A 257,544-nucleotide genomic window follows, 5' to 3' on the forward strand; every position below is an offset into this window, starting at 1 on the left:
TGACAACCTGGATGATCCTTTTGTCTAAGCAGGATCTCATTATATTTAGTATTCGTCCAGTTATATCGTACGATTTAATTTTCATTGGTGGCCCTTCCTGCCAGACTTTATCAAAGGCCTTGCATATATCAAAGGCTATAGCCCTCGTTTCGCCCGACTTATTCAATGCATGGTATATGCGTTCAGAGATAAGCGTTAAAATATCTACAGTAGAACGACATTGCCTAAATCCATACTGTCTGTTAGAGATTAGCTTTTGTAAGGTGGTGGGCAAGTGCTTGGGTGCTTGTGTTTGGAAAGTATCGGGTTGGTTGGTTGGTTGTTTTACGGCATATTAATCCTTTTCGGGTTATTTAATGCCGAATCCAAAGATTTTGAAGAAAAGTTTTTTTAATAGAATATATTTGTTGTTTTCACGTCAGTTTCTATTTAACCCATAGTTGGGACCCTAACAGGTACTACCACTCCGGGTCAGAGTGGACCTGGGAGCAATGGTAATTAAAGGGTGGCTCCACACTCCCCAAAGCCCACAAGCTGGGGCCTCACCACTGGATATAGTTTAAGGTCATATCCAGGACCCCCATTGAGGGACTTTTACCCTCTGCAGGGGGGCAGTCGGCGTATTCTAATGCCCCACCGACAGGGCCGGAAAGTATCGGGACTAGCTCAGCTGAGCATTTCTTAATTAGTATAGAAAGAACGAGATCAGGCCCACACATCTTGGGGATATCTAAGTTTTTTATAATATCGCGTCAAGTATCATGCGAAGAAGTGATTTTCATATCATCAAGTGTGGCTTCAGTTTGCATATGGACATTTTGGAGGGAGTTGCTCGTTGGCCTTAAAGTGGAATTGAAGGTGAATCGCAAGACAAACAATTCCGTCTTCTGGGTTGCCGTGCATGCGACCTTCTGGTTGTGCGATAGTGGAGGAATTAATGATTGTCCTTTATTCACTACACTATTATAAATTTTCCAGTTCTTTTCTTCTGAGATTCTATGCGTTTCCTGATTATTTCAGTATGCCTTCTTTTGGCTATGGCTATTTAAATTTTAAATAAAATTTGCCTTGATTTTTCTACTAAAGTTAGAAATAAAAAATTTCGTTAGCCTGTCACGCGTAATTTGAAATTGAATATTAGTTAGTCTGTTTCGTTTCAGCTTCTAGTAGAATTTTCCTTGGTTTGTTATTCGTAAGTTTGAAATATCATTTTCGTTGTTCCGTGACAGGTAAGCTGGAAATTGAAATTTTCGTTTATTTGTTTGTTTGAAATAGCATTTTCCTTGGTTTGTCATGCTTTAGTTAAAAATATTTTTAATGGTTTGTCACGCTTCGGCTTGAAATAGAATTTTCTATTAATTTGTCACACTTAAGTTTAAAATAGCATTTTCATTGGTCTGTTAAGCTACAGTTAGAAATGTATTGTCGTTGGTCTATCATGCATCAGTTTGCAATAGAATTTCAGTTCGTTTGTTACGCTTAAGTTTGAAATAGCATTTTCGTTAGTCCGTCACAGTTAAGCTGAAAATGCATTTTTCACTTGTCTGTTACATTTAAATTTGAGATAGCATCTTTGTTGGTCTGTCACGCTTATGTATGAGATAGCATTTTCATTCGTTTGTCATCGAATAGAATTTTCCACTGGTCTGTCGTTCTTAATTTTTAATATCATTTTCATTAAATTTTGAAATAGCATTTTCGTTTGTTTTTATGTTTGTTTAAAAATTTATTTTCATTACTAAGCGCGCATTTCGAGTGGATGCATTTGTAGAAATGGATGCATGTTTGCTTGTAGTTTGTTATTTATTTTTATCAATTTTTTATTCAATTCTTTATTTATTCATTTTGTTTAAACGTTCATCTGGATTCTCTTTAACTGGATCTTTCTCAGCTTTGCGTTCTAAATATGTTTTTCGTTTCAGTTTTCTGATTTCTATTCCTAGGGGGGGCTGCCTTCCCATGAACTAGGAATCCTTTCAAAACCATCTGTCATCTTCATTCTAGAGCCTGATAATAAGGTTTTCTGCTAATCACAAGCAATTACATAATACCAATCTGCTGCTAATGATGGCACCCCATTGCGTAAACGAAATGTGGACCTTAATAATAATAATCTAAGACGGCAGTAAAAAGGAAGAGTGAGAAAAAAGAACACACGAATAGTTATGTGTTCGCTTAGATTATCTTCTGTTTTTACTCTTCCCAGTCCAAACCTTTAAAACAGTGCACAGACATTTACATCACCAATAATATATATATATATATATATATATATATATATATATATATATATATATATATATATATATATATATAAATTCCGTTAAGTATTTCATCCGATAGTTTCCCAAAATTCCCCATTAATTCCTTTTTAACATTATTTCTAATTTCATCTAATTCCATTTTAAAATATTCTACGCTTTTATTGAGTGCATCTAATATATTCTCAAAATGTTTTCAGTTTTTACTGAGTTAGTCATAATTCTATCTTAAAATATTCTGCTTTATCACTAAATTCAACGAGTTTCATCTTAAAATATTTAAAATCTTTACTGTGTTCATATAACTACATCTATTCTATGCTTTTATGTGTTTCATCTAATGCAAACTCAAAGTGTTTAACATTTTACTGAATTCTTCTAATCCTATCTTAAAATATTTCACACTGCTACTGTGTTTATCTAATTCATTTTGAAAATATTCTGGACTTTTACTAAGTTCATAAAATTTTATTTAAAAAATTTCTACTTTTTATTAAATTCATCTGATTTAATCTTAAAATATTCTAGGCTCTTACTAATACCATTTTAAAATGTTCTACATAAAATTCTTCGTTTAGCTTTTTATCTACTCGTCACTTTGATGTCATCTCTCTCATCAATTATCTATTATTGCTTCACCTGAATCTTTCCGCGCCTGTTTTCGCAGCTTCTTGATAAGTTTCGTTGTGGGGATAGTCAGGTTGCCCCCGATGATCTTTCCTGCTTGTCACTGTTTCCACAAATTCTCCAAATTCTCCAAATTGTCACTGTTTCCACAAATTCTCCAACTCAAATCACACGAACTTCAAGGTATTCAATCGACACTGAGATGGGATAAGATTTTCAAATTTTATAATCCGGTGCCAATAATCGTCATGCAGGTCTATCTCTTCCAATATTTTTACGTTTTCCAGTCGTCGGTAGTATCCAACTAGCTAATCCGCCAATAGTCCGTTTCACTTTATTTCCATGAAATATTTTCATATTCTTTTATTATATATACATCTTATATAAAGTCCTTTGAGTATACACAAATGTTTATATAGTAGCTAAATAGGGTAGATTTTAACTAGAGCTCAAAAGTGTTATGTGGACTTATCCATTCACTCATAATGAACTCTTCCAATCATTTTAAGAAACCTGAGAGTCAATACTCTCGTGGGGGAATATCGCAACCTAATGCGAGACTACAGACTGCCTAGCTTAACAATCGGAAATACCGAAAAAATTCTTTATCTACTTTCTTGTATAATATATTCTTTCTACTTAAACCTGTTATTCACATCTTTCTTTATGACTCTTTCCTATGGCCACAATAATTGGCGACGAGGTTTCGATAACTCATCAGTAAAATCCGAATTTTAAATACCCCAGTGTCCCCACAATAATTGACGATAAGGATTCGAGAACGCACGTTGAAAAGTCGAATTTAAAATACCTCAGTGTTCTACAACAACTGGCGATAAGTTATTTGAACAAATAACGTAATCTTCAAAAAACATCGACCTCGTGACGAAGTATTCAAACGATCAGTTAGCGTTGCAAAAATACTAGCAACAAATCATTCAGAGAATCGGTACCGTAGAACCGGAGGATTAAAGGTTTGAAGGACAGGAAAATAACTCTGAAAGTTGCGTTGAACTTTACAAAATTCTAAGTTATTATTTTCTAAGAACCAGCAACTTTAAATTGGACGCAGCAACTTTTATTCCGCCGCACCAACTAAAAAATGATAATAAAATTCTTTAACGGGTAAAAAGTTAATGAAAAATCCGTAAGTTGCTTTTTTTTATTAAACTAAAAAGTGATTTCTCCATTTTCGTTTTTTTCCTTTGGTTTTCTCTTAAAGAGAAAGCTAAATTTTGGTAATATTTTTCTTCAAGGAAAAAAGTGAACTTTAATTAAGGGAGGGGGAGAGAGAGAAAGAAGGGTACGTAATTATTTTCTTTACCTCAAGCTCTACATTGTGTTGATTCTTAAGAAATAACAAAACGAGCGACGTGGAAAATCGTACATTATTTTTTTCACATGTCCAATGCCATATTCATTTTTCCTCTATCTTCTTAAAACAGAAAAATAAGAAACAATGAATGACTTAAAATCAACTTAGGCACAAATGAAGAAATATCAAATTCATTTGCAGCAAAAATAACGAAGAAAGACTAATGCAACAATAGCAAAAAACGAAGAAAGTCAGCTGAATTAATCAAATATCTGAACAACAGCAGAAGCACAAAAAAATGAAGATTTCGGAAGCAATAACAGAAAATGAAAGAAAGATTTCAAAAACTCTTACTGAAACAACAACAAAAAGTAGATACTATTTTAACAAAAATATATGCTATTGGAACAAGAGAAAACAGCCTTATTACCAGAAACTTTACCATTTCACGGAAAGTAACATTGCATTTTCACAAAACGCAGTCTGGAACGCTACTGACAATTTGATTTACGGCCTGGATGAAGACAAGTCTTTTGCTTGGTATTTTAGAAGGTATGAGGACCAGTATAACATTGATTATACTTATTGTGTGGACTCTGAAAAGGTCCGTTTATTGCTTCGGAAACTGGGATTCACAGAACACAACAAATTATATATTACGGCAAAAAACGTATGCATTAAATTTTCTGAAATTGTAAAACTCTTAACCGAACTGTTCAGCCCGAAAACGTCGTTATTTCATAAAACGTTGAGATGCTTTAACTTAACAAAGATGACGAGGACTATTTAACATTTACATTTATAGTCAATAAACATTTTGGCGATTTTAAACTAGCTGAACTGACTGATGAAGATTTCACATACCTGATGTGTGTGCCATGATTTGTATCGCCAAAGACTCTGAAATTCGACACAGAAATTTAAATAAATTCAAAAAGGACCAAACTGGATGCTACAAAAATTGGCGGAAGACTGCCAACTCGTGATTACCGTTAAAAATAATTGAAAATACATTGAAGAATCCGGTGTCACATATGTCAAAAATATACATAAAAAGTCAAAACCCTATTCTTCAGAGAAAATAGAAAGGACATTATTCCCCTTGCACACAGAAAATAATGATTTCAAACTTGGATATTGTTGTGGCCTTGGAAGGGTCACTAAGGAAAACACGGACACGGAGATAAGTTAGAAAAGGTAAAATATATTAAAACAAAGAAAACAGCATATACAAAGAGCAACCGTCGTAGTAAGTACCGCCAAGATGTCGGACTACGAAAGTACACACCGAGAGTCATAATTCTCAGTTAATTTATATAGTTTAGAAGAGTTCATCTGTAGTGCATGGGTGAGTCTCCACAACACTCCCTTGCAATCCTTTTTGCTCCGCAAAAATCCTTGTTAAATTAGTACGCTTCGGATCGATAGTCTGTCAGTCGGTAAGTTTCCTCTTGGTCGTCGATATTCAGGTTGAGGTTTGTTGGGATCGAACCTTTGGAACTTGTTGTCGATCAGTTTTCTCTCTGAACAATGTGTATTAAGTATAATCTGAGAACGGATATTTTTTCTTGTTTAAGTGGCGTTTTTTGAGCGTCTTGTAACTTGAATAGTATAGTCGATATCGCTAATTCATAACATCCCAATTCCCTTTCGGCAATTCAATTAATTTGCTATTTCTGTGTTTATGCACAGAAACTGGCCTGTTAGAAGTGATAAAGTCTTTATCATCATCTTTATTTCTGTTAATCTTTGTTGTATGAGTAGAAATTGCTTTTGCTTATCCTGAAACGTTTCAACCGATATTCGCTTGCGTTTCAAAACTCTGTTATTTAAGTCTTTTTGTGACGCTTTCATTTTCTGCTTACTTTTATTTTAGCATTTTCTTTGATTTGTTGTATGCAATTCATTTTGAAAGTCTTTGGCTGTTTTTTTATAAATAGCCTGATTTTGAAGTAATATGGAACGGTTCGTTTTCGTTTCTTTAACATTCTTCAGCTTACATATTTTCTGATTAAAACTGTTTGCTCATAAATTCCAGAGTTTTAAACTATTTATCCAATTCAACCCAAATTGCGGCGTTCACTGTAGGAATATTAAATTCACAAGCGGTTCATAGTCGCACGTATATCTTGGTTGGAGAAACGACATCGTCGGTTTCTGTAGTTTTATTTCCGGACGGTGTCGACGTCTTTCCACGTGTATATTTATTTGTATATTTAAATATTATCTACGCACCTTCCAGCATTGCTCTATTGATTTGGGAAACCGCAATGTCCATAGTTTGTTTATACAGCGTGCAGTTTACGGATTTATACTCGTCCACATGTGAAAATGAGCTTTATTAGACAAAATGTGTTTGTAAAATGCTATAAAAAAAACGAAGTCTCGTTGTTGTGCATAGCTCCTTGGTATCAATCGTTCTCCAAAACTATTTCAAAGAGTTGAAATGCAAACGATTGTCAATGCTCGGTTAATAGTATGTCACAGAGTAAGTAAGGTGTCTAATACGTTCAACATTTTCTGGGATACATAACATTTTGATGGTTCCTAATTCCCTGTTATACATTATTGTACCTCGTGTGGCAAGTAAGTGGAGACTAAAACTGAATGGTAACGTTCAATGCCGCTAAAGCTTGGCTTATTTCCTTTAATAATTACAAGAAACATTTCAACCACTGATTGTCATGGCTAATAATACACTACCTGAAAATCTTCCCAAGTTCCTAGGTTTAACATTCACAGAAAAAACATGAATTGAAACAAATACATTGTTAATTGCCAAGATTGCTGCGAGGGCCGTATTAGGTTACTCATACCTAAGAGTATCTTGTATCTATACAAAGCTACTATTCGCCCATGTATGGAATATTGCTGTCACATCTAGGCTGGTGTATCTGCCAATAGTCTCTCGTTCCTAGATAGTGTTAAAAAAGTCGCCAACCTAATAGGTTCCGCACTGTCAGCCAAACTCCAACCTCTGTTTCATTGACAAAATGTGGCATCACTGTGCCTGTTTTACAAGTACTTTAATGGTAACTGCTTGGACGAATTAAAAGCAGTAGATGTAAATACGACCGACAAACCAAACAAGCAGCAAAAATCCATCACTAGAATGCAGAGATCCATAGATGTAAACTCAATTAGTTTCTTCTCTCGAACTGCTAGACTTTGGAATTCTCTCCCAAACCCCTGATTCCTTGACTGTACGGACATTCAGAATTTCTTGTGTAATGTGAACAGACATCTCGCAGTCGAACACCCTACATAGTATCCCTGCAAATCTGGTTCCAAATAGTAGCCATTTACAACTTAGTTGAATTGTGCATTGTTTGAAATGGGGGAAAAATTTTAAATGTGCATGAACCAAAAGTAAGATTGTGTTAACGCTGAATTGGCAACGAAATATTTGTAAGCTATCACAGCCTCATTACTTTTCGCGCAATTATTTCGATGGACATAAAAAATAGTAAGTGTTAGAGACCAAAAATCAACTGGTACTTGTTTGGATATGCATTCGTCCGCCTAAAACTAAAAATAAACATTTTATAAACGTTGGTCCTCTTTATTCCACTTCCGTATATATATATATATATATATATATATATTAGCAAAAGTACCCGTCGTTGACGAGGTTCAAAAACAGCCTACAGAAAATGGACTGATTTATGAAAGTATGACAGGTTATGAAAAGAAAGGGTTGTAAAGAGATAGCTTCGAATTTGGGGGAATCAAAACCAAAGCAAAATATGATGAAAGTAAAAATAAAATAGATAACCCCCATAATTTATTATACCATACCTGTTCACACTAAGACACTTATCACAATATTCTGTGGATCTATATTAAAAAACCTTGTTAAACTTTGTGGCATATTTCCATTCTATGGAGGTCAGGTGCGAACGAACACCCCATAATTTTATTATACCATATTTCTTCAAACTGAAACATAATTATCAAAGTATACTTACGCAGATAGTTACGAAAAGTCTTTATTAAAGTTTGTCCCTATTTCCATGCTATGGGGGCCAGGCGCGAACGCAGACCCCACAATTTTATTATACTATCGCTATTTTAGTTAAAACATACTCACCAAAGTATTATTATGTATATCTATATCAAAAACACTTGTAAACGTTTTTTTTTTTAATTTTTTATTTCCATACTTTGTGGAGGGGCGCGTACGCAGACCCCACAATTTTAATGAATCATCATTATGCCAGATCAAACATATCCATTTCTGTGTCTCGATACATCCTCTATCATTATATGTGATCAGTTTTCTATAATAGTCAACCATATAGGAGCCTATTCGTGACCAGACACACACACACACAGACGTTCAGCTTTATATATATATATATATATATATATATATATATATATATGTATGTATATATATATATATATATATATAGCTTATCCTAAAATGATATTTTTCTTGGTATTTTTCCTGTTTATTAAGGTGCTAAAGCTCTATCTGAAAAGATATTGATGCCTTTATACATAAAATGATAATTAGCTATGTTGATTAAGTTTCAGAATTCATATCTTAACGATTGATTTAATCTTCGCGTAAACGATATTGGAGTTACTCTTTATAATCAAGCAATTTAATATACCTGAATATAGCATACGACCTAGATCATACAGCAAACTGGAGTAAATTACACCGTTACCATCATACTAACGGCAGAACATTAATGGACAGATCATCTTTCGATATATATAGACAACAGGTAAACACATGGAGTGATAGAATGGAGTCCGTAAGAATGGAAAAGACCTGGAGGAAGGCCAAGAACTCGGTGTAGAGTAACTTTGACAGCCAGCTAGGTTCTAATTGGCCACGCCTAGGCAGATATGAAACAAGGTGGAAAGAAAACAGGAAAGTTTTTCCTCTAGGAGGGGAAAAACAAGATAATCATCATCAGCATCATCATCATCATCATCATCATGGTGATGATCATGATTATAATCATGATCATGATCATGGCATGGACAACATAAAACGCATCTTATTAGACACTGACCAATTTTTTTTTTAAATAGCCATGGATAACAAGAAGTTAAATGGATCTGCAGACTCTACACAATGCTGAATTAAATTAATCGTTGTTCTGTATTAATTGCGTGTATCATGAACTTTAACACAGGAATAGAAGCTTTGACGTGTAGCGATAGACCGTGCCACTTTACGCAAACAGTCGTAACTTTTTTACTGCATAGCCTAGATGTGCTTTACAATATTTTAAATTCAAAGCATTTTTCCTGACATTCTATTTTCGAGTTGATAAAATGTTTGCTTTTTATGTCACGCATCCTGGAATATCAACTTTTATATATTTGCAAGTACATTTGAGAATTTTTAAAATCTTTTCTCATTATTCGTGCATATTTACGAAGGTACAATGGTACAAAACACGATATGAGGCGATTCAGATGTGAACAATATGGTAGTCATGTATTTTTATTATTAATATGATAGTTTAAAAAGTAAAACTACCAGATCTAATGATTTCAGTTGAGGATACGACAGTGATCTTGTTCCTATGGAGCTTAAGTATGTGTAGTTCTAGGAAGTCCATCTTCCTAGATATTAGGCTTCACTGTCTGTCTGTCTGTCTGTCTGTCTGTCTGTCTGTCTGTCTCTCTCTCTCTCTCTCTCTCTCTCTGAGAAAAAGTTAGTTTATTGGTAACAACCTGAAGCGCTCCTACCAGGAAATGCCAACGAAGCTGTCCAGGTATTTATTTAGATCAGAATGCACTTCTCCTAGTGCGCTGTTTTTATTTATCTTATTTCTTTTCAAATCCTCACCTGATCTCTTGCATAGGAGATAAAAATATTCGACGACTTCTGGAAAATGTATTTTGAAGATAGTATTGTAGATTCAAACAACAGTTCTGTGAATAAAGAAAATCCACAAAACACAAGAACACGAAAAAACATATACAAAAATTGCAGACGAGAATATAGAGTTACAGGAGAATTGCGTAGCATCTGTCTCCAATTCTATTGCAAACTTATACAATTGAATACATCCGGGCACTCATGGACACTTGAATCTGTCATTCAAAAACATTTGCTCAATAGAAAACTCGTGCTGATTATTACACGGATGGGTAGTTTTCTGACTTATAAAGGACGCAGTCTGTATTGGATCTTAATATCTTTGAAGCTGTTGCATACATCAAAGAGACACCGACTTTATGTAGAGAGGAAGAACTTTTTCAAAAACTTGAATCATTTAAGGAATTATAAGTAGTAATTCCTTTAACTGCGTATTCTCGTCTACAAGTCCCTTCGGTTATTTTATTTCTCTCAATATATATATATATATATATATATATATATATATATATATATATATATATATATATATTGAGAGTAATAAAATAACCGAAGGGACTTGTAGACGAGAATACGCAGTTAAAGGAATTACTACATATATATATACATATATATATATATATATATATATATATATATATACATATATATATATATATATAACATTTATTTTTAATAAGTAAATAAGAATGTAAGTATATAAATAAAAGACTAATAATAGTAGGAGGTGATAAGTTGTATAATGTATAAATCCGAGTGGTATAAATACGCCACTGGTAAATTAAAAAAGAAATATATATATATATATATATATATATATATATATATATATATATATATATATCCATTTTGAATTTAGAGAAGAGAATTTAGCCAAATTGATTTTGAGCAGGAAACTAGATCCAATATCTGGAACATTTTTTGTTGTTATGATTAAAAAAGGTAGTGCTTGATCAACACTGCTGGAGAGCCATAACATAATATACTGTTTTCTTTTTAAATCCCCGAAACAGTGTTTCATGGTAGACAACTGATGATCACTTAAATAACATTAGAACTATTGTGAATTCGAGAAAGCAAGTTGATGCAGCGAATGGAGGTGATTAAATGAGTTAATGACTAAATATTTTTCAAACGAATGATAAAAAATATAGAAATAAGTTTTAAAGGTTAAAAACCTTCCATAACTATATATGTGTGTGTGTGTGTGTGTGTGTGTGTGTGTGTGTGTGTGTGTGTGTGTGTGTGTTATGGAGCTTAAATTTATTTATACAAGCATTATATGCTAAATATGTGTATACTAATTTCAATTGCGATTTCTTTCAAAATCCAACATCTTTAGACGACAATCTCGATAAAAACCAAAAGACTATTTTCGCCTTCGGTTTAGTCGAAATTGTGGTGGGGGATGTTGCATTTAGAAAGGAATCGCAAGTGAAATGTGCTGACACAGATGTAGCCAATAATTCTGATTTATATATATATATATACACTTGTGCCCGATATTATTCATACCCCTCGGATCTTTGAGATTTCTATAAGAATATTGCTCAAACCAGAAGGTAGACAATATTAAAGGGATTTCAAACAATAAATCAAGCATAAGCATTTAATTTAAACTCAACAAATAAATAAATTATGCAAGTTTGAAACATTATACAAAGAAAAACAATAATGGCACTAGTTCAAAATTATTCATACCTCTCTTACTAATAGTCAATAGCATGCCCTTTATTCTTAATAACTGCCTGTAACCGTTTGGGATATTTATCAACAAGGTTTTTACAAGTATCAACACTGATTTTTGACCATTCTTCAATGCAGTAGTTCTCCAAATCCCTCAAATTTCTAGGTTTCCGCTTTTTAACCTCAGTTTTCAATATGTGCCAGAGGTTTTCGATAGGGTTCAGGTCGGGACTCTGGCTAGGCCATTCCAAAACATTAATTTGATTATCCTCAAACCATTTCTTGACTATTTTGGCAGTATGTTTTGGATCATTATCCTGTTGAAGGACCCAGTTTGGTCCTAAATGGAGCTTCTCCGCATCCTGTCTAATGTTTTTCTGGAGTATCTCCAAATATTGCTCCTTCTTCATGGTTCCATCTATCTTGACCAAACTACCTAGACCACTAGCCGAAAAGGAGCCCCAAAACATTAGGCTACCACCACCATGTTTCACCGTGGGTATGGTGTTCTTTGGGTTGTAAGCTTCTCCTTTCTTCCTTCAAACGTAAGAAGCATTCATATGGCCAAACAATTCAATTTTTGTTTCGTCAGTCCACAAAATACTTGAGAAAACGGACTCTGGAGAATTCACATGGGTCCTAGCAAACTTTAGACGTGCTGCAAGGTGTTTTCCGGTGTGCAATGGAGTCCTTCTTGGTCTTCTTCCTTTCAGACCATTTTCATGCAGAGTCCTTTGCAATGTTTGCCTTGATATTTTTATGCCAGAAGACTCCAGATTTTCTAAAATGTCCTTATTAGTGGTGGTTGGATTTGCATTAACACTTCTTACAATATTCCTGGTGGCTCTAGCAGACAGTTTCCTTTTCCTTCCTCTACCAATCAAGTTGTTTGTTGTGTGGTGGCTCTGGAATTTTTTGATGATGCTCTGTACTGTTGCTGTAGGGACCTCAAATTTCTTGGAAATTGACTTGTAACCTAAACCATCCTTATGTGAATTCACAATTTTAGTCCTAAGATCATTACTAAGCTCTTTTTTCTTCCTCATTCTAATAATTTTTATTCTTTTATTGGTTTTCAGTTGATATCATTTTAATTTCTGAAAAATGCAAAAAACGAAATGAAATTAATCAAAGGTTGTATAAAAGCATTCAAAATAAGAATCAAACAGAAAACAAACAGTCAGAAACTCGATTGATACTGAAAAAATAAGGGGGTATGATTATTTTTGAACATTGCAGATTTTATAAATAGCTGTATATTTCTTTTATTACAAGTATCCCGAGATTTTAAAATGACGAAAATGATCAGAAGAGGTTTATTAAGAATATGTATCAATATGGACGTAAACAATAAATTCTTACAAAAGTTACACCTAATAAACTCAATTTTCAAGGGGGTATGAATAATATCGGGCACAAGTGTATATATATATATATATATATATATATAACTTTTATTTATTTTAATAAATAGATAAGAATATATATATATAACTTTTATTTATTTTAATAAATAGATAAGAATATATATATATATATATATATATATATATATATATATATATATATATATATATATATATATATATATATATATATAAGAGAAAAGAAATTAAAAATGTAAATTGAACTTTACAATCAAATTTATTGTTCGACCGAATACTCCCAAAAACAATTTACAACGTCCTTATTCCGCGGAGTTTCAAATAATGCTATTTTTGCTATTCTTCTCATCAGAAAGAACATGTACATCTTTGCATTTGTTTATTGGAGTATTAGATCGAACAATAAATTTGATTGTAAAATTCAACTTACTGTTTTAATTTATTTTCTCTTATAATAAGCTCTACTCTCTATTGTGTGTGTATTGAGCTTTTTTATTTGGTTGGAATTAAAATATCTATATATAAATACTGGTATGTACATTGGATTGAACTTTACCATTGCTTATACAAGGTAAACACTGCATCTCCTTTGATTTCATTATCATATATATATATATAGGGAGAAAGAGAGGGAGACAGACAGACAGACAGAAAGAGACGAATGTTGGCTAAAGAGAGCTTGATAAGGATATCTTACAGGGTCCTTATTATTTGGCTTGAAACCGACGGTACCAATGACTTATCTCATCTAACAACTTTCTGTACACCATATATATATATATATATATATATATATATATATATATATATATATATATTGAGAAAAATAGAAAAACCGAATGAAATTATTAAAATAATCAACGTTTCGTCCTTATTTCAGAGGACATCTTCAGGATAATTGAAGTAAAAATGCAAGAAAAGAAAAAGTCATAGATCGTACGAAAAAGAGGACAGTTTTTGAATCCTACCCATGTCGGGAAGGACAAACATATGTGTGCGTATGGGAAGGTTGGGTTGTTCGATGTCTATATATACACTTTTAAAACATAAATATATATATAGACATCGAACAACCCAACCTTCCCATACGCACACATATGTTTGTCCTTGTCCATGGGTAGGATTCAAAAACTGTCCTCTTTTTCGTACGATCTATGACTTTTTCTTTTCTTGCATTTTTACTTCAATTATCCTGAAGATGTCCTCTGAAATAAGGACGAAACGTTGATTATTTTAATAATTTCATTCGGTTCTTCTATTTTTCTCAAAACATAACGTCAACCACCGCTGGTATTTTTTACATTCCTTATATATATATATATATATATATATATATATATATATATATATATATATATAAGACAGAGAGAGAGAGAGTAAGAAATCCAATATGAAGACCTAATACAGTATGACGACGTAAGATGTGTTAAAGCGTGTGTTTGAATTTAATTATATTTAATTATATTTAATTATAATTGTGAGGGTTCCTATAAACATTACAATAAGTAAGCGTTATGTTTAATGTATGTTTATGCAAACTTTACATGATTTCATTTCTTTTCATATTTTTCTTTCTTTAAATCCTTTCTTATTCGTTATAAAAAAAAACTTTCCAAAAGATTTATGAACGTACATTTGTCTCGAAGTAATTGTTTAGTGGTCGTCTGCTATTCAACAAAACACATGTAAGACATGCTTCATAAAAATGAATAAAAAAAACTTATGAGTCTGAATTTTATACATATTTTTGTTTTGAAATGATAACTAATTATATATATATATATATATATATATATATATATATATATATACATATCTTCCGAATATATTTATTTCCACAGTCAGACAACGTCACAGCTCACAAAAGCCATGACAGCCAACAAACAGAAAGTCTGAGACTCGAGTTTCGCCCTTATTTTGGGCTCATCAGTTAGACATCCGAACTCAGGACTTGAAACACGAGCCTCTTACATGCGAGGCGAGCACTCTTCCAGCACTCTATCGGATGTGTCTGACTGATGAGCCCAAAATCAGGGCGGAACTCTTTTGAACTGCGACGTTGTCTGGCTGTAGAAATAATTACATTCTATTGCGGATTTCTTGCTAGATTAGCGTGTCATGGTGGCATCATCCTTACGAGTATAAAAGTACTACTTGTGAAACTTCGGCTTGCGTTATAGCTGGTTGTGATGACCACGTCCCTTGTTCGGTACGAGGTAAGTTCAATCCACTGTCGAGTTTCGCCGCGGTCTGCTTGATTTGTGTGGTGTGTTTGTTCAGTTAATAAAGTGCTCGCCTCGCATGTTTCAAATCCCGAGTTCTGATGTGTATAAATGCATTATACAGGGCCAACCTAGTTTGTGTGTGTGTGTGTGTGTGTTTTACAGCCTGAAAATATCGAGAAATAATAATTAATTAATATTTTACGGTGAGACCTTTTTCAAAGCAAATCTTTTTTTTTTAAATTTACCCTACACACGTTTTTAAATGCTTCTACGTATTTTAAAAATGTTTGGAACTCATGACATTACCACCCGTTCCATATTTTTGCCCCTCTTCCTTTGCTATCAACACTAAAAAATGCTAACGATTACATATCTCATTTACCGCTACTTGGCCAAGAGCTGAGTGCTCTATTATTTTAAATTTATATAGGAAAGTAATCTCCCACTCTAAAATGTATTTTTTTTTATTTTATTGAAAAGTCCATCTTTTATACTATCTTTGAAGGCCATTGAAACTTATTAGCCAAAAAAGTAGATTTTGATTTCTTTTTAAGAGGTTAGATATGTTTGTTTGGATCGTAAAAAATACTAAATATTTTTAAATATGTGTAAATTGATCAAGTAGTTTATTGTTTTATTTTATTTTGTTTTTTACATTGGAAAAATATTTGTTTTGTTTTTTGTTTTAAAACGATTCCAACCTGCAATAAAAATACAATCGAATTAATTTTTTAAAATCTGGGATGCTAAAACCATACATGCTACAGTCAAAAGCATTCGATATTTGTTAAAAGATTGTTTATATTGTTTAAAATTAAAAATAAAAACGTTTATATTGTTTAAAATTATAAAAAGTTTTATTGATATTGTTTAAAAAAATTTTTAAGTCCTGTATATATTGTTTAAAATAAATAAAAAGTGTTTACTATTTTTTTTAAATTGTTTACATTGTTTGTTTGTTTTTTTTAATAATCTCTGCTTATTTTAAACCGTTAACTTCTGAAATATCGATATTATTTTTTCGTTTGCATTTGGTTCCTTTTATGTAATATAGGGATCGAGAGTATTTTGCCACTCAATTCCTGATCTTGCCCGATTTTTTTATTCGTAATGCATACCAATTATTTAAAAAGTATTTATAATGTTACATGTTATTATATGTTGACAGTTAAATTATGTTCTTTATATCTATACGGTTTCAAAGACTTTGAGTAATGTTGTCACCTTTAAACTCTCAATTACAGAATATATAAAAGACATTAAATCGTAAACATGTGTTTTGTTTTTGTTTCAAAACGATTCCAAATTGCAATCAAAAATATAAATTAAATTCGGAAAAAGCCGATATGAAAAAAAGCAAAAGCAATTTGCAGATTTCTTTTTATTTGCACTTATTTTATTTAAACGCGCAAAATTGTCGATTAAAAAAACTTTCATTGCTTTGTTTTTTTTTATTACCTTGTGCATACGCATGGTAAGCCGGAACCGAAACACACATTGTAAATAACACCGTAAGGCGGGGCACATCGTAAAATGAAAAAAAAAAACGTATCCTAGTACCAGATAGGTGACCATTTGGGAAGGCTATGCGCTGTATGTATCGCGCTATGTCGTAGAAATTTCCAGGTTGGTATCTGGAAGAGCATTAATTCACAGGGAGAGATGCACCACCAATCTTCGTTAAGACATGCATCTAGGAGAATGGAACTCTGATGTAAAAACTTGCAGTCTATTGTATACTCTGCCGTGTGGAAGTCAGTGCAGCTGACAAAGGTTAGCAGTAATATCAAAAAGTGCGGTTGATTCTACACAAAGCCTTCACCACAAATCATGTGTGGATTTCCGAGCAATTTAGTTGTTGTGACGGAAGCTCATACGTCAGAATCAACGGAAGACTCCATCATATACATACTGATAGTATCATTGATTTCCTAGATGTAGATCGTATGAAACCCGTGTGTTTATTAAAGAGTGCTCAATAAAAGACAGAACAGGAGTATAGCATGTTTATCATACAAACATTATTGGTTACATATGTGTATACATGGTTCCGTGGAATTTCAATTTAGAGAGACCCATCTCATCAGACCGAAAAAAAATGTCGCATCTTTTTAATGAGGTGGATCTCTCTAAATTGAGATTCCGCTGAAACATGTATGCAGTATGCACATATGTAACCAATGTTTTATAATAAACATACTATCTATCTCTATCTATATCTATATCTATCTATCTATCTATCTACATATATATATATATATATATATAACTACTTCATTTACTCACATAAACCTAATATACGAAAGTATAGATTTATGCGTAAACTTTAAGTATTTAATTCAAAAGTGCTCAATACGTAGGTAGAGCTAGATTTCAAAACCCGATACTATGACCACAAAAGTACATTCAAAAATAAAAAACACCGTATAAAAACAACACTAGCGAATAAATACTGGGAACTCAAAGAAAGCGGACATTCGCCGGTAGTCGAATGGAAAATAATGAGACAAGCTACCACGTGCAGACATTTAGACGACCCATATAAATTATGCCTCCATGAAAAATTTGCTATCCTGTACTTTAAAGAACCTCAAAATCTATTAAACTGTAGACGAGAAATAGCAAAAAACTGTGTTCACAAAATAAAACTTACTCTAGGATAGCGATACAAAATAGCTTTACAATAACAATAGAAAACAAACAAATAAATAAATTAAATAAACATGAATATACATAAACGATCACACACATATATATATATATATATATATATATATATATATATATATGCATATATATGTGCATGTGTGTGTACACATAGGTATATTTATATATATATATAAAAGAAAAGGAAGGAAAACGTCTACCTTAAACCACTAACCTAGTTCTAAAACAGATCCTTTGTTCGATAAAATGCATGCCCATTGGCTGATAGGAAGGAGCGCGGTGGATACTAGAAAGCTGATTGGCTAACTAGAAATCCTCAACATATATAAAAACAAGAAGCAACCACAGAATTCGCGCATAAGCCTGACGAATCATATAGTGGATGAAACGCAGAATATTCAGTGTAGCTTAATCGCCATTTATATTTTATAAATTACTATATATATATATATATATATATATATATAGAGAGAGAGAGAGAGAGAGAGAGAGAGAGAGAGAGAGAGAAGGGGGAGAGGGAGAGTGTGTATGTATGTGCGTGTGTAGTCTTCGGCAAAAATTCGTGAACGTTATTGTTCTTCTGCGATTTACCCCTCTAAGCCACTAATGGCCTTAGTGTTTAATTGGGCTTGCACAACACCATACAGATGTTTTCGAAAGATGAAAAACAAAAGAATGGTTCAAAATGCTTGCCATGATACCAATGAATACATGCCTCTTTTTTGTGTAGAAGTTTCATTCTCCTAAGTTGATTTCTCTTGAAGCTCTAGAGTCTTTTCACTGTACTATTTTAACATTACCTAGAAAAGAAAGAATTAAGGTGTATTGAAAAAGGTATTAATAAATTGAGATTATACCTCAGTTGGGATTTAAATAGCGATTTTGGCCCATCGTGGATGAATTTTACATTCGATCAACAAATATAAATCATTTATATGTTTTGAGTTCCTGTTATCATCTTGTTAGTCGTCATATCCACTCTCCTAACCCTTATCTCTCTTTAATACTCTCTTCTTTGTCTTTCCTTTCTCTCGTTCTACCATCCCGCTCTCGTGTTGTAAATAGCAAAATATACACTTTGAAAAAGGATCATTGTTATCTGTGACGAGACAATTTTAATACTTAGATATGTGTCTATATTGTGATACAGAAATATCTGCTCTTTAATCATGCTAAGAAATGAAAGCCGTGTTTAAAACTAATCACAGCCGCGGCAAAAAGCTTATAGTAAAACACAGAATTAAAGTTTTATGGTATGTTTTTTTTATTCAATTGTAAGGTTAAAGTACAAAATAGGTACAAAACACCCTCCCCTCCCGTGTTAAAAATGGCTTTTTAAATAATGTTATTATTTCAGCACGGATCACTCTCTACATGAGTACCTAATATTTTTTCAGCCATTCTTACCATAGAGAGGGGATGGTGTTTTGTAACTATTCTGTGCTTTTAACTAACAATTTATTATTAAAAAAGGATATTGTGAAATTATAAAAATATAAAAAGATATTGTGAAAGTTGAATTTAACTTGAAAAAAAAAAAACAATGTGAACGGCGCGTTCAACATTGTAGCCGGAGCTTATTTGGCAATAAGGTCACGTTAGTCGATTAATGGGTGCTAATGCACTTACTGATCCGCGCTATTTTTTTAAAATCGTATTTCTAAGTTTAATTAAAGTTTTATTATTATTATTATTATTTTTTTTAGATTAGGTCCACCTCCACAATTTTCTTTTAAATGACGTCTTTTAAAGGTTTCCGACTATGCTGAATAAGGAAATCGCATTGAAATTTTGCAGAAATTAGTAGTTATCGAGATATAAATAGTTGTTTTATGCGTTGTATTCTTTGGCAGCCATCTTTGTTATGCGCGTAGATTTGTTTATGACGCGCGCAAGCGTGTAAAAAAGATGGTCGCCAGAGATTACAATGCATTATACAACTTTTTATATCTCGATAACTACTAATTTCTGCAAAATTTCAATGCGATTTCCGTATTCAGCATAGTCGAAAACATACAAAAGTCGTCATTAAAAAGAAAATTGTGGAGGTGGACCTAATCTAAAAATTTACCGTTTTTTTATTCAATTGTAAGGTTAAAGTACAGAATAGGTACAAAACACCCTCTTCTCCCCATGTTAAGAATGGCTTTTTAAATAAAAAAAATTTCAGCACGGATCAAATAAGTGTACGAGTACCCAATTTCTTTAATAAAGAAAACGCATTCATATTTTCTTATATAAAAACAACTTCTGTAAAAAAAAAAAAATGTGTACTTTCAATATTTGTTAAAAAAGGTTTTCTTAAAAAAACAAAAAATACGGTAAAAAAAAAGGCAAACAACAAAACATTAATCGGTATTCATGCAGAGAGTGATCCGTGCTGAAATAATAACGTTATTATTTAAAAAGCCATTCTTAACATGGGGAGGGAGGGGGTTTTGTACCTATTCTGAACTTTAATCTTACAATTGAATAAAAAACATATAATAAAACTTTAATTAAACGTGGAAATACGATTTAAAAAATAGCGCTGATCACTCTCTGCATTAGCACCGAAAGTACAGAATAGTTAGAAAACATCCTCCCTCGCAATGTTAAGAATGGCTTTCCAAATAATATTAATGATTCAGTACTGTTCCTTGTCTGCTTAAGTTTAACTTTTGTTTATTAAATTGTTAGGTGAAAGTCCAGAATAGTTACAAAACACCCCTATTCCCATGTTAAGAATGACTTTCTAAATAATAAAGTCATTATTTCAGCAGGGTAGCTTCTCTGCATAAGTACCATGTTTTGTTTTTAAATTGTTAGGTGAAAGAACAGAATAGTTACAAAATACCGTCTCCATGTTAAGAATGTCTTTCTAAATAACATTATTTCAGCAGGTATTTTCTATGCATACGTACTATCTATTTTTGTTTATTAAATTTTTAGGTGAAAGTATAGAATAGATGCAAAACTCCCCCATGTTAAGAATAGCTTTTTAAATAACGGTATTATTTCAGCACGGTACCTTCTCTGCCTAAGTACTATCTTTTGTTTATTAAATTGTTAGGTGAAAGTATAAAATAGTTACAGAACACCCTCCCTTTCCCATGTTAAGAATGGCTTTCTTAATGGCATTATTTCAGTACGGTACCTTCTCTGCATAAGTACCATCTTTTGTTTATTAAATTGTTAGGTGAAAGTATAGAATAGTTACAAAACGTCCTCCCCATGTTAAGAATGGCTTTCTAAATAACGTTATTATTTTAGCATGGTACTTTCTCTGCATAAGTACCATCTTTTGTTTATTAAATTGTTATATGAAAGTACGGTACTCATGCAGAGAGTGATCCGTGCTGAAATAATAACGTTATTATTTAAAAAGCCATTCTTAACATGGGGAGGGGGAGGGTGTTTTGTACCTAATCTGTATTTTAACCTTACAATTGAATAAAAAACATATAATAAAACTTTAATTAAACATGGAAATACGATTTTAAAAAATAGCGCGGACCGCTCTCTGCATTAGCACAAAATATTATTTAAGCACGTTACCAATCCGTAAAATTTCTTCGATAAAAACCTGTACTTTTACCAAACAATTTATAGTGTTAATAATAAAAAAGTATAAAAAAAGTCCATATTTTCTTATATCGAAAAATAAAAAAAACAAAAACAAAAAACAAAAAAAGCGACTTCGACTCAAAAAGCAAGTGACAAACTTTTTTTTTCCTTATATAATGAAGAAAAAAATTTTAAATTAAAAAATTTGGAAGATAAACAAATGAATTATGTTTTTTTTGTTTTTTTTTTACTTATCGAGTAAACAGAAAATGAAATCTTTTAATTCGTTTCCTCAAATCGTGGTGTGTGATCGAACCGGAAGTTCAGTTCTATCAACAAAACAAGTTCGCATTAACGGCTTACGAAAAATATATTTATTTTATTTGATATTTTAATAATTGGCGATGTAACTTTATTTTAATAACATAGAAACATCCCTCGACTCTAAAGATGGGTTGTCTGAAAATTTCAAATAAATTGGTAATGTAGAAATATGGTTGTATAAACTTTGAACGAACCAAGAATAACATTTATATATATACATATATATTGAATAAAACGATTCATAATTGTGCATTAAAAATTAGTTTCAAAAGGAAAAAAAAATCAACTTGATTGTACGATCGTTTCGGAAACGATATATATATATATATATATATATATATATATATATATATATATATGTGTGTGTGTGTGTGTGTGTGTGTGTGTGTGTGTGTGTGTGTGTGTGTGTGTGTGTATTGATCGCTCATTTTATAAAACTGTTCAATGATCCATGATTCCAGTGCAGTGGATCTGCTTTTAAAAAGTTTTGAAAAATTTAAACATATCATAAACAAAAAACAAATCAAAGAATATTTTTTTATTTCGTCGCTGATGATTTATTTAGATTTTTAAAAGACGGATACACTGCAATGAAACTATGGTATTCCTCTGATATATGTAACATATTGTTTTTGTATAACTAAATTGTATATCGTGTAGTTTATTAATTACTTTTACACACATTCAGACGCCTTATATATATATATATATATATATATATATATATATATATATATATATATATATATATATATATATATATATATATATATATATAAGAGACAGCTGAAGAGAAAAGGAGAAGGAGTATCGAGCTTTATTCTTTGGGGTCTTTGTACCGAATCCTTCAAGGTTTAGTCACGCTTATGAGTCATAATATAATGTAATATATGTCCGTAGATAATTATGTTTAAAAATATATGCCACTTCCACATATGGCGGCATGACATTGGTAAAGGGAAACTTATTTCCACCTGGCGTGTAGGTAAAATGCTTTTTCGTATAAATAATTTAATTTGTTCAAGATATCGCAAATAAAATAAACAAATAAATATGCATTTAAAGCATTTTATAATCTGTGTTTTCTTTTTTTATTTTAAGGGCAATGTATATATAATTATTGTTTATATTGAATTTTGATTCAGGAAACTCTTAATTCTTTTATTTTCATTTAATTTACAAGAAATGGCAGCGTGGAAGACGATTTTCAATAAATCAATAAGCATGCGGAAATGTACTTAGTGAACTATGCACGCATTCACCCTCTCCTTCCGTTTCTTCTTGTTGTAGATGGATGTGAACATGCACGGATTCACGTAAGAGACATAGATAAGCACACATATATACTTTTATCACACATATCCCCAAATAAGCATGCAAAGCAAGCACACACACACACACACACACACACAAACACAAACACACACACACACACACACACACACACACACACATATATATATATATATATATATATATATATATATATATATATATATATATATATATATGTTGACCTGAACAGGAGTTTTGTGCGACTTAAGGTGGTTGACGTAGCCAGCTTTTGACAAAAGCACTCGTTCACAAGTGTCGCATTTCCAGTTCTGTGTGACATGGTTATGACCGGCAATTAAACCTTTGCGAAGCTCCTGCTTCAAATTGCTGTGGGCCTGCTTTCTTTTTTCTAGAGCATCACAACTTCCACGTACAAGCTTTCGCCACTTCGGCTTTTGCAGAGTAAGTTCTTCCCATGTATCGATGTCGATTTGTAAGACTTTCAAATTATTCTTTGTAGAGTCCCTGAACCTCTTCCCAGGTTCGTGTTGAGGGCGCTTGCCATTTTCCAGCTTCCCGTAAAAAATTGGTTTTGGCAGCCTACATTCTTTCATTCGAACCAAGTGGTCCACCCAACGCATGTGACATCTGATTACAAGGGTCTGAACACTAGAGCAACATGCTCTCACAAGGACTTCAGTATCGGGTACTTGTGCTTGCCACTTGATGTTTAAGATACGTCTCAAGCATTTTTGGTGAAATCGTTCAGGCGATTTAATGTGCCTTTGATGCAATGTCCATGCCTCCGATGAATACAACAGCGTGATTAGCACACAGGTCTTGTAAACGCAGATCCTGTCTGTGATACCACGATCAGACCACACTCTCTTCTCCAACCTTCCAAAAGTACAGATGCCCTCTGAATCTGTCTATGGATTTCAGTGTCAAGACAGCCATCCCTCGACAGAGAACTACCAAGGTACACAAATGAATCAACTACCCCCAGTCTAGCACCACATTATGTTCGGCTCCACGTATGACTGGCCCAGTGCAGGAGTGAAACTCACCTTTGTTTTAGACAGCCTTATCCTCAGACCAAAGGCAGTGCAGGAGTCAGCAAAGCTATCCATTATATGCTGCATATCAGTCTCAGTGTGCAACACAAAAAAAAAAAACAGCATCGTCTGCATACAGTAACTCCTTGACCAAGACATGATGCAGCTTGGTTCTGGCATTAAATCTTCTAAGATTAAAAATGTGACCTGTGGTTCGAAACTTGAACATGACACTTCTATCGCAATCTCAAAACGCATAAGCAAGTAGAGCAGCAAAATATATAGAGAAAAGAGTAGGGGCAGGAATATCACCTTTGTCAACTAGGATTTCATCAGACAATTTTCCGTTAAACGAGACTCGAGCTTTCATGTCCCTGTACAGTTCCTTATATATATGTACATATTTATTTTTCTTTGTTTATTTTCCTTCTCCAAATTATTTTTTCATTCTATATATTAAGCTTTAACGCAGATTTTAGGAATAACCATTCTCTGATTATCTGATAGGCTGTTTAGTCTACTTTCGTTATCCAATGAAACACGTGTAAGACGTAATACAATAAAAAAAAATAGGCATCAGCCTCGGAAAAAATTTTAAATTCATGAGAGTGAATTGATTCCATCTTTTGACATTTATAATAATAAATAATGATACATATATAGAAAACTTCCAGAGCCGGAATCTCACCAGTAGCAAAATACTGCCAACTAGTGTGATAACACTGGAACTATATATATATATATATATATATATATATATATATATATATATATATATATATATATATATATATATATATATTCGGAATGTGAGAGATTGTATTATTATTATACAGTCAAACAATGTTGCAGCTCACAAGGGCCATGACAGCCAATAAATCGGAAAACCAAGACTCAAGCTTCGCTCTCATTTGAGCTAATCACTTAGACAGATCCGAATTCGGAATTCAAACCCCGAGCTTCTTGCATGCGAGGCGAATATTCTGCCACCTGAGCAACCGCAGCACATATGAGAAAGTCTATGAATTAATCAAGAAAACCGCGACGAAATCGACTATGGATGAACCTGCTTTGTCTCAAACAAGGGGTGTGGTCATCCAATCGACAATAACCCAAGCCGATGTCTCACAAGTGTGGAAATAATTATATAATTTCTCACATTCTAAAAATTCTATTACTAATTGCTCGCCAGGTTAGCATGTTAGATGACATCACCCTAGCGAGTATAAAATTGCTACTTGTGAGACGTCGCCTTGGGTTATTATTGGTTGGATGACCACATCCTTTGTTCGAAACGAAGCAGGTTCATCTCATAGTCGGATTTCGCCACGATTTGCTTGATCTGTGTTAGTTGATAGACTTTCTTGTGTGCGGCATGGTTGTTCATGTGGCAGAGTACTTGCCTCGTATGCAAGGGGCTCAAGTTTCGAATCCAGAGTTCGGATATGTTTAACTAACGAGCCCAAATGATGGTTTAGTTTATTTTGGGGGTGGGTGCCTGTAGTTTGTCTCATTCCCCATCATTATTTAAAATACACACACACACACACACACACACACACATATATATATATATATATATATATATATATATATATATATATATATATATATATATATGAATGGAAGAGTATAAGAAGGCTATACCAATGCAGAGAACCGGCTGTTGTTGTTGTTGTTGCTGTTGTTGTTGAAGTTAAAAATAATAATAAAACAAATAAGACCTTTCGTTTGTGAATTTTTATTCATACGACACATCAGTACAACAGCCGGTTCCCTGCATTGCTCCATATCTATTTCCAAAAATGCTTCAAGCAAACTACCTTTCTCTATTATATATATATATATATATATATATATATATATATATAGAGAGAGAGAGAGAGAGAGAGAAAGAGATAAATAGATAGATAGATAGATAGATAGATAGAGAATGAGAGAGAGAGAGAAAGAGATAAATAGATAGATAGATAGATAGATAGAGAATGAGAGAGAGAGAGAGATAAGAGGGAATTAAAAGAAAAAGAAAAAGGTCGTTTCGTGAAGAGGAGATTTATCGGGACAATGCAAAATTCAACAAATTGTTTTGGAACTTATGTAGAAATCAATAAAGTAAATGAATGACAATATAAAAATATATATTAATATATATATAGATTTATTCATTTATGCAATAAGGCTGATACAACAATAAGGGGTGTACGATAAGTAAAAACTCTTTATACCATAGTATTTCGAAGCCTAATGCTTCTCATCAGATAAGGAGAGAAGATGCTAAGTAACATAATAGGGATGCAACATATTGCAAAATAATTGTGCAGTGAGAGATAGAAAATTAAGGCTGTTTGGGGGTGGGAGAACTAAATTGGTCTCTGTGATATGGGAGGAGTATAGCTTTCATTATATTATGAAAGTAGGTGTATAGCATATCTGTCATAGTGGGTTTAATATATGTGTACAGTATGCAGAATTAAACTCTCGGGCTGAATATAGGGAAAGTGAATTGAAAGAAGATACTTATTTATTCATATCTATTAATGGGTTATAGATATAGAAAGGGTTTATTTGAACTAGAGGAGTTATGCTATGTCGATATATTTTAGAAGGGCTAACTGAAATTATAACAGTACTTAAATGAAATATAAATTATTAGGAAGAATACTATAATTTCTATTCTGTCATGAAAATAAATGTCGTTGTCGGCATGTATTCATGTCACAATATCCTAGTTCCCAAGTCTAATATAAAAAAGAAGCAGAAGAGAAAGCTTTATGAGTTTCGTAAGAATTTTAGTCATTATCAGAATGGTGAGTCCTTTTATGACTGGAAAAACCAATTTGAGCCCTGAATAGTCACGGGCATAGGTCACATTGAATTGTGGGAGGGTGCGGTTGGTTGGCTCTTAGCGCCCTTTATTGCCATTTGGTTATTAGATTGGCTCTTCTATTTTTTTTGAATTAGCTTGTACCCACTTTAACTCTGTTCCTCCATTCATGTATGTTGTTCGATAAGGCTTCAGTCGGTGTTTCATGATCAAGGTCTCGATACTGGTGACGTTAGCTCTCTTGAGGACAGTTATGTTGGACATAATCGTCCCACTTAATCCACATGTTGGCCCACAGTTTTTTTTTCTGGTGGAATTGTTCAAGATTTTTAAGGTCTGTACTTTAGAATGTCCAGGTCTCGCACGTTTGTTTAGATGGTTAGATCCTTGTTCTTGAAGACTCTGGTGGACAGTCTTCCAAAAGTGGTGTGGCCTGCCTGTAGTCGGTTTTTGATTTCTTTTGATTAGTTAGCTTGACTGGAAAGAATGCTGCCCAGATATGAGAAGTGCTCGACGCATTCTATGGTGGTACCATCCATGGTGATATTGAAGTCTGGCACAACTTCCCCTGGTGGTGGTTGGACCAGTATTTTTTTCTTGGTTTTGTTAACTGTTAGGCCAAAGCACAAGTACGTGGTATGAAAATTGTCTACAGATTGCTGGAGTTCATCTGGGGATTGGGCCACGGCGGCGTTGTAATCTGCATATGGCAGTTCTGTTACTTTAATGGTGTTGTTCATTTGTCTTGATTTTAATCTGGCCAGTTTGAAAATTTCTCTATCAAACCTGAACTTAATATCTATCCCAGGGTTGTTTAGGGGACTTCGAATATCATGGCTGCCAGATAGAGGGAGAACAGTGTTAATGCCAGCACACAGCTCTATTTAAACCCACAAGTGATCGAGACCTTTTCTGACAGGTTTCTTTGGTGGATCACTTTAACTGATATACCATCTTCCAGGGCTTTGATCATGTCCACAAATGATTCAGGAACTCCAAATCAATCTAGGACTGACCATATTACTGTTCTTATTCTGCTGTTATATGCTTTCTCAAGGTCGTAGAATATTAAGAATGTGGGTTTGTATTGTTCTTTTGATTTTTCCTGTATTTTGGCGGGCACAGAAAATCATGTCAATGGTTCATCTGGATGGGTGAAAACCACATTGAGATTCAGGCAGGATATCTTCGGCTATGTCCTGTAGTCGGTTTAAAAGTTTACAGGCCAGAATATTTCCTGCTGTTGATAATAGGGAAATCCCTCTATAATTCCCTCATTGTCTTTTATCTCCTTTTTTGAAGATGGTAACAAGGAGAGCATCTTTCCAGTCACTGAGGAACCGTTTTTCCTCCTATGCTTTTAATACGAGAGAGTGGAGGCATGTCTTCACAGGGCGACCCCCTTGTGTATGAAGCTCTGTAGGGATGTTGTTGGGTCCAGCAGCTTTCTCTCAGCGCATTTGTTTGAGTGCTGCACTAAACTCTTCGAAGGTTGGTGGAAGAGACATCTATAGGTGGGGTGGATTCTGTGGCACGTTTCTGAAGAAGTCTCTATTGAGTTGGGTGTTGAAGTGTTCAACCCACCTGTTCTGTATTTCGGTTTCTTCTGCCAGCTGACATAAGAGTCTTTGCAACAGAGCGTTTTAGTTCAAAGAGACTACCAGAAAAAAGTTTCTAATGTCACTTCTGTCTGCAAAGCTTTGCAGGTCTTTAGCAGTTTGTTACCACCACTGGTTTTGTATTTCCTGAAACCTGGATTAGCACAGACTCTTTGTCTGAGAATACTTAGCTCTCTTTGTGAGGTTATTTGATTCTTGTTCATAGGCTATTCGAGTTTTCCTTTTTTCATCGATGAGAAACTTTATTATATCATCGTTTTTGTCGAACCAATCTTGGTGTTATCTGCTTTGGTAGCCAAGTATTGTCCTTGCAGCCTCCTTAATGGCATTTTGAATGTTGGTCCATTCCACGTCGAGTTATGGGCTTGAGGCTGGCAGGTTCTGTCCAGAAAGCATAAAATGTTTCTTGATCTTTAATTGTCATATTTCTGTTGAGTTTCATTTTGCATGTTGTTATATGGCTTCTTTTTTATTGCTAATTTAAGCTTTGTTATTAAGAGCCGGTTATCTGTCCAACAATCGTCAACTCCCGGCATGCTCCTTATGATCAAAAGTTAATTTTTATGTTGTTGTTTTACTATGGCATCATCCAAGATATGCCAGTGTTTTGATCTCGGGTGTTTCCAGGTGGTTTTCTTGCGGATTAATAGTCTAAATTGGGTGTTCGTGATGAACAGCTCCTGTTCAGCACAGAGGTTTAGGAGGAGGCCATTGCCATTACAGTTTCCCACTCCTTGTCTGCCTGTGATGTTACATCATAGCTCATGGTCTCTCCCCACTTTGGCGTTGAAACCTCCCAGGAGGAGGAGTCTGGTATCTGGGTGATGGTAGTGTCGAGTTGTTGATAGAAGGCTCCTTTGATGTGGTCTTCTGCGTCCAGAATTGGAGCATATACTGACACTAGCGTGATGAACTGATTCCTTGGGAGTATTAGTCCTAGTGTCATTATCCTTTCATTTATAGCATTTGTTGTCAGGTTGTGGTCTTTTACTAGTATGGTCTTGATAGCAAAGCCAACGCCTTGAGAGCGACGTTCTTCTGATGTTTTACCCTTCCAGAAGAAAATGTATCCTGACCCAATTTCAGATATCTGACATTCATCAGGTAATCTTGTCTCACTGAGAGCTGCCACGTCGATGTTGAGACTAGAGCTGTTCTTCTCTCTGGGCGCTCAGTGACTCTTGCATCCATGAGGGTGTGCACATTCCAAGTGCTTACTTTGAAGTGCGATTTATATACATTATTATTTGTTTTACGACTGAACTTACAGTGCATCGCTGGGTGCAGCAACCCAATGACTGACAGGTGTGACCACCGATTTTTAGCCCACGTTTTATAGGGCTCTTCCCAGTTGGGGTGAGCAGCGAAGCTCCTGAAAAGGCTTGCTCAGTCGCAGGTGCAGGACTGAGTTCCTGTGTGGTCACAGGTCACAGGAGAAGCAGCCATCACACACTTGCCGCCAGTGTGCAGTTCCAAGCTAAGAGCTCCCAGCTACACCAAGCCTACTCTTACCACCCTTATTCCATCACCACTAGTCTTTTGTATAAGGAAGGAGAAAAGGAAAGGAAAGGAAAAGATGGTAAAAGTAACAGTATTTGGACTGAAAAAGCCGTTGGAGTGACTTTGTTTATAGTGGACAACACTTTGCCAGAGTGAAGCCCACACACTATTGCCTACACTTTTTTCCCGCAGCACTTATGTGTGACATGCTATAGTGCGGGGTTGCATCGGTTTGCCTATGACCTTGAAACAAGTCTCACCTTACACCTAGACCGACTGGCATCATTTTGTATCAAAGTGTCCTTCTAGACTTTGCCTAGAGAGGTAAACTCTACAAGGCAGAAAGGAAATGGGGTCTGATTATACCGTCAGCCTCTCAGTCACTTGCATCAATTCTGTAAAGCAACGGTGGGGACCACAAGAAGATATAGCATGCATGATAGATAGTTAGGGGGCAGAGGGTGTAGATTATATAGGCCTAATACTAGCTTAACCACCTATTACACATGTACTGCAATCACCCCTCCAATGTAGTGATACAGAAATATTACCAAAACACTCTAAGCACCCCTGAATACACCCTCCCTTCTTGTCCTATTGAACCTATCAAGCAACCAACATCCATACCAATGCTCTTTACATATTCATCATCACTTATCAAATTTTCCCCAATACACCTCCCACACAGCTTTTACTTATAACCCCTTTATTTTCTTCCCTTAAAGCATAAATTTAAATTTATCTGTAACCGCCGTCCCATCCCCCCACAATTAACTCCTAATATCTGAAAACACCTTGGTATCCCCCTCCTTTCTAGGATTTAACTTTCCCTTACAAATAGACCCCTATAATTGCCATTTCTATATACAAATTCAACATTAAATCTTAATAAATTTAACCCATCCTAACCTGATATATTTTTAATTACAGCAGTTAGTACCCATGACATATAACCCTAAGATAAGCGGCCACACCGAAAAAGATTCTCCATAACTAACCCCTTCCTACTAACTAAACCGACCAAAACTTTAAAACCAATCGTCTCCCCTTATCTAATGCATTCATTTCCCCCTTACTCTTCCTTCATTTCTTTGTTCCTCATCCTCACTTAGCTACTGATATTTTATAGTTCTGTGTCTTTTAACACTAATCTCCAACTACCTAACTCTCTTTTATATCAGTTCCAAATTGTGTTACATTTTATTCCCAACATTTTGGTTTCTGCTTATCTATAACCAAGAATTACTCCTAGAGGTAAGTATAGCATTACTTGGATCTTTTTGAGATACGCAAATTGAAATCAGGAATGCCAGCATCATAAAACAAGAGCCAATGTATTTTCACTCTGGCCATGAGAAACTTGGAATTAAGAAATACATCCTAAAATTAATTGTCGTTTCAAACTATTTTCTCCCGAAAAAGTCAGGTATGTCCATTCGTTATATTCTCGTCCCAGCCTTAATATCCTAAAAGAATCACCATTTAAACTAGATGGAGATTGCATTTCTCACAGAGGAACTTCTATTTATTTATTAATATGTTTTAAAAAATATTTCGATACTGCTTTGCTCTGAACGAGGTCCTAAAACCTTTGCATAACATCTCTACTCCTCTGCCTTTAAGAACTTTCTTCTACTGTAAATTTTCCTTATTGTCGTATTTTCATTTTACTTCATTTCTTTTTTTCACTTGATTCTTTATATTATATATTTGTATACTTTTTTGTATCTATTCTTATCCTCCTATATTTAATAACTTTGTATTTCATATACCTTTATAATTTATTCATTATTACTCTATAAGTGTTATATCTTTTATATTTATTTATGCCGTACTCCTTTGTATTTTTATTCCCTCTATTCTACCATCTATTTATCTTCTATCTTATTCACTTAAAAATCTTTCTTTATTGTATCGTTTATAATTTATCCCCTCTCATTTATTATCTTACTAGGTATACGCGGCCACCCGTTGCTGTAGCTCAGTGTGTTTAAATAGAAATACAAAAAAAATAAAAATAAAAATGTACTTTAAATTTACGGAGTATATATATATATATAGTTATTTAGTTATCCTGACGCTCCGCACTCCTTTGTTTACCTCGGAAGTGACGTCACACAAATCTTATCATACGGATGGCTACAATTGTAAAAATAATTTGTTTTATTTTTCTTTCATTTTGAGCTCCTTTGAGCGGAGAATCTAACATTTCTTTTCATTTTGAGAATTTGTTTTAGTTTTTAATTACTAACACAGCGGAGAATTTAACTTTTTTTCTCTCCCATTTCTTATTTTGAGCGGAGAATTTATTTTATTTTCATTTTGAGCTCTTTTTTTGATCCGGCGTTACCTTTTATAGGTACTCCTGCAGTCCTGCACCTGCACTTTACGACCCGAGCTATTTTTTAACACTATTATTTAGAAACCTATTATTTAACATGGGGAAGGGAGGGTGTATTGTAACTATTCTGTACTTTAAAATTACGGCAAACGAGTAGTTTCCAAGATATGAAGAAATGTTAGTTTTAAAAAGTGGGGGAATCACTTTTCTATAATAATTTAACGTAAAATGATCACCCACTTTGTGGCCACAATTTTTTTTTGGGGGGGGGGCTTCCTTTCTACCATCGGAAAATTCTTTAAAATTACCTGTTTACATTTGGTGGGAAGCGGTGTAAAATGATAAACAGTTATGCTTGGTTAATGTCGGCACGTTACTTATGTTAAAACGGTTAATTAAACTGCATAAGCACCTGTTAAAAAACTATACAAGTTCTATAATTGAACGAAAAACAAACCTGCAGTTAGTCCTCCCCCCCCCCTCCAAAAAAAAAAAAATCTGCATCCTCCCTTCCCCATGTTAAATAATAGGTTTCTAAATAATAGCGTTAAAAAATAGCTTGGGTCGTAAAGTGCAGGTGAAGGACTGCAGGACTGCAGGAGTACCTATAAAAAGTATCGCCGGATCGGAAAAAGAGCTCAAAATGAAAATAAAATAAATTCTCCGCTCAAAATAAGAAATGGGAGAAAAAAAAAAGTTAAACTCTCCGCTAGTAATTAAAAACTAAAATAAATTCTCCACTCAAAGGAGCTCAAAATGAAAGAAAAATAAAACAAATTATTTGTTTGACGTCACTTCCGAGGTAAACAAAGGAGTGCGGAGCGTCACGATAACCAGTTATTTATTTCACCAAAAGTTGCATTCTGTAATGTTTATATATACTTATTATTTATTTTTTTTTTTTTGTAATTGTTTTTACAAGAAAAGCTTTTTTTTAAAAAAAACACGCACACAAACACACGCACACAAAAAAACGCACGCACGTAAAACCAGTTGCGATATATGATTATTGTTTGTGTGTTTGTTTATTTCAGAAATAGTTTAATTCTATAATGTTTATATACACTAATTATTATTATACTATGAAGATTTTTTTTTTTTTTTTTTTTTATTATTATTATTATTATTATTATTATTATTATTATTATGATGATGATGATGATGATGATGATGATGATGATGCAATTGTTTTAACAACAAAACTTCTTTTTTTTTTTTTTTTGTAAACACGAAACAAACGCATGCACGGACTATAATAAGAACCAAATGCAACATATGTTTGTTTTTTTGTTTTTTTTTATTTTAGGAAAAGTTGCATTCTGTAACGTTTATATACACTTCTTCTTCTTCTTCTTCTTCTTCTTCTTATTATTATTATTATTATTATTATTATTATTATTATTATTATTATTATTATTATTATTATTATTATTATTTATTTATTTATTTATTTATTTTTATTTTATTTTTTTTTTTTTTTTGCAATGAAAGTTTACGTCCTTTAATGTTTATATACAGTTATTATTTTTTACAATTGTTTTAACAACAAAAGTTATTTTTTTAAAACATACACACAAACACACGTACACAAACAAACGCATGCACGGACTATACTAAAAACCAGTAGCCACGCATGTTTTTGCTGTTTGTTTCAAAAAACGTTCCAGTCTGCAATGTTTATATGCAATTTGTTTTTTTGTAACGAAAAGTTGCATTCTGTAATGTTTATATACAATTTGTTTTTTGTAACGAAAAGTTGCATTCTGTAATGTTTATATACACTTATTTTTATTATTATTATTATTATTATTATTATTACTTTTTTTGCAATTGTTTTTACAACAAAGTTTGTTGTTTTTTAACACACACACACAAACAACACACATACACAAACGTCTTCCTCCGGCCATCCAGTGCGTCCCCCGGGTTGCGGATGGGGGCACCCCCTCTACTTATGTAAAGTAGGTAGAGGGAAGCTTCGAATAACCAATAAGAAGCCGTGGACAATGAGGAACAACCATGAAAAATGCCAAACAAAAGGAATTCAAAATGGACGGCCGTCGCCCAGGATAAAAAGGGCCCCTCAACCTGTTTACACACCAGGCAGGAAGAGGAAAGAAATGGTGTGAACCTTCTTTCCTCAAAAAGTGGTACCCCAATCACCTCAGAGGTCACACAAGGACAGCAACCAGTCCATGACCAAGATGGACCAAGCGTCCTTCCTCCAGGCCGCTTGACAGATCCCAAAAGAAACAGAAGGGGGATTAAAACCCAGTCATGGTCTGTCGAGCAAAAGAAGATCCTTCTGCATTGCTACCACTACTCAAGGTTTAAGAAATGGGGACGCAGCTCAGGAAAGATACTAATCGAGGCTATAAAAGCATCAAACCTCCCAGCAGAGAAAAAGCACACACCTTTACAACCTGCGATCCCTCATCTCACAGATGGGAAGATATATCCCACAAGAGGACGTAGATACCATTAGATGTGAGGCTCTGAAGACTGCAGAAAAAGACTACCAGAAGGTAGAGGATGAGGAAACAAAATTTAGACAGGAGGTGGTATGGGAAAGGGAAGAGAGGTGGACACTTATATGGGCAACGGATTATGCTAAACAAAAGCATAAAAGACAAAAAGAAAGAACAGCAACCTGGAGGGGGATCTTTTTTCATTTTTATCCTGAAAAAGCAAGCATCTCTCCAGGGAAAATTACATCACAACGATATAACAGCCTGAAATTGTTCACCACAAGAGAACTAGACTACATGTCTTTAAAAATAACAGCTCTTTTGGTGAACAACAGATGTCTCCTGGAAAACCCAATAAAAATTCCCACAATAGACTTACTCCAACAACAACCACCAACTTTACCATCAGAACCCATCCAAATGTCCCAGCACATGCCCAGCTCTCCTGGAACTTCTGCGCCACTGGAGTCTCTGGCTGACATGACACCTGCCTTCACAAACTCTCTGCTGGAAACCCCACAAACACCAACACAGGAATCTACATCACCTACCAGGATACCATCACCTGCATCACCGCCACAATCACATAGACAGCCACCACCATCATTTGTACTCACAGAAGCAGATGATGAACAGTTAGCTTTGGAGGAGGAGCTCAGCAACACAATTGAGGAGGTGAGGTTTATGAGAATGAAGGACAGACCACGTTTGTCCAAGATCCAAGCAGCTGGAAGAGCAAAGACTGTTATAGCCAAAGTTAACATCGCTCTCAAGAGGCTAATTCCAACAACAGTAATGCTCACAGAACTCAACCATATCATATATGCAGCTGGCCTCTATATTGACAGAAAAATTAACCTTCGCACATTCAATCACAATCATCGAATAGGGCCCAGAGTCTCTAGACAAACACCTCACTGGAAGACCAAGCTGCAAAAACAACTGAACCTCTGCAGGAAAGAACTAAGCCAAATAAAACATTTCCTTGCAAATCCCTCGGTACAGGGTCGACTTAAGACCACCATCAAAAAACTCTGTACCAAATACCACCATGAGAAAATTGAGGGATTACATAATACAGCTAGGGAGTTGGAAGGAAAAATACCAGCACTTTCCCAGAGAATTAAAAACCAGGAGAACAAGATCAACTCCCAGATTCAAAATAGGCAGTTTAAAACAAACGAAAGGACTTTTTACAGGCAGCTGATAAGGGACACTATTACTGTAGATAGTCCATCTGCAGAGGAAGCCCTGGAAAACTACTGGAGGCCTCTATTTGAAACAGAAGGCAAATATAATCAAGAGGCCCAGTGGATTGAAGATATTATTAGGCTCAATGAAACCAAGCCTCAGATGCCAGAACCAGTCATAACTCCTGGTATGATAACAAGAAAACTGGCACAATTATCCAACCACAAAGCACCTGGCATCGACAATGTCCAAAACTTTTGGCTGAAGCAATTGACTGCACTCCACCACCACTAAAGTGATTGCTTCAGCAGGATGCTAAGAGATGAAGAAGCAGCACCACCCTGGCTGACAGAGGGGGACACCAGCCTCATACCCAAGACCAAGGAGACACAACGGCCAAATAAATACAGGCCAATATGCTGCCTTACAACTACCTACAAGCTTTTCACTGGTCTGATAGCCGATGGTATATATGACCATCTATCTTCTGGGACCTACCTTGAAAAAGAGCAGACAGGGTGCAGAAGAAAATGCCTCGGTACCAAAGACCAGCTATTAATCAACAAGACCGTCCTAGAAGACTGTAGGAAGAGACACAAAAACCTGAGCATGGCATGGATTGATTACCAGAAGGCATTTGACAGCGTGCCACACTCATGGCTACTTCAGTGCCTTGAGTTATACAAAGTCCACCCGGTAATTAGACAAACACTGGCTGCTCACCTTCAGATGTGGAAAACTAGAATATCATTAAATCACAATGGAGGAAAAACCATCATTCCTGAAGTAAAAATCAAGAGGGGAATATTCCAAGGTGACAGCTTATCTCCCTTACTCTTCTGTATGGCAATAGACCCACTAAGCAAGCTCCTGAATAAAAATCCGAGCGCCTACAATTTGAGTCAGGGACGCCATCGAGATACAAGCAAGAGAATAAACCATCTGCTCTTCATGGATGATCTTAAGCTGTATGCTAGCTCTGACACCGATCTGCACCACCTTCTGCAGGTAGTACACACATTCTCCAGTGACATCAGAATGAAGTTTGGCCTGGATAAATGTGCCAAATGTACACTCAGAGCTGGGAAGAAGACCCACACAGAAAATATGCAGCTTAATGAAAACATCGACATCAGGGATCTAGAAGAGCATGAGCCTTATAAGTACCTTGGCATTGAGGAAAACGAGAACATACAACATGCCAAGATGAGGGAGAAGATTAGTAAAGAATATGTACACCGGGTGAGGAAAATATGCAAAACCCAGTAATACGTCTGGTAGGGACGACATATTGTACTTTTAGTAACTGTTCATTTATGAAGCATAGAATTGGATTCCAGACTGTGAGAATTATCAGAGCGCATCCAATCAGAATGGTTGGAATTTGGCGAGGGAGCCGTTATTATTTATGAATCGGAAATTGGAAAGATTGTGTTATGTCTATGCATCTCTGGGCCAGTTACGATCGGTGCAATCACACTGTCTGTGGAAAATGTAGAATTGGTTCCAGTGACAAGTAGTAAAAGTGTTAGGACTAAATATTTAGAGAGAAAAATAGGAATAGGAAAAAATGTTGCGATTGTGATGCGTTTGCTCGTCGAATGCAATGTAGCATTTTATTATAACGACTGAATGTGTCAATAATAGTGGATGAAAGCTACATAACATAGTGGCTATTAGGCAAGATGTATTGATTTTATATGTGGAATCTGTTCTTGCAACCCTACAATATTTTGGTCAGAGGGTAATTTCTGCATTATATAGATTATAATATTATTCCTCATAATTTATATTTCATTTAAGTACTGTAATAATTTCAGATAGCTCTTCTAAAATATATAAACATTGCATAATTTCACTAGTTCAAGTAAACCCCTTGCATAGCTATAACCCATTAATGCATATGAATAAATAAGCATCTTCGTTCAATTCACTTACCCTATATTCTCCCCAAGAGTTTAATCACACATATTGTACCCATATATTAAACTCACTATTGCAGATATACTATACACCCACTTTCATTACATAATAAAACTATATACCTCCTATATCATGGAGATCAATTTAGTCCCCCCCCCCAAACAGTCTCAATATTTTATTTCTCACTGCACAATTATTTCGCTCCTAATGGTACTATGGATAGACGTTGCATCCCTTTTATTTTACCTGGCATCTTCTCTCCTCTTCTAATGAGAAGCATTAGGCTTCAAAATACCATGATTTAAAGAGTTCTGACTTACCGTACACCCCTAAATGTTGTATCCGCCTTAATGAATAAATGAATACAACTATATATATATTAATATATATTTTTATATTGTCATTCTCTTACTTTACTGATATCCTATGGATGTCTTCAAGTCCAATGTTAACAAATTCCTAATGAAACGCCCCCTTAAGTAAACACTTCATCAAATCTCCACACTAACGTAATGTACTTGCAATAACCCTTATCCCTGAGTGGCTTCCGGGCCTTGATAAGTGGTGATCACTGTGTAAAAAAAAAAAAAAAATATATATATATATATCGTTAAAACAAACAAGAAAAATTTCTTAACTTCATCAAATTACATTTTCCATAGGTAACATCCTCCGTAAAAATTTTAACAAAAACACTTTCAAACTAAGTTATAGTTGAAGTGATAACCTTGAAAAAATGATCAAAAAACATAATAGTAAACTATTAAATAGCAACAAAGAACCAAATATATCTGAAGTCAAACACACTATATTTTGTAATTGTTTAAACAAGCCTGAATGCCCATTTAAACACAACTGTTTGGTTAAATCTGTAGTATACAAAGCAACTATTACTACTGAGGAAAACCCTAATGTTAGTAAATATTATATTGGCATGGCTGGTAACACCTTCAAAAAGAGATTTTCCAGTCATAAATGTTCTTTTAATAACCTCAGATATAAAAACAAAACATCACTCACCACATACTATGAAGATTTACACTATAAAAATTTAAAAGAGCAAAACCAGACACCAGTTTTGAAATGGGACATTTTAAGGAAAACTAGCACATGCAAATCTCTCAACCCAACTTGCTATCTGTGCTTAAGCGAAAAACTCTTTATGTCCAGGTTTAAGGATAAGGATAAGCTCCTAAATAAAAAAATGAGACCTCTATTAACTGTGGACACTATAAATCCCACTTCCTTAGCCATTTTGATACCCTTTCATAAAATTTGAACTATTTTTATCTTTATCTTACATTACTATTAGAGGGCCTAATTGTGTTTTTTACAGGCATTAAGCAAGGGTAACTTTGTTGCCTGTCCTTTTATAATCTTCTATTATAATTGGCTGCATTTTAACCCTTCAAACACACATCTCTAGTTCATTTAGAACTCTAGCTACCCTATATACTTTTTTCTATCTTGTATTCTTTTATTTTTTATTATTTTTCCTGTGGTTTTTAACTCTCTGTAACTCTTGTAGCTTGCCTCTTAGCTTTATTATCCTTAACATTCAATGAATTCCCAACCATCAATCTCTACTATAGATTTTTATCTGTTTATTATTACCACCACAAATAATTTTTTAGCTATCATTTCAACTTACTAGCATTTTTATAAACTAAAATATTATAATTTATAATTCTACCCTTATTGAAATACAATTGCATCTTTTATTTTTTATTATTTTTTAATATTTTAAGAAAAAAAATTTAATATTTTTTATTTTTATATATTTTTAAATTTTTTGTTATTATTTTTTATTATTTTAAATCTATATTTTATTTTATATTTAAATCCTATGTCCACAGTTTTTACTCTTGCTTATTTGATCTTTTAATGTTTGTTTTGCTTCAATATTTATCACTGTATATTTTATCTTTTATTTTGTTATTCTAATTATTATTAAGTATTTTTATATTCTAGTGGATTTTCTACTTTGTATTTGACATACTCATCACTTTCCAAATATTCTTCATTTTTATAAACTTTCACTATGACTCTACTATTTAATTATTCTATTTTTTAATTTTATAATTATTATAATTTTAATTTTTTTAATTTCTTAAATTTTTTAAGTTCATCATATCAGTTATTTTTTTTCTTTTTTCTTTTTATCTTCTATCTTTATTTACTAATATATATGTCTCATTATATTTTTCGGAATAATTAAGGTTACTTTCTTAATTTTGTTGTAATTATTACTACTGTTATTATCATTATTATTTTCTATAGTTTTATTATTATAATCATTTATCATTACTGTTATTTTTTATTCTTTAATTTTAATTCTAAAATTTATCGTTGTAAAAATTATTTATTAATAGTACAACTAAATAAAATTAGCAAACATATACATACTGATTTTTCATGTCTTGTAAAATGGGAAAAGATATGCATGCATATATGTATGCATATGTATGTGTGTATATGTGTGAGTATATGCCTGTGTGTATATATGTTTGGGTGTCTGTTATATATATATATATATATATATATATATATATATATATATATATATATATGTATGTATGTATGTATGTGTGTGTGTGTGTACAGCACTAGACTTCGTCTTTTAAAATATATTTATTGAGTATACTTCCCTATATCCCCCTCTCTTATTAACAAGTCTTTTCTGTTTAATATTATTTAGAACAAATTTCCTGTTTTGACGCCTCCCCTTCGCCTTTTTTATAGATAACTCATTTGCGTTCATATTCCCTCTCTGTTTGTGATGCTGTAACAAACCCTCCCGCTATCCACTCACATTGACCCCCTTTTTTGCTTCTTTTTGTTCATCTCGCCTTCTTCTTCTCTCTTCACTTTCAATGTCTGGAGTTGTGAATGTCACTTAACCCTCCTCCTAAATATTAACGTTTTGTTTTTTAAACAAAATATTTCTTTAATATTTCATTGAAGAATCGGACTCCTTCAGTGGAATACGAACTCTATTAAGTCGCCTGACGAGGACTTGTGATCTTGACCGATCACTTGTCTGAAACATTAGCATATCCACTGTAACGACTGTAATATTTGTCTATATAAATAATATATATATATATATATATATATATATATATTATTTATATAGTGTGTGTGTGTGTGTGTGTCTAAATAATGTGTAAGTAATATATGTACGTGAGTATTTGACGGCGTAGCACTATGTATGTGTGTTGGTTTACTTTGTTCTTGTTGATGTGTGTATAATGTTAGAAATTAATTCCAACTCATATATTTACAATAGCAATTAACTTAGCATATACTTTTTGAATAATCTTTGTAAGAAAAAGAACTACCAAACAAAGCCAAATTATTGCACCTCAATTTCAGTAATTATATATACATATATATATATATAATATATATATATATATATATATATATATATATATATATAGAGAGAGAGAGAGAGAGAGAGAGAGAGAGAGATATCAAAATAAAAGTATGAAAAAAAGATTGTGCTCTTCTGTTCTTTTGAAGAATAGTTGACTTCGAATATAATTTTCTTCTATTTCGAAACATTGATAAAAGTGACATCTTTTAAGTGCTACCTTTCTTGTTGAAAAAGTTTTCTTAACTAATAAAAAACGTCTACTTAATTATTTATAAAAATAATACATGCGTGAAGATACTTTTTATTCTTAACCAATGAAAAACATCTTTTCCTAATTATTCATAAAATTAAGACTTGCAAGAAGTTATTGTTCATTTTTATTTAGTTATTTATTTTTTATTTAAATTTTATTTTACTTTGCAATATTATATCAAAGAAATATACCTATTTCTAAGAATAGATGTGGGTGAGCTGATGTAGGCTTGTATGTGAGTCATTACAGATTCTTTTATCCCTTGCCAAAACAAAAAAAAAATAAATGAAGGGGGAAAGCAAATCCAAAAGAAAGAAAGAAAGAGGGTAGCAATTCACACAATTTGTTTTTTAGTGTTCATTCAAATCGCATTTCGATTCCGCCATTACTATATTTCATAGACGATTTCTCATTGAGAATTTTAAATGTAAAACGAGTTTTATTGATTTCATGTAAAATATCTATTCTGTTTCCGTTATTTGTGTCGATCGTTTTGTATTCCATAAGTTTTGGTTGAATGAGTTCATTTATGAATTCTTTTTTCATTATTCAGATGAATATCATATATTCAAAAATTCTTATAAACTAATAAAATATAAAATGATAAAAACAGATTTTTTTCTAAGATTTTTATTCAAATTTTCAAAACTTAGTTTGCCATGATAACATTTTATTGTTGGTAAAGCTTCACGCTTTGATATGATCACTTCTTTGCACCGGAAATTCCCTCCAGCTGCGTCTGCAACAAGAAGAAAATTCAAATTAATTATCGTGCAAAATAAAGAATTTTAACTTCAGGAAAATGGATGTTTTCTAATGAAATTGCAACTATAAATAATTACCTCATTTATTGTATCAAAAGAAAAAGGCAAAATGAAATTAACAGTCGATTACAAAAATATATTCAATGCTATTTTATTTAATCAAAAGTTTCATCAGAAATAAACGAGAATATAAATGAGTATAAAGTATGGAGATGAGTATAAAGTATTTGAGATGCATTTTATATTTAGTTATTTACATTCATTCTCTTCGTGTTGTGGGTTAAATTAATATACCCAATTACAGTAATAATGGACAATATAGTCACAGTTAACATTTTTTTAAATTGCATTTTTACCTAAAACAAGCTACATTGCCACTGTGATGTAAGGAGCTACTATCTGGGACATAATTTTCAGGGGTACTATGTAGGGAGTTGACCAGCAACATGTCTGTCTGCATTACACTTGAACTTCTGCATGTCAGTACAGTCAGAGAAGCAGGGACCCGGAAAGGCATTCCAACATCTGGCAGTCCAAGGGAAGAAACTATTAGAGTAAAAAGCTTTCTAACATCTAGGGGTTTCTACTGTGTAGGGGTGTGTTTTTGCTGCTTGTCGGGTTTGTCAGGGGTATTTATGTCGAAGGAGTACAAAGGTTTGTAGTTGAACAAAGCACCTACCATAAAAGTACTTGTAAAACAGGCAGAGGGATGCAAAATTTCATTGATGGGACAGCAGTTGAAGCTTAGCTGATAGTGCGGGGCCTATTAGGTAAGCAACTATCTTTTGAACCCTGTCTAAGAGGGAGAGGCTAATAGCAAATGCAATAGCCGAAATGTGGCAACAATACTGCATACATGGGCGAATAGTGGCTTTGTAGAGATACAGGATACTCTCAGGCATAAGTGACTTTCTTGCAGCAGTCTTGACAATACCCTTAATGTATCTATTCCAACTCGTCCCTGTGAACATGAAGCCGGGGAGTTTGAATAATGTACTTTCAGATAATGTATCATTAACCATGACTATTAATGGTTGAGAAGGTTTTTTGTAGTCTTGGCAGTATTGCAGTATTAAATGTGACCATCCATTTTTGTCCCCATTCCACTACAAACTGGATGACTTCCTCTAGGATTTCTGCCATTGCCTTGGATATGTGTTCATTCATTTTCCCCACATCTGTTATAGAGCGTGGTATCATAAACAAATATATCCATCTCAGAGTTGAGTAACAATTCATGGCATTTGTTTAGCCATTTATTCTGATCGTTAATACATGCCAATCAAAATTCCAATCCCAACAACAGTCGAGCAGAACCTGGATCATTTTGTTTGTTATTTATCTGTCAGGCCGAATTATTTGTTTTGGCTAGTCTTAGGAGGTCCACCCTCCCAGGCCTTACTTCCTATCTTTCAGGTGGAGTAAGTTTATTGCTTACTTCCTGAGGCAATCAGACTGTGAACTGCAAACGGTGCTGCCTAGGCAATTTTTAAAAAGTCAGAGTGCACCTTCTTTAGGGTCGCTGGGCGAGTCACTCCACCTTTCGGCTTTATGTCACATTTTCCTGTGGTGGGAAGGAAGTAAATAACGGCAATTTATGGCATTTATGGTCCCAGAACATGATGTGAACTTCCGTAATATACTTTTGCTATTAATAACATATTTTTGTTAATTATACTTATTATTATTATTATTATAATTATACTTATAATTGTGTTTAGCTTGATTATCACTCGCTTGCAAGTCTACATATATACCAATTGTTGTTCATTTGTGTTTGTTGTATTACTTATAAAACCACAAGTGTCAAAAGAAATTAAAACACACACAACATTTAAAGTTTATTTAGAGTTTGTATGTAATATATTAGTAACCTTAGCTAAGCATTAAAAGTCAATGTGAATGTACATGAAAATATACACAAAACATGAAATTCAATGAAATTTCATTTAATAAACACAAAACATTTAAGTTCTAGAGAACCTAAAAAAGAAAGTACAATGTTTCAAGAGAATATGACAAATGTACACGTTATCATCAAGACAAATAAAAGTGCTTGAATAAACGAAAATGGTGATGAAACGCTACTAGGATAAAAATGTGAAGAAAGATATTTTTCCAAAGTACTGATTCATAGGAGCCAAGTAACCTACCATCAAAGCAGTCCAGTCATGCTCATATCTAAGCTACGAAAGTAGGTAATAAGCAGGAATTAGTTGTCAGTGGCCGACGGATATGCATGCTTCAAGTGACATTTTATAGGCAATTGGATGTTGCCTCCATTGCCATTCATCAGCTATGACAACCTTGGTACCAAAGAAATCTAGTGAATATAATTTTGTGATAATAGTTGTAATCTATTACCTAGCATATATGGTTGGATTTACTTGATTCTTACAGAAGCAAGGCATTACACAAGGTGAAAAAGTAATGAAAATCAGCTCCTAAGAGGAGGACATTCTGATTTGGTACAAAAATGGACATATCGGCATTCCTTCCACAAATGAGCAGCAATAAACCAAATAATGAGATAATGCCTGGGAAAGTGCACCTTCAAAAACCAAGCTAAATCACAATTAATTCTGACAAAAAAAATCTGCTCATTGGCAAAGCAGTCCCTATTTGTGAAAATGATAAGAATGCCATATCTTCAACTCATATAAACATAGTTGACGAACCAGACATTCTGGATAAACCTAACATAATATAATCATATTATTTGGATTCTTTAGACTACTGTTCTCATCTTGAATGTGATTTTCACAACGTTTCAGTCCATGTAACTTCTGACCTACTTCAGGTGTATCTTGTAAAACTTGGGAATTTGATGGAATTTCAAACAGAACCCGTTATTTACTTCAAAGGGTTGCTCTTATTCCATCAGCCATGACTGGATAGAGTTCGTAAGTAATTCGCAATTGTATTTTTCAGTTGCCCACACTAAGAATTGAACCTTCAACTTTCAGGAGAATATCACTTTTACAATTGATTTTTCCAAGTTCTCTAACCACTGTGCCATGGTTCCTTACACTCAAGATGAAAACAGTAGTCCAATGAATCCAAATAATATGAATAAGCAATCTTCATTTCAAAAATTCAGAAATGTCAAACCTGACAGAGATAGTTATTTAAGTTAATACCTATGAGAACTAATGTTGTTTTCGTCAGCAGGGAACAACTGTACTCTTCGTCCTTGCTTCCTTTGGCCTTCCATGCTGACTCAAGTAAATAATCCATCACCATTCAACACATTACCTATGCATGGCCTGCCTTCTTCAAACAAATTCTGCCGTTCTTCAAGCAGCTTGCTTTTATGCAGCCCAGGATCATTTAATTTACATATAGATGGTAAGAATTCATGTCACTTTCACATAACCACTAAGCATAAAATTAGCTGTGAGCTGCGATTTTGTTTTTTCTATTTTTAAGTAACTGGACTTTACAAAACACACAGACACGTGACCATTTCTGAGGTAAGTTATTTTTGCACTGACTACAATTTTCCGTGCACCCCACACATGATTACTTGATCAATTTTACCTTAAGTTGAGTATTAGTTTTCTTGAGAAAAGTGATCTCGTCTGAGTGTTTCTTTTCCTCCAACTTGTACTGTTCGGCTGCACGTTTCTCAGTTTGGTCACATTTGGCTTTCAACTCATTCACTTGACGTTCCAACTCTTTCTTCTCTTGCTCCAAGTCACAAATCTATAAAACACAAACAGACTCATTTTAAAACGGTTTCAAAAGAAATTAAATTCTTTAAAAACATAATCGATTAAATTCTTTAAAAACATAAATTATTTTCACAAAACAAGCACAAAAAGTAATTTGAGTAGTCACCCGCTGACTACAAAAATAGATAAATGGACTGAAAACTGGAAGTGTAGATTTGGAAAACATTTTGCTGTTCCCATTGATATCATCTGGACGATGATGAAATAGTTTCATGTAGTGTGAAAAAAAGAAGAAATTATACTGAAGTTAATGGAAAAAGCAAACATTGCTGCTGCAGAAAATGATTTTTGATCTTCACGAGACAGCAGAGTACGAATCTTGTGGCTAAAGAGAGATGATACGAACTGAAAGGAGGAATGAATTTTGGATGAAAGAACGAAAATGAAGAAGATAGTGCTGACATCATATGCAAGGTAGTGTTATGATGCCAGTTTGTATGACATCACAATTCAATCCAAATAAGTTGTTAATGGTGTGTGTAAGGTGTGTGGCTTGATAGCATTTATGGGCAGATGACACCAGTCCTATACAACATTCTGACTGAATGGCCTCACTACTTTAGAAAAAATCAAAGAGTAGAGACCCAAACTTTGAAGTGGTTCCTCCTAATGATAGTGTTGTGCTGGATTTGGTAGTGGAGCTGTCAGCTGCAAATTAAAAAAAGATTGTGTCATCCAAATTATTCTTCGCTTCTATAAATATGTAATATCATAGAAATCATTCTTGATTTTTATATTCCTTATCATGTATATTCTTTTGAGTTAGTTTTTTTTTTATCATAAAAGAGAATCCCAACATAACTAACATTGTAGAATAGAACAACAAAGTTTCATACTAACATTTAAAACAACTTTATTGAATAATCTTTGTTAACATGTTAATAAAAGACGAATAGAAACGAGAAGAATGTTAGTAATGTCCATCTATATATATAAAAGGCAAATTGTGTATAAGTGTGTGTGTGTGTGTGTGTGTGTGTGTGTGTGTGTGTGTGTGTGTGTGCGTGTGTGTGTGCATTTTTTGTGTATGTCTGGCAAAGGCTTTTTTTCTGGGGGGCGCTCGGGGTGGTCACTCATTCTTAAAACTTTTTATATACTAAATTATAATATCTACAAGTTACAAGGGGAGGTTGCGTCTGTCTTTTATTTGAATGACTTTTATACACTATTTTCGCAATATTTCTTGGTCTATGCATGTTTCTTTGGCTTTTCAGTGTAAAAGCGAAACTAAATTTATAACTTAAACAAAAGCAATGAGGTTTGATAAATGCAGGGGGAACCCCCTTATATAAGACAATTGCTAACTCCCCTTTTTATGGGAAGTTGGTTTTTCTCCCCAACCACAAAAACCACCACGCAGCCAAAGTTGGTGAAACAAAACCAAAAAAACTGCCTCGCAGCAAAAGTTAAGTGTGTGATTTCATTCCCTTTATGGCATGATGTTTAACCTCGTTAAATTAAAACAGTTTTCATTCCTCTCCAATCGTAGTCCAGTGGGTAAGATGCCAGTTTTTTTCCCTTTCTTTTCCACCTTCGTGTCAAGACTTCAAGCCTACCTTCCTACCCAAACTTTTTTTTCCCCTTCTTTTACACCTCCAAACACACGGGAACGCTGGACACCCCTACTAGTCTATAATATAAAAGCAAAAATTGTGTTAGTGCGTGCGCTTTTTATGTATGTCTGGCAAAGGCTTTTTTCATGGGGGATGCTCAAGGGGGTTACTGTTTCTTAGAACTTTTTATATATTCCCTAGATTATAATATCTCTGGTTTACAAAAGACGGTCGTCTCTATCTTTTATTTGAGCGACTTTTATTTTATAAAATTCCCGCTATTCTGTCTTCTCACATGTTTGTTCATGTTTTTCGTATAAATAAAGCGAAAGTATTTGAAGAAATTGCGTTTCCCTGGCACTCTTGCCACGGACGTCCAGAAAGCAATAAGCTTTGATCAATGTGGGGAAAACTCATCATACCAGACAATTGTTATTTATTTGGACACTCCCCATTTTTATGGGGATCTGGTTTTCCCAAACATCTTCGGGAAACAAATAAATACACAGAAATTGGCTCGCAGCCAAAGTTAAATATGTGATTTCATTTCCCTATGGCATGATGTTTGACCTCATTAAATTTATGCACCTGTGTGAACTCATTCACTTAACTTTTTAATCATTTAATTTCAACCATTCTCAATTCCTCTGCCCTTTTAGCGTCCTGGTGAGATGTCACATTTTCTTTTACTTTCTTTTCCACTTTTGCCTCAAGGCTTTGTGTTCGACCCTACCTGCCTAAACACTTTTTTTCTTTTACACCACCAAACACCCGGGCGACGCCAGGTACCTCCGCTACACAAAGATGATATATAAGTTATAAAGATGACGAATTTCCTGTTTGTAAGAAAAGGAAAATATAATATTAGCCGCACACCAGTAAGGAGGTCAAGAGGTTAGCCCTGGAACAGTGCATATTCTCTCCTGCTGAACTAACATTATCTGGAAACTGAATTATAATACCCAACAATCAAAACCAGCCAACTACTAATTTACGAATTGAATAACTACAATAAGAAGGTGACAAAACAATTCATATTTCTGTCCTGAATATCTGACATTAACTGGAATCTGAAAACAGTTGTTTGAATAAAACCCACTTAACAGATAAAATCATCGAGAATTTTGTTTCTTCCTTTCTATTTTAAATTCATATATATATATATATATATATATATATATATATAGCAGAATTAGCAGTAACCAAAATGAGAAATAGAGAGCTTACCTCGGATACGTCTGTTTTGGGCTGAGCAAAAGAGAGAGTTCCAAGATGGCATCCATGGGATTTTATTAGCGTTTACCCAATGTAATTATCGTTGAATCACTTCTGCTCTCACGCGATTATGCAAATATGTTGTTCCCAGCCGCTTTAAAGGCAGGACACTGGAAAGGAGAGGGAGCGTTCTGCAGATTGTGTGTAGTTGATTCTGGCGAGTAGATTGTGCTTTTTACGACCCACGTGTCTGCGAGAAGCGAGTTTTGTTCCGTCTGTTTTTAGTTGTATTTTTTTTTTTGTTTTGCCTACTACATTTTTGTTTCAAGCTATTTCGGCCCGACTATGGCGAAGGTGCGGATAAGCAGCGATATTATCAAGCCGTTTTCTGACGAGGGAGACATTGTAGCGTGGCTGAAAAAAGTGAGACTTCTCACACAACTTCAGCAGGTGGATGATGTAGCAAGTCTGCTACCTTTATATCTGGAAGGTGATGCACTGGCCCTCTACATGGAAATGGAGGAGGACGATCAAAGAGAAATAGACCAGATTGAGGCCCGATTAAAGGAGGCATTTACCGACGATGCGTTTGCAGCATACAGAAAAATAACTATGGTTAGATGGGCTGGCGAACGTGTGGATGTTTACGCCAACAAAATCTGGCAGTTGGTTGGATTGGCCGGATTCACAGGAGATGGCTTAGAGAGACTCACAAAAGTGACTTTCGTCACTGGGTTCCCTGACGCTATCTCAATTGCTCTTCAACAGGTGCCGAACATCAAAGTCCTGACCAGGGGGAACTAATGTCGAGAGCAAGAATTTTGACGACGACTGGGGAACACAATCAGGACGTGGTTGCGGCCACATGCTCACCCAACAACCACAGGGCCCAGAATATTCCTGTTAGTGTGACCTGTTTCAAGTGCAATACGAAAGGCCACTTTGCAAAGGACTGTCGAAAATGTGGAACACGGTGTTACCGTTGCGGTGAGAGTGGACACAGGGCTCAGAATTGCTCGGGAAATGAGCACGGGGAGGACGCATAAGCGTCAGTCTCCTTCCCCACCAAGATGCGAGCACGACGCTCCCGGTGATAAGCATCCACGTTGACGGGACGCAATGTTTGGCGCTTATTGATACAGGATGCTCTAGGACTATTTTACATGCAGACCGGTGTCGGTCTTGGAGAAAAACGAACGTAGATGTCAAAACGATTGGTGGAATGTCCCATGCGTGCTGCGGTGTTGGAGCGGTCTCTGTGTCCACTGACGAAGGTGTGTCTGCCAGAATCAATGTGTTGGTGGTGCGTAGCAAACCACTGGGGTTTGACTTACTTCTAGGGATCGACGCCATAAAAGCTCTGGGCGGTGTTGTTGTCAACCCTACAGGATCAGTGGCGACAGGAAAAATATTAAATGCGCAGCCATTTCTATTAATGAACCAGATTTCACCGCCACCTTTGATCATCAAAACCGAACGTGGACCGCATCGTGGAAGTGGTCTGAGGACCACCCCCCTGAAAGACTACACAATCGAGTGTCAGAATACCCAGTGCCGGCAGAAATCCGTGAAGAATACACGCAGGAGCTCCGCACCTGGATAGATAATGGTTGGCTCGTGCCGTATCCAGAGGATAAATTGGGACCTCCCAAAGGCCTAATTCCCCTGATGGCTGTGATGCAGCGGAACAAAGTCAAAGTGCGCCCGGTAATGGACTACCGGGAGCTAAATCATTACATAGACACATTTACGGCCAACGCAGTTGTTTGTGCGGCTAAGCTGCGCGAATGGAGACAAAAAGGTGCTAACGTGTCTCTACTGGACCTCAGGAGAGCATACCTACAAGTCCGGGTCCATGAGACACTGTGGCCATACCAGACTGTGGAAATCAATGGGAAAAAATATTGCCTGACCCGTCTGGGGTTTGGTTTGAATGTGGCTCCCCTGATCATGAGAGCAATTGTCAGCGAAGTATTGTCTCAGGAAGAAATTGTAAGCCGCACAGCATCTGCTTACATCGATGACATTTTTGTCAATGAGGACGTGGTGCCTGCGACCCATGTAAGAGAACACCTAGTGCAGTTCGGGTTGGAGTGCAAGAACCCGGAGCGGTTGAAGGACGGTGCACGGGTGCTGGGATTGGCGGTCTGGATGGAACACAGTGAACTACAGTGGAAGCGAGGAAATGCAATTCCAGAGGCTCCCAGCATTGTTACGCAACGAACAATGTTTTTCCTGTGTGGTCGACTTGTCAGGCACTTGCCGGTGTGTGGTTGGCTTCGTGTGGCTTGTGGAATACTTAGAAGGAGAGTAAGTTCGGTAACGAAGGGCTGGGATGATGAAGCAAGGGATGCCGTACTGCATTGTATGATGTTGGAAACCTTGGAATCTGTGCAGCTGAACGATCCGGTCTGGGGAAATTGGTATGTGGATGGCAAAGAGCTGAATGTATGGGTTGATGCTAGCTCCCTAGCAATTGGTGCAGCCTTGGAGATGCGCGAAACTGTGTTGGAGGATGCATGTTGGCTGCGACCTGAAGGTGACTCTCAACATATCAACTTAGCTGAGCTGGATGCCGTATTGAAAGGTATCAATTTGGCTCTACAGTGGCAGAGCAAAGTGCTACACATAAAGACAGATTCTGTCTGCGTATACCATTGGGTCTCGGACACGCTAACTGGAAAGGCGCGAGATGCTTATTAGGAGGCGACTAAGTACTCTAAAGGAGCTCGCGAAAGAGTACGGGCTGACAGTGGACGTGACGCTGGTTCCATCAGCACGAAACATTGCTGACCGATTGACACGAGTACCACAGACATGGTTTCAGGCAATGAAAAAGAAAAACGGGCTTGACCCGGTGATAGGCACGGTTCACACAGACGAGCTGGATGAGAGTCAAATCATGGCTATTCACAAAGGTAGTGGACATCCAGGGGTGCGACACACTATCTACTTTGTCAGAAGAAGTTGCCCAACCACGACAAAAGCAACCGTTAAAACGATCATACGGAAATGAGAGGAATGTCAGTCCATTGACCCAGCGCCAGTCAGGTGGGAAAAGGGAAAGCTGGAAGTTAACGAGATTTGGCAAAGAATTGGAATGGATATCACGCATTATGGCACCTTCTATTTTTTAACTCTAACAGACTGTGGTCCATCGCGTTTCTCCATTTGGAGGAAATTGGCAAGGCAGGACTCGGTAAGCATGATCCATCAGTTGGAAACAGTGTTCCTCGAGCGTGGCTCACCGCAGGAAATCCTTTTAGACAATGACACGGCTTTCTGCAGCAACGCATTCCAAGCATTTGCACATAAATGGGGAGTTCACTTGCGATTCCGTTGTGTGTACGCTTCAGCCGGGAATGGCATAGCAGAGCGATGTCACTGTATAGTGAAACAAATAGCAACTAGAATGCGCTGTCCCATACAGGAAGCTGTCTACTGGTATAACATCACACCAAGAGACGACACATCTCCCTTCACTGCGCCTGCCAACAGGATTTATCGATATGAAGTTCGAGTAAAGGAGACCAATCTTGCAACTGCGTCCGCAGATCCCAAGGACAGCTCTTACCAGGTTGTAGATCACGTGTGGGTCAAAAGACCGCAAAATCGATGTACCACGAGGTTCGGCAAGGGTGAGGTGACCAAGGTAATCAGCCCTCAATCGATTTTGGTGGACGGTGTGCCTCGCCACGTGAAAGATCTGCGCCCTCGCCATTATGTTGTTACATCGGAGGAAGAGGAAGACGGTACAATGTCTTCTGAACGAGCAGAGAGTATAATGCAGGACGATGGAGAGCCATATAATGCACATACTGAAGAAGCGGAAGAGGGACCACCCGTCTTGCCTTTACGAAGGAGTACCCGACAAAGACGGATACTTCCCCCCTGTCCCTGCCCTGATTGTGAAACACCGCCTATGAACAGGCTGGCGGCAATAACGGTGGTAATGAGGAAGATGACAAGGAGGAAGTGCTGCCTCTGGTTCTTTGAAGAAGCACCCGACAAAGACGACTGCCCCCATGCCCCGTTTGTGATCATGAGATGAGGGGGGACTGTAGCAAAATTAGCAGTAACCAAAATGAGAAATAGAGAGCTTACCTCAGATACGTCTGTTTTGAAAATTTTTTTTCTTCCTTTCTATTTTAAATTCATATATATATATATATATATATATATATATATATATATATATATATTGAAAATAATAAGCGGAAGTTTCTCAAGAGCTCTTTCAGCTATCATCACATCAGGAGAAAATCGATAGCGTACAAAATAATATTATGTCGAAAATAAAGAGTTCTAATGGGGAACTTATTGAATGTGCCAAAAGTATGGGGACACTAAAATAAATCTATTAACGTTTAAAAAACGATTAAAATATTGGCACAACGAGGGGGAAAAAAAAAAAAACGGGAGAAAAGATTCAAAGTTTCCCAAAGAGAAACAATGCGTTGGATGTTTCCTTCTGCCGGCACAAAGAAAGTTGATGCACCGCAATAGAGACAGACTCCAAAATCTTTAAATGGTTTCTAGAGTCCACTCTATGTAGCACCTCGAACCATTCTATTTTATATCTATCAGCACAGCATGGGTTGCCAACCAAATGCTGGCCAATAGCAGAGTCCAAGGCTGCAGAAGGAGGGAGACCATTGTCTGATCTTCGATGGAACATGCTGATTTATACGAGTCAAAATGTGCAAGGATGTTCGTTCAACATAACCAGCATCGTACTGGCATTTAAATTGATATACAATATTGCTATTTTGGATGTAAGGCAAACTATCCTTGTGAAAAGACAGAAAAGCAGGTCTCGTAGTATATACCAAACGCGAGGACACAGAATAAAAGCAGTCGTAAATACTTCTGCGAATCTGTTTAGAAAGTCTATTACTTTTTTCCCCAATCCACGGTAATTTTAAATAAACCGGGCATTTCAAGGGTCCAAACTTTTTAGGGGATTTAAAGTCCGCAACCTTTTTGAAAATACAGTCATCAATAAGGTCAACAGGATTGTTGCAATATTTTGGACCTATTAATGGGGTATGATCCCACACAGTCGGACGATTCTATTTATAAACGATGCTGCTAAGAACTGACGAATCAAATTAATTCACGTTCTGCTACCAACCAATCAGAAACCAGAATTGCTTCATAAATATTAAACCTTTTCTGGAGCAATTTCACATGTTCTTTCCCAGGTTTCGACACGGTAAGAATATTTTGTTTTGTGGAACTGTCTACTACAAACAAGTCACCTCCCAGGACTTGTGTGTAACTCAAAATGGCTTACACTTGTGTGAAACTCAAAATGTCTTACACTTCTAGAGGTTATGGGCCTAGCGTGCGTCTTTATTTCGATGGATCCGAATCAAAATTCGAATTGTGGCAAGTTAAATTTCTGGGATATCTACGAATCCAAAAGCTACACAAAGTACTACAAACACAACCTGAAAATAGAAACGACCCCGACTTCATTGAAAAGAACGCAACTGTCTTTGTGGAATTAATACAGTGTTTAGATGACCGAAGTCTATCACTGGTAATGAGAGAAGCCCTGGACGACGGCTGCAAAGCATTAAACATATTGAGAGAGCATTATTTATCGAAAGGAAAACCCAAAATTATTTCGTTATACACTGAACTGACCTCTCTAAAACGAATGGAAGCCGAAACTATAACTGATTATAAGAGCCGAGACAACTGCAAATTCTTTAAAAATGTCTGGTGAAGTTATAAGTGACAGTCTGTTAATTTCCATGGTCCTTAAGGGATTACCGAGTGATTTCAAGCCATTTACCACCGTGATAACCCAGAAAGAAAAACCCATGACTTTTAGCCAATTCAAGGCAGCACTCAGAAGTTACGAAGAAACTGAAAAAATGATCACAGAAAAAAACGAATCCACAAATATCATGAAATTTAAAAATACACACGTAAAAACGAATTATACCCATGCCAGGAATAAAAAACCCAACTTTGGCAAAAGCAGGTTTTTTCCTAAGAAAAGTACAAAAATTATTTGCTATAATTGTGGACGACCTAATCACAAGAGTTTCCAATGTAGATACAGGACTCAAAATGGCGACTACATTAAAAATGTAGAGAGCTCTGTTAGCGAACATACATTTTTATTAGAGAAACCTGTAGAGGGAATAGAATATGCGGAAAATGCAATCATACAGAGGACAAATGCCCAACTTATTCCAAAACATGCAAGATTTTTAAAAAAGAAGTGTGGAGATAAAGTAAACAAAAAAACAAACCAAAACATTTCCTTCCCAGAGGCATGGAAAATTGTAAATTCCCTCCAAAAAGCAGACACCTATGTAGAAATCGCTCAAAAAACAAATACCTATGCAGAAACTGCCCCAAAACTTAGCCAAACAAACTACCAAGTTTCCCTCAACAAATTAATATTGGAGCTCAAAGATCTAATTGAAATCTTGAAAAAAAAATCCCAAAAGAATTCAACATAAATCAAATAATGCCTACTACAAAACTTAAAAATGATTCAAACCAAAAGCAAACCCTAAAAAGCAAATCAGAGCTGGACCTAACTAAACAAATAAATCCACAAATTCCCCTCTTCAATAGCTTTAAAACACTGGAGATGGAGAACTCTGAGGAGCATAATACCAACAATAAGGAGATTCCTTCAATCCCCCCATAAGAATTCTAATATAAAAACAGATAACAACAAACCAAAAAACAAAGACTCTACAAAACCATCCGAAGAGACAAGAGCAATAAATGGGAAAAATTCCTCAAAGAAAACTAACACCACAAAAAAACAACCACAATCTCGCTCAACCTCTAAAAACAGAGATAAATCAAGCATAAAAATTAACAAATTAATTGAACACAAAGAACCAGAAGACATGGAAACAGGAACCAAATCCACCAATGAATGACCCTAACTTCATCATAAAAAGCTCATAAATAATAAAGAGCAAACATAAATAAATAACACACATGAAACGGTCCAATGACTTAAATACAACAAAACCTCACAAAACACAGCTATACAACATTCATACAATGGAACTGTAGAGGACTAAGACCTAATCATGAAGAAATATCAGAAATCATTAACAACAAAAGCCCTCAGCAATTTGTCTACAAGAAACACTATTAAAAGAAAATCACAAATATAAATTCAAAGGATACAACATGTAGGACAAAACCCACACATTTACAGCAAATAGACCAACTGGAGGAGTATTCATACTAATTAAAAAAAACTATACCCCACACAATCCTCCAGTTAAATACCCAACTCCAAGCAATAGCAGTAACAGCTAACGTACACCGTAAAATAACAATATGCTCGATATATATTCCACCAAAGCAACAAATAAACAAAAAAGAAATAGATATATTAATCAACCAACTCCCACCTCCTTTCATAATAATGGGAGATTTCAATGCACACAGCAACCGTTGGGGAAACAATCGAAACAATAACAAGAGTAACATAATAAATGAAATACTATCAACAACAAACTTATGCATATTAAATAATGGCAAAAATACCTACATGCACCCAGCCAATGGGTCCATGTCTGCAATAGACTACCAATATGTACTCCATCAATCTATATGGACTTCCACTGGGGATGTATTAGATGACCAACATGGAAGTGATCACTACCCTATCATACTGGAAAGTAATTAAAAAAATACCAGAAGAAAAAGAAATAACTAATCTAATCGCTGAAGAATTCTACAAAAATTCATCAAACAAACAGTATTCAACATCATTTCAAAATCACAAAGAAACAACAGAAAAAGAAAAACTTAATTTTATAACTAGTAACAAAGAAACATAACGTACAATTCAGCATAAAAGAATTGAAAAGGGCAATAAACAAAAGTAGAAATACTACTCCAGGCCCAGATGATATACATTACCAATTCCTAAAGCAATTACCAGAATCCTCTTTAAAAGTACTACTTGACATATACAACAAAATATGGAATATAGGAGAAATACAAGAATCCTGGTTTGAATCAACTATTATACCAATTGTTAAACGAAATAAAGATCCAACTAACCCATCTAGTTACATGTCTATAGCCCTAACCAGCCGCCTTTCCAAAGCTATGGAAAGAATGATAAACAACCGGTTAATGTGGTATCGAGAAAAAACAACCTTCTAACAAAATACCAGAGTGGATACAGACAGAAACAAAGTACAAATGATCAGATAGTACGACTTGAATCATTCATTTGAGACGGTTGTGTATCTATATTTTTTTTACATCCAAAGGGCGTACGATACAGCATGGAGATATGAGATTTGAAAAGATATTCATAATATGGGAATAAGAGGAAATATGGCAATGTTCATACATAACTTCTTATCTCACAGATTTTACAAAGTGCGACAAGAAAATACACTCTCAGACCAATATGGACAAGAAGCAGAAGTACCACAAGGAAGTGTACTATCAATTCCCTTATTTCTAATAAAAAATAAATGAAATAATAAAAATAGTCGACACAGGATTTGAAAAATCACTATTTGTAGATGACTTTTCAATTGCCTATTCTGTTACGTTGTGGCTTTAAAAAGGGGTCTGTTGTGTAATGTGTATGTGAATATATTTCATAACGATGTACATGTTGAATAGTGGGGTTTATCTTTTTCTGTATATTCGTGTACGTGTAAATGCATTTATGTATATACGTTGTATCCTTTAGTTGATCTTCTAGTGTGTATATTTTAACATTTATGTAACAGTTCTAACAGGAAACGATTGACGTGGATGTATTGAAACAATTGTAGACAGACAGTTCTTTTTAACAGATGTAAATAACACAACACTTACCTGAATTATTTACAAACATTTATTTTCATGTTCCGGTCGGCATCTTCAGAGATTATATGTTTTTACATCTTGGCTGCCTGAAACGATGCCGCTCCCTGCGTCGTGGAGACCAACTCCCCTCTTGAGTCGTCCATTCCCTCTGATGTCCAGTTAACGACTGTCTAAAATCTCCCTAAATCTACATTTCATCATGTGTCTCATTACTTCTAATTACATATTTCAGACAAACAGCTGATGTAATCGCAATCTAGTTATTTGTTTATGTGAACCAAAAATCATGTTTACATCTATTTTCTATTTTCACATTCCTTTTTCGATATTATTATATGTTAATCATATTTTTTCAATTTAATTGTTTATTTTTCTAATCATAATAATTGATCCAGCGACCTGCCGTTACTCGAATCAATTAATAATAATAATAATAATAATAATAATAATAATAATAATAATAATAATAATAATGTTTTGATCCTTGGCCCTGCTTGCCACAGTTAACACAGATACTATGCTATAATCACATCCCAAAGGGTCACAACATTACATGTGATACAGTCCAGTTTTGTGTAAAATGGTAGGGTAACGGGGAAAGTGAAGAAGTAGATTTTTTTGTCAGCTTCTATTTCGAAGAAGTCAACTAGTGTCTTGGAGGCTAAACAAGAAAGAGGGGAAAAGAAACCGGAATTCAGAGTTAGGGTTGGTATAAAGTCTGTAATGTGTCCCCTAAAGAAGTTGTTACATATATGACTCGGCTGTGATCATCAAGTTCTCTTGGTTGTATAAACGAAAAGTTATTTCGTTTTAAAATGAATACGAGACACTTTTATGTTTTTAATACAGATTTGTTTATTTACATCTTACACTTCAAAAATAGCAGTGATAAGTATTATCATAACACGGTGGAGGTTAGTGGAAGAAGGTGGGTCGCAGAACTCTGTGTCAACCTATATTTTCGCTTTGTGTTCCCCCCCCCCCGCTGTTTTCTCTCTGCTCTTTTATTTCAATCACTTTGACCTGTTGACCTTTTTCTCACCAGCTTGTTTATTGTTTTGCAACTCTCTGGGTCAGAGTTCCTGTTGATTGACCTGTTTAACTTATTTTTGACAGCTATTGTTTATTGTACTTTTTGCTGGTTTTGGTCTAACCCCTTTAATATTGGTTAGCTTTCCATTGACACATTCTCATGCATCATGGATATAGGTCGTTTTATATCCGGAGATTTCTCATTGTGTTCTTTTGATTTCCCGAAAACACCTCCATAACACTATTACAGGTCACCTGGGATTGACTTATTGTGTTCTTGAATTGCTCGGACACCTCTCCGTAACACTATTACAGGTCACCTTTCCTGGGATTGACTTATTGTGTTCTCTGATTGCTCGGATACCTCTCTCTAACATTCTGCACCAAACATGCCAACAATAGAAAGAAAGATATAACATTGTCTAAACAAAATAGAGAACTGGACAGATAAAAATGGATTCAAGCTAGCCAAAAACAAAACTGTTTGTATCCATTTCAGTAGAAAACAAAAATATTCGCTAGATAGACAACTCCAAATACAAGGAGAACCGATCTCAATAGAAGAACATACAAAATTTTTAGGTGTCACACTCTACAACAAACTCAACTTTAACACACATATCAATAACTTAAAGCAAAAATGCCAAAAAAGCAATAAAAATTTTAAAAGTAATATCAAAAACAGACTGGGGGGAAGACCAGGACACAATGTTAAAAATATATCATGCACATATTATATCAAAATTAGTCTGTGGGTGCATTGCATACAGCTCTACCTGTAAATCCTACCTTAAAAAATTAACAACTATACAAAACCAAGGATTTAGACTTAGTCTGGGAGCCTATTGAACATCACCCATGGAAAACCTATACATAGAAGCCAATGAACCTCCTCTACATTTAAGATGGCAGAACTAAGCAATACAATACACAATAAAAATACAAAGTAACCCAAACAATCCAACATACGAGAAAACCTTTAACTTGCAATACACAAACTTTTACACCAGTAAACCAAAAGACATACCCCCTTTTGGGCATAGTATCAAAGAAATAATAACTCAAATTAATGAAAACCTTAATAACATAGTCACACATACAGTGAGTAACAGACCACCATGTATATTAAAATACCCAAGCACACAGACACAACAACAGGAACAGGTGTGGCATGTACAATTGGACAAAACAATCTCCAAATAAAACTCCCCATCAATGCATCAATATACACAGCAGAATTACAGGCCATCAAAATGGCAATTGAACTAATAAAAAATAACAAAGGAGAAAAGTTTATGATATACACTGATTCTCTATCAAGCATCTTAGCTCTAAAAGGAGAAGAACTCGAACACCCTTACATAACAGACATGAAAAACGAATACAATAAAATGAATGAAAATGGAAAAGAGATTGTCTTAGCCTGGATACTAAGTCATGTTGGTATAATAGGCAACGAAAAAGTTGACAAACTAGCCAAAGAAGCTATAAATAGAAACATTACAAACATCAAAATTCCATACACAGATTTCAATAAAAAAATAAAAGAATACAAGAAAAGTGGAGAGTAGATAATACACAATGGTTGTGTTATTTGTAGCTCCAGTAACTCTCGATTCTCCTTTTTTGTCCCTCAGTCCTCATTTCCAATGAGTGATTTTTCTGACAAAAGGTGAAGAAACAGCTGCTTTCCAGGTCGGTAGTACTTCGTGAACAGTAGCCTGAGATGTCGGAAATTTTTCTGTTTCCATGTCTATCCTTGTGGCCACATCACTAGTAAGGGTCCTGGAGGTAAACGTTTCATCTGGGTTGACCTGATAGTCAGGGACCCGGACCTTGGATTAACCACTAAGGAGGCTGTCCTATCATCAGGTGTAAAGTACTGGGGCTGCTGTATTGCCATTTGGTGAATGGATTCTGGACCATGCAGTAGTTTCTGGTGGGGCCTCTCGATGCCATACTAGTGGGTAATTGTTACAGCTTTACCTTATCATGTGCTGCAAAAAAAAAAGAAAATTTCCTGCCTTTCTCTCTCTTACTTTCCCTCTCTGTCCTACTCTAACCAAGTCTGTCGACCTGTTTCACAAACCCCAAAAACTCAACATGAAATATCTCAAAAAAAAACAAAAACACGAATAAACCTAGAACCCCATCTTCCAACGTACACCCCTACTACCATGTCTCCTTCTCCAACATCAGGGGTCTACGTTCCAACCTTCCAGAGGTTGAAACCCAATTACAGGAGACGAAACTGGACTTACTCTTTCTAAGCGAAACTGGCACAGGGCCGACCACTTCCCTAGATGAGTTCATAATAAAAGGATACTCTAACTTAAAATCTTAATCTGACCCCCAAGATCGCTATGGACATGGAATGTCTTTACATTAAAGATGGCTTTCTGTGTGTTAAAGATATCTCCAGAGAAGACCCTAATTTACCTTATATGTGCTTCCGGGTTGCACTTGCTTACACCACTACATTTATATTTGCTCTCTATCGTCCCCACAGCAGCGGGGTTACTGTCTTTAAGAGTATATCTGAGAAAATTGACCTCATCCTGTCTGTTCATCCTTCGGCTAACATTCACATTTGCGGTGACTTCAATGTCCATAATGTTGAATGGCTGACCCACTCAAATAAGACAGATGATGAGGGGAGGTTCTGTCATGATTTTGCCATTGCCTATGACCTCACTCAGATTGGTCACAAACCCACCCATGTGCCCGATACTACTGGTTAGTATGCAAGCCTTCTAGACCTTTTTCTCACAACTTTCCTTGAACTATGTTCATGTTCCGTTCTATCTCCCCTGGGATCCTCTGACCACTCTGTCGGATCAGTTAAGATAAAAATGAAATACAATAAGTCTTCAGATGTACCTCTCCACTGTACTGTATATCGATACTCTATAGCAGACTGGGATAGCTTCCGTACATTCATATCTGATCTACCTCTGCATTCCATGTTTAAAAAGGATGTGTCCTCTATAGTATCAGACATCACCGAATGGTTAATTGTAGGCATAGACCGATTCATACCATCCAAAAAATTCCAACAAAAACCTAACAGCCAGCCATGGTTCTCCCCAGAATGTGCTGCTGCCATTGCGCACAGAAATCACTTTTTCCATAGCTACCAACGTAATAGATGTACTTCAGGACTGCCAGCAACCACTGTAAAAGAGTGATAAAAAATGCAAGAGAGCTATATGCTCAGTCCGTTACCAAAGCCTCCGATAAGGTATGGCATAAGGGCCTACTTCACAAGATTTCCAGCTACGGTATAACTGGAAATGTTTTCTCAATTATTAAATCATTTCTCTCTGATAGACTCATAAGAGTAGTGGTTGATGGGTAGCAATCAAAGGCCCATAGTATTAATGCTGGAGTCCCCCAGGGGTCAATCCTGGGCCAAACTCTCTTCCTGATCTACATCAATGATCTCCCAAGACACATACTTAAATCATTCATTGACATCTATGCTGATGACACGACCATCTATGGCAACACATCAAAGGCTGTAAATGACAAAGCTCTCTCTAATACTCTCTCCTCTGATCTTGAGTGCGTGGTACAATGAGGGAAGAGATGGCTGGTCACTTTTAATGCATCCAAAACCAAGCTCCTATCTTTACATTATCAACGCTCTGATCCCAATCTAGCATCAATTGAAATGGATGGCTCTCGTCTTGAGGAGGCTTCATGTTTTGACAAGTTCCTGGGTTTGACCTTTACTCCTGATCTGAAATGAAACACGTATATCAAGTCTGTTGCTCGGGCCACTGGGAAAATGGTAGGATTCTTCTACCGCTCCAGAAGATATCTAACTACTGATGCAATTCTCTATCTGTATAAAAGCCAAGTACATCCAAAGATGGAGTACTGCTGCCACATTTGGGCTGGAGCTTCTAAAAACAGCCTATCCTGTCTTGACAAAGTACAAAATAGACTTTGTGGCTTAGTGGGGGATGCCCTTTTCTCTTCCCTGCAACCTCTCTCCCACAGAAGAGACGTTGTGAGCTTGTCTTTGTTTTATCGTTACTTCCATGGCAAGTGCTCATCCGAGCTCCAATCTCTGGTCCCTCCTCGTCAATCTTTCACGATAAACACTCATCGAGCTAAACCACTGTCTGTAATTTCCTTCACTCTTTATCTGTGTCTAAATCAAAACGTAGATTCCATGAACAAAGCTTCTTTGTGAGAAGTGCACGCCTGTGGAACTCTCTTCCATTTGCCTGTTTCCCACCAGTCTACAAATTGGATATCTTCAAGTCCAACATAAACAAATTCCTGATTAATCGTCCCCTTAAGTAAGACACTTTATCAAATCTCCAATACCAACTATTACTACGATATTATCCCATTAATTACTGTACACACAATAACTCTTATCCTCGAGTGGCTTCCGGGCCTTGGTAAGTGGTGATCCTCATGTAAAAAAAAAGGTGGCAAGCAGAATGGGATACATGCCCCAAAAATAAAATACCCGAACACCAACCAACAATTAAAAACGAAAACAAAACGGTAATAAAAGGACGAAAAGAAAACATTGTTCTGAACAGAATTAGAATTGGACACACTAAATTAACACACTTGTACTTAATTGAAAATATAGAAAAACTTAAGTGCACTTTCTGTAATCAGCAATTAACAATAAAACACATACTAACGGAATGCCGGAAATACAAAAATTTGAGAGATAAATATTACACAGCAAAAGAAGTCAAAGAACTATTTAATAAGGTAGCAGATCATCGAATACTTTTAAAAAATACAACTATTCAAACTATTTTAAACAACACCAATAAAACCTTAAAAACAACTAAAGTTTAAAAAATAATAATCAAAGATTTACGCTGCCAAAAAGAAAAAGTACAAACTACCCCAATTCAACAAATGATTTGGCATTAAATGACCCACAGTGGCTGATACGCCATAAAACAACAACAAATAAACAAACAAAGAAACAAAGAAACAACAAACGACACTTCCAAATCTCCGCTAAGTAATCCTGACCACAAGAGGGACAATCTTTCTGATCCCGTCAGTGAGGAAAGGCAATATAAAGTTCTCTGCGACAAATTCTGTGTTTTCCTTTTTTTATCTTTAGAAAATTAATGTCTTCTTATTCGCCACATATTCAAACTGGTTTAATGCCTAGATTCTCCCATAAATTTTGTTCTCAAATTTGCTAAAACTCGTTCCAACATGTCAGTAACTTAACTTAGAGGTCCTTTTATCTTCTGGGGGAAATCAGCAATTCCTTTGCTTTCAACTATTTTAATGTTTAGTTAAGACAGAGAAACTGTTTTAGTTTCTTTTCTTTGCCCAAGACCTCCAAAAAATATGTCAGGTAACTTAGACATATTTAACCTTTCTTGTTGGTAAGACTCCCTAAACCTACTTCCTTTCTTCACGGAGTCTGAACAGCTACTGAGATTTTTCTTTTCAAAAATGCCGCACAAGGAGATTTAGGCATGCAAAGAAAGGCTCGCCCAATCAGCAAGCAGAACAGAATCGCATGACGTACAAGAGGCGGAAGAAAAACGAAACATAGAAAGCAGGTAGGAGGAAGAAAAGAGAGAAAGAAAGGGACAAAATGAAATAATAGAAATAATTTTCCACACATCTCCTTCTTCTATTAATGTCTCAGCCACTGGAAATGGAAAGATCCAGATAACAGAATCAGTGCAAGGGAGATAAACAACGGAAATGTACCCCTCCTTCAATTCTAACAGTAATGTATTCGCCTTTCTTCTACCGGAACAGTTTTCTAACAACCAAAATCTTTTTTTAATTTTTTTATTATTCGTTTATTTTTTATGAGTCCGACCACATTTTGCCTCACGCTTTATACACTCCATAAACGTCAAGTATTTCTACTTTAGTGCCTTTTTTTCACAACTTTTAAACATCACAAAAAAGTTCCAGGTGCAATTTCGATTACATATTCACCTTCTCCTTCCCCTTCGCCTTAGTCATCTCCACCTCACTTCTACTGTCTCTTTTAAATTCTTCCTTTTCCTCTTCTTCCCCATAGGAAATAAAAACTTTATCATGAGCTTTAAATACATTAAATAAAAGAAAATAATTAATAAAGTCTGTAGCCAAGCTTTGACTAATTATGTCAAAGTTTTTTAATTGCTTACGAAAGATTTCATTAGTAACGCCAAAAAGAAAAAAAAGAAGTAACGTGACCAATTGACGACTAAAACTCATTTTGTGTAATTAATTGGTTAAGTAGTTATTTGTTAAAATCTGGCAAAGATATTTATTTCTGCTTGCCAATAAATAAAACAAAAAGTGTGAGCTTTGAAAAAGAATGGATCTCTACTTGGAATATGAAAGCATTAAGGGTACCAATCGCGTTTATGGCCATAAAAACGTCATTATTTTATAAACAAACAATACAAATTTCCCATTGATAAAAGAGTGGCTAATGTATAAATGCTGCAGAAGAGAAAAATCTGTCTAGACATTAAAAATTGTTTTATATTGTTTTTGTTATATGGTACTAAATGGGGAATCATTTCCATTAAAATCCAGTTAGTATTATGCATCTAAAATTGAGCAAAGCATGCTTGAAAAGTGTCAATATTATGTAAATAAGCCGAAAAAAAAACAATATGGCTTCTGAATTTTTCCTGGTGTCATGTTTATCTAAAAACGAAACAGTGAAACATACTTTTCTCAAAGAAGATTGAAAGACTGGAGAGAGAGAGAGAGAGAGAGAGAGAGAGAGAGAGAGAGAGAGAGAGAGAGAGAGAGGGGCACTAACTAGCCCTCCACTGGAAGAGTACAGTGGGAACCTTATTGCCACCCAAATCACAGACAACCAATAGTCATTGCCATTGAGAAATCAATGAAAAGCGGTTGTTGCAATAATGCAAATCATTTGTAATAAATATTGAAAGAGGTGAAAAGTACTGTAAATTTTGGGAGACTTTAGAAAACATCACCGGTTATTGTCAGTCAGCAATCATTGATGATAAGCTGTGTGAGTAAATAATAATAATAATCTTCAGGTCCCTCTTTAAAAATATAATACAAAAGTGGATGAGGAGAATACATTGAATATGAAAAGCGCTGGACTTTTCAAAAAAATCTCTCAGATTCATGGAAAAAGCAATCAGCAAATATTGCCAAAAAAATCACTGAAAACGGTTTGTGGGAGAGCTTCAAGTGAGTTACAATAATAATATAATGGAACAGAGTACTGGGAATCTGGCAGACTTGTAAAAAAAAAAAAAAAAAAAAAAAATACCCAGCAACTACAAGCCTATAATATGCTTACCTACAATGTGAAAAATGCTAACAGAACAACTGAGGGAACAAATTTACCACTCCCTTCATAATCGCACATTACTCCCCGAGGAACAGAAAAGCTGCCAAAGGGAAAAAGAGGAACACATGACCTACTATACATAGACCAAAAGATCCTAAAAGACGTAAAAATGTATAAAAAATGAACATAGCCATGGCATGGTTTGACAACAAGAAAGCATATGCAGGATCTCTCAAGCATGAATAATAGAATGTCTGAGAATGTACAAAATACTAGAAAAGATTATCAATCTTATCGATTTGATTGAAAATCCAATGCAAACATGGAGATTTGAACTGACAGCTGATGGACAATACATAACAGAAAACTCCTTAAAACTAAACTATATTGTAGCAACCTAATAAAAGGGACAAACACACGGACAGCGTCACTAGTAAGATACTCTAGACCGTTTATAGGTTGGACCAAAGAAGAATTGAGGCATTTCGAACAATAAGAGCAGGAAACTCATGACTATGCACAATGTACTACACCATTTTCTATGTGAAAAGGAAAGACGGAGGAAAGAACTTGTTTCCATAGAAGACTGTGTAAATGATATGAAAAAGAATTAGAAAAATACATAATGCATAACATCGAAAGAATAATTACTGCAGCAAGAGATATTGAAAAAAACAAACAAGACAGAAAAAAGAAAGACAAGAGATAAGGCGAGAAAAGAAAGATGGGAAGACAAACAGCTACACAAGCAATTCCTAAGGCTGACACTTGGATATAGCTACAAAATGTAACCTAAACAGAGAAACTGAATCCCTAATAACAGCAGGATGAGATAATGTAATTACAACCTACCACATTAAAGCAAGGATCGACAGGACACAAGAAAACAGTAAATGCAAATTCTGTGCACAAAGAAATGAAACAATAAACCACACGATCAAGTGGAGAAAGCAATACACTGGGAAAAAACGCATCGAAGCACAAAAACTAGGAACTCCTGACTTCTGGAAAATCTACAACAGTGTAGTAAATAATGGGCAATCAACAATTCCCCCACTTACCAAAAATCACGAGGTTGTTAGCTCAGCAACCGAGAAGGCTAACATGCTTTCCAGTCGGTTTGCCTCAAACTCCACACTGGACCCTTCCAACCACCCCCTACCTGAATTTCCTATGCGGGCAGATGCCACGCTAGACGATCTGAAAATCACCCCTGCTCAGGTGCATGCTATCATAAAAAACCTTGACACTTCAAAAGCATGTGGACCCGATCTCATCTCAGATGTGCTATTAAGAAAGTGCTCAGCCGAAGTAGCTCCAGTTCTCTCCAAACTCTACAACAAATGCCTTAATGAATCTTGCTTTCCGGGCTGTTGGAAAACTGCTTCTGTGGTACCAGTATTCAAGAATTCTGGCGAAAGAACTGACCCAGTAAATTATCGCCCCATTAGCCTCCTCTCACTTTTTGCCAAAATATTTGAGACCTTAATTAACCATGCTCTAGTCCATCACCTTACAGATGCTAAGCTTCTGACTGACCAACAATATGGATTTAGACAAGCCCGTTCCACAGCAGACATCCTCACTGTAATCTCTGAACGTATATACCATTCACCGGACAAAGCGGGGGAGGGCAGAGCGGTAGCTCTAGATATATCTAAGGCTTTTGACAGGGTATGGCATGAGGGTCTCCTCAGGAAAATTAGATCATACGGTATCACTGGTAGAATACTTAACATAATTAAATAGATAATTAAGTAATTAGTTAATTAGATAAGAGAAAAATCCAGGTTGTCCTCGACAGTCGAACATCTAAGCAATATGATATAAATGCGGGAGTGCCTTAGGGGTCTATCCTTGGACCTCTACTGTTCCTGATATTCATAAATGACCTCCCTGACAAAATTGCCTCTGAGATGGGTATATATGCTGATGACATCACACTCTATAACAGGCATGAGAGGAAAACAAATGAACACATATTTAAAGAAATGGCAGAAACACTAGAGGATGACCTCCAATCTGTAGTGGAATGGGGAAAAAAATGGATGGTCACGTTCAATGCCGCTAAGACTAAACTAGTTTCATTCAATAATTACAAGAAACCTTCTCTACCTATAGCAATGGCCAACGACTCTTTATCTGAGAGTACATTTTTCAAACTCCTTGGCCTAACGTTCACAGGAAACATGAGTTGGAACAATTGCATTGAAGGCATTGCCAGGGCCGCTGCAAGAAAGGTGGGCTCTCTCTACCATGCTAGAAAATTACTAACACCCGAAAGTATCCTGTACCTCTATAAGGCCATCATTTGCCCATATATGGAGTATTGCTGTCATATTTGGGCTGGTGCATCTGCTACTAGTCTCTCGCTCCTTGACAAGGTTCAAAAGAGAGTCGCAAATCTGATAGGCCCTGAACTGGCATCTAAGCTTCAGCCTCTGTCCCACTGACGAAACGTTGCATCCCTCTGCCTGTTCTACAAGTATTTTAATGGTGAATGCTCTGGCGAACTGCAAGCACTTGTGCCCCCACGACGTATTCACCCTTGACAAACCCGAAAGGCTGCTAAATTCCACCCCCACACTGTAGAGATCCCTAGATGTAAAAGTTCTTTCTACTCCAGTAATTTCTTCCTCAGAACCGCTAGACTTTGGAATTCCATTCTAGGTCCCTGCTTCCCTAATTGTACTGACATGCAGAAGTTCAAGTGCAACGTGACCCGACATCTTGCTGCCCAAATCCCTACATAGTACCCCAGTAGTTGTTTCCCCTGATAGTAGCCCCCTACACTACACCAAAGTGGCAATGTGCCTTGTTTGGGGTGAAAATGTAAAAAAAAAAAATAAATAAATATGCAAACAGCATCTTGAACACACTGACAAATGGTACAAGCACAAACCGGCAGCAGTACTTGAAAATGGAAATCACAGAATCCTATGGGACAGAGACATAAAAACAGATAAACCTATCCAAGCAAGAAGACCGAATGTGATAATAGTCAACAAGAAATCCTGCCAGATCGTACATTCCACTGTTTCAATAGACCGAAAGGTAAATATCAAGGAGACAGAGAAGCAGAGCAAATACATAGAAGTGGCCAGAGCTCAAAGAGATATAGAGGATGAAGAAAGTCGAGATAACACCAATAATAGTAGGAGCCCTAGAAAGAATCTTGAAAAACTTTGAAAAAAGAGTTTGGAGAGATTGGAATCAGAGGAATGATTGAGAAGATACAATTGATAACAATAATGAAAATGCTGAAATATTAGGGAAAACCCTTGAATGCGGAAATTAATTCATATGAACTACAGGTGCAAGCTGGATATATAGAAACTGTTACAGATGTAAAACACAAAAAATGGAATCATGAAAACTGAAATTATATAATTGTAAATTAATCCCCACATCCCCCTCCCCTAAAATGAATTTTTTTAAATAAAAACTACACCAAATAATCGAAAAGGGCTAAGGAGGATAGAAAGAAAGAGAAGAGAAAACACTTACCAAACCTCCACTGGATGAACGCGGGAACTGGGACCCTGGGGAGGCTCATAGGCACTCAAATTTCAGTGAAGTTCAATGGTTACTACCAACGAAAAATAAATGGTAAACGGCTGTTTTGATAACACAAACTAATTTGCAAAGGTTGTCGAAAGAGGTCGTGAGTACTGGAAATCTGGAGAGATTTTTTGTCACTCAGACTCCAGAATCACCACAGATTGTTCCCAAAGAGAATTCGTTGATGATGGTTTGCATGGAAATTTTAGTGAGTAACAATACTAATAAGAGTGCGAACTAGTAAGAAGCAAGGAATTTAATGCAATAAATGAATAAAAAGTGAAAGACGTGGATTATGAAGAAAATGCATGGTTAATTCAGTAGAGAGCTGTCAGAGGCAGTGGACAAGGAAAAACTTGACGATATTTGTCAAAATGTGACTTGAAGGTTGAGACAGAAGCCCTAATATGTGCCACACAGGAGCAATTGCTCAGGAATTATGTGAATTATGACATTGATAAAACGGCTGAAAGTCCCCTGACTGTGAAGGCAGAAAAGTGAGAATGTAAACACCTCATCAGTAGTTGCGATGAGTTAGCTTAAAAGGAATATAAGAGGTGTCATGACAATATTGCAAGAAAAGTCCATTGGGATATATGTAAGAAAAAGATTTGGAATGAAGTGAAAAATGGAATGAGTATGTTCCAAAAGGGGTGGTGAAGAGTGATAATTTGAAATTATTGTCATTTGTCAAATATGGTCATTTGTTATGATCCGCCTATCAGCATAAAATCAGCAATAACAACAGCCAGATACAAAATGTGACAGCAGTCATAAAAAGAAGAAAAAAAGATGAAAAAAGCCATATATATTAAAGGAACATACACAATATGCCATGCATAGATAATTGAATGCTTAAAGATGTAAAAATATCTGACAAAATTACCGACTTCATGAAAGGAGTCAAGTAAACATGGAGATTAGCATGACAGATATAAGAACACAAAGATGCATTTTTCAGAAAGACTATCCCCATTACTTTTTACCAACAATACCATTCTGCAACGTAATAAAGAAGTGCAATGTCGGATATAAATTTACAAACACAAACGAAAAATGTATAGGCAATCTTATGTATATGGATTTTAAACTATAGGAAAAAAGGAGTTAGAAGCATTAATAAACATGACTATTATTTTTAGAAAGGGGGGAGTATTGAACACTGCATTACGAATGTAATAGACAAGAGGATAGAAATATGTAGCCTAAAATACAGAAAGGCTGATTACTGCTACCAAAAACAGCACCAAAAATAAAGAAAAGAAAAAGCAGTTAAAATGGAAATAAAAGGTGGGGAAACCAAGAGCCCACAGAAGTAATGGGTTGAAACCAAAGGAGACAGAAACACTAAGCAAATATATGGCGTTTGCCAAAGAGCAGAAAAGAATATGGAGCATAATTAAAACCACTGCTGGATCTGATCTAAAGTGGCACTAACCCTATGCAGATTAAACCAGCTTCCTTCAAAGAAGGAAGTTTCATGGGAGTATGAAATTCACAAATGACTCCCAGTCGCATACTCAGAATAATTGCAAAGAAAAAAATGTAAGAATCTAAGATAAATTAGAATTAAAGGGAAGATCAGCACAGGTGATAAAAAAGACTGAAAAATTAAGAGAAATCCTCAAACGCAGAAAACAACCCACATATATAGATGACATTGAATAAGCACACATAAACTGAAATCAAAGTAGAATTATGGAAAGAACATTACACAAATCCAATAGAACTGAAAATGCCAGAAAAAAATGAGAAAAATCATAGAACTTGGCATCTCTGCTGCTGCATCATCATCATCATCGTTGAAGTAATAGTGATTAAGTGGTTAAAGGCATGGATTGACAACCTGGGTGTGTCAAGTTCGAATCCAGTTTGTTCCGCAGAAACACTTTCACTTAGGAATGTTGGCAATCTTTCTGTTGTCCCTCCTATAAGTATCTGATGCCTTTCTAGAAATAGTTATAACTAGCAGGGATCCACGGCGTTGCCTGGGTGTGCAGAGGTGTAGTAAGGAACCCTGGGGGGGGGGAGATAAAAAAGTGGTAGTAGCGAGAGGAGAATCAAAACAACAGTAGGCAGTTTAGGTGAAGAGAAGTATTAAAAAAGTGATAGTAGGCAGGTAGGCTTGAAGGCGTAATGCAAAGGAGCAAAACAAAAAAATGTAACATCTTAGCCAATGTCTCCATCGCGCAACCGGAAGTCAAGAACATTGAAATAAGAATAGTCAATCCAACGGTGACAATGAATTGCTAAAATGTCGGTGAAAAAAGCGACTTCTTCTTGTACAAAACTGCCCAATTGAAGGTGAAGGAATGAATGATTTGGGCCAATTTTCGATATTTGTCATGCAAAGGATTGAGTTTGAAAGCGATACCAATCTTGTGAGGATCCGTTGTGTGTGTCGAAAGTTTTAGCAAGACATACAAACAAACACACATGCACATTTTGCCTTTTATATATTGGATTAGCAGGGGTACCCAGCATTGCCTGGATGTGGAGAAGTGGTGTAGTAAGTATATTGAGCAAGGCGTAAAAAAAAAAGAGCATAGAAAAATAAAAGAAGAGATAAAAACAGAAAAATAAAGAAGAAGCGAACGAAATAAATGGCATAAATAATCCTGTTTATATTTTAAAACTTTCAACAACAAAAAACAATCTGTTACCTGGGCCCAAACGTGAAACCCGGAGCTTACAAAGTAGCCCCAATATCCACTGCTCCACGACGACGTCATCGAAATAATAGTGAGTTTTTGTTGTATTTAAACCAATTCAAGAAAGAACGCTAGATGCGCATGTGTGTTTGCCAAAGTCAATTAAAAAAGAACGATTTTTTGTGACTCTCCCTTCTTTTAAACGATCATATCTATATGAAATAATTATTTTTTCTGATTTTCATATATTATTCAACCGAGATATGGCTCTTTCAAATTGTACAAGTTTCAATCCGATCTGATGCCACTGAGAAAAGGTTTTGGAAGACATACAAACACACACACATTTTGCCTTTTATATAATAGACTAGCGAGGGTACCCGGCATTGCCTGGGTGTGTAGAGGTTAGTAAGAACCCCTGGATGAGGGGGGGGGGGTAAAAGAAAAAGTGGAAGTAGCTAGAGAGGGGGATTAAAAAAACAGTAGTCAGCTCGAATGGAAAGAAGTTTAGAAAAAAGTGGTAGTAGGCAGGCAGGCTCGAACCTGTCACGCAAATGAGAAAAAAGGTTAAAAAAAGTGACATTTTAGCTGATGTCTCCATGGCATGACCGGAAGTCTCAAATGTCGAAATTAAGCGTAGTCAATCCAACCAAAATGATGACTTAGCAAATATGTTGATGCAAAAACCGACCCCTCCTTGTAAAAAACTGCCAGTTAAAGGTGAAGGAATTAATGTTTTTGGCCAATTTTTTTATATTTGTCGTCCAAAGCATCGAACTTCAAAACTATACTGATCTCATGAGGATCCATCGTGTGTGTCGAAAGTTTTAGCGAGATATACAAACACACACACATTTTGCCTTTTATATATTAGACTAGCATGGGTGCCTGGCGTTGCCCAGGTGTTTGTCGGTGTAAAAGAAAAAATCATTTTTGGAGGCAGGTAGGCACAAACCCAAAGCTTTGAGGTGAAGGTGGAAAAGAAAGTATGAAAAAACCTGACATATTACCACTCGGCCACGACGGGACAGGAACTGAAAAGCGTTCTAATTTAATGATTAAAAAGTTAAGTGACATGTGCGTAACTTTAATGAGGTCAAGTATCACGCCATAGGGGAACTTAACTTTGGCTGCAAGCCAGTTTTGTTTGTTTCCCCACAATATGTTAGGGAAAACCAGCTCCCCATGAAAAGGGGAGTGTCCAAATGAATAGCAATTGTCTGATATAAAGGGTTTTCCCCCGCATTGATCAAAGACCGGATGTCCTGGGCACGAGTGCCTGGGAGCTTAGTTTTGCTACAGGTTCAGTTTCGCTTTTTTATATGGAAAAATTAAAGAAACATGCGGAGACCAAGAAATATTGCAAAAACAGCATGTAAAATTCGCACAAATAATAGATACACATGATCTCGTTTAGTGAATTGTAGATATTATAATCTAGGTAGTATATAAAAAGTTCTAAGAAATAGTGACCCCACCCCCCAAGCCTTTGCCGGACATACACAAAATGTGCACACACTAACAAATATTTTGACTTTCATATATATAGATTAGAAAGATATCGGGGAAATGAATGATAACAATAAATCATCATCATCATTATTATCATTTTAACGTTCATTTACACGCTAACATGTGTTACTTCCTAACCAACGTACCTCTAGTCAGGTCTTTATCTCTCTCTGCGTTGGGTGCATTTTAACTGAATCTGCTATATTAAGTATTAGTGATTCAAGAATTCTCATCCATTCTTTCAAAGTGGTGATACCATTGAAGGCTACTTTTCTACACACATCTCTCTATTCTGCACAAATGTAATCTTCCCATAAGATCATCAAAACTAAGCCTGACTTTAAAACTTACATTACCCATATCTCATATCACTTCTCTCCATGCAGCACTTATCCTCAACCATATTTCACTTCCATACATCATTGCACTGTATACACATGCCTGATCGATTCCTCTATTAGTCAACAGAGATAACACTCGACAAGTTAGTAATGGCAGAAGTTCCTTGAACTTACTGCATCCGCTCCTAATTCTTACAATTACACTAGCTACTGCTTCATTCTGTGCTCCAATTGCATCATCAAGATAACAAAACTTCTCAATAATCTCAATAGCTTAGCTATTCAAATATACTTTCTCCTCATATGAGTTATTATCTCCACTTTTTTAAACGTCTAGCACACAAATTGGTTATCCTCTCTCAACCTAATAGAAATTCCCCTGCACTTTTTTGTGTACCCAATGCTTATAGGTACCACAAAAAATTGCATCTGATTCTGTTTATATTAATAGAGCAGGATTAACTACAACCACTGATCATTATTTTGATCTTGATAACATTTACTCCCAGATCTTTACTTTCTATAGCATTCATCAAAGTCTATAATTTAACAAGTAGATGTTGCATTGTTTCACAGATAAATACTAAATCATTAGCACATAACACCTCTTGTGTTCGTTACAACTCTACTTTCAACCGAGTCGTTGTTTGTTTCGTTCACCACACTCTTTTCTTCTACCTCTTCTTTTACACACGTCCATTCGCTTTAGTGACTAAAAATCGTCTGTCCTCCCGCTTTCCTTTCCTCGTTATTTATGGAATCAGGGTACGAGATTCTCCGAGATTCCACGAGATTCCACGAGACTTTTTTCCACATAAAAGCCTGCGGGCACCATCTTGATTCTCAATTTGTGCTCTGCAGGCACAAATGCGCAGCCGCTTTAATGGTAAGCCACTTCTTTCTCCACACCTCTTTTGTAAAACTCACACAGAACTCTCCAGACAATGCTTCTAAGATACAAATGAAAAGCAACTAAATCAGTATGTACTCTTACTTTAACATAAAATCTGTCACTAAAGTTACTGCTAATTTTTACACTTCTCTGCATGTATCTGTACATTGTTTAAACAACCTTCACCAACCGGTCTTGTCATTTTGTCAAAAGCTTTCTGCAGATCCACAAACACCAGATAAAGATTTTTCTTCTTACCAATGTGCTTCTCTTGTATTCTTTAGGATTAATATAGCACCAGTGATATTTTACCTTTATAACAATTCACAATATACGGCATAATCATGTTGACACACCGATTCCCGGTAGATTACCAAAGTTAAGCAATGTTGAGCCTGGTCAGTACTAAAATGGGTGACCATTGGGGAATTCCAGGTGCTGTATGTGCCCTTCGCTTATCTTGGCATTGTTTCCAGTCACCCTGGATTTCTCCTTACCACTGGACTCAAGCAGTTCCAATTCAGGGGAGGTGTAGTGAAGATTGCACAACTCTTGCCTCACAATTACTCATGCAGCTACTCTTACAGGGGGTATTCATTGTCTCTTGAGACTGAACAGAGGCATCATTGAATTCACAATTGCAGCAAGTTCCAAATCTAAAATCAGTTGTATCAGCATTGGTTGATATCACAGAAAATGGTTATGAAAAATAGGAGGATAAATAGAAAGAAGATGAAGAACACAATCCAGACGTACACTAGAATTACAAAGACAGTACTAGAATCATGAAGAGGCTTATTCTTACTGACATTCAAAATAAAGTCGATGACCATAATCAGTGAGAACTCAATGGTAAACAGCAGTCTTCAAGCGATCAACCATCACAATGTTAGTGAAGCACAGATATTTGAACCTGTGAATGTTAATCTTTATGACCGTCCTGTCCCAGTTTGCATAAATCGCTTTTCTTTTATCATTTTATTTGTTTGTGATTTGGTCAATTTTCACTAACTCTAATTCTTATAACAATGAATTTTCTCTGTGACCCTGACTCGATGGCTCTGGTAGTAGTATTAATAGTATTATAACTTTTACCTCTCTCTAACACAAAAGTTCTTTATGCTAAATTTGATTCAATGTTGTCGAGCAGTTATGGAACCTATAAGTGACCAAAACACACATGAACACAGACAGTAAAAACTCCATAATAATATAGATAAAATTTAATTAATTCAGTTGAGAAGAACTATGGGGAATTCAGTCATTGTCAGCAGATTCGTGTCAAATATACTCACTGTTATTTTCTGTCATGCCAAACAATAATTATGTGTCTGGCGGCGGTCCAAACTGCAATCTTTAATAATATAACAGAAGTCTGTATGTGTGTGTGTGTGTGCGTGTATTATAGTATACACAATGGCACCCACATCAAAGACACAGTGACGTGCATTCAGTATCTCACAACAGTAACAAAATCAACTTGAAGACAAGGGAGAAAAGGTTGCAGACCGTGATATAGATATGTTAAGTAAGCACTATACAGGGTGTCTCAAAATTAACCATCTATTTTAAAATATAAATTAGCATCAAAATAGATATTTAATTTTGGGAAATCCTGTATTATACTACATAAGAAACATTCTCAACGAACAGGAAAAAAATGTAGTTAACTCGTAGTCACATTTTTTAGTAATTTGCAGTTCAATATTCAATAGAAAGATTACATGCAGAGATTTGTCTTGGATTATTCAATTCGAAGGAGTAGAAGTGTCTATCTGCTTATATTTCTGATCACTGCTTTCAGATTATTAAATCTAGCAACATGAAATGTGATACTCATGTAATTTTAGCCTAAAGTAATACATATTACTAGTGAGATCCCATAGAAATTCCACAGGGATTTCTACATCAATCTGTACAATATTTTTTTATGGAAATTTCTCCAGACAAAGCATGAAGCTACTTCATGTAAGGATCTAAAAATAAATTAATATTTAATCGTCAAAAACTAATCAATGATAAATGTTATGAATAGATTTCAACCCAGAAAACAGCAATTCTTCCCATTTATCAAAAACATCGTTCATGGAATATGACTAAAGAACAAAGGTAGATACGAGCAAAAATGGCGAAATAAAAATGGGGATATCGTTTTGAACGTCGATTTACCATAATTTTTTTGTAGGTTTCTACTACTTTTTGATTGTATTTGAAATATTAAAGACTAAAATTAATTTCCAAAATGAAAAAAAATATTTGTACACGTGAAAAAAAAAGCTAATAAAAAATATTTTCATGGTGAGCTTACTAATTCAGCTAAATTTTGAAGTTAAATATTAGTTTTACTGGGTCTATTTCAAATATAATTAGTAAAGTCCTAAGATATTGAATTAAATTTTAAAAAAACAAAAAACACCTTGTTTGTACAAAAAATAGCTTAATTAGCTCCCAAAAAATGAGAGATTCTTGCTTCATTTAACCGAAAGAAAACAAAGTCCTCATTACATGGATTATATGGAAGCCCAAAATTCCATACAGCCGAAAGGTTGTCTGAAAATAACATCAGGTAGTTAAAGGGAGGTAGAGGGTGCTGTTTTTCTTTTTTTTCTCTCCCAGATATGTATCCATACATTTCCTATTGTGAATGTTTGTCTAATTTTTATTATTTTTTAATTTAATTATTTTTCTATGTCCCTGCTTTTAAATTTAAAAAAAAAGTTTTATTTTTTAAGATTATATAAAAATTATATTACACCGAAAGTTTCACATTTATGCAAGCAAGGAAAATATTAGAATCATATATATATAAAAATTATGCAAAACCTTAAACCTGTACTTAAAAAAAAAAAGTACAAATATTTTTTGCAATTATAATTTTTTGTGTAAAAAAATTAAATAAACAGGGTCACCCATACTAGATTTATATTAAGAACAATGGGCTCCACATTTTGGTAAAGTTTCAGAAAAATCTAATGGATGGATCAAAAGGTATGGGGCAAAACGTGTCATTTTTTGCCATTTTGGGTCATTTTTGACCTCTTTTGAGCCCCTGGGAACGCAACAAGAACTTTTGTAAAAAAATATTTTTACTGTGCACATCTATTTAATGGAATACAATTTGTGGCAAAATTTCAGGAAAAACTAATGGACGTTTATCTGGCAATCGTCTGGACTAATGGACACACGGACGCTGCTGAAAACATAGGTCTCCCTCCAATAAATCGGGGGACCAACAATGCTTAATTCAATGATAATATCGATAGTTCAAGAAATTAATTTTTCTTCAGGTTATATAGAATTCATTAATATGGACTTTAGAGGTTATTTTCGTAATGTTCCTGTAAAAATTAATTTTTTTTTTTGATTGTTACAATTTATGATGCTTTATTTTAATAAAAAAAAAGCAAAAATAAATTCATGCATTTTTTTTTCTACTGAAAATCATAACTTTAGTAAAGGCATTTTCTGTTTGAACAAAATAATAAATTTCCACTAAGATTTAAGTAAAAATAATGCATTCATTATATTCTGTGATCATTATTTGATAAATATTGAAAATTTCATAAAAATTGGTTCATTTCTAGATTTTTGGTGAATTTTTAACCAAAGGGAGGTGTCAAAATGCTTATACATTTTGAGCATCAGCATTTATTTTGCATGTACCCAAAGTAGAGAAAACTAGTTACAAGGCTGGCAAAAGTAAATCCAATGTCTATTTTCTACTGGGCATAGTTTACTGTTAAAATAATATTCCTTTTGAAATAATAAATGTCTGTTAGAGTCAATGTTATTATTAAAGATTATATTGTTGTTAAATGACTCTTTTTTTTCTTCTGTAAAATTAATTGTTATTGTCAGTGCTGTTAAACAATGTTAAATTCAACGCACTGCTGCCAAAAACTTGCTACTCTAAATCTTGACGCTTTGCTGTCAAAACTCAACTCCAAATCTCGATGCTCTACTGCGAAAACTCGGCTCTAGAACACGACAAATCGCTGAAAACAATTGCTACTCTGACATCCAAATCCAAAAACAACCCTGTCCCTGAAAAATCATGCTTTTTATATCCAACCAGAAGCATCTCATTTGCAAGTTACATTATCGCAAGTATATAAAGAGAAAAGGTGGACAATTTTTTTCTTTTTCCTTCATTCTTTTTGTCTACACAAAACTATAGACTACACACAAACTGGTTTGTACTAATTTTTAAAGTTCTTAATTACAAAAGAACAATTTATTTTGCCTTTGATTACATTTTAGACCACAGTCAGCTAAATATTCTTTGAATAAATAAAATAAATCTCCTTTATTTAAAATTGTAGAATTTAATTCTTTTTAAAACAATAAATATTTTGTTTTCTAACCACAAAAATAATTATCACCAAAGTATTCTTCAAAAATGAATGTCATTATCTAAATGCATTTATTCAAAATTGTACTGTTAGTAGATGTGACTGCATAATTTAATTTTGGAACAATTCATTTTAAAATGTGTAAAGTCAGGATTTTTTTTACCTTATCAACCTGAGATTAATCACCAAACACAATCTTTGTTGATTGGATGAGCTTATTTTTTAAATGTGTGAAATGTGATAACATACGCATGAACATAAAATGCCTTAGCATTTTATTCTATAGACTATCGTTTTCTTATTAAGACAACATGAACTCACTCTTGAAAATCACTCCTGTTGCTCAGACTTACCCATAAAACTTCTCTCTTGACCTGCACATCTCTCACTAAACCCACAGGCTCTGATGTTGACAACACTTAAGGATCCAACATAAGTATAACGGCACATACATAAGCATAATGTTACACACAAATACACACTTACCTACAAATACACATGAACACGGCCTGACTCCATCACCTGTATGCATACAACTCATTTTCTTTCCTTACAAACAGGACATTCAAACTTTTTAATTATATGACTTTCTCCAAACCGGATATTTAATCCTATTGATGCACTCTTTAATCTTTTGTCTCTCTCCATACACATGAACTCATTCAAATATGAACACCTTCTCTGTTATTCTCTTCTTTTTACAATGAAGATGACTCAAAGTTGTTTAGAATATTAGAAATTAATTTCATCTCCATTTCTATAAATCCAGAGTGTCTATTATTTTTCTGGGCTGTAGATGTTAGTATGATCCATTAGTCAAAGTAGGATAACATTAAGCATCCTTGTCTCACTGAAATCCACACTGGAAAGGTATCATTGATGAGTTTCTTCCAAGATTACCCATAGTATTTTGAGATCGTCAGTACAGGATCTATTTTTAAAAAATTGTTGTTCTCAAAATTTTGGATCAACAGCATCCCACCATATTCTTTAGAAAATCTTACCTTGCATTTTAGCAGTATTATTCTTCTGGAGTTCAAGCAGAAACTAAGGTCACTATTTTTGGTACCTTAATTAGGTAACCCTCCTTCCATATTTATACTTTCTCTTCATTCCAAATGTGATGAAAGAGCAAATGGGGCATATCTTTTTTGTTTTTATTCAAATTAAAATGCACAGCGCCACTTTGATGTAGGTGGATACTATTTGGGACATAATTTGAAGAGATACTATACAGGGAGTTTAGCGGGAACGCTTTTTTTTTTTCCCCCCAAGATGTTGGGGATGGGGGAACCAACTCCCCATAACAAGGGGATTGTCCAAATTGAATAGCAATTGTCTGATATGAGGAAAATTTCCACATTAATCAAATTTATATAATTTATTTTGGGAAAATGAAAGTTACAATCAAAATAATTTAATGTAAAATCAAAATACATCAAAAGTAAAATTCCAATTTACAAAACAAATTTATAAGAACTGGGAGGGGGAGTGTTGCAGGATCTTTGTTACTAAAGTAAAAATGGAGTCTTTGACGACTTTACTCTTGACTGGCAACATTTACCACAATACCTCATTCACTCTGTGGACACTAAACTGACTAATGAAAAACCCCAGCGTTTTTGCAAGAAAGAATATATTTACAATTTCTGTGTGTGTGTGTATGTGCAATTTTTTTTTTCTTTTAAGTGTGTGTGTGTGTATGTATGTGCAATTTTTTTTTCTTTTAAGTGTGTGTGTGTGTGTGTGTGTGTGTGTGTGTGTGTGTGTGTGTGTGTGAAAAAGTTCAATTCATTAGGGAAAATAAAAAGTTCCCCATTGATCAAAGCTGATTGCTTTCGGACATTTCCGGCAATCGCCACCGGAAAAGTACCGCCAGAATAAATGTCGCTTTTATTATAGGAAAAAGACTAATCCACATGTGGTGAGCGACAAATGTTGAATATTTATCTTTTCGAAGTCGAGCAAATTAAATAGACAGGCGACCTCCATTGTTAACTCATAGATATTATGATTTATATATGATATAAAAAGTTTTAAGAAGTTGTGAGCCGACCGACTGCTTCTCAGAAAAAAGCCTTTCTTGGACATACACAAAAAGCGAACATACATACACACATTTTCGCTTTTATATATACATAAGGCTTTAATTATGTTAAGTATTCATCCAGAAATACCATAGGATCTTATTTTGATACATATCTATATCTATCAGTACTTTTGTCTCCAAGAACTCAACCAGAATATCGCCTGACCCTGCAGCCTTCCGATTTACTTGTTTATTTTTTTATGAAAATCGCTCTAAACAAGACACAAAACCACCTGATATAAAGAGCTAAAAAGAAAAATACCACTTCAAAGTCAAAAACAAGTCTATGATAAGCTTGAAATCGATAGATTTCTTCTGACCCAGAAAACAACAATTTTTTTCCGCTTTTTCAGAAACATCGCTCATAGAATGTGAAAATTAAAACACAAATAAAAGAAGTAAGAATTATGTGGCTGCCGAAAGTAAACCCACGATTCACTATCACAATCAATTAGCAGTTTGTTTTAAGCTAGCTGGCTATTCACTGGATTCAGTGGAGTCACTCTATTTAGAAGCTTCTGAAAGTGATCCATTCACATGTATTTATCCTCCTCCATATCTCAAATTTGACTTTTATACTTATCCCTCATGGACATCACTGGTGGACTTTGCTTTCCTTAGTGCTTTTTGGTGGATTCTCATGCTGTTGTAGTGTATTGTCTTGTCTATATCTATTCTCAATGACATCATGCAGTCTTCCTTGTCTGCCTTTCATACTTTCTTTTACAACCCTGCTTACTTCTGAGTCTTCTTTTGAGTTTGGGATTTCTGTGTCAGCTTGGTATTTGCAGCCATTTTCTTCCTATTGCTCATCTTTATCTTTTTATAAATGCGCCCTGATATCCACTTTTTTTTCATGTTTTCTAGCACCTGGAATTTCTTCCTTTTTTATTCATGCTTTATTTATCCAGCAAATCTTGAAGACTCTCAAATTTATGCTGAGTGCAATTATATACTAACTTGCCTAGTCCCATTTAGAGATTAGATGTGGCTTGGTTTAAGTTCATTTCTTCCTCAGTTTTGACTTGATACCAGCAATCAGGTGATGATTGTCTGAAGAAATATTTGTCCCTTGTTTCATTCATACATTTTCAACATGTCTTCTTAATTATTTGCTGATGCACATGTGATGAATTCTGTTCTCTATTATTAACTTTCATAATACCCAAGTTGCTTTGTGTGACCTTCTATGATGGAAGAAACTCCTGCCAATGAATAAGTTGCTTGACAAATTGATTGGTTCATTGGCCATGTCATCAAGAATTGGTTGCCCTAGAGAGGTTGTCTATGGAGATTAGAAATAATAGCGGTTCAAGAATTTACCCCTGCGGCACTTCTGCATTAATATTATGCTGTTTGTACATCTATCAAGGAGAATTTGGATTGTCCTCTTATCTAAGAAGGATCTAATTATACTCAATATTCGTCTAGTAATACCATATGATTTTTCATTAAAAGCCCTTCATTCCAGACTTTGTTAAAAGCTTTGGATATATCAAAAACTACAGCCCCTCCCCCTTATTTTCATTCCATTTTTGCAGAAGAATTTTTGTGATTAATCATAAGAATAGAAAGGAAATAATATGAACTTACTTTTTTCTCCATATCAGTTTTCCCTTGTTCAGCAGCTAAGGCCCTCCTCATGCCAAATGCCACACTACTTTCATAAAGGCTTTGATAAGCAGCAATTGTCATTCGGATTTCATCTCTCACTCGTAGCAGCAGCAAACCTCGTTCAGAACAATTGATTGTCACCTGCCGAATTAGCTCATCTGGAAATGAGAAAAGAAAAACGATAAATATAAACAAATCAACATTTAGCAATTTGATTCAGTCATTAAAAGTGCTTTGTCTTAATAAATGTTTGGCATAAAAATGTACATATGGAGGACTACATGAAGGCTATAGCAATGCAGGAAACCAGCTGCATTCCCTGCATTGCTATAGCTTTCTTATACCCCTCTATATCTATTTACCAACAATGCTTCAAGCAAACTACCTTTCTCTATTATAAAAAAATGTAATTTTTTATACAGCAAAACTGTGAATGTATGAAGAGTGTTCCAAACACAATGGCTTCTGTTTTTTATTCTACCCAAATGGATCTGAGGTGATTGCAAATTGCATTATTATGATGACTGAACTTATGTATTCATTATCTGAAAGTTTCACTTCTCTGTTGTAGAGATTGACAGTGTAAGACTCTAAGAAAACAACCCCTGTCATAGACATGCATAATTGAATTTCTTACAAAAGTGCATTGAGAATGGTGGTGACTATGTAGACAAATCAATTTTGAAGCACAAAGGGTGCTATTCCCATCTTTGTAGTTCTTCAACTTTGTGAGTAAAAAAGTGAGGGGCCTTACTTTTGGAATGACTATCGTATTATTATTTTTGACAAGAATTAAAATGTGACCAGTTAGAAAGTTAAATGAAAAAATCTGTTTGCCACATATCATATTTGAATTTTATTTTTAAAGCATTTTTTCATTTCATACTGACTCTAACTACCAGGTTGTAAATCGCAAATGGCTGAGCAAAGCACACACATACATAGGAAAACATGAGATGTGTTGGGTTAATTAATAAGCTTTGTTAACTTAATTTTGAAGTAAATAAAGAAAACATACCTTTCTTCCTTAAATGATTTGATAGTGGAAGATATATTGACGATGACAAAGCAAACAAATTAATTAACACTGTAACATCTTTTAGCCTTTTACACACACACACACACACACACACACACAGATGCAGAAAGACAAGTCTGTTTATTTAAAGGACACGTTGCATACGCGCTTTTATAAGTACACAGTCAAAGAGGAGATAACTTTGAGTCACACAATCCTAAAAACACACGTCATCCGTTAACAGATAAAGGGAGACAACTCCAGTTTACCTAAACCCTTACATCACATAAGTGTCAAAGGTAGACAACTCTACAAGCATTAAGAACCCAGATTTAAGTCAGGACTTTGCGGTGGCCAATCCATAATTTCAAAATCTTGCTTGCTAAGGTAACTCATTACCACCTTTGCCTTGTGACATGGGGCATTATCTTGCATAAAAGTAGCCCTATCAAAACCTGAATTTTGTATGATTGGCACAACATTATCTTGAACAATGTTTTTATAGATCCGTGCATTTACATGAGTTTGTAACCGGACAAAAGGTGTTGTACCTTGGCTAGAAAACATTCCAAATATCATGACGCTTCCGCCCCCAAACTTGACAATTTTCTTAGTACACTTTGCACTTAATCTTTCATCAATACGTCTCTTTACATTGTTTTTCCATCATTTCCAAGTAAATTAAACTTGCTCTTATCACTGAAAAATACTTTTACCCAATTTTTATATTTCCAAATTACATACCGATTTGCAAACTCTTCTTCTTATTCTCTGAACCAACAAGTGGTTTCTTCCCTGGGATTCGATTAAACAGCCCTATTTCTTGCAGTCGTCTAGTAAAAGTCTGTCTTGACACATTAACACATGAGGTACTATTCATAACTCTTTTAATTTCTGTGCAAGACTTAAAACAGTCTTTTACTGACATACGCTGCATTATTCGATCTTCTCTTGCTGAAGTTTTGTGGGGTCTACCGGTTTTAAAAGCGCTATTTTGCCAGTATCATTGTAGGATTTAACAACCCTGTCTACAACACCCTTGGAACATTTCACTTTCTCTGAAATCTCTCTAATGGTGTGCTTTTCCTTGTGTAGCTTCATAATAGCTTGTTTCACAGAGTAATCAAGTTTTTGACATTTCGCCATGATGCCGGCTGATGTAACCTTTACAAATGACTAAGTAAGACTTATTCTTTAGAGGAAATCCAAAAATTTGAATATAGCCTAATGTTTACATTGTTTTTCTCAATTTTGTCCCTTACTTTTGGACGTTCCTATTTTGAAAATAAATAAATAATTATTATAATTCTTTTTCTATCCTTTGCAAATGAGTCAAATTTTAGTATGTTATTATGGATGATAACACCTACCAGTTGTCAAAATTTCAGCTTTTCACAGTTGTTATTTCTAACAAATATTAGGTTTTAAAATTTTGTCCCTTAGTTTTGGACGCTACTGTATCTCAACCATCATTTTGATGTGCTCATTAAAAAAGTCACCTTCTTTTAATTCAAGGGAATATAATTTTATCCTTAATGCTAATTTGTTAGCCCATGTTTTCTTTTGAAATTGATCAGCCAATTTTTTCCACGCGATCATGGGATCAGTGAAATCTCCAATTAGATATAACAGTGACAATTCTGGCACGGTCTTTCCTTAACATATACGTTCTGTGTGCTTGAATATCAAGGCCCTTCTGGGGAGCAGATTCCATTCCAGCAATAATTCCCCAAACACCATCCCTAATTAAAGCCATCTTACATTGAACTTTCCATGTGATGTAGTTGACTCGATCAAGTGGTGACATGAGAATGCTATGATTCGCTTCCATAATTATTATTTTTATAAACAACAAAAATACTTTTTTATCACAACCGAAAATTCCAGATGGTCAAAAACAATGTTCAAACCTATTTAAATTATTGTTTTTTTTTGTTTGTTTGTTTTCCTTTTTTGTTATCGTCAATATGTTGTTTCTGGGTGCATGACCTTTGTTGGGTTAATTAATAACCCTAGTTAAGTTAATTTTGAAGTGAATAAAGAAAGTCTACCTTTCTTCCTTAAATGACTTCATAGTGAAAGATATATCGATAATGACAAAGCAAACAAATTAATTAATAACATAACATCTTTTAGAGTTTTACACACACTCACAGATGCAGAAAGACATGTCTGTTTATTTTACATGTTTACAACACAAAGAGAGAAAGGACACATTGCATATGTGCCTTTATAAGTACATAGTCAAAGAAGGGATAACTTTGAGTCACCCAATCCTAAAAACACTAGTAATCTTTTTTTTCTTTTTCTTTTTTTTAAATTTTCACCCCAAACAAGGCACATTGCAACTTTATTGTAAGGGGCTACTATTAGGGATATAAGCTACAGGGATACTATGTGGGGAGTTGAGCAGCAATATGTCTGTTCACATTACATTTGAACTTCTGCATGTCAGTACAGTTGGGGAAGCATGAACTCGGAAAGGAATTCCAAAGTCCAGCGGTTCTGGGGAAGAAACTACTGGAGTAGAAGGCTCTCTTACATCTAGGGATCTCAACTGTGAAGAGGTGGGATTTTGCTGTTTGTCGGGTTTGTCGGGGGTATTTACGTTGAGGGAGTACAAGTGCTTGCAGTTCGTTGGAGGATTCACCATTAAAATACTTGTAGAACAGGCAGAGGGATGCTATATTTCGTTGATGGGACAGAGGCCGAAGCTTAGATGACAGTTCAGGACCTATTAGGTTGGCAACTCTCCTTTGAACCTTGTCTAGGAGTGAGAAACCAGTAGCAGATGCACCAGCCCAAATATGACAACAATACTCCATACATGGGCGAATGGTGGCCTTATAGAGGTACAGGATACTTTCGGGCGTTAGTAGCTTTCTAGCACGGTAGAGACAACCTACCTTCCTCGCAGTGGTCCTGGCAATGCTCTCAATGTAATTTTTCCAACTCATGTTTCCTGTGAATGTTAGGCCGAGGAGTTAAAAAGATGTACTTTCAGATAAGGAGTCTTTGGCCATTGGTGGTAAAAAAGATTTCTTGTAGGTATTGAAGGAAACAAGTTTAGTCTTGGCAGCATTGAGTGTGACCATCCATTTTTGTCCCTGTCGTGTCAGTTATAGAGCTTGGTGTCATCAGTATATATACCCATCTCACAGACAATTTTGTCAGGGAGGTCATTTATGAATATCAGGAATAATAAAGGTCCAAGGATAGACCCCTGGGGCACTCCCGCATTTATATCATATTGTTTAGATGTACGACCATCTATGACAACCTGGATTTTTCTCTTATCTAAGAAGGATTTAATTATGTTAAGTATTCTTCCAGTAATACCGTATGATCTGATTTTCCTGAGAAGACTTTCATGCCATACCTTGTCAATAGCCTTAGATATATCTAGAGCTACTGCTCTACTTTCCCCTGCTTTGTCAAGTGAATGGTATATACGCTCAGAGATTACAGTTAGGATGTCTGCCATGGAACGGGCTTGCCTAAATCCATATTGTTGGTTGGTCAGAAGTTTAGCATCTGTAAGGTGATGGACTAGAGATGGGTTAATTATGGACTCAAATATTTTGGCGAAAAGTGGGAGGAGGCTAATGGGCCGATAATTTGATGGGTCAGTTCTTTCGTTAGAATTCTTGAAAACTGGTACCACAGAAGCAGTTTTCTAGCAGGCAGGAAAGCAAGATTCATTAAGGTATTTGTTGTAAAGTTTGGAGAGAACAGGAGCTACTTCGGCTGAGCACTTTTTTAATAGCACAGCCGGGATAAGATCAGGTCCACATGCTTTTGAAGTATCAAAACTTTTTATGATGCCATGCACCTGAGAAGGGGTAATTTCCAGCTTGTCTAGTGTGGTGTCTGTCCACAAAGGAAAGTCAGGAGGGGGTGGTTAGCAGAGTCCAGTGTGGAGTTGGAGGCAAACCGACTGGCAAGCATGTTAGCCTTCTCAGTTTCTGAGCAAACAACCTCATGATTGTTGGATAGTGGGGCAATTGTTGATTCCCCATTATTTGCTACACTGTTGTACATTTTCCAGAAGTCATGGGTTCCTAATTTCTGTGCTTCGATGCGTTTTTTGGTGGTTTCAGTAAATTCTCTCTTAGCTGTCGCTATTTCTTTCTTACAGTTATTTCTGGCCTCTATATACTTCTGTCTGTTTGAACTGGACTTATGTCAGTTAAATCTGTGTTATGCAGGCTGCCTTTGTACGATGGCAGCAGCACAAGTAGAAGTAAACCATTGGGGAGAGTGGGGCTTGCTATAAAACTTCCGCGTGGGAACATGTGCTTCAATTGCTGGTTTGAAACACTCAGTGTTAACAGATAAATGGAGACAACTCCAGTTTACCTAAGTCCTTATATCACACAAGTGTCAAAGCAAGACAACTCTTCAAGCATTAATAACCCAGCAACATTGATAAATTTCCAATACACGCGCACACACATACATCTAGTTTTATTTATTTATTTTTTTTTTACAAAGGAATTATCACTTATCAGGGCCCAGAAGCCACTTGAGGATAAGGGTTAAAGAGCGTACTGGGGTCAAAAGGATATCATAGTAATCGTTAGAAGTGTAAATTTGATAAATTCTAATAAGGGGAACGGCTGATCAAGAACTTGTTTATATTGGACTTGAAGACAATATAGATTATGTGTTTACTTCTATGTGTGCAGCTGCTATTGCACAAAGGCAGCATGCATACCACAGATTTAAGTTACATACGTCCAGTACAAACAGACAAAAGTATATAGAAGCTAGAAGTAATTGTAAAAAAAAAAGTGACAGTTAAGAGAGAATATACTGAAACCACCAGAAAATGCATCAAAACACAGAAATTAGGAACCTGTGATTTCTGGAAAATCTACAACAGTGTAGAAAATAATGAACAATCAACAATCATGAGGTTGTTTACATGGCAACTGAGAAGGCTAACATGCTTGCCAGTCAGTTTGCCTCAAACTTCACATTGGACCCAGCAAGCCACTCCTTCCCTGACTTTCCTTTGTGGACTAACACCACACTTGATGATTTGAAAATTACCTCTTCTCAGGTGCACGATATCATAAAAGCTTAGACACCTTAAAAGCATGTGAATCTGATCTCATCCTGGCTGTACTATTTAAAAAATGCATCACTGAGGTTGCTCCAGTCCTCTCCAAACTTTACAACAAATGCCTTAATGAATCTTGCTTTCCAGACTGCTGGAAACCTACTTCTGTGATACCAGTTTTCAAGAATTCTGGCGAAAGAACTGACCCATTAAATTATCACTCCCTTAGCTGCCTCCCTTTTTTTGCCAAAATATTTGAGTCCATAATTAATCAAGCTTTAGTCCATCACCTTACAGCAGCTAAACTTCTGACTGACAAACAATATGAATTTAGGCAAGCCCTTTCTCCAGCAGATATCCCAACTATAATCTCTGAACGTATATACCATACACTGGACAAAGCAGGAGATGGTACAGCGGTAGCCCTAGATATATCTAAGGCTTTTGACAGGGTATGGCACGATGGTCTTCTCAGGAAAATCAGATCATACGGTATCACTGGAAAAATACATAATGTAATTAAATCCTTCTTAAGTAGGAGAAACATCCAGGTTGTCCTCAACGGTCGTACATCTAAGCAATATTATACAAATGTGTGTATTCCTTAGAAGTCTATCCTTTGACCTTTATTATTCCTGATATTCATAAATGACCTCCTTGATAAAATTGCTCTGAGATGGGTATATTTGCTGATGACACCATGCTCTATAACAGGCATGAGGGGAAAACAAATGAACACATATCTAAGGAAATGGCAGAAACACTAGAGGAAGACCTGAATGTTGAATAGGGTCAAAAATGGATGGTCACATGCAATGCTGCCAAGACCAAGCTTGTTTCCTTCAATAATTACAAGAAACCTTCTCAACCACCAATTGCTATTTCTGATGATACATTACCTGAAATTACTTTGTTCAAACTCATCAGCTTAATGTTCACAGGGAACATGAACTATATTGAGGGCATTGTTGCAGCTGCTGCAAGGAAGGTGGGCTCTCTCTACTGTGCTAGAAAGTTACTTATGCATGAAATTATCCTGTACATCTACAAGGCCACCATTCACCAGATTGCTAGATTTTGTAATTCCCTTGTGGATTCCTGCTTCCCTGACTGTACTGACATGCAAAAGTTTAAGTGTAAGGTAAACTGACACGTTGCTGCTCAATTCCCTACATAGTATCCCTGCAATTATGTCCCAAATAGTAGCCCCCTACATTATAGTGGCACTGTTTGGGGTTAAAATGGAATAAAATTTAAAAAAAAATATACATGTTATATATTAGATATCATATATTAGATAGTATATAAAATATTAGTTGTGCTGTATGTTAGATATTACACATTTATGTGTTTCCATTATGTTGTTCAACTCCTGTAGTTCTTTGTAGAGATGCATGTTTGCATCTGTAAAAGGAAATGAATCATGCAAACTCTTACTTATATTCATAAGAATAATACAAAATTTAATCATTAAAAAGAAAAACAAGTCAGCCCCATGTGCATCATGCACTTACCGAAAGATTGAGAATAAAGTTCACGTCGGACTGGACAAATGCCCGTTTCTCTTGCCTGGCGTTGTTGTAATCGACGGTCAAGCTCTTCCTGAAGTTTGACCACATCTAAACGGGTGGCTGGAGTGCTAGAAACTTGTTGCACCCACAACTGACCATTGTCTGTCCACTCCCTGCAAAAAACAGACAAAAATAATAAATGTCTGTCAATGCATTTGTTTATTTTGAAAATATTTGATATAGCAGTATTGACTGAAAAAAAATGATTTCTTTATTATGAAAATAATTTTTGTTTAACATAAACATACAAATAGAAATATGAAACTGAAGGTTTAGAGCAAAAGTGCCTGAGAAGGGGAGGGGGGTCTTCATTCTTTCACAGAAAACACCGGGAGTGTCTGCTCACAATTGCTGAACATATAAATAACTATTCATAGCTAACTAAAAATTGGACAGTTCAAAAAATGAAGATACTTTTACACAAGAGAGGTAACTCTGGATTACTTATTGCACAATGTTAACTTATTTTCATACCTTGGTGGCAGGATTGAATTTAAAACCTCATCAGTTTGTTGAGCTGTCTTTGCGTCAGTCGGAGGCAACTTTTGTTTTGGAGGTGGACTTGGCACTGGGCTACTTCCCACAGGGGTCGTCGTACTCATCTTTAGAGAACGAGCCTGAAAACAAAAATAAATCACTTCATTAAGGCAGGATTTATTTTTTGGTCTTACAAAATTAGAATATTTGATATTTTATTTTATTGTTTATTGTGGATATTTTAGTCAATTCTTCACCTAACATGGCATTTGATTTCGAACCTAATCAATTGATTTTGGATCAGCACGCAGTCCTCAGACTGGTTATTATCAATTACTTCTTTACTCTCACTGCCCAATGAATTCTGGCAGAAAATAAAGACCGCAGTGTGCTCTTTCTCATCTACTTTTTTTCACAATTAAAAATACCTATAAATACAGAAATAACAGAAAAAACTGATTCATACTCAAAAAATGAGTACTTATATCCAGGAGTCATTGCTATAAGGTCATTGTAAAAACGTTGCCCCAATTAATTCACTAAAAAGAGATCTTAGAAATCAGAGAGATTTCACAGTCAAGGGGAAGTAACTCTGTCTATCTGTTCTGATACTACACTCCACTTTTTCTGACCTCGATCAGTGGAGGAGAAATCCTTCTAGATTTATTTTTGTTCCTATCCAGAATGCCTCTTTTTGGTAGCTGAATTTTCCCCACATTAAAAACTAACTCTGCTCTCATGGGGAGGTAAGTAAATAGAAACTCTGTCTATTTCATATTTTTTATGCAAAGAAAATTACTCAATCATACCCAAAATTTGATTGAATGTATATATTAGCACATACCATGTTTAGCATGTAATTTCTTAACAAGTGAGAAGAGATATATTAATTTTATAAAATACTAGGTCCATAGCGTGACATAATTCTATTATTAATCTAGATATGTATTTTTTAAAAGAAAATTTTACTTTGAGTCAACTTATTCTATAATAAATATTAAAAGAAGTAATACAGGGGTTATGTTAACTTGAGTAAGATAGTGTGTTGCCTTGGACAAACATTCAGAAGGTATATAGACATACACCTCTTCTAACTGTCCACTATTGCACTTTGCTATTTTGTTTATGTTTCTCAATTTTTTAGATAATGATTGATAATTTGTATTATTTGTATTATTTGAACTACTATTCTCATCTTGAGTTTTATTTTCACAACGTTTCAATCAATATAACCTTTTGACTTTCTTCAGGTGTATCTTATCAAACATGGGAATCTTTCTACGGAACTCAGGAATCTGCATAGAATTTCTAACTTTTACTCAGTCATGGCTGATGGAACGAGAGCATACTACCCTCATGGATTAAATAATGGGTTCCAATTTGAAATTTCATGCAAATCTCTGAGGATGTATTGAGTAAGTCTATCATTGTTAGTATTTTTTATTATATTGGAGTCAATACTTATCAAGGCCCAAAAGCCACTCAAGAATAAGGACTAATAAGTGTATGGCAACAGCGTATATTAATAGTCAGTGGTGGAAATGAGGAAGAAGTATATAGAAGCTAGAAGTAATGTTAAGAAAGAAATAGCGACAGCTAAGAGAGAATTTACTGAAACCACTAAAAAACGCATCGAAGCACAAAAATTAGGAAATCGTGACTTCTGGAAAATCTACAACAGTGTAGTAAATAATGGGCAATCAACAATTCCTCCGCTAACCAACAATCACGAGGTTGTTTGCTCAGCAACCGACAAGGATAATATGCTTGCCAGCCGGTTTGCCTCCAACTCCACACTGGACCCTACCAACCACCCCCTGCCTGACTTTCCTTTGCGGACAGACGCCACGCTAGACGATCTAAAAATCACCCCTGCTCAGGTACATGCTATCATAAAAAACCTTGACACTTCAAAAGCATGTGGACCTGATCTCATCCCAGCTGTGCTATTAAAAAAGTGCTCAGCCGAAGTAGCCCCAGTTCTCTCCAAACTCTACAACAAATGGCTTAATGAATCATGCTTTCCGGGCTGTTGGAAAACTGCTTCTGTGGTACCAATATTCAAGAATTTTGGCGAAAGAACTGACCCATCAAATTATCGCCCCATTAGCCTCCTCCCACTTTTCGCAAAAATATTTGAGACCATAATTAACCATGCTCTAGTCCGGCACCTTACAGATGCTAAACTTCTGACTGACAAACAATATGGATTTAGACATGCCCGTTCCACAGCTGACATCCTCACTGTAATCTCTGAACGTATATACCATTCACTGGACAAAGCGGGGGAGGGCAGAGCGGTAGCTCTAGATATATCTAAGGCTTTTGACAGGGTATGGCACAAGGGTCTCCTCAGAAAATTAAATAATACGGTATCACTGGTAGGATACCTAACATTATTAAATCCTTCTTAGATAAAAGAAAAATCCAGATTGTCCTCGACGGTCTTACGTCTAAACAGTGTGATATAAATGAGGGAGTGCCTCAGGGATCTATCCTTGGACCTCTATTGTTCCTAATATTTATTAATGACCTCCCCGATAAAACTGCCTCTGAGATGGGTATATATGCTGATGACACTACACTCTATAATAGGCATGACAGGAAAACAAACGAACACATATCTAAAGAAATGGCAAAAACACTAGAGGATGACCTCCAATCTGTAGTGGAATGGGGACATAAATGGATGGTCACATTCAATGCTGCCAAGACTAAACTGGTTTCCTTCAATAATTACAAGAAACCTTCTCTGCCACCAATAGCAATGGCCAGTGACTCCCTGTCTGAGAGTACATCTTTCAAACTGCTTGGCCTAACGTTCACAGGAAACATGAGTTGGAACAATTATATTAAAAACATTGCCAGGGCTGCTGCGAAAAAGGTAGGCTGTCTCTACCGTGCTAGAAAACTACTGACACCTGAAAGTATCCTGTACCTCTATAAGGCCACCATTTGCCCATGTATGGAGTATTGTTGTCACATTTGGGCCGGTGCATCTGCTACTAGTCTCTCGCTCCTAGACAAGGTCCAAAAAAGAGTCGCCAATCTGATAGGCCCTGAACTGGCATCTAAGCTTCAGCCTCTGTCCCATTGACGAAACGTTGCATCCCTCTGCCTGTTCTACAAGTATTTTAATGGTGAATGCTCTGACAAACTGCAGACACTTGTGCCCCCATGATGTAGACACCCTCGACAAACCCGACAGGCAGCTAAATCCCACCCCCACACAGTAGAGATCCCTAGATGTAAAAGATCTTTCTACTCTAGTAGTTTCTTCCCCAGAACCGCTAGACTCTGGAATTCCCTTCCAAGTTACTGCTTCCCCAACTGTACTGACATGCAGAAGTTCAAGTGCAACGTGAACCGACATCTTGCTGCCCAAATCCCAACATAGTGCCCCAGTACTTGCTGCCCCTGATAGTAGCCCCCTACACCAAAGTGGCAATGTGCCTTGTTTGGGGTGAAAATTTAATTAAAAAAATTTTTTTTTAAAATTGATTATTTGGGAGAGGGGAGCTCAATAAGAACTTGTTTATATTGGACTTAAGGATGACCAGATTATAGTCAGTTGGAAAGCAGAACAAAGTTCCACAAGCGGGCAGTTCTATGAAAGAAGCTGTATTCATGAAATTTGCATTTAGATTTAGGCATTTAAACGATAAAGCAGAGATATTCATATTATTTAGATTCATCAGACTACTGCCCTCATCTTGAGTGTGATTTTCACAATGTTTTGGTTGATGTTATCTTCAACCATATTCAGGTATATCTTGTCAAACTCGAGAATGTTTCTGTCAAACTCGGGAATTTTAGAAGAACATCAAAAAGTTGTAGTACATGAAGAGATTGAAAAATCAGGTATAGCTGACCATATCTAGAAAGAAAAGGGAAACCAACTATCATTAAGGTTTGAAGTAAAAATTATAGAGAGAGAAGAATGGTGCACAGTAAAACGACTCAAAGAAGCATCACATATGCTGGGGAATAACCAATTACTGAGTAGACCTAGTATAAAATTTAATATGATATGGGAACCATTAATTATAAACAATAGATAATATATACAAGTAATAAGTAAAAACATTAATATATATATATATATATATATATATATATATATATATTAATCAATACATAGTAATAATTAATAATAAATAGTGATATTTACAACTAGAAATAAAATAGATTTAAGGCTCCTAAAATTTGCACTAGAATTGTCCACAAGGACTCGTGGTGCAGTGGTTAGAGTACTTGGAAAAATCAATTGCAAAAATGATATTCTTCCTGAAGGTTAAAGGTTCAATCCTCAGTGTAGGCGACCAGAAAATACAATTGGGAATTACTAAGGACATCTATCCAGTCATGGCCATGAAGTAAATAAAGGGTTCCATTCAAAATTCCATGCAAATTCCCAAGTTCGACAAGATACACCTGAAGAAGGTCGGACGTTACATCAACCAAAACGTTGTGAAACTCACACTCAAGATGAGAACAAATAATATGAATAATCAATCTTCATCTCAAAAATTCAGAAACATCCAAAGCAGAGATAGACTCACAACGTCTCTTCTGGGAAAGGCTGCAGGCAAGAAAGGGCATTGTCAAAGCTCCCATCCAGATATGGCAACAGTACTCAATTTTAGGACATACCTTCACAACAGATTTTATGTAAAGATGAGGCCAAGTGGGGATCAGAGCGTTTATGGTGAAAAGATAAAAGCTTTGTTTTGGCTGCGTTAAATTACCGAGCTACTTTTTACCCATTCCACCTCAAAGCTTGATGAAAGATACTCAGATAGAGCTTGGTCATTGTTGGCCTTTGAAGTTTTACCATAGATCGTTGTGTTATCTGTATATTTGTCAATGAATAAATACATGTCAATGAATGAACTTAGAATGTGATTTGGGTGATTTGATGAAAATAAGGAAGAGAGTTGGACCCAGGATGGATTTCTGAGGCAGACTAGTATTGATAGTAATTGTCTGTATTTTTGAGATGAGGTGTTTTCATTGATTGAGATTGTTGGACTGACTTCCTAATCTTGGTTGTTATAGTCACAACGTTTTGGCCGTACTTCGTGAACAGTAGTCTGAGATGTCGGACATTTTCTGTTTCTATGTCTATCCTTGTGGCCATGTAAGTAAGGGTGCTGGAGGTAAACATTTCATCTGGGTTGATTTTACCCGCCTGATAGTCAAGGACCGGAACTTTGGATTAACCACTAAGGAGGCTGTCCTATCAGCAGGTGCAAAGTACTGGGGCTGCTGTATTGCCATTTGGTGAATGGATTCTGGACCATGCAGTAGTTTATGGTGGGGCCTCTCAAGGTCATACAAGTGGGTAATTATTACAGCTTTACCTTATCATGTGCTACAAAAAAAATTTTTAAATTTAAAACAAAAGAAGAAATTTTCCTGGCTTTTTCTCTCCTACTTTCTCTCTCTGTCCTGATCTAAACAAGTCTGTCGACCTGTTCCACAAATTCCCAAACCTCAACATGAAATATCTCTAGAAAAAAAAAACACGAATAAACCTAGAACCCCATCCTCCAATGTAGACCCCTACTACCATGTCCCCTTCTCCAATATCAGGGGACTACGTTCCAACCTTCCAAAGGTTGGAACCCAATTACAGGAGATGAAACCGGACATATTCTTCCTAAGCGAACCTGGCATAGGGCTGACCACTTCCCTAGATAAGTTCATAATTAAAGGATACTCTAACTTAACATCTAAATCTGACCCCTAAGATCGCCATGGGCATGGAATATGTACCTACATTAAAGATGGCTTTCCATGTGGTAGGGATATCTCCAGTGAAGACCCTAATTTACCTTACATGTGCTTCCAGGTTACACTTGCTTACACCACCACATTTATATTTGCCCTCTATCGCCCTCACAACAGTGGAGTTACTATCTTTAAGAGTATATCCAAGAAAATTGACCACATCCTGTCTGCTCATCCCTCAGCTAACATTCACATTTGTGGTGACTTCAATGTCCACAATGAGACCCACTCGAACAAGACAGATGATGAGGGAAGGTTCTGTCATAATTTCGCCATTGCCTATGACCTCACTAAGATTGTTCACAAACCCACCCATGTGCCTGATACTACCGGTCATTATGCAAGCCTTCTAGACCTTTTTCTCACAACTTCCCCTGAGCTATGTTCATGTTCCGTTCTATCTCCTTTGAGACTTTTCAACCATTCGGTTGTATCAGTTAAGATAAAAATGAAATGTAATAAGTCCTCAGACATACATCTCCACCGTACTGTATATCGATACTCTGTGGCTGACTGGGATAGCTTCTGCACATTTATATCTGATCTACATCTACATTTCATGTTTAAAAAGGATGTGTCCTCTATAGTATCAGACCTGACCGAATGGTTAATTGTTGGCATAGACCGATTCATACCATCTAAAAAATTCCAACAAAAACCTAACAGCCAGCCATGGTTCTCTCCAGAATGTGCTGCTGCCATGGCGCACAGAAATCACTTTTTCCATAGCTACCAATGTAATAGATGTACTGAGACTAAAGCTGCTTTCAGGACTGCCAGCAACCACTGTAAAAGAGTAATAAAAAATGCAAGAGAGCTATATGCTCAGTTCGTTAAATCCAAAGTAGCTGAGCAGCGACTTGGTTCCCACCAGTTTTGGCAAATAGCAAACAGGATCCTGAACAGAAGCGTGCATTCTATCCCAACCATCATCAATGGACCTGCGGTCATCTCATCAGCATCAAACAAGGCCAAACTATTTGCAAAGAACTTTGTAGCTAATTCTACCCATGCGACGAAGGCCATCAACTCCCCGAATTTCTTCCTATAATAGACAACACGCTATGCAACATACAAATATCTGTGCGTGAGGTTGCCAAGCTGATCAAGAACCTTGATTCCAGTAAAGCAACTGGCCCTGACAGCATTTCAATTATATTGTTGAAAAAGCTTTAACCCAGAACTAGCCCCCAGACTTACAAAACGGTTTAAGCATTGCCTTAAGGAGAAGTGCTCCCCAACACCCTGGAAAACCACATCAGTATGACCTGTATTTAAGAATCTCCCTCTCAGTACAGACCAATAAGTCTCCTGTGTGTCATGAGTAAGTTGCTGGAATCCATATTAAATAAAGAAGTAGTCAACCACCTCAGCAGAAATAACGTTCTTAGTGACATGCAATATGGTTTCCGTTCTGCTAGATCTATAGCAGATGTTCTAACGGTTATATCTCATAGGATTAGTGAATCTCTCGACAAAGGCTTCCTTTCTAGGGCAATTGCTCTTGACATATCAAAGGCCTTTGATAAGGTATGGCATAAGGGCCTACTTCACAAGATTTCCAGCTACGGTATAAATGGAAATGTTTTCTCAATTATTAAATCATTTCTCTCTGATAGGCTCATAAGAGTAGTGGTTGATGGCCAAATATTAGAGGCCAACAGTATTAATGCTGGATTCCTTCAGGGGTCCATCCTGGGCCCAACTCTTTTCCTGATCTACATCAATGATCTCCCAAAGCACATACTTAAATCATTTTTTGACATCTATGCTGATGACACGACCATCTATGGCAACACATCAAAGGACGTAAATGACAAAGCTCTCTCTGATTCTCTCTCCTCTGATCTTGAGTGTGTGATACAGTGGGGGAAGAGGTGGCTGGTTACTTTTAATGCATCTAAACTTCTATCTTTACATCATCAACGCTCTGATCCCCATCTGGCATCAATTGAAATGGATGGCTCTCATCTAGGGGAGGCTCTATGTTTTGATAAGCTTCTGGGCTTGAACTTTACTCCTGACCTGAAATAAAACACATACATCAAGTCTGTTGCCAAAGTCGCTGGAAAAATGTTAGGATCCTTCTACCGCTCCAGAAGATATCTCACTGTTGATGCATTTCTCTATCTATATAAAAGCCAAGTACATCCAAGGATGGAGTACTGCTGCCACATCTAGGCAGGAGCTGCTTAAAACAGCCTATTCTGCTTTGACAGAGTACAAAATAGACTTCGTGGTTTAGTAGGGGATGTTAAGGAATAGAGAGAGGGAGAGAGAGAGAGAGAGAGAGAGAGGCAAGAGGTGAGTTATAGTGTAATTTATATTTTCATGCGATTGATGTTTTCTCACAGCATAATTGTGCAGGTTTTTTCTTGTTCTTGGACATGTATTTTTTTTTTCGCAGAAGGAGGAGGAGTGAATTTTGCCTTGTGGGATTTATTGAGATAATAATTAATTTATAAGTAAGAACATGTTAATTAATTAATAATGATAGTAATAATAATGATAAAATGTTAAAAAAGAGAAAGAAATAAGATTAAGCAGTGTACGAAAAAAAAGACACACTACTGGGTTGAATAAGGGGTCAACTAGTTCTTAAGTTTGGAAGAGTCAAAGGTTCAGTCGATATTTATTCTAATTTTCGAAATGGTTGTGGAATTATTTTTTTTTGTCGTTTTTTCGTGGGATTTTTCTCCGGATGCGTAATTCGGCGGGAGACATAGGAAAATTCTCTCATAATCTTATAAGAAAAATCTTTTATCTCGTATGAGTCATGTGCTTATGGAAACGCGTTATAGTGTGATGAGAGATATCGTGATCTCTGCATGATCCAAAGATGCGAGATGGAGGCCATGGGGTCACAGAGAGTTGTTGACCTTCTAGGGCGCAAGGATTCGCGCCACATTGTATTAATTGTAGATGTAATTTTATTTATGATTTATTGAATAATGGTATGACAGTTCCTTTGCCAGTGGGGTGAGCTTAGGATGCCCTTAGTAAAAGTGGGTAGTAAAAAAATGTATGTCTTCGTCATACATTTTTATAAATAAGGGGGAAAGGAATGTTAAGGAATAGAGAGAGGGAGAGAGAGAGAGAGAGAGAGGGGAAGAGGTGAGTTATAGTGTAGACACGTTGGCCAGAAGTAAAAGATCAGCTGATTTGATTGCGTGTGAGTCATGTGATCAGGTTAGCTGAATCGTGGAGATTTGATTTGGACACAGAAGACAATGGACGGCTTCCCGTTGTCTCCTCCTCTTCACGGGGGGGGGGGGGGGCGAACGCTGACGTGTGTAGAAGAAGAACCCACACAGGCCGATTTCACTTCCACCTTCTGCAGGACATCTGGGAAAAGTGAAATAAATGATAGAACCAATTCCTTGTCTTGGAGTGATTGAATCCTCATCCAAAAACAGGTATCAAGTCTTCCTCCAGGACGAGAAATTTCCAGATGGTCCAACATCGAAGAAGCAGAGGTAGGTTCTGAAAATACATGTCACTCACACACGATTCCCTTTATGATACAACATAAATATATAAGATAATCAAACACTCAACCCTTTATTATAGAGCAACGACGTAACAGGGGATACTTTTTTCTCTTCCCTGCAACCTCTCTTCCACAGAAGAGACGTTGTGAGCCTGTCTTTGTTTTATCGTTATTTCTATGGCAAGTACTCGTCTGAGCTCCAACCTCTGGTCCCCCCTCGCCAATCTTCCACGTAAACAACCGTCTAGCTGAAACCACTGTCAATAATTTTCCCCATTCTTTATCTGTGCCTAAATCAAAAAGTAGATTCCATGAACAAAGCTTCTTTCTGAGAAGTGCATGCCTATGGAACTCTCTTTCGTTTACCTGTTTCCCACCTGACTACAACTTGGATGTGTTCAAGTCCAACATAAATAAATTCCTGATAAACCACCCCCTTATGTAAGACTCTTTATCAAATCTCCATTACTAATGATTACGACGATATTATCCCATTGATTACTGTACACGGAATAACCCTTATCCCCGAATGGCTTCCGGGCCTTGATAAGTGGTGACTACCATGTAAAAAAAAAAAGGATATACCATGGAATTGGCTATATTGAGTTCAAATACTATTAGATAAATTATGATAACTGACATTGTCATACTGTATTATCTACTTTCGGTTATCTATTTTCTGTTTTTTACAGGATGAAAACCTATATCAGGATGAAAACCTATATCAGGATGAAAACCTATATCAGGATCAAACAAGAGATTTTATTCTGTACATAATCATCATTATTCAAGTTTTCTTTCTGCTCTGGGAGAGTTTAAAAAACAATCTGAACACAGATACTACATTCTGATCTGAATAGATTACTGGTAGGAAAGGTATGAACCCACAATTTCCTGCCACCCAATTACATGTTGAATAACACTTTATATTTGATAAATCGTTTTTATCATTTCACCATAAAATCATTTAAATCATTTGCAACAAGTATATTGTGCTTCTTGGCATAATTATGTAATATTGAAACACATTGTTTTTTTGCTCTTTTTCAACCCAAACAAGACTTATTGCCACTTGGAACGTAAGGAGCTACTATTTGAGATTGTGTCTAACAGGCGACTGTGTGGTGTAGAGCTGCGAGGTGCTCACATTACATTTAGACTTCTGCAGGTTAGTACAGCCAGGGAAGCAGGGAGGGAATTCCAAAGTCTAGCAGTTTGAGGGGGGGGGAACTAATAAAGTAGAAGGTTTTTCAGCATCTAGGAACCTCAACAGTACAAAGGTGGGATTTATTTTGCTTGATGGCTTAATCGGGGTATATATGTTGAGTGGGCACAAGTGGTATGAGATCATCAGAGCACTCTCCATTAAAGTACTTGTAAAACAAACACAGGAATGCAACATTAAAGTAATGGGGCAACTGGGTTATCATTTAGGAATACCAAGTGCTGTATGTGGGAGGATTACCTGGCAAATATACCCGGTGAACCAAGTGCAAGAGAGATTCAAATAATTGCACTTAAAGAGGCGGTTAGATTCTTAAAAAGATCTTTTGGTCGAAATGTATGAAATAGCAGATGAATGTCTGTCATCTGGGAGAATGCCCCATTCCTAGATAGAAAAAAAATGATAAAATTGAAAAAATATGAGAAATATACACATACACCTACCTAGATAATTACTTATACACGGTCTTACTTGTATGTTATAAACATTCTCATATATGAACTTCATTCCTTTCCTTACAAACTGGACATTCACCCTACTCTTCATATATGAAGTTTTCTCTCTTCTTTGTAAACAGGATATTTATTTAACAATGCATAGACTCTCTAATGTTTTGTTTTCGTCTATTACTCATGAGCATATTCCTTCACTAACATGCTTTTTTGTTTATTTACCCTTTATTTATATGTCAACAACGAAGACACAATGCAGTTGTTTTAATATAAGAGATGAAGGTTTGTCTTATTTTTCTATAAACGAATAGCTGTGTCTAATGAACATTACATCATGCAGATCAGAGGAAAGATCTTCATGAGCAGAAGTATAACTTGCTTAAAACAAACAAACAATGATCCTCTGATGAGGCATACGACTACAATTTGCTCACAATCATCATCCTCATCATCATCTACAGCAGTGAATAACCTTTGCTAAATATAAAACAATGCTGCACAAATCATCATCAACATGCAATGTGAAGAACTGTCTCTTTATCCAATACAAGATGGCTGGTGTCCTCTCCAATACTGCCATTATCAAATGTACGTGGCATTTATTGCCAGTATTTATTTAAACCTCCATTTAAAAGGAAAAAGTCTATTATTTTATTTTGTTGCACAAAATTGAATTTTGTATTGGTAATTGTGCATAAAGGGAGACCCCAAATTTCAAACACGCTAGCAGGTGGCGCTTGCATCTGTCAACTAAGGTATGGAAGCACAAAATTGGTACAATTTTCAAATATATTTTATGTTTATTCCCCCCCCCCCCTTATAAGGAAAATGTTTATTTTTTTCCCCCCTTATAAAAAAAAATGGTTATTTTTTCACCTCTTATAAAAAAATGTTTAACAGTTGTTTTGCATGCTGGCATATGTTGGACTGCTTTACAAAATTTATTTGCAAACTAATCTATCGCTTTACAGGTGTTTATTTGTCCCTCTTTCTCATGTTACCGCTCCTTTGTTTACAATTAGAACAAAGCAAACGTAAACACGTATTTACTTATATATTTTTTTTATTGCATTTTCACTCCAAATAAGGCACATTGCCACTTTGATGTAGGAGGCTAGTATCAGGGATCTAAGTTGCAGGGGTACTATGTAGGAAGTTTAGCAGTAAGATGCCTGTTTACATTACACTTGAACTTCTGCATGTCAGTACAGTTGGGGAAGCAGGAAACCGGGAGAGAATTCCAAAATCCAACAGTTCTGGGGAAGAAGTTATTGGAGTAGAAGGTTTTCTTACATCTAGGGATCTCGACTGTGTAGAGGTGGAACTTTGCTGCTTGTCGGGTTTTTGTCAGAGGTATTTTCATCGAGGGGGTACAAGGGCTTGTAGTTTGTCAGAACATCCACTATTAAAATACCTGTAAAACAGGCAGAGAGATGCAACATTTCGTTGATGGGACAGGGGCTGAAGCTTAGATGACAGTTCAGGATCTATTAGATTGGTGACTCTCTTTTGGATCCTGTCTAAGAGCAAGAGACTAGTAGTAGATGCACTAGCCCAAATGTGACAGCAGTACTCCATACATGGGTGAATGATGGTACAGGATACTTTCAGGCATAAGTAACTTTCTAGCATGGTAGAGAGAGCCCACCTTCTTTGCAGCAGCCTTGGCAATGATCTTGATGTATCTATTCCAACTCATGTTTCCTGTGAACATTAAGCCAAGGAGTTTGAACAAAGTACTTTCAGGTAAAGTATCTTTAGCCATGGCAATCGGTGGTTGGTAAGGTTTTATGTAATCATTAAAGGAAACGAGCTTTGTCTTGGCAGCATTGAACATTACCATCCATTTTTTATCCCATTCCACTACAGACTAAAGGTCTTCCTCTAGGGTTTCTGCCATTATCTTAGATATGTGCTCATTAGCTTTTCCCACATGCCTGCTATACAGCATGGTGTCATTGGAAAATATACCCATCTCAGAGACAATTTTATCAGGTAAGTCATTTATGAATATCAAAAATAATAAAGGTTGAAGGATCGATCCCGCATTTATATCAAATTTTTTGAACATACGCCCATCGAGGACAACATGGATTCTCTCATTTAAGAAGGATCTAATTATGCTAAGCATTCGTTCAGTTATACCATAGGATTTTATTTTCATGAGAAGACCATCATGCCATATCCTGTCAAAAGCCTTAGATCTATCTAGGGCTACTGTCCTCCCCTCCATTGCTTTATCCAGTGCTTGGTATAAACATTCAGAGATTACAGTTAGAATATCTGCAGTAATACAGACTTACCTAAATCCCTATTGGTGGTCAGACAGAAGTTTAGCAGCTGTAAGGTGGTGGACTAGAACTTGATTAATAAAGGACTCAAATATTTTGACGAAAAGAGGGAGGAGGCTAATTGAGTGATAATTTAATGGGTCAGTTCTTTTGCCAGAGTTTTTGTAAACTGGGACCACAGAAACAGTTTTCCCGCAGCCAGAAAAGCAAGATTCGTTAAGGCATTTGTTAAAGAGTTTAGAGAAAACTGGAGCAACCTCAGCGGAGCATTTTTTTAATAGCCCAGCCGGGATAAGATCAGGTCCACTTGCTTTTGAAGTGTCTAGGCATTTTATAAAATCATGTGCTTGAGAACGGGTGATTTTCAGATCATCTAGTGTGGTTTCTGTCTGCAAAGGAAAATCAGGGAGGGAATGACTTGCTGGGTCAAAATAGAGTTTGAGGCAAACTGACAGGCAAGCATGTTAGCTTTCTCAGTTGCCGTGCAAACAACCTCGTGATTGTTGGATAGTGGGGGTATTGTTGATTGCTTATTATTTACTACACTATTGTAGATTTTCCAGAAATCACGAATTCCTAATTTCTGTGCTTCATGCATTTCCTGATGATTTCAGTATATTCATGTTTAGCTGTTGCTATTTCTTTCTTAACATTACTTCTAGCTTCTATATACTTTTGTCTGTTTGTACAGGACTTATGCCGGATAAATCTACAGTATGTATGTTGCCTCCGAACAATGGAAACTGCGCATGTAGAAGTAAACTATTGGGGAAAGTGGCGTTTGCTACAGAACTTCCATGTAGAAACATGTGCTTCAATTGCTACTTTGAACCATTCAGTAGTTTCATTTGTGCACTATTCTACTGGAAGAGAAAAGATATTTCCCCATGGGGCATCTCTGATGTGATCTCTAATGGCATCCCAGTCAGCCTTATTGTAGTACCTTGTCGTTTTGAGCAATGGCTCTTCAACTTGGGGTCGAGAATTCAGAGTAATGCCTATGATTATCACAGCATGATCAGCATTCCCAAGTGGGCAATGAACATTTGTTACACAATCCTCAGGAACTGTTGTAAGAAATAGATCCCAGAGTGAGGCTTGCTGGTCCTGGCGATCTGGGAGACGGGTCGGGAATCTTAGTCTGTGCCAAGGAATGGGATATAGCAAAGTTATGGATGATGCTACCAGCTGTGTCAGTGCAGTTAGAGAAGCCAAGCCAATTTCTGTGGTGAGCATTAAAGTCACCAAATACATGTATTTGGGTGCTAGTGTCAAGGGAGAGTGCTACATTTATTCTGTGGTCAGAATTTGTACTGTTATTTCTTTGTCTTTTCAGCCATAGTAGACGTGTGTGAATGTCTGCATCTTCTGGAGATTGTAACCCTGCAATGAAAATGAGGCATTTAAATTGATCCTCTGCTAACAATTTCAGCCATAAAGTTTTGCATTTTAGATTAACAATTCCAGCATATTTGACAAAATCGTCTGTAGCCTTTTTCTTTAATTTCAAACAATTGTAACGGATAATTAATAAAGATGCTGACTCACCAAAAATGTCCAATAACTGTGCTATCATTTCATCAAATGTGAAATCTGTTTTCTTTTTTTTTCAGAAGGATGAAATTTGATTATCTTTCATATTTTGCTATGCCCAACTTACAAAGTAGTAAATGTATTTTCCATGCTTAGTTCATGAATACAAACTCATGTTGAAATGTATCCTTCCATTGCTCATACCAAGCAGTAAAGATCTGCTTTAAATTTGGATTGAATGAAAAATCCATTATTGTGCTTGCTAGGGTGTCCAGAGAAATTGATTTCGGTTCATCAATTATTTGTTAAACTGAGCCATCAAATATTCAATTAAATTATTTTGAGCTTTTAAAAATTCTTCTTGCTGGTTTCGCAATATTTTTTCCAATAATTTTGGATCCATGATGCAAATAATTCAGATTTTTTTCTTTTTGTTTCTGCACAATTTTTTTTTTTCGTTTATTTGCAAAAAATATGTTTTTTGTGTTCACAAAAAAATTAATGTTCACAAAAAATAATTATTGAGCAAAAGATTTTTTTTTCCCATTTGTGCAGAAAAAAAATTCTCTGATGCAGTTTTTTTTCTTAAATTATCACCATGTGAGTTTTTGAGGTTTAGTATTTAATCCAATCTCATCCATCTCACCAATTTTTGTTGTGTCTGGAGAATTTGTGATGTCAGAATTATGGAATTACAAATAATAAATAGATAAGCTCATTTTAAGTTAAATACACTTTATTTGTGGCAGATATTGAATGTTCAAGCGATGTCCGCCATGCTGCTTTTTCTCCTGCTCCAGAACTCTCCAGTCTTTTCCTAAGATCTATAAAGAGCGATAACTCTTACTTTTATGGATATTTATCCTTAATTCCTAATATCACTTTGAATTATACTTTAACATTTTATCCTATTCTTAAAAGAATATATGAACAATACTTTAACCATGTATTAAATCAACTAGTTGCAAATCTAGATGCTTCCACCGCATGCTTTTTTATTTACCCCCTCCTTTCCATTAACAATGAAAGGGAAAGCATAGTAAAATCCTTTTCAATCATTTTAAGGAATGTAGCATTTCAGTAGATACATAACCTATAGTATTAACTCAACTAATCATAAGTACCCAAGCAGGGTCACAGAAATACATGGTGTTTAGAACTCAGGCATGGGGATAACTCTCTTGGTGCTGATGGACATGTAGATCTTCTCAGTTCATCTGTCTAGGAGACGGAAAACTCTGAAGCTAAACCTGTGCTACTGGCCTCATACGTCTTGGCACTAAATAAAGGGGAGGGAGGACTCTCCAGTCCTGGTCGACGAGCTTCCTAGAGCTGGTAACTTAAACAAATTACTGGTTGGCAAACCTAAACTGCTTAAGGAGTCGATAGTCTCTGCCTATCACCCGGCTTTCATACTCCTTCTTTGCCTATTAGCCAGGTGCAGAGTTGTGATCACAGGGACTTGAGAGAAACTCCCAATATTTGACCTTGTTTCCTGACTAGGGCAATAAATGCTATTCTCCACTCCCACCACATTCCCATCCCCTAAAACTGGGCATCTTCGAGGTTCTTGAGTGCCATATGTCCATGCAATGGGTTGATTTTTGTCTGACAGGTTGAGGGTATTGGTTTGACAGTTTGTCTGGCTGCTGTATTCTGACTGACAGTACAGGAGCCCTAACTCTTTGGTAGCATTTAGAATGGCTGTTGTATAAAATGAAACCCTTCAAGGTCATGAAGGGGTTGCGGTTCTGTGAAATGTGAGCATGTCTGACCTTGCTTACAAAAATTATATCATTCTGCTTAGATCGACTGGCAAGGAGATGCAAGCTCTGCTCTCACGACTGCAGGTTAAGGATGTGCATTGATGCTTCCAAAACAAAGGTCATGTCCTCACTGATTGAGCAGGCTACCTGGCAGCTGCTCATGCTAGATAGATAATATGGATGAGTCTCTCTTGACTCACGCTGACTGGGTAAGCAGTATCTGAGATTATATGGCAAATAGGAGCAGCACGATACGCCTTCTTCCATCTGAACTAATCTCTGTAGTTCCAATGGGAAATAAATGTAGACATTAAGAGATGCATCTATCAGGCGATGGTGAGGACAATCCTTCTCTATGGCTGTGAAATGCTGCCTATGACAGCAGTGGATTTGTGGAAACTGGAAATCTTCGACAATGATCATCTTTGCAGCATTCTGTGTTGGCCTGACAGAGATCGTTTTCCGGTTTCTACTGTTTGCCAAAGACTAAACCTATGCCCTCTTGCTATCCATCCTTCTTCAATGACGTCTCTGGTGGTTTGGATATACAGCTCGTCGACCAGAGAGCTCATTTGTGAGGTCCTCTTTCTCTCCTCTTTGTCTGGCTTGCACAAACATGTCAGTGAGCAGTTGAAGATGTGGGTGACAACAATTAAGGGAGATCTGGCTGGACTATCAGGCCCACAAGTAGTTGGTCCCAGGCAAAGGAATTGGGAGTGGTTAACCATATCCTATGACCTGGCCAAAGATTGATGAAATTGGACTGCCATAGTTCAAGACAAAGGTCGTGCTCAGGAAGAAGCTGGCTCAATCTAACCAGGGATAGCCACTACAAGTACAAGTAAGTTCAGATTAGAGGTTTCGCTTGACAGTTTGTCAAAGCTCGTCTGAGGTAGAATCTTCAGATTAGTATACTTCAAAACTGTTAAACTGATTTGATAGTCCTATATGAACTGCATTATAAGTTTATTTACTTTTCAGTTTTGAAATGTGGTACTAAGCATGGAAATTGAGGGCATTGATGTAAAGATATAGTTTTGCTTATCTCAATACATGAACAGAACTAAATTTGATACCGATTGCAGCATCCGAGGTGGCAGAAAACAGTTGTATACTTTCTCTGCACTACATAATTTTGTTCATACTTTATGCCCATGCAGAAGTATCTATGCAAATCAGAGATCATCAAAGAACATCAGCAGCAGCTGATCCAGCAGTATATAAAGGCTGAATTAAAAAAAAATCAGAATGGTACTTATTGCTATCAACCATGTTTGTATTTCAATACCTGCTGGTAAAAACAACAATTTCACCATGACTACAATAGTCATCAACAGCAGTGGCAGCTCCAACCCTTCCTTCTTCAGCTCTCTCTAATCATGACCGCCATCATCATTATCATCAGAGCAACTCTGTTAGTAGCAATAATTGTGATCGCTAATTAATTTTTCATTTTATTCTTTAGTGTATTTTTTCGTAAAATGCTTCAGCAATTTCTGTGAGTCATTTTGGTTTTAGTTTGTTAATTAAATTGTTTCGTTTTTCTGTAAACTGTTTTGGCAATTTCTGGGAGTAACTTCATTCGGGGATGGTAGAATTGATTATGTACTGCTTCGGAAATTTCTAGGACTACCTTCATCCAGCACTTGTGAAGAGAAACAACGGTTTCATTGGTCGATTAATTATTTTAATGTTTAAAACTGTCTCTTGAAAAATATGATTATTTATTTAATGCTGGCTATCCCCCCCCCCCTAAGAGGTGGCTATACAAGCCAATCACTTTTTAGCGTTCATTCGAGTCACATCTCTCTTCACTAAAAAAAAAAAAAAAAATGCAAATTGTTTTTAGTGGTTGTAGCTAAACGAGTGCTTGGGGAATACATGGACGAGCTCTTTCGAGTCCCTCAAAGCATAAACAACTTTGCTATTGCTATTATCTAGTAATTAAAAAAATTAGAAACAAAAAGTAAAACTGAAAAGAACTTATTTCGAACTTAGGTGCAAGGTGCATTTACGGAATTTGAATCGAACTAAACATAAATTTGCCCAATTAAAACCTAGAACTTGGATTAGGGTTAATTTAGGGGAAGAGAGAGAGAGAGAGAGAGAGATAGAGAGAGAGAGAGAGAGAAAACAGTTAGGTTCAAATGCTGTAGAAGCACCAAACTTTAACTAGTCAAAAGTAAATGTACAAATTCAAGGAAGTTTAGTACACTCTCTAAAAAAAAGGGGGGGGTGGGAGAAATTTAAATAAAAATAGAAAATTTTAAAAGTTTCAAACTCACACGTGGAGTTTTTTTCTCTGTATTGCGACTGACCAAAACAGCGCAGTCATATTTAACCAGAGAAGAATTTGGAGGAATCATTGTCCAGAGAAATAAGTTTTTTAAGATAGCATGAACACCGATTATAGAGTTACGGCGTAACCATAACAACGCACTAACTTTTCAGCATCAAAAATATACTTCCGACTAAACAAAAAATCTATTTATTCAAGTAAAATAGAAAAATAATGACTTTTATACGTATTAAAAATTAAAAGATCATTATGTAGTTATTATGCGAATAAAAACTATGTCTAAAAATATATTTATTAAAAAGTATTTTTATATCAATTATATTTAGTGCGGAGTAAACAAGATGGCGTCTATTTTGACCACATGTTTCGTATTTTGATGAAACTTGTCAAGATTTTAAAAGTAAGTCGAGTCGTTTGCTTTTCAGTAATTTTTATTTTCTCCACATTTTATGATATAGGTCTGATAAATTCAGTAGACTTGAGTTTTACTTCTGGAATTGATTTTCTTTTATAATAATTGTTGCGTTCCAATTTATTTTATTCCAGTTGGGGTTTTCTTCGGCAATCAATATTATTTCATATTCGTTACTTAACTTAAAAATAAAATGTTGCTTGTTAAGATAGATCGATTAAAAAAATATGTTTTAAGCAAAAACAATATTACGCACTTAATTGTCATCTCGAAAATAGTAATATATAGGCCTATATAAAAAAATTACGAAAATTCATTGAGTAATTATAGTTAAAAAAATATTTTTTACGGAAAATTGGGTAAAATTGCATCTTTTTAGATGTTATAAAGCAGACGATGAAGATTTTATACACAAAGGACATAACTCGGAACTCCAAATTTAGATTACAACGTAATGGCTTTTGATATTTGGGTACTCATGCAGAGAGTGATCCGTGCTGAAATAATCATGTTATTATTTAAAAAGCCATTCTTAACATGGGGAGGGGAGGGTGCTTTGTACCTATTTTGTACTTTAACCTTACAATTGAATAAAAAAAACATAAAACTTTAATTAAACGTGGAAATACGATTTAAAAAAAATAGCGATAAACTTTCGTATTTTTTAAAAAATATATTATTTTCGACATGACAATTAAGTAGATAACATTGTTTTTGCTTAAAACGGCATTTAAAAAATCGCTCTGTCGACTCTATTTTAAGAAGCACCAATAAAACATACACGAATTTGAACTCTTTTGTAGAATAGAAGCAAAGCACTTTTAAAAATACTTGGATAAAATTGGATTTTAACGGTTGCGAACAATCTAATATTCTTGATCAAACTAAAAAGCAGATGCCCTATCATTAACCCTCAGTTAGAGTGGTAATACAAGAAAATGCCTGCTTCTACAATATAATAACGAAAAGAAAAAATGAATTTCAAGTAAAACAAGTAGTACCTACTTGATTTTTATGTCGAAAATAGTAACATATTTAAAAATTACAAAAAACGATAAGGTAGAAAAATTAATGAAAAAAACAGTTTTCGATAAAGTTTACATGTGGAATAAAATTTGTCCGACATTTTGAAGTATGCCAATTACGTGATGTAAGCAACAGAATTTAATTATCTCCCCTGTCAACTTTTTTCTTTTTTTTTTTTAGTAAGCGATTTCACAGTGATTTTACAAATTTAATTTTTCGTTAATAATTATTTTTCTACCTCATCGTTTTCCGTAATTTTTAGATATATTACTATTTGCGATATGACAATTATGTAGGTACAATTTGTTTTACTTGAAATTCAATATTTTTTTCGTTCTTATAATATAGAAGCGCCCAAAATTGGCTTATTAGTTCTTAATTAAATTCAATCATAGAAACCTGAAATGACTTCCCATTTAAAAAAAAAAAAAATTTTATTACATTTTCACCCCAAACAATGCACATTGCCACTTTGGTGTAAGGGGCTACTATAAGGGACATAAGCTACTGGGATACTATGTAGGAGAAGCAAGATGTCGGTTCACGTTACACTTGGACTTTTGCATGTCAGTACAGTTGGGGAAGCAGGGACCCGGAATGGAATTCCAAAGTCTAGCGGGTCTGGGGAAGAAACTAGAGTAGAAAGCTCTCTTACATCTAGTGATCTCTACTGTGTAGGGTGTGGGATTTAGCTGCTTGTCAGGTTTGTCGAGGGTATTTACGTCGTGGGGGCACAAGTGCTTGCAGTTCGTCAGAGCATTCACCATTAAAATACTTGTAGAACAACCAGAGGGATGCAACATTTCGTCGGTGGGACAGAGGCTGAAGCTTAGATGACAGTTCAGGATCTATCAAGTTGGAGACTCTCTTTTGGACCTTGTCTAGGAGCGAGAGACTAGTAGCAGATGCACCAGCCCAAATATGGAAACAGTACTCTATACATGGGCGAATGGTGGCCTTATAGAAATACAGGATACTTTTGGGCGTTAGTAGCTTTCTAGCATGGTAGAGAGAGCCTACCTTCCTCGCAGCGGTCCTGGCAATATTCTCAATGTAATTGTTCCAACTCGTATTTCCTGTGAACGTTAGGCCGAGGAGTTTAAAAGGAGTACTTTCAGTTAATAGATCTTTAACCATTGCTATTGGTGGTAGAGAAGGTTTCTTGTCATTATTGAAGGAAACAAGTTTATGTTGGCAGCATTGAATGTGACCATCCATTTTTGTCCCCATTCCACTACAGATCGGAGGTCATCCTCTAGTGTTTCTGCCATTGCCTTAGATATGTATTCATTTGTTTTCTTGTCATGCCTGTTATAGAGTGTGGTGTCATCAGCATATATACCCATCTCGGAGACAATTTTGTCGGGGAGGTCATTTATGAATATTAGGAATAATAATGGTCCAAGAATAGACCCCTGAGGCACTCCCACATTTATATCATATTATTTAGATGTACAACCGTCAGGGACAACCTGAATTTTTCTCTTATCTAAGAAGGATTTAACTATGTTAAGTATTCTACCAGTGATATCGTATGATCTAATTTTCCTGAGAAGACCTTGAATCTATACCCTGTCAAAAGCCTTAGATATATCCAGAGCTACCACTCTATCCTCCCCTGCTTTGTCTAGTGAATGGTATATATGTTCAGAGATGTTAGGATATCTACTGTGGAACGGGCTTGCCTAAATCCATATTGTTGGTCGGTCAGAAGTTTTGCATCTGTAAGGTGATGGACTAGAGCTTGATTAATTATGGACTCAAATATTTTTGCGAAAAGTGGGAGGAGGCTAATGGGGCGATAATTTACTTTCGCCAAAATTCTTGAAGACTGGTACTACAGAAGCAGTTTTTCAGCAGTCCAGAAAGCAAGATTCATTAAGGAATTTGCTGTAAAGTTTGGAGAGAACTGGAACTACTTCAGCGGAGCATTTTTTTAATAGCAAAGCCAGGATGAAATCAGGTCCATATGCTTTTGAAGTGTCAAGGTGTTTTATGATAGCATGCACCTGAGAAGAGGTGATTTTCAGGTCGTCTGTCCGCAAAAGGAAAGCCAGGGAGGGGGTGGTTAGCAGGTGTCAGTGTGGAGTTTGAGGCAAACCGACTGCCGGGCATGTTAGCCTTCTCGGTTGCTGAGCAAACAACCTCATGATTGTTGTTTAGTGATTGCCCATTATTTACTACACTGTTGTAGATTTTCCAGAAATCATGGGATCCTAATTTTTGTGCTTCGATGCGTTTTTTGGTTGTTTCAGTAAATTCTGTCTTAGCTATGTTTCAAATAATATAATTCCAGCTAAATAAGGTATCTCAAATTGATTGACTAATTATGCCTATGAGAATTTAAACGCTAATTTATTTAAAAAAAAAAGTTATATGTATGACTTTAAACTGCTAAAATCGAAAAATATCATTTCAAAACATATAATTTTAAATTATTTACAATGTTCAGACTATCACAAATGAAAATTCCTTATTATTATTACTGTTTAAGCCTAATATAAATTTTAGGTTTACTTTGGTAAAAAGTCAGTTAAAAATGCTCTGGTAATCCTCAAGTTCCACTGTCTTTTTTACTTTCATTTTCAGCTGACTGTTCTGCTTCAGGATGAATGCCCTGGAAAAAAATCCCTTTTGATTAATGTTTACCAGTTTTAAAATAAGCAAATGAACTTGCTTGTTTTTCAGAGTAACCAAATATTTTTAAACTGGTAAACATTAATCAGAAGGGATATTTCCAAAGCATTCATCGCAAAGGTGAACGGTCATCAGAAAACGGAAGTATACAAAGACATGTGGAATTTGAGGATAACCAATGCCCTTTATTAACTCAAACACTAACCGTAAATTCAGGTTAGCAAAAAAATTTTAAAAAATTAGAATAGTTGTGTGCACTCTTAGTTTTTCAATCTTCATCATTTATATGTTCTTGTAGACAAAATTGCTTTATCGTCATGAGAATCACACGTAAAGACTGACAGAAAATGAAGGGTATTGTTTTTATTTTCGGAAATGAGTTCATAAGGTGCGCATTTTGACTGCCATACGATCTATAGTTGCAGTGCAACTGAATATAGCTTTTCCAATTCAATACTTGCATTCTCAAAAAAGACACTAGTGTAGTATAGCATTCCAAAGAAAATTGTTTTCATTTTAGGAGAGTTAATAAAATCCTCCTCCCTATGTTATGAATAGCTTTCTAAATTTGCTTGAGGTGTTAAATTGCACGAGTGCCACCCCCCCCCCCCCATACTATACCAGACTTAAAATTAGGGTTATTTTATTAATATCATGTTTTCACCTTTTATAAAGTGAATAAAAAAAAAACTACCTGTAAAATCCCTGTACAAAAATCTTACATTAAAAACATAAAAAAATTATTTTCATTTAAAATTGGATACTTTTACAGAATTTAAATTATTTTTTTAACTCAACTAAACCTAACCCAAGTTTTATTTTTAGTTTGATAAAAGTCGGTTTGCTTTGGTTCTGATTCTGTAGAACCATCCAAAATTGAAATAATTATTGTTAGCACAACTGTGTTAATGTTTTGTTTTAAATTCATGTTTGATAAAATAAGTTAGAGTTGAACAAGGCATGCATTTATCATTTCATAAATTAATAAGCTCACTTTATTTGTTAAAAAAAATTATTTCCATGCGCCCCACCTCTCGTAGTTTATTATTATTATTGAGTTTTTACTGATAAATAAATATTGATGTAATTCATATGTTTACTATTTGATCTTTGTGTTACTTTTACTCTGTTTCTTGCATGCAAGAAAGAAATAAATAAAATAGATGGCAACTTACAGAAAATATCTCCCTTGTCTGCACTTAAACTGTATTTTTCTTGTTTCAAAACTTTGGAGATGAGGATTGGTAAATTTGTACTATTCTCATTTTGGTTAATTTTTCATGTTTAAGCTGATGTAACCACCAAAAGTTTTCAGGTTTATCTTTTCAAACTTGGAAATCTTTTTGTTGAATTCTAAGAGAGAACTCAGTCATGCTGTGGATTTAATTAAATAAAGGATCCAGTTCAAAATTCTGTGTAGTTTCCCTGGGTTTAGGAGACAGATTCTCATGTTTGATAATATGAAGCTGAAGAAGGTTTTAGGTTACATCAGCCAAAACATTTTGAAAATAATGTCCAAAATGAGAATAGTAGTTGGAATAATTTAAATAATAGTGATGATTCCAAATTTTTGAGATGAGGAGTGATAATTTGTATTATTTGAATTATTCCAATTACTATTCTCATCTTGAGTGTTATTTTCACAATGCTTCTAACAGTGTAACCTCCAACCTTCTTCAGGTGAATCTTATCAAACTCTGGAATCTGCACAGAATTTCAAATAGAACATTTTATTTAATTGATAGGAGTAGAATACACTCATTCTGTCAACCATGACTCGGTAGAAATTTTAAGTAATTCACAGTTGTATTTCGACTATCACTTGCGCTGAGGATTGAACCTTTAACCTGCAGAAGAGTTTCACTTAAAACTATTTTATCTAGTACTTTATCTGTTATGCGACAAATCCTTGATTTGTGAGTTCAATAAGAAGGCCAGATGTTCTCTCTGGTTGGACTCCTTGCCCCGACCAATGTGACTCTCTCCCTCCAGATTTCCTTGTTTTCCATCAACTGCCTTAGATCTTCATGATCACAGTTGGTTTCAGGTGCAATTTGCTCAATGTACGTGGATCTAGGTTGTCTTATACTTGTGTGCTTGTGCCATGGAGTCCACAGCAATACATTTCTCACCAGTTCTTGCTTGCTCCTCTGGCAGTGACTGGCAAATCATAGATATGGTAGGTAGGTTGCTGTTACTGCTTCGTTGGATGATCTTGCCAAGATATTTTTTAACACTGTTTGTAGCATATCGGTATACATGCTGTATGGCTTTCTTTCCAATCTTTTGGTGAGTGTCCAGGTTGTAAACAAGGACAAACTCCACCAGTGCTCTGAAAAACTGCCTTTTCAATTTGTCAGTTAGCCTTGAAGTTCATACTCACCACAGCTTATCCAATGCAAACCCATGCTTTTGAAATGTGAACTTTGATATCTCTTTCCATGGAACCTATGTTGCTGCCCAGGAGCATAAACTCAGTGATTTCTTTCAGTGTTATTCCATCTAGAGCTTCGATCTCCCCCTTTGCATTGAAAGTCAAAACTTTGTCTTATTTACATTAACGTAAAGACCAACTTTTCTTTTTTTTTTTGCCAAAGGTTACATTGCCCAAAATGTAAAAATAATACTCAAGATGAGAATAGCAATCAAAATATTCTGAATAATATAAATACATGTATTGTTTTTATTTTTCTACTTTAAAAATATCAGCGTTTTTTTTTTTAATTTTTTATTTAAGTTGAAATTAAAAATATGGTCCTGAAGAAGGGCATAAATAATAAATAATTTCTATAATCAATAATTCTTTTTGCAGATGTGAAACATCTTACCGAACAAATGAAACAAAATTGTCGTGGACTTCCATTCCGATTTAAAATGTAGACAATTTTAGATCTGACAAATGTATTAATTATCTTATTTTTATTTTCAGGTGTTGATTTGATGATTGAAAAGTTCCCACGATGAGAAATTTGAAACTGCTGTCCAAAAAGCATCTTGAGAATTTGAGTTCTCTCTTAGAAGATTGTGTTTGTTCTGCTGTTGACTGTGATACAGGTCATGTGTTCTTTGCTGTACAGAAGGGAGAGATCATACACGTAGATCCTTCAAGTAAAACAGTAAATTGAACTGAATTCTAATATTTTTTTCAAAATATAAGGTGTTTTTGTATTTTCTTTAATTGCAGATTTGGCAACTATCAGTTATTTTAAGTTCAGAATAGTTTGATAATTGATCATGAAGAGATTGATACCCAAGCAGTGTTTACAAATAGAAAATGATACAATCAGTTTACCGAGAGAAACATTTGATTAATGAATAATTTCTGAAAATTGACCTCTCTACTATCTCATTCATGTAATTTAACCCCATTAGATAATTTCTTTCGGGATATGTAAAGTCCAATATCTACGCTGATAAACCAGATACAATTGACCACTTGGAAGACAGAATTCAACGCGTTATTGCTGAAATACAGCCTAATTTAATGCATAGAGTTTGTGAAAATTGGATCCTAAGATCATGACAACACTACTATCTATGGCAACACTTCAAAGGCCGTAAACGACCAAGTTCTTTCTGATTCTCACTTCTCTGATCTTGATCATGTGGCACAATGGGGAAAGAAGTGGCTGGTTAATTTTAATGCATCGAAAATCAAACTTCTATGTTTACATCATCAATGCTCTGATCCCCGTCTGGCATCAATCGAAATGAATGGCTCCCGTCTTAGGGAGGCTCCATGTTTTGATAAACTTCTAGGTCTGACCTTTATATCTGACCTGAGATTGAGCACGTACATCAAATCTGTTGCCAAGGTTGCTAGAAAAATTGTGGGATTGTTCTCCTGCTCCAGTAGATATCTCACTGCTGATGCAATTCTCTACCTGTATAAGAGCCAAGTATGTCCAAAAATGAAATACTGTTGCCACATCTGGGCAGGAGCTGCTAGAAACAACTTATCCTGCGTTGACAGCGTTCAAAATAGACTTTGTAACTTAGTGGGGGATACCCTTTTCTCTTACCTGCAACTTCTTTTCCACAGAGGAGACATTGTGAGCTTGTCTCTGGCTTATTGTTATTTTCATGGCAAAGAAAAGTCTGTTTGTAAAGAGCTACGCGTTGTATCTCAGTGGTTGTTTTTGAAGTGTGTGAACTGTGCGTAGGCAACGCGAGAATAACGTCAAGGGTGTGAGTTCCATATAGAAACATTGATTTAATTTTAATGAAATAAAATATGCATCAAGTGCGCTTGAAAGCCAAATCACAACGTAATATTAGGAAAATAAACAAGTTCTCTTTCTCCAACTTTACAACATAGCAAGTAGAAGAAAAAAAAAAAGAAAGACAGCAACATACTGAGGATGGAGTATAGCTCTGAAATATTATATTATAAATTTCAAACAAGTAAAATATTTGTTTATTTTACTAAATATCACGTTGCAATTTGGCTTTCAAGCACACTTGATGCATATTTTATTTTATTACATCTATTAATTGTTTATAAACTGAACTTGTGATTTTGCATGGGTTGAGAATTAGCACTGAATTGAGCAACAACCGGGAACTGGCATAACAAGTGTGATGATGATGGTCTGTGCAGTACTAACAAAGTTTGAAGTGATTATGCAAGGGAGATAACTAGCATTAACTAAGAAAAAAATGAGCATTTTTTTGCAAAAGATAATTTGGGACACTAAAATGATCGATCGAAAAATGAAACAATTTCAAGTAAAAAAATTAGTTTCCACAAAAGCATAGTCCTGGAACTTGCTGAGACAGTTTATGAAAAAGAAATATACGAAGTAAAAAATTATATCCTTTCGAAACTAAAAAATAAATTAGCAATTATAAATATAAATATCATTAATAACAAAATGTACATGAATACTATACCTGAACCATGACCTCCACAAGAACCATTAGTCCCAGAAATGTTTGAAACAGTTTATGGAAATGAAACAAATTAATTAAAAAAACTAACACATAAGTTCTTGTTCATAAATGATGGCTTTTCAAAACATGCAAAGTCGGCAAGAACTTTTGAATGTTTGGATGTAAACAAATGGTCATGTTAATTGAGTCTTTTGTTGATATTATGCAGATGAATGATTTTGGCCGTTTATCCCAAGCAAAATTATCATAATATAAACAGGCAAAATTTTGTTTCTTTTCCATGGTTGTCTCTTGCGTATATTCGTGTTGATGTGCTCACTCGTAAGCTTCTGTTCACGATTTCCGCAATCCTGTTATTTTCCACCTACTTGTTACTAAATGATCTCAAAGTCCCTTAGTAATTTAGAAAGATTGCAACTATTGAAGAATTAGAGAAAAAAAAATCTATTTAAGCATTAAAAATAGTTTTGTGTTGTTGCATTAAATATTAATTTATATTATATCATTAAATATTAATTTATATTATATTATTAAATATTCATTTATATTATATTATTATTAATAATACATATCATTAAATGAGGACTCATGTTGAGTTAAAATTCAACTTGTGTTTTTATATAATCGCATCAGTCCAAATTCAGTTGCTATTTTGTTTTGCTTTGGCTTCTGTCACATAACATTGACACTTTTCAAGCGTGCTTTTCTCAATGTTAGATGCATAATATTAATTGGATTTTTAATGGAAATGATTCCTCATTTAGTAATATATAACAAAAACAACATAAAACTACTTTTAATGACCAAATTTATTTTTCACATTTGTTCCATAGCCTCAAGCTTTATAAATAAATTACCAGTCCATTATTTCTTCTTGTTCTTTGTGTGACCCAACCTTTGAAATGACTTCACCGGAAAGCAATACAACAGTAGCACCAGCAAGAATACAATTTAAAGTAAAGCAATTAAAAAAAAAAAAAAATGCAATGTATAAAAAAAAGTGTTGCATGATTTCTATGTCTACAAGGAATGTTTTCAAATATGCTGAAATAATTAACTGATTTTTTGGATAAAAATTTAGTGACTTTTTAAAGACAAAACTTTTTCTACAGAAAAAGTGCTTAGTTATAAACATTTTACTTCAGCATGAAACAAGATAAAAATAAATAAAAAATAAAATTAAAGTAAAAATAACATAGCACATGAATATAATACCAAAATTTAATGCATGTCTATACCCCCACTTCCCCATGAAAAAACAAAAGTACCAAAAGTAAAAAAATCTTTATGGTGTACTTGCCTATGACAGAAAGAAAATATTGTACACCAAAAATCACATAAATTAACGCAGTAGTTTTATTTAAACAAAAAAATAAATAAATTTTATGGCTAAATAAGTATTGATCTCTAAATATCATTTTTGCAGAACAAGGGAGATAACTAAACTTAACAAGAATCTTGAGCTATCTGAATTTTTATGAAGAGTTTCTACTCCCTCTTTGCCTCCTTTGCTAAATTAAACTAAATATAGCTTACATTACCCAGCCTTAGACCTAACAGCTGTGTTGCAAATTAATAATGATCAGTTAATTAGTTTAGGAATGAATCCTGTACCTGCAAATTTATAAACATATACATTTATATAAACAGAGATATACAATTTGAAGGTCTTTTCTTCTAATTGCTGTTCTAATCTTTTCTCTTTCTTATTGGTTGCCACATTAATTTATTGTTATTTTTATTATTTCTGCAGCTTTTGGAAGTTGTTTCTTTGACTGATGAAGGTTACTTAGTTGATGGAAAGGGTGTCATTAATTTACAGTACCAACCTGAACAGCAAGCCTTATGCATCATTACAGAGCAGGGGAATGTTCTTTTGTGGTATGTGACAGAACAATCAGTAAGTTATACACCTTCCTCTTTTTTTCTTCCTCTTCCTCTCTTACTACTGGCAAACATGTTTTTATTTTTGTTTCAATGAATGGATAGAACTATTACTTGCCTTGTTTGGTGCTGCCAAATCAAGCTGTCTAAAGATATCAGCTTCTTAACTTAATGCACCAAACATTTATGTTATTGTTTTTTCCTTTCCCTTTGAAAAACTCAATCATGTTCTGCAAAGCCAAAAACAATAATTTTTCTCTACAAACCAACCAAACTAAACATTATGAATAAATCTTTAAAGATATAAACAACTTCAAGCAAAACAATATAGAAAATTAGCTGATTTGCTCAAGAATTACATACATTAACTTTGCCAATTGAATTCTTTCTTTATTTCAGTTAGTAAGAGGGGAACCTATTTCCATAGTTTCCCCTGAACTTATATTAAGTAGAATACTTATTTTTATTTTTTTTTTAATGAAAAATAGAAAATCCATTGTGGATGCATTGTCAGCAGCTTCCGTAACTCTCACTTCAAATTTATCCCTCAGTCCTCGTTTAGAAGGAGTGATTTTTCTGATAAAGGGAGAAAAAAAGCTGCATTCTAGGTCATCAGTATTTTTGTGTGAGCAGTCACCTGAAATGTCAGAAAATTTCTGTTTATATTTCTATCCTTGTAACTATGTCACTAATAAGGGTGCTGGAAGTAAGTTTTACTGGGCTGATGTTATTCGCCTGATAGTCAGGGACCCAAACCTTGGACTAACCACTAAGGAGGCTATCCTATCAGAAGGTGTAAAGTACTGGAAAGGTGCAAAGAACTTCCAACATAGACTCCCTATACCATGTCTTCTTCTCTAACATCAGGGGTTAACATTCCAACCTTCCAGAGGTTGAAATCCAATTACAGGAGACTAAACCAGACCTATTCTTCCTAAGTGAAACTGACATTAGACCAACTATTTCCCTAGATAAGTTTGTAATTAAAGGATATTCTAATTCAACCTCCAAATCTGACCCTCAAGATTGCCACGGACATGGAATATGTGCCTGCATTAGAGATGGTTTTCCATGTGGTAGGGACATCTTCAGACAAGACACTAAGTTGCCCTATATGTGCTTCTGGTTTGCACTTTCTCACACCACTGTGTTTATATTTGTCCTCTATCGCACCTATAACAGCGAAATTGCTATCTTTAAGAGCATATCTGAGAAAATTGACCACATCTTATCTGCTCATCCTTCAGCTAACATTGACATCTGTAGAGACTTCAATGTTCACAATGTGGAATGGTTAGCCCACTCAAACAAGACAGATGATGAGCGGAGATTCTGTCACGATTTCTCCATTGCTTATGACCTAACTCAGATTGTTCATGAACCCACCAATGTGCCCAACACTAATGGTCAGTATGCAAGTCTCCTAATCCTTTTTCTCACAATTTCCCCTGAGCTATGTTCATCTTCCGACCACTCAATTATCTTAAGATAAAAACAAAATGTAATAAGTTCTCTGACATACCTCTTCATCTGCACAATATCAATACTTTATGGCTGACTGGGATAGATTTTGTACATTTATATCAGATCTACCTCTGCATTCCATATTTAAAAAGAATGTGTCATCTATAGTATCAGACCTGATGGAATGATTAATTGTCGGTATAGACTGCTTCATACCCTCCAAAAAATTCCAGCAAAAACCTAACAGCTAGCTGTGGTGCTCTCCAGAATGTGCTGCTACTATTGTGTACAGAAATCACTATTTCCATTGCTTCCAACATAATAGATGTACTGAGACTAAAGCCGCCTTCAGGACTGCCAACTACCACTGTAAAAGAGTAATAAAGAATGTAAGAGAGTTGTATGCTCAGTCCGTCAAGTCCAAAGTAGCGAAGCAACAGCTTGTTTCCCATCAGTTTTGGTAAATAGCAAACAGGGTCCTAAATAGAAATGTGTGCTCTATCCCAACCATCATCAATGGACATGAGGTAATCTCTTCAGCATCAGACAAAGTCAAACTCTTTGTCAAGAACTTTGCAGCTAATTCTACCCTATGCCATCAGGGCCGCTAACCCCTGTATTTCCTCCTGTATCTGAAAACATGCTATGCGACATACAAATATCTGTGTGTGATGTTGCCAAGCTAATCAAAAACCTTGATTCCAGTAAAGCAACTGGCCCTGATGGCATTCCTATTATAGTGCTCAAAAACCTTCACCCAGAACTAGCTTCCATACTTACAAATCAGTATGGCTCGTACTTAAAAATTGAGGTGATGAGTCATCTCCCCCTCAATACAAATCAATCAGTCTCTCCTGTGTGTCATGAGTAAGTTGCTGGAATCGTGTTAAATAGAGAAGTAGTCAACACCCTCAGCAAAAATAAACCCCTCAATGACATGCAATATAGTTTCCCTTCTGCTAGATCTACAGCAGATGTGCTAACAGTTATATCTCATAAGATTAGCGTGTCTCTCGAGGCTTCCGTTCTAGGACAATTGCGCTTGACATGTCACAGGCCTTACACAGATTCAGCGGGCAGCACAACACATAGCTTCTCTATATCTCACTCCCTATCACAAATGGTTATGTTTCCAATTCTTTTCCCTGACCAGCAAGAACAACATGCATCACTTCTAGATCTGTTTCTGACCAGAGTTCCCGATGATTGTATAACAAATGCTGACAGCCCACTCGGGAACGCTGATCATGTAGTGATAATGGTTGAAATCGCCCTAAACTCTAGACCCAAAACTGAAGAGCCAGTGGTCAAAACAACGAGATATTATAAAAAGGCTGACTGGGAAGCCATCAGAGATCTTATATAAGAGATGCTCCATGGGGAAATATTTTTTCTCTTCCTGCTGAACAGTGCGCAAATAAGACCACTGAATGGTTCAAAACAGCAATTGAAGCATATGTTCCCTTGCGGAAATTTTATAGCAAGCTCCACTCTCCCCAATGGTTTACTTCTACTAGTGCAACTGCTGTTGCTCAACGGCAGCATGCATACCGCAAATTTAACCGACAGGAGTCCAGTTCAAACAGACAGAAGTATATAGAAGCTAGAAGTAACGTTAAGAAAGAAATAGTGACAACTAAGAGAGAATTTACTGAAACCACTAAAAAATGCATCGAAGCACAAAAATTAGGAACTTGAAACTTCTGGAAAATCTAGAACAGTGTAGTAAATCATGGGCAATCGACAATTCCCCCACTAACCAACAATCATGAGGTTGTTTGCTCAGCAACCGAGAAGGCTAACATGTTTGCCAGTCGGTTTGCCTCAAACTCCACACTGGACCCTTCTAAACATCCCCTACCTGACTTTCCTTTGCGGACAGACGCCACGCTAGAAGATCTGAAAATCACCCCTGCTCAGGTGCATGCTATCATAAAAAACCTTAACACTTCAAAAGCATGTGGACCCGATCTCATCCCAGATGTGCTATTAAAAAAGTGCTCAGCCGAAGTAGCTCCAGTTCTCTCCAAACTCTACAACAAATGCCTTAATGAATCTTGCTTTCCGGGCTGTTGGAAACTGCTTCTGTGGTACCAGTATTCAAAAATTTTGGCGAAAGAACTGACCCAGTAAATTATCGCCCCATTAGCCTCCTCCCATTGTTCGCCAAAATGTTTGAGACCATAATTAACCATGCTCTAGTCCATCACCTTACAGATGCTAAGCTTCTGACTCCAGCAATATGGATTTAGACAAGCCCGTTCCACAGCAGACATCCTCACTGCAATCTCTGAACGTATATACCATTCACTGGACAAAGCGGGGGAGGGCAGAGCGGTAGCCCTAGATATATCTAAGGCTTTTGACAGGGTATGGTATGAGGGTCTCCTTAGGAAAATTAAATCATACGATATCACTGGTAGAATACTTAACATAATTAAATCCTTCTCAGATAAGAGAAAAATCTAGGTTGTCCCTGATGGTCGTACATCTAAACAATATGATATAAATGCGGGAGTGCCTCAGGGGTCTATCCTTGGACCTCTATTATTCCTAATATTCATAAATTACCTCCCTGATAAAATTGCCTTTGAGATGCGTATATATGCTGATGACACCACACTCTATAACAGGCACGACAGGAAAACTAATGAACACATATCTAAAGAAATGGCAAAAACACTAGAGGATAACCTCCAATCTGTAGTGGAATGGGGACAAAAATGGATGGTCACATTCAATGCTGCCAAGACTAAACTTGTTTCCTTCAATAATTACAAGAAACCTTCTCTGCCACCAATAGCAATGGCCAGTGACACTTTATCTGAGAGTACATCTTTCAAACTCCTTGGCTAATGTTTACAGGAAACATAAGTTGGAACAATTACATTGAAAGCATTGCCAGGGCCGCTGCGAAGAAGGTAGGCTCTCTCTACTGTACTAGAAAACTACTAACACCCGAAAGTGTCCTGTACCTCTATAAAGCCACCATTCGCCCATGTATTGAGTATTGCTGTCACATTTGGGCTGGTGCATCTGCTACTAGTCTCTCGCTCCTAGACAAGGTTCAAAAGAGAGTCACCAATCTGATAGGCCCTGAACTGTCATCTAAGCTTCAGCCTCTGTCCCATCGACGAAATGTTGCATTCCTCTACCTGTTCTACAAGTATTTTAATGGTGAATGCTCTGACGAACTGCAGACACTTGTGTCCCCACGACGTAGACACACTCGACAAACCCGACAGGCAGCTAAATCCTACCCCCACACAGTAAAGATCACTAGATGTAAAAGATCTTTCTACTCCAGTAGTTTCTTCCCCAGAACCGCTAGACTCTGGAATTCCATTCCAGGTCCCTGCTTCCCCAACTGTACTGACATGCAGAAGTTCAAGTGTAAGGTGAACCAACATCTTGCTGCCCAAATCCCTACTTAGTACCCTAGTAGCTGTTGCCCCTGATAGTAGCTCCCCTACGTCAAAGTGACAATTTGCCTTGTTTGAGGTGAAAATGTAATGAAAAAAAAAAAAAGAAAAAAAGGTAATAGTATAAAGGCCCACTCCACAAAATCTCCAGCTACGGTATAGTTGTAAATATCTTCTATCTTTACATCATCAATACTTTCATTCCCGTCTGGTATCAATTGAAATGAATGACTCTCGTTTTGGGGAGGCTCCATGTTTTGACAAGCTTCTAGGTCTGACCGTTACTCCTGATCTGAGATGGAACACGTACATCAAATCCGTAGCCAAGGCTGCTAGAAAAATTGTGGGATTGTTCTACCACTCCAGGAGATATCTCACAGCTGATGCAATTCTCTACCTGTATAAGAGCCAAGTATGTCCAAGAATGGAGTATTGTTGCCACATCTGAGCATGAGCTTCTCCAAGCAGCTTATCCTGCCTTGACAGAGTTTAAAATAGACTTTGTAGCCTAGTCAGGGATGCCGTTTTCTCTTCCCTACAACATCTCTTTCCTACAGAAGAAACGTTGCAAGCCTGTCTCTGCTTTATCATTATTTTCATGGCAAGTGCTCATCTGTGCTCCAATCTATGGTCCCGTCTGGCCTGAATTTCACGAAAAATACTCATCTAGTTGAAACCACGATCAATAATTTCCCCACTCTTTATCTGTGATTAAACCTACACATAGATTTCATGAACAAAGCTTCCTTTTTAGAACTGCATGCCTGTGGAACTCTGTTCTGTTTTCCTGCTTTCCAACTGACTACAATATGTTTGCATTGAAGTCCAATGTAAACAAATTCTTGATGTGCCGTTCCCTTAAATAATTCAATTTACCAAATTCCCACTACTAATGATTGCTATAATATTTTCCCATTGACTACTGTGCACTTATTAACCCATATCTACGAGTGACATCTGCGGATAAATGGTGACTCCTTTGTTAAAAAAAAACAAAACAAAAACAAACAACTTTAGCCAAAATGATTAAACCTTAAAAAGATTGATATGCCGTAAAACAAAACAACCAAACTAAACACCATGAATAAATATTTGAAGATATAAACAACTTGAAGCATAAAAACATTTTCAAAAATTGTTGGATTCAGCATTAAATAATCCAAAAAAGGTTGATCTGTCATAAAACAAATCAAACTGAATCACTTACCTTAGAGTGATGGGATGAAAACTGAGTAGATTAAAAGCAAAGAATATTGATAGGAAAAAACAAGAATTCTAGATATAGGAAACCTTAATAGAATTCACAACCCTTTCTGCATTCCAACCATAAGTTTTAATCTATGTCTAATTTGCCTACCAAGTTTCAGTCATGAATGTCCAACAGTCTTTTTTTACCATCATTCAATGATAAACACATCTGGATACAATGTGCAAAATTATCAATAACTCTGACACACTCCTCTTTGTGCATGTTAAAAAAAAAATAGCATAATGAGTTCATAACTTCACAATTTTTTTCAGGCAGTCTACAGAAAACTGAGTACAAGGCCTGCATCTTCCACAGAGATAGTTTTTGGTAGGGATTAATCTTCCTCATATCTCACCGTATATCTTGTGAATCCAATGATGACAACTGTAAAAGCAGAAGGGTTTCTTAAGCTGTAGACAAGCAATAATCAAAGTTTTCCATTAAGACTTGAAACTCTAAACAAAGAAAACAACAGTCAAGATTAAAGTTTGTTTAGAATTTTTTTTTTTTTTTTTACAAGGTGGTCACCACTTATCAAGGCCCGGAAGCCACTCAGGGATAAGGGTTATTGCGTGTGCAGTACATTAGTGTTGAGATTTGATAAAGTGTTTTACTTAGGGGACCGGTTCATCAGGAATTTGTTTATGTTGGACTTGAAGACATCCAAGTTGTAGTAAGGTGGGAAATAGGCAAACGGAACAGAGTTCCACGGGCATTCACTTCTAAGAAAGAAGCTTTGTTCATGGAATCTACGTTTTGGTTTTGGCACAGATAAAGAGTGGGGAAAATTCTTGACAGTGGTTTCAGCTAGACGGGTGGTTTTGATAAATTTATTTTACGTTTTTCAGTTGGTATCTGTTGGCGATGTTGAAAGTGGCCTCACAGGTGCGGCTTGGAGTCCGGATCAGGAAGTGCTCGTCCTCACTACAGGTAAAACTATTTGTTGTTGACTCTACATTTTCTTTAACCATCACTAGTTCCAACAATTTCTGTGAATATTTTATTGCTTACATTTCCTGATTTACAAACTCATAACTAGTTTCAATGTTTTATGGAGGAAAAATCAATAAATCTGTTATATTTTCTAATTCTATTGTGGCAACAGTTTCATAAGATTTTACACATTTTTCCCTATATATATATATATATTTCTTTGTTTTAATGAAAAACAAAACATTTTTTCACAGGTGAAGATAAATTGATATTAATGACTCAAGAATTTGATTCCCTGAATGAAACAACATTGCATCCAGAACAATTTGGAGAAGGTAAGATGTCTCTAATGGTTTTACTTTACATTTCTATACATTAATCTGTGGCTCTGGCGCCCATTGTTAAAATAAAAAATAACATGTCTGTCAGAAACTTTATTAAATATACATGATCTAATGTTTCTGAAAACCTTTTACTAATGCAGCCAGATTAGAGGATGGTGTACAAAAGTAATGTTGAAAATGGTATTTTTTAGCATAAGGCTGGAGAAAAGTGGAAAATTCTATTATAAATGAAAAGTTTAGAATTAAAGCTATATGTAAGAATATTGCATCAAACAGGAACTTGCTAGGAAATTCCCTCTCTGCTCCCAGTTTTCTTGATTTTACCAACGTACAAAAATTTAAATGTACTGTGAACAAACATCTCTCTGCATAACTCTCCACTAAGGATGCTTCTAATTCACAGTAGTATCTTGTGTCTCAATGGTTAATATGCCTTGTTAGGATGAATGAAAGTAAAAATAAGTAGACATTTCTTGGTTATTCTTATGATAAATATCTTTATTATTTACATAAATTGACAAAAATTGTTGGTTAAAATTGCACTTTAAAAGTGTTACTAAACCATGAATTTTTAAGAGTGAATCATTTTTATGTAATTCTTTAGCTACAAAAAGATAAAATATGAACAATCCAATTGTAAATGATTTCTTTTTTTTTTTAAATCTAAATGTGAATATTTTATTTATACTAGTACTAAAATCACCCTTTTCTTTCAAAACAAAAACAACCACAAAACTATTGTTTTGTTTGTAAAACTGCTTGGTTTTCTTATTTTAAAAAGTTTGTTTTTACTTTTTAATCTTTGAGGAATTTTAATTTAAATTCATCAATTCTTTTATCACAAGCAGATGATCATTTTGAATCTGTCATTGTTATTTGGTACAATTGACTGACATGCGACTCATGTAATCATAATATTTTAAGCATTAAAAAAAAATTTAAAAACTAAACTACTTATGTTACACAACAAAGGTGTCATCAGAATGACCCTAGTAATAATTTAATGTTCAATATTTTAATCAAGTTAAAATCATTCCTTTGTTTTTGAAGTGTCATCATACGTGCATACGAGTTGTTATCCTGCTAACAATTTTATTAGGTATAATAAAAGTGGCTAGCATACTTCATAAATTCATTATCATTTAATTAATTCAGCAACATAATCTTAGAGAATAAATGATTTATTTGGTCATGATTGTCGAGTAAGCTAAAAGGTAAAAAATGAGGGTGACAGAAAATCAATTATGTTTTAAGCACAAAAAGTTTAATTATTATCATTTTATCAGACTACTTTCAGTGTATCTTGCTGATTTAGGCTTCCACATTAAGATTTCTTAATTTAATGATATATTAGACTATCTTAAATGCATGTTCTCAGCTCTGTTGATCCATGCAAACTATCTAGAATTGAACTCACTACTACCTTTGTCCTACACCTGATGTCATATCTGGTCGAATATTGATATCCTTCATCACAATTTTTAACTTATGCAAGAAGGAAGGGTCAAACTTTTGAACCCTTTGTTACCCTTTATTGAAAATGTTTCCTATTTTCAAACATAATGCTATATTTTAGCAAATAATATTTATACAAACAAGTGTACCCAATAATATATAACACTTGTTTGTAATTGACTTGGATTGAAGGTTTCTATTTTATGATTAAATAAATATCTAGAAATAAAATTGATCTTTAAAACTATTTTTTTAGTGTACCATCTCATAATTTCAGTTTATGTCCATTTTTGTTTTGAGATTTTAAAAGTTTTTTTTGTGATGTGATTTTCTCGTATCCATTTGTTTGTCTTCCAGCTGAATTTGTGAATGTTGGGTGGGGTAAGAAAGAAACACAGTTCCATGGATCTGAAGGAAAAGTTGCAGCTCAAAAGAAGATTGAGGTGAGATGGCTTACATTATGTCGCATTTGGGTGTGATCCCAGATGGAAATCTTCTTGTTGAGATGTGTTACTATGGAGCCCCCCCCCCCCCACCCCCACTCCCAGCATGTTAGGAAGTGATTAAAAAAAAGTGGAAAAACTAACAAAAGATGAAATAGTTAATCAACAGAACAAAAGTATAGAAAATGAGGTTAATAGAAAGATAATGGGGACAAAAGTGATTCATCAAGGCACAAAGAGGTGATTGGAAATAAGATGGCTAATCAAGGTGTGACGTGACTGGAACAAAAGACTAGACATAGAGGTCAGTATATTTAGAATTTTGGGACAGTCTTGAGTTGATGGTAGTTGACGACAGTTTGCAATTAAAGACAGTTGACAGCAGTTTGTTGTTTGAAGATCGGGAGAGCTTTAGTGGACTTGAGATGGACTCACCTAAGTTGACTGATTGTATTGGCCTTGACAGACAACTAACGTGTAGACATTTGCGTTCAGAGAGTTGTTTTCTGCAATGGTATCACACACACACCCAGAATACATTGATATCTGTAGAATGTGTTGAAATTTTTGCTTTGAGTTTTAGTTTTTTATACTTGTGTAATTAAAAAAGGATTCTTGTCAATGCTCATATGACATTTTAAATTCTGACCTGTTTAATTCGGTTTCAAGAACTCGACTGCCCTGCTCTCTTGACTGCAGATTATTAATGTCTTTTTTGGTGGGGAAAACTCATTGATACGCAAATCAATGAATATCGAACTACATCCCCTCATGAGCCTTAAAGATCATCTCACATAATCCCGTACCCAGATCAGCAATCACACTAATTTCAAACATTGCTAGACATTACTAGCCTCTCAAACAATGTTAGACACTACTAGCCTCTCAAACATCACTAGACACTACTAGCTTCTCAAACACTGCTAGACTTTACTAGCTTCTCAAACACAAAAAAAGTCAGTCGAATTGTAATCCTTCATTATACAAGGACAATTAGAAAAAAGTCTAACTCGAATAACATTTCCATTTTCCATTTCTCAACGCTTCCAATTTTCAAAGTTTGACACGAATCGTTTAATATTTCCATTTCTTGATGCTTTCAATATTGACATATCTTGAAGCTTTCAACATTGACATTTCTCGAAGCTTCCAATATTTCCATTTCTCAACACTTTCAATATTGACATTTCTTGATGTTTGCAATTTTCCAAGTTTGCCGCAAATCATTTTATTCATTTAATTTCTCAATGCTTTCAATTTTCCAAGTTTGATGTGAATCATTTAATATTCCTATTTATCAATGCTTTCAATTTGAAAAATCCCAGATTCATCTCTGCATAACCTTTATATTTCATGCTGGAATAGCTTGTAATTAAATAAAAAATTATCAGCATTCGTACAACATTCTAAATTTCGACCTATTCAATTCAGTTCCAAGAACTTGACTGCCCTGCTTTCTTGACTTCAGATTTTTAATGACGTCTTTTTGGGGGCGGTGAAACTCATTTATATGCAAACCAATGTATATCAAACTGCAATTTGTGATCCGCTGTGTACGTTCTCAACTGTTGGCAATGTGAGAGAAGACCACATGATCAGAACGAGAAGAGAAAATGAAGACACAATGAAAACTATGTCATGCAGTGTTTGAATCAGAAGTTGTCTGGATGAATGCATATAGCTCCACAGGGTTAGACTATTCAACCTTTTCCTTGTGTAATTATTTTATTGGAAATGTTTTAAAGATTGCTTAAAGGAATACATGTCTGCTAGAATGTGCATGTATAAATGAGGTAACTAAAACAAACTAAACTTCCACCAATCATCTTTTACACATGCATTGTTTACTAACAACCTCACTTTGCACCGATTTGACATATTCTGTTACTCTATCCAACCTCTACCTCATGGGCATGCTTCTTTATGACTTCCAAGTTTTTGCACATTTAATCTGACTCTTCAATAAATCTTTATTCTTGACAGTTTCGTAACTGAAAAAAAAGCATGATTCTTCTGTGCTAATTTTTCCTGTTTTATTTAGTTTCTTCTTTTCTTATGACCTTATTCTTATCTATACTGACACATTGATGATTGTATGTCATGGTAGTAATAGTCTCTTTTCATGCATTGAGTGAATAACAAATTTTTTTTTTTTTTTTTTTACATGGGGGTCACCACTTATCAAGGCCCGGAGGCCACTCAGGGATAAGGGTTATTGCGTGTACAGTAATCAATGAGATAGTATTGTAGTAATCATTAGTATTGGAGATTTGATAGAGTGTCTTAATGCCTAGTAGTAGGGGTCTACGTTGGAGGATGGGGTTCTAGGTTTATATTCAAATGATATAAAAATGAAAATCATATTTTGCTTTTATTTTTATATATTTTATGACATATCAAAGGCCTTCGACAAGGTATGGCATAAAGGCCTACTTCACAAGATCTCCAGCTACGGTATAACTGGAAATATTCTCTCTATCATTAAATCATTTCTCTCTGATAGGCTCATAAGAGTAGTGGTTGATGGACAAAAATCAGAGGCCTGCAGTATTAATGCTGGAGTTCCTCAAGGGTCCATCCTGGGCCCAACTCTCTTCCTGATCTACATCAATGATCTCCCAAAACACATACTAAAATCTTTCGTTGACATCTATACTGATGACACGACCATCTATAGCAACACATCAAAGGCCGTAAATGGCAAAGTTCTCTCTAATTCTCTCTCCTCTGATCTTGAGCGCATGGTTCAATGGGGGAAGAGGTGGTTGGTCACTTTTAATGCATCCAAAACCAAGCTTCTATCTTTACATCATCAACGCTCTGATCTTCATCTGGCATCAATTGAAATGGATGGCTCTCGTCTTGGGGAGGCTTCATGTTTTGACAAGCTTCTGGGTTTGACCTTTACTCCTGATCTGAAATGGAACACGTACATCAAATCTGTTGCCAGGAACGCTGGGAAAATGGTGGGATCCTTCTACCGCTCCAAAAGATATCTCACTACTGATGCAATTCTCTATCTAAATAAAAGCAAAGTACGTCCAAGGATGGAATACTGCTGCCATATCTGGGCAGGAGCTGCTAAAAACAGCCTATCCTGCCTTGACAGAGTACAAAATAGACTTTGTGGCTTAGTAGGGGATGCCCTTTTCTCTTCCCTGCAACCTCTCTCCCACAGAAGAGATGTTGCAAGCCTATCTTTGTTTTATCGTTATTTCCATGGCAGGTGCTCGTCTGAATTCCAATCTCTGGTCCCCTCTCACCAATCTTTTACAAAACACACCCGTCTAGTTGAATCCACTGTCAAAAACTTTCCCCACTCTTTATCTATGCCTAAATCAAAACGTAGATTCCATGAACAAAGCTTCTTTCTTAGAATTGCATGCCTGTGGAACTCTGTTCCATCTGCCTGCTTCCCTCTTGAATACAAGTCCAACATAAACAAATTCCTGATGAACCACCCTCTTAAATAGACACTCTAAATATCCACACTAACGTACTGTACTTACAATAACCCTTATCCCTGAGTGGCTTCCGGCCTTGATAAGTGGTGACCACCTTGTAAAAAAAATAATTTTTAAAATAAAGAAAAATGAATCATTTTCATAAGTAAGGTTTTATTATTTTCAGCAATTTAGATCCTTATAAGCTACTTTGATATCCATTGGTTCCTATTAATTGTCGATAGATCATTGGGAAAAGAAAATAATATAAATTTTATGCACAAAAAGTTTAGTGTTCACGTTTATGTTCTTAATATTGGTTTTTAAAAATATGTTCTCTGCATTTGCACATTTGAACTGTAACTTGATGGGTAGTTTTTTAATTTTTTTTTTGTCAGCCAGCTTCTAACCTTTTACATTTTTTGTTAGCTAGTTTGGAGGCCAATGGCTTGAACACTAGTGGTGGACTTTCTTTCAAGTTTAGTTTAATTTGCAGTGATTTTACTTTCCTCTTTTTTTTATTATTAGGATTATCTGCTTTCATCAAGTGCCTTCATGGTTTGTCTGGACTGATTTCCATAAAAAATGATTTACATGTCTCTTCAAAGTAAATTTTAATATTTTTTAATTCATGATAATGTTTTGGGTATAAACCTAAACTAGAATCACTAGTTGTCTCTGCTTTGGAATTTCTTGGAATTGGGGGTGAAATTACCCCATACTTGTTATTATTCTCAAGTCCACTTTGACCTGTTATGTTCCTATTAAATAAAATCTGTTGCAGGTAGACCATTCATTTTCTCATTCACAAATGAATTTGCATAATGAATAACTATTTGAACATATCAAGACAAGTAAGCATAAAAACATTTTAACAAAATGACTGAATTCAGCATTAAATAACTCAAAAATATGTCATAAAACAAACTATACCAGCAATAGAATAACTAAATTAATAGAAACTAATATAGTCCATAACCATAACCCACCATAAAAAAATGAAATAAAAAATTCTGTTGTCTGATATTCCATAAATGCTACACATTATTTATAGTGGGATTCAATCTTTCTCTTCCGATGGTGCTCCATGAAATGGTGAATATTACCAGATGAAATACACTCAATCACTCACTATAGCACGATTGCATCTGGGATGTGGATGATTCAATGGATACGACTGCCGAGATTCATTTATAAATGCTACACATTTATTGTGTGATTCATAGATAAGGCTTCCAGTTTTTCTCTTTTTTTTATAAATATGATTATGACGTGTTCTTCAGAATTCAGTATTATCTGCAGTTTGTTTGATTCATTTGATTCAATTTATCCGTTCACTCTTGTGATACCTCATTATAATAAAGCTTCCTATTCCAGTAGTTTTTTTTCCTAGAAATGCAAGCTTGTGGAACTCTCTGTTGACTGTTTTCCTTTTACCTATAACCTTGACCTTTTCAAGACTAAGGCTAATAGGCATCTCTTATCTTTGCGATAATCATCTTTTGTTCCTGTAAGCTGCTTACATTAAGTGATTTCATGCTTTGTCTGAAGCGATTTCTCCCCCAAAATTATGGCCAAACTCTTTCAGATATATATTCTACATTATGGCTCTCTTGTAAATCATGCTTTACTCCACGTGAATCGATAAACACTCCCCCTACACATGATAATTGATAGCTGTTTTTTCTATGCCACTCCTAATTAAAAACTTTCTAAGGAGCTTGTGAGCTTTTTAACCAACTGTAATATACCCCTTCCAACCTGATTATTTTTTTCTTTGTGTCTGAAAATGAATTTCTTTTCTTTTTTATCAGCAAAATGTCCAACCTGCTTTTGAATGGGATGAGGGTAAAACTTACATCAGTTGGCGAGGAGATGGCCAATATTTTACAACTTCAACTGTTCATCCACTAACAGGTAGATATTAATCTTAACCTATGGAATAAAAAAACAAAAAAAACTTTTGTTTTTATTTCTTTCATTCTAAAAACTATTGTGTTCAAAATATATGCCTCAGGACATCTATGGAGTTAGGTATTACACAATCAATCATTGATTAAATTTTAAAATTGCCCAAGTTTAATTCATACAAGTTACAAATCTTGCATCACTTCACCGTGGATGGATAATAGATAAATTAAGATGTGTGAATAGTTTTCCAAAAACTGGATGAAAATGTTTGTTTCACAGAATACTGCATTTTTTTGTGATAAAGCTTTGTTTTATGTGAATAATGAGGTTAACAGATAAAATGTTCAATACTTAATGCAACAAAATTTATATTTTGTTTATTATTCTGAACAGCAAGGAACACAAAAATGTTATGATTTGGTTTATTGAAATTTCATGTGCTTGAACCATTCTTTTTTTGATAGTCCTGTAAAGAGTGACACTTATCTTACTATGTTGAAAAATCAGCAAATACCACAACTTGAAAATCTTGGTGAAGATTTCTTCAATGATTCCAATAAAATGGCACCCCATCCATATGGTGTTGTCCTTGTTATAGAAAACTATTTGTTTTTAGTGGAAAACTTGTCAAGTCTTGCTGGTGTATATTGAGGAAAAGACCCTTCTGATTTCATTTTAAAACTCTACAAAAGAACTAATCTTTACTATTTAAATATAAAAACTAAAAAAAAATATGTTTTTATTACAAGATATTAAAAAACATTTAAAAGTGGTTATTTTTTTTATTACATAAAATCATTCTGAAAAAACAAAAGTTCAAAGTAAAAACTAAAAAATATTTTGATTTTAACATTTAATTGAAAGTAAAACCATTCTGAAAACAAAGTATTTTAAAGTAAAGACTAGTTCTTCTTTATGTTGAGTTTTAAAGTTAAACTATATTAATCAGAAGGAATTTTTCTTCAGTATACACCAAAAAGACTTGGCAAGACTTCCACTAAATAGAAAGTGGAAATCAAAAAGGAGCAGTTTTATTTAACAACCATTGTATCTTTATTCACCAGACATTAATCTAAATAATTTCTTTTTCTGACTAATGTGAAAGGAGAAAGTATACTCAATAAAAATAGCAGATTCAGTAAACATAAAGTAATTATATAATACATATTTTAGATATATCAAGTGTGGTCTACAGTAATGTATTCTCTTCATTGCTAATTTTGGGTTCCACCTCATATCTGTTCAGACAGCAACCTCAATATAACTCCGAATGTACCAGGTTATCTCCTTGAAAGCATTTAGCTATGCACGTTGACATTGCAAAAATATTTCCTTCTGTATTTTTTTTTTGTTTTGAGCTACAATATTCTTTTAAAGACATGGCAATAGTCAATGAAAACAAAAGATCTCTTCCTTGCTATACCTCAAATCGCTATTATATTGACAAACCACAAATAAAAAAAAATCAAATATTAAAAAGAAGAGTCTTAATAAATATATACTTTATTTATATTTTTTTTTGATTCTTGGAAACTGAAGAAGAAAATGCTGTTTTCTTGTAGGTGCCCGCCAATTAAGGGTCTGGTCACGGGATGCTGTCCTCCATTCAACTGGAGAGAATGTCCCTGGGCTAGAAAAGAGTCTTTCCTGGAAGTAAGTACATTTATTTTATTTGGTAAAAAAGAAAATTATATTTAAATAAAAAGAAAAATGTAACATTGATGACAGTTGTTGGATTACTCCTCATCATGAGTATATATTTACTATAAAATTATTATCTTATACTCACTTGTGACCCGTTGGGTCAGTATTTATTATTTTCTATGTATAAAGTTGTTAAAAGCTACCATTATTCCTTTATGACATCTATTTTATATTTTTCTGGATAAAAATCTTGGTACTACCAGATCAGGCTGTCTGGAGATACTGACTTCCTGACATAAAATGTACCAAGCATTGATGTTATTGTTTTTTTCCTTTCCTTTTACCAAACTCAATCATTTTCTGCAAAGCCAAAAACGAAAATAGATTTTTTTCTACAAAGCAACCAAACCAAGCATCATGAATGAATAATTGAAGATATAAAAACTTTGAAGCATGATAAAATTAAAAAAAAATATGATGGAATGTGGTTTTAAATAACCTGAAAAAATTGATATGCCGTAAAACTAAACAACCAAATCGATTCCCCCACTATCTAACAATCATGAGGTTGTTTGCTCAGCAACTGAGAAGGCTAACATGCTTGCCAGTCGGTTTGCCTCCAACTCCACACTGGACCCTGCTAACCACCCTCTCCCTGACTTTCCTTTGCAGACAGACACCACACTAGACGATTTGAAAATCACCCCTTCTCGGGTATATGCTATCATAAAAAATCTTGACTCTTCAAAAGCATGTTGACCTGATCTCATCCCGGCTGTGCTATTAAAAAAATGCTCCGCCAAAGTAGCTCCAGTTCTCTCCAAACTTTACAACAAATGCCTTAATGAATCATGCTTTCCTGCTTGCTGGAAAACTGCTTCTGTGGTACCAGTTTTCAAGAATTTTGGCGAAAGAACTGACCCAGTAAATTATCGCCCCATTAGCCTCCCACTTTTTGCCAAAATATTTGAGTCCATAATTAACCATGCTCTAGTCAACCACCTTACAGATACTAAACTTCTGACTGACCAACAATATGGATTTAAGTAGGCTCGTTCCACTGCAGACATCCTAACTGTAATCTCTGAACATATATACCATTCACTGGATAAAGCAGGGGAGAGTAGAGTGGTAGCTCTAGATATATCTAAGGCTTTTGACAAGGTATGGCACGAAGGTCTTCTCTGGAAAATTAGATCATACAGTATCACTGGAAAAATACTTAACATAATTAAATCCTTCTTAGATCAGAGAAAAATCCAGGTTGTCCTTGATGGTCGTACATCTAAACAATATGATATAAATGCGGGAGTGCCTCAGGGGTCTATCCTTGGACCTCTGTTATTCCTAATATTCATAAATGACCTCCCTGACAAAATTGTTTGTGAGATGGGTATATATGCTGATGACCCTACGCTCTATAACAGACACGACAGGAAAACAAATGAACACATATCTTAAGAAATGGCAGAAACACTAGAGGATAACCTCCGATCTGTAGTGGAATGGGGACAAAAATGGATGGTCACATTCAATGCTGCCAAGACTAAACTTGTTTCCTTCAATAATTACAAAAAATTTCTCTACCAACAATAGCAATGGTCAAAGACTCTTTATCTGAAAGTACATCTTTTAAACTCCTCTGCCTAACATTCAAAGGAAACATGAGTTGGAACAATTACTTTGAGAGTATTGCCAGGACCGTTGCGAGGAAGGTGAGTTTTCTCTACCGTGCTAGAAAGCTACTAACACCCAAAAGTATCATGTATGGAGTATTGTTGTCATATTTGGGCTGGTGCATCTGCTACTGGTCTTTTGCTCCTAGACAAGGTCTAAAAGAGAGTCTTCAACCTAATAGGTCCCGAACTGTCATCTAAGCTTCAGCCTCTGTCCCATCGACGAATTGTTGCATCCCTCTACAAGTACTTTAATGGTGAATGCTCTGACGAACTGCAAGCACTTGTACCCCCTCAACGTAAATATCCCCGACAGACCCGACAAGCAGCTAAATCCCACCCTTTTACAGTAGAGATCCCTAGATGTAAGAGAGCCTTCTACTCCAGTAGTTTCTTCCCCAGAACCGCAAGACTTTGGAACTCCCTTCCGGGACCCTGCTTCCCTAACTGTACTGACATGCAGAAGTTCAAGTGTAATGTGAACCAACATCTTGCTGCCCAAACTCTCTACATAGTACCCCTGTAGCTTATGTCCCTGATAGTAGCCCCCTACTTAAAAGTTGCAATGTGCCTTGTCTGGGGTGAAAACGTAATAAAAAAAAAAAGCACCAAGGATAAATAGCTGAAGATATAAAAAAACTTGTTGCAGAAAAGCTTTTATCGTGATGACCAGATTCGGCATTAAATAATCCAAAGATGTTGATATGCCATAAAACAAAACCAACCAACCAATCAAACCTTGATCATATTGATTCATTATTTCATTTTAGTCTGCCTTTATTTGCTTCCTTTAGCTCTCTCTCTCTTCCTTCTCTTCCCCCCTTTTTTTTGTCTTTTAATTATTTACGTTACTCACCTCTTCATATTACTTCTCTTATTCACCTTTTCTTTGTTGTTAGCCTTTTGTAATATCATCCAGTAAGCATAATGACAAGCTTGCAAAGTTAACAGAGTTTTACTAGTATATAGATTAATCTATATATCTATAAAAGTGAACGTGTCTATGTCTGTCTGTCTGTGTACATTTTCCTTTGCAATAACTCCGTTAATTTTCAGTCTACAGACTCAAAATTTGATATACAGGATACTGAGATTTGGGAAAGTCTACATGATCGGTTTTCGGCCAGAAATTTGGATGTTAAGAGGTCAAAGTTAAACGATTTAACCTTTGAGAACTCTACCAAACTCCTCCGACAATTTTGGGTCTAAACACTTGAAATTTTAGATATAGGTTCCTTCGACATGGATCTAACTTAACTCAATTTGAGCCCAAAACAATAAATTTTCAGGGGTCATAATAGGGGTCAAAGTTAAAAAAATTTTTTTGTCTTTTTTTTTTCTCAGCATACACCTCCAAACACCCGGGCAACGCCGGGCACCCATGCTAGTAACTAATAAATCTAATATGACAACAGTGGTTTCTCTTTCTCTCTTTCTGTTCTTCTTTTCCTCTTTCCTTCTTTGCATAAAAGTCCTCAATCAAACACTGACAGACTGACTGACTACCCTGTTGCAGACAGATTTCCATGGCTTACACCAGTCTGCCTTTTGACTGCTGCTTTTTTAAAAAAAAATATTACATTTTCACCCCAAGCAAGGCCCAGTGCCACTTTGATGTAGAGGGCTACTATCAGTGATATAAATGACAGGGATGCTATGTAGGGAGTTGAGCAGCAAGATGTCTGTTTGCATTACACTTGAACTTCTGCATGTTAATACAATTGAGGAAGCCTGAAGAGAATTCCAAAATCTAGCAGTTCTAGTGAAGAAACTATTAGAGTAGAAGGCTTTCTTACATCTAGGGATCTCTACAGTGAAGGGGTGGGATTTAGCTGCTTGTTGGGTTTGTCAGGGATATTTACATCAAGGGGGTACAGGGGCTTGTAGTTTGTCAGAGCATCCACCATTAAAATACTTGTAAAACAGGCAGAGGGATACAACATTTTGTCAGTGGGACAGAGGCTGAAGCTTAGATGACAGTTCAGGACCTATCAGGTTGGCAACTCTCTTTTGAACCCTGTCCAGTGTGAGAGTCTATTAACAGATATACCAGCCTAAATGTGACAACAATACTCCATACATGGGAGAATGGTGGCCTTGTAGAAGTACAGGATACTTTCAGGCATAAGTAACTTTCTAGCATGGTAGAGAACCTACCTTCTTTGTAGCAGCCTTGGCAATGCTCTCGATGTATCAGTTCCAACTTACGTTCCTTGTGAACATTAAGCCGAGGTGTTTGAACGAAGTACTTTAATGTATGTATCTTTACCCATAGATATTGGTGGTTGAGAAGGTTTCTTGTAATTATTTAAGGAAACTTACCATCCATTTTTTACCCCAATTCCTTACAGGCTTCAGGTCATCCTTTAGGGTTTTAACTATTGCCTTGAATATTTGTTCATTTGTTTTCCCCTCATGCCTGTTATAGAGTGTGATGTCGTCGGAAAATATACCCATCTCAGAGACTATTTTATTAGGGAAGTAATTTATGAACATCAGGAATAATAAAGGTCCAAGGATTGACCCTTGAGGTACACCCGCATTTATATCATATTGTTTAGATGTACGACTATCGAGGACAACCTGGATTGTTCTCTTATTTAAGAAGGATTTAATACTGTTAAGTATTCATCCAGTAATACCATAGGATCTGATTTTCATGCCATACCCTGTCAAAAGCCTTAGATATATCTAGGGCTACTGCCCTCCCCTCCACTGCCTTATCCAGTGCATGGTATATATGTTCAGAAATTACAGTTAGAATATCCGCAGTAGAATGGGCTTGCCTAAATCAATATTGATGGTCAAACAAAAGTTTAGCAACTGTAAGGTGGTGAACTAGAGCTTGATTAATTATGTACTCAAATATTTTGGTGAAAAGAGGGAGGAGGCTAATGGGGCAATAATTTAATGGACATTTGTTCACCAACTAATTTAATTAAAACAGCCATAGTTTGTTTGAAGCAAAAAGTTTATGGCTAAATCCCCTTTCTAACACCAACCTCTCTAAAAGGACAATTATTTTGTCAAGACACTATCTTGTGATAGCTGCCTGCTAACTGAGGCATTGTGTTTGTTGTCAAGAATATGATCATCCACACAACCATGCTGTTCTCTGACCTACTACTATACTTTTGTTTGACACCATAGAAAATATTGCAACCTTTGAGAATAGCAGGATTGTTTAAGGTGGTTACTAAAATTTTAAAACTTGGATAAACGTATTCATTAGCTTTATAACTTAGACATTAGCTCTGCCAAAGAAATCTTTTTCCACTAATAATAATGTAGATATACTATATATTATTCATAGTGTTTTGACTTTAAAAAGGACAGGCATGTTTTCAAGACTAAATATTAATTCAATATTTTTTGTTTAATCTTTTTTCAATTAAAAAAAAGTGATACATAATTGACTTAGAAAGGAGCTTTACCATGTGATATCTTATCTAGTCTGGTTATATTGTTTTCGAAAAGTTTGATAATATTGTTATGTGTGGAATTAAATTTAATAAGCTTTTATGAAATGTCTTTTTTTTTCTAGACCAAGTGGCAGTTTGATTGCAAGTTCACAGGTGAAACCAAACAAACACGATGTTATCTTCTTTGAACTAAATGGCTTACGGCATGGTGAGTTTACACTGCCATTTGCTGTTGGGCAAGTGCAAGTAAGTATTTTAAAAGTCTTTATTATCCGTGGAAGTAGTTTTAGTTTTGGGGGCATCCAATCATTTCTTTAAAAGGCAATCTGGTTGTTAGTCCATCATGCTTAAGTTTGAAACAGCATTTCCATCATTAAGCACACAGATTAAATGGGTGCAGATAAAGATTTTTCTTTGTTTTATTGACTAATAAGTCACAACTTATCAAAGCTAAAAGCCATTTGAAGATATGTCGATGGAATTAGAGATTTAATACTAAACAAATCTCAGTGTAGGGGTGGAGTGTGGTTCCGCTTACAAAGACAAGAAAGAACATCAATTCGCTGTTTACACGACGCCCGACAACATAACAAGGGCAGCATATCAACCCATGAAGATAGTGGAGGTCTGAGTTTTTAGAGTATTTTCTTACAATAATTATTCAATTAATTACACAAACCATTTAGAGAATAGAGGATGTATTTGATAATTATATTAATCATTGCAACTGCCATTATGCTTGCCTTGTTATAAATGAGAGAAAGGTAGAGAGAGTGAGATATATTAAATTCATTGCTTATTATATTACAATTTTAATTAGATCATATTTGCCATATTCTTTGCTTCGATGCTTCTCCAAAACTGAGTAAGAGGCTTTGCCCACAACTCCCTCTTTTATTTATCTGACATCATATTTACCTACATATCATCTTCTAATTTTCATGATTATAACATCTGCAGTAAGGATCAATTCCTTCTCTTTCTGATCTCTGTCTACAGCACATCCTGCATAATTGCTAATATGTATTAGCTAACATATCCACTGGTCAACCTACCAACTCTAATAATTAGCATGACAATAGTATCTTCTGGCCTACTTCAGGTGCATCTTATTGAAATTGATAATTTCCTGATAATCTATAACTGACTCCACTAATATCAATGGCGTTCATGCATGTTAACCTACACAAGCGTGGCCTACGTGGATAGAAAACTGCTCCACCAAAATTGCATGAATTACATTGCAGAATAAAGTACAATAGCTATGGTTAGGCAATAGACAATTATTATGAGGATAGTCATTTTCTGTTCAAATTCTCAAAACAATTGCCAAAGGATTTATGAGACTGGTTCAAAAGTGAATGTAATTGGCTATCACACATATTAACCTACTTGAGCCATTGCTTAGTGCCTACGTCATGATACCTCATAGGAAATAAACCGTGTCAGCTGTTTTATCAACAAAAAGAAAGTAAAAACTGTAAAAATAATCTTATTTAAAAAATATTTTAAGATGCGTGTGTTTTTAAATTAATGATTTAATATGCTTAAAAAATAAGTTTGTTACCGTATTTTCATGGCAAAAAATGCTCCCTTCTAATTGTTCATGTATCCAAATTTAAAATAACTCTTTATCTTTCGGAAAAGAAAGTACATTCACTTTTGGACAAGTTTTATAAATACCTTAGCAATTTCTTTGAGAATTTAAACAGAAAATGACTATATTCATAATAGTCGTCTATTGCTTAACTGTAGCTATTAGTACTTGATTCTGTGATGTCAGCAAGTTATGTGACTTTAGTGGAATGAATTTCTATTTACATAGGCCACGTTTAAGTAGGTTGATATGTGTGAACATTGTACCAATTGTACTCATGTGACAAAATTTAACTGATGCAGGATATCTAAAAGGTATAGAATAAAGAATAAAGAACACTTGGTTAAAAACCAAAACTTCCAAAGAAGGCAGAAGAGTACAACAGACAAAATAAAGTTCAAATAAATTTGAAATAATTTGTGTCTGCAACTCATTAAAGTAAACTTTGAATTTAAATGTTTTCTTTGTGAAATAAATAACCAATGTTTCACGTTTAATGTTAAAATACTTTGCATTCATTTCATAAAATTTCTATTCATTTTCTCTGATTAAATTATTTTCATTTGTCATGGTAAACCCTATTATTATATGGCAAATATCGGTTGAACAGCATTCAACCCCATTATGAATATGGTGATGTTATATTTTCACCTTTTGTCAATGGTCAGTATAAATTTTCAATTCCACAATTCTTTTTTCAATATTTCTTTGGCAATCCTGTTATTATCCCTGTCCCATTGCTGCAATGTTGCATCTCTGCCTGTTTTACAAGTATTTTAATGGAATGTGCTCTGATGAACTCATTGCACTTGTGCCCCCTCAACAAATATACTTCCAACATTGATATAGCCAAAAATCATACCCTTTCACTTTTGAGGTCCCTAAATGCCTGAAAATTTTTTACTTTAATAGTTTCTTCCCTCGAACAACTAAACTTTGGAATTCCCTTTCTGCTACCTGCTTCCCTGATCGTACTGATATGCAGAAGTTTAAATGTAATGTAAACCAACCTCTGGTTCATCTTCCTTAAGCATGGTCTTAAATAATAGCTCCTTACGTCTAAATGGTGATATGCCTTGTTAGAGGTGAATGTGAGTAAAAAAAAATTTACAGTGAAAAATTCATAGAGTATAAAAACCATGTGCAGTATCATTTATGGACAACTTTTTATTTTAATGTAAGTTTCGGTAAGTGAATGGTTTGTAAGAATGAAACAAAATTTCAAGGAGAGTAGAAAATCGATCTTGGGTTTTCTTTTGCTTCCCTTATTTTTTCCTTTAGTTCTCATTCTATAAGCAATGTTTCTGACAAAAAGAGAAGAATTGCTAGGCTGGAATCTATCGATCTAACACTTATCGTTGGCTAGTTTTTGACCTTGAAGTGTTTTTTTGTTAAATTCCATCCATCATGTGACTTCATGTCTTGTCTGGAGCAATTTCTATGAAAAAGTGTTTTATTTTTAAACTAGTATAATTTATTCATTTATTTATTTTCTAGGTGAAAGGAATTTATTGGAATGTGGATTCGTCAGTGTTGCTGGTTTGGTGTGAAGATCTCAAATTGGATGAAGGAAATCCCCAACCATATGGTTTGTGACAACAATCTCATCCTTTACGAATGTGTTCTTTTAAAGATTATTTCTCTTTATATATAATATATATATATATATATAATATATATATATATAAAGAAAACTGGTGGCGAAGGAATTAGTAATCGCACATCATCAATATTCACAGACAGCAGGTGCCAGAGTGTTTTGAAGTCTATTAGCCAAATTCTGGAGTGAGAAATTTGGGTCACATGGAAGAAGGATGGTGATTACGACAGCCATTTTAACATATTATTACTGTTTATGAAAGGCGATATTGTTAATTCAAGGATGTTAGATTTTTTTTATGTAGATGGTTTCAAGTATTTTTAACTTGTTCAAATTTATTTCATCATGTATTATTTTTGTGTTACTAAGATTTGTCTTACATTGGAGTGGGGGCAGTTATGATTATTTTTGTATACGTTGATAAATTGCATTGGAATCTATATTATGCATGATAAGGCAGTGGAATAGGGTAGTGGTTGTGTAACCAATCTAACTATTTGTTTCTAGGTTGTTATGGGAGCTACACTCTCCCAAAGCACATTTAAATTTGTAAATAAAATTGGCTCTTTCTAATAATAGGCACTGTTTTTTACTATGAGGTTTTGAGTCTTTAATTTTTTATCTTCATAATATTTTTCTTGTTCCTTCCTTAGTTAGTTTATATGTAATGCTTTGAAAAAAGCCAAATACAATTCTTAAAGGTCAAACTGCTTTAAAAAGGCCAATTTGGCAATTGTGGACAAGAATATGAGACTGACTTCCCTTTAATATAACCTTGTTTTCAAATATCGTTATAATGATATATGATCGGTGTTGCAATGGTGTGAAAAAGTAGGAAGTAATTTCAACATGTAATGGTTCTTCAACAATGAAAAAAGTAATCAAAATGTTACGTAAAAAAGGGAACATTCAAAAGAAACAGGACAATAAAAAAACAACATTGTCTGCCAAGAAGTACTGGATTGAGGGAGTAAAGTAAAGATTATCTCTTTCAATATGATTTCATTATTAGTATTGAACAATATTACTTTCTGAGTATTAGTACTTATTAATTTATCTCTTTTGGGTTAGTTCTATATTTAAAATACAATGGACACTATTTTTTTTTTCAAGTTTAATTTCTTTAATTTTATTACTTTAACAAAAGGTATCATTTGTTTTGCCAATTTTTCAAATCTTTAACAGCATTTTTGAGGACATCAATCTCATCTCAGCTGCTCTACTTGGATGATACAAGTTTGATATCTTTGATTTTATTACTGCAACCCATTTGTATTGTCTCAACTTTGTTTCTTTTTAATTATTATTTTTGTGACCCTCCTTTACTGTATTATATTGTTCCTGTTCTTTCTTAACACTGAGTCTTTTTTTTTTATTTATTTTTTTTATTTTTTATTTTTAAATTTTGTCTGGCTCTTTTCCCCTGTATTATATAGTTCCTGGTCGTTATTGCTGAAACTTCTAAAGTGCCAATTTGGTATTTTACCTGTTGGGAACAAGGCAATCTTTAACTTTTGATAGAAAGTGATGTTGTCATGCTAAAAACACTGATTTCTGGTTAGCTGTATAACTAGTTTAGAGGTAGACTTTTTGTCAGCTAGCCTAGTAAACCCTTCCTTCTCTATTGGTCTCTTGAAGAGATTATCTCTTTAGTTAGCCTGTTTGGAGTTCAGAGGATTGAATGCTGGTAGTGGAGTCCCTTTCTTTATTTGCCTTGAAGTTGTTCTACCTTTCTCTCCTTTTAATTTATTTATATATTTTGTCATGTCTTCTACGAATTCACACAACAAACTATTTCTTATAGTAACAACAGAGGTTTCAGCAGGTCAAACTTTCCTGATATTCAATCACTTCTTTTGCACAAATATCCTCGCATTCTTTCCTTTTGTGAAACTAATTTACATTCTTCTATTGATAGCAATGAGTTACATGTAGTGGATTATTTTTTTCTTGTCCGTCAAGACTTTTCCACACAGTTGCATGGTCCTGCTATTTTTTTTTTTTTGCAAAGATCTCCTTGTACATGTCCCCATTCTTGGATATCATGAATTTGTTTTTATCTGTTTGATGTTGTCTTTGCTGCACTCCACTTCCTATTTGTTCTTTTTATACCATTTCCATTCTGACAGTGACTGCTGTCATTGACGCTATATCCAGCAGTATTAATAATGTATTACAACTTCATCTGTCAAGCTCTATCTTTGTCTTTGGTGATTTTAATACTCACCGTTCTGACTGGCTTTCCCACTCTAATTGCACAAATCTTGCTCGTGGAATCTGTCTTAACTTTTCTCTGTCTCATAATTTATCTCAAATTGTCACTTTTTCTACTGACTTTCCTGATAATAACCTTCATCAACCATCCTTACTTGATTTTTTTTTTTTACTTCTGTTCCTGAATCATGTTTTATTTCCTCTTCTCCATTGGGCTCTTCTGATCATGCTGTTGTTGAGATTGATTTTTCTGTCAACTCTTCAATTGATCTTCCCTTCTATAGCTTGTGAGTAACTCTGGATGGCATAGCTTCATTTTCTTTTCCTATCAATGCTATTGTTCCTCAAGGCTCTATTCTAGGTTCAACATTGTTTCTTCTGTATGTAAATGACCTTCCCAAGAATATTATTCAGAAAATTAACATTTATGCTGATGACACCACCTTCTATTCTGCTCTTACTTCCAGCCCATTGTCCTCAGATCAGTTGAAATATGTAGCTGATCTAGAAGTTGATTTGAGTTCAGTTATGGATTGGGATAAGAAATCTCTTGTTTCATTTAATCCTGTTAAGACTCAAGTATTGGCTTTCAATCGTGAGTGTGTCCCTTTTCTTCCTGAGATTCTTATGGGTGACTTTGCTCTCAATGAAAAATCAACTGTAAAACTTCTTGGCCTTTCTTTCTCATCAAATCTTTCTTGCAGTTAATATATTAAATCCATTGCTCTTTCTGTTTCTTGTAAAATCAGTTCTCTCTATAGTTCCAAACACTTTATCACACCCAAGGCTATTCTCTCTCTCTACAAATTTACTATCAGACCATATATATACTACTTTTGTCATATTTGGACTGAGGAATCTTTGTCCTATTTGAAGATTCTTGATAAATTACATATTTGTAATTTGATTGGCCCCATCCTTTCTTAATAGCAACTTCTCTCTGACACATGATATTGCTAGTCTTAGTCTTTTCTATAAATACTATTATAGCATATGTTCTACAGAATTTTCTGATCTATTCTCTGCTTCTTTTGTTCCAGCTCATTTGACTCATAGGTCTAGTGGTTTTCATCAATTCACTGTTTTGTGGAACTCTCTTCCTGCTCACTATTTTCATTCTACTATAACCTTGGTCTTTAAAAGACTAAGTTAATAAGCATCTCCTATCTTACTGCACCCTAATAAACAAAGTCTCTGACAGCATAGATACAGCACTCTCCCTCGACACTAGTGCACAAGTACATGTATTTGGTGACTTCAATGTCCACCACAGAAACTGGCTTGGATTCTCTACTCACGCAGACGCAGCTGGTAGTACAACACATAGCTTCTCTATATCTCACTCCCTATCACAGATGGTTACGTTTCCAACCCGTTTCCCAGACAAACAAGAACAACACGCATCACTTCTACATCTGTTTCTGACCACAGTTCCCGATGATTGTATAACGAATGCCCGCAGCCCACTTGGGAACGCTGATCATGCAGTGATAATGGTCAAAATCACCCTAAACCCTAGAGCCAAAACTGAAGAGCCATTGCTCAAAACAACAAGATACTATAAAAAGACTGACTGGGAAGCCATCAGGGATCTCATCAGAGATGCCCCATGAGGAAATATCTTTTCTCTTCCTGCTGAACAGTGCGCAAATGAGACCACTGAATGGTGCAAAACAGCAATTGAAGCACATGTTCCCACGCGGAAATTTTATAGCAAGCCCTACTCTCCTAAATGGTTTACTTTTACTTGTGCAACTGCCATTGCGCAAAGGAAGCATGTGTACCACAGATTTAACTGACATAAGTCAAGTTCAAACAGACAGAAGTATATAGAAGTTAGAAGTAACTGTAAAAAAGAAATAGTGACAGCTAAGAGAGAATTTACTGAAACAACCCAAAAACGCATCGAAGCACAAAAATTAGGAACCCGTGATTTCTGGAAAATCTACAATAGTGTAGTAAATAATGAGAAATCAACAATTCCCCCACTAACCAACAATCATGAAGTTGTTTGCTCAGAAACTGAGAAGGCTAACATGCTCGCCAGTCGGTTTGCTTCCAACTCCACACTGGACCCTGCTAACCACCCCCTCCCTGACTTTCCTTTGCAGACAGATGCCACACTAGACGATCTGAAAATCAGGTGCATGCTATCATAAAAAACCTTGACACTTCAAAAGCATGTGGGCCTGATCTCATCCCAACTGTGCTATTAAAAAAATGCTCAGCCGAAGTAGCTCCAGTTCTCTCTAAACTTTACAACAAATCCCTTAAAGAATCATGCTTTCCGAACTGCTGGAAAACTGCTTCTGAGGTACCAGGTTTTAAGAATTCTGGCAAAAGAACTGACCAATTAAATTATCGGCCCATGAGCCTCTTCTCACTTTTTGCCAAAATATTTGAATCCATAATTAATCAAGCTCTAGTCCATCACCTTACAGATGGTAAACTTCTGACCAACCAACAATATGGATTTAGGCAAGCCTGTTCCACAGCACATATCCTAACTATAATCTTTGAACGTATATACCATTCACTGGACAAAGTAGGGAAGTGTAGAGTAGTAGCTCTAGATATATCTAAGGCTTTGACAAGTTATGGCATGAAGGTCTTCTCAGGAAAATCAGATCATACAGTATCACTGGACGAATACTTCACATAATTAAATCCTTCTTCTTATCTTCTTAAATAAGAGAAAAATTCAGGTTGTCCCTGACGGTTGTACATCTAAATAATATGATATAAATGTGGGAGTGCCTCAGGGATCTATCCTTGGACCTTTATTATTCCTAATATTCATAAATGAACTCCCTGACAAAATTGCCTCTGAGATGGGTATCTATGCTGATGACACCACGCTCTATAATAGGCACGACAGGAAAACAAATGAATACATATCTAGGGAAATGGCAGAAACACTAGAGGATGACCTCCAATCTGTAGTGGAATGGGGACATAAATGGATGGTCACATTCAATGCTGCCAAGACTAAACACGTTTCCTTCAATAATTACAGGAAACCTTTTCTACCACCAATAGCAATGGCCAAAGATTCATTATCTGAAAGTACTACTTTTAAACTACTCGGCCTAACGTTCACAGAAAACATGAGGTGGAACAATTACATTGAGAATATTGCCAGGACTGCTGCGAGGAAGGTAGGCTCTCTCTACCATGCTAAAAAGCTACTAACGCTCGAAAGTATCCTGTACCTCTATAAGGCCACCATTTGCCCAAGTATGGAGTACTGTTGTCATATTTGGGCTGGTGCATTTGCTACTAGTCTCTCGCTCCTAGACAAGGTCCAAAAGAGAGTCTTCAACCTAATAGGTTCTGAACTATCATCTAAGCTGCAGCCTCTGTCCCACCGACGAAATGTTGCGTCCCTCTGCTTGTTCTACAAGTATTTTAATGGTGAATGCTCTGACGAACTGCAAGCATTTGTGTCCTCACGACGTAAATACCCTTGACAAACCCAACAAGCAGCTAAATCCCACCCCTGCACAGTGGAGATTCCTAGATGTAGGAGAGCTTTCTACTCCAGTAGTTTCTTCCCCAGAACCGCTATACTTTGGAATCTTATTCTGGCTCTCTGCTTCCCCAACTGTATTGACATGCAGAAGTTCAAGTGTAACGTGAACCAACATCTTACTGCCCAACTCCCTACATAGTACCCCAGTAGCTTATGTCCCTGATAGTAGTCTCTACACCAAAGTGGCAATGTGCCTTGTTTAGGGTGAAAATGTAATAAAAAAAAAATATATATACGCTTGTTATACAACTACACTGTTTACATACACCTCCAGTATACTACAAATAACCGTCAATCCTCTCTCTTCAATCCTCCAATCTTAACTCCTAAAAACTTAATTCTATATTACATTAACTTAATTTCTTTGACATCACTCATCATATTCACAAACATGTGAATATAGATTCATGTTGTTGCCAGCTGACTTAGTTCATAGATTTTCAAATTCCTTACAGAATTGTTTTGTTAACCGCAACTCTAACTGTAAACAATATTCCTGACTTCGACTCCAATAACAATAACAACCAAGATTTCAACATTCCTAAAATATCATTTACGAAATACAATTTCTGAATTAATAATAATCATCAATTATCATGAATTCATAAATTCATGATAATCTTTGATTATTCTTTCCAGTATTTTCTAGCCTTATCTTAATATAAGCAGGTTGTCTTTATCATTTAGTTCTTTGCTATTCCTGTATCATTCAATATTATCGAGACAATCTAAGGGACAGAACTCAATTTTTCCCACATTTATCGACTCATTATTTTATCGAAATTCCTTTATATTCTTAACCTAATATTTTGATTTTGTATTTATTAATCTCTTATGTTTAATCTTAAACTTGTAGTTCTTGTTTTACTCTCTAAAAAAGAAAAGATAGATTTAACACTTAAATTAATTACATGACCAGTATAAGGTGAAGATAAATATTAATTAAAATAATTAAAAAAAAAAGATGCATTAAAATATTAAATGAATGTAAAAATAGGAAATTGTAGAATTATCATCTAACAATAAGAAATACGAAAGTAGCATACTTATTCAATGGTAAATGAAAATAATAAATAAATAAGAGAAACAGGGCGAGTCAACTGCTTGATTCCTTAAAATAGATATTATGAATATGTTCATATATATATATATATATATATATATATGACAAATGTATTTTGGTGTCTGAAGAGTAGCTATTTTTGGAATATATTTAAATGATATAATATTTAAATTCGCCCAAATGGTTATGAAACAATTGTAACACATAAAGAAATACACCATATGATGTTTTTATTTTATATTTTGTTGTCTTGATTTTTGTAAAAATATTTTATAGATATATATATATATATATATATATATATATATATGCAACCGTTAAGTTTGCAATATTTTTAATTTAGTTGATATTACCAGGACTTTAAACTGTATTTTTTTAATATTATTTAGTTATTATTTATAAAATAATTAAGCTTTTTTAGATTATATATTAGGTTTTTAGATTTGCATGGCTAGGTTTCCTTTCTTTTATATGTTTGCCAGTCTGCTATGAAAGGTATTTAGCTTTTTTAAATCTGTCTTTATTCCTTTTTAACTGAGGATTTATGAGGTTTCCTCAGGCTATTGCAATAACCTGACGAATCTTCACTAGGATGAAACATGAAAATTCTGTATAGTTTAATTGCTATATATATTTTTAAAACTTACTACCTAGCTCTACTTATGTAAAAGCACTGTCAAAGTAAATACTGAAAATGTTTTTTCACATACATATATCATCAAACATTTTTTCCGTATACCTCAGAATATAATCTATCAAGTATTAAGTCTCCAAAACACAGAAAAGTCTGTTGTGCAAATGACTAACTTTGCAATTAGAATTTAAAAAAAAAAAAATTAAAATTAAATCACTCATTATTTTTCTAACAGACATACAATGTAAATTGGGGTGACTAATAAATGAAATAGTGAGAGAAGGCAATGATGTAAATAATTAAGAAGAAAAGAAATGAGCGGGAGGGAGGAGAGTGGAGAAAAAAAATGATTTTTAAGTAATAAGTAACTCAAGGGAACTTGTGCTCTTCCTAACTAGTTGTTTTACCACTGTTGATCAAGCATGTGTACACAGTGTGATGATATATGGAAGTGAAACCTCATCAGTGAAAATTGAGGACATGTGTTGCATGGAAGGAAATGATATAAGAATGATACAATGCATGTATAATGTGTATCTTAAACACAGGCTTAGATCTGAAGACCTCAGAGGAAGATTAAATCTGGACATAGTATAGTAAAATATTTGCAGAATAGGAGAAAGAATGGCTGAAAGTTCCTGTGTTAGATGTAAAACAGTTGAAGTACCAGTTTCAGTTCACAGGGAAGGTCAAGGAAAATATAAGAGGAAATAATAAAAATGGGACATAAGAGAAAAGAATAAATAAAAACTTGGCCAAAAGTAGATTAGTTTACAAGTCAATTTCTAAAAGCCGTCCAACATGTCAGCATTTAAAACAAATATTAAACTTTATAGAATGATATGGTTATTATTATGAAGAAAGAAATATAGATATATTTGGAAATGGATGCAGTCATAAAGGATAAAAGATAGCTTTTGGTAACTTAATAGACAGATGTAAAACAAATGCTGACACAATGGGTCAAGGATGATTTAAGGATGTTAATAGACATTTTAAAAAGAACTAAATTGAAATTTTCAGTTCTGATATATTTTTTCTTTTGTTTTCAGTTCAACTGTGGACAGTGAACAACTATCACTGGTATTTAAAGCAGAGTTTACATTTTGACATTAATACGGAAAAGAAAGTTGTATCAGTTATGTGGGATGCAGAACACGCCTATGTCCTTCATGTTGTTACTGGTGCCGGCCATTATATACAATACACTTGGTATTGGGGTAATGATGTCTCTTCCGATGGCACGGTAGCTGTTATTGATGGGGGTAAGTTGTTTACTTTTATTCTGTTTCATTGCAGAATTTTATTTGTTCAATAATTACAACCTTTTCCTAGGTTTTTGATATCTAAAAATAAAAAATAGTGAAAATACTCAAGGTCGATGTGTTTTTGCTGCAAAATATGAGGATATGAGGTCAGTGTCATAATTTTTTGACGATTTTAAAATTTAATCTTAAAAATGAAAAACTGTGTTTTTGAAAATCTTTATTCACAATAACACTGACATTTGCTCTGTATGACTTGATTCTATCTGTCAAAGAGCTTATAAATGCCTTGCTTATAAAATTGTTTAGGTTTTGATGTGAAATATGAATCTAACTTGTGTTTGATCTCCTCTCATGCTGTTAACCTAAGGCCATCTAAATGGTTTTGTAATCCTCAAAGTAAGTTATGCTCTCAGCTAGCTAGGCCAAGAGAATATGCAAGACAGCGCAAGATTTGTGAACCAAATTCTCCCAGAAGATCTTTGATCAGTAGAGTTGGTTGAGGATGAGTATCATCATGATAGAAGATAACACCTTTTCTGTTGACTAAAGAAGGTTGGTTTCAGGGCAAAATGGATGAGAGTATTGCAGAAAAAATATGAATAATGCATTAATAATCCGAAAGAAAGCTATAAATTATGATGATGTATTTAAGTAATAACAATATGAATAAAATAAATTAAAATGGTTTAAAATGCTCTTTCCACAAATTGGCAAAAGCTTTTGCACCAACCTGATATTGTCTAAATGAATCTTAAATGCAGTATTTTTTTTTCTGTTGTTAAATATTGAATTATTTGAAATATGTTTGCCAGAGTTATTTTTTTAATTTAAAAAAAAAATTCAATTTTCACTCCAAACAAGGCACAGTGTCACTTTGAAGCAGGGGGATACTATCAGGGACATAAGTTGCAGGGGTATTATGAAGGGAGATGAGTAACAAGATGTCTGTTCACATTATATTTGAACTTCTGCATGTCAGTACAGTTGTGAAAGCAGAATCCTAAAAGGGAATTCCAAAGTCTAACAGTTCTGGGGAAGAAACTATTGAAGTAGAAGGCTTTCTTACACCTAGGGATCTCTACAGTGAAGGGGTGGGATTTAGCTGCTTTTCGGGTTAGTCGGGGGTATTCACGTCGAGGGGGTACAAGTGCTTGTAATTCGTCAGAGCAGTCACCATTGAAGTACTTGTAGAACAGGTAGAGTGATGCAACATTTCGTCGATGGGACAGAGGCTGAAGCCTAGATGGCAGTTCAGAACCTATCAGGTTGGCGACTCTATTTTGAACCCTGTCAAGGAGTGAGAGACAAGTAGCAGATGCACCAGCCCAAATGTGACAACAGTACTCCATACATGGGCGAATGGTGGCCTTATAGAGGTACAGGATACTTTCAAGCGTAAGTACTTTTCTAACAGGGTAGAGACAGCCCATCTTCTTCACAGCAGCCTTGGCAATACTCTCAATGTATCTATTCCAGTTCATGTTCCCTGTGAACATTAGGCCAAGGAGTTTAAAGGAAGTACTTTCGAGTAAGTGTTCTTGGCCCTTGCTATTGGTGGTAGAGAAGGTTTCTTGTGATTATTGAAGGAAACAAGCTTAGTCTTGGCAGCATTGAATGTGACCATCCATTTTTGTCCCCATTCCACTACAGATTCGAGGTCATCTTCTAGTGTTTCTGCCATTTCCTTAGATATGTGTTCACTTGTTTTCACCTCGTGCCTGCTATAGAGAGTGGTGTCATCAGCAAATATACCCATCTCCGAAACAATTTTATCAGCGAGGTCATTTATGAATATCAAGAATAATAAAGGTCCGAGGATAGACCCCTGAGATACTCCTGCATTTATATCATATTGTTCAGATGTATGACCGTCGAGGACAACCTGGATTTTTGTCTTACTTTAGAAGGATTTAATTACATTATGTATTCATTATGTACATTATGTATTCTTCCAGTGATACCATATGATCCAATTTTCCTTTGAAGACCATCGTGCCATACCCTGTCAAAAGCCTTAGATATATCGAGGGCTATCACTCTACACTCGCCTGTTTTATCCAGTGAATGCTATATACGTTCAGAGATTATTTACATTGAGAGACATGGTTTGATCCCAAGGACAGGTGAAGCAGATAGTAGATTGGTTGATATAGTCGGGTGTGGCCTAGGAATTGGAGAGAAATTATACTGTAATTTGGTTAAATCAGGTGTGTCCCTCCACCATGAAGATCTTTTCCAGAAGTAACTCATATGTATGAATCTATATTTATATAAAATATGTAATTAACTGATACTGATACCTAGGGAAAACAAAGGTATCAGTTGCAACACTCCACTTTGGCCTCGTACTGGGCTAGATGGGCAGTTGGACGAGCCCGATCCAATCAATCGGCTGGTCACGTCAAGCTCTAAACCTGACTAACATAACAAGAAAATCCACTCGCACTCCCCACCTTTTTACAATAAACAGATTTAGAAAGCAGTGGCTCATGGGTCAATCAATTTGCTGGACAAATGGACTTATCACGGCTGAAAAACAAATATTCTTACTAAAAAGAGGCTTTTGAAAAAAATTTTTCAGTAAAAATGGACGAACTACAGGCGAATGCCCCCCCCCCAACATCTCCCATATAGGGCTCCGGGGTGGGTGGGGAGTACGAGAGAAGAAAAATTATGAACTACAAAAATGGCCCACTATAAGCCTCAAAAAAGAAGTCATTCAGAAGTTTCTGATCTGACTAGCTCAGACTCAGAAACTGAAATAAACAAACAAACCTTCCCGAGATTTTTTGTAATAGAAACAATTGAAGGAGAACAAATAACAAAAATGTCTCCTTTCAAAATAGAAAGAATACTATCAAAAGGAACCAAACCAAAAACTGTAAAAAAACAAAAAAATGGCACACTGTTAATCGAAATAACAAACCAGAAACAAGCAACTGAAATTTACAAATGGAAACTTTTCGATGATCGAAAAATAGAAACCTACCCCCACAGAACATTGAACACTAGCAAAGGTGTAATCAGGTGCGCCGAACTAGCCCTGTGTCCCTTAGAAGAAACAAAAAATAATCTTAAAAATCAAAATGTCATTGATATCAAAAGAATTCAGATAAAAACAAGATCCGGCGAAATCATAGGCACAAACACTTACATATTAACATTTGATACTCCTCAAATACGTAACAACATAAAAATAGGATATGAAAAAATAAACACTGAAATTTACATACCAAGCCCATTCAGGTGTCACAATTGTCATCGATACGGGCACCATAAAGATCGATACACGACCACCAACTTGCATGAGATGCGGAGACAAAGAAACGCATACTGATTGTCAAAATGCACCAAAATGCGTCAATTGCCATCAAAATCATAGCACAAACTCAAAGGAATGCGAAAAATGGAAAAAAGAAAAAGAAACTCTCAGAATAAAATACACCAAAAACATAATTTTCCAAGAAGCCCGTAAACTAGCAGAAAACACAAAATACTCTGAGATAACAAAAAGAAATACACAGCCTAACCTTGAACCAAATAATAATACAACAAAAACAAATCCCTCAAACATCCAAATTGAAGTAGTCATGAAATTACTCAACAAAATAAGAGAACTAATAGAAGACTTCAAAAAAACCATGAAACAAACCATGACAGAAAGTAAAGATTTTTTAAAGAATATAACCGAAATAAAACAAAGTCCCCAAACTAAAACTCTACCACAAAAACCTATTAAACTCCAAACTACAGCATCCATAGAAACAACCCCTATGACAGAAAAAATAAAAAATAAACAGACCCCAAAAGAACCCCAAAAGACCGCTACCAATAAAAACAAAATAAACAGATCCCGCTCAACCTCTAGATCAGGACCCCACCACCCACCGCAACCCCATTCGCGATCTGAAACCTGAAACACCCAAGCAAACATTAAAACTATGGACATAGACATAAACACCAACAGTCCAAAACCAGGAAAAGACAAATAAACCATGGCTCATAAAATACTTCAATGGAACATAAGAGGAACAAAACCCAACTTTGAAGAAATATTACTCCTTATAAAAACTATCTGCCATGCTATAATTGGCCTACAAGAAACCCACCTAAAAGAAGATAATACAATTAATATAAAACACTACTGCTCATATAACTACATAAACAAGATTTCAACCATAGCTACAGGAGGATCATCGCTACTTATAAACAAAAACATCCCACACAGTGAAATAAACCTAAAAACAAACATGCAAGCTGTTGCAATAACAATTAAAAAAGTGCTCAGCCGAAGTAGCTCCAGTTCTCTCCAAACTCTACAACAAATGCCTTAATGAATCTTGCTTTCCGAGCTGCTGGAAAACTGCTTCTGTGGTACCAGTATTCAAGAATTCTGGCGAAAGAACTGACCCATTAAATTATCGTCCTATTAGCCTCCTCCCACTTTTTGCCAAAATATTTGAGACCTTAATTAACCATGCTCTAGTCCAGCACCTTACAGATGCTAAACTTCTGACCGACCATCAATATGGATTTAGACAAGCCCGTTCCACGGCAGACATCCTCACTGTAATCTCTGAACGCATATACCATTCACTGGACAAAGCGGGAGAGGGCAGAGCGGTAGCTCTAGATATATCTAAGGCTTTTGACAGGGTATGGCATGAGGGTCTCCTCAGGAAGATTAGATCTTACGGTATCACTGGTAGAATACTTAACATAATTAAATCCTTCTTAGATAAGAGAAAAATCCAGGTTGTCCTCGACGGTCGTACGTCTAAACAATATAATATAAATGCCGGAGTGCCCCAGGGATCTATCCTTGGTCCTCTGCTGTTCCTGATATTCATAAATGACCTCCCCGATAAAATTGCCTCTGAGATGGGTATATATGCTGATGACACCACACTCTATAGCAGGCACGACAGGAAAACAAATGAACATATATCTAAAGTAATGGCAGAAACACTAGAGGATGACCTCAAATCAGTAGTGGAATGGGGACAAAAATGGATGGTAACGTTCAATGCCACCAAGACAAAACTGGTTTCATTCAATAATTACAGGAAACCTTCTCTACCACCTATAGCAATGGCCAACAACTCTTTAGCTGAGAGTACGTCTTTCAAGCTCCTTGGCCTAACGTTCACAGGAAACATGAGCTGGAACAATTACATCGAGGGCATTGCCAGGGCCGCTGCGAGGAAGGTGGGCTCTCTCTACCGTGCTAGAAAACTTCTAACACCCGAAAGTATCCTGTACCTCTATAAGGCCACTATTCGCCCATGTATGGAGTATTGCTGTCATATTTGAGCCGGTGCATCGGCTACTAGTCTCTCTCTCCTTTACAGGGTTCAAAAGAGAGTCGCAAATCTGATAGGCCCTAAACTGGCATCAAAACTACAGCCTCTGTCCCATCGTCGAAACGTTGCATCCCTCTGCCTGTTCTACAAGTATTATAATGGTGAATGCTCTGAAGAACTGCAAGCACTTGTGCCCCCATGACGTGAACACCCTCGACAGACCCGACAAGCTGCAAAATCCCACCCCCACACTGTAGAGATCCCTAGATGTAAAAGATCGTTCTACTCCAGTAGTTTCTTCCCCAGAACTGCTAGACTTTGGAATTCCATTCCAGGTCACTGCTTCCCCAACTGTACTGACATGCATAAGTTCAAGTGCAACGTGAACCAACATCTCGCTGCCCTAATCCCTACATAGTGCCCCAGTAGATGTTTCCCCTGATAGTAGCCCCCTACACCAAAGTGGCAATGTGCCTTGTTTGGGGTGAAAATATAATAAAAAAAAAAAAAAAAAAAAAAAAAAAAAAAAAAATAACCACAACATTCCATAAAACAATAACATTCTGTTCACTATACATCCCACCAAGTGAAAAAATAAAAGAAACTGAACTTGCCCTAATCTAACAACTACCATAACCATTCATACTAATAGTGGGCCGGGACCTAAACAGGTACAACGAACTATGGGGTAGTACAAGAAATGACAAACATGGTAAAATAATTGAAACGCTACTTAACCAAAATCAATTATGCCTACTCAACACCAAAGAAAATACATATCTACACCCAGCAACAGGTACTCTCTCAGCTATTGATTTAGCAATTTGCAACCCAACTCTGTTTCTGGACTACAACTGAAAAACACATGATGATACATGTGGAAGCGACCACTACCCAATTATACTAGAAAACAAAAACCCAGAACCAGACGATCCCCCCTCCCCCCCGTTGGAATTTAAAAAGGCAAACTGGGAAAAATTCCAAAACTCCTGCAAATCTAGGCTGATGCCAGAAGCAAACACCCAAACTGAGGATCACATAATATATTTCAACAATACACTCCTTTCTATTGCAAAAGAAAACATACCAAAAAGTTCTTCCCCTACAAAAGTCAACAAACCATGGTATAACAAATAATGCCAGGAAGCAGTGAGAATGCGATGTGCCAACCTAAGAAAATTTAAAAATAATCCAACTAAAGAAAACCTAGATCAATTTAAAAACAGCAGAGCAAAAGCAAGAAAAATCATCAAAGAAGCAAAAAGGAACACCTGGAGAAACTTTGTATCAAAAATAAATGAGAATACCAAAATCAAAAGCGTATGGGAGATGGTAAGAAAAATATGTGGGAAAAACAATAAAGACCCAATCAAACACCTTACCTGCAATAACATAAAAATTACTAACAATGAAAATATTGCAAACAAACTAGCTGAACAATTCTCCATAAACTCCTCATCAGAAAAAACAATCAAAGAAATTCCAAAGCCTAAAACAGAACGAAGAAAAGAAAAAACGAAGAACATTACAACCAACCAACAGAACAGAACTAAAAAAAGAGGCAATCCAAAAATCTCATGATACAGCAGTAGGCCCTGACGAAATTCACTATCAATTTCTAAAAAACCTACCAGAACCATCTCTCAACTACCTTCTACAAATATATAACAACATATGGATGAACAATAACATCCCAAAACACTGGAAAGAAGCCATATTAATTCCAATACCTAAACCAAAAAGAGACCATTCAGATCCAACAAATTACCGACCCATTGCCCTCACCAGCTGCATATGAAAGACCTTCGAAAGGATGGTCAATGAAAGACTAACATGGTATCTTGAAAGCAAAAACCTGATAACAGAATATCAATCAGGCTTCAGGAAAAATAGAAGCCCCATCGACCACCTAATCAGATTAGAAACATTTATCAGAGAAGCTTTTGCCAGAAAAGAACACCTAATAACAATCTTTTTCGACCTAGAAAAAACATATGACAATACTTGGAAATATGGCATTAAAAAGGACCTATATGAACTTGGATTTAGGGGCAGAATGCCAGAATTCATTTGCAATCTCTTAAATAATACACTTCCAAGTAAGACTAGGCAACACACTCTCAGCCCAGAAGAACAAGAAATGGGGGTACCTCAGGGTAGCATCTTATCCGTCACCCTTTTCAACATAAAAATAAATAAAATCATTGAAAACATAAACCCTAGTACTAACTGTGCCCTATACGTGGATGACTTACTCATCTGCTACCGATCAAAATACATAACCACAGCTGAACGAAAACTGCAACTTTGTCTAAATAAAATAAACGAATGGGCCACAGAAAATGGTTTTAAATTCTCAAAAGAAAAAACAAAATACGTCCATTTCTGTAAACTCCAAAGAACCCATTATGATCCCATCCTAAAACTGGATAACAATATCATCCCTGTTGTTGAACAACACAAGTACCTGGGCTTAATATACGACAGGAAACTGACCTTCATACCTCACATAAAAAATTAAACAAAATGTCACAAGGCCATTAAACTTATCAAAGTCCTAGCCCACACTGACTGGGGAGCTGACAAAACCACACTACTTAAACTATACCGTTCCTTAATAAGATCCAAGCTGGATTATGGATGCTTGATATATGGGTCAACCAGAGAATCATATATAAAAGAACTAAACACAATACACCATCAAGGATTAAGACTGACTTTCGGAGCCTTCACCACTTCACCAGTGGAAAGCCTATACACTGAATCTAACGAACCTCCACTGACACTTAGATGGAAAAAACTAGCCCTTCAATACTGCTTAAAACTCTCATCATGTCCATCAAACCCTGCAAACAATTGTGTTTTCCACCCACAACACACAAACTTCTTCAATGGGAGAGAAAATATTATTAAACCATACAGCCTACGTATAAAAGATCTTCTTACAGAAGTCCAAATAGATACCACAGAAATCCAGGTTTCCCTCAACCCAAAATCTCCACCTTGGCTAATTATTTTTCTTTTTTTATTTATTTATTTTTTTTTTATTACATTTTCACCCCAAACAAGGCAAATTGACGAGCACCTGCCATGGAAATTTTATGTATACTGTGTAGTTTCTGACTCGTAGAATTATGACTGTGCTTTCTATTCAATTAATTTTTGTTTTGGTGTGGTTTTGCAGACAAAATCCTTGTGACACCAATGGCCACTATGGTGGTGCCTCCTCCAATGTCTGCATATCAACTTGTTTTACCTGCTGCAGCAAATCAAGTTTTCTTCTTCTCCTCCTCTTCATCTGAGCAATCAGAAAGCTTGTGTATTTTAACCGAAGACATTGGTGTTGTTTTGGTCAATGGGCAAATTGCTGTCTTTACATATAAGAATGCAAGTAAGTGTCTTTGATTTTCAACTCCATACTATAAACTGTTAACCTTTCTTTTGTTGCAAATATTTAACTTTTTTTTTTCTTTTTAGTTTTTTAGAAATAACAAAAAACATTAATTTATTGGCTAACAATTTGGCTTGCAGATTCACACATAAATAGACTAGACTCCTCCTTTGTCTCCTCCTCATGAACATTAATAATACATGATGTCAAGGAAAGGATAAAGCAATAAAAAATAAAAAGTAGATATCACATATTGATTTTTATCACTTTGTTTCTTATCCATCCTTTTAGTTCACTTGACACTTACACCTTTGCATTGGTACTGCCTTCTATTTTTTTGCAATGGTACTGCCTTCTATTTTTTGCATTGGTACTGCCTTTTAAAACCTAACTATACATTCTGTTTTTTCCTTTTTTTTTTTTTACTTATGACAGACTTCACAGAAGATGCAGTGGTTGTCCAGAATTCCCCCTATATTAAAAAAAGAAAATACAGAAAAAAATCTTTATAATCTACATACTTATGACAGAACAAGACTATCATATTTCGAAAGAAATTGATTAAGTAGTTTTATTTTATAAATAAAATAATTTTAAATGATTTTAAATAATTAATGGGAAATCATATGCACTATAAGGCTGATCTTGCAAGTTTAAATTTTTGTAGACATCTGCTCTTGTTTCTTCAAGATGACGAAGTTTGCTAATCATAAAATTTGATTTTCTTAATTAAAAATGAAACTATTTGATCAATTTATGTAATTTTTGGCATATATTTTCGTTCTGTCATGGGTACGTACATCATACAGATAGTAAAATATTTTACATTTTTAATGTGTTCTAAAAACAATTTTGTTGGTTTAATCAGTGTTTTTTTAATTCTTAATAATGCTTCCAAAAGTTTTAATACCAATTCCTATATCTTTAAGTGAACACATGCTAAAAGCTTCACAAATGAAGAATTCATTTACACTTTGTGTTTTCAACAGCAGCAGCAGCAGCACGCCTTGGATTTAACAATACAAGGATTTTACTTGCAAGGAAAAAAAATAGGCAATAGAATTATGTTCATAAATATATCAGCAATATTTCAACTATTAAAAAAAGAAAGAAAGAAGTTGAATTGTATTTTTCTTTCTTCTTTTAATAAAATATTTTGCATTTTTAATGTGTTCTAAAAGCAGTTTTATCTGTTTATTCAATTTTTTAAAAAATTTATTTTTGTTTTTTAATATAAGGGAAATTCTGGACAAAAACCAAAAATACAAACTCGTCATTTTGGATTTTCTTATTTGTTATCAACAACATATATTATCTTTTTTTTTGTTTTTGTTGAAGCTTCTCAACCAGATAAGTCTGTGATTGCTTCTGCTGCTGGTGGTAATGGATTCAGTGTGAAGTGTTTACTCCCCCATTTACTGGCAATTTATAAGTAAGTAGACTAGATTTCATGTAATTCTTCTTGCATTCGTATTTTTGTATGTTTTTTAAAGAATTGTTTTACACTGTTTTTCAATTATTTTTCTTTTGTAGACCTTCGTTTGTTAAAGATCTAAATGGTTTTCCTTTAGAAAATTACAATTTTTTGGGAATTGGTCCGCAACATTTGGTTTACTGCAGTGAAGATGAAGGCTCAACTTCGCTATGTCAGGCTACACTCTCTCTTGAAGATCAATCGGCAAAAGAGACGTATGTAAAACATTTTAAAACTTATTTTTATTAATGAATCCCTACAACTTATTAAGACCCAAAGGCCACTTGAGGATAAAAATTAATGAGCTCGTCAGGTGGACAGTGAAACAACATTATGAGGATGATTGACGATGACTGTAACTGGTCATGATTCGATTATTTAGAAGCAAGAATTTAACAAGAATTTTTTTGAATTAAACTGGTATTATATTCTATAGATGGTAAGGGAAGAAAATTATTGAAATTCTGTTTAGTTTTAGGTATGTGGAGGGAGAAAGAGAAATTATTTAGTGTTTTTTTTACTCGTGTTCACTCCAAACAAGGCATATCTACACTTTGACATAAGGGACTACTATTTAGGAGCATTGCCTAGGAAAGATTAAGATGTTCATTTATGTTACATTTAAACTTTTGCATATCAGTACAGTCAGGGAAGTAGGTAGCAGGAATGGAATTCCACAGTCTAGCTATTTGAGAGAAGAAAATTTCTGACATTTAGGGACCTCAATAGTGAAGGGATGTGATTTTTTGCTAAACGGGTTTGTTGGGGATATGTACGTCAAGGGGGCACAAGTGCAATGAGTTCATCAGAACACATTCCATTAAAATACTTGTAAAACAGGCAGAGAGATGTAACATTGTGGCAATGGGAAAGAGGTTGGGACTTAGTTGACAATGTAGAACCTATTAGATTGGATACTCTTTTTTGGACCCTATCCAAGAGAGAGACTAGCGGTAGATGCACCAGCCCAGATGTGGTAACAATACTTCATGCATGGCCGAATTGTGGTTTTGTAGAGGTACAGGATACTCTCAGGTGTGAGTAATCTTCTAGCACGAAGGAGGGAACCCACCTTCTTTGCAGCAGACTTTGCATTACCTTCAATGTATTTGTTTCAGTTCATATTACCTGTGAATTTATGCCAAGGAGTTTGAAGGAAAAATTCTCAGGTATGATGTTATTTGTACAGGATATTAATAGTTGGAGAGGCATTTTGTAATTGTTAAAGGAGAGCAGCTTAGTCTTACTAGCATTAAATGTTACCATCCATTTACGTCCCCATTCCACTATAGTCTGGAGGTCATTTTCTAAGGATTCTGCCATTGTCTTAGATTTATGTACATTTGTTCTTCCCTCGTGCATGTTAAAGAGTGTTGTATCATCAGCAAATATGTCCATCTCGGATGCAAATATACCTAGTTGTAGTTGGACAGGTTTATTGTGGATGTTTTACCAAGGAGAACCATAGATTGCAGCTCAGTTGAGCACCTATATGAAAATAAAAAAGAGTTGGTTTCCAAAGAAGTTTGGTAAACTAAACTTAACAAATATTATACATAACTGTTGCAGATAAAGAAAAGTTATTTTGGAAAGTTTCTAAATCTGCCCCACATTATGGTTATTATTTATATTATTTTTAGAAATATATTCAAGATGTGGCAATCTGGAAAATTAAAACAATAAAACGAGCAAAAATTTAATGGAATTCTTAAGTGGATATCATTCAGTCATAAAGTTTTGCCATATTATCAACTTCTTGAGTCATCCATTATCTCTAGTTTTTAAATGCATCAATAGTACATAGAAACACTTATCTGTTGTGCAGTACTGCTGTTAAATACTTTAAATCGTTCTGAAATGAAAGAATATAAAATATTATCAATTTTACCCTAACACTCTGTAGGCTGCCCGGTGTTGCTCGGTTGTAAAATATACTTAAATATGATTTTGTATTTATTATTATTATAGACCAAATCCTCTATTAATTATTATATTGTACACAATATATAGTAATGATTTCAAAAGTTATCTATATATTAATAGGATAGCGTGTGTGTTATTTATTTTGTGTGTAACGCTTACATCCGAGTTACTGTCGTTTAATTGTTATGGACTTTCATTTCTTGTAATAAATAATTTTACTAAAAATTCTTCATAAGTTTTGGTTTCGGTTTCAATTATAGCTGATGGTATTCAAATCATATATTTTTTTATAAATAATTTTACCAAGAATTCTTCATAAGTTTTGGTTTCGGTTTCGATTATAGCTGAAGGAACTCAAGTTATATATCTATATATTTTTTTTTTCATAAGTTTTCATTTTTGTTTTGATTCAAGCTGATGCACCCAAGTCATATGGATATTTATTTATTTTTCAAATCGCAACTTTATAATATATAAAAATCGATAGAACATTAATTCTATAATAATATATACGAAATCTGCATAAATTAAAATATGTTTAAGTTTACTTTATGACCAGGCTATGCCGGGCGTCCCTGCTTAGATAAATACTTTTGCAGTTTTAACAAAAGAGCTGCAATAATATCAGAGCATCTCCATGTATGTTGAACATCTACAGAATGCCAACCTCAATATATTACAGATGAATGAGTCCCCTGACGTAAAGATGTAAGCGTGAGACACAAAATAACACACAACACACTATCATAATAATATATAGATAATGGTTGTTGCTAGCAAGAAATTAATGGTACATGACTGTTGCGATAATGCCAAGTACTTTGACAAGGCTATTAGAAAAGGAATAGAAATCTGAAGACTTGTTGTCACTAAGATTCTAGGAACACCACCAGTTATCAGTGAGTAATCTCTGATATTGACCTGTGTGGGAACTCCTAGTGAGTTCAGATGATAATAATGACCACGTGTTTTCACTGAATTCAACAATAAAAAATAAGACTTTTATTTTTATATTTTCTATCCTATATAATAAGTTAACAAGTTCAATTAAGATATTGATTTTTGTAAACGTAAATTTTCAACTGTAAATTTTGCATTTTGAAACATAGTGCTAATCATGAAAAATGCCAGTTTTATTTTTCTAGAATCAACTTTCATTTCTAAACAGTTACCCTAACACAATATTTAAATGTAAATTTTTATATTTCTCGTAATCCGTTTCAATAAAAATTAAATTGTTGATTTTTGAACGAAAACAATTAAAAAAAAAAAGAAAGTTTTTATTGCATTTTCTCCCCAAACAAGGCATAGTGTCACTGTAATGTAGGGGGCTACTATCTGGGATATAATTTGCAGGGGTACTATGTAGGCAGTTGAGCAGCAACATGTCTATTTACATGACACTTGAACTTCTGAAGGTCAGTACAGTCAGGGATGTAGGAACCCGGAAGGGAATTTCAAAGTTTAGCAGTCTTAGGGAAAAAAAGTATTAGAGTAAAAGGCTTTCTGGCATCTGGGAATCTCTACTCTGTAGGGGTGGGATTTTGCTGCTTGTCGAGTTTGTCAGGAGTATTTATGTTAGTGGGCACAAGAGCTTGTTATTTGTCAGCACCCACCATTAAAATACTTTTAAAAAGGCAAGTGGATGCAACATTTTATCGATAGCAGAGAGGTTGAAGCCTAGCTGACAGTTCAGAACCTATTAGGTTTGTGACTCTTTTTGAACCCTCTACAGGAGTGAGAGACTAGCAGCAAATGCACTAGTCCAAATGTGACAATAATACTCCATACATAGATGAATGGTGGCCTTGTAGAGGTACAGGATACTCTCAGGCATCAGTAACTTTCTAGCATGGTAGAGAGAGCCCATCTTCCTAGTAGCAGCCCCAGCAATGCCCTCAATGTATCTGTGCCAACTCAGGTTCCCTGTGAACGTTAAGCCAAGAAGTTTGAATGAAGTACTTTCAGGTAATGTATCATAAGCCATGGCTATTTGTGGTTAAGAAGGTTTCTTATAATTATTGAAGGAAACGAGCTTAGTCTTGGCAGCATTGTATGTTACCATCCATTTATGTCCCCATTCAACTACAGACTGGAGGTCTTCCTCTAGGGTTTCCACTATTGCCTTAGATATATGTTCATTCATTTTCCCCTTGTGCCTGTTATAGAGCATGGTGTCATCAGCAAATATACCCACCTCAGAGACAATTTTATCAGGGAGGTAATTTATGAATATCAGGAATGGTAACAGTTCAAGCATCATCCCTGAGGTTCACCCACATTTATATCATATTGTTTTGATATATGACCATTGAGGACAACCTGGATTCTTCTCTTATTTAAGAAGGATTTAATTATGTTAAGTATTTGTCCAGTAATACCATATCATTGGATTTTCATGAGAAAACCATTGTGCCATACCCTGTCAAAGCCTTAGATGTATCTAGAGATTCTGCCTTAGCCTCTCCTGCTTTATATATGTTCAGAGATTACAGTTAGGATATCTACAATAGAATGGGCTTGTCTAAATCGATATTGTTGGTCGGATAGAAGTTTAGCAGCTGTAAGGTGGTGGACTAGAGCTTGATTAATTATGGACTCAAATATTTTGGCAAAAAGTGGAAGAAGGCTAATGGGGCGATAATTTATTGGGTCAGTTCTATTGCTCGAATTCTTGTAAACTTGTTCCACAGAAGCAATTTTCTAGCATTCAGGAACGCAAGATTTGTTAAGGCATTTGTTGAGAAGTTTGGAGAGAACTAGAGCAACCTCAACAGAGCATAAAAATTAAATTGTTGATTTTAAAACAAAACGAATTTTTTTTTATTGCATTTCAATTAACAAATCAATTTTCAACTGTTGAATTCAATGTTTTTTTCTAAACAAATATGTAGTTATTTCTAAACAAAAGTGTAGTTATCATCATCATCAAAATCTATTTGCCGTATATATTTTGCTTAAGTTGAAAATTGATTTATAACATTGTTAGAATGTTGAAAATTCCAATACAATATTATAAATCAATTTAAACTGATTCTTCTTTAATTAAATTTAGTCAATAAAATTTACATTTTGCTGAAAATTTATAATGTTTTATTGTAAATAAATTGTTTTGTTTATTTTCATTGAAAAGTTCTGTTATCGCTTTTTCATTGGTTGATCAACTTGATCAGCACTTGACATATTCCAGCGATTTACATCTGCTTTCAGTTGAGCCCGAACCAACATTTACAGAAATCCAGTGCACTAGGTGCAGATTTCCCAAGACATTTCTCAGAAATAATATTTCAATATCAAATATTTCCTTTATTCAATGCCATTTATGCTTATTTTGTAAATTTCAATTTTTTAATGCTTAAATTTTGTTGACTTATAAAAATCTATTTTTTAGTTTCAGAATCAAAGTCCCAAGCAACATTTACCAAATGTTTTTTTGTGATTTTTTGAATTTGATCTTTCTGCAAAATCATCGTGGTGAAATATTGACTTTTAATCCAGGTAAAAAAACAGTCTTCTTGTTCTTCTGTATTGCAGCTGGGGTAGGCTTATCCAAGTAATGAGTTTAGGAAACATCAGTCTAAACAATAGACACATAATCAAGATGAATAGAAAACCATGACACACATGTGAGGCGGTCAGCAATGGTTGACGGAGGCAGAATGGTTTCATACAGAGGACAGTTGACAAAGCAACCAGTTGTATTGCATGTGCTCAGTAGCAGTGAATCACAGGTAGCATCTATCTTACAGAAGCATCCTTAATTTTAATTCACCTTTTTTTTTAAAAGGGCACATCATGTGGTTTGAGAAAATTGTGTGGTTATTTATCATAGAAAAAGGATTGATTTAGGTTAATTAGGCATAAAATTATAGACTTCTTTTACTGCATTAACCAACAGAAGTTGCATAAAAGTTGCCTGCTATAGACATGCCATGTTTGTGTTTGGCTTCATGCTGTGAAATCTCTTTCAATAATATGCTTGGTATTTGATTTTTAGGCACATACCTATTCAACCAAAGTTAGACACAAGGTTGAATTTCTATGTAGAGAATCCAGTTCTCCCAAAAAGGGTCACTCTCAACTAGGAATATAAATAATTTGTATAGTCTCATCGGTGCCTATGAATGTAAGTACTTCAAGTGAGAGGCATTAAGCCCATCCAATCTCTGAAAGGAGTAGGTAATCCTTGGAAGGAAATCTCCTAAGATGAAACAGATATTTCACTTTAATCATAGGCAAAAATCCATATAAAAATGTGATAGTCGATCTCTGCAACTATAGATAAAATAGTATAACTGAAAAGGAGGTTACAAAAACAAAAACTCAATAAAATTGTTAAAATTCACAATCCTTCCTGCCATTCAACCATATTTAGTACAAATAAACCTCAGTTCTGCCTGACTTGTCCACCAAATTTCAGTCATAAACATCTAATGGTCTTTTTTTTTTATCATACTCTAAATGTGCCTCTCTGGATTTCAAGCAAACCTAGATATGTGCTAAATTGTCAATAATTGTAACGTTATCACATTTTTACACACATTGTAGCAATATGCTGCAAAGGAGACCAGGACAAGGAATATCAAGACTCCTTTTTTTTAACAACATTTATTTTATTTATTAATATTGGTGACCACAAAAAAGCTTAGTTGTCTAAATAAAACATGTATCTTTGGGAAGTTATAATTTATAGTGTGATCTTTTTACATATATTTCCAGCATACATAATTCTTTGAACTAGATGGTCAAATTGGTTAGAAATTAAATGAAATGAACATAAAACTTAGAACTTTTTGTTTTCAATATTTATCCTCTTTCAAAAGTCTTATGTAATAAGTATGTGTGAAATAAAGTTTATCATTAATTTATCAACTAATTGTTCCAGAATTCTTATTTGGATTATTCGGACTGATGTTCTCACCTTTAGTGTTAATCTTACAATGTTACACCATGTAACACCTTGAACCTGTGGCATAGTGGATAAAGTAATTGGCAAAATACAGTTCTAAAGTTAGACTCTTCTGGAGATTGAAAGTTAAATCTTCAGTGTAAGTGACATTTAAAATACAATTGCAGATTACTTAGGACTTCTAACCAGTCATGACTGATGGAACAAGAGCATCCTATCTCTGTGGATTAAATAAAAAGTTCTATTCAAAATTTTGTGCCGATTCCTGAGTTGGACAAGATATCTCTAAAGAATGTCGGAGGTTACATCAGCCAAAACATTGTGCGAATAAAACTCAACATGAGAATGGTAGTCTGAATAATTCAAATAATAAGAATTATAAATCCTCCTCTCAAAAATTAAAAAATGTAAAGATTCCAGAAATTTCCTGTCTAGAATTCTGTTCTTTATGAAGGATTTTTTTCAAACAGTCGTGGAAATTTTGGAATAGTTTCTGTGTAAGAAGCATTTTATGTTTTGTGATGATTTTCTTTTTTATGAGCTGTGATCATTGTTTATTGATTCTATTTATGAACTTTGTAGAAACTGAAAGCATTTCCATTTGGGAGTTCCAACCTGGAAAAACAATGGTATTTCCACAGCTTTGTCCAAACATGTATGTCTGTAGAATTGGTCAGCAGGTAATTATGTTTATATTCTAATTTAAATATTGCATGAATTTACATAATGAATATATGTTACTTGATGTAGAAATGTCTACCAACCATAAACATACTTTGGATAATCGCAGATTTCAAGGTAGTTCTACTAAAAGACATATTTTTAACAATTAAATCACTTTAAGTCTATAAAATACCACCATTTTGTCTGGAAATATCCTTTCCCATGCATTAATAAGTTGATATATTTTAAGATTTTTGAGTAAATAAAGGGATAAAACTCTTAATGTCATTTTGTAACTTTTTACACTCTCCCATTCTTTTAAAAGTTTGTTACTACTCCTCTATGATGAAATTTGGAAACCAATAAAAAAAAAAACCCATCAATCTCATTGTTGGAATATGCGATAAATTAGCCATTCCTTTTTTTTTTTGTTATCTCAAAAATAAGCCACCAACATGACAAGTATTAGATATTTAAAAAATATTTTCATCTTTCCACTAGTAAATTCACCTTTTTCTCCTTTTATACATTAAAATTATAATTTTATTTTCTATTTATGTAATCTTCATTTTCAAGCAGAAGCTGTTAATCTACAATAATACACACAGATCTTGCAATATATAAATTTTTAAATGATCCTAGTATTAGATTTTAGTTTTCTACACATAAAATGCTTTACAATTTAAGTTTAAGTTTGCTATCTTCTTTTTTTATTAAATAGATACATGATATTTTAAGGTATTGCAACATATTTATGTGCATTTTATGTAGATTATTTGGAAACCATGAATTTCTGAAGCTTTTCAGTGGCATATTTTTATTCCTTGTACAGAACTGCAATTACATGGAAATTTTCATTGCTTAATTTTGTGTGTGTTTTTAATTGCATTTTCACCCCAAACAAGGCACGGTGCCACTTTGATGTAGGGGGCTACTATCTGGGACATAATTGTAGGGATACTATGTAGGGAGTTGAGCGGTAAGATGTCTGTTACATTGCACTTGATGTCTGTTTACATTACACTTCTGGATGCTGGTACAGTCAGGGAAGCGGGAATCCAAAAGGAAATTCCGAAGTCTAGCAATTCTATGGAAGAAATTATTAGAGTAGAAGGCTTTCTGTCATTTGGGGATCTCTATTGTGTAGCGGTGGGATTTTGCTGCTTGTGGGGTTTGTTGGAGTATTTATGTCAAGGGTACAAGGTCTTGTAGATCATCGGAGCATCTGTAATTAAAATACTTGTAAAACAGGCAGAGGGATTCAACATTTTATCGATGGGACAGAGATTGAATCCTGGTTGATAGTTCGGGACCTATTATGTTGGCTGTCCAGGAGTTAGACTAGTAGCAGATGCACCAACCAGCCTAAATGTGACAACAATACTCCATACATGGGTGAATGTGGACTTATAAAGGTACAGAATATTTTGATGTGTAAGTAACTTTCTAGCATGGTAGAGAGAGAGCCCACTTTCCTTAAAGCAGGTGCAACAATGTCCTTGATGTATTTACTCCAACTAATGTTCCCTGTAAACATTAAGCTGAGGAGTTTGAACAAAGTACTTTCAGGTAATGTATCATTAGACATAGCTATTAGTGGTTGAGAGTTTCTTGTAATTATTGAAGGAAACAAGCTTAGTCTTGACAGCATTGAATGTTACCATCCATTTATGTCTCCTTTTCACTACAGATGGGAGGTCTTCCTCTAGGGTTTCCACCATTGCCTTAGATATGTGTTCATTCTTTTTCTCCTTGTGTCTGTTATAGAGTATGGTGTCATCAGTAAATATACCTATCTCAGAGACAATTTAATCACGGAGGTCATTTATGAATATTAGGAATAATAAAGGTCCAAGGATTGACTCCTAAGGTACACCCACATTTATATCATATTGCTTTGACATACAACCATCGAGGACAACCTTATTTAAGAAAGATTTAATTATGTTAAGTATTTGTCCAGTAATACGATATCATCTGATTTTTATGAGAATACCATCGTGCCATACCCTGTCAAAAGCCTTAGATATATATATAGGGCTACTGCTCTACCTTCCCCTGCTTTATCCAGTGCATGGTATGTGTGTTCAGAGATTACAGTTAGGATATCTGCAGTAGAAAGGGCTTGCCTAAATCCATATTGTTGGTCGGACAGAAGTTTAGCAGCTGTAAAGTGATGGACTAGAGTGTGATTAAGTATGGACTCAAATATTTTGATGAAAAGAAGGAGCAAGCTAATGGAGCGATAATTTAATGGGGCAGTTCTTTCACCAGAATCCTTGTAAACTGGTACCACAGAAGCAGTTTTCTAGCAGTCAGGAAAGCAAGATTGGTTAAAGCATTTGTTGAAAAGTTTAGAGACGACTGAAACAACCTCAGCGGAGCATTTTTTTAATAGTACAGCTGGGATGAGATCGGGTCTACATGCTTTTAAGGTGTCTAGTTTTTTATGATATCTTATGATGTTTTAACAAAGATATAACATTTTTATTAAAAACATGAAAGAGAGAAAAATGTTTCACTGTGCAAGGCAGAAAAATAGTCAAAACGGTCACATTTTAAAAAATTAAAAAAGATCTTTTTTAGATAACCAAGTTCTTTCTATGTATGACATATTGTAATGTTTCAACATTTTTATTGTGTATTATTACTTAATGAAACAATTTGAATGTTAATATTTGACAAAATATCTTGTTTTTATATGTACTAGCTGACTTACCAGACATTGTCGAAGTGCCAGATTTGTTGAATATGAATTACATAAATGTCAATAAATGAATTAATGTGAAATTTTTTTTTTTTTTTCCTAACTATATGAACATCAAAACGGCCTAAATGTATTTAATTCAGTGATACAATATAACATTTTAAATGTTGCGGACTCTGGCTTTCAGCTCCCAGCTGGTAGGGTCAATATCACATGCTTTCATGTCGCGTTTGCACATGTCAACATAGCAGAGGTGAGGACAACCAATTTTCCTTTTGCCAGTAGTAAGTTCACCATGGAGAATGTCTTTTACGATTCGTCCATTGTCCATGTGGTGCACAGCTATCAATACGGCTTAGGAAATGAATTTAATTTTTTCAAGTTGAAAGACACTAACTCAGGATTTAATTTATCATTTCCTTATTATTGCCATTTCTGTACAAAAAGAGGGTGGGAAAAACAGTTTTAGTAGTGCTCTGGAGGTATTTATTTGGTGCTTTCATTAGTCCTCTGATGACCTCTTAATTTTCAGTTTTTCACTCCTCACATGAAAAAAAAGAATTTCCTTTCTGATGTGGGTTGCAAAACTTAACACTATTTAATATCTTCTATTTAGTTTTTATGATCACAGGCATCAATTACCATTCTAACATGTTTAAATATGAAAACAAAATTTCTTTCATTCACTGGTGTATTTTTACCAAAAAGATGACCAATATGTTTTGCAGGTTGCTGTATTGGGTTTGACTCCAAGGTATCGTTTCTATATTAATAATACTGAGGTAAGTCTGTCTGACTTGTTTCTTGCTTTTATATTTTTATTTTGTTTAAATTTTACACTATAAAATTTTGACAGTTTTATTTCATCCAAAAATTGTTTGAATTCTTCTGCTGCTACCAGATCAGGCTGTTTGAAGATACTGACATCCTGGCTTAAATTGCACCAAATATTAATATTGTTTTATTTTTCCTTTCCCTTTGCAAAACTCAACCATGTTCAGCAAAATTAAAAACAACAACAATTTTCTCTACAAAACCACTGAATCAAACATCATTAATAACTATTTGAAGATATAGAAAATTTGAAGCACAAAATCTTTATTCCAAAACTACTGAATTTGGTATTAAATAACTCGAAAAGGGTTGCTTTGCCATCAAACAAAACAACCAAACTATTTGAAATCCATCGTTCTGAACTGTCTTTTTAATTTCATCCATTTATTACTAAGATTATTCAGATGGTGTTTGCTTGGCAGTAATTAAATAAATTCTGCAAATAAAAATTTCTATCGATATGGCATTATTGGCAAAGTATATTCAAAGTTACTTTTCTTGAACAATATTCAAGTTATCACCCCTGAATTATTACTTGCAACAAGTGAGAATGAACGCTAGAATTTTGAAGTACAAAAAAACTTAAATGATGGTGCTCAATTGAAATTGAGGCTGGGTCTTCTAGTGTGGCTTTGAGCTAGTTTGACATATGTGATTTAGCTCTACGTTTCATCATGGTTTTCATGACTGACACATTTTTTTTTTTTTTTTTTTTTTACATTTACAGAGTGCAACTATTGTTCACAGATATTTAACTCAACACTCCTTTTAGCCATTATGGCGTGGCACTTATTCTACTTGTCACAGCATTCGTATCAATAGTCATTTTCAGACAATACAAAATAAGGCCAGCAAGTCCATAATAATACACTAAGGCAATTTCATGTTAGTCATCATCATCATCATCATCATCATCATCATCATCACGCAGTCCTTCATAGCTGAAGATGACTAGTAAGGGTCTTGGTGCTTTATCACACGATGTTATAGCATTCCATGCTCGGTGTAGAAAGTTTACCCACAAGTAGTGCATGGGTAGTTACCAGAGTTGTGCCTATGGTAATGCTTTTGTTCAGACCTGGCCTTTATTTTTGCCTCTATTTCTGCCTTTCCTTTGTGAAGGCGACTGTGCCAGCAAGTTTGGTTTGATGCTAGTTCTTCCCAATTCTTCGTATTCATATTCATTACCTTTAGGTGGCGCTTTATCACATTTTTGTAGCGGAGTTTCTGGCCACCAATCTTTCTGTACCCATTTTCCAATTCTCAATACAATAGGATTCCCAAGAGGAATCTCATGTTAGTATATATGTTATAAACATCGACCATTTTCTTAAAAGATAGGATTATTCAATCAGCGAAGATGCAATGCAAAAAAAAAAAAGTATTTTTTAATTTTTATCTAATGTCGCTGTTTTTTTAATTTCATCTGATAACATTATAGTGTTGAACGTGAAACTCTCAGTAAAATACAATTTCTTGGCCTTTCGAGCTAAGTTCAGTGTGTAACATCTGTTCTGTCCAAAGATGGTACAATAATATTGTAGGGTCTGAATTCGTGCTAGATGTCCGTAGAATGAAAATCTGTCACAAATTCCTACAAGGGTTTTGCAAAGAGACCTCCTTAAGCCAGATATATTTTAAAACTACATTAACAAGAGTACTTAGATAAGTATGTTTCAGCTGTGATAATGGTCGTATAATAATATTGTTAAGTCTGCATTCACGTTTGACATCTATAGTATGTGTGACACTATGGGTGTCTTCCCAGGAGAATATTAGAAAGTGACTAATAAAAAATGTGGAAAAGTTGTTTGAAGTAAATGAACCTGGACAATAGGGAGAAGTGATTCGCCAGGGATACAAAGGTAATGAGAAATAGAATGAGTAATTTGTCAGATAATGGCTGAGAGAGTGAGTCATTTCCACTTATCAGTCATTCTGAGACAAAAATGAGGTTTTAAGATTTCTGATCTTTAGCCAATGAATTTAGGAGTTAGAGTTTACGGACAGTGTTCAGTTTGCAACAGTTGTCGGCAAGTTATGGCTCAGAGCAGTTTGTGAGAGTTTTAGCAAATAAGATGATGAACTGATCAATCAACTGACAAACGTGCCTTGACAGACAGCTATAAACAGTGTTTGAGGGTTCTTTATTACAGACACTTAGAATACTACTGATTTATACAGAATGTATCAGAGTCTCTGTTTTCTTTTGTGAATTTGTGTTGTTTATTTTTTATACATGTAAACTAGTGCTTACACCCTTGGCAATTGCCAATTTCAAGAATGAGAAGAAGAGAAAGGAGAAGAAAACCATGATACATAACATTGTGTTGACGATTGTCAAGTGAGGTACCCATCTGGATTTACATGTGCTCAGTAACAATATATGAGAGACAGATGAACAATACAATTGTAGAATTTCTCCAGTTCTCATTAGTTCTCCATAATATTTTTACCCTGACAATGCATGTTTATTTCGTTACTGTTTAGGGTCTTTTAACATTGATTTTTTTTATTATGTATGTAATTTACACAACTACTGATATATCATGTTCATTTTGACAAACCTTTTCTATGAGAAAATATTTTTATTCATGCAAATACAGCTGTCCCGATGTTGTTGTTATTTTTTTTATCTGTGTTATTTTCCCCATTTGATCCTATCCAAGGATGGGTATTCTAGTTTACATATATAAGACAGAATTAGTTTAAAGTATCTAAACAAAAAAATCCTTATTTTGTTTTATTTTTGTAGTTTTTCTTTAACTTAATTGTAACTACCATGTTTGTTTCTTTCCCGTAGATCATGACCAACTGTACATCTGTGGCTATCCATGAAGATTTCCTCTTAATGACTTCCCTTTCTCACACTTGTCGCTTCATCAGCCGACACACAGCCATAAAAGGTAGGCAAACTGATATTGTTTAAGTTTTTTATTTTTAGCTTCCCATCTTAATCACCATAAAAAAAACTTGTCCGTTTACCACAACGGCAAAGAACTGTCTGTTCATTTTCTGTGTGCTTCACCTAACATGTTATTGTATTTTTTCCCTTTCCCTTTGTAAACTCAATGAAGTTCTGCAAAAACAAAAACAACAATTTTCCTCTACAAACCAACCAAACCAAACCAAACCATGAATAAATATTTGAAGATTTACAAAACTTGAAGCATAAAAACTTTTACCAAAAAAACAGATTCAGGATTAAATAACCTGAAAAGGGTTGATATACAGTAAAATAAAAGAACCAGCCATCAAACAGAATTTCTACAGGACACACTAGCACAATATTGCTTCGCTGCAGGCTACAATATGGCTGTGTTCAAATCTAATATAAACAAATACTTTCCATAAACTGTCCTCATAAGTAAACAGATTTAATTTCTTTCTTTCATCATTTTCAACCCTCTCATAATATTCTTAATCATTCAACTGGTAATCTATCCATCTACTTTTATACTCAAGTGGCTTTTAGCTTTAATAAGTGATTATTCTTTAGTAACAAAACAGTAAAAAAAAAAACAGTACCTGTGAAAATTCCATGGTTGTTCAAATAAATAGGTTTTCCTTTTATTTTTTTTATCAGCTTGTGTTGATCTCTCAAAATTCGGTTAATGCTATACATCTTTTTTTTCTCAAATGCTAAACTATTGTTTTTTTTTATCACTTTCTAACACATTCAGTTTAAAGGGATGATTTGAATCTGCCAGATGTTTTTCATGGAATATTAGCTAAAAACTAAAGATATCATGAAAATTGGTACAAAAACTCCAGTCTTGGCGGATTTGTCCACCAACTTTCAGTCATGAATGTATAAAAGTTTTTGTTTTATCATCATTAAATGATATGTGGGAACACTTTGGTGATCATCTCATCAGTAAGTGTGATCTTGAATATTTTTTTTTTTTCAAGTCATGGTCACTCACAACAAGACATATTGTCACTTGGATGTAAGGGGTTACTACTTGGGACCACATTCAGAGGGGATGAGTGAGATGTTGGTTTAAATTACATTTTAACTTCTGCATATCAGTACAGTCAGGAAAGCAGGTAATAGGAAGGGAATTCTAAAGTCTATCAGTCTGAGGGGAAAAGCTATTAAAGTAGAAAGCTTTCTAGCATCTAGGGGCATCTACAGTGAAAGGATGGGATTTTGTTGCTAACTGGGTGTATCGAGGGTATGCACGTTTGGAGGTACAAGTGTGATGAGTTCATCAAAAGCACATTCCATTAAAATAAGAGATGCAACATTGTAGTTATGGGACAGAAGTTGGAGCTTAGTTGACAGTTCAAGGTCTACTATATTGCATATTAGACTACACACTCACCAGACCTTAACTCACAAGATTTTTATGTGAGATTATCTTGAAGATGATAGCAAAGCAATCTAGGGTTCTTGTTCAGAATTCCCCCTATATTAAAAAACAAAAATAAAGAAAAAATATCTGCAATGTATCTATGTAACCATGATAGAACAAAAATATCATATTAAAAAAATCACATAAATTGATCAAGTAGTTTTATCTTTAACTGAGAAAATTAAATTTTATAAGAGAGAAGTGATTGTCTCATGTCACTATCTTGAAAATGATTACAAAAAACAGGGGAGATAATTAAATCATATTTTTGTTGTAATGCTTACAAATTCTCTTAGTCACTTAAAAATGATTTTCTTTATAAAATAAAACTTCTTGATCAATTGACATGTGATTTGATATGATTAAAATCCGAAAATTGGAAGAGAAGCTGCATATACATCTTTTATTTTTCCATTACACCATTTTTTAATTTCAAAATGGCGTAATGGAAAAATAAAAAAGGTATATGCAGCTTCTCTTCCAATTTTCGGATTTTAATCATATCAAATCACACTTCATTTCCTTTTGATGGATTGATTATTTCTATTTCTTCTGATGAGTTAAGGGCATAATAGATTCACTGATCGATATAATAATTGAATGATTGATTTTGCGCTACCAAACAGATACTGTCAAGAATTGTATAAGTCAACTGAATTAAATGAATAAATTAAAATATGGTCAACGTCATGAATTTTGGAATATAAATTTTTGTTATTTATTCTCTCTCTCTCTCTCTCTCTCTATATATATATATATATATATATATATATATATCTGCTAAAAATAAAATACACAATATATCATAAAATGAAAAACTGGAGAGACGAGATGTTTGAAAAAGACAAAAGTAAACATGTTAAACACAAGAAAAACTATAAAAACGAGAGATTTACCCATTTTGTTCTGATCAACAAAGGTTTTTTTTTTTCATTTGTTTTACCTTTTGTTTTTATATATATCTATAATATAAAGCTGAATGTCTGTGTGTGTGTCTGTGTCTGGTCACAAATAGCCTCCTATATGGTTGACTATTTTAAAAAACTGATTACATATAATGATAGATGTATCGAGACACAAGAATTGGTATGTTTGATCTGGCAGAACGGTGGTTCATAAAAATTATGAGGTCTGCATTCGTGCCTGGTCCACAAAGTATGGAAATAAAAAATTTAAAAATTAAAAAAAAAACGTTTACAAGTGTTTTTGATATAGATGTACATAAGAATACTTTGATAAGTATGTTTTAACTTAAATAGGGATGGTATAATAAAAGTGTGGGGTCTGCGTTCGCGCCTGACCTCCATAGAATGGAAATAGGCACAACCTTTAATAAAGACTTTTCATATCTATCTGCGTAAGTATACTTTGATAATTATGTTTCAGTTTGAAGAAATATGGTATAATAAAATTATGGGGTGTTCGTTCGCGCCTGACCTCCATAGAATGGAAATATGTCACAAAGTTTAACAAGGTTTTTTAATATAGATCCACAGAATATTGTGATAAGTGTTTCAGTGTGAACAGGTATGGTATAATAAATTATGGGGTTTATCTATTTTATTTGTACTTTCATCATATTTTGCTTTGGTTTTGATACACCCAAATTCAAAGCTATCTCTTTACAACCCTTCCTTTTCATAGCCTATCATACTTTCATAAATCAGAGTCCAATTTATGTAGGCTCTTTTTGAACCCAGTCAACGATGGGTACTTTTACTAGTATATATATATATATATATATATATATATAATCTGAAATGAATGTTGAAGTGGAATTATTTTTGTTTTACTAAGATGTTCATGAAGATATAAGTAAATATTTCTTGCATTATTTTTTTTATCAAACCTTCATTTTTACTCGATTTATTGCTTTTTATGTATTTTTTATTGTTTTTTATGTATTTTCATTGTTTTCTTTCTTAGCCGTGCCTGTATTACAACACGATAAAGAACACGCCTTTGATGAGATAGTTCGTCGTGTGGAACGAGGTTCACGAATTGTGACCGTAATTCAAGATAGCACCAAACTTGTCTTACAAATGCCACGTGGGAACTTAGAAACTATTCACCCAAGGGCATTGCTGTTATCCTGTATCAAACGGAAACTCAATGGGTATGGATATTTGAGGATTTTTCTTTCTTTAGAAAATGTTTAGCATGCATTATATTGTATGTAGGAGTTAGACTTAAGGTTGCTACGATGATGTAGCATGGTGAGATTTTTGTGTATTTGCTGGCCTAGAATCCATTGCCAGAGGAAATTGGTTGTCAATGAATCAATAAGGCAAGTTTGACGTGTGTGGGAGGCAAAAGTAAGAAATATTAGATAAAGAAAACGGAACTTTTGTCTCTCTTCCTGCTTTTACTTTACCTCTTCTCCTCCACTCTTTTTCTTTTTTTCCTTCTCTTTCCCTCTCTTTCTCTTTTCCTCTCTTTCTTCTTCCGTTCTATCTCTTTTGCCCTTTCTCTTTCCTTTTTCTCTTTCTCTTTCCTTTTTCTCTTCACTTCTTCATTTTCTTTCTCTTCCCTCCTTATCTTTCTCTCCTTCCCTCTTTTTTCCTTTGCCCCTCTTTGTCATCTCTCTTTCTTTCTCATCCCTTATATCCTTTACTTTCTCTTTTTCTCTCCTGTCTCTCTTTCCTTTTCCTTCCCAATCCTTCTTTTTCCCACTTTCTTTCTCTCTCTCTCTTTTCCACACTCTCTTCCTCTTCCACACTCTCTTCCTCTTCCACACTCTCTTCCTCTTCCACACTCTTTCTAACTCTTTGTCTCTTCCTCACTCTGTCTTTTCTTCACTGTCTTTAATTTGGCAATTTTTTTTGTGTGATATTTTTAGTAAGAAAAAATTAAATTCAATTCAATTCTTCTGAGAAAGTATTTTACCCGGCTAGAAAAATGGGGTGTTACTCTGTATTCATCAATATCAACTTATTTCCCTTGGTTTCGTCTATTTTGCATTTTTGTAAAAATCAATACAAAATCCTTTTTACATTCAAGTCATGTAAACTATTAATGAAAGTAAAAATAATCCTGGGCAACACTGTATGAACAGTTAGTTTGAAAGACAAATTGTTTAGTCATGAATTTAAAATAGTTTTTTTTAATTAAAGTGTAATATTGTTTTCTTTTTGTTTCTTTTATTAAAAACAACAAAGTAAAAAAAAAAACATCCTGTCAATTTAATTATAGAATTTTTCATTTTAGTGAAGGTACAGAATAGTTAACAAATCCACTCCTCCTCATGTTAAGAATATGTTTCTAAATAATAACATTATTAAGAAATCTATCTTCACATGTGGAGGGGCTTTGTTAACTATTTTATGCCTACATCTTTCTACATTGTGTAATTTTTAATCTCTCAAATTCAAGATTTTTTTCTTCCAGCCAAATTTACAAGGAAGCTTTGTCTCTGATGAGAAAACACAGAATAAATATGAACCTCACATATGACCACAACCCTGCATCTTTCCTTGCTAATGTCCAAACTTTCATTGAACAAATCAGTATGGACAACCTCTTAACTCTATTCCTCACAGATCTAAGGTTTGTAGCTTTACAATTTATATTGGAATTGAGCATGTTTTGTCTGTCACTTATAGCATCTACATAGAAAATTTCTCCAAATTGTAGGGTGGTAGATATTTAGCTTAAACTGTATACTGCTGTCACACACACTATCCCAAATGAGGAATAACACAAATAAAATAGGAAATTGAGTTTTTTTCACACCACACTTTTAAATCCTAAAGGAAGACCTTTCATTGCAAAAAACTAGAAGAATGGACCAACCAACAGTGTGCCAAGTATTTTCTAGATGAATTTATCCAGGTCTATATAGATAAGGAATGCTCTATAGATTGGCTTAAAAGAGGATTGCTCCAATATGATCAAGAGAGGAATATAATAATTGCTCAAGATCAAGGTTTGATGACCAATGCTTTTAAGAAGATGAATAGTCTGAACAATGACAATTGCAGGTTCTGCTATGCAGAAGTAGAAAGTGTGAGCCACCTGACATCCAGCTGTCAAGTTTGCTGGTGAATGACTACTATACAATGCAACACAATAGAATGTGTAAATATCTTCACTGGACAAACTGTTTTCTCTGCTGCTATTTCCCTCATGCATTTTTATCACGTGTTTTAATGATTTTTTTCAATGTGATAAATATGATTTTTCTTAACCAATTTATCTTGAATTAAATAACCCTTTGTCTTTTAGCTTCATTCTGTTTTTTTCTTTCTCTTTCTCAGCAATTTCCTTTCTTAATCTGTGCCTGTTTACCACACTATTGCCACACTCAGTTCTAAAATCAAGCACTTATAGACACAAACACTATTGATTGCATTAGATTTTGTATGATAAACCTTTGGTATATTGGAAGTGTTAGGAGGGGGAAATCAGCTCAATTGAGATTCTATAAAATTTGACATGATTTACCATTGTCAAAACCAGGTATGTCAAATACTGTCATAAGACGGTCAACATTATAATACTCCTATATTTACTACAAGGGACATTCCAAAATGAATGCCCTCTATTATTCCACTTGAATGGATCAAAGGGCGGATTGCAAATTGAATTGTTACAATGACTGAACATGCATTCATGATCTGAGAGTTTCATCTCTCTGTTGCAGATATTGACTGTGTGAAACTCTTAAAAAGAAACCCCTGTTATGGATGTGCGTCAGAAGCAAAGTTGAGTAATTGAATTCCTGGCAAAAGTGCATTCAGAATGGTGGTGACTATGTAGAAAAATAAATTCAGGAGTACTAAAGGTTGCTCAGTTTAATTGTATCACTCCTACTTTTGTAGCTCTTCCACTTTTTGAGTTAAAAAAAGAACAGAAGTTTTTACTTTTGGAATGATTTTTGTACTATTAGTAATGCAAAAAACACTTTTAGTTTCAAAACTGTTAGTTAAAATTGCATCAAATTTGACATAAAGAACCGTTGGGATACCAGATATAAGACTATCAATAATACAAATGTTTTTATTCTATTTATTTTTATGGAAATCGCTCCAGACAATGTGTGAAGCTATTTGATGTAAAAACTAACTAGAACTTAAGATGATGATCACAAAGACAGGAGATGCCTATTGACCTTAGTTTAAAAAAAACAAGACTATAGAAAGAACGAAAACAACCTGCAAGAAGAAAGTTCCACAACCTTTTAGTTCTTGGAAAGAAGCTACTGGAATAGGAAATTGTATTACAATGAGGTAGCAAAAACAGTGAATTGATGGTGACCACAAGACCAATGAGTCAACTGAGCTGAAACAAAGGAAGCAGTGAATAAATCAGACAATTGTGAAAAACATATGCCATAATAGTATTCATAGGAAAGACTGAGGCTTGCAACATCAGAAGAAAAGGTGAAGTTAATCAAATTACAGATACCATTTTGCATCTTATCAAGGATCCTCAAACATGAGATAGATTCATCAGCCCAACTATGACAAGTATTCCATGCTGTATCTGGTAGTAGAGCTGTAGAGATAAAGAATAATCTCAATTGAATGTTTAGAGCAAGAGAACTGATTTTACCAGAAGCAGAAAGAGTAATGGTTCTAATGTATGAATTCCAAGTTTTATAAAAGTTTTATAATTTTTATTCCCCATGATGGAATGAAGATGTCATATTCCAAAAATCAAGTAAATTGATCAAGTAGGTTTATTAACTAATGAAATTAAATCAGACATTACTTTTTGATCTGTCATCTATCTATCTATATAAAAGAGGTGCACACATTTCTGTATGTCCAACAAAGGCTTTTTTTGTGGAGGTTCTTGGGTGGGAGGGGTACTATGTTTTAAAAGCTTTTATATACTCCCTAGATTATAATATCTACGATTTGCGAAGGGACGTTGTTATATAGGGGTTTCATTGAGAAGAGTCTTAGAGTCTTATTATAGTGAGGGATGTTGTAAGACTCAGAGAGAGATAGAGTTTTAGAGAGGGATGTTGTTGTAGAGACTTAGAGAGATTGTTCATGTTAGGAGAGATTCTTATATTTTAAATGTTCCTTCTTTGTTGTGTAGAATGGAAGAGAAGGAGAAGAAGCTCTTAGAGTGAAGACATATAGTGTTCAGACAGTTCGGACATTGTGTAGACATGATGATGTTGAGACGTGTATGTAAAGACATATAACACAAATATATAATACAATTGGACTTTACCTTTTTTAAGAATCATAAGACACAAGACGAGCTTTACAAAAAACACTTGATGGTTTATTCTTCACACGGCCGTGATTCCATCATCAAGAATTCAAAGTTTCACATTTTTTCTTGAAGTGACGTCTCGCTTCCAGACGTCTGACTCCCTCTGAGTTTCTTCACTGACTGTTTTCTAACTAAAGTTTTTCTCTATTCCTAGAACTTTCTATTTTCCGTGACGTCATACACATGTTAAAACATGTGCATTCTTTCACGTGTCCTGGACATACGTGTCCAAAACTTTTCCTATTTCTACAAAAGGAATTTTAACCTATATTCAATATATTAAAAACATTATCTTATAAGCTGCATTCTTTCAATTTAATATTTCATAATAAACTTGACAGCTCACATTCTTTTCTTGAATATTTTATCTATATTCTAAACAAATGTTTATTTTACATTTTTAAATTCTCACACGTAATCTATTTCTAAACTAGATTACGAGGTTCGAATTCCGCCTATGCTTTTTCATTTTCATTTTAAACTAAATTCTCCTTTTTTATACTTACATGAAAAGGGGACAGCCTTTATCATGTAACAGTTGTCTCTAAATATATTTTGATCGATTTTTATAAAATTCATGCTATTCCATCCTCGCGTGTTTGTTCGTGTTTTCCATATAAAAGCAAAATTAATTGAAAGCGAAGGCAGCTTCCCAGCTTTTCTACCATGTACGTCCAGAAAGCAATTAGCTTTGATCAATGTGGGGGAAACCCCTCATATCAGACAATTGCTATTCATTTGGACACTCCCTTTTTGTGGGGAGCTGGTTTTCCCCAACATCGTGGGGAAACAAATAAATGAAACTGCAGGAAGATGAACTGGCCTTCAGCCAACCTTCATTTCTGCACCTGCATGAACTCATTCATTTAGCAAGTCAACTTTATGATTGACATCGCTAAATTTGAACGCTTTTCACTCTCGTAGCGTAGCGGTAAGAGATCACGTTTTCTTTCACTTTCTTTTGCGTCTTCACATCACCGCATCAAACCTGCCTAACTAACTTTTTTTTTTCCGTTTTATACCTCCAAACACCCGGGCAATGCCGAATACCCCCGCTAGTCTATTATGGCAAAATAGGCACATGTGTTCATGTATGCCCACGAAAGGCTTTTTTCTGCCAGCCTTCTCAAGAAGGTTACATTTATGGAAAAGTTTCTTTATACTTCCTAGATGGTAATATCTCCGCTTTGCGAGCGGACATCGTCTCTATCTTATTTGATCGAGTTTTTTAAAAAAATTCCTGGTTTCCAGTGTTTGTTCATCTTTTTCATATAAAAGCGAAACTGATTGAAGCAAAGGCATTGCCTCCTGGCCTTCCAGGCCAGAATGTCTTGAAGGCAATTAGCTTTGATCAATGTGAGGGAAGCCCTTCATATCAGACAATTGCTATTCATTTGGACACTGCCAGAACTCCCCTTTTTGGGGGGAGCTGTTTTTCCCCAACATCGTGGGGAAACAAATACAGCTGAAAGCTAAACTGGCCTACAGCCAGCTTATTCATTTCGCTATCTGGCGTAATGGTTGACATCGCTAAATTTGAACGCTTTACACTTCTACTTGCGTTATGGTGTAGCGATAAACTCCCACGTTTTCTTTCACTTTCTTTTCTGCCTTCATATAGCAAGTTTGAGCCTTCCTGCCTATTACCACTTTTTTTTTTCAACACCTCTAAACACCTGAGCAACGCCAGGCATCCCTGCTAGTCTATATATATATAAAAAGCAAAATGTGTGTGACCATTTCATGTATGTCTCACAAAGGCTTTTTTCGCCAGCGCTCCTTGGGGGGAGGGTTACTATCGCTTAGAAGTATTTATATACCCCCTAGATAATAATATCTAGGATTTGGGAATGCGGGTCGCCTCTAGATTTATTTACGTCGACTTTTATGAGATTTGCGCTATTTTGCTCTGTCGTCTGTTTGTCCTGCTTTTTTTTTAAAGTGAAACTAACTTCAAACGATGTGTTCTCGGCATCACGCCGGGAAACGTCCAGAAGCAATCAGCTTTAATCAATGTGGGGCCAAACTACTTATATCAGACAGTTGCTATTCAATCTGGACAATGGGGAGCTGGTTTTCCCCTCCCCAACATCTTGGGGGAAAAAAACTGTCAAAGTTGGGTAAACACACCACTACTTCTATTTGACCTCATTAATGAGGTCAAATAGAAGCAGCAGAGTTAACTTTTATTGTGGCCACGTGTCAATTCTGTTTTTAAATAAATTCAAACGTCTTTCCGTTGTATGTCGTGGTGGCCCAGTGTTTTTTTTTTTTTTTCACGCTTTAATTTCCAACTTTGCCTCAAGGGTTCGGGTTCGATCCTCATACTCACCTACCAAAACATTTTTTTTAATTTTAACAGGGATTTTTGATTTACCCTAAACCACACACACCTCCAAACACCCAGGCAACGCCGGGTACCCCCCGTTAGTCTATTATATAAAAGGTGAAATGTGCATGCGCATTTGTGTATGTCCAAGAAAGGCTTTTTTCGCTGGGCTTCTTGACATGGTTACTATTTTGGAGAAGTTTCCTTCTACCCTCTAGATTAAAATATCTCTGATTCAAAAACGGACGTTGTCTCTATCTTTATTTTGATTGAGTTTTTAAAAAAATTCCTGGTTTCTGGTGTTTGTTTGTCTTTTGTCGTATAAATAAAGCGAAACTAAATTGAAGTAAATGCATCTGTCTGGCCTTCAGAGCCAAGATGTGTAGAAGGCAACCAGCTATGATCAATGTGGGAGAGGGGGACCCTTCATATCAGACAATTGCAATTCATTAAGACACTGCCAGAGCTCTCCCTTTTTGGGGGTGCTGGTTTTCCCAACATCGTGGGGAAACAAATATGGCAGAAAGGTGAAACTTAACTGGCCTCCAACCAGGCCTACGTGATTCTTAACTTATTTTTCAGCTTCTTTTCCTCCTTTAGTGACATCACTAAACTAAGCTTAACTGGCCTACAGTCACACGTTCATTTCTGCGCCTGTATGATTCTCATTCATTTCTTTGCTAAATTTGAACACTTTACACTTCTGCTTGCGTCATGGTGCGGCAGTAAACTCTCAGGTTTTCTTTCACTTTCTTTTCCACCTTTGCGTTGCTGGTTCAAACCTGCCTGCCTACTAACACTTTTTCTTTTCCAAACACACACCTACAAACACCCGGGCAACCCCACTAGTGTTTTATGAATAAGAGGGAGACAACTCAACTCAACTCGAACTATTGAGATCAAAATCAGCTTTATAATAGTTATAATTTTCTATTAAAATCATTAAAAATCGTAAAAAAAATTCTATACAAAATAATTACTTATTTAAATCTAAGTGAGTTTTGGAATATGACATCTTCGCTTTGTGACAGGTATATGCCCCATGAAGATTTTTCTCCAATATAATTTTTTTAAATAAGCTTAATTGTAAAACGCCCATATTTTTTTAACTTACATATTTATAATCTTGAAAAACTATATTGTATTTTGCAACATAAGATCCTTATGTATGTGGTAAATAGATGTTTACTCGAATAAACCGATTTTGCATGTATGTCATGTGGTTAATACTTAAATGTTAAAATGAATGTATGTATTGTTTTGATTGGTTGAACAATATCCTTATCTTGGCACATATTGGCACAACTTTTCGATCGATGAAATCTCTGACTGTCGTCAGGTGTAAACTCGTTTTTTTTTCAACTGTATTGCAAGAAATCGGATCTTGGGCTTGAGGGTGTGTCCATAAATTATAAAAAAGAAGTCAATTTTCAGGAGTCACTAGGATACTTTTTAAGACTTTCCTATGATTCAATTTTTAACTGAATCCTGTTAATTGTCAATATTAGTGCATTTTTTTTTTATGGAATTTTTTTTCTAGAAAACACAGTGCAAGGGAGGCAACTCTAAGAAAAAAGTGTTTTGGAAGGATTATCTCCCTTGAGTTGAGCATATTTTATGGAAGGGTTAAAAAAAACGAAAGAAAGAAACCTATTTTTAATTATGTTTTTTCTCTTATTTTCCATATATAAAATTGTAATTAATAGATTCCAAATATGATTAGATTCAAAACTTGGATGACTTAGGAGGTCGTTGCCATCCACATTGGAGAATGGGTGCCTTTTTCTCTTCATATATTTTCTGCTAGGACTGATTTTTCGATTTCTCTGCATATGACAGCTTTTTGGTGGTGTTCTAGTTTTACTTTGAGAGGGGTAATTTTTTGTCATGAGTTTTCCGGTCAGGGGTTTTAGTTGTACAAGCTGTTTTCAGACTGTTGAATTGCTCTTGAATACTGTCCTAATGTCATACTGACTGCATATTAAAAAAAAAAAAAAGTTTTGTATAGGCCTTTCGAGTATGGTGTGCAGGCTGTGGTGGGTTTTTAGGTGGTGTCCTTTGATGTTTGATCTAGATGAGAATAATATTATGTGTGAATATCTTGTTTTTATAACTTTAATATCAGTTGGTTGCTTCGACTTAACTTTCCTCAACAGCAAGATTAAACTACTGTGTTCTGTTTTTGTTTTAAATTCCAAACAAACATGATTGAAGTTTGTAACAAATACTCGTCTAGTTACAACTGTCAACAATTTCTCTCACTCTCCATCTGTGCCTAAAACTAAATGAAAATTCTATGGACAGAGCCACTTTCCTAGGTTTTTTCATCTGTGGAACACAATATCGTGGGGATGTTTTCCAGTTGACTATAATATGGTTGTTTTAAATCTAATGTAAATAAGTTCTTGTTGAACCATTTGCTTATATAATTAAACCCTACCCAAGTTCCACTATTACTGATCGTTACATTGTTGTCTCGCTGTCTACCTAACACTCATTAACCTTTATCCTAGAATTATCTTCAGATTTTAATAAGTGGTGACCCCAAATAAAAAATAAAAATTCATTTTGTTTTCAACAATCTTATACTTAAAAGATAATAACTATAAAAAAGTAAGCATTTCTCACTATATATAAAAAAAATAACAACAATGATGACAATTATGTGGTCAAAATAAAAGTTATTAATCATGAAGTTGTAGATCAGAGTTACTCATATCCTTGTGGTAATGATTCAGTCAGAATAAATTTTTAGTTACTGAATTGATCCATTGTACTTAAGATTAAATGAAGTTTATTTTAAGAAAGCATAAGGGTTTATACCTTCATCTGAGAATATGTTTTGTCATCACTTCGTATGAATCCAAGGATTTTATTGTTGGCATAGGTTCCCTTTATTTTTCTAACCAGATTCTTTCTAGAAAAACATTGGGGATTATGGGAGGGACCATGTGAAGGTTGCCAACATCCTCAGTGAAAGTGATTTTTATTGAACGAACTGGATTCGAACTTGAGACACCCAGGTTATTAGTGTGTGTTGTTAACCACTTGATCACCGTCGCCTTCAACTACCATCTGAGAAAGAAGATCCAAACCATTTGAGAGGTAAACAATGTCTTTAGCCCCCTCCCCTTACTCATTATATGTCATATTTTTATCAAGATTTATATCCTTTTCAATAATTGATAGTTTGGAGTTGTTTTTTAAGATTTTACTATTTTTGCACAGCAAATTTAGGTATGACAAACGACTCCTGCTGATTCTCTATGTATATGATATTTAGGCACTTCATTCGAACAACTAGAACAATAAGAATCAACCAATTTTAGTTTAAACTGACTGACATGCTATTTTTTTTCTATGTTATAATTTTTCTTATTTTTTTCCGGATTGAAGAGCAGAGATTTTGGGGTGGGATTAAATAATTTGCTGATATATTTACTTTTCAGTTTGTTTTTTTGTAAATATTTCATATTAAAAATAAACCCCAAAAAACAAACACTTTAAAAAACAAAAAAACATTATGATTTTAATTTAAAAAATTAAATACTTATTTTTTTAACTTTAGAGCACATTTTTCTTTTATATTTAACTCATACTTTTTAAAAATGTTTAGCCTAAGTTTGAAAAAAAAAAAATCTTATTTTTCATAAAATTTTTTAGCATCAATGAAAACAGGAGTCATTTGTCATGCCTTAATTTGTCATGTCTAAATATTGCATGAATAAAAAGTCAGAAGGAGCCCTTTTTCATGTCTTAGTTTGTCATACATAAATGGCAAAATCATTTTTTCACACTGTTGCTGTGATTTCCAACTTGTTTTTAATGAATAATTTCTAATAGGTATTGTTTCAAATAGATCTGCAACGTGAAATCTGATCAAACCTACAACATTAGATTTAAGAATTTGTTGAAAGTGGAACATTTCTTTAAGGATGAATCAGTTACACTAATTTATTATGTAGATCATTCATTCTCCTCAGTGATACATATGCATACAGATGTATATACAGATGTATATACAGATGCATATGTGTTGAATGTCAGGAAAGTTGTCCAGCTTGGGAAATTTGGAAGCAAGTGATTAATCAAGATTGTACGGAATAAAATTTGAAGATAGTTGACTCCCTGCACCATGAGGATTGGACATTGAGATTGTGAAAAAGTCAGATCTCCCCACCCCCACAATCCGACAATGGGAAATGAGATGTTGCATCAAAAGAAGATTATTTCAGTATTAAATTTCACTTGAAAAGGATTCATCTATAAATATAAAAGTAAAAATGTATGTATGTATGTGTGTTCGCTTTTTCTGTGTGTCTGCAAAAGGCTTCTTTCAGAGAAGCGGTCGGTCGGTTCACATCTTTTTAAAACTTTTTATATCACATATAAATTGTAATATCTCACAGTTAACAACAAAGCTCACCTGTCTATTTAATTTGCTCGATTTCTGGAAGATAAATATTCAAGATTTGTCGCTCGCCGCATGTGGGTTAGTCTTTTTCCTATAACATCTTGGGGGAAAAAAAGCGTTCAGCGGTAAATGAAATCCCGCAGTCAAACTTGACCTCATTAACTCATTAAAACACGCACCTGCCAAATTAAATAAATCAAATGTGTTTCCATAAGCATGTCGCGGTGGGGCAATGGTTAACGTCGCATATTTTTTTTTTTCACACTTTAATTTACAACTTTGCCTCAACGGTTCGGGTTCGATCCTCATACTTACTTTTTTTTTTACCCCCCCCCCCACACACCTCCAAACACCCGGGCAACGCCGGGTACCCCTCGCTAGTATATCATAAAACAAACCTTAAACTAGTTAGAAAACAGTTACATTTGTAACTTATAGCTGTGTTGGGTGTTGGGGCCTCATTTTGAGAGAATATGGAAGTGTGGAGTCGCCCTCTTATGTAATGTTTAGTTGATTAATTTGTTTTGCTATTGTAAACAACTGTTCAGTGTTGTTTTTTTTTTACAAAGGAGTCACAATTTATCAAGGCCCGGAGGCCACTTAAGGGTAAGGGTTAATGAGTGTACAGTAGTCAATAGAAAAATATCGTAGTAATCATTAGTAGTGGCAATTTGGTAACTTGGATTACTTAAGGGATGGCTCATCAAAAACTTGTTCATGTTGGACTTGAAGATGACCATATTGTAGTCAGTTGAAAAGCAGGGAAACGGAACAGAGTTCCAGACATGCAGTTCTAAGAAAGAAACTTTGTTCATGGAATCTACCCTTAGGTTTAGGCACAGATAAAGAGTGGGGAAAATTATTGATAGTGGTTTCAGGAACAGGTGTAGTCTTGTTGACAAGTTGTAGGTAGATGCGACAATTGGTAGTGACATCTCTCTGTAATATTAGTAGTCATTGGAATGATGTAGACCTTTTTCTTTTTTTCTTTGAACTTGTGATATTGTGATAAAATAAAATTAGAACTTTTAGTGGTATCACAATCTGAAAAATTTATGCCTGTTTTCCAATGCCAAAAACAATTGTTTTATTTTTTTTTGCTTTGTTTAAAACTTAATTTTCCGTTGCTGCTAGTAATGATAGATATTTGTGTTATTTGGATCACTACTGATCTCATCTTGAGTGTTTTTCATATTTCAGTTAATTTCATCTCCTTTTTTCTTGAGGTGTATCTTATTAAACTCTGGAATCTTTCTGTCGTGTGTAACTTACAACCGAATTTTACCAAGTACTTTATACACTACACCTACAGATTAAATGTTCAATCCTCAGTGGCGATGACACTCAAAATATAATTGCAAATTATTTAGGACTTGTTCTATCATCCAGTCATGTCCTTAATAATTTGTAATTATATTTTGGATTAAATAAATTGTTCCATTCAAAATATAGTGCATTTCCCAAGTTTGATAAGATACACCGAAGAATGTTGGAAGTAACATCACCTGAAACGTTTTGAAAATAATACTTATGATGAAAACAGTAGTCCAAAGAATCCAATTAATCTGCTTCTGAAAATTTGGAAATGAAAAAAAAAAAAAAACAGTTATACAATGGAAAATGATTGCAGAATGGAAAAAGCCAAGTTAAGGTAGAAAATCAATAAAATGAAACACTCATTGTACTGAAATTTTATGTTTGATATAATCTGACTTGTACATTTTTTATTTTTGTTTATTAAGCATTTGTTTCAAAATTAAAATACATTTGTTATTTTTATGTAGTTCAAACATTAATAAATTCTGTTTACTTTGTCCTCATTGTTTTCAAAAGTGTGACAATTGAAATACAATTGTGGAATTGTGAATTGTTTAGGATTTCTACCCAGTCATGGCTGACAGAATGAGAGCATGCTACCTCCATGGATTAAATAAAAGGTTCTGTTCAAAATTCCATGCAGATTTCCAATTTTGACAAAAAGATTCCTCAGTTTGGCAAGGTACACTTAAATAAGATCGAAACATTGTCAAAATAACACTCAAGAGGAGAACAATAGTGTGAAGAATTCAAATAATATTAATAATCATTCCTTTTCTAAAAAAAATTCAGAATTATGAAAAATATTTATTGAAACCCGAGGAGTAAAGCCAAAATATATAGATCCACTCTCCAAGTGTAGTTTTACGTTTGCAAATATATATGCACATCTTACGTGCTTTTTTTTTTTACAGAATCCAAAAATTAAATAAAAAACCAAAACAACTCTGTAAGTAAATATTTAGGGATTTTAGAAGAATCAGACTCAGGAGAAAAAATATTAGAATCATCCCGTCACTAATGGAAACAAAGAACAAGTTAATTATTTTTTTGGGGGGCTGCATATTATTTTATTGATTAAATTTTTTACAGCAAGTTCATCTAGAAATGACCATGCCTCAAGAGCCTTAAAAAGATTAAACATGCAAGACAAAATCTATCTTGCTTCTTTGTCACATCAATATCATGTCATGACGCAACTTCTTGTGCATGCCAGTTTAACTTTCACATACCCACAATTGATTTATGATGCATTTAGTTGTCATTGCATCAGTAGAGAGAGTCCACCTTCTTTGCAGGAACTTTGGTAATGTCTTTAATGTATTTGTTCCAATTTATGTTGCATGTGAATGTTAAGCAGAGGAGTTTGAATGTAGAGCTTTCAGATAGCGTATTATTAATCATGGTAATCAGTGGTTGAGAAGGTTTTTGTAATTTTTAAAGGAAAGAAGTTTAGTCTAGGCAGCATTAAATGTTACCATCCATTTACATCCCCATTCCACTATAGACTGGAGGTTAAATATAATCTCTTTGAGGTATGATATAGAACAAAAACAGGTTGTATATGCATTTACATAATATATAATTTGTTAAAGCATGAAATATCAAATCAATAACTATTTGAAGATGCATAAAAACTTTTATCATAATGACTGAACTCTGCATAAAATAACTCGAAAGAAGTTGATATGCCATAAATCATGTAACCATTATTCTCCCTTTTCTCTTGCAGTGAAGAAGATGTCACTCTTACGATGTATGCTGCTGCTTACCCTGGCCGCGTTCAAGCTAATAGCAATGGAACTGAACCAACAGTGAAAGTGAATGTCGTCTGTGATGCCATACTTAATACTTTACGTGCAACCAATGAAGAGAAGTATGTACAACCTTTTTTTTTTCTCGGACTATGGTTTGCAGTTTTGGCTAGATGTGTTAGGACTCATGAAATAATTATCCCAAGAACAACAAAGGAAATAAAATATTACAAAAAATAAATTTATATAAACATTAGACTTTTTAGACCCTTACCAATGGGAAAAAGGTTCTAGCCCATTGACTTATAACGAATGCTTTATGTCAAATTGATAGTTGAATATGGTTAAATTTGTGCTCATTTTTGAATTAAATACTAATCATTATTAATCTCTAACTGTGTATTGAACAGATACCATCATACTTAGTTCATTACAGCATATCATAACAAAGGCTCATACAAAATTTCAGCCAGATCAGCCCAGTAGTTTCTGAGAAAAAGCAGAACAGACAAACAGAGAAATCTAATATAGATTCTTATGAGATAATCTAATATATGAAATAGTCTGATTCTTGAGTTTTTTTTATTCTGATGTATCAGTTTTTACCTGCGGATCATTGTGTTACATATACCTCCCCTCTTAGGGAATATCTAATGTCTCATTAAAATATGTAGACATTCATAAACATACCTTGTGTCTCCAATGTTCAACTATCCTTTGTGACTGACAAGTGAATTCTTGCTGGAATTAAAGTTGGACACAACAACACAAAAAAAGGATAAATCAAAGAAAGGATCTTTTATTGAGTCATTGCCTTCTCTTCTGGTAGAGGTAGGGGTATTTTGGCTATAGATCTTTGGGGTTCTTGACCCCAATTTATCAGTGCTGTTAAGACTTTATACGCATGTGATGTTTGTCTCACAAACTTTCCAGAAATGAGCACCTATCAGCAATATTTTTTTATCTGGAGAAGGCCTACAATAATACGTGGAAATATGGAATTATGAGAGATTTGCATGAATTTGAACTAAAAGGCAGATTCCCACAATTTATAAAAGGATTTTTATCTGACCGAAAATTTAGAGTCCGCATTGGATTTACTTACTTAAACACCACAAACCAAGAGGAAGGAGTACCTCAAGGTAGCATTTTATCTGTGACACTGTTCAATGTTAAAATGAACAGCTTAATGAAATGTTTGGACCCTGGTGTTGAGGGATCTTTATATGTAGATGACCTACTGGTGTTTTGCAGATCAAAGTATATATGCACCATTTAACGCAAACTCCAACACTGCTTAAATAAATTAGACAAATGGGCAATGGAAAATGGATATAAATTTTCCGAATCCAAAACCAAATGCGTTCATTTCTGCCACAAGAGAAAACTTCGTAATGATCCTACATTGAAGCTCGGAAAAACAATAATCCCCACCGTAGAAGAACACAAATTTCTGGATCTAATATTTGACAAAAAACTGTCATTCATCCCCCATCTGAAGAATCTAAGAAATAGTTGCAACAAAAGACTGCAACTACTATGTGTAATAGCCCATACAGAAAGGGGAGCTGATCAAGAAACATTAATAAGATTATACAGGACTTTGATTAGATCAAAACTTGACTATGGTAGTTTTATATACCAATCGGTCAAAAAATCCTACCTAAAAAATTTAGATCCAATTTGCCATGGAGGACTGAGATTAGCACTCGGTGCTTTTAGAACATTCCCAGTTGAAAGCCTCCATGCAGAGGCCAACGAAATGCCTATAAATATAAGGAGCCAAAACTGGGTGCACAATATTACACTAAATTAAAAGCACAACGAAATAATCCAGCATACGAAGCTACATTCAATCCGAGATATAAAGAGGCATTTGAAGCAAAAAGAAAGGCTATAAAGCCCTTTAGTCTTAGAATGAAGGCAATACTGCAGGAATCGGAAATAACTAGAAAATATCCAAGAACACATACTACCTAAAACCCCACCTTGGATACTCAAAAACTGAAAGTAATCCTAAACTTAAATGAGTTCCCAAAAGTGAAAACCCACTCTAATATCTACCAAGAAAAGGTCTATGATATTCTCCTGAAATATCCAGACCATCTGTTTTCACCGATGGCTCTAAAGACCATAATAGAGTGGCATGTGCTGCCGTGTCGAATGAAAAAACTCTTGAAGAAGCTTTTCCAGCAGAAAGCTCTATTTTTACTGCCGAAATATGTGCCATCAATATCGCACTCAGCATTCTAGAAAAAGAGAAGCATAAGAAATTCCTAATTCTTTCAGATTCACTTTCCGTTTTTACATCTCTGAATGACAAAAAACTTGAAAACCCTCTAATCATCAAACTAACAAACAATTGATTCATTATCTGAACACAAAGAAATATTTATATGTTGGATCCCAAGTCACATTGGGATAAGAGGAAATGAAAGAGCCGACTTAGCGGCCAAATCAGCTTTAAACTTGAATTCAGATACAATAAACATACCATATACTGACTTCAAACCCAAAATTGATCAATTAATTTATGCAAAATGGCAACGACAATGGAATAACAACATAAATAACAAATTATACCAAATCAAACCCATACTGGAAAAATGGAGGCAAACTCCCCCCAAATCCAGAAAAGAACAAGTTGTTATAACTAGAATCCATATTGGCCATACAAAACTCACACACTCCTTCATTCTAAAACAAGAATAACCACAATGCCTATTCTGACAGAAAACTTGCACCATTAAACATCTTTACGTGGAATGTAGAGCTATAGATAATGCTAGAAAACAATATCTCAAACACAACAGCATGAAGAAACTTTTTGTAAACAACTGTCTAGATGGAATATTATCCATTTTAAGAGTAACAAGGATCTATACAAAAATATAAATTATCCTCCGAAACAACCAAACTAAAACTTATGAATGAATATTTGAGGATACAAAAAAAAAAGAAAAAAAAAGAGATCGTTAGATATTAAAACAAACAAAACTATTGAATTATACAGAATAGATAGATACTTTTTTTTTTTTTTTTTTACATAGGCATCACCACATTATCAAGGCCAAGAGGCCACTCAAGGATAAGGGTTAAAGAGTGTACAGTAGAAATTGGACAATATAGTAATCATTAGTAATGAAAATTTGGTAAATTTGATAACTTATATGGAACGGTTCATCAAGAACTTATTTACGTTAGACTTGAAGACAACCATATTGTAGTCAGCCAGAAAGCAGGAAAACGGAAGACAATTCCACAGGTGTGCAGTTCTAAGAAAGAAGCTTTGTTCATGGAATCTACGTTTAGGTTTAGGCACAGATAAAGTGTGGGGGGAATTATTGATAGTGTTTACAGCTAGACGAGTGTTTCTTGTGAAAGTTTGGCGAGGGGAGACCATAGATTGAAGCTCAGTCAAACACTTTCCATGAAAATAACGATACATCAGAGACAAACTCACAACATCTCTTCTGTGAGATAGAGGTTGCAAGGAAGAGAAAAGGACATCTCCTACGAGGCTACGAAGTCTATTTTGAACTCTATCAAGGCAGGCCAAGTCCTTTCTAGCAGCTCCTGCCCAGATGTGGCAACAGTATTCCATCCTTGGACATACCTGGCTCTTATATAGATAGAGAATAGCATCAGCAGTGAGATATCTACCAGATCGATAGAAAGATCCCACCATTTTTCCAGCGGCCTTGGCAACAGATTTGATGTACGTGTTCCATTTAAGATCAGGAGTAATGGTCAAGCCAAGAAACTTGTCAAAACTTGAGGCCTCCTGAAGACAAAAGCCATTCATTTCAATTGATGCCAGATGTGGATCAGAATGTTGATGATGTAAAGAGAGAAGCTTGGTTTTAGATGCATTAAAAGTAACCAGCCACTCCTTACCCCGTTGTACTACGTGCTCAAGATCAGAGGAGAGAGAATTGGAGAGAACTTGGTCATTTACTGTCTTAGATGTGCTACCATAAATGGTAGTGTCATCAGCATAAATGTCTACAAATGATGTAAGGATGTGATTTGGAAGATCATTAATGTAGATCAGGAAAAGAGTTGGGCCCAGGATGGACCCCTGAGGGACACCGGCATTAATACTGTGAGCTTCTGATTTTTGCCCCTCAACTACTACTCTTATGAACCTATCAGAAAGAAATGATTTAATAATTGAGAAGACATTTCCAGCAATACCATAGCTAGAGATCTTATGAAGTAAACCTTTATGCCATACCCTATCAAAGGTCTTAGATATGTCAAGAGCAATTGCCCTAGAAAGGTTGCCTCCGTCGAGAGATTTGCTAATCCTATGAGATATAACTGTAAGCACATCTGCTGTAGATCTAGCAGAACGGAAACCATATTGAGTGTCACTAAGAAGGTTATTTTTGTTGAGATGGTTGATTACTTCTGTATTTAATACAGATTCCAGCAACTTACTCATGACGCACAGGAGACTTATTGGTCTGTACTGAGAGGGGGATGAGCAATCACCTGAATTCTTAAATACAGGGCATACTGATGAAATTTTCCAGGGAGATGGGAAACTATTCTCCTTAAGACAACGTTTAAACAGTTTTGTAAGTATGGGCACTAGTTCAGGTTGAAGTTTTTTGAGTACTATAATTGGAATACCGTCAGGGCCTTACTTTACTGGAATCAAGGTTTTTGATTAGCTTGGCAACATCACGTACAGATATACGTATATCACATAGCATGTTTTCTGATAGAGGAGGAAATATTGGGGGTTGGCGGCCTTGATCGCAAAGGGTAGAATTAGCTGCAAAGTTCTTGACAAAGAGTTTGGCTTTGTCTGATGCTGACGAGATTACCTCAGGTCCATTGATAATAGTTGGGATGGAGCACACGCTTCTGTTCAGGATTCTGTTTGAAGACATAAAGTACTTTGAATGCATATATTTTTTTCCTTCAATTCTGGGTTTGGCATTAAATAACCTGAAAAGGGTTGATATGCCATTAAACAAAACCAGACCAACCAAACCAATCTTATCCCCTTTCATGTCTAGCCATTATGTGATGTTTGTTTCTAGTACACAACAAGGTCAAGGTGATACTGAATGCACTTGCCGACCTGATGACCTTTATGTATGTTGGCCTGTTAATCTAAATTTTGAGATGAATACTATTACTTATTATTTAATAGTTGTAACATTTTGTTCCAGAAAATAATTTATCTGGATCGGAATTATTTTTGTATAGATTTTCATTTAAAAAATTCTGTATTCATCCTTTACAGGCTTCCTTTCATTTGGAATAGAAAAATAATATTTGATGGAAAAAAAAGAAAGAAAACTTCATGGTTTATAAATAAGCAAAGCACAATTGCAAGTACTACCTGGCAATAGCGGGTTGTATAAACTAGTTTTGTATAATCATGTTGTTACTTTAGGTTACAGTTATAGAGAAGACGTTCTTTGGGTAAATTTTACTTCTGGTCAATAATCGCTGAGATTTGGAATTTATAAAATTGCCAAAAAAAGGTGGTATATCTATATTCGTAGCCAAATTGAATATTGAAATGCTCATATCTTTGGTTTTATGCGACGAAACTACATGAAAATTTGCAGCTTTTTGAAGATTATAATACTATTCTATGGTGAAAATGTTATGATAATTTGTAAAAAAGAACCTATATTTTCAAACTAATAAAATATGCCCAAATTTGCCCACATAGTGTCCTGTTAAGCTAGATTTAGTTTTGCTACTTTGGGATGAATTTTGCTTAGGGTTTTTCTTTCTTTTTTTTTTTTTTGCTTGATTGCCTCCCTTGTGACTTAGCCAGGCCACTAATATAGATGTACCACCTTTTTTTGGCAATTTTATAAGTTCCAAATCTCAGCAACTATTGATCAGAATTTAACAAATGAAGGCTTATCAGAAAGGTAATGACCTGAATTGTGTAGTGGGCTATGTGATATTTGCCCTTAAGATTGCACATTCAGAGGATCAACCATCATTCAGAGCCTATTTTTGGCACTTTTTTACAGCCATAAAATGTTTCAGTCATAGACATTTGTTTTCCTAGTGTTGTATATGAATTACAAAATATGATATTTCCCCAAAATCTCTGACCTTGATGGAGGGGAGACTAAAATTTGCTGCTATGGTTTAAAATGATCTGTAATAACAGCAAGGAGAGACTTGATTCCAAATATTTCTCATATGTTATATCTCCCTTCTTTGGTTTTCATACATAAAGTAAATTTCACAGTGCATAAGGATTATTTGATACTGAAGATATTCATAATCATACCCTATTTCCAAAAGAAGGGAGATATAACATATAAGAAATCTTTGAAATCAAGTTTCCCCTTGCTGTTATTTCAGATCATTTGAAACCATAGCAGTAAGTTTTAGTCTCCTCTCCATCAAGGCCAGAGGTTTTGAGGAAATATATATATAATTCTTGTTAGTCAATATTCCTGAACTAGAAGATATATTTAATTTTCACTTGTAATATTTATTCATATTTTTTGTGAAGTATATCTTTCACGTGCTTCGTTGAATAGCGATGTCTACTAAACAACTCATGAGAGACAGAAATATATTTCTCAGAAAATAGTCTAAAAGATTTTTCTCCTTGGAATGGAAAAGAATTTATAGTAAGAAAAAACGAAATGGATATATTTAAAATTTGCAGAAACATAAGAACCAAAAACACTTACTTATTGCAGTGTTATAGCAATACACATGGACAATAAAATGCTTTGGATAATCAGATTTCAAGGGGGTCCTGCTAAAAGAGTCATATTTTAAAAACCAAAGCACTTTCAGTCCTCAAATAATTTTGTTTTGTTTAGAAATAGATAAACTTTCAAATGAATTAATAAATAATAATGTGCATTATGTTTTTAGAGTTTTAAGCAAATAAAGTAATAAAAACCTAAACATCATAAAATGGCATTTTAAGTAAAGTTTTGTGAAGCACCCCCCTCCCAATTTATAACTGCTCGTACTGTGTTTGTATTAAGAATTTTGTCATGATATTTGGAAACTAACTGAAAGAGATGTCATTTTTAATAGTTTGAGGTGTTGGAAATACTTTTGACCACTCGTGTTTTTGTTGTGTTAAAAAAAGACTTCAACATGACGAGTATTGAAAATTTTGAAAAAAATTTTCTTCAAATATCCTCTGTTATATAAAACAATCTTCTTACTGTTTATATGCATTAAAAGTATAATTTTATGTTTTTTTCTCTTGTGATAGCTATCAACTTAAAATCATGATACCTCGAAAAAAAAAATTGTTTTGAGTTTCAGTGTCTTGTAATATTAGTAACTAGTAGGACCTGGTAACCAGTGTTGCCTGCCTCACCCCACCTATAAAAAAAAGTTTTTTTCCCAATCTAGTTTGCCCACTGTGGGAGAACCATATTTTCCCCACATTTAAAACAGACCTTGTGTCTATGTCTGTCCTCTGTGATTAAGTAATTATTCTTTTTATTATTATTATTGATTTTTGGCAACAAATAACTATTTAAATTATACAAAATTGAGTTTCATTTTGGCAAAAAAAACAAAATAGAGTTGTATAAACTTGAAGGAAGAATAATTACACACACACACAGACACGCACACATCTCACACACAGCCGCACACAAACCCACACAAAGCGCACATGCTTATAAACGCACACAAAGAAGCACACACACACACACACGTGTATAAGAATTGTCATATTTAAATTAAAAATATTAAAAACTCACTCACATACACACACACACACCAAAAACAAAACAAAAAACACTATCTCAATAAAACCAAAATTCTCCTTATTTAAAAAATACTTTCAGAATACACATTATATAATATTGTAAAATTAAAGTCCATATAAACATTCGTAGCAATATGTATAAGACAATGCCAATCAGATAAAAAAAGTTCAATATATGAAATAGAGCAATAGTACAAATGAAGATTTGGAATTAAGTTTAGTAAATTTAAAGATTTACGAGTGATTTATTATTCAGCAATTAATACAACATTTTAAATGTTTTTTTCCTTAATCCATGGATTTTCAACAAATGGCTCATCTCATCAGAGGAAATATTTTTAGCAAAATAAAGTTTCTAAGTAGTCATAAATTTTTCACATATATTGAAAAACTAAAAAGCTTGAATGAAAACCTAAAAGAAGCAAAGCTTGAATGAAAGCCTAAAAGAAACAATGATTAAAAAAATGACATTCCATGGTGTAAATGCAGAAAAAAGATGGTCACAATCGTAAAATCCAAGGCAATGAAGAAAGGTATAATCTAGAATCCATTGAAAAGTTTTTAAAAATCCAAAGTAGGAATATAAAGCAATCCATAACACATGATATGGTACTCCATTGTTGACAGCAACAATTCCACATATATATACCATATATTGGCTGAGAAGAAAGCAAGCATGTTCTTAAGCTACTAGCACTTATTTCCTCACCCCATGTCTACCTCATTTAACGTTTTACATATATGACATAATCACTTAGTACTTATACTAATCGAACGACTCACTCTGATTAAAAAAATCATACCTTCTTTTATGTTTCTCTTTAATTAGATATAATATTGTGTTGCTATAAAAAAAAAGTTCCTTCTCATCATTGAGTTTTACATTTACAATTCCAGCTTCCATTTTATGGTGGCTTTTGTTTTATTCGTTGTCATGTTTTAAAATTATGTATTATTATTGTAATGTCATTTACTGTGAAATTTCTATGGAATACATATCTTTTTCTGCACTTCATTGTTAATTACAGATTCTTATTGCCAATTCTCACAGCTCATGCAAAGAAGAATCCACCTGAATTGGAGAAGGCTCTGGAATTAATTCATCACTTAAAAGGTAAAGGAATTGTTCAACTTTTCAGACTGTCTGGGAACAATGATTTAAAATTTGAAGGTTTGATTTAATTTTTTTTTTACATGTTTTTCTAGACTTTCCTATTCTTTTTCTTTTCACTCCTCCAATTTTACCCCAATATTAAAAAATTATAATTGCACAAAAATTTCATTATGTACATATACGTGTTAGGCTAAAAAGGTTGTGCACTAAAACTTGTGCAAATTCATCCAGTGTTTTTATAAAATAAAATTTGATTGGTAAACTATTTCTATTTAGTATTATTATGACTGCATCAAATTATGTCCCTAGCTGTTGACCTTAATGTAAGCAGATAATAGCAGATGAGGCATTTTGTTGTTAAAATGTGTTTTTTTTTGTTTAAAAATTACTTGATGGATTTGCATAATTTTTGGCTGCACTGTCTATTTTTTACGTAACATGTAAGTACATAATACATTTTTTGTGCCATTTTGTTTTGAACCATAGTAATTTTTACAGGAATGAAAAAATGGATAAGTTGTTTAAAGTTTGTTGCACATTATCAAAATTATCACCAAAACTCCATGTAAAGATCCAAAACCAACAATAAAATAAAACAATCATAAACTCTTTGGAATATTTTCACAAACAATAAACGGAAAAAAATTCAAAGAGAATGTTTAGAATTTTAGAAACACAAGAAAGGATTAAGTAAATCTTGTCTGACTCTGCATCGGCCACACATGTAACACACTCATATCTTCATTCTTTGTTTCGGCTATTGTGCTCCATTTATAGAGGAACATTATCCTGGTGAAATGCATTGATTGCAATGAAATCCTTGTGCCGGTTTATATTGGTGATCTTTTAAACCAATGCATTTCAGGTGAAAACATTATGTATTTATGTTTCATGCCAAAATTAGTATAAATTTTAAAAATTACAAAAATGATCAGTAAAAGATGTGCCAAAATAAAAATGTTTAAAAAAAAAAAATCAGCCACATATATGGTCCCAGACATCTAGATTCAAGATGCCAGTAGAGATAAAAAAAAAATTAAGGATTTAGTCCAAATTATCAATTGCAGTTACCTCCTCTCGAATCTTGCAAACTTTCCACAATGAAAACTTCCGTTAAAACTCAATAAATTACTAAACTGAATATTTTTGATTTTACTTGTAATTATTTTTCTATTGGATCGTTTTTTGTAATTTATACTAATTTTGGCAAGATACATAAGTACGTAATGTTTTCACCTGAAATGTGTTGGTTTAAAAGATCATCAAGTACCAAAATGCTTTCTATACATTAGCAAGTAGATCACCTGAAAAACTTTATTGAGCATGACAATTTGGATGCAAGTTTTGGATTCTTAGAATAATTAATATTATAAAAGAAATGTAAATTGCTTTCTGCAAACTCTCTGTACAAAAAATGCAAACATAATCAGATCTTTTTATTAAACAGATTACAAACAACATTGATGAAGCTATTATCTACGTTTGATACAAAGATATTTGTGGCAGTTTGTAATCTTTACAAATTGTTCAATATTTGTTCCATAGTTTGTCCTTTTTGATTTGCGACAGCTGTTAATTCATCACAAATAGTTTTGTATCACAATTGCTCTGGTTTGATTGCTGATAATGTTTCCTGAGCTGTTACCAAATATAAGTGGTGTGTCCTTTGAATACCCCAGCCATAACAATCTTTATTCATATACATTTTCTTATGTTCAAATTTTATTACTATTTTAGAACCAAAGAAAGAAAGCATTTTTGTACAAATTATGCACTATTCAAATTCAGTGCAGTAAAATCCGTTTAGTAGTTTTTAATTGTTTTCAAAAGAAAAAAAAAGGAAAAAGCTTTTTAATCAAATTCACCATTGAAATGAGATTTGACAAATTTTCAGAATTTGTGTTCTTGTATACATTTATTTTTAACTCATGAATTTGAACCAGCTGTCACAACATATTAGTGTTATTTCGAAGTTTGAATTCTGGAATAGTTGGTTTTCGAAGACTTTAGCATTTAAGCATAATAAAACTGTAAACAATACTAGTGATGTTCATAAAAGTGGACTAGTCTGTTCTTTATTAGGGAACAGAAACATGTGTACTGTTGGTTGTCTTTTTCAATTCATTCTGGACTGTTTCTAGGTTACCATGAGTTAGGTTGTCCCAAAAGTTTGTAAACACTTGCAAAAAATTGAATTTTTATACAATTTTTACTTGTTTTTTGCAATTATTTTGTTATAGTGATTTTCATCTTTCTGTTCCAGATGGCAATTGATAAAATTGAGCTGCAAGTTTTGATTTGTTTCTGCATGAAGCGAGGTTTTTTTAACCAGGAAAGCCACAGAAGAGATTTGTGCTGTTGAAGGTGATGAAACAATTGCATATGTGGTGTTCTCAAAGTAGTACAAGCGTTTTGATTCTGGCGACATGAATCTTGAAGATGAGCCTCATTTGGGATGGCTAATAAATGGATGATGGAGACTTGCAAACCAGGTTGGACATTGCATCTTCATTGAGCACTCGACAATTGGCTGATGAACTTAGAGTTGGCAAATCGACAATTCATTGACACTTGAAGCAACTTGATTTTGTACACAAAAAGCTGCGGCAAGATCCACATAAACTCACCGAAGCACAAGCCAACAGATGAGTTGAAATTTGCTGTCAATTGCTCAGCAGTCCATTGGACGAGTGTTTTTGGAACCACATTGTGACATCGGATGAAAAATGTGTCTACTTAGTCCGGCATAGTCGAGACAAGCAATGTGTTCAGAAAGGGTAAGAAACACCATTGATTTCGAAACAAGATGTATTCAGCAAGAAATTCATGTTGTGCATTTGGTGGAACTTTGAAGAAATCATGCACTTTGAGTTGGTTCTGAATGGTTGTGCCATCAGTGCTGAACTTTATTATAAGCAACTGGAGCGGGCCTACAAAAAGTTGAAGCAAAAGTACATAGCTCTGATCAACTGAAAGCATGCTCTGATGCAGCAGGACAATGCCAAGCCAGGAATACCACCAGAAAGAGCAAAGACAAGTTTGAAGAGCTGAACGGTGGGCAAGTTCTGTCACATCCAATCTACAGTCCTGACTGTGCTCCATTAGATTATGGCCCTTTTCTACTAAATGCAACATTTTCTGAAGGGCTGCCGATTCGACATTTAATGACGTTGAGGAAGTGCATGAAGAATTCTTTGATTTGAAACCAGCTGAATGATACTTTGACCATATGTGAAATTGCATATCGATGGCAGAGAGTCTTGGAAATAGATGTTCTTTATTTAGAGGATTAATTTTTGTTTTTTTTGTTATAACTTAGCAAGTAAAATTTCAATTTTTTTGTAAGTGTTTATGAACTTTTGAGACAACCTAATATTAAAATAGATTCGCATTTGGGAATAAAACGTGGTCCTAGTAGTCTTGCAAACCAAGGATAAATCATTATAAATGTTTTTATTTATTAAAACAATGAATATAAGAGTCCTAGGTTGTTTGCTGTGATCTGTACTAATCATTGTCCAGTGATGACAGATTGAAAACTGATTTTGTTTTTATTTTAATGAAAATATATTCTTTTCAGTTTCTCCAAGTAATGTTGTGTCACTAGAGGAAGCCATACATCACCTATTGTGCATGGTTGATATCAACCAGCTTTATGACATTGCATTGGGAATGTACGACTTTGATATTGTCCTTATGGTGGCTGAAAAATCACAAAAGGTGAGACTATCTTTTTTACTTCAAATATTTAAATGTTGCTTTCTTACAAAAATTAATGTTCAAATCATTCAGAAATTTTTTCTATTATCATTAATAATCTTCACAAACGTTTACAGTTTGCTTTAAAGAATTATCCCCATTTCTCATCAAATCTGAAATAAAATTGGCACAGAGTTTCAAATGTATTCCAGTCTTCAGTGTTCCAATGATCATTTTATGTGCAACTGAAATAAACATTCAAGACAGTCCAAAATTTTTATTGCTTGAGCAAAATTTCTTGCTTTTTTTTAAAAACTCATTTTCACCCTAATATGGAAAATTAATATGGAACATAAGGGTCTACTATTTGGGATTGTGTTTAACAGGGGACTGGGGAGCTGAGCAGCAAGATGTCTATTCATATTCTGCTTAAAATTATCTTATTCTTTTCTTCTTAAAGATGAAGAACCTTCAAAGTGTACCATATATCCATAACCATATTCCATCAAGTATGCATATTCATTGACTGCAACAATTCCATTATAATCAGGAGAAATTCTATAAAGTAAGAAAAATGAAAAAGCTTTTTAAACAGATTAACTCTTACTGCAATTATCTAATGGCATATAATTGAGTTTGGAGTAATAGAATGGTCAGAAAATGGTGGCACTAGTATATGAGCAGCACAATGATGGTATTAGCAAATCAGAATTCACTTTGAAGTTAGCTGGTGGCAGGGACTGGCAATTTAAGCTCAGTCCTCAGGAAAATCTCCATTCTATTTTATATCCGTTTAAATTGTTTTTATCTTGTTTTAAGAAGTAATCTGTACTATATATGTAGAATCACCATCTATCTGGGGATGTAATTATAAACAAAGCTTAATACCAAGATCAATCTTGAGTAAAATTTACAAGGAATCTGAGGATATATCAATTTTTTTATATACGTCTAATTTTCATGTGTAAGTTTTTGGAGGAGAATCTCTGATACCATTTCAAATTGTTTTCTAAAAAAAAAATGTTTTTCCTTTTTAAAGATTCCCAAGTTAGTCTAGATGGTTCCTAAGTTTTGAAAGATGCATCTGAAATAGGTTAGAGGTTACATCGGCTAAAACATTGTGAACATAATAACCAAAATGGGAATAATTGTCAAACTAATCTAAATCATACAAAACATTGATAGATTATTCAAGTTTGTTAAATGATGAAAAGTAATTCATTGGTTTGATTTTGTTGTTTCGTTTTATGGTACATCAACTCTTTTTGAGTTATTTAATGCCAAATCTAGTAATTTTTTATGCTTCAAGTTCTTTATATCTTTAACTATATATTCATGATGTTTGGTTTGGTGGTTGTGTTTTATGGCATATCAACTCTTTTTGGGTTATTTAATGCAGAATCCAATAATTTTAGAAACAGGTTTTACACTTCAGCTTCTTTATATCTGAAATATTCATGGGGTTTGGTTGGTTTGTAGAGGAAAATTGTTTTTGTTTTCCCAGAACGTGATTGAATTTTGGAAAGAGGAAAAAAAACCAATAATATCAATGTTTGATACATTTTAGGTCAGGAAGCCAGTATCTATTAGCACCAGTAGTAATTTATAATTAGTGTTCTAATACTGATTAACAAATAATTTTTGATTGGAAACATGTTTTTCTCCAATTAAATTGATGTTCAGAACAGAAATATGAAAAAACCTTGGCAGAGAATTTAGTGTATTTACTGAGTCAAGCAACTTCCAGTTTTGAAATTTCTTGGAAGTAAATGGCGTCACTTAATTTTGAAACGCTACCAAAAATGTAGGTCAAAACACAAAATATCCATATACAGATTTTTGCAGAAATAATTGATATTGAAAGTAAAATAGTTTTTTAGATATAACTAGCAAGTCGCCCAGCCTTGTCCAGTTGTAAAACATGTTTAAATATGATATTCTAATGTATGCGGATTTTGTATTTATTATTATAGAGTCAATTCTCAATCATTTATTTTATTGTATTCGGTATATATGTAGTATTGGGAATCCCAGATTAAATGCTATGTAGGTAGTTTTAGAAATAGAAAGATATAAGCATATTTGATTTCCCATCAGCGAGTTAGCAGGGTCAGAAGGTTAGATTTGACAGCCATCAAACCAAGTCACCTTCAATGACCTAGATTAGATGTACCGGAAATTGAGGGGTGACACGGGATTGAGGCCTTCTGGTTGACGACCACATGAGAAAGAGTGGTTTTGGGCAGCATAAAAAGCAGATCAGAGATTTCGGGTCTCCCGACAACCAGGGTCCGAGATATTAGGCTTGCCTTGAATAAAAGATTGAAGCTTCAAATCCCATCTTGTGTTCATTAATGCATCTGTCTGCAGTAGTACCACTCCCCAACGAGATGGAGACCAGCGTCCAAGAAGATATCATCCGCTGGCTAAGGCAACCAGGTATGTACGCATTATACATTGCACATACACGTCTCGAAGACTTTCAAGGCAAGAAATGGTGTAAGGATAAGAACACACACATATAACAGTGAACTGCACATATGTAAGAGCATACACACCCACACCCATATATGTAAGAACACAGACTCTTAAAAGTACCCTTAGTAGTAAACGTAAAAGTACTCGTAACAAGAAAATGTAAAAGTAAACGAATTAGTAATAAACGATTAAGAACTAATAGAGAGTAATAAATAAGTAATAATAAATAACGACGCAAACACCATCTTTAACATATATAGTAGTGATTTCAAAAGTAAAAAAAAATATGACTTCGATGCCATCAGCTAGAATCAAAACCAAAACATTTAGCTGTCCAGCCTGGTTTGTTACCCTCTGAGTCATGTCCATATGCATATAAAAAGTTTAAATGATAATGTTGTTTAATCTATAAATGTATATTTGTGCATGTATAGAAGAACACTTTACGTCAACTTATGCCTAATAAATTTCAATTTTTTGTAAATTTTCTCACTAAGTGGCTATTTCTACAAGCTAAAAACTTAATCAAAAGTGTTCCCATAATCTCCTATATATCAAGTTTCAAGTCTGTAGACCAAAATTGATAGAGGAGTTTGGTAGAAACTGTTTCTTAGACAAACAAGATCACTTGTGTATATATATATATATAGAGAGAGAGAGAGAGAGAGATTAATAAATAAGGATATATGTAAACTGAATTTTTTATAAATATGTTCATTTACAAGAATAATTAATACTGAAAGTAAAATATTTTTTGGAGATATAATAAATAATATATAAACTAATTTTTTAAAAATGAATGTATATTTACATATGTGATTTGTAGAAGATATTTATTTACAGAAACGTTTTTACAGAAATAGTGATTACTAAAAGTAAATTATTTTTTAAATATAATAAATTAATCCAAATGATAAATAAAGTAAAGCAACATAATATTTGTGGGTTTTTCAGATTAAGTAACACCGTTTACTTCTGAGAAGTTTCAAAACTGGAATTCTTTTGAATCGATAAATACATTAAATCATCACCCAGTGTAGATGGGTACTTCAACTAGTTTAATAATTCTTTTTTTTTTTTTCTACAAGGATCCGAAGGAGTATCTGCCATATTTGAACAGCCTGCGTCGGTTGGAAACTAACTATCAGCGGTATACGATCGACAAGTATCTGAGGAGATTTCACAAAGCTTTGCAACACATCGCAAAATGTGGTAAATTTAACATAGATTTTTCTTTTTTAAATATTTCTTATTCGAATGCCTTTTTACGAATTATGTCATAAAAACATATAAAACACTGATAATTTAATAAAAAACCTTTTCTCTTGAAGGACAAGACAAATTTAATGAATGTCTTCAATTTATTGAAGAACATAAACTTCATAAAGAAGCCCTACGTTTGTTTGAACCAACTCAGCAAGAATTTCAGGTAAGACCATTGAAAGTTTCATTGCGAGGGGTGGGATTTTCTTGCTTGTCAGGTTAGTCAGTTATTTAAATATACATAGTATTAAATGAAAATAGATTCATCTAGAAAATTAACATGAAAAACATTTTGTATTTTAAAAGAAAGTAACTCTTGCTCGTGTTGGAAAGATATTTTGAGAAAAGTTATGTTTCTTTTATTCATTAGAGACGATTTTAACACCCAAGAGATGATTCAATTGGTTTCTTTGACAGATTGTTTTCCTGTTGTTATACACTCCCTGGGCACATCAGTTTAATTTTCAAACTTAAACTTTTAATTGAAATTTATCTCTATTTAATCTAGTTAAAAGTTAGAATTCTCTTCCTTGTATCATTTTAATATACTTACATAATTACTACTCCATATCACACCTGGCATACCTAGAGAACTTTATGCAAAATGTAATGTAATTCTCACCAACAGCTTTGAATCCTGTGTGACAGACAGACAAAATTGCTCAATTATATAATATACATTTAAGTTGAGATAATTTTCTTAAGCAATTTGATGAAATATTGCTTAATATGTTTTTGTCTTTAATCCATATTTATTTGTTTTTAAGTCCATTTTTGATTGTTTTTTTTTTTATCCATATTTAATTGTTTGCAAAATATCGCAAACCTTACTTTCTCCACCATTCTATTACTTGTAAATAAATGTGCTCTTCACTCTGTCATCTAAAACTAAATCCGCCAAATAAAATTTATTTCTTGGTAATTTAAAGCATATGAAACTCATGTTTATTGCTTTTCTTATTGTAGCTTGTTGCCAGTAGTTATGCGGATAATTTGAAGGAGCAAAGATTTTATGAGGAAGCCGCAGTGATGTATGTTAAAGCTTGCAGTTGGGAAAATGCTTTACAGTGTTTCCAGATATCCCATAATGCAAAGCAGGTTATGTGCATGGCCCAAAGACTTGATTACAGCCCAGAAGAAGTGGCACATCTTGCTGCTTCTGTTGCTGGTAAGGTTTTCCATTCTTAATTTTTTTTTTTAATTATAATATGAGGTTCACTTGATTAATAACCTTTTTGTACACAGATATTCAGACTAAGTACATTGTTTTTTTTTTTGTTTTTTTTTTTTTTACACAGTGATCACCACTTATCAAGGCCCGGAAGCCACTCAGGGATAAGGGTTATTGCAAGTACATTAAGTTAGTGAGGAGATTTGCTGAAGTGTTTACTTAAGGGGGCGGTTCATTAGGAATTTGTTAACATTGGACTTGAAGACATCCAAGTTATAGTCCGGAGGGAAGCAGGCAGACAGAACAGAGTTCCACAGGCATGCAGTTCTAAGAAAGAAGCTTTGTTCATGGAATCCGCGTTTTGATTTAGGCACAGATATAGAGTGGGGGAAATTTTTCACAGTGGATTCAGCTAGACGGGTGTTTTTCGTGAAAGATTGGCAAGGGGGGACCAGAGATTGGAGTTCAGACAAGCATCTGCCATGGAAATAACGATAAAACAAGGACAGGCTCGCAACGTCTCTTCTGTGGGAGAGAGGTTGCAGGGTAGAGAAAAGGGCATCCCCCACTAAGCCACGAAGTCTATTTTGTACTCTGTCAAGGCAGGATAGGCTGTTTTTAGCAGCTCCTGCCCAGATATGGCAACAGTATTCCATCCTTGGACGTACTTGGCTTTTATATAGATAGAGAATTGCATCAGTAGTGAGATATCTTCTGGAGCAGTAGAAGGATCCCACCATCTTTCCAGCGACCTTGGCAACAGACTTGATGTACGTGTTGTTGTTGATGGGTTGAGGGAAGCTGGCCGATTTGTGTACAGAAGGGTGGTAAAGCAGTAGAGATGGATGCAAACTCAGATATGGAGAAAATATATGTAAATGGTGAAGGTATTGAGGTTGATCGGAGGTTTTTTTATTTTGATGATCATGCTGAAGCAAAAGATAGAGCTAGTGCGATGGCAAAAGTTGGAAGTGAATGGAATGAGTTTGGAGAGTTTTTGTTATTATTGGCACTAATGATTAAGGGAGGAGTCTGTTGGACATAGGTATGCAGTAGGGTTGTCTATATAGGTGAGGCCTGGCCAGTGAGAGTTGAGGGCATGTGTTGTATGGAAAGAAATTAAATGATATGATATGTTGGATGTGTAACAATTCTTGAAGACATACTCAGATCTGATAAACTCAGAGAGAGTTTGCTGATGTTATTTTTATTGCCAATACAAATAACTGAAATCAAAATGCTACACTTAGTCCATTCCGTCCTCAGTCAGTGAAGGAGGAGTCTATCTCAACTGAGGCAATTTATCTTTGTTCTAATTCAGAGTGCCACTTTTGGGGGTAGCTGGATTTTCCCCACATTATAAATCAACCTTGTTTCTAACTCTGCCCCCATGTGAATGCAAGTAAATAGGAAGTGAAGTCAAAATAAAAGCCAGCAACATGCATTCGGCAGTTTTTCCTGAAACTCCTGTTGAAGTAATGCTTATTTTGTACAACTATATTGTGAACGTTTGTAATTTGTGACAGTGATATGGTGCTCTTCTCTTGTTGATATCTGTTTGATATTGTCATTCATTACAGAACATTGAGTTTGATCCCTGTTTGGCTGTAAAACGGTTCAATGTCAGCTCTCATTTGAATCGTGGTGGCAATACTTTTATGTTTGGGAATTTAGATTCCAAATTACTGAAGTGATTTGCACAATACAAATCATTTTGAACAAATTCTGCAAAGTTCTTATTTAATCCAACTCAAAATGACTCTTAAATCTTCAGTCATTCTTGAAATTGAAAAATATAGTTTAAAGCAAAAAAATGGCAGCATAAATACATTCAGAGAAGCTTTCCTAAGAAAAGAATTAATTTAGTTCCCATCAACAGAACCATAGTGGTCTTTTCATTTCAATACAGAAAAGATAGTGCTGGAGAATTAAAAAAGAAACAATTGTTTTATAAGACTGCTCTGGCTTTTAATTAGTTCATTCTTATCACACATGGTTATGTTTAGACTCGCCCAAATTTCTGGTGGCGTACTCTTACAATAAACCAAACATTTTGCAATAATAAGAATAATCATAAGTAAAAAAAAACTATTAACTAGAAATGAATTTGATCATTAAGAAAAAAGTACATGTTAAATTCTTTCTTTTTCTAAGCATAAAACAAATTTCAATTTTGACAAAAGTTTTACTTATTTTTTTCAGGAACATTAAAATCTGTCGGCAAATATCAAGATTCTGCTATGTTGTATGAACAATATGCAAAAGTAAGAAATTTCACCACTTATTACATTAAAATTTTTCTGATACAATAAATTATTTCCTATCTTTCTATCTGATTTTGTATAAATAAAGTAATAAAACAAAGACATTAAATAATGAAATATTTAGAGGGTGGTCAAATGTTCTAAAAAAATTATAAATTCTAGGAGCATCATTTTCATTAAACTTACATATGGAAGGGAGGGAGAGGATATGCATTGTACACGTTTGTTACAAAATTGTCTTAAATATGACACTCTTTTTGTATTGCTTTAAATTATCTTCTGCCTTTTTTCATTCTGTAGGATGCTGAAGAGGCCATTGTGACGCTTATTGATGGAGGATTTTGGGATGAGTCTTTACGATTGGTCAGTAGATAATTTTTTGTTCATTTGTATTATTAAATTTTTTGGAGTTTTATTCTTTGGAAACTTGGATATTCCATACCATCATTCGGTGATGATATGATTGGGAAGGACAAAATCTTGTGGTAGTTATTATATGGTAATCATTCTAATTCTGTATGTGATGCCATGTTTAGTAGTGAATTCGTTTCACAACTACGGCAGTTGATTAACACACACTTCAAACTTCTAATCACACTGATGCAGTTGATACACACTGTTGTCGATCTTCTGAACATACTCCTTTTATTGTCCAAGCGTTCGTCATCAGCCAATCGGCGGCCAGAAAAACAGTCATGTGAGGCCTGACGTCATCGCTCAATAATCTTACAAAAACCACAGCCGCCATTTTTAATTTCTGCCCTCCCTGTGATCCTCCCAGCAGGTAAGACAACACGCGCAGACACGTGGTCGCTTTCTTCCTTCATTCTGTTCGACTTTACAGTTAGGTGCACAAAATATAGAAAACAAAAATATAACTCTATCGTAAGACTACATACCTCTGCCTGTATGTCAGTGTATGATAATATAAGAGTGGGCCAATATTATATGATATATTTTTGAAATTAAGCCATGGAAACATTAATAACTGAAAAAAATGATTTGATCAAGTTGAAATTTTACATTGTAGTTACTGTTATCAGAGCATATATAAAATTTAGAAAAATTGGAAATTGAAATTCTTAAAACGTTTTTACCATAATAGAACTTTGCAAGGTTAAGTTTATAAAAGATACAGGACTTCATTAGCTGCAATATTGGTCAAGTAGTGAATCTCTATGATGAACAAAACTGAAGTCATCGGCAAAAGTGTGACTTCCACTTTTTCTGTGATCTTGACATTTAAACAAGGTATTCCAAAATTAATTAAAAGTTAAACCGTTACATTGTTTGGTGATAATAAGTCAAGTGATGTGAATGCTGTACACAAATGTAGTGACAAATAAAGTTGATTGAAATCATAACTTCCTTGGCAGAGGATATAAGGTTCCATAGACATTCAAAATTCAAAATAATGTTTTTTTACTACCATACAGAGACTAACAATATAGCAACATCTGTAGTGTTATTATGTAATAAATAAAATTTAAAATGGGGGAAAAAGGCTTATTTTTTTTATTGAAATATATTCTTTGGGTTGTTCTTTACTTGTTAGTGGCATCCCATCTTTTTTATCCATAAAAACAAATTTCCATGTTAATCTGTGTTATTTGTAGGAGGTTTACCACTAAAACTTAGGGTTAGTGGTAGGAGTAAGAAAAGTTTTTAGGGGAGGGGCTTGCCACTTAGGGTTAGTAGCAGAGTTAAGGAAAGTTTTTTTAAGTGGCTTACCACTTAAACCTATGATTAATGGTAGGGTAAGTAATTTTTTTTCTTTTGCTAATTTTTCAGCACAAACCCTTCTCAACCTCACTCCATCCTAAAAAAATACAGTGTTTATCTCTCATAGAAAATATATTTTTGGTTAACTGCCCTAAAAAACTCATATCCCCAATTTTTTATGGAAGTGTTCAATAAAAAGTTGAACTACTAAAAAAAATATTTTTTTTGTTAACAGAATTTTTGTTTTTTTTATGGTAAAGAAGAATCATGCTTCAAATGTCTATCAGCAATATTGCATTTTGTTTTGAAATATTTTGATATGCAACGTGAACGGCAGACTTTATTTATGTGAATTTTGAATAACCACATTTAAGTTATGAAAGCAAAACATTGAAAGTTTATTTTGAATGTACAAGTGTGAATTTTGGTATACTTCTAGTTTGTTGGATTGGTCTTGTTGTGGCATGGAAGGGAGTGTATGAGAGATGATTATAGAGTAGGAATCCTGTAGCTGAATTAAATTAAACAGAATAGGATGTAGAATTGAAACTTCAGATTGAGTCATATGAGTTGCTATAAGATAAAAATGCAACATCGACTGACTAACAAAGCAGCAATTTTCAATACAGAAGCTGCAGCCATATATTAAGCTTTGAAAATAATAGAAGATAGTATGACTGATAACTTTATCTTTTCTGATTCTCTATTGATGCTCATAGCACTGAAGAACAAAAATATGGATAACCCCTTAATCACAAAAATCTTAAACAAGTTCATTTCCATCTATAAGTGTAAACAGAGTAAAATACAATTATGCTGGATACTGAGTTATATTAACATTTGTGGAAATGAAAAAGTGGATAGAGTAGCAAAAGAATCACTGAACATGATACTTTCCAATACAAAGATTCTATACATTGATCTTCACCCTTCTATAAGCAAGATAATAAAAAAAACATGGCAAGAATCTTGGAATGAATGCCAAACTAATAAATTATGCAAGATTTGGTAAAGATAAAGTTTTATATATTTTAGTTTTAAATTCATTTGATGCATTTGTGTGTGACTTTACAAGTAGGCTCATGCATTCTTTGTCAAGAAATATTTTTTTATTGTGTCAGGTGATTGGTCATTTTTTGTACTAGCCAAACTTTTGTGGATCTGATTTAGTTTAACTACAACCACTATAAACAATTTCCCCCACTCTCAATTTGTGCCTAAATTCCATAGATAAAGCTTCTTTCCCAGAACTGCATGCTGTCCTCCTTCCCAGTTAAATGCAACATGGTAGCCTTCAAATCTAATGTAAACAAGTTCTTTTTGAGCCATCCCCATAAATAATGAAATTCTACCCAATTTACTCCATTAACGATTATTACACTGTTCCACCTTACATTCATTAATGCTTATCCTCGAGTATCCTTTGGGCCTTGATAAGTGGTGACTCCTAAGTAGAAAAAAAAAAGTTGCCAGCAACCCAGCTATACAGCAGGTAATACTGGATTGCATAGATTCATGAAGTTAAAGTTCTAGGAATCTATGCTGCAACTGAACTGCTAGTGATTGTTGTGGAACTGAATTAATATTTTAAATATTTTATAACAATTCATTCCAATGTTGATTCCAGTTATTAAAATGGTGATCAGATACATAATCCACATGTGGGAATCCAATTAAAACCACTAAGACATTTCACAAAACGAATATCTAACAAACAGATAATTTTTGTGTTGAAACTTATAAAAATGCATGTGTTGTACTCTCTCTCTCGCACACACACATATGCATGCAGGAAAGTAGCTCAGTTTTTTGTACAAATCTTATCCATTGTACATGTCTTTAAATTACATTTCATTTATCTTTTCGTTTCAGATGTACAAATACAACCGAACTGACTTCATTGAAAGTAATTTGAAAGACGCAATCGTTGCTGCTTTTGATTCCCAAATGGAATCCTTGAAAAGTTTCCACGCTGACTTTAATCGTCACAAGAATCGTTTGTTTGTTGTCAGGGAAGAAAAACAAAAAGCTCGGCTAGAAATATTGGGTATGTCTGCAGCAATCTTTGAGTTTTTCTTCTGGGTTCATCATTGTACTGTCTTCTAGACAAGAATTGGTTTCCACAGACACATTTGAATTTTTCCGATGCTTATCTGTTATAACCGACTCCAAGAACTGATGCAATTTGATACAGAGAAACCAAAATAAGAGTGCCTGGCTACCCTTCTGTATATTGAATAGAGTACTTGGTAAAATTCAACTATAAATTCTGGAAGTTGAAGTTTTGATTCTCAGCATGGGTGATATATAATTGCAAATTGCTTCGGACTTCTACCCAGTTATGGCAGCTTGAACGAGTTCATGCTACTCCTGTGGACAAAAGAAAGGGTTCTATTCAAAGTTTCATGCAGATTACTAAGTCTGACAGAAAAATTCCCACATTTAACAAGATACTCCTGAAAAAGGTCAGAGGTTACATCAATCTAAATGTTGTAAAAATAACACTTAAAATGAGAACAGTAGTCTAAAGAATCCAAATAATATAAATAATCAATTCTCATCTCCAAAATTCAGAAATATAAAAGAACAGTTCTTTTGTTAGTCTCAGGACTGAATTTGCAGTTTTCAAAACTGGGGTTAACTCATCCAAAAGGTTCCGCTTGGCTGTTGAATTGACTCAGCTTTTGGCTCACAGAAAAGCTACACTGGCTTTTCACAGGTTTTTGGTTTGATTATAATAGTCCATGTTAAAAAAGTCCATCTTTCCATTCATCAGTTGATAACGACTTGCTCCAAGCAGATTGCACAAGCAAATTGGAAAACAAAGTTGGACGTCATTCATGAAATGTCTAATTTCAGTATGAGACATAAATATGAAAAATAATAAAGTTTCATATTTTCCAGTTTCAAATTCATAGTGTGTATCCTATGCAGCGTTCAAATCCTATAGGATCTATTGTGCTCATTTATACATTAATATCATTGGAAAGGTATGAACCCACACCTCCAAGCAAGTTATTTGCAACAAATTGTGCACAATGAATTGTTTATAGAATTTTGATTTAGCAATAAATAACTCTGTTATAGTCAGCTAATGTACTTCCTAGCTTCTGACAGCACTTTTTTCTCTCACACCTATATCTCCTCTGTGCATGTACTCTTTTTTATTATGCTTTTCTGATCTTTTTTTGATATTTAATAGTCATTGAAAAGTTTTTTGGTCTTATTTTAATTAAGAATTATTGAAATTATTTTTTTTTATATTATTGAAAACACTTTTTAAAATCTTTTAAAATTATTTGGGGAATATTATGTATTGGATAGTTTTTTTATGATGTTTGAAATTTTGTTATTTTGATTTCAATAATTTTACTTTTATACTTTCGTAAACATATATTTATTATATAAATTCAAATAAAAAAGATATTTTTAAAATACAAAACATACTTTTATAATTTCATAAACATATATTTCTTATAAAATTTCAAATAAAATAAAAACTTTTATTTTAAAAATGTTATTAAAAGTGAAAATAAAGACTAATTGTGTTATTTTTATCTGTATGATTTTGTTAATTTTTATTGTATACTTTTCAATAATGTCATTTTCTTATATTTTATTTCAATAAATCACTTTAAATTAAAAATACTGAGGAACAATAAAAGTGAAAGAACTGATTTGTCTTGTCATCGCTTCTGACATCGCCGGAAGTTAAGAAGTACATTAGCTGACTATAAGCAATAACTCAAAGTAAAAATTTTTCAGTTTTATAAATGAATAAATACACAAGTTTATTCATCCATCGTAACTATACTAACAACAAAACAGGTTATGTTTAATTAATTCTGTGATTGGAGATAAATTTTTAAATACTGTATACATAATAATCTATAAACACTTTTAAGTCTTAATTTGCATTTAAACAGCATCTAATAAATTAATATTTGGTAATATTGGTAGTATAAAAAGTTGTCATTTTGCATTGTCATATTTTCTTATACGTATGCAAGATTTAATCGATTATTGCATTATTTAAAAAAATTTTTTTTTACAAAGGAGTGACCACTTATCGAGGCCTGGAGGCCACTCGAGGATAAGAATGTATGGTAGTCAATGGAGCAATATCGTGATAATTGTTAGTAGTGGAAATTTGGTAAATTGGATTACTTAAGGGGACCGCTCATCAAGAAGATAAGACTTGAAGATGATCATATTATATTTCTGAATTTTTGAGATGAGGATTGGTTATTCGTATTATTTGGATTCATCAGATTACTGTTCTCATCTTGAGTGTGACTTTCACAACCTTTCGATTGCTGTAACCTTTGACTTTCTTCAGGTGTATCTTGTCGAACTCATTGTCAGTACTCGAGGTTCAACATGCCATCAATTGAGCCAATTCCTGGTAGATATAATCTCCCCAATCATTGGCAAATCTCCATCATATGTCAAGAATTCAGCTCACTTTATGGAAATAATAAACAATGCTCCCATTCATTCCAACCAGATGGTAAGTCTAAATGTAGTGAGTCTGCTCACAAAAGTACCCACTGATGATAAGATATACAAGTAATAAGTAAAAACAATATATATATATATATATATATATATGTATATATATATATACTCTGTATGCAAAATATTATTCTGACAGCAGAACCACCCATGGCTCCAAGTATGTTTCACTCCGGTGGGAAGATGTCTACTCCTGCATTTATGGGTAAAAAAACACTTAGACCATGGAGTGAAGTAGGAGAATAAGTCAGCATAATAATTAGAGGATATATAATATTTTATTTATTTAGACACCCAAGAACACAACGCATGAATTATATGACATGAGCAGCATAAGTGATTAATAACAGATGCGAGTTAAACACATGGGTAATAAACCAATTCCTTTAGATCAAAAACATAATTTATATACTAAATTTGTTAAATAAGCCATCGGAGCATGTTCTGGACCTATCTGATTAAATTAATTATTAAATCATAGTCGCCTTCTAGTAATCAATGAACGGAAAACACAAACGGCCTGAATTACCTCCCTTTAACCATTATTAGAAACAAAATCGACCCAGTTTTAAACAGAATTAACTAGCAGTACTTAACAACATAATTGGATTATCTCCCTTTCATAATTATCCTAAGTAACGATATAAAAACATTTTTCAAGTAGAATAACAATTAATTTTCAGACAGTAAATAGATTAGAATACTTCACCCGAAATGTTGTACAAGGTTTTATATTTATATTTAATACACTCATTTTATTTTATTCTCATATTCAATTAAATTCTTAACCTAAAATGGTCTTAAATCCATGTACCAATATAACGATAACCTATAAACATTACTTGCCACTTATACGAAACTAAAACTAACCGTAATGTTCTTGCAAGGTTGCTATGGTCATAATATAAATATAGAAACAAAAATTTTTAAATTCTTTTTATAAAAAATCAATTATTGGAAAATAAAGGAATAACAGGATCTAATTCAGGAACCCAACAAATGGGATATATATAAACAATTTTTTAAATGGCTTAGGGCTCTCTGTAAAAACTTCCCATAACTCTGTTCTTAAACAAGGATACGAAAATTAGGCCATACATTAATATTTAAATGGGCTTTTCCGTAACCACAACCAAGGTAAATGTTTCTCACATGCTTTTCCCGTTAGGGATGCCCCCCCCTTTTTTTTTCTTTCTCTTCAAAAAATGCTCCATTGCCAAAAGTGTGTTTATTCATAAAGTCTGAAGAAATGCTGGCTTTTGAAAATTTTCAAATGATATAATGCTTGAAATTGTCGAACTGGACGTTGAAACAATTGTAACGTAAAATGTAATACACTTTTTGTTGCCATCAACACCTTGTTTTGAAGTCTTGATTTTGCATACACAGTATATTAATGCTCAATTATGAAATATGATAATTTTGTAGCTTACTCCTTAAGCCAACTATTTTTGGCTTAAAACCTATTGGTATATGAAAATTTACTGAATTACACGAACTCAGTATATTACATATAAGTCTATATATATATATATATATATATATATATATATATATATATATATATATAGATGTTAATATATAGTAATAAATAGTGATATTTACAACTAGAAATAAAAATAGTTTAAGGCTCCTAAAATTCGTACTAGAATTATCCGCAAGGACCTGTGGCGTAGTGGTTAAAATATTTGGAAAAATCAATTGTAAAAAGTGATATTCTCCTGAAGGTTGAAGGTTTAATCTTCAGTGTGAGCGACCGAAAAATGCAATTGGAAATTACTTAGAACCTCTATCCAGTCATGGCTGATGGAACAAGAGCATGCTACCCCCGTGAAGTAAATAAAGGCTTCTGCTTGAAATTCTATCCAAATTCCAGAGTTTGACTGAAACATTCCCAAATTTGACAAGATACACCTGAAAAAAGTTGGAAGTTACATTGGTTGAAACGTTGTGAAAATCACACTCAAGATGAGAACAGTAGTCAGATGAATCCAAATAATACGATCATATTATAGTCAGCTGAAAAGTAGGCAAATGGAAGAGAGATCTACAGGCGTGCATAAAATCTTTTTTAGAGGGAGAAATTGATCATCATGATAACATCCTTTCAGTCATTACTTCCTTCTTTGAGGGTCAGTGTAATATATGTTCATTCACCATATTATCTTCCCAGCTTAGCAAACATATCTAACCAGATGGAGAATATATTTACTAGTTATCAATTAATTTAAATTCTGAATATTTTGAAATTACAAAAAATATTTTAATTGGGCATATTTGTTTTGAAAATATTTGCTATGGCATCAATTTAAACAGTGCCCTATATGTGTACAAAGCTCTCATTAACTTTTGATTGTTGAGAAATGCATACTATAATGTGCATGGAGAAGTAGGTTTTAGTTATAAAAAAATGGAGAAGTAGGTTTTAGTTAAAAAATATTTTTCAAAAACTTGCTGCTATGAAGAGCAAGTGAAGTTTTAGATGCTTGTTTATGAGTTGGTGATCTTTTAAACCAACGCATTTCAGGTAAAACATTACATACTTATGTGTCATGCTGAAATTAGTATAATTTCTAAGAATTATGAGATGATCTAGTAGATGAAGTGCTACACATTTAAAAAATACAAAATCAGCCTCAAATACAGTTCCAGATATCTGAAGTCAAGATGGCGATACAGATTAAAAAGGCTGATTTAGTTGAAATTATAGATTGCAGTTACCTCCCCCTACATCTTGTGAACTCTCTGCCAGATTTTTACTGGTAATTATTTTTCTACTGGATCACTTTTGAGAATTTATACTAATTTCAGCGTGACACATAAGTACGTAATAATGTTTTCACCTGAAATGCATTGGTTTAAAAAATCACCTATGTAAACAAGCACCAAGTCTTGTACTAGAATGATTGAATAAAAAATATGCATGTGATGGGATGCTCTTCTGTCATTTGTTATATTTCAAGCAATTTATACACATAGAAAGAATGTTTTCTCATAGGTTACTCATCTAAGTACTGACCAGATACAACAGTGCTTAACTTATCTTCACTTATCAGCAGAAACACAAGTGCATTGCAGCTGAAAAAGATTACTTCAAAGGAGACTGGAGTTTCATGTGTGTACTATCAATAAAACTACCCATATGAAAAAAGTCTGGAAAATAATTTAAGGCACCTTGTAATTTAGTTAACATCAGCAGAAATGCAGTGATCTTTTTGTTTTGACACGAAAAAATAAAATACTGGAGAATTCAACAAAATTTAGTCATTCTGTAAAGCTGTTCTCTTGTATTTATTTGTTTTTATCACACATGGTTATAAATGGATTCACTTAAATACCCTCATTAACGCATACCCTCAATTAACGCGAAAAATATTGTAACATCTGTTCATTATTTTCTGCTCTTGCTCTATTTCTTTCTTTTCCAGCTATTGGTTGAATAGTAATAATACTGGTGGTGATATTTCCTATTGTTTACCACAAATTGTTTCCAATATTCTATCTTATTGATAGTTTTATTACCTTTGACTGTTAATAAACAAAAAAGTGTGTTAAAAGCAAGAGTGATAGATACTGTATACAATCAGAATTTAGATGGAGGTCAAGCATATGCAGTGAGAGAGGATGAGAGCTATAGTGGAAACTTAGTAAGAGATGTGTAAATTGGTGAGTAAATTGCAAAATTATGAGTAATTAGAATAATTAAAATTAATTTCTTTCTCAAACATAACTCATTCCCAAAACTGAATAATATTTTAGCATTTATTTTATGCAATTAAAATATATGAGAAAAATGCCTTGGAAAACAAACGATTAACTAGGCTTTAGCATAATACTATATTTTCAATTTAATAATTATTAATTGTAATTAAATTAAAATATTTTCTCTACTAAACATAGCTGGCTTGTACAGTTCAATCAAGACATTAAAAAATGAAAATATTGAAAAAAAGATTACATTGTATGTATCCGTTTTGGACAGAAGAGCGCCGAAAAAAATTTCACTTAATTTGATCGAATAGTTTTTTTTCAGCGGAAAAACACATTTTTATGACAGTGCATTGAAGGTAGCCATCTTTGAATTTTTTGAACACGCCACGGGGAGATAATGCAGTTTAAAGCGCCGACACTCCCTCCCCATCTTTAATACTAGCTTTTCTTCCTAAAAATCAAACCTTTTGCTCAGTATCGTAACAAATTGTTTTTTTTTGCTGTAAAAAAAAACAAATATTCGATGAAATTAAGTGAAGTTTTTTTTTCAGAGATTTTCATTCCATAACGGATACGTACAATATCACCTTTTTCCAATATTTTCATTTTTTTAATGTGTTGATTAAACTGTACAAGTACCGACATTTTATATTTTTATCCAGAGTTTATGAACTTAATATGTTAAAAGCTTTTACTGCATGTTCATGAAAGACAATGTTTGTTGTTTGTTGTGGTGGCATCCCTACAAATTATGATGATCGACTATTCCTGACATCATTTCCGGAAAGCAAGTTCTGCTCTCCAGTCAGTCTGGACCCAAGACTCAGAGGAAGAGAGTCTTAACATTACTTTTTTTTTCTTTTTTTAATTACATTTTCACCTCAAACAAGGCACATTGGCTCTTTGGTGTAGGGGGCTACTATCAGGGACATAAGCTACTGGGGTACTATGTAGGGAGTTGGGCAGCAAGATGTCAGTTCACGTTACACTTGAACTTCTGCATGTCAGTACAATTGGGGAAGCAGGGACCCGGAATGGAATTCCAAAGTCTAGTGGTTCTGGGGAAGAAACTACTGGAGTAGAAAGCTCTCTTACATCTAGGGATCTCTACTGTGTAGGGGTTGGATTTAACTGCTTGTTGGGTTTGTCGATGGTATTTACATTGTGGGGGCACAAGTGCTTGCAGTTCTTCAGAGCATTCACCATTTAAAATACTTATAGAACAGGCAGAGGGGTGCAACATTTCGTCAGTTGGACAGAGGCTGAAGCTTAGATGACAGTTCAGGACGTATCAGTTGAGCAGAATTCCTACTCAACTAACATACTTGTTTGTATTTCTGTTACTATATTATTCATTTCACTGTTTCTGAGTCTTCTTGTTATTCCTTTCGACATTTACACCACAACATTGTTGTATCTTTATTTTTCATAGAGGATGACAGTTGTCCAGCCAATGTGGATCTTTATTCAGATGCAAGTAGTGTGGCTGTTGACAGTGTTCTCTCTCATTCCACTAGTTCGTCCAGTCAGCGGTCCGCCAGTTCCTCACATTTTAGTCGTTCAACTGGGTAAGTAGGCATTATTCATCATTTCCATTTTGTTATGTTCCTGTTTCAAATTTTATCCAACCAATGATGTGAGTTCTTTGTCAATTTGTAGAAATGATTTCTTGTTTAAACAAACAAAAAAAAAACATTTTGTTTTCCACTAACATTATTTCTAAATTTCTCTGCTATTTAATTAAAATCTACTGTTCTTTTTAAGCGTATGCCCATATTTATTTTTCCTTCTACCTTTCTTATATGATTTTAACACTTTTTTCTAGGCTGCAAAATCTGTAATAATAGATGGTTGAATTAGCATATATATATATATATATATATATATATATATATATATATATATATATATATAATCTCACAGTGAAGGTTTGCCTAAGACAATATAAGATGGACATAATTTAACATGATAAAAAAAATCCAATCCAATAACTGACATAGTTACTATGAAAAAAGTTCATGCTAAAAGTCACTAAACATGATTAATATAAACATGGGCTGCCAGGATAAACAGATTATAGAGAACTCATGGGTTATGTACAGTATATAAAACCTACTAAGTATTATGTGGGAAAGATGTAGAAATTAATTTGGTGTCTCTTCATATTGATCTTTTATACCAATGTATTTTAATCAAAAGCATTATTACATACTTACATATCATGCCAAAGTTAGTATAAATTCCAAAAATTACTGAAAATGTTCTCATAAATGATGTGCTAGAAATATTTTAAATAAAAAATCAGCCACAAATACTATTCCAGATATCTGGATTAAAGATGGCGGTACAAATGATTTAGTCAAAATTATTGATTGTAATTGCCTCCCCTTATATCTTGTGAACTCTCCATCATTAAAACAGTTTATTTTCTACATTAAAAAACGACCTTGGTGTCTAACTCTGCCCCCATGGGGAGGAAAAGTAAGTAGGAACTCAATAAATCGCTATTTTTAATTGTAATTATTTTTCTACTGGATCATTTTTTTTGTAATTTTTGGAATTTATACTAATTTCAGCATAACACATACATATGTGATAATGTTTTCACCTGAAATGTGTTGGTTTAAAAGGTCATTAATATAAATAAGAACCAATGAATCTTTTTCTAGTAGGAAAGGACTATGTGATATATGTACTGCAAATTAAATATTCCAAGCCATTCATACCCCTCTCCCCAAATACTTATTTTAGCTGGTTTTATTTGTATAGATTTAAATTAAATCCTGGCATTTTTGGTTGATCTGTTTTCATTGTTTTCTTAAATAGGAGATCATCACGAAACCGCCGCAAAGATGAAAGGAAGAAATGGTCTTTGAAAGAAGGAAGTCGTTATGAAGAATGTGCTCTGGTTGATGCTTTGGGCAAAATCATTACACATGTAGACACTCTTCGAGGTTGGTCCTATTATGCAATTGGAATCTACATGTTAATATTTTTTGTTTTAGTAAATACTAGCAGTTCAGCCCGGCTTTGCTCAGGCACTATGTACTGTTCATAACATATAACATTTATGTGCATATTTATTTATATATTAAAAAGTTTAACTCATGTCCAGGTAACCTACATTTAAAGTTTCAAGTGTGTAGAAATTGGCGGAGGAGTTTGGTAGAATCTGCAAAGGTCAACTCTTTGACATCTTGGCAAATTTTCGCCCAAAAACTGATTAAAAAGCTTGCTGCATGTCTGAATACCCTTTACATAAAATTTTAAATGTTTATATCTAAAATTGGCTAAATAGTTTGCTAAAGACCACAAAGGTCAAATCTTGACCCCTTGGCAGCCATTTCAGCCAAAACCCGATTAAAAAGCTTGCCTTATGTCTGAATACACTTTATGTAAAATTTCAAATGTTTGGATCAAAAATTGGCTGAGTAATTTCGTAGAGACCGCAAAAGTCAAATTTTTAAATACTTTAACCCCAAGTAACCTATATCTAAAATTTCAAGTGTTTAGACTCAAAATAGACTGAGGAGTTTTGTAGAGTTTTCAAAGATCAAATTGTTGAACTTTGACCCCTTGAAAGCCAAATTTCTGTCCAAAAACTGATTAAAAAGATTTTCCCAAATCTCATTACCCCTTATGTCAAATCTCGAGTCTGTAGACTGAAAATTGACAGAATAGTTTGGTAGGGAAATGTACACACACACACACACAATTTGATTTTTATAGATATATAGATTAAATTTTGAGTTTCTTTGTTTTTTCAAGAATCAAAACATTCTAATACAATTGATTTAAAATAATTTTTTTAGTTTCGTTATGTACATAAAATGTATTAAAATTTCCAGCATCCTTGTTGAATTTTTTTTTCACAGGCATCATTTCTGTTGACATGTTCAAACATCTGCACACTTGTACTGTTTGGACAGTTGCAAACCTGCAATTTTCACACAACTTTGGGTCAAAGAGCAATTTATGGTCAACTAGATATATATACTTGTTATTATCCAAAAGTTTTTTACCTTCATTCAAAAAAAAAAAAAATTAACTATGTAATTTAAAATACTTTTTTTAACAAATTATTTTTTTTTGAATAGGACTTTTAGTTAAATTTAATTATTATCACATTGTTTGTTTACTAAATAATTAATTAAACTAAATTGGGTTATTGTCAGCTAATGTACTTAACTTCTGGCATAGTGATGCTGGAAGCTGTGAGAAGGCCAATCAGTTTCTTCACTTTTATTGTTCTTCAGTATTTCTCTTGTGAAGCGATTTATTAAAATAAAATATAGGAAAATGACATTATTGAACAGTATACAATAAAAATTTAAAAAATTATACAGATAAAAATAACACAGTTATAAAAGAAGAGCACAAAAAGTGTTTTCAATAATTCTTAAAAAAAACGAACAAACAACTAATTTCAATAATTCTTAATTAAAATAAGACCAAAAAAAACTTTTCAATGATTATTAAAAAAAAGAATGATCATAAAATTAAATGAAAAAAGAGTACATGCACAGGGAAGATATAGGTGTGAGAGAAAACGGTGAAGGAACTGATTTGCTTTGTCACCTCTTTCAGTAGTGCTACGCTGGAAGTTAGGAAATATATTAGGTGACTATAACCTTAAATTGTTATAAAATTATAACTTATTTTATTAAGGTGATGTTGTAATCTCTATAAAAAACTTGGATGTAAATAGTTTCCAAAATTTTTAATCTGATAATACTGTGCTAAGAATTTAAAAGTTAGGAATGACTTTGCTGCATCCAAATTCATTTCAAACTTGGAAAGTTTTTTTTTTTTTAATTTTTAACAAATGATTAAAATGGTTGATTTATTTGAGAAGAAACATAAATACATTCTGGTTCATTTTATTTTGTAATTCTTTTTCTTAGATATTTTAAATTTTGTTTTATCTTACATTATTGCATTTTTGATATTCAATAAACATATGATTAATCTATATACCATATATACTTGTGTATTACTCGATTTTAAAGTTATTTGGGGGGGGTCGACTTACACATTGGTAATGTTTTTGTAAAGTTGATAAAGAGTGACTCGGCGCTCGATCATAACATAATTGCCATTTTGTTTGTATATACCAAGTGCATAAACAAAATGGTGTAATCCTAGTAATTAATCACACTCCTTCCGAACCCCACTGCAGTGTGTTTGCCAGAATGTAAGCACATATGTGGTTTTTCAGTGGGAGGTTTAATAATAATTGAAATAGTTCTTGCAATGTTTACTCGCTAGACATGGCTATAGGCTTTTCGATATGATGTATTCGGTGATGATCTGATGTTTTTTTTTTAGTAGGTTAGAAAATATAGTGTTTATGATATGTCATTCTCCCCTAAGTTCAGCAAGTTTTAACAATTTAATGACACCATTTAATGGCACTTAACGCATGCATTCACATTATTATGGTATATTATAACTCGTGCAATGTATGCGTTTCCTTATTATAGTATGTGACATAAATTATGTCTAAAAACAATGACTACACCATAATCTACAGCATATTGATCAGAATGTTTGATTAGCAACATTTGTGTTTGTTGCATATAAGTGTGCAGTGGGTTGGTTCTATATATGAAAATCGAATAGTCCACACTTGCATAAAATGCACATATTATCACTCATGGATGCCAAGAAACAATTTATGTTTTATAAAAAAAAACTAAAAAAGGAAATTATCTATGCAAGAAAGAGCCTTGAGACTGACCCTTTAACATGTCTACTTATACACAGGTAATACCTAAAATGACACAATTTTTGGTCTTAAAATGCACATTGACTTTTACACAAGTATATACGGTATCTATAAAAGTGAGAATGTGTGTGTGAGGAAAACTCTCAACCTATATACTCAACAAATTTTTGATCTACAGCCTTAAAAGTTGGTATATAAGATATTTTGACATGTGAAAAACTTTTTAATCAGTTTTTATCTGGAAAAAAGTACTGTTAAGGGGCCAAAATTTAAAAATTGGTACTTGGTGGGGGGGGGGCATCGGATTTTTATCTGTTTGTCAACTGTTTCATGACTGTATTCACGAATCGTTCACATGACAGCTTCATTATGTTAAGAATAAGTAGGTTTGAAAACACTTAAGATCGTGGCAAGCTGGCCTAATTATCGTATTTGATTCACTGTTTTTAGATTTTGGTTCAGATCCCAGCTTGAGTATTTTTATTTTTCTTACTTACATAATACTTGCATGCACATGTCTCGGTTTCTTTCCGTTTTTTTTTACTTCATTTTTTTTTAAAGGAATTTAAGATTATGTTTAATACAGGGCAACGCTGGGTACATATGCTAGTGATAAATAAAAATAATAATTCAATGTGCAATCACATCAAAGTTATATTGATGTGAGGAATACACACGGGCAGTTATCACATAATTTAATTTATATAAACATCCATCATGCACAAGGAATAAAATATTGTGTTTTGGCATGAAGTAATCCCAAAAGAATGAATTTACAGTAAAACAAACAAACCAAATGATTCTTAAGTTATAGTTTTCAAATCATTCCTAGTTTTAATAAACTATAGTTTTTGGATGTATTACTTGTTTTGATGGGACTTTTGTTCTCATCTTGAATGTTATTTGTGTAACGTTTTAACGGTAAGAGGGAGATAATCTCGACAAATTTTTTTAAGTTACCTCCCCTTGTCAACCAATTTATTTTCATATATACAAAACTGCGAAAAAAAAAAACCCTCCAAAAATACAAAACCATTTAGAGAAACCAGTAACTCTTCTCCTTTCTTTTCCAACATGGTGACCAGCATATCTGACGAAGCTCGGAGGCTACACTGACCAAAACGTTGCACAAGTAACACTCAAGCATCAGTCGGAGAGAGCCATAGTCCTAAAAGGTGTTTTCTAATGTAATATTTGGGTTAGAGTTGACTTTTTCTAATTGAGTACAGGCACCTTGATATTCTTGATTGCCCAAGATGAAAGATGAACGCAAGATGACAAAATTTTATTTACTTCTGTTATATAAACCAGGTAAAGTCAACTGAATCAACAGACTATTCTGAAATTTTTTTCTCTGCTCACTGTAGTATTATTGTTGGTCCTGTGCAGTTCTAGGAGTTCCATTCTTCCAGGCTTTGCTGTCTCCCTTTGAGAAGTAATTGGTTTATTGCTAATCACCTGAGGTGCCCCTACCGGGGAATGTCAATGGGGCTGCCCAGGCATTTTTGCAGGCTAGAGTACTTTTCCTGTAGGGTGCTAGCTCTTCTATCCTATTTTCCAACTTTTGTATAACATCTTCCCGCTATGATAGGGAAATAAATAAATCTGGTTTTCAAAGCAATAATTTTGGTTAGGTTGTTCAGAGTAAGCTGAATGCAACAAATCTAACATGGTTTGTAACACTTAAGTTTGAAATAGAATTTGTAAATCACTAAATGCACAGATTAATTAGATGTATTTTCATACGTCCAAGTGTCTATATCAGAGGCTCTGTCTGTTTGACATGCTTATGTTTTATGTGAACATTAAATGGAAGCATCTTAATATCCTTTCTTGTTTTCAATGATTATAAAACAGTTTTGTGGCATTTTTTTTTTTTTTAGGAGACATCCGTTGTTTGTTGTTGGTGCTGGTGCAATTCAATTATGATTGCAAAGCGGCTGAGTTGCAGGATTTTTATGATAGTTTTCTGACCACAATAGAAAAGGCTTTACCTTCTTTGCGACAAACAGTGGACGCAGATCAGAACCAGAACCAGTCTGTAAGTATTTTTAACTGTAACAATATTAACGTGAACAGAATCGATTTTATGAAGTGAAATTATGTATTGGGTTTTAAGATTAGTATGAATAGATTTCTTCCTTTTTATTTATTTTTCAGTTTTGTACCAAAGATACTTATTTTTTTTTATTCATTATGCATCTTGAATATGTAGTAAAGCTGATATCTATTCAATGTAACTGTCTTCAGCCTCAATTACTGCCCAGAACTAGAGCATACCTTTTCTATAAGCGACACCAGGAGCTCAGCGAATACTCGGCAGATGGTGGTGATGGGGCTGGCTTTGATGTTGTGGGAGGTCATGTTGATGATATTCTTGACATATGACCAAACAAAGTAGTCCAGCGGGCTCAGGTTCAGGACGAAGGAGAAGGGGAGGCCAGTGAGAGAAGGGTACAAAGTCATAGCATTCCTTCTGAAGTCAAGCCTGGGTTTCTTTCGACATGTGGGCTGGCGCCGACTCCTGCTGCTACACTCAGAGTCTACCAGCGGCCACCTGATTGCACCATGGGATCATCACACTCTTCAGCACATCCAGGCACACTTTGGTGTCGACTCTCAAGCTGACTTTGAAGATGTGAGGTACATGATGTGGCCCTCACTTGAAACCATACCAAAGACCATAATCATGGCCGGAAACTTTGTTGAGCCTCAAACCATCCAGATTTGAATTTTGAGGGTGCTGGCAATGGTACTGTTGAATTGGTAGAGAGCATGAGTTGTACAGTGGCGCTTTTCCAATCTCGCTCTTTGAACATTGTGTCATTTTCAGACATGATAGAAAGCTCCTATCACTCTTTGGATTTGTACACAATTTGCCAACTAGTAGATGGTCTGCAACAAAAATAGAAATGTGGTTTTCATCAAATGGAAATGGAATCAGGTTGTCTTTTGTAGAGTGACAATTTTATCATTCCATCCTGTAGTCCTATAATTATTATTTATTTACTTATATATAGTTTATATATTAGTAAAATAGTAACAGAATTGTGTCTACATTTTCTTATAGAGAAATAATATTTTATATCAAAAAGCAATGAATTCAACAGCTGTCCTATTTTAAAAACTCTAAAGCAGTTACATTATAAACAGCTGATGACCCTTGTCTTCTATTTTAAGATATGTAAAATATTAGTTTCTTTCTCTCTCTCACTCTTCCTCTCTCTTTCTCTTCTCCCTCTTTTTAAGCAACATTTATGGTGTGCCATCGTTCCATAGCTTAATAAAAACAAAATTGCCAATCAGCATTCTCTTTATTTCAATTATAGTTTGAAATAATAAACAGGCTGCTTTTGTTGCTGTCTGTGAGTTAGTGAGTGCTTCACGATTACGGAAAAATGAAATCTTTAGAGATTAAAATCACGTACATCTCAGGTGGCATCTCACGTCTGAAAATAAAAGATATCTGGATGCAAGTAAATTTTAAGATTATGCAGATTACATTGTTCGGGATGGATGAACATGGAGAATAAATGTAGTCAACCACAGCATTTAGAAATAAACAAAAAAACATTTTCATAAACATTTTATAAATTGATTGAATATTGACTGAATGACATTTGTTTTTTATGAAAACAAAAACTAAAAACTACTATTGGGGAGATTTATGATATAATCGTTTCTAATTATTCCTAAATTTTGTGAATCTAAATCTTGTTATTCAATTAAGTTTATTTATTCCTAATAAAAGTAAGCATCATATTTATTTAATCAAGTCATTTATTTTTCAACAATGATATTTTTTTATTGAGATACTAGCAGGGGTACCCGGCGTTGCTCGGATGTTTCGAGGTGTGTGCGGTTTTGAGTAAATCAAAACAAAAGAATAAAGTACCAGAAGTGTCTTCCTGAGACTGTTCATAATGTTCCCATTGTCGACTTATTTTTCTGGTTGCAAAAAAAACAATCAACAACTTTTTATCGACATTGTTTCACTGTTTATGAATATTGAAATAAAATACATTACTAAACATTTATTAATATCTTTTATGAAATATTGAAATTAATCTTATATTGAATATTGAAGTAAAAGACATTACTACACATTTATTAATAATATCTTATTGAATATTGAAATAATACTTACGTTTAATTAATGTTATTTTCTTTTTTAATAGCATTTTATTTTTAAATGACGACGTTTATACTGTTTATGAATATTAAAAGAAAAATAAGTACTAAACATTTAATAGTAAGAAAATGGGTGCTAGTGCACTGATGATCCGCGCTATATTTTAAATCGTATTTCTAAGATTAAAGTTTAATGTTTTTTTCGTGCTGTAATAACGTTATTATTTAAGAAGCCATTCTTAACATGGGGAGGGTGCAAATGCGCCTAAAAAAGTAGAATCTCATTTTACGGAATTAGCTAATAGTGTTAATTTACAATAACAGGTATGGCACCATTGGCACTTCTGCATGTCAGTAACATGGAGCGAATGCGTGTAATTTAGTTTCAAGAACCGTCGACAGATGTCGTTTGTCAGGCAAAGAACCGGGGTCGATAACTAATGTTGTAATGAAAAAAAAAAAAAAAAAAAAAAAAAGGAAGAAGTTTAATTCAACAAACAAAACTAAAAACAAAGAAAAAGTTGGGAAATTATGTTAATATTCATTTTAAGAAAATGCTATAAAAAAAGAAAAAGTCGATAAAAGTGAGACATAATGTATTTTATTTCAATATTCATAAACATTAACGTTGTCATATAAAAAGAGTAAGAAAAGTTTTACGAAGTCGATAAAACTGATTTAAAGTGAGATATTATTAATGTGTAGTAATGTATTTTATTTCAATAATCATAAACAGTGAAAAATGTCGATAAAAAGTTGTTACTATGGCAACGAAAACATGTCCTTACAAAGAAAGAAAGAAAATAAAAGAACGAAAGGAAAGAGCAAAACGGAAGTTGTGTTTGTGAAAGTAAGTTTGGTGCGTTTCACGTAAATGTAAATCCAGGTTTTCATAAAACTCTAACCATGCGGGTTATAACGAAATCGAAGTAATGTAATTGTGAATTCAAGTCCAGGTAACGGAGTGTGTTCTGTTTTAATCTAATTTTATTATAATAAATGCTTTATAAATTGTGTTTATGTTTTATGCTATTCAATGGCAAAGTAACCGTGGTTCGTTTCAGCGGAAGTCCAGACCAGTTTTTAGATCAATACTAACCGGTGGTCGGTTTTAAATGTCTGCTGTGAACGTTCTGGAACGGTGTAAGTGAGTGGCGGTGGTAGGATGAATTTGGTAGAGAGAGTTTACTTTACTACTTCCATTAAATGTAACCGATTTTTATAGTGGACTCTCACCAGACAGAATATAGGAAACTCTGATCAGCAAGATACTGGACAGCTAATAAGCCTATAACATACGACAGATGTCGCGATTCAGTTTGTGAATGATACGGCTGCACCAAATGTATACAGGTGCAGTCCTATAAATGTCAAAGTCGGAGGGGAAAAAATGAGTTCATTTTATTTATATAGAGATTATCTTTTTTTTTTTTTATTAATCAGTTTTATTGAAAAATGAAATGGTTAGTTAAAAAATATAAATAATAAAATGATTTGCTGAAGATTTTCTTATTCAATGAAATTCATTTCTCCTGTAAAATTTGATAGATCCTGCTAGGAAAAGTGGGTTCCTCATGGGTACATACATGTATATGAGGGATGCTCCAAAAGTAATGTCTTCTATTTTTCATTCCACTCAAATGAATCAGAGAGGATTGCAAATTGCGTTGTTATGATGACTGAATTTATGCATTTATGACCTAAAGTTTCATCTCGCTGTTGAAGATATTGATGGTGTGAGACCTTAAGAAAGCAACCCCTGTCATATATGGACATCAGAAGTAGAGATACGTCAGCTAATTCTTGGCAAAAGTACATTGAGAATGGTGGTGACTATGTAGAAAAGTAAATTTTGGCACACAAAAGGTTGCTAGTTTTAATGGTACTACTTCCAACTTCATAGCTCTTCAACTTTTTGAGTTAAAAAATAGGAAGCTTTATTTTTGGAACAACCCTCATGTACTAAAGGAGAGGGGAAGTTTTTAACAGATCCAGAGACTGGAGTTTTTGTGAGTGTACAGGGTTCAGGAAAATGAATTTGTTACAAGTTCAGAGGAGTACACTGAGTACTATTTTGGATAACTTTTATGAGTTCTGCTAGTACGTATTTTATTTTTATTTTTGTATTGCATTTTCAAGATTATTTGGATTACTGTTCTCATCTTGAACTTTTCAGTCAATTTAATCTCTGACTTCTTTCACATGTATTTTGTCGAACTCAGGAATCTGCACATAATTTCAGATGGAACTCTGAGTATTGCCCGTACTAATCTTAGTATGTATGTGTGTGTGTGTGTGTGTATATAGTGAGAGAGAGTACAAAATTTTGTTGAAATTCAAAGACTTAGATTTTTTCTTTCATATAACTCTTGTTTATTCCATCCTGGATAAAATATACGAAAATAAGATTTAAAACAAGAATTTTGGTTTGTACGTACCCAAGATGGTGGACCTGTAACAACGTGGGGATGGAATTTCTTTTCCCCAAACGAATGCACCAGGTTTATCATGTACAAAATTAACTTTTTGTTGGTAACATCAGATGGAAATCACATCTGACGAGTTGATGAGAAAGAAAATTTCTATGAAAACATAAAATCATAGAATTATCATCCCATTAATGAAATGACTCTAATGAAGAGATCCAGGATGAAATAAACAAGAGTTATATGAAAGAAAAAATCTAAGTCTTTGAATTTCAACAAAATTTTGTACTATATATGCTCTGCGCCTATAAAATAGATACATTGAGCTTTACTCAAATTAATGGTGATTCAGTTTTTATCATAACAGTCTCAACCTGTTAAATGAAAATAGTATACATTGAAATTAAAAATATTTCAAAAATAAACATTAATAAAAATATACATATATATATATATATATATATATATATATATATATATATATATATATATATATAATATATATATATATATAATCTATATATATAGAGAGAGATAATAGTGATTTCTAGTTATAAGCAAAAAAAAAGAATAAATTTAAGGCTCCCAAAATTCATGCTAGAATTATCCACAATAAAGTACTAGGTAAAATTCAGATGTAAGTGACACTCTTTTGAAGGTTGAAGGTTCAATCCTCAGTGTGGGCAATTCTCACAATTCAATTTCAAATTACCTTAGATTTCTATTCAACCATGGCTGGCAAAATGAGAACACGGTACTCTGTGGATTAAATAAAGGATTCCATTTAAAATTCTGTTCAGAGTCACGAGTTTGACAAGAATTTCTGAATTAGATAAGAGACACCTGAAGAAGATCAGACGTTATATTGACTGAAATGTAAAAGTAAAACTTAAGATGAGAACGATAGTCTGAATAATCCAAATTATCAATCCTCATCTCAAAGATTTAGTAACATGATTTGCATTTCAAATGATATTTGTTTGTTTTTTTTTTGTTCTAGTTCACTTTCGGCCCAGGTGTTACTTCCAATGTGATTGCACAGGCAGTTCAACAAGCTCAACAACTCCCCACAAACAAGGAACAAGGTAAGATACATCTGCCTTTATATGGGGAGTAATTGGTCCCCCCGACAAAGGAGAGATCAGACCTAGTAATTCACTCGCATTTGTTTGTTCACACTTTTCTTAATAACCAAGCCTTGGATTTTTTGAAATTTTGCACAAACATTAGTCATAGATTTTATTTATTTATTTATTTTTCTCACTTTCACCCCAAACAAGGCATATTGGCACTTGGACGTAAGGGGCTACTTATTGGGACCATGCCTATAAAAGATTAAGATGTTGGTTTACGTTGCATTTCGACTTCTGCATATCAGTACAGTTTGGGAAGTAGTCAGCAGAAAGAGAATTCCAAAGTCTAGCTGTTCTAGGGAAGAAGCTATTTGAGTAGAAAACTTTCTGACATTTAGGAACCTCAACATTGAAGGGGTGTGATTTTGTTACTAAGCAGGTTTGTCGGGGATATGTACATTGAGGGGGCACAACTGCAATGAGTTCATCAGAACACATTCCATTTAAATGTTTGTAAAACAGGCACAGAGATGCAACATTGCGGCGATGGGACAGAGGTTGGAGCTTAGTTGACAAAGTGGGATCTATTAGATTGGAGACCCTTTTTTGGACCCTATCCAAGAGTGAGAAACTAGTGGTAGATGCGCCAGCCCAGATGTGACAATAATACTCCATGCATGGATGAATGGTGGCGCGGATACTCTCAGGTGTGAGCAGTTGTCTAACACGATGGAGGAAGCCCACCTTCTTTGCAGCAACTTTCACAATGTCTTTGATATATTTATTCCAGTTCATATTTCCTGTGAATGTTAAACCGAGGAGTTTGAAGGTAGAATTCTCAGGTAGGGTCTTATTTGTCATGGATATCGGGGGTTGGAGAGGCTTCTTGTAATTGTTAAAGGAGAACAGCTTAGTCTTACTAGCATTAAATGTTACCATCCATTTGTGGGCCCATTCAACTGCGGTCTGAAAGGATAATTCTGAATTACTCTTCCTAGACATACTGATAAAAATTAAAGACAATAACATTATTACAGAAATCTACCACAAACCTACAGACACCCAACAATACCTACACTTTAAAAGTCATCACCCTAAAAGCTGCATAAAAGCCATTCCCTACACCCTAGCACGTAGAATCTGCACCATAGTCACAGACAAAACCTTCGAACAATCTGATTTAAGAAACTAGAAATGAATCTAAGAAAAAGAAAATACCAGCCACAACTTATAGACAAAAGGATCCAACTAGCGATAAATATATAGTAGAAGATTTGAGAACCCCTAAAAAATGAAACAAAGAACAAATCCTAACATATGTCTCTACACACAACATAAACAACCCAGAACTTTTCACAGAGATAATGAAAAACCTCGTCCTACTTAACCAAAACAGCAAACTAAACAACTTCTTTAAAACAACAAAAATAATAAAAAGCAAACACCAACTCAAAAACCTAAAACGCATTCTTATTTCATCCAAACTCAATCAAGACACGACAAAAAGAGTCACAAAATGCAACAAACAACGATGTGGAGTGTGCAACATAATATTAGAGGGAAACACATACACATTCATGAACCCCATACAAACATTCAAAATTAAAAAAAGACCTAGACTGCACCTCAAAAAATGTAGTCTATGTAATAAAATGTGCAGCATGCAATAAATCCTACATAGGCACCACTAAAAACCTTAGTAATAGAGTAGCCTTACATCGATCCAACATCAAAATCGCAGAAAATAGACACCTGCATGTCACAGGACATACACACATGCAGTGGAGGCAAATTCAAGATAATGCCCATTTTCCAAACTGACAACTATTTCTACTTACTAACACAAGAAAAAGACTTCATAGCAAAGTTCAACCTCACTTTGAACATATCCCAATAACAATACACATAAATAGGCAAAACACAAAATACACTTATGTGCATGCATGCTTATGCAAATGTGCACACTCACACATGAATCAAGACAAGCACGATAAAGCATGTGCACACATTCACGGGCATGCGCATCCATATCCAATATAATACCATTTCACTAAACTAAACAAACAATTAGAAACAAAATACACTACCCTGCCCACATTTAATAAAAGAAAATCTTTCTAGACTAAGACAACTTTAACCAATATGTGTGTGGTGTCTGGGTCTGTGTGTGTGTGTGTGTGCTTGAGTGCATGTATGTGTGTATATGTAAGTGTGTGTATGTATGTGTGCTCCTGCATTTGTGTTTCTGTATATGTGTATGTGTGTGCATGTGTGTATATATATATATATATATATATATATATATATATATATATATATGCATATATGTGTGTATATATATGTGTGTGTGTATGTATCATCTATTATCTATTTTCCATTTTGTTTGTGCGTGTGTTTGTGTTTGGGTGACTGAATACATGTATGTATGTGTGTTTGGATTGGGAATCAACCTTGTACCTGTCTAGGTGTCCTACCTCTGTCTCCCTCCTACATGCACGGGCATCACACACACACACACACACACACACACACACACACACACACACACACACACAAGCACACACATATGAAAGAAAAATCACAGATCTTGACCCACACACATTCACGCACACACAAACACACATAACCCTCGTCTTAACACACTGACACACACATACACACACATTAAAAAAAAAGAAGAAAATCATAAGAAGCCATAAAAATATTCATCAAATAGACTCAAAGCCCCCTCGCCCACTAAATGGACTTAACTCTAACTGATTGAACTCTTGACCAGCGCATGGACTATTGGTGACAAAAAGTTTGAGATTGGCATTTCTCTGAAAAACACAATCAGTGTTGTCAGAGATAAAATGTTATCCAAAAAGACATTCCAAACTTTTATTTTAAAAAGACCTTTATATAAAAATATCTGAAGAGAGCTGAACAAGACTTGAAACGTGTTATAAAAATATTTTAAAATATTAAAAAATTATAAAAGTCCAAGAAACCTACAACTGTTGATGGCTACACTCTTTTAAATATATATATGGTTGAAAACAAAAGTCTTTCAAAATATGTCATTTGTACAGGCTTTTATCCATAGAATAATTTTTTACCACAAATTAAAACCGTATTTACTTTAAACAGCTGAAAATTATGAATAAAAATATTTTTTCAAGATTCAATTTTACATCTTAGTTTGTTGTTCAAAGTTAAAGGAGCAAATCTTTATCAATATTTTTGAAATTGTACACTCAATTAGAAGATATCTTAAACTACAACCATAAACATGTTTTTCTTCTCCAACTATGCGAGTTCATTGTTTTCGTTCTATCAATCATAACTCGGTGGATGTATTAATTTTTAAGTTATTAGTTATTATCACCTGTGGAACCTTTAACCTCCAGGAGACTGTCACTTAAAACTGGTTTTAATTAGCAATTTTATCTGTTATGGTACAAATTCATATTGACAACTGCTCAGTGTTAGGTTGAAAGTTTTGTATTTGATGGACAATACCAGAAAGACAGAGTAGGTTTGTTCAAACTCACTGTATTATTTGTATTGTACAGACTATGTTCTTATCTTTAATGTTGTTTTCACAGTGCTTCAGTCAATGTAATTTTTGACCTTCTTAAGTTGTATATTGGCAATGGTTCTTATTGTTCAATGGCCAAAATAATGTTTCTCCAACGAACCATAGATTTTAAAATTTTAAATGTCTGATGTGTTTATGAAATTGAAAGAACATCGAATTGTTCTTATTTTCTTATTAATTCAGATCTATACTGATTAAATATAATTTTAAAAAACAAATGAGAATAACACTCAAGATGAGAACAATAGTCTGAACAATCCAAATAATATATATTATTAATCTTTATCTAAAAATTCAGAAACATATCAAATCGATACAAATCACGATTAATATGAAAATAGAAACACTTCAACGCTCTTTTCATTTCGTAAATACATCACATATTTTGAATTCTAACAAGTATGGTTGGTCGGAAAATAGAACTGAAGACATTCTTTCCACCATTTTCCAATATAAAAGCCAGTGTCAAAATACACCTCAAGAAGATTGGAGGTTACATTGGCCAAAACATTGAGAATAATACCAAAGATGAGAACAATAATTTGCACAATCCAAATAATATATATTATTAATCGTCATCTAAAACGTTAAAAAGCGTTAGTCAGCTCACTTGGTTGATGGGTAGTAATTACATTTCAGTTTCATAATTTGTCTTAGACTCAAATGAAAAAGTAACTTATTTCTTCCAATTCATTTATTTATTTCAATAAAATAATTGAAGTATTCATGCAAATAATTTCTATATTAAAAAAAAAAAATTTTTCATGGTGTTGTGATTGTTGCAGAAGATTTTTTAAAATCTTTTTTTTTTTTTTGTTATTTATTTCAGAGTCGAGTCTGTTATTACCCAGCAGTCTTCATCAGAATGTCAAGTGGAAATTGCAAATGATTGGAAAAAACAAATGAAAATAATGTCAAAATGAAATAAAATTTCTTTTTATTCTACTCAATTGTCTTTTACTGTTTTGAAATTAAAAAAAAATATTCTCTTACCAATATTTCTGTCTGTAAATAGAAAAGATGCTGCTTGGTGTGTGTTTATCTGATGTCACGTGCAAATCTTAAAGCCAACTCCTATGAATGTACTTGACCTTTTTCATATTAAATGCAATATTTCCACACAATTCATAACTATTATTGGTTACGATGCATATAATTTTGTTTTAAAAATCTGACTTTTCAAAATTACAAATTTCTAATGATTAACTTTTGAGCAATGAAAAAATACTTCATTTCCTATTTCATTGTTTCTGTGGTTTGCATGGAAACTTGGTAAAAAAAATCAAATAAAAATATAAGGGGATTTAAAAAAAAAAGAGAATGTTTTTTCTAAATTTATTTATTTGCGGACTGTTATCCTCATCTTCATAGTTGTTGTTTCACCACGTTTTGGCTGACTAATCTTCTGGCCTGCTTTGGATAGGATTGAAACTGCTATCTTCAGACAACTATGGAAGGCTGTAATTGCTGAGGATATAGTTCAGAGACTCAGCATTCCTATCCCTTTGTGGTTAACCACCTGACAAAGGCCAGAGAAATAGTTGGCCGAAACATTGTGAAACAGCAACAACTATAAAGATGAGGATAATAGTCCACAAATAAATAAATATACAAATTAGTCATCTCAAAGGATTCCAATAAAAAATGGAAGAAATTTTTTTCTAATTTTCAATTTTATTTAAATCATTTTGTTTTATAGACAATAGAAAGAAAATGATTTTCTTTCATCACAAACTATTATTTTATAAAAGCTTAATTGATCCCCTTACAAAAGGAGGGTGAACCTCTAAATTCACTGTTGTCCATTCATCCATTTGTCTGTCCACATTTTTTTCAATAACTACGCCTTGGAATTTTGAAATTTTGCACAAACATTAAACATGATATGAGTAAAAAAGTAACAAAATGGATTTTCTGGGAAAACACTGGTTGTTCCCCAAGAGGTGCCTTTCAGGTTAAAATGGCTAAAATTGACACTTTTGTGCTTATTAAAAAAAATTAATGCCTTGGATTTTTATAAAACTTTCTGAAAAGTTGTAACTAACTGATTTCTATATAATTTGTCTATACTTTGCGATAACTCTTGGGTGTGCCCCAGCGCCACTTTTAGGACTAATAAAAAACACTCCATTTTTGGGACTATTTTACCATATTTGTCCAAAATTTTCTGTGAATGTCTATTTAGCAATTTTGCCTTGGGAACTTTTTAGGCTAAATGGCGGTGTGTGTGTGTGGGGGGGGGGGGGGAAGTCATTTCTTTTTTTTTTCATGGTGCAGAACTCAAATTAACATATGTTAAGGCCTAACACTGCACTGTTTGTTCATTTTCACCAAGATTTGATGTTCTGTGAAGACTTTTGGGGCTAAATGTAGGGGGTGGGGGTGGGGAGGTGTAAATGCTGAACGTAGTCATTTTTTATGCCTCATTCACTGTGCACTCATGGGGGGCCATACATGCTTCACTTGTTACCATTTTGTTTCCGTAATCTTTTTTTTTTTTACATATTTTGCATCATTACAATATATATGTTAAAATATTTGCCAATTGGAGGATCAAATTATATTTAAAACTAGCAGAACCTGTTAATCGGTGTTGCCCTGTGAAAGTTCCCCCCCCCCCTCCCTTGCAAAAATGTAAACTACGATTGTTGTTGGTGCCTACTGCCATCCCTGAACAATTGTGGACACTGGCAGGCGTGGACGAAATGAAATAATCTGGATTTCACTAGCGATTAGTAATGGTTTGGGTTGATAACATGCAGGTACTGTTTGAATCTAAAAAAAAACGTAAATCAATATGAATTAATAAAAGTACGTAAAATGGTCCATTAGAAAAATAATGGAAAGTAAAAACAGAAGTTTTAAAGGTTAGGGATTCTCACTGTATATGGACTGTTTAGAGTGATCGAAATCAGTGGTTGCAATCCTAGCTGTTTCTGTTTGTTGTTCAAGTCTTCCTCGTTTTTTTCAACTCTTCCACCAATAGTATTAAATTCCAATTTGATGTCTTTTTTAAACATGTAAAACAAAAGAATTACGACTTTTTCACTTCACTTCTTTAAGTATTGTCATGTTAAGAATGGCTTTTGGAATATACACCACGAACCTCCCCATCATCTCTAACATCTCCATGTAAAGAACGGCTTTCGGAGTAGACAACCCCCGTTTGAGGGGGGTGGAAAAATAATTCCTCCAAATTGAACCGTGATAATCATTGTCAGCATACCCACCCGCAAATGCTTAAAAAAAGGGGGGAGGCAGTGTGAGTAGGAGAGAAGTAGATTTGTTTATCACGTGTGCATATAAATCTGGCAGCCAGTGAATTACAGTGCATAATACAGGTTTTTATATCTCTATAAATACTTGTCTCTGCAAAATTTGAATATATACAGCAAGAGAATCCAGTAGATGATATTGGAGAAATGATTATTTTTTTAATTGGCGACGATCGTAATAGATTGCGCAAGTTTAAATAAAGTATATTTAAATAAAATACATTTTTAAAAAATGTAACTATGTTTGTAAAAAATATAATTAATTACTGGAACAAATATACAAAGTGAAAAAGAGAGGAAATAAATATTTGTTGTTTTGTATTCAAAGTGAGAGAGAGATAGTTGGGAAGAGTATATACAACGAGAGAATCCAGTAGATGATATTGCCGAAACGTTTATTTATAAATTGGTGACTATTGTAATAGATTGCGCAGGCTTAAATAAAGTACCTAAAAAAAACATAACTATGTTTAAAAAACTGTTTAATTAATTACTAGAACAAATGTACAAAGTGAGCGAGTGAGCAATTTACTTATATGGCAAAAGTAGGTATCATTGCGACGCCATGTTTAAATGGTACACTAGCATTCGTTTAGCATGCTAATACCGTTAATCCAGAATAAAGGAATGGTCAGAGTTAATCCAATCAGAAGGAGTGGAATTAGTCTGGGGAGACTTTATTATTTTTTGTAATGGAAAAAAGATAAGATTGTTTTGTCAATGGGTTTATGATCCAGTTACAAAGGGTGAAACCTCATATCTGTCCAAAGTGCAGAATACCTCCTGGTGATGACTGGAAGTAGTAGGAGGACTTGTTATTTAGAGGAAAAAACAGGAACTACTTTCTCTAAAGATGGTTGTGATTGTGATGATTTTGGTCCTAGGATAAAATGTAGGATTTTATTATAACGACTAAATGTGTTTAAAATGGTGTTCTAAAGTTACATAAGATAGTTGCTAATAATTCCTAGATATAATAAATTTGTATGTTGCATCTGTTGTTGCAAGCCTAAGGTACTTTGGTCTAGAGGGGAATTTCTTGCAATCAAAATATTATGTATGGAGATAAACTTTTTTTTGAATTGTTATAATTAGCTGTAGTTTGCAACTAACTTGGCAAGTATAAGTCTGTCTATCGATTTTACCCTTTCTCACTGTACGTTCTTTAACTGCCACACTCTCTTCCAGCTCTTATTTATACAAAGTCCATTACTCTACCTGGCATCATTCTTTCTCTCTCCATTTATTAACAGTCAAAAATAATAAAAAGGAAAGAATAAAAAGATTAGAATAATTCATAATAAACAAAAATGAATACCACCATAAGAAATAATACTATTTAATTCATAGCTGGATAGGAAAAAAGAGTATTTGGGAAGATATAGCAAATAGAAAGAAACAATGTTTATGAAAATTTGAGATGAGGATTGGTTATTCGTATTATTTGGATTCATTGGACTACTGTTCTCATCTTGAGTGTGATTTTCACATGGTTTTTGGTTGATCTAAACCCTGATCTTCTTCAGATGTATCTTGTTGAACGTGGTAACATTATATCAAACTCAAGAATTTGGACAGAATTTTAAACGGAACCTCCGTGAAGTATATAAAAGGTTCTGTTCGAAATTCCACCCAAATTTCCAAGTTCAACAGAAACATTTTCAAGTTTGACAAGATATACCTGAAAAAGGTTGGAGGTTACAACGACTGAAACGTTGTGAAAATCACACTCAAGATGAGAACAGTAGTCCGATGAATTCAAATAATAAGAGAAACCAGTTTTGCATTTTGTTTTTGTTTTTTATATTTTACTGGCTTCTTTCATTCAAACAATCTAATCAGAACTCGGTGAGTAACCCAGTGGGTTGTATTTCTTTATAGTTTGTTTTAAATGTGGCACTTTGTTTTATCAATTTAAATAATTCAGACTAATAAACAAAATTACAAACATGCTTAAAATAATCAGCCGAAACTGAACAAAATATATTGTATTGTGGAGAGGGTGATGATTGTAGATAAAATAAACAAACAAACAAATAAAAAAACAACTGTGCACATATAAGATTTTGAGGTTGAAAATCCGAATTTTGAATGTGTTTAATTTTTCATCTTTTGTGTTTTAAAGTGTGAAATTTGTTGAATATATTAATAATAATTATAATTTTTCAGATTAGCAAAAAAAAAATATTGATATATTTTCATTATTTTTTGCGAAAAACACTACTTTTAAATCTTTGAAAGATAAATTAATAATTTTCTCGTTGGTTGGTTGGTTGTTTTGTTTTACGGCATATCAACCCTTTTCAGGTTATTTAATGCCGAATCCAAAGATTTTGAAGAACAATTTTTTAATAGAATATATTTGTTGTTTTCAAGTCGGTTTCTATTTAACCTATAGGTTACTAACAGGTACTACCACTCCGGGTCAGAGTGGACTTGGGAGCAATGGCAATTAAAGGGTGGCTCCATACTCCCCAAAGCCCGCAAGATGGGGCCTCACTACTGGATATAGTTTAAGGTCATATCCCGGACCTTTCTTTTAGTGAGCTCAATATTGCTAATATACCATTAAATAAGAAATGCTTTGAAGAATCGATACAAAAAAGAAAAGAAAAAAAATCAACAAATAACTGCGCATTTCGTTACAAATACGATAATTTCTTTCAACAATTTGTTATGTGAGATTTCCTCATCTATAGTAGACAATAAAGGCCCACACACAGTCGTTATCTCCCCCTTTTCCTTTTTGTTGTGACTTGTGCTTAAATTAGTTTAAGGTGTGGGGAAATTTGGCATCTACCACACTTTCTCATCCAGAAACACTTGGTCCTGGTGGCAAGACAGGATCAAGACAACCAAGCGTGATACTAGATGCAGGAGTTGTCTCCAATACAGAAGGCGCCTAGCATTCCCAAAATGGTCACCCATCTGGTACTGACCAGCCTCATCGTTACTTAACTTTGGGGGTTATGTAGGCACAAATATATATATATATATATATATATATATTATCGCTTATGAAAAAAGAGATTAAGTCCGTCAAAACAAACGTTAAAATTAAATGGAAATTTACAGGACTAAATGCACTTCTAAACTATCATTAAATTTTGCTTTTTTGAATTTCGCTACTTGAAATCTATACAGTGAGATAAAAGATGGAATTATTTGAAATTTAGGTACTTATGTTATAATATTTTTGCCTATTCTTATAGCAAATCATCCTAAATCTTATTTAGACAAAAAAAATTAATTGGTTCAAAAACCTTTTAAAAAATATTCAAATGTTTTATCCACCGAGACAAAAATGGTTGTAAATGGTGTTTTTTTTGAAAGTTTAAAATTCTATTAACAACAGTATAAAAAGTTCATATTATTCTGCTTTTCATATCATAAAATTCAGGCTTTTATCTTTTTCTTTTAATAGATTTTAATTCGTTTAAAAGAAAAACATCTACTTCGTTTTCTTCTATTATTTGGCCATGTTTAATCTAAAGTATTGCTATCACATATATGAAATGGAGTACCAAGTGAAACATTGTGCCAGCATTTTTGTTCATTGCTGGCTCAGAGATGCTGTTTTCTGAGTTCAATTCATATGCCAACTGTTGAATAAATGGGTGGGGGGCGGAAAATTAATTTGTTAACTTTGTGCTATAATTAACTTATACTTGTTTCGGTTAGGCTGACTTCATCATATCCCAAACGAATGCTGAGCAGGCATGTCGATCTACTCCAGTAGCAGATATAGGTGTTAAGCAATCACAGTTCCAATGGTGAACACTAGAGATGCAAGGACTTAGGATCAGCTTGATATCCTGTTTCACCATTCTAAGTCTGGTTTTCAGCTGACCTCTGCATTTTTTTTTTTTCCAACCTTAAGGAGGAACTTGTTCACTGGTTTTGTGGCTGAAATCATTTGGGTGAGGATGAAGAGTGTGACCATACCATCAAAGACGTTGTGAGAGGAGAAGCTTATTGCAGAAAAGAACAGAGCAGATGCATTTGAAATGAACTGCTATCAGTGAACAAAGGTTGTGACGTAATCAATACGGATCGAACACTTCAAGCTTTTCAACGTCACTTACTCTCATGTCCCAGGATTTACAGCAGGAGTATATTAGAATATGTAGATGAGTTTGATGTGAATTTTAGTAACAAGTTTGATTTCCGGTCTAGACCAAAGTTAAGATTGAAAATAGACAGTATTCTGCTTCTACAACTGTGAGACAATTTCGCCATATAACAGCAGCTTAGTACAGAGTAGAGAGTAAACATAATGTAAGGCAGGTTCTCAGAACCTCATTTCGGATGGAGATGATGATAGAACAGCTTCTGGGCACAGAGTTCAATAAAATCGGTTGTCATATTTGCTGGATGAACGTGCTCAGATGTAGAAATGTCCATTAATTCACATGGCAGAACAGTCATATACAAGAATCACACTGAATCCAATCATAAAGAATCGTATTCAAGGGAACCTGTAAGGTTTTAACAACCAAGTGCAGTGATTCCATCATAAAAAGCAGTAATTTTAATCAAATAATGAACACATGAGCCAAGGGAAAAGATGTCAGTGCCAATCTGCTATTGAGGTTGCTTGCTGTAAAATTGTTCATGGGTGAATGAGTGTGCATACAAGGTGCCTTCAATAAGTTTCCAGACTACTTTTTTTGTAGAGGCATATAAAATTGTCATAGATCCTTAAAAATTCAGTATGTTATTACTATACATCTTATGAGATGATTGACAAATTTTAATGATTTCAGATTCAAAAGAACAGCTACAGCAGGAATTGGAATACACCTTACTAAAATCTAATTGTAACAGCTAGTGAATTTCAAAAAATGCAATCTGGTCGTGAGAACACTTTAGAAGAACGATATGCAATAAATTTCTGTTTTAAACTTATTAAAATGCCACAAAAACGTATGGAATGTTTCATGCATTTGAACCATAGTGCATGAATCAAGCATCAATTTTGAGTGCCATAAGAGATTCAAGGAAGGCAGGGAGTTTATGAGAAATGATGAGAAGTGTGGGAGGAGTAAGGAAGTCAGTACACTAAAGTTGATTGGCCAAATAAAGAATTTCATGGCTAAGGACCACCGCGTGTCTATAGAGACAATAAGTGCACAGTTTGATGTCAGTGTGGGAACTGTACACAATTATTTGCGATAACTGAAGATGCAGAAGATTTGTGCAAAGTTTTCCCAAGGGTGCTCTATTTTTGACACAGCCTATTTGACTAAGGCAGTTTGTCACCCTCCCTATAGCCCAAACCTTGCGCCCAGGGTCATTAACACACTCATACAAGAGGACTTCCATGAGGCCTTCCAGAAGTTGTTGGAATGCTGCAAGTGCATTGCAGCCGGAGGAGATTACTTCGAAGGGGACTAGAGTCTCCTGTGTGTACTGTCAATAAAAGTGCCCATGCAGAAAAGTTTGGAAATGTTTCTGACAAAGGTGAAAGAGGTGCTGTTTTCTGTGTTTAAATCTATCCATATAACATTTATAGCTAACTAGTTTTAAGCTCGGATGCAAAAAATTATATTAGGGCATTGTGCTGCATCGTTTGCCAATGATGTTGTCAAGGCTATATTTCCCTTTTGTTTATTAATACCACAAAATGGCGAAGTAGAAGCTGACATTAACTTGGCATGCATACTCTTGTTCCACAATAACAAACAAAAATTGTCATAAATTTTTATAAATCTTTATTTTTGTCTTTCTTTTTGTAAGACTCAGATATTTTGAGGAATACGTTTTATCTTTATTAGGTGAGATGCCCTTTTCAGACTTTTTTTTTTATTTTATTTTTTTTAAATTCAATTTTCACCCCAAACAAGGCACAGTGCCACTTTGAAGCAGGGGGCTACTATTAGGGACTTAATTAGCGGGGTCATTATGAAGGGAGAAGAGTAGAAAGATGTTTGTTAACATTACACTTGAACTTCTGCATATCATTGCAGTTGGGAAAGCAGAATCCCGGAAGGGAGTTCCAAAGACCCGCAGTTCTGAGGAAGAAACTATTGGAGTAAAAGGCTTTCTTGCACCTAGGGATCTCTACTGTAAAGAGATGAGACTTAGTAGCTTGTCGGGTTTGTCGGGGGTAGTCACGTCGGGGAGGTACAAGTGTTTGCAGTTCGTCAGAGCATTCACCATTAAAGTATTTGTAGAACAGGCAGAGGGATGCAACATCTCGTTGATGGGACAGAGGTTGATGCCTAGATGACAGTTCAGGACCTATCAGGTTGGCGACTCTCTTTTGAACCCTGTCCAGGAGCGAGAGACAAGCAGCAGATGCACCAGCCCAGATGTGACAACAGTACTCCATACATGGGCGAATGGTTGCCTTATAGAGGTATAGGATACTGTCAGGCGTAAGTAGTTTTCTAGCATGGTAGAGGGAGCCAACCTTCCTTGCAGCAGCCTTGGCAATGCTCTCAATGTATCTATTCCAGTTCATATTCCCTGTAAACGTTAGGCCGAGGAGTTTAAAAGAAGTACTTTCAGGCAATGTGTTCTTGGCCATTGCTATTGGTGGTAGAGAAGGTTTCTTGTAGTTATTGACGGAAACAAGCTTAGTCTTAGCAGCATTGAATGTGACCAACCATTTTTGTCCCCATTCCACTACGGATTGGACGTCATCCTCTAGTGTTTCTGCCATTTCCTTGGATATGTGTTCATTTGTTTTCCCCTCATATCTGTTATAGAGAGTGGTGTCATCGGCAAATATACCCATCTCCGAAACAATTTTATCAGGGAGGTCGTTTATGAATATCAGGAATAATAGAGGTCCAAGGATAGACCCCTGAGGTACTCCCGCATTTATGTCATATTGTTTGGATGTACAACCGTCGAGGACAACTTTGATTTTTCTATTACTTAAGAAGGATTTAATTACATTATGAATTCTTCCAGTGATTCCATATGATCTAATTTTCCTTAGAAGACCATCGTGCCATACCCTGTCAAAAGCCTTAGATATATCAAGGGCCACCGCTCTACCCTCCCCTGTTTTATCCAATGAACAGTATATACGTTCAGAAACTACAGTTAAGATATCTGCTGTTGAACGGGCTTGCCTGAATCCATATTGTTTGTCAGTCAGGAGTTTAGCAGCTGTTAGGTGCTGGACTAGGGCTTGATTAACTAAGGACTCAAATATTTTGGCGAAAAGCGGGAGGAGGCTAATGGGGCGATAATTTAGTGGGTCAGTTCTTTCACCAGAATTCTTGAAGACTGGTACCACAGAGGCGGTTTTCCAGCAATCGGGAAAACAAGATTCGTTAAGGCATTTATTGTAAAGTTTGGACAGAACTGGAGCAACCTCGGCAGAGCATTTTTTTAATATCTCAACTTGATTTGATTGTTTTTGGTTGTTTTGTTTTATGGCTTATCAACATTTTACTAGTTTATAGTTTATATATTTTTTTTTTACACAAGCATCACCACATTATCAAGGTCAAGAGGCCACTCGAGGATAAGGGTTAAAGAGTGTATAGTAGAAATTGGACTATAGTAATCAATTCGGTAAATTTGTTAACTGATATGGAATGGCTCATCAAGAACTTGTTTACGTTAGACTTGAAGACAACCATATTGCAGTCGGCCGGAAAGCAGGAAAACGGAAGACAATTCCACAGGCGTGCAGTTCTAAGATAGAAGCTTTGTTCATGGAATCTACGTTTAGGTTTAGGCACAGATAAAGAGTGGGGGAGTTATTAATAGTGTTTTCAGCTAAACGAGTGTTTCTTGTGAAAGTTTGGCGAGGGAGGACCATAGACTGAAGCTCAGTCGAACATTTTCCATGAAAATAACGATACATCAGAGACAAATTCGCAACATCTCTTCTGTGAAATAGAGGTTGCAGGGAAGAGAAAAGGACATCTACGAGGCTACAAAGTTTATTTTGAACTCTATCAAGGCAGGACAAGTCCTTTCTAGCAGCTCCTGCCCAGATGTGGCAACAGTATTCCATTCTTGGACGTACCTGGCTCTTTTATAGATAGAGAATTGCATCAGTAGTGAGATATCTACTGGATCGATAGAAAGATCCCACCATTTTTCCAGCGGCCTTGGCAACAGATTTGATGTACGTGTTCAATTTTAGATCAGGAGTAACGGTCAAGCCCAGAAGCTTGTCAAAACTTGAGGCCTCCTGAAGACGAAAGCCATTCATTTCAATTGATGCCAGATGTGGATCAGAGTGTTGATGATGTAAAGAGAGAAGCTTGGTTTTAGATGCATTAAAAGTAACCAACCACTCCTTTCCCCATTGTACCACTTGCTCAAGATCAGAGGAGAGAAAATCAGAGAGAACTTGGTCGTTTACTGTCTTAGATGTGCTACCATAAATGGTAGTGTCATCAGCATAAATGTCTACAAATGATGAAAGGATGTGATTTGGAAGATCATTAATGTAGATCAGGAATAGAGTTGGGCCCAGGATGGACCCCTGAGGGATTCCAGCATTAATACTGTGAACTTCTGATTTTTGCCCCTCAACTACTACTCTTATGAACCTATCCGAAAGAAATGATTTAATAATTGAGAATGCATTTCCAGCTATACCATAGCTAGAGATTTTGTGAAGTAAACCTTTATGCCATACACTATCAAAGGCCTTAGATATGTCAAGAGCAATTGCCCTAGAAAGGTTGCCTCCGTTGAGAGATTTGCTAATCCTATGAGATATAACTGTAAGCACATCTGCTGTAGATCTAGCAGAACGGAAACCATATTGAGTGTCACTAAGAAGGATATTTTTGTTGAGATGGTTGATTACTTCTGTATTTAACACAGATTCGAGCAACTTACTCATGACACACAGGAGAATTATTGGCCTGTACTGAGAGGGAGATGAGCGGCTTAAATACAGGGCATACTGATGAGATTTTCCAGGATGATGGGAAGCTATTCTCTGCTTCAATTTCTTTATTTCTTCAAATATTTATTCATGGTGTTTGGTATGATTATTTTTTATGACCTATCAATTCTTTTCGGACTATTTAATGCCGAATCCAGTAATTTTAGAAAAAAGTATTTATACTTCAAGTTCTTTATATCCGCAAATATTTATTCATGGTGTTTGCTTTGTTTTTCTAAGAGGAAAATTGTTGTCTTTGTTTTTAAACTTTGTAAAACATAATCTTCCGGGATTCTGCTTTCCCAACTGCACTGATATGCAGAAGTTCAAGTGTAATGTTAACAAACATCTTTCTAGTCATCTCCCTTCATAATGACCCCGCTAATTAAGTCCCTAATAGTAGCCCCCTGCTTCAAAGTGGCACTGTGCCTTATTTGGGGTGAAAATTGAATTTAAAAAATTTTTTTAAAATAATCGAGTTTTACAAGGAGAAAGGAAAAAAACAAACAAACAATGTTATTACTGTAAATAATTCAATAAAACATTTTTCAAATTTGGGTTTATCTTAAGTAGGACAGCTTCGGAAGAGAATGCGGTATTGTGGTAACTGAAATATTTCTAGTTAAGAGAAGGATAGGCAATTTTTAGTATTTGAGACCAAGGATGACTAACCAGACCTATTATCTCCACACGTTTGAATGGCCGTGTACCTAATTTGTTGATAATGTAGTTTTATAGTTTATGCAAATAAATATTTTAATGTTTAGTGCTTTTTTGGTTAGGAAGTCGGTATCTTTAGAGATGGAGAATTTATATTTTTAAACCATTTGCAGTGTCAGGGTGCTCTTCTTGTACTGAAGTATCATTGCCTTATTTGCCATCACCTATTTGGAATGGCAGTGGAGCTTGGCTGCTCTCTGACCCACCATTCGTAGTCGTCGTCGTCGTCGTCATCATCATCATCATCATCATCGGCCCCTGTTTAGTAGACATGGTAGTAGTCGGCCAAGGGAGAGGGAGAAAGGAGAAGGTTAGGTGTTTGGGGATGTAATTTAGTTTATGGCCTCCCCCACCTCACAATTTTCAAATCAGTACCAGAAAACCAGCCTTAGAAATAGGATTGTTTTTTTTTCTGCATTGATCAGCCTGCTTGATTTATTAACATATTTCATTTTAATCTCTCCTTCTAATTTAAAGAGCAAGAACACTTTAAAAGAAGAGAATAAAGAAAACAATATCATAGCGAGAAAGCCCTAACGCATAACCCTTTTCAAGAGAAAAGAAAACTTTGTCAAGATGAGAAAAACAAACCCGAAGTGTTTTTTTTTTTTCAAAGGCATCGCCACTTATCTAGGCCAAGAGGCCACTCGAGGATTAGGGTTAAAGCGTGTACAGTAGACAATTGGACACTAAAGTAATCGTTAGTAATGGAAATTCGGTAAATTTGTTAACTTATATGGAACGGCTCATCAAAAACTTGTTTCATTAGACATTGTAATCAGCTGGAAAGCAGGAAAACGGAAGATAATTACATCGGCGTGCAGTTCTAAGAAAGAAGCTTTGTTCATGGTATCTACGTTTAGGTTTAGTCACAGATAAAGAGTGGGGGAAATTATTGATAGCGTTTTTTGCTAGACGGGTGTTTCTTGTGAAAGTTTTAAAGAAAATAAGCAGAAAAACTTACCCTTATAACAGAAAGAAAAGAAAAAAATAATGTTCTTTCGTCAAATGTTCTTACGGAAAAAACCTCAAGAATATTAGAAGTGAAGCTTTGAAGTTTTTACCTAAGTCAAAAAATTTAGTCTAAACCAACTTATGTAGAAGAAGAAAATATCGGGAGAAAGACTGAAAAGAGAGACTTTTGAAGTCTTTCACGAGAGTCTTTTTATATGATTTTTTATTGTATGTTCTTTGATCCCAGCAGTAAGATCAGTATTTTTTTTATTGTTTAGAAAAGCGAAATGAATTCTCGTTTTTTCTCCATTTAGTTAGTGTCACTTAGAACGATAATTCCTTCAAAATTTATCTCTTACTTAAAGACTCCCTCTTATATTTTATGTATTTCATATGTTTCTTTGTTTTAAATTGCCACTTAATTTAATTTTGCTAACGTTGCTTTGGGAAACAAAAGCAACGGCATTTATTTCTTTGAATAAAATTGAACTTAATGACCTTCTGGGTTATTATTTGCTCTTTTTACTGCTCTTTTGTTGTTTCTTTTTTGTCATTTATTGTTACAAAAAGACGGATTTTGATAACGACAACAAAATCTCACCCAGACAGGCTGATCTTGTAGCACCAAGCATCTCAACTTGAAAGCACATGGTTGAAGAACAAGTTAGATCAAGTACATAGAATTTCCGTCGAAAGATATGCATGAAATAATCGTGAAACCGGCAAACAACTCAATTACATTTACAATGACACTGTTGCACAACTTTTTCGAGTAAGATTGTCTTTGAGACTTGTCATCTTGCCAATTCCTCTACTGTCAATGAATATCGGCATTCTCAGCTGAAGAAATAATAAACCATTGAAACCTGCCACTGTCTGCTGACAGCTGTTCGTGAATATTCATTGCAACTGAATCCATGTGATGAAACATTGGTTCTTTGAGACAAAGATTGGGTTTCTACTTTTAATTTAATTTCAAGAAATACAATACTGACAACCTCAACCATGCAATATTTAATAATTTGTTTTTCTTTATTGTTTAAACAAAACTCACGTTTATCATGTTCATATGTAACGATTTTTCCCCAAACTCAGTTTGTTGCTTCAAACATTTAAATGGATCAGTTTTCATTAGCGGTTCTTACTTTGATAATTTGTGTCCAAAGTTGGGATCTTAGTGGGATATATTTTGTATTTGATCCAGTTAGCGTATCTAGTAGAGAA

At 34.5% G+C, this 257,544-nt stretch overlaps 2 protein-coding genes across 2 annotated transcripts; one reads left to right on the forward strand and one right to left on the reverse strand.

Moving 5' to 3' along the window:
* Nucleotides 1–42,326: 42,326 nt before the first annotated feature.
* On the reverse strand, nucleotides 42,327–110,251 carry LOC145297477 (33 kDa inner dynein arm light chain, axonemal-like). Its single transcript, XM_080143346.1, has 6 exons — nucleotides 110,103–110,251; nucleotides 91,265–91,407; nucleotides 90,734–90,903; nucleotides 83,116–83,294; nucleotides 46,017–46,181; nucleotides 42,327–42,451 (listed from the first exon to the last, which is right to left on the reverse strand). Exons 1-6 carry the CDS (start codon nucleotides 110,181–110,183, stop codon nucleotides 42,416–42,418), a joined length of 774 nt encoding a protein of 257 aa, XP_079999472.1. The 5' UTR covers nucleotides 110,184–110,251; the 3' UTR covers nucleotides 42,327–42,415.
* A 179-nt stretch (nucleotides 110,252–110,430) lies between these two features.
* LOC145297478 (putative elongator complex protein 1) lies at nucleotides 110,431–243,447 on the forward strand. The gene is made up of 34 exons (XM_080143347.1): nucleotides 110,431–110,516; nucleotides 117,121–117,307; nucleotides 120,838–120,984; nucleotides 127,952–128,033; nucleotides 128,291–128,371; nucleotides 130,193–130,278; nucleotides 135,536–135,638; nucleotides 137,195–137,285; nucleotides 142,497–142,620; nucleotides 145,469–145,559; nucleotides 154,067–154,279; nucleotides 162,770–162,976; nucleotides 164,315–164,408; nucleotides 164,510–164,665; nucleotides 169,765–169,871; nucleotides 171,865–171,962; nucleotides 175,381–175,434; nucleotides 178,290–178,392; nucleotides 181,771–181,960; nucleotides 183,232–183,390; nucleotides 195,868–196,011; nucleotides 204,656–204,741; nucleotides 208,322–208,461; nucleotides 212,007–212,130; nucleotides 212,250–212,347; nucleotides 213,148–213,349; nucleotides 215,555–215,616; nucleotides 215,917–215,979; nucleotides 219,211–219,385; nucleotides 226,997–227,132; nucleotides 228,391–228,518; nucleotides 233,176–233,333; nucleotides 238,850–238,934; nucleotides 243,332–243,447. The coding sequence occupies exons 2-34, from the start codon at nucleotides 117,152–117,154 to the stop codon at nucleotides 243,406–243,408; spliced, it is 4,020 nt and encodes a 1,339-aa protein (XP_079999473.1). The 5' UTR covers nucleotides 110,431–110,516; nucleotides 117,121–117,151; the 3' UTR covers nucleotides 243,409–243,447.
* The last annotated feature ends 14,097 nt before the right edge of the window (nucleotides 243,448–257,544 follow it).

This window comes from Euprymna scolopes, chromosome 18, assembly GCF_053919585.1.
Source record: "Euprymna scolopes isolate OS-2025 chromosome 18, ASM5391958v1, whole genome shotgun sequence".
In the NCBI taxonomy this organism is placed as follows: domain Eukaryota; kingdom Metazoa; phylum Mollusca; class Cephalopoda; order Sepiida; family Sepiolidae; genus Euprymna; species Euprymna scolopes.

Coding starts and splice junctions, on each gene's coding strand:
- LOC145297477 (XM_080143346.1), bottom strand. CDS start 110,183: ATGATTCCTCCAAATTCTTCTCTGGTTAAATATGACTGCGCTGTTTTG. Junction 91,408..110,102: donor CAGAGAAAAAAACTCCACGT/GTGAGTTTGAAA, acceptor TTTTGTTTTCAG/GCTCGTTCTCTAAAGATGAG. Junction 42,452..46,016: donor AAACTAATACTCAACTTAAG/GTAAAATTGATC, acceptor TTCTTGTTGCAG/ACGCAGCTGGAGGGAATTTC.
- LOC145297478 (XM_080143347.1), top strand. CDS start 117,152: ATGAGAAATTTGAAACTGCTGTCCAAAAAGCATCTTGAGAATTTGAGT. Junction 169,872..171,864: donor AATATTGACTTTTAATCCAG/GTAAAAAAACAG, acceptor TGAACTTTGTAG/AAACTGAAAGCATTTCCATT. Junction 175,435..178,289: donor TCTATATTAATAATACTGAG/GTAAGTCTGTCT, acceptor TCTTTCCCGTAG/ATCATGACCAACTGTACATC.